General features: G+C 43.1%; 1 protein-coding gene across 1 annotated transcript; it reads left to right on the top strand.

Moving 5' to 3' along the window:
* Positions 1 to 1,135: 1,135 nt before the first annotated feature.
* Positions 1,136 to 144,686, top strand: LOC125458965 (melatonin receptor type 1B-like; the record flags this gene model as incomplete). Its single annotated transcript, XM_059651272.1, has 3 exons — positions 1,136 to 1,172; positions 5,755 to 5,871; positions 143,824 to 144,686. Coding segments are annotated over 3 exons (1,017 nt in total), but the record flags the coding sequence as incomplete, so codon positions are not given.
* Positions 144,687 to 243,793: the final 99,107 nt, after the last annotated feature.

Raw genomic sequence — 243,793 nt, 5'->3', positions numbered from 1 at the left:
TCGCTGTTCCCTCAGGGTCACTGGGTCAAAAATCCTGGAACTCACTCGCAAACAGCATTGAGGGTGTTCCTATATCACATGAACTGTAACATTTTAAGAAGGCAGGTCACCTTCTCCCAAGAGCAAGTAAGGACAGGCATTAAATGCCGATGCTCACATCCTGTGAATGAATTTAAAAAGCATTAATGTTGAGATGGTCAAGCACATGACAGTGCTCTGTGTAACTATAGAGTTTATAGGGACAATAAGGGGAAGCAAGATTAACCAAATGTTACAGATTAAAGTAACTTGAGAGACTAAAGTGGCATGTGGATAGGTTTTTGAAGGGAGTGTTGCAGACTGCAAATTCTGTTCGTATGGAATCCTTGACATTATCATAAGAAGCATAGAGTGCAATGTTAAGGAAATTTCTATAGTTTATTTATAAATCTCATGCAGCATCTGCACAAACCTCCCTGTCCCTCCTGGAGAGAGGGAACAGGGCCCTGTAGTTAGTGTGATACAAGGATTGTGACCCTGTCTGAAGCTAACTTCAACAATTACAACAACTATTGAGGTGTTTTTCTGCTGAGCATTGTGAGAAAAAATATTTGCTTGTGTTGTTCTTGTAAGACTGTAGATCCAGGCTGAAAACATCTTCCCTGAAACCCAGTGAAGAACTGAAAGATTTACAACTGGTGTGATCTTCTCAGTTCAGCAACAGCAAGAGGAATAGCCTAAACAAAGAAGATCACTGTACATCTCCTTTATTGACCTCACCAACGCAGTTGAAGGATCTATTTAAGCTGCTGGGGTCAATTGACTGCAGCTGAAGCTGCTCAATGCGATCTACTCTTTCTATGATGAGACAATGAGAAAGATCATGAAGGTCTTACGAGGAAAGGCTGAGGGACTTGAGGCTGTTTTCATTAGAGAGAAGAAGGTTGAGAGGTGACTTAATTGAAACATATAAGATAATCAGAGGGTTAGATAGGGTGGATAGGGAGAGCCTTTTTCCTAGGATGGTGACGGCGAGCACGAAGGGGCATAGCTTTAAATTGAGGGGTGAAAGATATAGGACAGATGTCAGAGGCGGTTTCTTTACTCAGAGAGTAGTAGGGAATGGAACGCTTTGCCTGCAACGGTAGTAGATTCGCCAACTTTAAGTACATTTAAGTCATCATTGGACAAGCATATGGACGTACATGGAATAGTGTAGGTTAGATGGGCTTGAGATCGGTATGACAGGTCGGCACAATATCGAGGGCCGAAGGGCCTGTACTGTGCTGTAATTTTCTATGTTCTGTGTTCTATCACCCCTGTGAGATTATCAAAAGAGGGTCAGATTTCAGCACTGACACTCTAGTATATTCTTCTCTTACCCGCTGTCATTAACCTTTTGTTTACCTACAGGGGGATGTCTACTCAGAGCAGATGGAAGACTGTTCAATCTTGCTTGCTGATCCAAGACAAAGGTGCACTAAATCTCCATGAGAGATTTGCTGTATATGGTTGATGCTGCACTAACATTCCACATCAAAGGATCACCTTCACCAGCAAAAGGACAAATGCCTCATGCTGTTGAAGAGTTGGTTTGACCACCAGAATCAGGAAGACAACCATCATGGTGCAGGATGTTACCATCCCACTGTCTGTCAGCATTAACAATGTGACACTGGATCTTGTTGATGTGGACTCCACAATCACCAGCAGGCTGTCATGTGATCCAAAACCAGCACACATGTTGCAGACCCTCCAGCTGTCATGCCTAAACTGAGAGAAGATCTTTAGGTTTAATAAGTGTATGCTGATGGAATTATCACCCTCGAGCGCCTCTGAGTCTGCGATCTTGTCTTGCCAAGAGATCTCAAGGATATATCTGGATCTTGAAGGTGGAAACTGTTCCACCTTTTCTCCTGTCCGGTGTAAGTTGTTAAAAATGCATTACTGCAGAGGGTTGTGTTGAAGATGGGGAAAGGTGCACCCAAAGTGTGGCGTTCTCACTCAGGTTACTGTCATCCGCATTCCGTCAGTTTGGGCACGACAGCTGGAGGGTCTGCAACATGTGTGCTCGCACCTGGGAGACAGTTGATGGGTATGACCTCCAGAGACTGGTTGTTTGGAGTGCCGTTGGAAAAGGCGAAGCAGAAACATACAACTCAGCTGGCTGAGAGGAGGAAACAGAGACCAATCATTGTGCACCTTCCCAACCCACTGCTGTAAATGGAGTAAGGGCTGCCACGCTGGGGGTGCTCCTGGCAAACATCAGAGAATTCTCAACATTGTTGTCCACCCTAGTGCAAGCCATCAACCTCCAAACATTAAACTCTGGTTAAGCCTTAACCAGAATATTGTGAGCTATGCAATTTTGAAAGAACATCAGGGTATTGGAGAAGCTGCAGAAGAGATTTACTAGAGATGGAGATGAGAAGCAGCAGCTATGTGGAAAGACTAGAAGCACTCAAGTTGTTCCGCTGAGAGCAGAGAAAGTTAGTGGAACACCTTTATAATCAACAGTAGTTTGATGCAGTGAACAAACAGAACCATCTTCCAGTGCCAAATAGTACAAGGTGGGCACGCATGTCACATAAAAGTAGCAGAAATGGCACAAGCAAGCACTTTTGCACACCTGGTAGTTATGATCTGAAATACATTGCTTGAAAGGGTGGTCCAAGCAGTCTTGATCAGAACAGTCAAAAAAGATTGGATAAATAATTGAACGGAAGGAAATAATCAGGTCTATGGGAAAAGAAAGTAGTGGGGTTAACGAGAGAGGTCGACTGTAAATCTGAAACAGGCACAATGAGCCAAATGCCTCCCTCTGTGCTGAATGATCCTTTGAAAGGATTGTGGTTTTCTTTCTGCTTAAGATAATAAATTTGAAAACTCCCTTCTTTTCTCTGTGATGTGTGGGAGAACAGATAAATAAATGCACATGTGGCACATTTTACAGAATCCGATGGGATATTTCCTCCCACAATGCCATACAAGATTCACCAATGCCATGTGATGTTGCTCCTGAAGCTGTACTGCATTCACTGCTTGTCTATGCCAAGCCTTTGTACAATGCTGCAACTCTGCTATCACATCTCCTGCGTTTCTAACAGCACAAACTCCAAGTGCAACGTGCAAATGAAAGTTTAGCCACATCTTCCATAGGACTGACAATTCAACTCATCATATTCATCATCTAACTGGGTTTCATGTGACTCAATCACTTACTGAAGCTTGTTGCTGTTTCAACATCTTGAGAATACTGATGCGAAATGTTGACCTATCTTTGCTCCCTGTGCATTTCTGGTATTTTTCTGGTTTTGTTTTCCCAGCAGTTTTCTCGCACATTTCACTCTCGATAAAGCGTTGCTCGGGGTCTGTAATAAAAGTAGTCATATATTGTTCATAAACCTGAGGACATCAGTATTTGCCCTTTAGACCGAATGTAATAAAATGAAAGCTGTTGTGTCTATGAATGGTGAGGCAGGACTCAAAGAATATGATGTGACGCAGGTAACCTCCAGGCTCTGACCTAAAAAACTAGTTATTAACCATGTCCGGATTTTATTGGTTTCGCTGAGTCAGAAGCCATGGTGAACAAATATAGTCTTTCGCAATCACTACCATAAGGTGACACTCTAGATTTATATGAAGTTTTATGTTAGTTAAATAAATGAGATAATGTTGTCCTTTCCCTTAAATACTTACTGGCCCATCCACATACCATATGATTCGAATACAAACAGGGAAAGTGCTGGAGAAACTCAGCAGATCTGGCAGCATCCGTGGAGAAAAACAAGAGTCAATGTTTAAAGTCCGGCGTGATTCTTCTGGACTCAAAATGTGAATTCTGCATCTCCCTCCACAGACGCTGCCAGGCCTGCCATGTTTCTCTGGTATTCTCTGTGTTAGTTTCAGATTTCCAGCATTTGCAGTATTTCGCCTTTGTGTGATTGTGACATCTGCCTCGTAAGCTGCTGACACACATTGAAAATAAAACACACAGCCAAACGAAATCAGGGAAGTTTCGAATTTATTGCCCCTCCTTTTGATGATCTGAAGGAATCCAGGAGATTACTTTGTCTTGGATTAACATCACACTTTTTTTTAACCAGGAGATCACAAGGTGTAGAGCTGGATGAACACAGCAGCATTAGAGGAGCAGGAAAGCTGACATTATTCAGATTCTCCAGCATCGGCAGTTCCTACTACCTCTGACCACTACCTTTTCTAACCAAACTTTGGTTTGTCGGAATTCTAAGTCACAGTTCTGTTCTCTGATGCAAGTAGGACCACCAACTCAGGTCTCCCTTCAGTTAACTTTAAATGGTGATACCCCCACCCCCGAACCCCCAATCCTCCCTAGCCCATTCAATCTAATCGAATAGCTTTCGTGAATCTCAAGTTTTCTGGTTCAGTCCCACTGCTGGTCCCAATCATCCTGAAACAATCTGAACTGAGATTTCACTGCGATACCGAGGGACTTGGGGAGGCACGCCCTGTATCAGTTATTAATATGAGATCCCCATCTGGGTTAGCTCATCTGACTCTGAGGCATCGTTCCCAAGAAGAAAAGAGGATTTGCACTGCTCCCCTTAATCTCAACCAAAATGATCCCTCAATCAACCGGGAAAGTAACATTATTTGGGCCACAATAACTTTGCTGCTTGCTGGAGTTCGCTGAGTGCAGGATGCATGAGTGACATTCTCACAGTGTCTAGACCTAAAGATAAAGTGCCACGGAGATAAAAAAGAAACATTGTTGACACGCTAAAAACGCCACATCTTTCTCTTTTCGTAATCATAAAGCAGCCCCTTCATCAATTTTAAATGCCCATTTTAAATCAGACGATTATAATTTGCAGAACATTACACAGTGAATGGCTTTTGGAAGATGTTTCTAATGAAAGATTTTCGATTTGAGATTGGAGGGTGGAGTAACGATTTTTGTTTGACATATACCCATCTTCTTGTGCATAAGATTTGGGAATTCATCCATATGGTTTAGTTCCAGGTAGCAAGTGGTGCGGGCTAGTTCGATCCTTTAGGAAGAAAATGAATTGGCGAACGTTTCACTAACCAGCTCCAGCTTGGAGTTGCTGGGCCTCACTTGGTGGCGCTGTTTCTCTGAGTTTTGCACCGTCTCCTCCGAGGATTGAAGCGACACGGGAGGGGAGTATTATCTTACAAACAGGTCCCCTACTCCAGTAATGCTGCTCCATCGGCCACAGCCATCCCAACACAAGGGGGAGTCGAGCAGTGTGGAGGTGGCGAGAGCTCCCTTAAATCCCGCTGGTCAGAAACACGTCCCAGTCTAAACAGGACAGCCTTGGAAGCAACGAAGAAAAATAAAACAAAACACATGAACAAGTTCTCAATTCGGAACCCCCGAAACCCACATTCCAACACACACCCACACAAAAAACGAAATACTCAGCTGGGAAGCAGCTCCCACTTTGCCTCCAATGAGATGGTGGCACTAAAGTGGAGCCAGTTTAAGTTAACTTGCTTAAAGAAATCCGGGATGAACATGAAGATTAGAGCGAGAACAGAGATAGAAAGACGCCCTTAAGGAAACAGCGAGGCGAAAGATATTTGGCTGGGACATAAAGGAGTTTCCTTCTTTTGAAACAAACTCAACAACCCAATGTCCTTCCGGACGGCAGGGAGTGAAGAACGAAGTTTTGGATGGTCTCTGGTTGAAAGGAACTAAAATCCTGGACATGTCAGGAGATGGGAATTGCTCCGAGCTGGTCTCCCCCGTCGCTGAGCAGCCAGCGTCCCCAGAACTCACCATGGCGCTGGCCACGGTGCTGATTTTCACCATCGTGGTGGACATTGTGGGCAATGTCCTGGTCATCATGTCTGTATTCAGGAACAGGAAGCTCAGGAATGCTGGTAAGGTGCAGCCCGAGGCTAACAGCTTCTTTTTCCCCGTCTTTCTTTCTTTCTTCGTTAAGACAAGCAAAAAAGCCCCATGTCTCACTCACTGGCGAGTTGGTGCCTGAACTGAAACCTTCACATGGAAACGGGAAATCTCCACTGGAGGGGAATCTGATATTGACAAGTCTTTTTGTGTTTTTTTTGTGCGTTGTATCTCCGTTAGCATTAGGTCAGACAGGACGTTACTTCAAATGATTTTTGGGTCAGCATGGGCAAGATCGGCCAAATGGCCCCGTTCTGTGTTGTGCCATTTCTCTGGTTCGATCAAGGGAACTGTGGCTTTTGCATGCTGCCGGATATTTTCTAATCGGCCTGGTCAGAAATGTAATTATACTCCTTTCAGAAGGTAGGACTTGACCCCAAACTCCCTGGTCAGAGATAGGGACACTACTACGTTTCCACAAAAGTTGTTTGCCTGTTGCTAAATCTCAATTAAAATCGGAAGCATATGGTTTTATTGTGACTGTCCCTGATCAATTTCTGTCTTCTGACATCACCAGCATATACCTTAAATAACTTTATTTAATGATGTGTCATGATTTGAAATATAACAATTATTCCAGAGAATGTAACTGGCATACAGACGATATGCTGGTTCCTGGGGGATAGGTGATCCTCATCCACATATATGTTTTAGTATAATATCATGCTGCATCTGTACAATCTGCATCAGTGGCAGCAACCCTACCTCTGAACCAAGAGGTCCGGGATACACTACTCCAGAGGTGTGTAATAGCATCTCTAAATATGTTGATTACAAAATATAGAATAATATCACTTAGAAATAACTGGACATGTTTCCTTAAGACACGGTGCTTATTCTTCACAAAAAAGTTGGATTTGAAAAGAAACATTTCTGGAATTGAAAACTTCTCAGTGTGCAATGAACAATTTACAATAAACTGCAAGGGACTTTTATAATGTAAGTTAGAAACTTAGAAGAACAATTAGTTTAATGCAAACCGCTAAAATACAATTGGTAAAGTGACTGCAGTCCTCCCCAACTGAAAAGCTATCCTTTCATTAGAGAGAGTCAGCAGGTGGTGGTTTAACTTGAGGGTCACCATGCCCCAGGCAAAGGGAGAGGTTGTGAAAGAGGGTAATGGAATGATGTTGTTGGCATTACATTGTATCGCAAGCCAAAACAAACCAATGTAGTGTAGCACAAATCAATAGGTATTCAAGGTCAGAAAATGATCAACTAATGGAATGCCAGTCTTGATAACTGGAGGATGGAACACCTGAGCATAAATGTTACACTAGAGCAATACAAAACTTTGGTCAGACTGTTCCTGGAAAGCTGGGAATTGCTCAGGACAGCATGACTTAAGAAGGATTTTTTAAACAAGTAGATTCCCTGCAGTGTGGAAACAGGGTCTTTGGCCCAACAAGTCCATATTGACCCTCAGAGCATCCCACCCAAACCCAATCCCCTATAAGCCACTTACCCTACACATCCCAGAACACTATGGGCAATTTAGCAAGGCCAAACTGCCTAACCTGCTCATCTTTGGACTGTAGGAGGAAACCGGAGCAAACACATACAGATACAGGGAGGATGTGCAAACTCCACACAGACAGTCACCCGAGGGTGGAATTGAACATGGGCTCCTGGTGCTCTGAGGCAGCAGTGCTAACCACTGAGCCACCACGCTAGATATTTTGGTGTTGAAGTATATTTTTGAATGATTCTTGAACTCCAAAGATTAAATTACACAGAACCATTAAATAAATTAGGCTTGTATTCTGAGAAATGTAGAAGCTTTCAGGTTATTTAGGGGAAGAAACAGGCTAGAGAGAAACAAGCTAGTTCTGCTTGGATGTCTATGATTGGGTATAACTGAAAGATCACAGCCTGACCTGCTAGGAGGGAATTGGAAAAATAAACTTCCATTGAGAAAGGTTGACACAATTTTGAAATTCACCTCGGCAAATAGTAAATGATGCAGATCAATAGTTAATTTTATGTCTGAGACTGAGAGATTTTTGTTTCTCCATGATATTATAGGATATGGGACAAACATAGGTATATAGAGTTAGATTGTGAACCAGCCACACTCACAAACAAAACTGACCAAGCCCCAGGGGATGAACGGCTGAGCCTGGTTTCTATATTACCATGTTCCTGCAGAGTCTAACAGAAACCAGGAGTGCCATGTTAATCATTCAGTATAAAACAAACCAGCAGAGGTTAAGCATAATACAACGAAAATAGATCAGTACATAAACTTAACATTTGTTGTATGAAGTTTTAGCAATGTTCCAAATATTAAAAAGACTAAGATAACCTCATTAACTGAACCATTGAATTAGCCTGTTCTTTGGAAAACTTGTATCAGGGCCAGAAAGTAACATTTAGCTATAATGGAGTATGATATTGGGCACTGAGTATGATGGGCAGCAAAACTAAAAAATGCCAATTTTCTCAATTGTCTGAGATGAGTTTCTACCCAAAGTTTTCTCGAATCTTTCTGAAAGTAGCTCCTCTGAATAGCATTTAAACAACAAAACACAAGCATAGCGTATCCAAATCCATAATGCACGGTCAGAGAACTACAGAGCTATAATGTGAAAGATATAATGATATAATTTATTCATTAATTAAAGCTATTTTATGAATGTACAGTTAACAAAAATGCAGTTTTGTGTTGTAATTGCATTTTATATGTCTGTTTAGGATGTACATTTGAGAGTGAAACATCCAAATCTGAAACTAACAGGCAGCTCTGAGCTTGTGTAAGTTCCAAACTTGACGAACTGCAAGCTAAATTCCAAAACTATGTTGAACAATGTCGTTATGCTGCTAGTTTTCTGTCAACATAGAATACCGTCACTGGCTCACGATGTTACAAACTTCATAAGAGTTACTTTTTTGAGTTATTTGTGTTTTATTCAGTTATTGCTTTGCTGTCATTGGTTGCAGCTAGTTGAAGAAGGAGAACATGATCTACTGTCACAGTCACTGGCGATGACTTTGATATGTCATAAATAGCATACAAATTAAAAAATACTAATTACAGATGAATTGCTGTGTATCATGGCCTGAATTCCTTGTATTTGGTTCTTGATAGCCATGATATGGAAGTGCTGGTGTTGGACTAGGGTGGACAAAGTCAGAAGTCACACGGCACCAGATTATAATCCAACCGGTTTATTTGGAATTACGCAAGGTTTCAGAGCGCAGCACTTACGTCAGGTCCGGTCAGAGAGCAGGGCACACAGACACAGAGTTATAGGCAGAGAGATCGAAAGATCATACAACTGGTGTGAATGGACAGTCAGATAATAAGTCTCTGCAGGCGACCAAGAGTGTTAGACGGGTGTATAAAGTGTTTATAAAGTCAATATCAGTGCTGTGTACTGTAGATACTGTGCTACAATTGCCACAGAGGGACATTCCCTCCCAGTCAGGGAACACCTCAGCGGTCAAGAGCATTCAGCCTCCGATCTTCAGGTAAATGTCATCCAAGGCAGACTCTGAGATACATGACAACGTAGAATTGCTAAAACTGACAGCCAACTTTTGTACCCGGGCTCAACCATGATCTTGTGTTCATGTTGCACGACAGGTGACGCCACCACACACACACACACACACACACACACACTCACTCATGGTCTCACACATACACTCTCTCTCCCACACACAGACAAACATACATAAATCTATGCAGCGAATCATTTCATCCAAGATGTTTGTATATTTGCAGATACATTCAATTTTGTTTAAAAAACACACAATTTTTAGTCGCAGTCAGTCAGTGTGGCATCTTATAAATTCCAGCTTTTGAAATAAGACCGGCCTCATTCTAGGTTAAAACTCTAGGACTGATTCTTGACAAAACTTCACACCTACAATTCAGTGTCTGACCTAAGATATCACCTTTGTATATTCTGTGGCTCTGCCTGATTGCCATGACAGCACAGCACTGACATTGACTTTATAAACACTTTACACACCATCTCATACACTTGGCCACCTGCAGAGACTAATTGTCTGACTCTCCACTGACATCAGTTAAATGATATTTTGATTTCCCTGCCCTTGATCTCTCTGCCTATAGATTATGCGTATGTATGCCCTGTTGTCTCACGGCATCTGATGAAAGAGCTGCGCTCAGAAAGCTTGTGTGATTCCAAATATACCTGTGATAACTTTTTCTCAGCTTATAGAACATGAAATTTGCTTTAAAGAGCTGTATTTATTGGCCATCCTTCACTGTGCTGGAGAAATGGTGGCGAACTTTCTTCTTGAATCACTGCAGTCCATGTGTTAGTTGGGAAGGGATTTTCAGGATTCTGACCTAATGATGGTGAACAAACAGCAGCACATTTCCAAATCAGGACGGTGTGTAATTTGGAGGGGAACACTGTGTAGGCAGTATTTCCAAGTATCAGCTGTCCTTGGTCCTTCAGGTGGTGGAGGCTGCATGCTTGGAAAATGTTGTTGCAGGAGCCATGGTAAGTTTCTGTAGTGCATCTTATAAACGGTATAATCCATTACCACTGCAATCTGGTGGTGAAGGAAGTGCATGTTTAAGGTGGTGGAGTGGGATGCCATTCAAATGAACTGCTTTATGGTTTTGAACTTCTTGAGTGTTATTGGAATTGATTGTCTTCTTCCAAGGAAGTGGAATACATTCAATCACATTCCTGATATAAGCATTGTAGATGGTGGATTGGTGTTGGGAGTCTGAGATGATTTACTTCCTGTAGAAATCCAAGTCTCTGACCTTCTCTATAGCAAAAGTATTCATATGATTAGTCAGTTAAGTTTCTGATCAATGATCATCCCCTCACCCAGGAAGTTGTTAGTGGTGAATTCAGTGAGAGTGATGTTGATTTTTAAGGGGCTGGATTCATTCTTGTTGGAGATCATCAGTTCCTGGTGTGTGGTGTAAATGGAATGAAAACTGAACATCCCAACCCCTGGAATGTTGCCCAGGTCCTGCTGCATTTGGACACAGGTTTTTCCATAATCTGAGGGGTTATGAATTGTGCTGAGCACTGGGCAGTCCTGAGTGAACATGCCTATTTCTGAGCTCATGACAGAAGAAAACTCTTTGATGAAGCAGTTGAAGATTGTTGAGCCTTGAACATCCTCCAGTATCAGAAAAGCTACATTATTATTCATTCTTTGGACTTTCTTAAACAGTGGAGGTCCATTGATCAATTTAAAACTCTTGGTCTTTATTTTTAATTGGTCTAAATTAATTCTGTCTTTGACTAACTAATTACTGAAGTAGAAAAGGACATGGCCCTGTGATTTCTTTTGATTGCTAATTGTGTTTTTTTTTAACCATAGATAGATCAATATATATACTTGCTGCAGCAGCTAGTCAAAAAACCTTGACAGGGTTCGAATGACTGCTAGTCACTGCAACTAGATGTGATTAAAAGTGGAATCTTCTGGTCGTGAACATTGACGTACCTGAGTCTTTGAGGACAATTTGGTGAAGTGCCCCAAATTCTTGCAGTAGGTGGGAATTTTGTCAGTGGGAACAAGGTTAGGGAATGTGGTTAGTTGTTTCAGGTAGAGAATGTTTTGTGATGAGTGAACTATTGAAGGGACATAAAATTTTTTCAACTCTCAAATATAATTATAGACACAATTCATTTAAACTTAATCAATTTGCTCAATTTGATTTGAGTCCAACCAAATTTGAGTGGCAATTGTGCAGATGTTGCTGGCCATTATTTAAATCTCCTTTCCTGGCGATAAGATGGACAAGTATGAAAGGATAATCTTTCAATGCACACTGATCAAGGTCATCGGGTTCACAGCTCTTACAATACTAGTCTCATGTTTTTAAATGAGCCAATATATGCCCTCAATATGTAACTTAATCAGATTATTCCATAATGTTTGTATATAACTCTCCTTAAATGCTTTAGACTTGGGGAAACTCAAACAAATGGTCTCAAAACCTGAAACGAATAACAGGAAGAGCACATCTTCCCCAGTTCCCAAAATCACAGAATTAACATGGTGCAGAAGGAAATCATTCTGCCCATAGTGTTTGCCTTGCTTCCATTCCTTAGTGGCACTCTCCTGCCTTTACCCTATATTCCTGCACACCATTTCTATCTAAATAAACATCCAATGCCCTCTTCAATGCCTCAAATGAACCTGCCTTCCCCCCAACAGTTCCAAGTAGTTCATTCCATACTCTAACTATTTGCTATGTGAAAAAAAATTAAAATAGAGTTATAAGCCTTTCAAATGAAATGAAATGACATCAAATCACTTAGCTTATTTTGATCTTGCTTCCAGCTTGTGTGAAAGTTTAGCAATGTGGCCAGATGTAATATTACATTTAAGTGTGATAACTGATGCACTGTCACAGCATGTGTCTCAGTAAGTTGTAGACAGAATGTCCAGATTGCATTTACTTGGCTGAAAAACCTGTACTGAATCAGTCTAAGTATATTTATTTGTATTGAGAAGGGATCCACTGTATAAAGTCATCTCCAAAACCATGTGCAATCCAGAGCTTTATTTCGTTATCAGCTCAAACCACACTTAACACAATCATTCAATAAATACTAACATATCAGTTAGAGGGAAAGCAAAGCATGCCTCTCTGGCAAATTGTTTATTTTGTTATTTACCATGGTTTAATGATTCAATTCACAATCTTACAGGTCATGTTTTAACTTATGAAAGTATCTACAGTCAAAGAGGTGTGGTTTCCATGAAACAGTAAACATAAGATTCTTCTGCAGAATTAACATGTATATTATTTTCTAAAATGAAATGTTTCTTTGTAATTCAATTTTTTTACTGCATCTTTTCTTACCCAGTGAAGCAATAATTATTTATAAAAATGAACTGAAAGTCACTCGATCCTTCTATAGTATTTGTAAATAGCTTTATTCTGTTGATTGATCTTCTAGTTAGCTGGACTTCGCTTACCATTGGGAAAGATGAATGTGAGGAATTTGAGAAGTAAATCAATTATTTTTATTGCTTAGCATCTGGGTAGAAGACAAGTGGAACAGAAAAACATGCACTTTGCTCCTCTGTGGCAGGGCAACTCCACTTTGGGCTATAGGTGAAGCACAATGGAGTGTTTGAAAGATCTTAAACCAAAGAGAAATTCTGAACAAAAATCTACCAACTTAATTTTAGGGATAAATACCAAATAAAAACTGAAAGAACTGTAGATGTTGTAAATTATGAATAAAAACAGAAGTTGCTGGAAAAGCTCAGCAGATCTGGCAGCGGGTTCTGAGGAAGGGTCACCAGACCTGAAACATTAATTCGGATTTTTTTCTTCACAGATGCTGCCAGTTCTGCTGACCTATTCCTGCAACTTCTGTTTTTATTCCTAGTTTTAGAGTTAAAGAACAAGTTGAAAAATCTGTGTCTATGTGACTGTAATAAATCTTAGCTTTTGCTTCAGTAACTGATTATCCATTGTCATGGTCCATTGATGTGATTGTAACATGTGGGAGAGATTTTAACTCTCTCTACCTGATAAAAATAGGGCAGCAAGAGTTAAAATGGAGGTATTAGTCTGGGAGAACTGTACACTGTGGACACATAGCATTTGATAAGGTTCCCCATGGTAGGCTCATTCAGAAGGTTAGGAGGAATGGGATACAGGGGAACTTAGCTGTCTGGATACAGAATTGGCTGGCCAACAGAAGGCAGCGAGTGGTAGTAGAAGGAAAATATTCTGCCTGGAAGTCAGTGGTGAGTGGTGTTCCACAGGGCTCTGTCCTTGGGCCTCTACTGTTTGTAATTTTTTTAATGACTTGGATGACGGGATTGAAGGATGGGTCAGCAAGTTTGCAGACGACACAAAGGTCGGAGGTGTCATTGACAGTATAGAGGGCTGTTGTAGCCTGCAGTGGGACATTGACAGGATGCAGAGATGGGCTGAGAGGTGGCAGATGGAGTTCAACCTGGATAAATGCGAGTTGATGCATTTTGGAAGGTCGAATTTGAAAGCTGAGTACAGGATTAAGGATAGGATTCTTGGCAGTGTGGAGGAACAGAGGGATCTTGGTGTGCAGATACATAGATCCCTTAAAATGGCCACCCAAGTGGACAGGGTTGTTAAGAAAGCATATGGTGTTTTGGCTTTCATTAACAGGGGGATTGAGTTTAAGAGTTGTGAGATCTTGTTGCAGCTCCATAAAACTTTGGTTAGACCGCACTTGGAATACTGCGTCCAGTTCTGGTTGCCCTATTATAGGAAAGATGTGGATGCTTTGGAGAGGGTTCAGAGGAAGTTTACCAGGATGCTGCCTGGACTGGAAGGCTTATCTTATGAAGAGAGGTTGACTGAGCTCGGTCTCTTTTCATTGGAGAAAAGGAGGAGGAGAGGGAACCTAATTGAGGTACACAAGATAATGAAAGGCATAGATAGAGTTGATAGCCAGAGACTATTTCCCAGGGCAGAAATGGCTAGCACGAGGGGTCATAGTTTTAAGCTGGTTGGAGGAAAGTACAGAGGGGATGTCAGAGGTGGGTTCTTTACACAGAGAGTTGTGAGAGCATGGAATGCGTTGCCAGCAGCAGTTGTGGAAGCAAGGTCATTGGGGTCATTCAAGAGACTGCTGGACGTGCATATGGTCACAGAAATTTGAGGGTGCATACATGAGGATCAATGGTCGGCACAACATTGTGGGCTGAAGGGCCTGTTCTGTGCTGTACTGTTCTATGTTCTATAGCTCAATAAATCCTGGGTGGAACAGCAGGAGAAGACTGAGAAGGTAAGTGCGAAGTTATTTTTATGAGTCCAGCAGAATAATGCAACTTGTTGCCTCATATGCTTTCTTCAGATTTATCCTTTTCCCAGCTTCAATCCAATTCAGAGGTATTTGAGCTGTATTGGGGGTGCTCACTAAAGACATGTATGCCATACCATATAATGTGACATATCCTTTGAAAAGGGTGAATGCATTCTTTATACCTTCTGGTATAAAACAAAGCATTGCAGGTGACCAGAAATTGAACATAGAACATAGAACAGTACAGCACTGTACTGGCCCTTTGGCCCATGATGTTGTGCCGAACTTTTACCATAAGGTCTACCTAACCTCCACCCCTACCTTATACTACCACTATTGGCACTATCCAATAGTTAAAATGTCCCTCATAGTCTCTCACAGTTGCTTGTTTTCAGTGTCATTAACTGACTGTAGTGAAAACTTTCATTGAAACAATGCCCATCATTCTGACACTGGAATTGCTATGTCTTGGATAATTGATTTTTGTACCACATTCTGTTAGCAAAGCTTGTGAATATCTACGTAATAAAAATATTTTTAACTATTTTGACGGTGCATTATGAAAAGCTTTTGTATCAATATCATAGCTTTAGATGCCTAAAGACTAATCCTGCAAATAAATGTCATCCCAATCTTTGGCTTTAGAATTAGCAATTGCAGTGTGATGGGAGTTAATGTGGTATGTATTAGAAGCCTTTGCTTTGTTTAATTTTTTTCTACTCTTTCAACCTACTATACAATTTACCTCTTACACGACACATTTTCCATTTTTAATGTTAGTTTAGCAACTCAGTGAAATCAGTGGTGATTTAGTTACTGCTGTAAATTGCTATAATCTGAACAGTTTCACGTCCAAAATCATTCAGGAGTTGTGCAATTTCACCAATGTTTTGAGCGTAGAAATATGAAATGTTCTAAGCTTGTGATATAATGTGTCTACAGCTCTGATTCAAGATCTGTTTCAACTTGGAAACGTTGGAAAAGTGCAGTGGAGATTTACCAGGATGTTGCCTGGAATGGAGGGAAAGTCTTATGAGGAAAGGTTGAGAGAGCAAGGGCTTTTCTCTTTCGAGCGACAAAGGATGAGAGGTGACTTGATAGAGGTGTACAAAATGATCAGAGGTATAGATAGAGTGGACAGTCAGAGACTTTTTCCTAGGGTGGAGGTAGCGCTGTTGAGGGGACATCGTTTTAAAGTGAGTGGAGGTAGATATAGGGGAGAAGTCAGAGGTAGGTTCTTTATTCAGAGAGTGGTGGTGTGTGGAATGCATTGCGGAGAGGGTAGTGGAGTCGGCCTCATTAGGGGCATTGAAGTGGCTATTAGATAGGCATATGAATGATAGTATAATGTAGCGGTGGAGGTTAGATAGACCTTAGGATTAGGGTAAAAGTTCAGCACAACATCATGGGCCAAAGGGTCGGTACTGTGCTGTACTGTTCTACGTTTTGTGTTCTATGTTCAATTTCTGGTCACCTGCAATGTTTCATTTTATACCAGAAGGTATAAAGAATGCACAGAGCACAGGTAAATTGGGTTTGATAAGCAAGGAACTGTAGGATATTAGAAAATTTCTTAAACCAATGAAGAATTATTGAAGTGTTGTTGAAATATGACAGCCAACTCACTAAAAACAGTATGGTGACAAAGACCAGCTAATCTGTCTTAAGATAGTTGGTTGAAGAGTAAAAATTGGGCAGGACCATAGGGGAATTCCTCTCCTTGACTTTCAGTTATTGTTATGAGACCCCCTCATGGCTAACTGATCAGGCTGATGGAAGGATTCGAGGCAGGGTCACAGGATCTGAAATGTTAGCACTGCTTTTTCCTTCACAGATGCTGCCAGACCTGCTGAGCATTTCCAGCAACTTCTGTTTTTGTTGTTGTTGTTGATGGAATCTAGTGTTGGTGCTTCTATCAAAACATGGCACCTCTGATGGTGCAGGCTTCCCTTAGTATTACACTGAGGTATCAGCTCGAATTACATGCCCAATTGTCAAGGATGGGGCTTGAATGCATGAGCTTCTGGCTCATTGGATAAGTGCAACAAACTGATTCAAAACAGCTGCTTGCTTGGCTCATAATTTGTCGGTCAAAAATCACACGACACCAGGTCATAGTCCAACAGGTTTACTTGAAGACACAAGCTATCGGAATCTTGCTCCTTCCTCAGGTGTCATCTGTCACCAGAAGAATATTTTCACTATTACTGGAAATGAGTAAGTTTGATGTTTAACTTAATTCAATGTGAAACATTTTGCCTGAACACACCTTCTAGTGCTCCAGGTGCTTCTGCACATGAATGAAGCATAAAGTAGTTCATGCAAATCCACCAAACATCAAGGAATTAAAGGGAATTGACAGGCTTGATTGTAAGAAACTGTTCTGGATAGTTGGGGAGGCCAGGATTAGAGGCTGTAGGCTAAATGTTAGAGCTAGACCTTTAGTCACTGACAGAGCAAATTACTGCAGAAGCTGGAATCTGTACTGAAAACCCCATCTCCCCACCACAAAACCACTGCCCCAACAATTGCATAAATGCTGCCCTCTCCACATTTCACGTGAGCTCCGATGAAGAGTTGTCTCGACTCAAAGCATTAGCTTGCTCTCTCTCCATGGACGCTGCCTGATCTGCAGTGATCTCCAGCACCTTTTGTTTTCAGCTTTAGTCAGTAGTATTAGGAAGCTCCTATTCACACAAATCTCGGTAAAATTTAATACTCTGTTTCACAAACAGAAATGTATGTGACAACAACTCGTACTTACAGAATGATTTTAACATGAGAAAAAGTTCAAAGAAGCAAGAAATATGATACCTGATGATCAAAAGCTTGGGTAAACAGCTGGATTATCAGAAGCGTTGTGAAACAGGAAAGCAAGGTGAGAGATGGAGAGGTTTAGGGAGCGAATTCCAAAGTGAATCAGGGCTTAGGTGACTGAAGGTCCAGCGACCAACAATGGGGGAGCAATTGCAATCATGGATACACATAAGGTCGGTTTATGAGAACACATGGCTGGAGAAGTTTGGAGAGGTGAGAGGTGGAAAGGTTTGAAAACTAGGATGAGTATATTGATTGATAATAAAATGTGAGGCTGGATGAACACAGCAGGCCAAGCAGCATCTCAGGAGCACAAAAGCTGACGTTTCGGGCCTAGACCCTTCATCAGAGAGGGGGATGGGGAGAGGGAGCTGGAATAAATAGGGAGAGAGGGGGAGGCGGACCGAAGATGGAGAGTAAAGAAGATAGGTGGAGAGAGAATAGGTGGGGAGGTAGGGAGGGGATAGGTCAGTCCAGGGAAGACGGACAGGTCAAGGAGGTGGGATGAGGTTAGTAGGTAGATGGGGGTGCGGCTTGGTGTGGGAGGAAGGGATGGGTGAGAGGAAGAACTGGTTAGGGAGGCAGAGACATGTTGGACTGGTTTTGGGATGCAGTGGGTGGGGGGGAAGAGCTGGGCTGGTTGTGTGGTGCAGTGGGGGGAGGGGACGAACTAGGCTGGTTTAGGGATGCAGCCTAGTTCGTCCCCTCCCCCCACTGCACCACACAACCAGCCCAGCTCTTCCCCCCCACCCACTGCATCCCAAAACCAGTCCAACCTGTCTCTGCCTCCCTAACCAGTTCTTCTTCTCACCCATCCCTTCCTCCCACACCAAGCCGCACCCCCAGCTACCTACTAACCTCATCCCACCTCCTTGACCTGTCCGTCTTCCCTGGACTGACCTATCCCTTCCCTACCTCCCCACCTATACTCTCTCCACCTATCTTCTTTACTCTCCATCTTCGGTCCGCCTCCCCTTCTCTCCCTATTTCTTCCAGCTCCCTCTCCCCATCCCCCTCTCTGATGGAGGGTCTAGGCCCAAAACATCAGCTTTTGAGCTCCTGAGATGCTGCTTGTCCTGCTGTGTTCATCCAGCCTCACATTTTATTATCTTGGAATTCTCCAGCATCTGCAGTTCCCATTATCTCTGAGTATATTGATTTATGAGTATCTCCACAGACCTGCTGAGTTTCTCTAGCAATTTCTGGTCTTGTAGCAAATAATGTAAATTGGTTTCTCGACCTCAGAGTGATTAGTTTTGATTTTGTGGGCTGGCTTTTCAGCTGTGGATGTGCCCTGAGAACAGTTGGCCCTATTTTCTGGGAGAGTTTCCCGTATGTGTTTGTGATTCTCCTAATCACCAGCTTTCACATTTAGGTAACAGTCATCTCCAGATCTAAAAGTTACGATGAAGATAATGTCAATATTCCTGGTCTCCCAATCTTCTTTGCTCCCAGTACCTGTTAAATGCAAGGCCTGCTGGGATACTTGGTCTGTTAAACTGACTCATGGGGAGTTGGTGGCATTTTGTTTCTACCACTGGGCTAGTAATCACTCTAGGATTGTGGGTTCAAATTCCATCCTGGTAACTGGTTGACTTTATGTTGAATTAATTCAAAATAAAATCTGATATAAAGCTAGTGTCAATAATGGTTACCGTGACAGCCATTGTTGATTGTTATAAAGAAAATCTGGCTCACTAACGTATTTAAGTGAAGGAACCCACCAAATTCCAAGATGGCAGAGCTGGCAAGGTAGCTTCTGAGAGTTTGGTCTCCTGATCCAGGCCTGCTTTTTCATTTACTCTTCATCTTCTTTCTTTTTTCTTTTCTTCATTTTGTTTTTGCCGGTTGTGGAGAAGGTGTCATCGCAGAGGCAGCTGGAGTGGGATTTACGGCAAGGCAGTGAGGTGGTGTCTGCAGTGGTGGCTTATGGTTGCAGTGGGCCTGGGATTCCTGGGGATGTCGGGCCTGGATCAAGAGTCCTAGTGATGTTAACAACGACTCTTGGGACATTGCCTGGACCTGGAATGGGGACTCATTGCCACCTGGAGTCTGGAACACCTTACAGAAACCCCAGAGATCTTAAGAAAACCAAGAGCCATGTTTGACAAGTAGGACTGTGAAGTTGAACATTATTTCTTATTTTTCTGCCTTTATAACTTTCTGACAGCTGAACAGAAGGTGAAACTCTATTTAAGTATTTCTTTATTCATTTAGTAATCTAAAATGGAACTAAATTGGGGTGACAAAGCACTTTTCACTTTATTTTCCCAAATAAGTGTGATAATAAAATCATTCATTTGTTCATTCATTCATTCAGCCTGGCCTATGTGTGAATCCAGACCCAAAGCATTGTGTTTGATCCCCGATTGTCCTCTGAAATGGAAATGGCAAACCACTCAGTTCAAGGGCAATTAAGGATGAATAATGCCCACATATAATGAAGGAATTAAAAGAAGAGTCTTTAAATAGACATTCACACATTGAGGCTGCCGATAGAACTTGTCCTCACTAATAGATACAAATAACAAATTCCACAGTGAATATACATGTCAATCATAACATGTATTAGTTCCTTCATGTGGACTCTCCCAACCTGCAGGAAGTTGGCACAGTATCCACATAGTCCGGCATTCAACTGTCATTGGCCTCTTCAAAGAAGAAATCCAAAAGGTAACATAAAATGGGAACAGATGCTGTCAGGGTAGAGCACAATTGAAATGTGGAGATTGTTTAAGGAATGCGTACTACATGTGCTCAATATGTTTGTCCCTTGCAGGCAGGGAAGATACAATCGTGTGAGGGAGCCTTGGTTCTCAAGAGAGGTCGAACGACTGGTTAAGAGGAAGAAGGATACTTATGTAATGTTTAGGAAACAAGGAACAGAAAAGGCTCTAGAGGGATACAAGTTGTCCAGGAAGGAGCTGAAGAAAGGGCTTAGGAGAGCTATAACGGGGCATGAGAAAACCTTGGCAGCTAGGATCAAGGAAAGCTTCAAAGCTTTTTACATGCACGTGAAGAATAAAAGAATGACCAGAGAAAGGATAGGGCCAATCAAGGATTGTAAAGGGAATTTGTGTGCTGAGCCTAAAGAGATAGGAGAGGTCCTTAATGAATACTTTTCTTTGGTATTCACAACTGAGAGGGACCTAGTTGTAGAGAAGGACAGTGTGAAGCAGGCTGATAGGCTAGAGGAGGTCGTTGTTAGTGATGAAGACGTATTAGGAGTTTTGTGGAACAAGGAAATAGACAAGTCCCCCAGGCCTGGTGGGAATTATCCAAGGATTTTATGGGAAGCGAGGAAAGAGATTGCAGGGCCTTTGGTGATGATCTTTTCATACTCACTGTCCACGGGCATAATGCCAGAAGATTGGAGTGAGGTAAACGTCATTCCCTTGTTCAAAAAAAGGAACAGGGATAACCCCAGAAATTATAGGCCAGTTAGACTTGTGTCAGTAGTAGGCAAATTATTAGAAAGGGCTCTGAGAGACAGGATTTATGATCACTTGAGAAGGCATAGTTTGATTCATGATAGTCAGCATGGATATGTGAGGGGTAGATCATGCCTCACAAACCTTACTGAATTCTTTGAAGACGTCACCAAACACATGGATGAAGGTAGAGCAGTTGATGTGGTAGACATGGATTTAAGTAAGACATTTGATAATGTTTCCCATGGTAGGCTCATGCAGAAGGTATGGAGGCATAGGATAGGGGGAAATGTGGCAGATTGGATTCAGATTGGCTGACTCTTCAAAGACAAAGGGTGGCAGTGGATAGAAAATATTCAACATGGCGCTCAGTTACGAGTGGTGTATTCACAAGGATATGTTATGGGTCCTCTTCTATTTGTGATTTTTGTAAATGATTTGGATGAAGGTGTGGAAGGGTGGATTAGCTAGTTCGCGGACGATACAAAGGTGGGTTGAGCTGTGGATAGTGTGGAGGGCTGTTCTAGGTTACAAAGGGACATTGATAGGATGCAGAGCTGGGCTGAGAAGTGACAGATGGAGTTGAGCCCTGAAAAATGTGAGGTGATACATTTGGGAAGGACAAACTTGAAAGCAGAATACAGGGTTAACGGAAAGATTACTAGCAGTGTGGAGGAGCAGAGGGATCTTGGGTGTTCATGCCCACAGTTCCCTGAAAGCTGCCACCCAGGTGGATAGAGTTGTTAAGAATGTGAACGGTGTGTTAGCTTTCATTAATAGAGGGATTGAGTTCAAGAGCTGTGAAGTTATGCTCCAACTATACAAATGCCTGGCTCGGCCACATCTGGAGTATTGTGCCCAGTTTTGGTTGCCTCATTACAGGAAAGATGTGGAGGCATTGGAAAAGGTATAGAGGAGATTTACCAGGATGTTGCCTGGAATGGAGCGAAGGTCTTACGAGGAAAGGTTGAGAGAGCTAGGGCATTTCTCTTTAGAACGATGAAGGATGAGAGGTGACTTGATAGAGGCATACAAAATGATCAGAGGTATAGATAGAGTGGACAGCCAGACACTTTTTTCCTAGGGTGGAGATAGCTATTATGAGGGACATAGTTTTAAAGTGAAAGGAGGTAGATGTAGGGAAGACGTCAGAGGTAGGTTCTTTACTCAGAGAGTGGTGGAGTGTGGAATGCATTGCCGGAGAGGGTAGTGGAGTCGACCTCATTAGGGGCATTTAAGTAGATACAAGATAGGCATATGAATGATAGTATAATGTAGGGATGGAGGTTAGATAGACCTTAGGATTAGGGTAAAAGTTAGGCACGAACATCATGGGCCAAAGGGCCTGTACTGTGCTTTACTGTTCTATGTTCCATGTTTTACGTTCTAAAATCTCTGGATGCCCATTGGATGGCTCGGCAAACTGCTGCTGCTGCTATGTTTAATGAGCCCAATCAGAGTAGCCTGAAATGGAGTGACCTAAAGATCTTAATACATTTGCCAGGCTGGTGGCTGGAAGGTAGTCCTAGGGAGCTGAAGGTGGGTTTCTCCCCATTGGCAAAATTTGGGCATTATGTTCGGAACTGGAGAGCTTCCAAAAAATTGTGAACACCCACTGTACCCTTCCCAAATTTGCCAAACAAGGCAGGCTGTAGTTTAGAGATAGTAGGAACTGCAGATGCTGGAGAATCTGAGATAACAAGGTTTAGAGCTGGATGAACACCGCAGGCCAAGCAGCATCAGAGGAGCAGGAAGGCTGATGTTTTGGGCCTCGGCCCTTCTTCAGTAGTTTAACATGGTTTGAGATGGGCAGGAAATACAGGTGGAAACACGTCCAGAGAAATCCTCGAAATCTTCAAAGTCTTCTCTTTATGACTAAGGCTTCCTGAATATTACAGATGACTGCCTTCTTGCCCATAGACAAAGAATCCTCACACCAATGCCAAATTTTATAACATGAAAACACTTCAACTTTTGGTGCTGACACAACTTTGTAAATAATCACCACTTTAGCAAATAGGTCAGCACTGAGTTTATTCCTTATTAATTTAACAAGTCCCCAGTTCTAAGCAATAGCCTTGTTATGCAAGGCGATGGCCTCGTGGTATTGTTGCTGGACTGTCAATCCAGAGACCCAAAGAACATTCTGGGGACTCAGGTTTGAATCCTGCCATTGCAGATGGTGGAATTTGAATTCAATAAAAAATAGCTCGAATTAAGAATCTGACGATGACCAAGACTCCATTGTCAATTTTCAGAAAAAGTCCCATCTGGCTCACTAATGTCGTTTAGGGAAGGAAACTGCCATCCTTCCCTGGTCTGACCTACATGTGACTCCAGACTCTCAGTAATGTGGATGACTCTTAAACTGCCCTCTGGGCATTTAGGGATGGGCGATAAATGCTGCCTAGCCAGCGATGCCCTCATCCCATGAATGAACAAAGAAGAAAGAATATTATTATGAGGGTCAGTAAAACCTTCAATCTTTGTAACTTTTAAAAACGATGCAAGCTTTTGCTGCTGCTTAACCTTCATTGCTAGCACCCATTCTGCATAGCACAAGAGTCATGATATGAAGACCATTTTTTGCTCTGCTCAGATCATGACGCCACAACTTGTATCAATCCTTGAACCTAATTACAGACCTGTGCTTCAGCCCTGAATGATGCCCTAGTGCCAGATACTGTTTGAATAAAGTAAATTACGAGTTCCAGCCATGTGAAATTTCGCCCACACTTTTCTTGGAACTCAGTGTGAGATCAATAAAAACAATATTTATTTAGCTGCTTTAATGCAGTCAAACATCACAAGACATTTTGAGACAAGGTTCTTTCATACAAAACAAATGATTGAATCTGAATACAATTTAAACTTTGTAAAATTCAATTTAAAACATTGGGTAGTAATCCAGCCAACAACCTTGAGGTTGAAGGTGTGAGTAACATCCTGACTTAATTCTTGTTTGCTTGAACTCTCTTGAATCTAATCTGACCCTTTGGACCTTGACCTTTCACCTTGGCTTCATTGAACTGTGCTAAAAGAGAGTTAGAATTGTTTGCCGTTTCTTTGAGCAGGAAGCCACTTAGACAGTTTTGAAGGCAGAGTGAACACATATTTGATCCCCAGACAAAAGAGTAGTCATGTGGGATGATATCGTAACTAACTTTCACAAGCAACAATCTGTTCATTGAAATATTACTGGAGTAGGAGGTGAAATGTTCATGTCTACAGGGCTTAAGTTGCTCTAGTTCAGGGCTGCACACTCCATAACCTTTCATTTGTCTCGACAGCTCGTCATTTTTGCCAATAACTGATAAATAACAGAATGTGATGGCCCCTAATTTGCAGAATACATATGTCTTAAAATTCTTCAGGTCATGACCTCTGGTTATACTCAGTTTGCATTTCATTATGAAGTCTAGTGCTGGGTCCAACTGAGATTGAATAGTTATGAAGGGCACCTCTTTTACATGGGACGGATGGTTGCAAGTTGTACTAAAGACATGCTTCTAGCACCCTCCCCACTTGCCTGTGTGTGCAACAACACTTAAAATGCTTGATATCATCCAGGGCATTCTTAATTATCACCCCCATCCACCACCATTAGTATTCTCTCGACCCACCACAATCAAACTGGTATCAGTGGGTACCACCCACAGAGTGCATTGCAGAAACTTGCTGAGGGTCCCTCGGAGGCACTTTCAAACCTTTGACCTTGGTCATCCAGAAGGACAAGGACAGCAGATACATGGGAACACCAGCATGTGCAAGATACCCCTCCAAGCCACTCAACATCCTGATTTGGGAATACATCACAGTTCCTCCGCTGTTGCTGGGTCAAAATCCTGGAATTCCCTGCCGAGCGTTAGATGCATTGCATCAATTTATCCACCTTCTCAAGGGCAACTAGAGGCTGACAATAAACACTGGAAGTAATTTTAAAACCCTTTCTCACTAAGCCAATGCTTTGCTTGTCCTGTCTGCCACTTTTAAGAGTCACACTGGGAGTCTAGCCGAAACTCTAAGTGAGAGGGGGCAGATTGTATGAGAAATTGCAGACAGCAAAGAAACCTTGGAAACATTGGTTGCTTGCATAAAAAGATTCTACTTCATTTTGTTTTGAAATTTCTCCAAGTAAATCTGGGCAAACAACTTTCTGAGATCTGCACCTGAATTTTGACACTCTCTCCCTCCGTCCTTCAAGCATTATGAAGGAATTAACCTGCTATACACTGCCTAAGAGCCTGGAAAATTTTAAAAAAGGGTCCTCTGAACTTATGTAGCCTTTGCTCCTCTATTGTATTGTTCACAGCAATGACTTGGCCAATCAGACTTGACTTGCTAACCAATCAACATCCTTTCTCCTGTCAGCAGCAGTGGCAACAAACATTTGTTAACAAGTATGACTATCCACAGAGGAAATTCCGTGTCATTGGCTATCAGTTCTGTGGGCTGTTGTGTGTGTTAGATGAGTCCAATTGCAGAGCCACATCTCTGACCACAGATTGGCAGGTGCTTCCAGGAAGTGGAAGTAACCCTTGACCCTGAGATCGTTGGCATTCCTTTTTGCGGTGTTCTCTCTGTAATTCCTCTTGTTTATGGGTGTGTTCATAGACTTCTGTCCCTTCAATTAAGAGTTTCTTCCTAGTTGGTTTCTTCTGAATGAGGGTCTGTGATGCGTTGGCGTCTAAGATGCATTTCTTGAGGGAAGCCTTCAAGGCTATTTGGAGCAGCTCCTTTTGCCCTCCTCTCATTAGAGTGCCTTCTTTGAGCTGGGTGAAGCTGGTTTGCTTTGATAGCTGGATCTCAGGTATCTTAAGCATGTGGTTGGCCAGAAAAATTGGTTCCAGTTGATCATGGCCTCAATCCTGGTGCTGTTGGCTGATTTTGTGAGGAAACTGCCTAGTGGTATTACCATTGGATTGTTAACCCAGAAGCCTGGGTAATGTTTTGGGGACCTGTGTTCAAATCCTGCCATAGCAGATGATGGAATTTGATTTCAATAAAATTCTGGAATTAAGAGTTTAATGACAACCATGGAACCATTGCTGATTGCAAGGAAAATCCCGGCTGGTTCATTAATGTTTTTTAGGAAAAGAAACTGCCATCCCTACCTGGGTTTAGCCTATGTGTGACTCCAGACCCACAGCAATGTGGTTGACTCTTAGGTTTTAGGGATGGGCAATAAATTCTGCTTTAGCCAATGATGCCCACATCTAGTGAATTGACAACAAAAAAATGCAAGGATGCTGATGTTAGTACACCTGCCCTGCTGGTTGATGGAGAGAATCCATCTCCCCTATAATACAAAATTGTTTTGATCATTTGAAATGTAGTACTCTTGTGTTTTTTCCCCCAATGAATGTGAGACAAAAAGCTCTCTGTTAAGGGAACCCTTTCCTCAGAAATAATTGAAAAAAGGGCCGTGATGGCATATCAGAAACCTACACATGGACAGATTGAGCATTTAATTACAGTACGTCTAAAAAGAGGCATTACAGCCAATAGATGACTGTGGATACAACTTTATTGGCTGTTTGGAGAAGAACCTCAGAATGTCATGCCTAAAGATGCCAAAAGAACTTCAAACAAATGGCAATCAGTGACTAATGGGGTACTGCAGGGACCAGTCCTTGACATCAGGTACTTACATTGTATATTAATGTATTAGATGAGAGAACTAAATGCAACATCTCCAAATTTGCAGCTGGTAGTAGGATACAGCGATGCTTCAGAGTGATCTGGACAAGTTGAGTGAGTGGGCAAATGCATGGTGGATGTATGGGATAGGGCAGGGGATGGAGTCTGTAGAATCTTTAGGGAGAATTGTTTCATAGAGACACAAACTTACATGGATGTTATGAAGACGGGAGAAATACCTGGGAAACAACATTCAATAACAACTCGCTGCAGGATCTGATGAGGTGTCACTTTTGCTTAATCTAAATCATTTCAATCGCAATCATTTCTAGATACTTTCAGTTCTGTGCTGAAGCTATAGGGCAGTTGACACATTAATCGTTCAGTTTTTCAGCCACTGGTTCACAGTAACAGCTTATAGCAAATGGTGAGAGAGATAGCCTTCAGTTCTTTGCTGATTTCACTGAAGAGACGGAAAAAGAGTGATACTGCCTTTTGCTACCTGGAGACTTTCTGCCTCACGCATCGTTCACACTCAAACTGTGCGCCTGCCCATGAGCCAATTAGAGAGTTGTTGCCATGCTGATGACTCCTGGACTCCACAACTGGTCCTGATTGAAAAACCAATAAATATTCTGTCTGTGAATCAAACACAGACAGAAACAAGCACCTCACATTGAGTTCTGGCAACTTATTTTTAATAGTGCAGTACTCACCCAAAGTTCTTGCTGTACAGTAGTATCTAATCTTCCTTACTACCTGCATAAACCACTGATTTTACTTTCAGAATTTCACCTTGCATAGGCAACAATATCAATACTTCACCACCTGCTTGAAATACTCCAGCCGTTGCATCTTTGCCCATTCTTTATTTTTGCCGATGCAATGCTTAAACTCTCACGCTATGTTATATGCGCCTAAAGCATGAACACAAATCCAACACTGACGATTTGTCCTTTTGTCCTAAAAACCTTTCCTTAATGGATTTTAGTAGGATTTTTACATCTTCCATCGTTCAATTCATATGGATGAAACCTAGTAAATTCATTTGGGGAATCTCTGGTAGCAAATCGTAAGAAATCTAATCCTTTTCCCAATCCTGTCGGAATTCATATTAGTTTGCCTTAATTCTGGTTTTGTAGACTGGTGATATTTCGCCAAAGCTCCCTGTGTTTCTGGATAATATGCAGTTGACTTGAATTGTTCATACCCAACCTACTGAAAATGACCTGGAAAATTTTCAGCAGAAATTTAGAGCTTCGATCAATTTATATTTCATTTGAGTGGCCACAGTAAGAAAAAGAAAGAATTAACATTTCAGTCTTAACCTAGCTGTAAATGTCCTTAAAGAAATAATGTCTGAGAATTAGGTTGTAAAATTCATAAATGTAAGGTTATACAGATGTCCTGTTTTCACTTTTGGTAATGGACCCACATACTCTACCAATACTTGACTCTTTCTCAAATGGTTTAATTATATGTTGAGATTTTACAGCATCCTAACAGGTGTCACATATTTTATAGAATTGCACAACATCTTTATGAAGTCTTGGCCATGTAATACATCTGCTTGTTGTGCCTTGCATTTTCTGTATTCTTACGTGGCATAGGAATTTCAGGTGTCACTTGCAGTATCTCCTTATGATATCTGGGTGATATGACAATTTGATGATCAGCCATCTGTCTGTTGTCCATGGGTCCCCATCAGAACTCATTTTAAGAACAAAATCACCACAGCAATACCAAATCACAGGGCTGCTACTCTTCAGAGAGAGACAACTAGTGATAGTTTAACTTGAGAGTCTTCACACATCAGGTGAAGAACTGAGAAGGATAGCCTACATGGCACATTCAGATGGTGTGGGAACTGAACCCACATTATTAACATCACAAACTAATCACCCAGCCAAGTGAGCCAACTCTCATGAATTCTTTTAGCCTCAGCCTCTGTGTCAACCGCATCTGCTAGCTGCTTTAATTCAGAATCATGAGGCTCAATCAATTAAGAAATGTCAAACACTTGTTTTAAATTATTCTCATTCTTAAAAGGATTTTGGCTACACTAACCTTTGTTGTGATATTAATTTGATCTCTGATGCTGGCATTTGTTTCGGCATTGATCTCGTTGCCATCCACAAAGTGAAAATACTTAGATCCTGTTCCTGTCATTGTTCTGTCTCTTTAGCCTTACTTTGATTTTCCATGATTACTGGAAATTTCTACCTTTCTCTTCTGCTAAATCATTCCCCAGAACTAAATCAATGTCACCCAGAGGCAATTTCTTGAAAACTCTACTTACAGTCCCTAGTCCAGACAACAAATCACATTCCCATTGAACAGTTTACAATGGAGCTGAGATATACACTCCACCTAGCCCATTTACCAAAACTTTGACTTTCTTTGAACTCACTAGAGGAGAAACTAAGTCCTTCTTCAGCCACTGAGTTTGAGTAGCTCTTGTACCCCTTTGTACAGTTATGTGTTTGGCTGCTTTACTTTGAAGAAGGTATTACCTACCTGTTATATCTCTTATCGAACTTATTCATTTCTCGTGCATTCACAGCAGTGTTTACCTGTTAGCTGTAAATAAAGCTACAGTCTGATTCATTGCCTTTTCCTTTTGAGTTTTCTTATCAGTCTTTATAGGCGTTAATAAATTCCTTGGGTATCCCTCAAAACTTCTAGCATTCTGAATGAATGTATCCCACTTTGTTACCATGGAAACACCTCATTTTCTGATTCCAGTCTCCTCCTCAGTACTGTCTGATCTGAGGAGGAGACCTTGAGGACAGTTTTTTTTATGTGACTACTTGCCTTCTTTTCACTCTCCCATTTCTAACCCTGCAAATTTATGAAGGTAACAAAAAACACTAGTTTTATGGATTAACTCATAATCATCATTATTGCTGTCTGTCTAGCAGCTACAACAGTTTGATTCTCAACATGAGTTCTCATTACAGAAGAGAATATTTTGGGTAAGAGATTCGTAATTCGATTTAGCTTCTAGTGCTCATATCCATCTGTCAAAATTACTTTGCTTTACTCTTTCAAATCCAATATAGGTTTACCCAGGCAATATTCTAAAATCCTGGAACCTTTCCTAATCTATTTGATAAGCAGCCTCAATGGAGGTTTTTTAATAGCACCATAATCCAGAAAATCCTTCTCTGACAGTGAAGGATAAGTTTCTAAAATGTGAGGCTGGATGAACACAGCAGGCCAAGCAGCATCTCAGGAGCACAAAAGCTGACGTTTCGGGCCTAGACCCTTCATCAGAGAGGGGGATGGGGAGAGGGAACTGTAATAAATAGGGAGAGAGGGGGAGGCGGACCGAAGATGGAGAGAAAAGAAGATAGGTGGAGAGGAGAGTATAGGTGGGGAGGTAGGGAGGGGTTAGGTCAGTCCAGGGAAGATGGACAGGTCAAGGAGGTGGGATGAGGTTAGTAGGTAGATGGGGGTGCGGCTTGGGGTGGGAGGAAGGGATGGGTGAGAGGAAGAACCGGTTAGGGAGGCAGAGACAGGTTGGACTGGTTTTGGGATGCAGTGGGTGGGGGGGAAGAGCTGAGCTGGTTGTGTGGTGCAGTGGGGGGAGGGGACGAACTGGGCTGGTTTAGGGATGCAGTGGGGGAAGGGGAGATTTTGAAACTGGTGAAGTCCACATTGATACCATATGGCTGCAGGGTTCCCAGGCGGAATATGAGTTGCTGTTCCTGCAACCTTCGGGTGGCATCATTGTGGCAGTGCAGGAGGCCCATGATGGACATGCCTTAGTTCTGTCAGGAAATGCTATGATGACACCTAGGCTTTAAGAGGTGTGTTTTGTCCTGGTTTCTTCCAGAGAGAGAGATTGGGAGACAGATGCCAAACAGTCTATGAGAAGATAAACAACTTGTGACACCTTGGGTATTTTTTTAGAAGCTGAAACAATAGAAGCGGCCTGAATGGGTGTCGTCAAGCTCCCATCCACAGAACTAGGAATTTTTAGTTTTCAGCAGCAGGTCTTGAAGAATTGGAAGCTATTTCCCCTCTCTTGATAGAACCAAAAGCAGGGGTTTCTCTTCCTGGGCTGCTGGGAGTTGCACACAAGACAAATCTGTTTTCTGAATATGCCCATTGCCAAGGGTGTGTTTGAGATGTCACTATATTGGGACAGTTAATTAGTAATTGTTACTGTATCTATTATTCAGTTAAGTTTTCCAATTGAATTGGGTTATTCCAAGTTCCTGGTTAAGGATTCTAGCACTAGAGGGCATAGTCTGAGAAACAGGGCCAACCAATTCAGTGGAAACATTAGGAAGAACAAAGGGGTAGATGTTTGGAACTATCTCCCACAAATGGCATGAATGCTGGATCAATTATTATTTTAAATCTGAATCAATACAGTTTTGTTAAGCAAAGTATTAACAGCTAAAGGCAGGTAAATGGAGTTAGGTCTCTGATCAGCCATGATTTCATGGAATGGTTGTAGTGTTAGGCTTAAAAATGATATTTTCAAACCAGACCAAGAAGGATTAATATTTGAATTAATTTGATATGACTATGAGCAATTGAAGTAAAATGGAAAAGTGAATGAGAAACAGGCCTAGCGTGAGAATAGGCAAGTGTGACTGGGGAGAAGCTGCTTGAACTTGGGGGTCGATGGGAACTGTTCACTTGTGCGGTCTATATCAGGTCACCTTAATTTGTTTTCCTCCTGATTTTGAGGTCTGGAAACATACTGAAGTTATTGTGAAGTGGCAATTCAGCATGTAACCTTAGATCAAGAATAAAACTAATATCAGGGACTTTGACCCGCTCTTTGGACTTTACACTATTGGTCTATGGTTCACACGACTGGTTCTGTAGAATCTGTGAAAGATCTGTTAGTGCCATTGTTGCCAAAGTCCCTGATGGATGCAAAGACAGTGCGACACTCCCTTGTTTAACTCAGTTGTTGAACTTATTTGTATAATGTTATATTATATATGTATGAGTTCAATAAATTAACACATATTAATTCACATATGCATTGAGTTATTTTAACCCATATTGAAATGCATGTTATCAGAGATAATGGGAACTGCAGATGCTGGAGAATCCAAGATAACAAAGTTTGGGGCTGGATGAACACAGCAGGCCAAGCTCCTAGATGCTGCTTGGCCTGCTGTGTTCATCCAGCCCCACACTTTGTTATCTTGAAATGCATGTCCCTTCTTGCGAACATTTTGATCAGGCCTTAACAAATGCTTAGTTTAGCTTCTCACCATACAATAATGGAACAAGCTGGTGGGGCTGAATGGCCTATCCCTACGTCCCTATGTTCCAAGGAGCTGCTCTAGTGATCTGGTTTGGGTTGGAATCCAGAACAATTGAAGTTGCAGATATCTTGCTACCCTAACAATTGAAATTTAGATGACCCGCTCATCCACGGCTGTCTGCTCACACTTCCTCAACTCCACGTCATCTTACACTATGTTTCTAAGTTTAAATAACATGTGCCAATCATTGTCTAAGATTGACTGGGAAAATCTTAATGCATAAATGAAATGTTGTAGACGAGTTTCTCCAAAGTTACAAACCATGAGCAACCTTAAGGGAAACACCTCAGCAAATGAATATTACTATGTAATCATGGGGCAAAAGAGGAGTGGCAATAAATACAATAACTAAGGGGAGAAGCTTAAAGGAAATATGACAGGCAAGTTTTTTTTTAGCAATGAGTGTTATGTGCCTGGAATGCGCTGCCAGAGGAGGAGGTAGAAGCAGATGCAATAGCAAAGTTTCAGAGACATCTTGACAGATACATGAATGGGGTGGAGACCAGATGGATAAGGACTGGATAGACGCAAAATGTTTTCAGTTTAGAAAGGTGTCAGAGCAAACTTAGTGAGCTGAAGATCTTGTTCCTATGCTGCACTGTTCCTAATGGAGCATACAATCCCTACATTGCACAAAGAGGCCATTCAGCCTGCACTGATCCTTTGAAGGGCATCCTAACTCCCATCCTATCTAGCTGCACACTATGGGGAAACTTAACATGGTCAATCCATGCAACCTGCACATTTTTGGAGTGTGTAAGGAAATTGGAGCACCTGGATGAAATCCATGTAGACTCAACAATGACATGCAAGCTCAGCTCAGACAGCTGCCCAAGGCCGGTTTTGGACCCAGGTCCCTGGCCCTGTGAGGCAGCAGTGTGAACTATTGAGCCACCCATGGCACCCAAAATGGCTGAGTCCCCCTGGACTTAATAGGATGCATCCTAGGATTTTAAAGGAACAATGCTACCGAGACAAAGGGTGCACTGGTAGTAATCACTCTGATGGGACACCTCCTAAAATGGTTTTCCCTGGAAAACATTGATGGTTAGGAATGAGGTTCATGCTACCTTTTAAGTGAAGTCTTCACACAACAATCTAAAATTGAAGGCTCCAATTTGTGTGGCGTATTTCCTGTCCCTTTTACTATGTTGATCTAATCAGAAGCAAAGTGGGAGCTGGCAACAATGAATGGTGCACATTACACTGAAATTAATAACAAACTGAGGTAGTTCCAGAGCTCCATTCACCCATGTATAACTTTTATACTATACAAGAGAACTTTTATTGTTTTAAGAAGAGCAGATAACTTTTTGTCTTTTAAACATTGCATAATAATATATCCCTGATTGTGGCTTCTTTGATGCTAATGTCATGTGAAACTGCCTCATAAGAAAGCAGTGCTAAATCCCTAGTGGGCCTCACTTTGGCTATAGTTACGCTGCGTATTTTGTACTTATGTCAAACAGGAGACGATTTGCAGTCATGTGTAATGAGCGACTAACAGCTGCAAGGAGAAGTGGGATTTGGGATAGTAAAAGCTAGTGCATAGATTCAGAAACTAATATAAACTGCTCATGGAATTTTAGGTTTTGCCTCAAGGGGACTGGAATTTACACATGAGAGAATTACGCTTAACTGGTTAAACATCTCAGTCTCGCTCCACCTTCATTCAGTGTCGGTCAGCATGCTGCAGAAAGGATATTATCAGTCTAAGAAAGGATAGAACACGCGTTCAGCTGGATGATTGAAAATGTTGTATTATGAGGATACATTGCACATGACAACTAACAGATTTGATTAAAGCCATATATAGATAAATTACATCCCATGGTAGAGTAATTCAGAACAATGGAACACGATTTATTAATGAGGGTTAGATCATTTCGGAGCAAAACCAAGAAACACTCCTTCGTACAAATGGATGCGAAAATCAGGCACTCACTCCCACAAAAAGATGTGGATCCTGGGTCAATTGAAATTTCCAAGGCTGAGATTAAAAGATTTTTGTAAAATAATTTATCACAAGGCGAATGATCAAATGCAATCAAGGTATACAGAGGCATGATCCCATTGAATGGCAGAACACGTAGACAGAACTATGTGGTCTACTTTCATTCCAATGTTTCTATGTAATGTAACTGATCTCTGCAGTGATATGTCACCGAGTTCTGGCTTGGTGCGATACTCTTGTATCAACTTGAACTTCATTCTTCGATCAGGTGAGGACCTCAGCAGCCCATGTCTTTGTGTTCTAGATTTTCACACGAGACGATGAACAATTGCATCAATATTCCTGCAGATTGATTCAGAAAAAAAAAATGCTGCGGGCTGGGATACTCTAAGTACGGTGTTGAACAGAACACGACTAAATTCCTGTCGCTGAAATGTTTATTTGGCTTTACTTTGTCTGTCTTAGAAAGCTACTTTTTCTCACAAATGATGAAATTTTTCACCTGAAATCTGCTACATTTTCTTTTTTGTAAAGTTAAAAGTCTGCTTGGTGTCCAGTTATCAGTGACTGTGTTGCTTCAAACATATTTAAATGAGGTAACCACCATGGTTTGCATGTGGAATGTTCTTCCTCAGGAAGTGTTGGATGTGGGTGTAATTACATTTAAAGGACATTTGGATAAGTACATGAATAGGAAAGGTTTGGAGGGATATGGGCCAAATGTAGGCTGGTGTGACTAGTTCAGTTTGGGATAACGTTCGGCATGGTCTAGTTGGAGTGAAGGGTTTATTGGGTGCTGTATGACTCTATGACTCCAGCACCATATTCGTTCATGTCTACAGAGGTAAGCTGTGTGTGGAGAAGAGATTTTGACAATGATTTTGAGCTCAGTAATCTGAAGAAAGGCTTACTTTACAGACAGGGCTGTTTCCCAACATAATCAAAAGAGACTTCCCACCTCAGTTATAATGTCTACCAACTTCTTCTGTCGAGCAGAAGATTCAGAAGCTTAAACACACATACCAACAGATTCAGGAACAGTTTCTTCCTTGCTGTTATTAGACTTCTGAGTGGTCCTTGCAAATTTTAAACTTAATGCTGATCTCACTCTTTGTGCACCTTCTCTGCAGCTGTAAAACATGAAACAATTTGTAGCCATGTGTAATGAGAGACTAATATCTGCCAACAGCAATGAGATTTAGGATACACAATTTACTAAAAACTGGTGCACAAGTTCAAGAAGTAATGTACGCTTCGATCGGTTCTATTACTCTAATGCACTTTTTATACTGTGATCTGACTGTACTGCACACAAAACAAAACCTTTCATTGTACCTAGGAACATGCAACAATAATAAATCAAATCAAATCAAAAATCTGGATTTATGCCAAGGTTATTCAAGAGATGTGAGTATTTGTCTATTTGACATGATTAGGGTGAGCTGGCAGGTAAAAAGAATGACTATTGTACCTTTATCCCATAGATATGGTCAGAGTCAAATTCCACCAGCTATAGCCATGATATGCTGGAAGTATAGCTCTTTTAATATTGTGGCTGGTCAGTAGAAAGATGACTCTGGGATGGTGTGATCAAGGCATGAAAAAGGCAATCTTGCAAGCTGGCTCACATTGGAAGTTTTTATTTACAATCAGTAAATTCTCAAAAGGTGTTGGGAAACTGCAAAGACTTGATGGACCAAAAGACTTCTGTACTGTATGATTCTGTAATTCTATGTAATTCTACAAAGGAAAAGACCATAGATTTGCTATTGACAAACACCAGCCTGACCTTGCTTTCAAAATGGTGGTCCAGGCTGCCCTGTGCATTCTCTCTGCATTGTTTTATTGTCTGCCAACTCCTGGGGCATTCCTCCTTGGAACGTTGGAGGCTGTGGAGCGACTTTGTAAAAAGTTTATAAAATCACAAGCTGCATGGATAGAGTGAAAAGCCAAGCTGTTTTTCCAGGGTAAGAGAGTTCAAAACTAGAGAGCATAGGTTTAAAGTCAGCTGGAAAAGATTTAGAAAGAACCTGAGGGGTAACTTTTTCACGCAGAGGGTAGTGCGTGTATGGAATAAGCCGCTAGATGAGGTGGTAGAGGCGGGTATAGTTACAACACTTAAAAGTCACCTGGATAGCTACATAAATGGGAAAGGTTTAGAGGGATATGGGCCAAATGCTGGAAAATGGGATTAGATCAAATTAGGATATCGGATCAGTGTGGATGAGTTGGACCGAAGGCCTATTTCTGTGCTTTATAACCCTATGATTCTGTGACTCTAACTGTCTAGAGTGTGTACTATTGACAAGATGCTCTGCAGAAATTCACCAAAGGTCTTAGACAGTATCTTCTAAATCCATGACCATAGAACCTAGAACAGTACAGCACAGAACAGGCCCTTCAGCCCACGATGTTGTGCCGACCATTGATCCTCATGTATGCACCCTCAAATTTCTGTGACCATATGCATGTCCAGCAGTCTCTTAAATGACCCCAATGACCTTGCTTCCACAACTGCTGCTGGCAACGCATTCCATGCTCTCACAACTCTCTGTGTAAAGAACCCACCTCTGACATCCCCTCTATACTTTCCTCCAACCAGCTTAAAACTATGACCCCTCGTGTTAGCCATTTCTGCCCTGGGAAATAGTCTCTGGCTATCAACTCTATCTATGCCTTTCATTATCTTGTGTACCTCAATTAGGTTCCCTCTCCTCCTCCTTTTCGCCAATGAAAAGAGACCGAGCTCAGTCAACCTCTCTTCATAAGATAAGCCTTCCAGTCCAGGCAGCATCCTGGTAAACCTCCTCTGAACCCTCTCCAAAGCATCCACATCTTTCCTACAATAGGGCGACCAGAACTGGACGCAGTATTCCAAGTGCAGTCTAACCAAAGTTTTACGGAGCTGCAACAAGATCTCACGACTCTTAAACTCAATCCCCCTGTTAATGAAAGCCAAAACACCATATGCTTTCTTAACAACCCTGTCCACTTGGGTGGCCATTTTAAGGGATCTATGTATCTGCACACCAAGATCCCTCTGTTCCTCCACACTGCCAAGAATCCTATCCTTAATCCTGTACTCAGCTTTCAAATTCGGCCTTCCAAAATGCATCAACTCGCATTTATCCAGGTTGAACTCCATCTGCCACCTCTCAGCCCATCTCTGCATTCTGTCAATGTCCCGCTGCAGCCTACAACAGCCCTCTATACTGTCAACGACACCTCCGACCTTCGTGTCGTCTGCAAACTTGCTGACCCATCCTTCAATCCCGTCATCCAAGTCATTAATAAAAATTACAAACAGTAGAGGCCCAAGGACAGAGCCCTGTGGAACCCCACTCACCACTGACTTCCAGGCAGAATATTTTCCTTCTACTACCACTCGCTGCCTTCTGTTGGCCAGCCAATTCTGTATCCAGACAGCTAAGTTCCCCTCTATTCCATTCCTCCTGACCTTCTGAATGAGCCTACCATGGGGAACCTTATCAAATGCCTTACTGAAGTCCAAATACACCACATCCACAGCTCGACCCTCATCAACTTATCTAGTCACGTCCTCAAAGAACTCGATAAGGTTTATGAGGCATGACCTGCCCCTCACAAAGCCGTGTGACCACTTCCATCTCGAAGGACTAGTGTAGTAGATATATAGGAACACCACCAACTGCATGTTCCCCTCCAAGCCACTCACCATTCTGACTTGGAAGTATATTGCATTCCTTCAGTGTCAATGGGTCAAAGGTGTACTCGCAACACATGGACTACAGCAGTTCAAGAAAGCAGCTCACCACAACATTCTCAAGGGCACCTGGGGCCAGAGACACTCACTTCCTAGGAGCAAATATAAAGAAAAATCCATGCACAGTGTGTCTCATATGCAGAATATTGGAATGCGTTAAAGATGCAATATAATGGTAAATTCTTCATTGCTACGATATGTTCTCCAATTGTTTCCCTAAGTTTCTGATCTCTGGTTCCAAATTTGTAAGTTCTTGCTATTTCAACTGCAACACCTGACTCAGTATCACATTAAAAATTAAGGCTCCTGCTCTTGAAGACATTACAAACATTAAAGATTCTAAAAAGTAAGCAAAATTTCCCCACTTTATCTGTTTTGTGGTCTCAGGTTCGCAGAAAGGTATAGACCACGATTCTGTAACTTAAAAAAAGATTAGACTCTAGCTACAGTTAAAAAAATTATTGGCATTCGACTCTATTAATTAAAACTCAATTTCCTCTGTTAAATATTGTGTGCGCCACACACAGACACAGACAGACAGGCAAGCACACACACACACACACACACACACACACACACACATACACACACACACACAAGTTTGCAAGAGGCACAGTGTGTCTGGTTCATTCATAAAATATAAAATAAAAACCAAAAGAACTGTGGATGCTGTAAATCAGGAACAAAAACAAAGTTGCTGGGAAAGCTCAGCAGACCTGGCAGCATCTGTGAAGGAGAAAACAGAGTTAATGTTTTGGGTCCCATGACCCTTCTTCTATTCTGATCCTGCCACTGCTTTCTAAATGCTCTGCCATAAAATTCTTAATAATGTATTCAAGAATTTTCCCCACCACTGATGTTAGGCTCACCGGTCTATAATTCCCTGTTTTCTCCCTAGCTCCCTTTTTGAATATTGGAGTGACAGTAGCCACCATCCAATCTACAGGCACTGTTCCAGAGACTATAGAATCCTGCAAGATGACCACCAATGCATCCACTATTCTTAGAGGTATAGATAGAGCTATATCTTGACCAGTGAGAGCTTGACCTCACCCATTCAGGATGCTTCTATTGTTCCAATGTTTTTAAAAAGAAGCCCCAAGGTCTCAGAAGATTTTTACTCAAGTGGTTTTGGCAAACTACTTGATACCTCTGCCTTACAACCTCCTTTAAAAAAAAAGACAGGACAAAATACTCTCTTAAAACCATGGCATCATTGCACCCTATGGCCCAAGACTCGACCACGAGGGGAAACATCCTCTCAACATTGACCCAGTCAAGTCCCTTAAGGATTCTATATATTTCAATGAAATCACCTCTCATTCTTTAAAACTCCAATGAGTAGAGTCCCAATTTGTTTAATTTTTGCTCATGAGGCAATCCATCCATACCAGGAATCAGCCCCGTGAACCTTCTCCGGACTGCCTCCAATGAAACTATACGCTTCCATAAATAAGGGGATGGAAACTGCTCACAGCATTTCAGATGTGGTCTTACCACCACCTTGTACAATTGCAGTAAGACTTCCTTAGTATTATACTCCAACCCCCTTGAAATAAGGGCGAGCATTCCATTAGCCTTCTTGATTACTTGTTGCACTTGTGTGCTGGTTTTCTGTGTTTTATGTCCAAATGCCCCTAAGTCGCTTTGTGCTGCAGCTTTCCTTCATTTAAACATTATTCTGCTGTTTTGTTCTCTCTCCAAAATGAACAACTTCACATTTTCCCACATTGTACTCCGTTTACCAACGTTTTGCCCACTTACTTGACCCATCGATATCTCTCCGTAAACCGATTATATCCCTCTCACAACCTGCCTTCCCCTACTTTTATGTAGTTCATGTGAGTAAGTTCACCTGCACCGTTATGCTAATGCACATTGCATGTGCACACACTTCATCATATTAACATAACGTATGAATGTATTTGTGCTCTCCCGAAGAACTAAGATGACTGTGATAGGGATCAAATTGGAGCTCTTTTTCTATTGCTTGCAAGTTAAAATGTTCTCATCACAGTTCAAATTTAGTAGCTTAAAGTTGTCTATAAGCACAATATTTCCACACAAATATTTGTCAGTGTTTTAACTTTTATTAAAGACAAGTATCTTCCAGGAAATAGAAGAGAGATGTGTACTTATTGCATTCAGCCTGTGTCCTTAAATGTGTGAGTGGAATTAAATCTCATGAATGAACTCACGAACAGGTTATATTCTTATTCTTATATTCTTCTTTTATTATTTTGTCCTGTTGGTAAAAAATTCTACTCTTATCCAACCTGTGCAGATAAAGCACCACACAACTCAATCTTCATCAGAAATATTTTTGCACAATGGTTCTTGTTTCTGGGCCAGGTTCCGCTACAGTAAAACTAAATGTACAACTGGTGGTAGAGGTTTCAGAGCAGCGTCCCTATTGCCTTAGAAGTCAATGGAGTTGATGGCATTGAAGAACATTTTAGGAAGCCTAGAGAGGGATTCGGTTCAGTCAATATGGTGAGCACTGAGCACAACTTATGCCAAGTATCACTGATACCATCTGTGCATTCATAGGGTGTGGGTTTCTCTGGCCAGCTCAGCATTCAATCGCCCGACCAATCAACCTGGAGAAGCTACCACCTTGATTTACAACAGTCCATTGGGAATAGGGACAAACACAGTGCTGTTTGGAAGGATGTTCAAGGATTTTGTACAAGCGACAGTGAGAGAACAGCAACATGGTTCCAACTCAGGATTGTGTGTGGTATAGTTGGGTGGGGGGGGGGGGTAATCTTGCAGGAATATGCACCTAGTCCTTTTATATGGTAAAAGTGTTGGATTTGGACAGTCCTGTCAGTGAGTTACTGCAGTGAGTTTTGTGGATGGCACATATTGCTGCCATTGCATATAACTGGTGAAGGGATTGAAAGCGAAAAGTGATGGATGGGGTCCCAAATAAGCAGGCTCCTTTGTCTCCTAGATGGTTGTGATCTTATTGAGTGTAGTTAAAGCTATAAACCCTCCAGTCCAACTCACCCATGCTGGCCAATTTTCCCAAACTAAACTAGTCCCATTTGCCTACCTTTGGCCCATATCCCTCTAACCCTTTCCTATTCATGTACCTGTCCAAATAACATCAGTGGGGAGTAATCCATCACAATCCTGACTTGTGCATTGTAGATGGTGGACACAGAATGGTGGGTGGGTGGGGGGGGGGGGTGGGTAGCGCAGGAGTGAGTTACTCACTGTATAATTCCTACTGTCTGAACTGTTCTCGTAGCCATGGCTATTTCCAATCCCGTTACAGTTCTGGTCAAAGGTAATGATTTTGGGTGATTCAGTGATTGTAAAACATAGAATATTTCAACCTTGAAGTTCAATCTTGGTGGAAATAGTCATTGCCTGGCCCTTGTACGGCATGGATGTTACTTTCAATTTGTCAGTCCAGTTTGGATGTTATCTAGGTCTTGCTACAAATGGACATAGACAGCTTCAGTGTCTAAAGAAATGCAAATGGTGCTGAACGTTGTAAAATTATCAGTGAACATCCCACTTCTGATCTTATGATGAAGTGGAGGTGTTTGATGAAGATGGCCAGGCCTGGGACACTGCCCTGGGGAACTCCTGCAGAGGTGTCCTGAGAGTTGATTGATCTCCAATAATCACAGCCCTCTTCCTTTGTACGAGGCACAATTAGTCATGCGGATGTGGTAAGAACTGCAGTTGCTGGAGTCAGAGTCAACACAGTGTGGAGCTGAAGCAACGCAGCAAGTCAGGCAGCATCAGAGGAACAGGAAAGCTGTCATCTAGGGCCGGGACCCTACATCAGAACTGGTGGTGTAGTGATATTATCACTGGGTTAGTAATCCAGAACCTTGGTTCAATCCGTACCATGGCTGATTGTGCAAATTAAGTTTGATTTTTAAAAAAAATCAGAAGAACAAAGCTGGCGTACTGATAGCCATGTGATATTTGGTGTAAAGGTTCATTTGGTTCCCTAATGCTCTTTAAGGAAAAACGTCTGTCTTCCCGGCCTGGCTTATATGTGATTCTGCACGCACATGAATGGTAATTGACTCTTAATTTCCCCCTAATCAAACACGAATAGGCAATAAATGCTGGCCTGAATCCCACATACCAGAAACAAATTTTCAAAAAAAGTAAGTTTGCTTAATTTTACAACAGTGATACTGTGCTGTCCATTACCACACGTTCTGCACTCCTCCCCCAACCTTACCTTCAGCATAAATACCACTGCTTCCTCGCTGCTAGCAATTTGATGGAGAGTCATTGGACTCAAAAATGTTAACTCTGCTTTCTTCCCATAGATGCTGCCAGACCAGTTGAGTTTCACCAGCAATTTCTGTCTTTGTTCCAGATCTCCAATATCGACTGCACTTTGTTATATTCTAGTTTCCACACATTGTGTGTTTATTAGCTATTATCTTTCTCTCCAGGTGTACTGCGAAGACATTGACAGTAGCAACCATACACACACAAACTATTCAGCCTCTTCTTAGTGGAAACAGTTTCTTCCTATTTACTCCACCAAAACTCCTCATAATTTTGAATGTTTCTGTGGTAAATTATTAAAAATAACTAATATCTCTTTGAAGTTCCCTTTTAGCTTCAGTGCCCTATGGGAACAATATCAGTTGGCAATAATTCTCCCTTACATCGTTTTAAAGCCTTGACATTATCATACATACACTGTACAATATATCGATCTCTCTTTCTTTGCCATCTCAAGGAGTCTGTATACATTCCTAGAAAAGCAAAATACAGAAAGAAACAAAACACAAACAGGAATCATAGAATCCCTACAGTGTGGAAGCAGGCCATTCAGCCGATCAAGTCAACACCAAACAGCTCTCCCCCACCCCATCCTCACCCCATATTTCCCATCTCTAGGCCCCCTAGCCTGCACGTCCCTGGACCCTATGGCAATTTAGCATGGCTAATACAACAACCATGCACATCTTTACACTGTGAGGGAAACCAGAGCATCTAGAGGGAACCCACACAGACAGTCACCCGAGGTTGAAATTGAACCTGGGTCTCTGTTGCTGTGAAGCAGCAATGCTAACCATTGAGCTACTGTAGTAAGATATACAGCAATGGAAAGTAAACATTAGCACTAATTAACATTAATTAAAATATTATGCAGTGTCAGCCTGCTTGGCATGAGATTTTAAAAGGCTGCCCTTACGAATTAATTAATTAATTCATTCATTCATTCATCGAGACTTTTGCCAACTCAAACGTCCTCATCCTGATCCCCCGCTCTTGCATTAACTGCAGCACCTGCACTATCGCATACATAGCAATGGCCAAAGAGCAAATAATCGTATATAGCTTGGAGCCCTTTCTGGATGTGAGTTTGCTCGCTGAGCTGGAATGTTAGTTTTCAGACGTTTCGTCACCTTTTTTTTTATTTGAAAAAATATACGTTATTCATAAGATGTACAAAAAATAAAACATATTTATACACCTACCCAGTCATGCAAGCCGCTCTGGGTTACCCAGGGGGTACGTACACCAACTAAAGGAAAAAAAAACAAACAAAGAAGAAAAAAACAAAGCAAAGAAAATACCCCGGCAGTCGTCACCCCGCACAGTCCCATTTGGCCCCCTGACCAGTTGGGGAAGGCCCCAGCTGGGCCCAGTTACCAGATAGGGCCCTTTTTACCATTCTGGACGAGGGGTTTCACACGGTGGTCTATCCCCACGGCGCCTTGGCGGCGGCTGCCCCAAGCTTTAGCGCGTCCCTCAGCACGTAGTCCTGGACCTTGGAGTGCGCCAGTCTGCAACGCTCGGTCGGGGTCAGTTCTTTCAGCTGGCAGACCAGCAAGTTGCGGGCAGACCAAAGAGCGTCTTTCATCGCTTTGATGGTCCTCCAGGTGCAGTTGATGTTGGTCTCGGTGTACGTCTCCGGAAACAGCCCGGAGAGCATGGAGTCTCGCATCACGGAGCTGCTCGGGACGAACCTCGACAAATACCACTGCATCCCCCTCCAGACCTCCTGCGCATAGGCACACTCCAGAAGGAGGTGATCGACAGTCTCGTCCCCCCCGCAGCCACCTCAAGGCCAGCGTGCGGTGGTGCAGAGATTCCGGGCATGCATAAAGGATCTCACTGGCAGAGCCCCTCTCACTGCCAGCCAAGCAATGTCCTTGTGTTTGTTTGAAAGTTCTGGCGATGAGGCATTCTGCCAAACGACTTTGGCAGTCTGCGTGGGGAACCACACGATGGGATCCACCCTCTCCTTTTCCCGAAGGGTCTCGAGGATACTACGTGCTAACTACTGCCTGACGGTCTTGTGGTCAAAGGTGTTGTCTTTCAAAAATTTCTCCACGAAGTACAGGTGGTACGGGACGGTCCAACTACTCGGAGCGTTCCGCGGCAACGAGGCCAGGCCCATCCTCCGCAACACCGGGACAGGTAGAACCTCAGTAAGTAGTGACACTTGGTGTTTGCGTACTGAGGATCTACGCACAGCTTGATGCAGCCGCACACAAAGGTAGCCGTCAGGGCGAGGGTGGCGTTCGGTACGCCCTTTCCCCCATTTTCCAGGTCTTTGTACATGGTATCCCTGTGGATCCGGTCCATCCTCGACTCCCAAATGAAGTGGAAGATGGCCCAGGTGACCGCAGCGGCACAGGTCCAGGGAATAGGCCAGGCTGCGCCACATACAACAATACAGAAAGCCCCTCGCACCTGACAACCAGGTTCTTACCCGCGATGGAGAGGGACCGGAGCGTCCACCTGCCCAGCTTCTGCTTCAGTTTGGTGATACGCTCCTCCCAAGTCTTAGTGCACGCCCCAGCTCCACTGAACCAAACACCCAGCACCTTCAGGTAGTCTGTCCTGATGGTGAAGGGGATGAAGGAGCGGTCATCCCAGTTCCCGAAGAACATGACCTCGCTCTTACCCCTATTGACTTTGGCACCCGAGGCCAGTTCAAACTGGCCGCAGGTGTCCAGTAGTCTACTCACCGACCGACGATCGGCGCAGAAGACGGCGACGTCGTCCATGTACAGGGAGGTCTTGACCTGAAGGCCTCCGCTGCCTGGGATAGTCACGCCCTTCAGACTCATGTCCTTGCTGATGGATGCGGCGAAGGGCTCCACACAGCACATGAACAAGGCAGGAGAGAGCGGGCAGCCCTGCCTGACTCCAGATCTGACGGGAAAATTGTCCGATTCCCACCCGTTGATTGAGACTGCGCTAACGATGTTGGCGTACAGCAGCCGGATCCAATTGCGGATGCCCACCCCGAACCCCAATTTGGAGAGGACGTCCCTCATATAAGCATGAGAGACCATGTCGAAGGCCTTCTCCTGGTCCAGGCTGACGAGGCAGGTGTCCACCCGCCTGTCCTGCACAGCACAGGTTTGGTTAGGGTGAATCACCGACTCCAGGACAGACCTGGCCCAGTTGGCTATGACCTTGGCCAGGATTTTGTAGTCCACGTTCAATAGTGAAATGGGACGCCAATTCTTAATTTCTTCCCTCTCCCCCTTCCTCTTGTAAATGAGGGTGATGATGCCCTTCCTCATGGACTTGCACATTTCCCCTGCCCGAAGCGCACTATCGTACACCTCCAGCAGGTCCTGGCCGACCAGGTCCTACAGAGAGGAATACAGCTCGACCGGTAAGCCGTCGCTCCCGGGAGTCTTATTCCTCTCCAAGGACTTGAGGGCTCTGGTCAGCTCGTCCAGGGATATCGGCCGGTCCAGCCACTCCCTCGTGCTGTCGTCTAAGACCTCCATGATAGACGAGAGAAACGACTCGGAGGCTGTGCTGTCCGTGGATTTCGTGTCGTACAGTCCGTCATAGAAGGATCTGCTGATCCTCAAAATGTCGGGCCGAGACGACGTCACCGAGCTGTCATCCTCCTTCAGCCAGCTAAGCACAGAGCTCTCTTTGTGCACCTTCTGAAAGAAGAAACGCGAGCATGTCTCGTCCTGCTCCACGGAGTGGACCCTGGACCGGAAGATTATCCTGGAGGCCTCCGCGGCGAAGAGCGAGGCTTGCTGGCCCCTCACCTCACGGAGGTCTTCTGTGACATTGACCCCCATCAACTGCAGAAGGAGCAGGTTCTGCACCCTTTTCTGGAGTCGCGACAGCTTTCCCCGCCTCTCTCTCGCCTTCCGAACACCCTTGAGGACAAAGAACCTCTTGATGTTCTCCTTCACCGTCTCCCACCAGTCGCCCGGAGACTCAAAGAGGGGTTTCACGGTTCTCCAACTGGCGTACTCCCTCTTAAGCTCCTCGACGTTCTCTGGGGTCAACAGAGTCGTGTTGAGCTTCCACGTCCCCTTGCCGGCCGGCTGGTCGTCCTGTAAGCGACAGTCGGCCAGCAGGAGGCAGCGGTCAGAGAAGAACACCGGCTCGACGCCGGTGGACCTGACCGAGAACGTCCGTGACACAAACAGGAAGTCTATCCTTGAGCGAATAGACCCGTCTGGCCGCGACCAGGTGTACCTCTGCTGCGCTCCGTCTGCAGGGGTGCTGAAGACGTCGAGCAGCTTGGCGTCCTTCACCGTGCCCATCAGGAATCTGGACGTGACGTCCAGATGACTCCCCCCACCCGCTGTCCCCACGCCGGATCTTCCATCTGCATCGATGATGCAGTTGAAGTCTCCGCCTAGGATGACCGGCCTGGACGTAGCCAGTAGGGGTGGAAGCCGCTGCAGGATGGCCAACTGCTCACTCCGTACCGCTGGGGCGTACACGTTGATCAGCCTCAGGGGAGCGTTCCTGTAGGTGACGTCAGCCACTAGGAGGCGCCCCGCCCACCACCTCCTGAACTTGTGAGATGGTGAAGTTGCGCCCCCGCAGCAGAATAGCCAGGCCCGAGGAGCGACAGTCGTTACCTCCCGACCAGATCGAAGGCCCACAGGTCCTGGCGCCGGACCATTCCCCGTACCTGCCGAGGTGCGGTATCCCGCACTCCTGCAGAAACAGGAGGTCTGCCTTGACGGTGGTCAGGTAGGCCAACGTGGACACACATCTCGCGGTTGACTTGATGCTGCGCACATTAATGCTCGCAACTCGTACCCCCATTGTGGGCAGTGACCGCAGTACCCTCCCCAAGTCCAAGGTCCAGCCCCTCCATCTGTCCCTTCATGCCCATTGCCCGGGCTAACTGCTGGACACTCTCCGGGCTCAGGAAACCGTCCGTGCTGCCTTCCAGGTGACATGCCCCCGTCGGGGGTACAGAGGCAGGAGAGTCCGGCTCTGGGTCAGGCTGGGTATGCGCTGTTTCCTCCTTCCCGCCTGGAAGTTCCGGTGGCCCCTCCAGGGCCCCAGCGGCACGTGACTGGGCGTCGGAGGGAGTCTCAGGACACTTCCCATCACCTGGAAGCGGGGTGCTGCTTTCCTTCTCCCTTGAGATCTTTAGCTTCTGCTTTGGGTGGTCCCCCTCCGAATCTCCCTTGTCAGAGGAGCTCCTATAGCCCCCCTGTAGCTGCCTCTTCCCACCTGATGGTTGCGGTTCCTGGGCCCGCTGGTGCGCCTTCCTCCTTGCTTTCCGGACCGTCGTCCACTCCCCTGTGTCGCCTGTCGCCGCCTCCATCGACTCCGGGTTGTCGGCGGGGAGCGGAGCATGGAGGGGTGCTTTTCTGGCATCCTGCGCGGCTGGGCCCTCCTGCACGACCTGGCCCTCCTGCACATTAGTCGGGTCCTTGCAGGGCCCTGCTGCCTTCCTCTCCTCCGGGGGAGCTGGCCCCGCATTGCCCCTGCTGGCGACCTGGGCATAGGTGGTTCCCCCGCCGCGGGCATGCCCTATAGATGTGGCCCGCTTCCCCACAAAGGTTGCAGCTTTTCTCTTGTGGGCAATCCTTTGCAAGGTCCCTCCTCCCTGCAGTTCCTGCAGATGGTGGCTTTGCAGTCGGCCGCCACGTGACCTGACCTACCACAGGCATGGCAGACTTTAGGTTGCCCTGCATAGGTCAGGTAGCCCTTGCTCCCGCCGATCGTGAAGCTGGATAGTGGGTGTACAATGTTCCCGTCCGCGCCCATCCTCAGCGTCACTTTGACCTGTCCTCTTACTGGTCCAGATGCCAAAGGGGTCCATGATGTTGGTTAGGTCCCCTTCCACCTTCACGTACCTTCCAAGGAAGGTCAGGACATCACCTGCTGGCACATGGGGGTTGTACATGTGTACAGTCACCATACGGCTCCTCTGCACCAGCGTCACGAACAGCGGGACAGCGGTCAGGACGGAGAGGGGGCCCTCACCTCCTTTCTCCTTGAAAACCTCCAGGAAGCGCTCGCAAAGCTTGGCACTCCTGAAGGTCACGTCGTAAAAACCTCCTCCGGGGAAATCCTGCAGGCAGTAAATGCCCGCAGCAGCAAACACACAACAGTCCAACAGGACCCTCTTCACGAAGAAGGTGCGGTCCACAGGTGCACCTTCATCCACCTTCTTTACGGAAACACGGATGGTGTTCCGGACCCCCTGACCTGGGGCACGAGCACTCGACGCAGCCATCGTTGCAGGTTGGCTGCTCCCCTGAACCAGCGTTAGGCCAAAGCCAGCATTAAGATCCATCGGTTGCAAGGGTGCACAGCCAACCCGACGTCTTCCTTCCAACTCCAACACAGCGCTCTCCTCCTCTCGGTCCACAGAAGAGTGGGTCTTTATTTTGTTCCGGATGTAAGCTGGCTCACTGAGCTGGAAGGTTTGTTCCCAGACAATCAGTCACTATTCTGGGTAACATCATCAGTGAGCCTCTGATGAAGCGCTGGTGTTATGTCCCGCCTTCTATTTATCTGTTTACGTTTCCTTGGGTTGGTGATGTCATTTCCTGCGTTGGTGATGTCATTTCCTGTTCTTTTTCTCAGAGGATGGTAGATTGGCTCCAACTCAATGTGTTTGTTGATGGAGTTCCGGTTGGAATGCCATGCCTCAAGGAATTCTTGTGCATGTCTCTGTTTGGCTTGTCCTAGGATGGATGTGTTGTCCCAATCAAAGTGGTGTCCTTCCTCATCTGTATGTAAGGATACTAGTGATAGTGGGTCATGTCGTTTTGTGGCTAGCTGATGTTCATGTATCCTGGTGGCTAGCTTTTAATATTGACTATTACCTGGTGTCGTGTGACTACTGACTTCGTCCAACCCTGTCCAACACCAGCACCTCTACAACATAGTTTGGTTCCATAAAGCAGCATAAGAAGGAAGCAAACAAACATTGGAACAAAAACAAAGTCGCTGGAGAAGTTCAGCAGGCCTGGCAGCATTTGTGAAGGAGAAAACAGAGTTAACGTTTTGGGTCTGAATTCTGAGGAAGAGTCACTGGATCCGGAACGTTAACTCTGTTTTCTCCTTCACAGATGCTGCCCGACCTGCTGAGCTTCTCCAGCAACTTTGTTTTTGTTCCTGATTTACAGCATCTGCAGTTCTTTCAGTTTTTAGACAAACATTGGAGTTTGACTTTTTCCAACAAACAAACCAAAGGTATTTCCTAAAATTTCATCAGAACCCTGCTCTCAATTACTTCTCTGTTTTCTGCTATTATCCATACCAGACTCGACATTATTGACTGTGAAAAGTTAACCTTTTTATAGCATGGTTACTGTAAGTGATGCAGGTCAATGTTGTTCGTTTGTTTCTGTTTTGTTATACTTTAATTGCTAATCCATAAAGCATTTAAAATGAACTGCTGGCCTTGAATTTCCTTTGTCTAACATTTTATTACATAATGGATGATGGTCTGCAATGGAAAGTAAATCAATTGGTGTTAAACAAGCTGGTTTATCTAGCAACATGCATGTAGCAAATAATGTGATTTGCTCTTCCAAACAATTGATTAACTCTAGGCCATTATCACGACGCTATTAGTATGAATTTTAACTTTAGTCAACCTTGAATTCATATGCCCACACTATTTAGAAGAAGGATGTTGTTACTAATACAAAGTGTATTTTACATCCTTAGGATGGCCCAGAAAGGTTTAGAAGTACTTTTCAAGTACAATCATTCTAATGTGGGAAATCTGGGGTTTGGAGGTTGCACAAACAACAGTTCAATAAAGGGCTAAATATAGTAATAACTGATTAAAGGAAGAATGACCTAGGCTCTAAAATTGCAACACCTAATCACACCAACAAGGGCTGAGTATGGAATGTGGGAAATAAAGAGCAGACAATGGGACATGAAATGTGTAATGTGTGCTACGGGGTACACGTGTGGAGAACGCTCCACTAGTTGACTGCTTAATTCATTCCAAAACTTAGCAGTGTCCAATGCTGCTCACTGTGCAGCACTCCTTCACCTTAGTGACAGTGCCAGCATTGATTCCATGGTCTAATGCTACTCCCTTAAACACCTCAGCCAGAGCTGAGTAAACAGTCAGCAGGTAGTTAGTGTCTGTTGATAACGGTGAGGACGGGAGGGGGCCCGGTGTGATTTTCTGATTAGAATATTCAGAAATATAGATTTCATAAAGACCCACTGTAATAGTTTGGCTGGATTTTGTGGTCACAGCCTGAATGAGACGCTGGCTGGGCATTGGGTAGCAGGGTAACCAGAGAACAGAGTGAGTAGTGATGGGCCTGACCTTTATGGGAAACTGGTGAAGGTTTGATACATCAGGGTGAGTGGCAGGCTAAAGGACAGGAGGGAAGGTGAACCACTCCTTGTGAAGCTTTCTCATTCACAAGATGTGGCATTACTAGCTAAGCCAGCCCTTATTGTTCAGTGAGCAGTTAAGAGTAAACTACATTGCTATGGGTCTAGCATCACATGCAGGTCACACAAGATAAGGGTGGCAGTTTTTGACAGAATGTGAACCAGATGAGTTTTTATAACAATCAGCAGCAGTTATACGGTCATTATAAGGTTTGCATTTTATTTCAGATCTTTATTGAAATGAAATGGCACCACCCACAAAGGTGGCAGTGGAAACCATGTCTCCAACTATTAACCTCTGGTTCTGGAATGCTATTCAAGTGACATTTTCACTGCGCCATTATCTTCCCTAAATATATTAAATATTAGCTACCAAGAGTGCAATCATGAGTCTTGCACATTTGGCCCATAATCAATGCTAGAAAAGCACTCATGAAGCCTGCCATTTTCAACTCCCTACAGCTGCTGCATTTTCTGAGCCCCAGGAAACATAGCTCATCGATGTTAAATGTCGGACTCCTGTAAGCTGGAGATACGCACGTTCATCAAATGTTTTAGCGTTGGATCGAGATCCTGGGAGCAACTCAGTTATCCCTCGACCCCACTAAACCTGTCTCTGTTAAAACCACAGGTCAGACGCAGGTTGGGGTTAAGTTTCTGAATTTATTTATTCACCTGTCCTTGTCCATGGGAGGTAAAACCCCTCTGTAATTAGTCCTGTACAGTTAGATGCAGTTATCTTCAATAGCCAGTGATTTAAGTGATCAAAGGTTGAATGAAGAAGCCTTTAAGGGAAATGGGCCAAATGCAGGCAAATGGGACTAGTTCAATTTAGTTGGCATGGACAAATTGGACTGAAGGGTCTGTTTCTCTACTGCATGATTCTATGAGACATCAAGATTATCAATGTTCTGAGCCTAATGTCTCTTCTTTGGAAGCCAGAACTGAGGTGAATATGGTTAAGTATACCACAGACTATGACAAATTTCAAATGTCATTAAAACAGGATTCATAGATTTCTTAACAATTTTCCCCCGATGTGATACTGTGGGTCATCTAATCTCATTAAAACTTTCTAAAAGATTCTGATTCTTCACTGTTGAAGATCTGGCTTCGGAGCTCTGTCATAAGCCATTCTGTCATTAACTGTCTCAATGACAAATTACATTCTGGTAATTCCCACTCCTAGTTGGGATGTTGCCCCCCTGGATTCTGAAAAAATGCACTTAATCATGGCCACATCTTTAGCTTTATTATATAAATTCTGTGCCTGATATGACACTCTCACTAACACCTGAAGAAGGATGAGGGTCTGAAAGCTTGTGTTTTCAAATAAACCTGTTGGACTATTTCCCAGTGTTGTGTGATTTTTAGAGATAACAAGGTGTGGAGCTGGATGAACACAGCAGGCCAAGCAGCATCAGAGGAGCTGGAAAGCTGATGTTTTGGGCTGAGACTCTTCTTCAGAAATGGGGAAGGGGGTTCTAAAATAAATGGGGAGAGAGGGGGAGGCAGATAGAAGATGGATAGAGGACAAGATAGGTGGAGACAGACAGGTCAAAGAGGCGGGGATGGAGCCAGTAAAGGTGAGTGTAGGTGGGGAATTAGGGAGGGGATAGGTCAGGCCAGGGAGGAGGGCGGGTCAAGGGGGCGGGATGAGGCTCATGGGTAGGAGATTGGGGTGGGGCTTGAGGTGGGAGGAGGGGATAGGTGGTAGGACGGACAGGTTAGGGAGGCATGGACAATCTGGGCTGGTTTTGGGATGCAGTTGGGGGACGGTAGATTTTGAAGATTGTGAAGTCCACATTGATGCCATTGGGCTGCAGGGATCCCAAGTGAAATATGAGGTTGTGTGATTTTTCTCTTCATTTATTAAGGCATTTCTACCGTCCTCCTGATTGTCTCCTGCTGTGACTGAGCTCTGTGTTGCTTCAGGAATCTGTATGTCAATGACCATTTGCTATCTATCACATCAGAATGTGTTTACAAACAAATAACATTGCCACTACTAAGGCAAACCATCACAGAGTTGCCATCAAATGTTGAAACAGTTTGACACAGTATACGTTTTTCAGTACGCACAATGGTGTTCATTATTATTATTCAGTGCTGGTGAGAGCTGGGCATGTTTATTTCAATTTTGTGGCTGTATTCTTTGTTCAGTAATCATTTATGTGGGGAAGAGGAGCGAGTATCTTTTAACACCAGATTGATTCACATGAGTTTGGTCAGATGTCTTTTGCTACTTAATGCCAACATTGCAAGTAATAGTTGATTCATCAGAGTTATTGAATGAACATTTGGTTTCCATTCATGTGTTACTGATAGCATCAGAGAGAGGAGAAAATTGGGGTGTGTGTATGTGCTCAGTGTATTGCAATTGATTTCAGAGTTATACAGAAGTGTAAAGGGATGATTGCCCGGGCAATAAATTATCATTCAATCCCACAACCACATTCAATTCCAAGTTCGGGTAACTTTCAAAAGGCAATAAATTATTCTGTAGTGAGTTTTTGGGATTGTTCCCAGAAACACTAAATAAATTAAGAACAAAAGAACTGCAGATGATGGAAGTCAGAAATAAAGCCAAGAATTGCTGGAAAGACTCGGCAGGTCTGGCAGCATCTGTGGAGAGAAAGCAGAGTTAATAATTTGAGAATAGTGACTCTTTGTCAAAACTGATAGCAGCTAGGTAAGGCATAAACACCTGTCATTGAGATAAAATACTATATTTTGCTAGCTCCTATCTAATTCAGGGAAAGGGGCACCAGACTCAAAATATTAACCCTTCTTTCTCTCCACAGATGCTGCCGAACCTGCTGAGTTGGTCCAGAAATTTCTGCTTTTGTCTGGTGTATCATGTTCACCTCCACTTGAAAAGCATTTAGTCTGGATTGGAACATGCCCAGTCTTGACATTGAAAAGATCAAAGTCCAATTTGATAAAATTTCAAAGATTGATTCACACAATAGCTATCGGATATGCACTGCAACTGTCATGAACCATGAAAATAATTACCTTTGTGACAACATAATCCTGCAAATCACTAACCACCTGTTCAGTGAAATTATTGTCAAAAGGATGTAGCTATTAAATTTTTATGCATTTGCAATCATTCTGCATTCCTACAGAAGCTGAAAAAATCCATGCGATGATAATAAAATGTGAGGCTGGATGAACACAGCAGGCCAAGCAGCATCTCAGGAGCACAAAAGCTGACGTTTCGGGCCTAGACCCTTCATCAGATGAAGGGTCTAGGCCCGAAACGTCAGCTTTTGTGCTCCTGAGATGCTGCTTGGCCTGCTGTGTTCATCCAGCCTCACATTTTATTATCTTGGAATCTCCAGCATCTGCAGTTCCCATTATCTCTGAGAAAATCCATGCGATGTATTTTTTGGCCAATCCTACCAATAATTTTCCAGCAAGACCTGCTGAGTTTCTCCTGCAATTGCTATTTATGTTTCAGATTTCCATCACCTGCAGTTCTTTCTTTTATTTTAATGACTTTAGAGATCTTTCTGTGAAGAAGCTTTGTAAGTAAAATATGTCGCACAAAATTGCCTAGATCATAGAAGACAGAGGTTAAATGTGGAGAGGTATTTTTCTGTTTAGGTGTCTGTGACCAGTGGTGTTCTGCAACGACCAGTTCTGACATTTCTGTTACTTTTAAAGTACACAAATGATTTGGATGAAAATGTAGGTGGTCTGATTAATAAGTTTGCAGACAACATGAAAGTTGGTGGAGTTATGGATAGTGAGGAAGGTTGTCAAAGGGTGTAACAGGATACAGAACAGTTGGAAAGTTGAGTCGATAAATGGTAGATGGGGTTTAATTCAGACAATTGTGAGGTGATGCATTTTGGGAGGTCAAATTCAAGAGGAAATGGCAGGATCCTTTAGGAGCATTGATATATAGAGGAATCTTGGGGTGCAAGTCCATAGCTCCCTGAAAATGGAAACACACATGGATAAAGTTGTAAGGAAGGTCATATGCTTGTCTTCATTGGTGAGGACATTGAGTATAAAAGTTGTCAGATCCTGTTGCAGATGTATAAAACTTTAGTTAGTCCATATCCATGCAGTTCTGGTTGCCACACAATAGGAAGGATGTCGAGGTATTGAAATGGCATAGAAGAGTTTTATCAGGAGATATTAGCTTTCAGGAGAGATTGGACAAATTTGGATTATTTTCGCAAGAGGATCAGAGGCTGAGGAGTGACTCAATAGAAGTACATAAAATTATGAGAGGCATGGTTAGGGTGGATAGTCAGAGTTTTATTCCTATGGCAGAAATATGAAATACTAGTGGTCATAAGTTTAAGATGAGAGGGAGAAACTTTAAAGGAGACTTGCAAGGCAGGTTTTTAACACAGAACATTGTAAGTGCCTGGAAAACAGTACCAGGGAGGTGGTAGAAGCAAATGTGTCAGTAAAGCTTAAGAGGCATTTGGACAGACACATGAATAGGCATGGAAAAGGGGAATATGGGCCATGTGCAGGCAGATGGGATTAGTTTAGAATGGCATCATGGTTACATAGACATGATGGGCCGAAGGGTCTGTTCCTATGCTGTACTGTTCTTTGTTCTATAACACATGGAGGATAAAGACTATCACTAAATAGATTATAGGGTTCTCATGTGATACCAAAGTAAGAAGGTAGGGCTTCCTTACTTCTTTTGGGGCTAGGTGCCCTTTCTCATTGGCCTTGAGACGATAGTGATGAATCAACTTCTCACACTGCTGTAGCCCATGTGATATAGGGACACCCATAGGGCTGTCTGGAGGGAAGTTCCAGGATTTTGACCCGGTGGCAGAGACGGAATGGAAATGTAGTTTCAAGCCAGAAAATGTGTGACTTGGAGGGAAACTAGTACTGGTGGTATTCCCACATCCATTGCCTTCATCATTCCAGTTGACAGATTGTGAGGCTAGAAGGCTCAGAGAAACCCAGGAAAGCTACTGCAGTGCATCTTGTAGATTTATATAAAACCTTATTATGTTCACAAAGACATTTCCAGAAGACAATGAAATACATGTAAATTGTGTGACTCTTAATTTACAGGATTTTTTTTGTTTATTCATTCATGGTATTGGGTATTGCTGGCAAGCCAGCATTTATTGTCCATCTCAAGTTGTCCTCGAGAGGGGGCTAATGTGATGGGTTCATGAACTGCTGCAGCCCATGTGCTGTAGGTTGAACCACAATGGCCTTAGGGCGGGAATCCCAGGATTTAGACTCAGCGGCAGTGAAGTAATGGTGGTATATTTGCAAGTCAGGATGGTGAGTGGCTTGGAGGGGAACTTGTAGATAGTGGTGTTCCCATGTATCTGCTGCTCTTGTCCATTAACATAGAAATGGTTGCAGGTTTGGAAGGTGCTGCCTGAGGATTTTTTGTCAATTTGTGTGGTATTTCTTGTAGATGGTACACACTATTGTTACTGAGTGTCAGTGGTGGAGAGAGTGAATGCTTGTGGATGCGGTGCAAATGAAGCCGGCTGCTTTGACCAGGATGGTATCAAGCTTCTTGAGTTTTGTTGGATCTGCATGGGGAGTATTCCATCACACTCCTGACTTGTGCCTTGTAGGTGATGGACAGGCTCTGGGGAGTCGGAACTTGAGTTATTTTCCACAGTATTCCTAGCCTCTGACCTGTTCTTGTAGCCACTCTGTATATGTGGAGACTCCAGGTGAGCTTCTGGTCAATGGTAGCCCCCAGGATGTTGACAATGGGGGATTCAATGATGGTAAAACCATTGAATTTCAAGGGGTAGTGTTTAGATTGTCTCTTCTTGCTGATGGTAATAGCCTGGCATTTGTGTGATGTGAATGTTACAAATCAGCAAGGCTACACATATGGTAGATAAATGACCAGTCAACTGATCTGTCAGTGTTGTTTGAAGGCAAGCATTAGACTGTGCACGAAAAGAAAAGAACTCGCCTGTTCTTCATCCAACCATCTGCAGACCTGCAATGGCACGGGTTAATATTTCCTCAAAAATAAATCACATCCAATCATGCAGCATGCCATCGTATCCACCTTGAAGTGTCAGCATGTTGTCTATTTAAATAACAAATAGGTGTGTTCTATAATCTCCCCGACTCATGTTACTCATGAGTTGAAATGATATCGATATCGGTTTTCAAACAACATTGTACATCATGACAAATAAATTATTACTTTAACTAGCCTTGCTAGTAACAGTTACAATTAGGGATATAAAAATTGTTATTTTTCAGAAAGAGTCATCTTGTTTCATGACACACAACCTGTTTGGAGCTTTGAATGCCATGTTGCTGAATATGGGACAAAGCATTTTCAATTTATTGATATGGACCATAAAACTATAAATTAGATCAACATAGTTATTTTTTATCTTGCAGTGGATTCTATAAAAAGCTTAGCATCTTGTGCTACAGAAATATCCAGCATTGCATATGTGTGGTGAAAAGAATTCTTCAGCTGACCTGAATAAAGAAAAGGGAAATTCAACTAAATTTAGTTATGGGTACAGTCTCCAACAGTTATTAGTGACAAAGAGATAAACAATATAATGCATAGATATTTTGTACCCATGGCAATGGGATGGGTAGGGTCATCATATCATAGAGCTACAAACAGGCTGTTCAGCCCCTCATAGATGGGCTGGTTTTTCTAGTAGCAACCCAATTAATTCCACTTCTCTACTCTCATAAATTTAATTTTTTGAGCCCACATCCAATTCCCTTTTAGAAATTACTATGGGATTTCCTTCCAAACATCTTTGAGGCAGTGCTTTTCAGATCATAATGAATCAGTACAGTAAAAAAAAACTCTAAAATTTGATTGCTGTTCTGATGCTTGAGTCAATAATTTTATATTTGTGCTTTCCTGCCATGAGAAATAATTTCTCCTTATCCATTAAAACCCTTAAGCAGACTTAATAAATATCAATTTAACATTCTCTGCTCAAAGGGGAATAATTTCAGATTCTCTCACCTCAATTGAGATCCCTCAGGCCAGATACCATTCTTGTAAACAAAAGAACTGCAGATGCTGGAGATCAGAAAAAAAAACAAAATTGCTGGAAAAACTCAGCAGGTCTGGAGAAAGCAGGGTTAACATTTCGGGTCCAGTGACCCTTCTTCAGAACAGTTCTGACCCAAAACGTTAACTGTGCTTTCTTGCCACGATTTTGCCATTCTAATAAATCCCCTCTGCACCCTTTCCAAAACCATGACATTCTTCCTAAAGTGTCAGAAATTACCAAGTGAGGTTCATGTGTTCTGAGAAAGGCTTGCCATAATTTCCTTGCTTTGGTGCTGCATGGCTCTATTTACGAAGCCAATAGTCACGTATACATTTTACAAAAAAAATCAGCCTGATTTACTTTTCCAGCATCTTAAGGGTTTTGTGTACATAAACCTCCAGGTCGTTTTGTTCTTGCACCTCATTCTTTAAATTAGTGCTGTTTAATTTCTATCATTTCTCAACTCACATCTCTGATCGCGAAAGGATGACTTTTGATAGCAATGAGTTCTGCATTACAAGAACAGCATGAAAATTTATTACTTACTATATATCTTATGTTTGACTCACAGTCTCAGCACAGAGACATGAATGCGTTATGCAGGGTGTCAATACACTCCAGTAGTGGAGGAATACAACATTGCTAGAATTGCCCACTTTCAGATGAGATATTAAACGAAGGCTCCATAAGCTCTCTGAGGGGTGTGAAGGTCAAAGAAAGCAGCTGAGCTATCACCAGTGTCGTGACCAGTATCTCAGACAACATGTGCATGATGGGGGAGGCAATGGCCTGCTGATATTATTGCTAGACTATTAATCCGGAGACCAGGCAATTTTCTGGGAACCTGGGTTGAAAGCCCACCAAGGCAGATGGCAGAATCTGAATTAAAAGTCTAGGGGTGACCATGAAACCATTGATTGTCAGGGAAAAAGAAACGTCTCTCTCGCTAATGTCCTTTAAGGAAGGGAACTGCTGGCCTACATGTGACTCCAGACCCACGACAATGTAATTGACTCTTAACTGCCCTCTGGGCAATTAGGGGTGGGCAATAAATGCTTGGCCAGCTGGTGATGCCTTCCTCCTGTGAATGAGTAAAAATCAAATGGTTATCTGTTCTCTCACACATTGTTCAGTTGCAGGACTTTGCAGTTGACGATTTCCCGACATAACAAGAATGACTTAACTTCAAAGTACTTGGATTTTTAAATAATGTATTTGTGATGTCCTGAAAGGCACTATGTAAGTAGAAATCTTATTTTTAAAATATCTTTGTGCATATTCAATTGATTACTCAACAATCATTGCAACCAGGAACAAAAGCAGAAGTTGCTGGAAAAGCTCAGCAGGCCTGGCAGCAACTGTGAAGAAAAAATCAGAGTTAACGTTTTGGGTCCGGTGGCCCTTCCTCAGAGCTGATGGTAGCTGGGAAAAAGTCAGTTTAGATGCTTGAAATGTTTCTATTTTCTGCATAAAAACTGAAGTTTTCCAACTACTAACAGCTCTGAGGAAGGGTCACCGGACCCGAAACGTTAACTCTGATTTTTTCCTTCACAGATGCTGCCAGATCTGCTGAGCTTTTCCAGCAACTTCTGTTTTTGTTCCTGATTTACAGCATCTGCAGTTCTTTTGGTTTTTATCGATGAAACCAAACTTTGGGACATATCTGATTGAAATTATCTTTGTCTTGCTTGGGGAAAATGATGCATCCTAGATACAATGGGTATGAAGTGTGACTGTGCTACAAATTGGCAGCATCTATTTAGTTCTCTAATTTTTATATTATTACTGTACCTCTATCCATATGCATCTGTGGGTGTATGATACACTCCCCCATCTGGGGACTAAGAAATCCCTGAAGGGGCAAAGGCAAAGCCCCATTTGCATCAATGGTGCTGAGATGGAGATAGTCGAGAGCGTGAAGTTCCTGGGAGTGATGATTACCAACAATCTGCCCTGGTCCATCCACATCCATGTAACAGTCAAGAAAACATAACAACATCTCAACTTCCTTGGTGAGCTAAGGAATTACGCCAAGTCCACAAGGACTCTTACCAGTTTTTATAGATACACCTATCTGGATGCATCACAGTGTGGTTTGGCAACTGCTTTTCCTAAGCCCTCAAGAAACAACAAGAGAGTTGTGAACAGAGCCCAGCCTGTCACGCAAACCAGCCTTCCATCCATTGACTCCATCCATATTTTCTGCTGCCTTGGGAAAGCATCCAACATTATCAAAGACCCCTCCCACCCCAGTTATACTCTCTTTCACATGCTTGCATTGGGCAGAAGATATAATAATTGATATAATGAATGAATAGATTCAATAGCAGCTTCTTCCCTGTTGTTAACAGCTTTTGAGCAGGTTTCTCAAATGTTAATTCCAATCTCTATCTCTGCACCTTCCTTGCAGCTATAACACTGTATTCTGCACACTGTTCTGCTACCATGATGCACTTGATATAGTATAATCTGCCTGTATACCACACTAAACAATACTTTTCACTGTAAATCAGTATGAGACAACAATCAATCAATCAATGAATTTGGTGGATCAGTGTCGGTTCCATTACCCCACTAGACTCTGTGCAGGTATGACATAAATACAGAATGCCCAGGCCTCATTAACGTGAACAATTGATAGACAAAGTATTGAATGTATTTTGCAAAATATTAACCTCATGGTGGAATTTTCAAGAGACTATTAATCCAGAGACGCAGATAATGGTCTGTTCAAATCCTGCCATAGCAGATGGTAATGTTTGAATTCCATAAAAACCTGGAATTAAGAGTCAAATGATGACCATGAAATAATTGTTAGGAAAAACCCATCTGGTTTACTAACGTCTTTCAGGGGAGAAAAAACTGCTGTCCTTACCTGCTCTGGCATACATGTGACTCCCGAGCCACAGCAATGTGGCTGGCTCTTAATAAGAGGTGGGCAATAAATGCTGGCCTATCCAGTAAAAATATATATAATCTCAATATTCATCAAAACAATGAAATTACATGGTAAGATATAAGGAGATGAGCAGAATTGGGTCATTTGAAAGTCCTCACTGATGCCTTCACAGTTGTGTTGTCTTTATTAATCTCAAGGCAATAGCACCTGCATTTAAACAGAAATATTGTCAATCCAGCATGAAGTTTGTCACATAAATTCAGGATCTCTGAGTACTCCATTAATTTTGTAACCTGCATTGATATAGCTAACTCACTACAGTAAAATGTCCTGGGGTATTTCACACGAGTATCGCGACTGATATCAGGTCAAAGATAGTGACATAAGAGCATATGACTGAAACAATGAATTTGATGGATCAGTGTCTATTCTGTTATCCCACTAGATTCTGTACAGGTATGAATTAAACACAGAATCTCAGCTGGCCTGTCCAAGACTCAACAACATGCTCCTTGCAACAGCTACTGCCATGAATATATTAATGGGAAAATGGAAATTGAGACTCAGAGGACCAGAAATCCCCAGAAAAAAAGAAGAAAATGCAAATACGTGGCTATGTTTTTTGGTGAAATACTAAAAGTTAGAAGTAGTCACGATGAAATTATGCTCATGTGGAGGTGTTGAAAATTTGGCATGGTTCAAAGTCTTTTTGGGAGCTGTTTGCAAACATCATGAGTGGCAGGGCATGTGCACTTTCTTTCTGTTTAGGCAAAGGGCTTGTCATTATTACATAGTATTAAATGGAGTTTGAATACTTCCCTAGGGGCACAGAGGGATAAACCAAGTGTGGAGGCACCTCACAGTGGAGCAATTGTCAGATCTAAGAGTGTAAGAATGAAGAAGAAAACACGGTTGTTAATGTGTGTTCCAAGTTGTATTACAGAACAGCTTGTTTTTTGGAATGAGTCACTGAGGACTTGGTGAAAATACAGCAATTGGCTGTCACTTGAGTTTTTATCAGCAAATCCATTTCAATGTAGATTACATTATACTGCAGAAAATAGCCTTTGCAAAATGAAAATTATGCTATATGTCATATTTTTGTGTGACTGACTTTTGCCTTGTTTTAACTGCCTGCTTAATCTTTGCTTTGATTGATTGTGCACTTCAGAGCAAACAATATGATGTTGAAGTATTTGGGTTGAGTCTTACAGTTGTGCTTTGAGATATGTGCAGACAGGGTGTTAATGAACATAGGATTAAGGGAACCTGGTCATCAGTGAGTTAGGCCCAAATTTTCTTCCCTGTTTATCGCCCCCTGCATCCAAATGCAAATCTGATCAAGCCCTGAACCAAAAGGTGCACACATGATACCTTACTATGATGGTAACTGATGTGCCCCAATTACACCCAGCCTGAAACAAATTCAGACTTCTGTTTTTTGTTTACGATTCTGAAGTGATTTTGTTTTATTTATCCTCAGACGCACACTTTAAGCTCTGCCTTTATGATGGCACTTTTTTGCCGTCGGTAGAAAATCACTTTAAGGAATGTAGCCATGATGTGCCAGTTTTGGACTGGGGTGGAAGAAGTTGGAAGCCTCACCACACCAGGTTTACTTGAGATCACAAGCTTTCGGAGCAGCGTAAGGAAAATCTGATCAATTGGTATCAAAGTCATCCTGTCTGACACCAGCTAGTGCCTCAGCTCAGAATATTTTATAATTCGTGTTTGATTTAAAAGTTGCCCATGCACAATAGATAGACAATGTATAATGTGTTTGGGAAGGTGTTAACCAAGTGGTGGAATTATCACTAGACTATTAATCCAGTGACCAAGATAATGGCCTGTTCAAATCCTGCCATGGCAGATGGTAAAGTTTGAATTCAATAAAAATCTGGAATTAAGAGTCAATCGATGACCATGAAATAGTTGTCAGGAAAAACCCATCTAGTTTACTATTATCTTTTAAGGAAGGAAACAGCTGTCCTTACCTGTTCTGGCCTACATATGACTGCAAACCCAAGCAATAGGGCTGTCTTTTAATTAGGGATGGGTAATAAATGCTGGCCTAACCAATAACTCCTATATCCCATGATCAAATAAAAAAAAATAGTCTCATGATTCATTCGAATACTGAAATTATATGGTGGCATGCAAGGAGATGAGCAGAACTGGGTCATTTGAAGGTCCTGGTAATGGTTTCAAAGTGGTGTTGTCTTTATTAATATTGAAGGGAGTAGCATCTGCATTTCAACAGAAATATTGTAAATCCTGCATGCATATTGACGCATAATTTCAGGATCTCTGAGTTCTGAATTGATTTTATAACTTGCATTTATATAGCACCCTCGCTGCAATAAAACATCCTGAGGTGCTTCACACAAGTGTAATGACTGATATCAAGTCAAAGACAGTGACATAAGATCATGGTCAAAGTGTTAAGTTTTAAGTAGTGTATATAAAGAAGGGCATTTAATATCAAAAAGGCAGTAAGAATAAATAGTTGATTATCCAGGACTTCGAAGATAAAGTCATATCCTTACTGCGACTCACGTTAGATTGTTTGGAATTCCAAACAAACGCAATGTGTCTTGACAAACTCACATGTCAGGTAATCCAATGTTCCTGCTGTCTTCTGCTTACAGAATTGATAGTCATCTCCATGTGCAAGTGTTTCCATTGTCTCCCTACCTGACTAGCAAAATACAACTATAACAGAGCCATCAACAATTCAGCTTTCCTGATTGATATATTGACCTCTCACTTCATATATTCCATTGCCATCAACCTCCCTTTGATTTCAATTGGAGTTAATGTCTGTTGTCGGATATTTTCCTAACCGGCCTGTTCAGTGATGTTATTACAAACCTCAAACCTCAGAAGCAGGTGGGGCATGAACCTGGTCCTTCTGGCTGTGAGGTAGGGTCACTGCCACCATGCCACAAAGGCTCCTTCACATGGTAACGCTAGAAATTTTAAAGGTACTCAGCACTCATTCAAGTTTATTTTTATTGGAATCTGCCTTGCAAGAGGTGTGATTTAGAAATTAAGGCTCATCAGTCAGTTCTGTTAAGTGGTGCAGCATTTTATATCACCACTTCTTAACAAATTAATTGATCTGTCCTCATGGGGCAGTGTGTGTAACTAAGCACTTGTGAAGGACAGCAGCTAAGACTGATTGACAATGCTGCAGATGCACTGTAACAGATTTACACAATAGTTTTGTGGGAAGTGACGATACAATTTAGTTACCATCTGGCTTGTAATTGATGTGCAAGCACAGAATCTTCTTTGTTACAAATAAATAAAGTACACCATGAATATTGCAAGAGTTAAAAGGGACAACCATGCTTGTTATGGATCTATTGCAAAACGAATCATGTAACTTTGATGGCATGCCCAACCTTTCACCAGTGCGTTAGTTCCCCATCATAGAATGCTTGATACCGATCATACCAAAAAGATCTTGTGGTGCAGTTGTAATATCGCTACCTCTGTGCTGGAAACTATACATTTGAGTCCAATACTGGGTCTCATTGGCTGTGGGAGGCATGATGGTAACCTGGCCAAGCAAGTTAATTCTCAGCCTGTAATTCCTTCCAACATACCTGATGACAACAAAAACAGCAAGATTGGGAAAGTTTCCTCGTCAACTATCCTGCAGAAAGCGATGGAACGCAGTAATATTTTCTCTATAAGAATGGACTAATCCAAAGGAAGTCCACGGCCTGACCCTTGGAAAGAAGTCCAGGAGAAGAGACAGTCATACTTGCCGTAGTGTAACTTCAATACCTTGTCCTATAAGTCCTCAGATGGTCCACCTGACCTGTTGAACACTTCATTCTCCTGGTTGCCAGGTATGGTTATTTTGGTACTACACTGATTCAGAAAACTGTGGCTTCAAGTGCCATTCTGGAGATGTTAAACTGAGATCCTGTCTCCCCTCTCCAGATGGATATAAAAGATCCGATGGCATAATTACAACAAGTAAAGTTGATCTCTCTGGTGCCTTGGCCAAAAGTAATTCTTCAGATAACACCTAAAAGCAGATAGCCTGATTGCTGTGGCATTACTTTTTGCAGTGATTGTGTTAACAAGGTATAGAGCCGGATGAACACAGCAGGCCAAGCAGCATCAGAGGAGCAAGAAGGCTGACGTTTCAGACCTGGACCCTTACCACAATGTAACAGGTAAAGTCACCATTGCCCTATCAGAATACAGGGCTGATGACTCATGGTGGTTTAACCAGAAGGTCACCAAATCTCTGGCAAGGGGTGAGATTGAGAAGTAGAGTCCTTAGTGATAACATCAGTGAGTGTGGGAAATGGACCCTGTACTGTTGACATTACTCTGCATCACGAATCAGCTGAATGGCCAACAGAGCTGTAACTGTATGTGTTCTGGGAAGTCCTGAGCTCTTAATAGGGATTAATCAAATGTGCGACCATTCATTTACCTTTCTATTTTTCAATGGTTTGTAAAGGTAGTGTAACATGGATCCAACTGCTTGTTCACTTCTGGTATTGAAAATGAGATAAGTGGGGTGCAGAGCTCCCTGTGTTTGTGCCCAATCTCGCACTTACAGAACTCTGATGGAAGTGTGATTCAGGAAATGAGACTGCTTTGTGCTACATAGATACCAGACTGAAGCCATTAGGTGTAGTATAACTGGAAAAAAGTAATTAATCACAATAGGCTTGATTATATTATGGTTTAAACTGTGGATGCAGTTGAACTTTGAAAGAATCTGCAGAAGATGAGAACCGTCTTTCCTGCAATTATCTCCAGATGTATTTACACCTTTCTTCGGATTCTGGCTAATGGAAAGCATTGCAAACAAAAATTCCTATTCTCCCTCCCAAAGCTCATAAAAATCGCATGGCAACTGGAACATTTCATAGCTTGTTGGCAGGTGTACTGCCTTAGTTGAAGGATTAACCCAATTGTAAGGCTTTGGTAAAAACAAGGCAATTGGTAAAAACATCAAACTCCAGTCTATCCCCCACAGTTGAACTCAGATGCACCTATACCAACTAGCCACTGTGCAATTCTGTAGTTTAAAAGATTGTAGAATTTTAAATTGTGCTTAGTTTTGAGTATAACTACTTTGTGCCTGAATGTCTGAGATGTTTTCCATCTGTCAAAATGAATGTCTGGCCACAAAACAGCCTTGTACCAACTCTCAACTGCGAACATGCTCAAATTATATTTGTTTTGAGGTCATAGAATCTTACAGCGTGGACACAGACCCTTCGGTCAAACTAGTCCAGGTCGACAATGCTCTCAGACTAAATAGACCCACTGGCATGCCCCTGGCCCATACCCCTACAAACTATGCCTATTCATGTACTTATCCAAATGTCTTTTAAATGTAACTGCACCTGCATTCACCACTTTCTCTGGCAGTTCATTCCACACACAAACTGTACTCTGTGTAAAAGCATTGCTGCTTATGTCCTTTTTCAAAATTTCTCCTATCACCTTAACAATATGCCCCCTTAAAATATGCCCCCTAATTTTGCACTCCCCTGACCTGGGGAGAACACTCTTGCTATTCACCTTATCTATGCTCCTCATGATTTTATAAACCTCTATAAGGTCACCCCTCAATCTCCTATGCTTCAGTGAAAAATGTCCCAGCCTATCCACCTCTCCTAATGACTAATCTCTCCAGTCCCAGCAACATCCTGGTGAATTGTTTCTGAACCATCTCCAATTTAATAATATCCTTCTTATAACTGGGCTATCAGAATTGCACACAGTAATCCAGAAGAGGCCTCACCAATGTCTTGCACAATGTCAAAATGACATCCCAACTCTTACATTCAAAGGTCCAAGCAATGAAGGCAAGCATGCTAAATGCCTTCTTAACACTGGTTCCAACCAGTCCACTGACATTACGCACCATCTGGGTGGAGGCATGTCCCATTATAGCTTTTGGAGGGAGCAGATGTATCTGTATCAATTCCCTAATGTCTGACTGATTATGCCTGACCAACTGTAACTGTACTTATTTCTATCATGTAACAAACTTTCTTGTCATCAGAGAACAGTGCCTCTTCTACAGATATTCTATAATGGTGGATTGTTTACCACTAATCATTCAATAGCCTAAGACACCTCAATCAACCACTACTCAGTCCCATATATGGTCAAAGTGGCCAAAAGATTCCAGGAGTGGACATTTGGAAAAATACTTTGACGGAAAATATGTACTTCAACAAGTACTTTAAAACTGCAATTTTCTAATGATTATAGCTCAGTTTAACTTTGCAATGTGTAATGGAACATTTTTGACTGTGATTAAACTATTGGTAATCTTTCCAGGTACAAATGGAAAATGTCCTGCTGCAGTACTAAATTTCTGCCACCAGATGTTGCCAACATATTTTCAGATCTTTGTTTTTTAATTGTTTTTATGATATAATGTATATACTGTGCACACCTCCTCCTGAGTGTGTAAGCATTATGGTTATATTACTGAGCTAATGACCCACCAATCGTGAAGCCAAATTCCAGCAGAGAATTGAAATATAGTGAATTAACTGAAACTCTGAACTTCTGAACCAGGCGTCTTTACTGGTTGAAGCAGTCAGCAATTCTAGTTTCTCTTTATTCATAAGAGAGGAGCCAGAGGACTGGAGAATAGCCGATGTTATTCCTTTGTTTAAGAAGGTCAATTGGGATAATCTGAAAAATTACGGGCCAGTGAGACTTACATCAACAGTGGGAAAATTATTGGGAAAGATCTTTAGGGACAGGATTTCCTCATGTTCGAAATTCCAGCAGTGGAGTGGATCACTGTTGACCCCACAACCCTTTAGCTCAACATTAGCCACTTTCTAAGAATTACAGGTCCTGGACGCACTTTGATGGTTGCTGAAAGAAGTTTAGCATGTTGGGTAAATTGGAGAGTGGGTTGAGTGGCAGTTTGATGGAAAGAGAGTGGGGAGTGGTAAGGTGGGTGAAGGATTGGGTACGAAGATAGGGTGGCAGGTGGCTGGAAGTGTGCCGGGGGGTAAGGGTGTTCAAAGTGCCATCTGACTCACAGTATAGAAAGACCAATAAATGGGTCAGTGCTTAAGGTAGGTCAGATGTGGCCAGAGAGGTATTAGGGGCTTTCGAGGGGGGTCAGGCTATGTCTTGACAGCTTTGAGGAGTGGAGGCTGGTCATGTTCAGGGTTGGGGGTGCTTGGTGTCCATGGCGGAGGTCAATTTGAGCGATTGGAGATCAGTTTCATAGTCAGCCAAGTGTTAGAGCAGGTTTGAATGCCTCTAACAGTTCTTGGCTAACAATTTATATAATTAAGTCAGAAAATTTCACATTCTCCCACTCTAACATAGAGCTGTGGATATTTTCCAGATGCTGGCTAACTGCCCATTAGAAATTTTAACTTCCCATGTAATTCAACATGGAGCCAGTGCTTCAGGGCTTCCACATCATGCCATCACATTCCCAGCTTCTCCAGGTGGTCTGTGATAGCCTGGCACCAGATCTGGTGAATAGGGGCTGAAAGCATAGACATTAGATTAAAGTGTTGTTTAATTTTCTCTCTGCTAAAGTTATTGTGTATTTAATAAATAGTGGTGTTTTGTTTTAGATATAAAATTGGTGTCTGGAAATTAATTTTTCAAAAGTATGGTTAGGAGCCATTGGAGTAACTGAGGGGGTGGCTGGATGGGTGGGCCATCGGTGGTTTAATTTTACTGCGCTGCATTCGCAGTAGCAGAAAGGCTGATTTGATGTGTGCGTATGTGTCTTTGTTGTAACAAATGGTATCAGAGATAGTAGGAACTGCAGATGCTGGAGAATCTGAGATAGCAAGGTGGAGAGCTGGATGAACACAGCAGGCCAAGCAGCATCAGAGAAACAGGAAAGATGATGTTTTGGGCCTCAGCCCTTCTCTCTAGGCCTGAAACGTCAGTCTTCCTACTCCTCTGATGCTGCTCTCTTTAACGAATGGTGCTGTGATTGTGGAGCGAACACCAGGGTGCTAATATCCAAAGTTGATGGAAGAAGTGAGAATGAAATTGCAGGGACACTGACCGTAATCTTTCAGTCATTAGAATGAGGGGAGGTGCCAGAACACTGCAGAATTGTAATTGCCATGCCTTTGTTAAAAAAGATTATAACGATAAGCATAGCAATTACAGACAAGTCAGTTTAACATCAGTAGGAAGAAGACTTTGAGAAACAATTATTTGGGAAAGAATCATTAGTCACATGGAAAAATGTGGTTTATCTAGGAAGAGCCAGCATGGCTAAAGGGAAAATCATGTTTAATTAATTCTCTGGGGTTTATTGAAGAGGCATCAGAAAGGCTAGTGTTGTTGATACAATACAATATAGCACAAGGACAGGCCCTTTAGCCCTCACTTCTTCCCTAAATGTTCCACCTGTCACCTTGAACCTGTGCCCTGTTGTAGTTTGTGGTGGACATTGACTTCCTGAAGGCATTTAATGCAGTGCCACATGGCAGACTTTTAAGAAATGTCACGGCTTATGGAATAAAATGGACAGTAGATCAATATGGATCCAAAATTGGCTGAAGAATAGAAATCAGAGAGTAATGGTCAGAGGTTACTTTTTGGGGTGGTGGAGGGTTTGTTGTAGAGCTCCCCAGGGTTGGTGTTGGGAGCATTATTTGCAGGCATTTCCTGACATATTAAAGACCAAGGTGTTAATACAGAATTAAAAGAGGTGTGAAGCAGAAGAGAAAGGCAATAACAGCTTCTTAAAGATCTTTTCTTATTGAAACCTGTGTTGCTTCATCTTCTGATTCACACATGCGTAATGTTGTGCCTGATTCCGTGTAAAAGCTTAACCAGCATTGTATTATAAGGTGAAAAAATGAAAGTCCTAAGCTGAAACATAAATAGGAAACCAAAATATTGTGGAGGCGTAGAATAGTTTAATCCCAAAGAGAAGGGTAGACTAATGTTTTAGTTTTATATTTCTCTGGTGGTGTCCTAGCTGAAGCAGGAAACTTCCTTTATCAGAGACAGTAGGAACTGCAGATGCTGGAGATTCTGAGATAGCAAGGTATAGAGCTGGATGAACACATCATCAGAGGAGCAAGAAGGCTGACGTTTCGGGCCTAGACCCTTGTTAACTTCCCTTATCTGTTTCTTTGTTTGCTTTGAAACAGACAAATCTGGTGTACCATGGAAATGAGAAATGTTTCTCTTTAAATTAATTCACAAGACATGGCTGGGCCAGCATTTATTGTCCATCCCTAGTTGTCTAAGAAATAAGAGACTTGCTGGGTCTTTTCAGAGGCCAGTTATGAGTTAACCAAATTGCCGTGGAATTGAATGGCAGATTGCAGGGCACTAGGAAACTCAGAGGAACAAAGAGAACGTAGGGCACTTGTACACTGGTTCCTGAAAGTAGCAGGACATTACTAAGGTAGTTAGGAAGGCATTTGGGGCACTTGCCTTTAACCGGCAAGGCATAGATTCTAAAGACAAGGAGGTCCTGTTGGAGCTGTGCAGGACGTTGGTTAGGCCACACCTGGAGCACTGTGTGCAGGTCTGGTCCATGCACTATAGGAAGGGTGTGATTGCAGTGGAGAGGGTGCAGAGCAGATTTACCAGTATGTTGCCTGGGATGGAGCAGTTTAGCTATGAATAGAAGCTGGATAAGCTCCAATTGTTTTCTTTGGACCAGAGAAGATAGATGTGTATAAAATAATGAGGGCCATGGACAGGGTGCATCAAATTGTTTCCCTTCATTGAAAGGTAATAACATGGGGACATAACTTTACAATGAAAGGAAGAAGGTTCAGAGGGGATTCAGGAAAATTGCTTTCACCCTGAGGGTGGAATGCTCTGTCTGGGAGGATAATAGAGGCAACAAACCTCACAACATTTGAAGTGAACTTGGATGAGCACTTGAAACGTCATAACATTCAAGGCAATGGGGGAAGTGCTGGAAAGTGGGACTAGTGTAGATTTAAGGGATTTTTTGTCGGGACAGACGCGATGGGCTGAAAGGTTACTTTTGTGTTATACGATTCTATGATTTCCTTTTGTAAAGAACCCAAAGGTATTAACGTCAATGGCCACTATGTAAGCTTATTTCTTCATTCCAGATTTTATTGAATTCAATAAGTGTTTATATCAAAAGGGAATCTGTGATCTCTGCCAGAAATTGCTGTTGTATTGTGTAGCAGATTTGCAGGCCTGGAGAAAGCAACGTTCTAACATGCCTGGTTTAATGGACTTTCAATTTAAGAGAAACATTTTATGATACTGCAAAATAATAATAATTTGTAATTTACATTTTTAAAGACTTTGAAAGCTTATCATAAGAGAAAAATTGAGCAACAACATCTTATTGAAAACCTATTGAGATTTGCTTCGAATGGGAAGCATTTTGTATTTGTTTGTTGCTTTTCTGAGATTTTCCAATTTATAGCAAATGAATGAACTGTTTAAAAGTAGGCTCCTTCAGCTCTTAACACTGAGACAGGATATTCGATATAGCAATCACCTTATCTTTCCTTACTTTCTTTTTGAAGTACTTAACATTGCATTTACATGTATCTGTATTTACGGAAACAAAATTCACAGAATTTTGATTCACGGAATTGGTGGTTTTATTCAAGTGTAGCTCTGGCGGGAGAATTAGTAACTGGACAATGCAAGTTTAAGATTATTGGCAAAGTTATCAGAAAGGGATGATGATAAGAATTTTTTAATGCTCGTTGCTTTTTTTGCTGTAAATTGGGAGTAGGCCTATTGTGCTGCTCCCCATTCAATAAAGATCATTGCCAATCAAATTGTGGTCTTGATTTTGCATTCCTGTCAATAGGCTCCACTTCCCTCATTAGTCAGGAACCCATCTACCTCCGATTTTTAACTCAATCACAGGATGTAGGTGTCTGTAGGTAGGCCAGCATTTGTTTCCATTCCTAAATTGCCCTGCAGGAGGTGGTGAGCTGCCTTCTTGAATTGTTACAATGTACGCACTTTTGTAATGCTGCTGGAGGTGAGTTCGAGGATTTTGACCCAGTGATACTAAAGGGATGGTGATAAAGTTCCAAGTTAGGATGGTGCGTGGCTGGGAGGTGGGGCTTTCAACTGGAGGGTGTTGCCACACACCTGCTGCCTTTTGTCCTTCTAGTAGGTAAGTTCATTTAGAAGGCACTGTCAGAGGAGCTTTGGTAAAGTGCATCGTGTGAATGGTATACACAGCTGCCATTGATATAGATGATACAGAGACACGAATATAAAATAAGTGTTCACTGTCGATACGAAGATTACAAGATAGTTCATCTGCACATATATCTCTCCTCTATATTATCTGCACTTGCTTTTATTTTTTGCCCTGGGAACCCTTGCCATTAATTTCCTCAATCCTCTTCCCCTTTGTCAACCAGATTTTCCAGCCGCTTTTTGCTCTGAAGAAAGAGCCACATCAGTCTTAACTCTGTTTCTCTCTGTACAGATGCTGCGAGACCTCATAGGTTGCTTTGGCATTTTCATTTTTTAATATCTTACAACAGTCTGCTTGATTGGTACCACATCCAGGAACATCCATTCTCTTCACCGCAGACACTCAGCACTAATGCAATGTATACCGTCTACAACATGCACTGTACAAATTTGCAAGACTCCTTAGACAACATCTTCCAAACCCACTTCCATCTAGAGGGTTAAGAACAGCCAATACATGGGAATACCACCCCTGCAAATTCCATTGCAAGCCACTTGTCATCCTGACTTAGAAAAATATCACCATTCCTTCAATGTTGGTGGTCAACACCTTGGAACTCCCTCCCTAGCAAAGTTATAGGTTACTAAAACAAATACAGTGAAGCAGTTCCCATTGGCTCCAAGTTTACTAGGTCTTCTTGTCACCACATTTTGTCAAATGCTGTCATAATGCCAATGGTAGTCATTCTGTTGTACAGCTGTATATCACATTACTTTCTGGGAGCAGTTTTTTACTTTTACTTTAATCATTGGAGGGTTTGAGTTGTAGGGAGAGACGGAATAGGCTCAGGCTATTTTCCCTGGAGTGTTGGAGACTGAGAGGTAATTTTGTAGAAGTTTATAAAATTGTAAATCTGAGGAAGGGTCGCCGGACCCCAAAATATTAACCCTGATATTTTCTTCACAGATGATGCCAGATCTGCTGAACTTTTCCAGCAACTTGTCTTTTTGTTCCTGATGTGCAGCACCTGCAGTTCATTTGATTTTTTTAATAAAAGTATAAGGGTCGTGGATAGGGTGAATAGCCAGGGCTTTTTTTTCCCCAGGTAGGAAATTCCAAAACTAGAGGGTAATGGCTTAAGGTGAGAGGGGAAAGATTTAAGAAGGACCTAAGGGACAACGATTTCACACAGAGGGTTCATGGAATGAGCTGCCAGAGGAAGCGGTGGAGGCTGGTACAATTACAACATTTAAAAGGCATTTGGATGGGTACATGAATAGGAAGGGTTTTGAGGGATATAGGACAAATGCCGGCAAATAGGTAGATTAATTTAGGATATCTGGTTGGCCAGAACAAGTTGGGCCAAATGGTCTTCTTCCGTGGTGTGTAACTCTGTGACTCACTGAACTATTTTGTGATTCTTTCGACTGCATCAATATTGTTCTACGTCATTAACAGACACAACAACTTGAAATAATATTTTGGGTCAGTGGTAGAGGAACCAGTAACTTCTGATTAAGAAGAGACATACTTGCTGTTTACTCTTGAATGCCGAATGCCAGATTTGATGAAAAACGCCCCCAAACTGAATTGTGCTGTTTTTAATCTTCTGTGATGTGCACAAATAATAAATACATGTTGTAATAATTACATGTTACAAAACTGAAATAAAAAGAAACTTAGTTTTCATGCAGAACTTGCAGGCAAGAAATGGAGATGCCTTACACCAAGCTGAGAGTTGGAGACCTACTGCGTACAGGTAAATGACATGACACAGTTGTGAAGAAGGTGAACTGTTAGCCCTTCTCTGGTCAATTTTGCAGTTTTCCTGCAAAGAAGTGGAGGCAGGTTTGAGCACTGAGCTCATCAGTAAAGCCAAAGGTTTTACTAAAGTTAAAGAAGGTAAATAAAATCTCTTCATTAATCAGTGTTGACTTGGGTCTCTTTCTTTTTAACACCCTTACCCTAACTATTATAGCTTCTCTATATCTTAGATTCCCCAAGTTCAGCTCCCTGCATGCTTGATAAATGCTAATCCTTACCCTGAGGTCTAGGTTAGTTTTTGGAAATATGCCAAATGAATGGAACAGTTTGCTCTGTCTTACAAGTATTTTGAACTGTGCTATGTATCTGCGACCTCCTCACGGAAACAACATGATCATATCTTGTTTACAATATCGTGGAAATTCATTTTACTGAAGATCAATGAGTAACAAAAGTAACACCAAATATCTTTACAAGTTTAAAGGGGGCAATATTTCACCAAATTTGACAAAATAATTCAATAATACCCACATCAATACCTGCATTTTCATACTTCTATCCATGTTGGAATAAGAGTGGTGGGTTTTAAAAATGGAAGGCTGGGTTTGATTCTGGATTCCTGCCCTATTCCCATTGATGGCAATTTTGGCAAGCATGGGATAAAGTTGAAGGTATTGAGGCTACATGGACCAGTTTGTCCCTTGCCAGCTTCACTGTACCTCCTCCTCTGAAACAAGGTCAGGCAGGTGAATGAAGTGTCAGTCAGAGAGCATTTTGGTTCCAGTGACCATAACTCTCTTAGTTCTAACACAGCAATAGGAAAAGATAGACGGGTCCACAGGTTAAGATGCTGAACTGGAGCAGGACCAATTTTGGGGCCATTAAGCAGGATCTAGTAGAGGTGGATTGGTTGAGTCTGTTTGAAGGAAAAGGAATGACTGGCAAATGAGTGTTTTTTAAAAGTGTGATATCAAGAGTCCAGGGACAGTATGTCCCTGTTAGGGTGAAGGGAAAAGCTGGTAGGTTTAGGCATCTCTGGCTGATGAAGGATATTGAGGCTGTGGTCAGGAAAAAGAAGAAGGAATGCATTGGGTTTAAGCTATTGGGCACAAGTGAATCCCTAGATGTTTATAAAAAGTGTAAGAGTTTCTCGAGGGAAGTCAGAAGAGCCAAAAAACGGTATGAGAGATCTGGTAGATAAGGTTAAAGAAAATCCCAAGAGGTTCTATAGCTATATTAAGAGTAAAAGGGTGGCAAGGGAGAGAATAGGTCCCCTCAAAGATCAGTATGGTCGTCTATGTAGATCCACAGGAGATGGGGGAGATTTTTAATGAATGTTTCTCTTCAATATTTACTGAGGAAAGAATCATGGACGCTAAGGAAATATGGAAAACAATTAGGGATGTTTTGGATCACATATATATCACCAAAAGGGAGGTGTTGGCAGCCTTAAAGTTTATTAAGGTGGATACGTCTCCTGGGTGTGATCAGCCCCATCCTTGGAAGTTGTGGGAGGCTAGGGAAGAAATTTCAGAAGCCCTTACAAAGATTTTTGCTTCATCTTTGGCCACTGGTAAAGTTCCGGAAGACCAGAGTGTGGCTAATGTTTAAGAAAGGGAGCAAAGGCACATGAGGGAACTATAGGCCTGTGAGCCTGACATCAGTGGTAGGCTAGTTATTGGAAAGGATACTGAGGGACAGGATCAGTCAACATTTGGAAAGTCAAGGTATGATTAGGGATAGTCAGCATGGATTTGTGCATGGGAAGTCATGTCTGACAAATCCTTTAGAGTTTTTCAAAGAGGTAACCAAGAGGATAGATGAGGTTAGGACAGTGGATCTTGTCCATATGGGCTTAATAATGCTTTTGAAAAGTCCTGCATGGCAGGCTAGTGATGAAGGTTCGGTCACATGGGATCCAGGGAAAGTTAGCTAATTGGATTCAGAATTGGCTGGACGTTTGGAAGCCAGAGGGTAATGGTTGAAGGTTGTTTCTTGGACAGGAGGCCTGTGACAGTGGTGTGCCACAAGGATTGGTGTTGGGACCTTTGTTATTTGTTTCTTACATAAATGATCTGGATGTGAATGTATAAGGTATGATTAGTAAATTTGAGGATGATACAAAATTAGGAGGTATCATTGATAGTGAGGAAGGTTATCAAAAATTACAGAGGGATCTTGATCAGATGGGGAAGTGGGCTGAGGATTGGCAAATGCAATTCTATACAGATAAGTGGAAAGAGCATGCATGCTGGCCTTCATCATTCAAGGCATTGACTTTGGATACACTTTTGATACATTATGTTACAATTGTATAAGTCATTGGTGAGGCTACACTTGGAGTATTATGGACAGTTTTAGTTACCCTGTTATAGGAAAGACATAGTTAAACTGGAAAGCGTATAAAGAAGATTTACAAGGATGTTGCCAGGACTAGTAGGCCTGAGTTATAGGGAGAAGTTTGTCAGGATAGGAATTCATTTCTTGAAAGGTAGGAGAATGAGAGGTGACCTTATTGAGGTGTATAAAATCATGAGGGGCATGGATAGGATGTATGTAAATAGTCTTTCTCCCAGGGCAGGGGAATTGAAAATTAGAGGGCATAGGTGTAAGGTGCGAGGGAAAGATTTAAGAAGGATCCGAGGGATTACTTCTTCATGCAAAGTAGAATACGCTGCCAGAGAAAGTAGTTGGGGCAGGTACGGTAGCAACAGTTAAAAAACATTTTGATAGGTACATGGATAGGAAGGGTTTGGAGGGTTGTGGACTAAATGAATGCAACTGGAACTGGCTGAGTGGGCACAATGGTCAGCATGGACCAGTTTGAGCCGAAGGGCCTGCTTCCATGCTGTAATACTCTATGACTCTAGTGCAGAGTTGGCTATTTTAATACATTTGAAAACAAAAGCAGGCTGAAGAGATGATCAGACATCTGTCTTTCCTGATGGTCTCATCATGAATGTCTGGCTAAGTTTCAAGAATGACTAAATGCGCTTAGCTTGGCATGTAGTGTTGACACAGCCACAAGGGGGAGTGCAAGGTTTGTTTGATTAATATTTGTTTTTTTACCTGTAATAGGTTATTCTTTCTTTGATGGGATTTTTGATGTGTTTATTTGAATAAGATTAGGAGCTCTGAAGTGATTGAGCACTACAGACATGATGCAATGAATGGAATTTTGGCTGATTAAGCCTTTTAAGAGGTTGTACACTGTACAATTTTTTTCCAGTATATTTTCAAAGACTCTACTTATGTTGTCAGTTTCAAGATCACTTTTTGAAGTCTTGCTGGTGGCTTATTTGTTCTGTACACAATGGCTGCTGACAAGTGGCTATGGCCAGGGTATGGGAGCGTGGAAGGAACATAGGAAAGATGGAATTCACACGGATCAAGGAGGATTGAAGATTTGGAAGAGGAATGGAGACTATGGAAATATGGAGGGAGCATTGCTGATACGAGGGGACATGGCGCGCACAGACAAGTCAATGAGGGGAGGGAGAGGACTTCAGGACCTGAATAGAGGTGACCTGGGTCTTCCAGCCTGCTGGCCTCACCGTCCACTCATTTGTATCACTGCCATGAGTTATGCCTGTCTCCATTCCAATCCTGCCTCCCCAGAATGGAAATTTGGTGGGTGTGTAAGGTCGAGAACTTTCCTGATTTACGCACCTGCCTTCTTTGTGAATAGCCAGCTCATGTATTTTCTTTATTCATTCATTCATGGGATGAGGATGTCACTGACCAGACAGCATTCATTGTCCATCCCTAATTGCCCAGAAGGCAGTTCAGTGTCAAAGATGTTGCTGTGGGTCTGGAGTCACATGTAGGCCAGACCTGGTAAGAATGGCAGTTTCCTTCCAAAAAAGGACATTTGTGAACTAGATAGGTTTTTCCCGACAATCGTCAATGGATTCATCGTCATCGTTAGATTTTTAATTCCAGATTTTTTCTATTGAATTCAAATTCCACCATCTGCTCTCGTGGGATTTGAACCTGGGTCCCCAGGACATTATCTGGGTCACCGGATTAATGGTCCAGCGATAATACCTCTAGGCCATTGCCTCCCCCAATTTAATTCTTGACATCCAGTTAGAGACTACAGGAATCAACTTTATTCAGTCTTTAGTCAATATATGTGCAAGAGCAACCTCAATTATTTCCCTTCATTTGCAGTTAAATAAACAAGATTAATATGCAGTTAATATAAAGAATGAAATTTTGATTTCAGAAAATGTAAGGGTTTCTTTTCCTTACATTTCTTGATACTATCTCAAAGTAATTAAGTTGTTTCTTGAAAAGATTGATGGAATCTCTAGTGCGGAAACAGGCCCTTCGGCCCAATAAGCCCACACTGACCCTCAGAGCATCCCGCTCAAGACCCACCCCCTATTACCCACATTGTGTACACATCCCTAAACACTATGGGCAATTTAGCATGGCCAATCCACTTTTGGACTATCTTTATTCCCAATCTTTCAGTTGATGAATTGTCTCTTTTTCCAAAACTAATGGATGTTCAAAATGGAATTTCTAAGTTTTAGTTTAAAATTAATGAAGGATCCAAAGCAACCCTTGAAAGATATGGTAAACTTTTTGAATTGGATCCTTGCTTCTCATTCTCTTTGTAATTAGCCCGTTGAAACATTTATAATTAGAATTTTACTTTACCCTTTTTATCCACCCACCCTTTCATCAACTCTCAAGCATAATCTCAGCAACATTTTTTTATTCATTCATGGGATAAGGGTCTCGCTGGCTTTTATTGCCCATCCCTAATTGCTCAGAGGATAGTTAAGAGTCAAACACATTGCTGTGGGTCCGGAGTCACTTGTACGCCAGACCAGGTAAGGATGGCAGTTTTTTTCCCCAAAGGACATCAGTGAACCAGATGGGTTTTTCCAAAAATAAACGTTGGATTCACAGTCATCAAAGTTACCAGCCAGATGTTGTCTCCCAACTCAGGTTTCCACTCCTCACCAGCAAAACCAACACTTAGGAAAACTTAGTTAAAAACAGAAAATGCTTGAAATACTCAGCAGCTTAGGTAACATCTGTGCAGTGTGAAACATAGTTTAACATTTCAACAGAAAACGTACTACTTTGTGTAACCAGAATGAACAATTTGTTCACTACGTAGCTAGCATTTATTAGGTGGATGATAATTGGACAATCATAAATGACAAAAACATGTTGGATTTGGAAGTTTATCAGGGTTTTTCTGAGGGTTGATGTTGGAAGGAATTTGGTAACCGCACATTGCCAGTAGTTAGCTGTATAAAAGCAATTGCAAGTCAGTGTACTGAAGGTGGTCAAAACAAGATGAATTAGTGAGGGCAAAAGGAAAGGAGGCTTGCATTTATCTTGCAACTTTCATGATTTCGAGATATCCCAATTTATCTTACAGCAAACATAGGCACTGTCTTCTTATCTAAAAAAAACACAGCTGCCAATTTAATGCAGAGCACGTTCTGACAAACAACAGCGTGGTCATGATCAAACAATCCTTCTGTCCATGGTTCAGGAGAACTCATGTATCATTTTAAGAGTGACATTAGATTTTTTCTGAACTCCTAAGAATATGAGTGAGGTCTCAGTTTGATGTGTCGTATGAATGACAACCCTGTGGTGAATTGACAGCCTGACTGAATGTAAAAACCGAAAGAACTGAGGATGCCGAAAATCAGGAACAAAAACAAAGTTGCTGAAAAAGCTCAGCAGGTCTGGCAGCATCTGTGAAGGGAAAAAACAGAGTTAACGTTTCGGAACTTCAGAGTTCTGAGGAAGGGTCACTGGACCCGAAACGTTAACTCTAGATGCTACCAGACCTGCTGAGCCTGAACGAATGCCACAAGGGGTGGAACTTCACACTTGGAAATAGATATACCACCCACTGAAATTTGGCGCTCGGGGCTAATGTGAAGACTGTCAGATGGATTTGCTTCAAGCTGGCTATCAGAACAGAGTCAGTGAAGGCTCAGTGGTATTATCATTCTACCGTTAATTGAGGGAAATCCAGACTAGTGTTGTGGGAACCTGGGTTCAAACCCTGCTATGAGTTAATTTGAACAAATCTTCTCAAAACTCGTTAATTTGAATAGTCAGTTCTTTCTGCTCCTCACAATAATCAATTTTTATGACCTATGACTTTGAAAGTTTTCCCTTACGGTGTGCTATAAAATTTCATGACTATCTTTATTACTTTCTTGTCCTGTGTTGGTAGCTAGGTTTGGGAAATTTTTGGTTTGCAGATAATCTGCTCTTGCAAATACAGTGAACCCAGTAGCATGTACAATGGAAACTCAGCGGACTGAAATTTGCACTAATGTTATATCCTCCACAGTTTACAATCTGTATCAGTCGATGCAAAGGCTGAATGTATGGTGTCTAAGATTTCCCAATGATGCTAAGAAAGTAAGTTGTCCAGAGGTGATACAGGGTCTGCAAAGGTATAGAGCTAGGTTGAGTGATTGGTAAATTATTTGGCAGATGAGGCATAATATTATTAAATATGGACTCATCAGATTCTCAGATGAGCTCTCTCAGGTTATTCTCTATATTCTCTCAGATTGTGCTTAGTCTGTGGAATTCTGTTCCCCAGGAAGTAGAGTGTGGCTGATTGAGTTTACTAAAGGCAGAGTATGATAGATTTTTGATAGACACAGAGATTAAGGTCTGTGGGCTGCAAGCAGTAAAGTGTAATTGAGCCACAAACAAACCGTTTATGATCTTACTGAATGGTGGAACAGCCTCAAAGCGCTCAAGGGTTTAATCCTGCTTCAAAATCTTACGTTTCTGTGTCCCAAATTCTTTCAAATAAATCATTATTGTTCTGTTGTTTGTGAGAACTGTTTGAGTGCAAATTATGTGCTGTGTTTCCTATTTTTCAATAGCTGCTGTATTTCAGAATTAGCTGTAAAGTGTTCTCAGAACTCCTGATGTTATGAGATGCACAATATTACTTGCTATGTATGCGCAAATGTATTTTTTTCTTTTATTTTCCTACATTTCTGTCTTTACTTATTCCATTGGAGCGTTGAGTGTTATGCAGTAAATTATTGCAATTAATTCCAAGCATTTGCACAGTTTGTGACAATGAGATTTTTATGCACAAAAAGCATGCAATTCATTTAAATCTGATTGTGAATGAGTTTTCATTCTAACACATGAGCAATATTCCAGGAGAAGTGTTTGATAAGGACACGCTGCTTGCAGATGATCTGATCAATACGTGTAAGAAATGTTCAGGATGGTCACAATTTAATACAGTTTCTTGTGTTTGAGCAAAACTCTTTTAAGAAAAATCATATGATAATTTTCCACAATGCTACATTATGAATGAGCACGTCCTCCAATAAATGCATGATGGTTAGACATTTACCAAACAAATCCTTTCTTCATGTTGAAAGGTTCAGTGAATCTACAAAATCTAAAGGTCATGCAGGGATGTCACAATTAAAGATAGAAAGCCATTGTGTTGGAAGAATATAATAGCTAAGGGGCAAATACAAAAAGTCAAAAATCAAATATCAAAAAAAATCAACCCAACTATTACGCCTGACACTTGAAAAAAACACAGGATAAAGTAGTTGGACTACAATAACCAGAGTACAGAAATGATTGCAAGTAAATGAAAATTGCTCATAAAACAATGGCTTTGACCTGGCCTGAAACTTGAAGTAGTTGAGTCATAAAGTTGCTAGCAATATCTGTTAGTGAATGGATCTGGTAACAGCTGGAATTGCTAAAGACTGGAATCTTTACATTGACTAAAAAGGAAATCCAGTCTTAAATCAGCTTGCCTTCAGAAGTGTGGCAGCAATGTTGTTAGAGTCTGTGGCAATTTAATGTTCGTAAGGGCAGCGCAGAAATCGCATTCCATTTGGGTGTAAGTATTAAGTGCTCAATTCAGAGAGCAGGAGAAACCTTTGCATAAACTGTGCAATGCATGACTGGAGTTATTGCTGGAAGCAGAGATTAGGTCAACGTTAAAGGAAACGTTAGTTAGGCAGAAATTTTCAGTCTTCTTTCATTCGATATGGCCATTTCTAGCAAGACCAGCATTTTCTACCTATGCTTTAATTAGTCCTGAGAAGGTGGTGTTAGACTGTCTTTTTGAACCATTGCTTTCCATTTGGTGGAGGTTCAGCTATGACACTGCCAGGATTCTGATTCAGCAACAATGAAGAAACAGAGTAAGGATAATCTTTGTTGAGAAATTAAACTGAGGCCTGACTGCCTGACCCAGGTGCAAATAAAAGATACCTGGCTCGAACAGGATGAATGATGTTCTGCTGGGGCCCTGTATCCCTCATAACGTTGACCAACAGTAGATTTGCTTGGTGGCATTGTTGAGACTGTGCAGACTCAAATAACTTCTTGCATCTCACCACACAATAACAGTAATTGCATTTCACAAAACCCATCTTGTGAAATGCCCTGAGATGATCCACAGGGATGTGATAAGAGGCAGTGTAAAACAAACCTTCTTTCACATAATTCACACAAATTTTAAGCCCATGTTTGGCAAAGAAAAGTATAGCACACAACTGGCATAATTTTGAGAATTTTAATTAGTTGATAACTTTGCACATTTGTCATGTAAACTCCAAAACACTGTTTAATGTGGAACTAAAGTTATCTCTAAGGTTTTGGAGTAAAGTTATGTAACTGGGATATGTTCTTTCTGTCTCGATTAATGCTATTTTGAGAGACTTCCACAGTTGTGCTTGTGTTTTCTTGCTACTTTTTCCATTTGCCCATCAAATACTTAGTTTGATGTGTTATCTTTCAGCTGAAAAGCAGATCAGGATAATCCTTGTTCCAGTAGGAAAAGAACTTCGAATCAATTGTCCCACTGGTGCTTAACATTTCTTGTTGCTCATTGCACTTTGGAACAAAGCTGGAAGTAATTGATGCCATTGCCTGTGTGGCACCAGTGTGTTTTCTGTTTGTCACCACTTCTCCCACCATCAGCATGTTGTTTAGTAAAATGAATGTTCTTGGAATAGTGGAGAGTTGCAAAACAGAAGGAGGCTGTTTAGTCCATGATGTCTGTGTCAATTTTTGAAGTAGTTCTTCGATTTGTCTCATGCCTCTGCTTTTTCCCCATAACCCCGTAATTTTGTTCCTATCAAATACTTGTGCAATTCACTTTCCAATGTCACTCTGGACTTTGCTTTCAACATCCTTTCAAGCGCTGTTTTCTGCAGCACATCTTTGTGTTTAACCGTGATGTTTTTTCCTGGTTGTTTTGCCAAACATCTTCGTAACTGTTTTCCGATTATCAGCACTCCTATCACTGGAAACAATTTCTTGTTGTTTCCTCTGTTAAAGCCAAGCAGGATTTTGGACAAAAACAGAAATTGCTGAAAAAGCTCAACAGGTCTGGCAGCATTTGTGGAGAGAAATCAGAGTTAGTGTTCACATTCTCAGCTCTCAGGGAACAATCCTACCTTCACTCCACTTTCCACACATCCCCAGCACCATTCTAGTCAATCATTTCTGTATCCACTCTAATGCCTCGACATCATTCCTAAAGGATATACCCAAAATTGAACACAAAGCTTGAGCTGAGGCCTAACTAACATTTTAAAAAGATCCAGCATAAAGTCTGTAACTTTTACACTCTGCTCCTTTTAATAAAGCAAATAATCTCTCATGAATCTTTTTAATATCTTTGATAACTTACTTAGCTACCATGTACTTGTGGCACAGATCCCAAGTTTCACTGTTCTGGCTAGCCTTTTATAATTGTACCATTTCATCTATATTATGTCTCGTCTTCCTTCCTACTAAAATATATAATTTTCAAACTTGACTGAATGAAATTTCATCCTCCTATTATATCTTAAGTTTATCTATGTCCCACTGGTCGGCAAACTTTACCATTATCTCCTGTATGATGATTCATTTATAATAAAAATTGACTACTGCAGAAAAAAAAAGACAATTTATCAATTTTTTTCAGCTTCAACTCCTCAGGACAGTTCTAAGAAAATCCAGAGATAGTGGGAACTGCAGATGCTGGAGAATCTGAGATAACAAGGTATGGAGCTGGATGAACACAGCAGGCCAAGCAGCTGCTTGGCCTGCTGTGTTCATCCAGCTCCACACTTTGTTATCTAAGAACATCCATGCTGTTTATGCTGTCCTGGAGGAGAGTGCTGATTGGTCGGCAAGTGCAGTCATAGCAAGCAGAGTTATTTGCCATGGAGAAAAAAAGAGCTGACGATGATTGACAAGCTTTGTTTAGATTTTAAACAAGGCAGGTTGACTCTGGTTTTTCAAAACATTGCACTGAGAAAATGAACAAAAACAGTATCACCTACTTGTTCTCTCCATTGAAACAGACACACTTTACGTACGTGCTCTAATTGGTCTGCAAATAACATGGCACTATGTATAACATATACAGCTTATAGCCATTGAAAGTGTGCCATAATGTCTGCCCAACTGACAATCCTTAATTGGTTGTCAACATAATTCTTCCCATACGCAGAACTATGAAACAAAAATCATGTAATCGCGAATCACACCTAATATTGGACACTATTTTGAGCGTCTTGCTAGCTGAGCTGGTTGGGTATCATCAGTATATTGCTTAGAGATAGTGGGAACTGCTGCTGCTGGAGTCTGAGATAAAAAGGTGTGGAGCTGGATGTCTTCTTTCCACCTATCTGCTCCTCTATTCACCTTCTATCGTCGTTTCCACCTCTGTCTATATATTTCAGAGCCCCCTTCGCCTCCCCCATTTCTAAAGAAGGGTCCAGACCTTTCCTGTTCCTCTGATGCTGCTCGGCCATCAGTATATTGTTTGTTGTGAACATCCAAAGGGACCTGCGTTTAGATACAATCAACAAGTCTTTGGGACATATGGCCAACATAGCTGGCATCAGTCCCTCACTGAGAAGGGGTAGCAACCACTTTTTTGTTGGTTCCCCCCTTGCAACTTGTCCTGAGGATTACAAGATGAAAATCTGCAAATAAGTATGTCCTTTGTTTAAGCAATATTTTGTTTCTGTACTACCAAATAACTACTTATTGTCAAAATAAAGCAACAGACCTAAAACTGAGTTCTGGTGAACTTCGAAAAACAACAATTTGCTGCTACTCTGTTTTCAGTCCCTTATCCAAATTTGTCTCTATGCTGCCATTGTCTGATTGATGCTGTAGGACGGAATTTTACATAAAATTCTATTGTGTGCCCCTTTGTAAAACAGGGTTTGAAAGTTCATCTATACAACCTCTATAACACTATTAACAGTAATTCCCTCTCTTACTTCATCAAAGAGTTCAATCAAGTTAATCAAACACAATTTGCCTTTAACAAATGAATGATAACATTAATTACCGCATCAAGTTCCAAGTGTTAATTAATTTTTCTTTGTTTTTGCCTCTAAATGTTTCTCCAGCACAGACAGCTTGATTGTCTGGACTGTAAGTGTTTAGGTTATCTCCTTTCCTGCTTTGAACAGGTTTGCAAAATGTTTGCTACCCCAGTCATCTGGCAAAATCCTCAACAAATTTAATCAACTCTGCCCTTCCTTAGATTGGCTGATAATTATGTGCGCATTTATAAAAGGCTTTTGGATTGCTTTTTATGTTCGTAACTCATTTACTCATTCTCTTGTTATCTGTTATTTTTGGATATTAGCTGTGCTTTGTAAACTCAGTTTGGTTCTCTACTGTACCAGCAATCACTTATTTATAATCAGTCTGATTTTTCTTTTCTCTTTTTCACGCTGTGCATGAAAAAGCTACCCCTCAGATCCATTTTTAACCTTTCTTTTATTACCTTAAACCTATGCCCTCTAGTTTTGGACTTCCCTACCCTAAAAAAAGATCTTGGCTATTCACCCTATCCATGCCCCTCATGATTTTATAAATCTCTTTCAGGTCACCCCTTCAGCCTCTGATGCTTCAGGGAAAAAAAATGTCCCAGCCTATTCCACCTCTCTCCATAGCTCAAATCCTCCAATCCCAACAATATCCCTGTAAATCTTCTCTGAACCCTTCCAAGTTGAACAACATCTTTCCTATAGCAGGGAGACCGGAAGTAAACGTATTATTCTGAACGTGTCCTCACCAATGTCCTGTACAGCTGCAACATGATGTCCTAACTCCTGTATTTGATGCACTGACCAATGAAGGCAAAGGTGCCAAATGCCTTCTTCACCATTCTGTCTAACTGTGACTCCACTTTCAAAGAACTATGCACCTATGCCCCTAGGTTTTTTTTTGTTTGGCAGCACTCTCCAGGGCTCACCCATTAACTGTACAAGTCCTGGCCTTGTTTGCCTTACTAAAATGTAACACCTCACATTTACCTAAATTAAACTCTATCTGCTACTCTTTGGCACATTGGTTCATCTGATTAAGGTCCCATTGTACTCTGAGATAATCTTCTTCATTGTCCACTACGCCTCCAATTTTGGTGTCTTCTGCAAACTTACTAACTGTACCTCCTATATTCACATCCATATCATTTATACAAATGATGAAAAGCAGTGGACCCCGGACTGATACTTGTGGTTACTAAGCTTTCGGAGTAGATGTGGAGTAGATCCTTGTGGTACGCAGCTGGTCACAGGCCTCCAGTCCCAAAAGCATCCCTTCAACACCACCCTCTGTCTCCTACCTTCAAGCCAATTTAATATCTAAATGGCTAGCTCTCCCTGAATTCCATGCGATCCAACCTTGCTAACAAATCTATCGTGTGGAGCCTTATCAAACTCCTTGATGAAGTCCATTGCCTAGCTTCATTCTCTAGGTGCCGGGCTTCAGCCTATGACCAAGAAAGTCTTTTTGTTTACTTTTTAAAAATTCCTTCCCTTTCTGCTCTTCTCATGGTTATCTTTGGAATCTGCATTGGGATAATTTAAGTCATCCATTATTACCAATAGTGTAGACACACAGAGTTAGATGTGACAATAAATTAAATCAAATTTGCCTGCACATTTATTTCTCTGTCTCCCCAATATTTGGCACCTTATTGTAAATAATCAACAAGTAATAACTTTTCTTGACCTGTTATCTTTTTGCAATGCTGAACGAATAGTGAAAGCTGTCACATTTCTAAGCAATTGATACATGCCTTTATATTAAAAATGCTGAATGAACTACAACATTCTACTTTAAGTACATTTTTGACAGTTTCATTTCCGTCGTCTCTGTCTCTTCATCGCCCTCTCTCCTCTTCTCTCTTAAATTCTGTTTCTCTCACTTGCTTTCCCTCTATTTCTTTTTCTGTCCCTCTCACTTCTCTTCCTCTTAATGAAAACAAAACGACATAGTAAAGTATTTCTACTTTGTACTCTACTTCTACTTTTGTGCTCCTGAGATGCTGCTTGGCCTGCTGTGTTCATCCAGCCTCACATTTTATTATCTTGGAATTCTCCAGCATCTGCAGTTCCCATTATCTCTCTCTCTCTCTCTATTTCTACTTGTACTTGCATTACAAGTTGTACATGTAGGCCGAAATTAGACAGCCGATTCCATTTTAAAATGTTGTGTAACATTACCAGGAACAGCTCTGTGCTGCACACTTATACACTTGAGTTTAGAAGGATGAGAGGGGATCCGATTGAGACATATAAGATTATTAAGGGATTGGACGCTCTGGAGGCACGAAGCATGTTTCCGTTGATGGGAGAGTCCAGAACCAGAGGACACAGTTTAAAAATAAGGGGTAGGCCATTTAGAACAGAGTTGAGGAAAAATTTCTTCACCCAGAGAGTGGTGGATATATGGAATGCGCTGCCCCAGAAGGCAGTGGAGGCCAACTCTCTGGATACTTTCAAGAAAGAGATGGATAGAGCTCTTAAAGATAGTGGAATCAAGGGTTGTGGGGATAAGGCAGGAACAGGATACTGATTGTGGATGATCAGCCATGATCATAATGAATGGTGGTGCTGGCTCAAAGGGCCGAATGGCCTACTTCAGCACCTATTGTCTATTGTCTATTGTTACACTGACCATCTGTTGTGTGATGCATCAGACAGATAGGACTGAATCATGTCAGATTTTGTCCAAATGTAAATTTAGTCAGGTTTCATGCAGAGTTTCTTTCTGGGAGACATGCTGAAATTTCTCATGATACCATTCCAAACTGGCTTCATGACTTTCCTACCCTGCCCCTATGTTGACTATCTCCTCCAAGGCATGTCTGCTTCTGCTGCCTATTGTATCTGGAGGAGCTCACCACTACAAGGGTGTCTCAGAATAGACCGTCATCGTTGGCACCAGCACAATCGTTATATGATTTTTATAAGCGCAGCCAGCCAGGAGCTGCTTCAACTATCAAGGTGACTGACCCTTGCGCTGAATATTGTAGTGAAGATGAAATTAGTGCCTTACTTTGCAGGGAGGAACCTGGAAGTCTTGTTGGTGTTTCAGAGGAGGACCAATCTCACCCTCCATGGCTGGCAGTGAAGGTCACAAACACCCAACTTTACCACCTTAGTCCCAGGTTGCCACTGGTCAGTGATGTATTAGCTGCCTGGAGGAATGCACAGTAATGTAGAAAGATGTTAAATGACCTTCTCCACTACATTAAGATAAGAGCCACTATCTTCCCTCTGCTACCTCAAACTCACTGTGTCAATGAAGAAGGGTCACTTGGCCTAAAATGTTTACTCTGATTTCTCTCCACAGATGATGTCAGACCTGCTGAGCTTTTGTGCAATTTCTGATCTTGTTTCTCATTCTGTCGCTGCTACTATACCCATCTCCCATCAAGGCTCCTGCTCTACAGTCTCATCATTGCCTGCAACATCTTCCCTCACTTGCTGTGACCCATCTAATGCAGATAACACCAAAGCTCCACACACCCCGTATAGCCTACTCATTCGCTTAGGACTTGCTTAGGATCACTTTTCACTTATCACTTTTCCCTCACCTGCACGAGCATTAACAGCTGTCCCATCTATTTTTCATCTCACGCAATCTGTATTTGTCTCTCTTTCTAGGACAAAACAACCCACAATACAGCAGAAAGAGCTAAGATGGGTAATGAGCTGCCTGATATTCTGCTCCTCACCCAGATCATGTCACTGACTGCCTCCCACAGCTGATTGACCAGGTCAAACCCCTGGACTGGTATGAGGGCCTACCATTGACATGCTGAGCTGGGAAACCCCTGACTGAAGGGTGATGCGACTGAGGACCGTGACAATCTTCCTGGCTCTGTGACTGTGCTAAACAGCAAAGGAAGACAGATGTATTTAAAACCTGGTAGCTCTGACTGAAGGACCAAAGTGCCAGAAGCATCCAGGGATGGCCAAAGTGAGCGTGTTAAGAGAGTGAGTGAACAGCTCTGTAAGGTAGCCTGGCCCAGCGTCAGAGCTGGGTGCCTGTCTCTGTATGCAGTGCCCGCCACGTTATTCACTGATGTGTCCCAAGATTCAGAGAGGTGCAGAAGTGCATTGCAGAGCTGGCAAGAGAATGCTGAGAAGCTGACAGGTATCAGATCTCAAGGTGTGTGGACAAGAGGTTTGTACAAGAGCAAGGGCCCTTAAACATACCCTGAGATGTTGTTGCCTGCTGATGAAGATGGTGGCCTGGAGGAGTAAACAGTTAGCTGGCTCAGACTTCCAGGTTGGGAATTGTCACCATCTATTTCTTTGGCGATTGGAAAGGAAGCTGCATATTAAAGGGGGTGAGATTCGGAGTTGGCGAGGTCGTTAGCAAGCACTAATCCCTGTCACTAGGCCATGAATGTGAATTCAGGCTGGTCTGTTGTCACCCTGGTGCCCGGGTCAAGGAGGTCTCAAAGTAGTTGCAGCATACTTTCAAAGGGGATGGTGAGAAGCCGCAAACTGTTGTACGCATCAGTAAGAATGAAATGATTAGGGAAAGGGTTGAGCCTTTGCAGCATATCGCAAGTTCGGCAGGAGGTTAAAAAGCAGAACCTCAAAAAGGTAGTAATTTCTGGATTACTCCAAGTGCCACCTGCTGGTGAGAGTAGGAATAAAAAGGAAGGGCAAATAAATCTGTTCATTGAGAACTATGGACGTGATATTAGTCAATTTCTCATCACTTCTGGCCCCCTCATGAGCTTGAACGTATCTCTCTCTGAACTGACTGCACTCCCTGCACGTAGATCTAACATTGACTTTGTTATTGAATCTGCCAATAAGGGTGGTGCTGTTGTAGCCTGGCCTACTGACCTCTACCTTGCAGAGGCTGAGTGCCAGCTCTCAGATACCTCCTCCTATCTCCCCTGGACCACGACCCCACCATGGCACATCAGGCCTTTGTACTAATCACGGTAACTGTTCTCGATTCATCTGGTGACTCCCCCTACTGCTTCCAAACTGATCGATCCCCTGCTCCGCACAGCTCACTTCTACCTCTTATTTCCATGACCAAATAAATCAATGGCTGAGGAGTTGGTACTGGGGGCAGGGGTTCAGATTTTTGGACCATTGGAATCTCTTCTGGGGAAGGAGAGACCTGTTCAAAAGAGACAGATTTCACCTGAACTAGAAGGAGACAATTATCCTGGCAGAGAGGATTTGCTAGTGCTCCTTTGAGAGCCTTTAAACTAATAGGGAGGGGGTGTGCGGGGAGACATCACAAATAATAGCAAGAATAGAAAGACAGACCAGGATGGTTCTGCAGTTAAAGACAGCAAGTTAATTAGAAAAGGCAGGCAAGAGCAAGTCAGAGAGCAAGGTAACTGAAGAATTAAGCTGCATTTATTTCAGTGCAAGGGGTCTTAAAGGCAAGGCAGATGAACTTGGGGCATGCTTGGGACTGGGATATCACAGCTATTGCAGAAAGATAGCTGGGGAAAGGACAGGACTGGTAGTTCAGTGTTCCGGGTTTAAATGCTATAGGAAGGATATAAAGGGAAGCAAGAGAGGATGGGGAGTGATATTTTTGATTCAGGAAAACATCACTGCTGTACTTAGAGAGGATATTTCTGAGGGAGCTTCAAAAGGTTTACCAAAATGTCGTTTGGTCTGCAGGGTTGTAGGTATGAGGAGAGGTTGCATAAACTCAGACTGTGTTCACTAGCAAAACACAGGCTATACGGGTGGAATACAGAAATAAGAAGGGGATGATCGCCTTGATGGGATTATACTATAGGCCCCTAACAGTCAGCAGGAAACTGAGGAGCAAATGTATGCAGAGATTGCAGACATCTGTAAGAATAATGGGGTTGTAATGGTAGGGGATTTTAACCTTCCAAACATAGATTGGGCCTTCCATAGTGTTTAAGGCTTGCTTGGGATTGTACTGTAGCCGCTGACTATGTTGTAATGCATCTTGGGTTGTATTTATTGTATTCTGCTGATCTCAGCCAAGCCTCAGTAGTAGTGTTTTTGCCTCTGATGTGGCAGCTTTTGGTTTCAAACACCACTTGGAAATCTTGTCCTGTCGTACTGAAGGGTGCTGCACTAGCAGAGGTGTTTGTTTTCAGACGAGATGTTAAACTATCACCTAACCTCTTAAAGCATTATTTACAGCTGTATTTCAATAGAAGTGGGCAGGAGGAATTATTCTGGTCAACATGCATTTACCTTGATGATTAAAAGTACATTAACTGGCATTCGTTGTATTTGGTGCTGTGGGACATTGCTAATGCTGACTACCCTTGAAAAGCATTTAAAGGACTGTAAAACTTTGGGATTCAAGTTCTTTGCTTTTATAGGAACTGATATTTTCATTCCTCAGTTTCACCAGATTGAATTGAACCTGGCAACTTTGAATTGAGTATTGCAATACCATATGTAGGCTTCTACTTCAGTAAAGCCTGAGGTGGTAGGCCAGCCTTAATCAAAGGTAATTATTATGGTCTCCATCACTGAGACAAGCTTCACAGCCCACATTTTTGATTGGCTTTAAATTCCACCAGCTAACATAGTAGGATTTGAACCCATATTCCCAGAACATTAGACTGGGTATCTGGAACACTGTTCCAATGCCATTGGTACAGTGGTACATGCACCCCAAGCTCTCAACAAAACCTTCAAACCCGTTCTTCCTTGTGCATTTATCTAATTTTTCCTTAAGCCCGTCTTTGTTCTTTATTTCCTTGTGGTAGTTAATTCCTCATTACTATCACAATCTTTCTGACCAAGCCGATCATAATTTGAAAACCTTCTGTCAGGCAAAATGCCTCAACCTAGAACAAGAGAGCAAAGCACGAAGAGCAATGCAGCATAGGAACAGGCCCTTTGGCCCACCAATCTGTGCTTGGTTCCTTATTTAGACTTGCTACTTATTGTCCAGACATGGTTTCTACCCCACTGTTCGTCTCCCATTCATGTGTCTATCAAGTTACAGCTTAAACATTACCAACGTGCCTGCTTCTATCATCTGCACTAGCAATGCATTGTGGCACCTACCCCCCCAACCCCACCTCATCCCCTGTGTGAAAAGTTTTCCATGCACTTTTCCCCTAAACTTTCCCTCTTACCTTGAATCTGTGACCTGGGAAAAAGCATCCGAGTATCCACCATATCTATGCCTCTCATAATATTGTAGACCTCTTTTAGGTCACCCATCAGCCTCTGTTCTGCTGGTGAAAACAGTCTGAGTTTATCTAACCTCTCCTCATACCTAAAAGCCTCAGACCAAACAACATCTAGGTAAAACTTCTCTCCACCCTCTCCAAAGCAACATTACACTTCTGCTGGGACAAATTGACCATCTTCATGTTTAATATTTCCTGATAACACAAATTTCTCCCTCATTTTATGCATGTTTTCCAATATTTCTGCGTGCAGACATTACTGAGACCAGAACTGTGCGTGGCAGTCATAATCGTAGCCTGCCAAATGTTTGCATTCCAAACTTGTGTTATGGTCCCTGACCAGATCCCCAAAATTAGGGGCAGCAACTAAACAGGTGACATTTGAGAGTAAAATGAAACATTTACAAAGGGAATAAAGCCACAATATCCTATTTCTTAACCAAATGTTACTTTGCAAGGGTCAAGAAAGCAGCCAATACAATCTAATACTCTAACATCCAGAATTAACAGGAGGCAAGCCTGAAATAACAGGCAAGCTGCTGTTGAACACAAAACAAACTGCATATTAAATGATGATCAAAGCCAAGATGGATCCCATAAAGTTCTAGCCACCTACTCAGATGTTAGTGATCACTATACGTCAAAAAGTCCTTCCGACTGGGTTGGAGAGAGATTTCTTCACATGGAGGTCGAGGCCAAAACATTGAATATTCTCAAAAAGATCTTAGATATAGTTCTTATGGATAAATAGATCAAAGATTATGGGGAGGAAGCAGGTATTGCTGCTGAATTAGATGTTCAGCCATGATCATATTGAGTGGCAGAGCAGGCTTGAAGTGCAGAATGGCCTTGTCTCACACTCACTTTCTACCTGTTTCTTTATTCTGTCTTGACATGAGAGTGTTCTTTGGTGGGTTTAGTCTTCTCAATAGCAGCACCAACTGAACGTAACAGACCTCTTACTTCCCTTCTCCATTGACTTGTCAGGCAATAGAAATGCCAACTCAAATTAGCCCAACGACTGCTCACCTCCTGCCTTCTCAATCTTTTCTCCCAAAACTGCTTCTCTCTGGGTTTATAATGCTGCACCTTGACAGCCAATCACCACAGGATTCCAGTTCTTTGGCTTGAAAAGGATTTTCTTTTTAATCCTTTGATCCTATAAAGACCACATGAGACTTAGGGTTATTTGTCTAAGTATTTATTCAAGTATGCATGGGGAGAGTACCCATCAAAGATGCTGCGCTTTCCCCTGACCTGCTGAAAACAGTGGTTCTAATTACTTTATATATAAATTATTTTTTATATTATTTTTATATTATTGTTCCAATAAAAAAAGTTACACATTTACACTGTTGCCTGTGACCAAATATATTCATTCTCCTTCACGTTCCAAGTGCGTATGCATGATTATATTATACAATCATATTTAAATCAGTACACATGATTTTCAAATTCCATCAAATCATTACATGTTCACATGAGTATATTATCTGATCGAGTTATTATGTGTTCACTACCTTGTGATTATCAAAAATTCTTTACAGTCCTTTCACCCCCTTTCAAGATGCATAGGGCAGCCAGTCATGCTGCTCACTGGCATTTCTTTGCTCCAGCTCCCAGCTTGGTAGAGCAGGTAGCTACTTTAGCCTCACTGAGTTCTCTGCCTCAGCTGCAGCTAGTGATCTTCTACTATGTCTGGAGTGGAGTTTGCTTGTTCTCCCTGTGTCTGCATGGGTTTCCTCTGGGTGCTCCGGTTTCCTCCCACAGTCCAAGGATGTGCAGGATAGGTGGATTGGCCATGCTAAATGGAGTGCAGGCTAGGTTAACTGTGGTAAATGTGGGGTTACAAAGATAGGAGAGTGGTTGTAGACTCAATGGGCCAAATGGCCTCTACCTGCACTGTAGAGCTTTAATGGTTCCAAGTGGGTTCCTTTCATGCTGTACACTGAGTCCCACCATTCCATTTTCACATCATGTGTCATCAAACTTTTTGGGTCTTTTCTCTCTTGTTCCTGTTGTCAGTATTTCAATGGAAATAAAAATGCTTTAGTCATCTTTCACACACGAGCAGCCTGCTCTTGTGCCAGGACATTTGGGAGGTCACAAGTTGCAGTCCTTAGCTGTGAAGCAAACCCAGGCATACAGATTCCCCTCCGACTCTAGAAATAAAGCAAAGTGCAATGTTGAGTTTGAGACTGACGTTAATTGTTGGATTGGAACAAAGGCACATGCTGTCTACTGCTGGTTTTGTTCTGTATGCTCTATGAGCCCTTCGTGTTAACATTGATTGCCTGATAATCAATCTCTGCTGCCAACACTGCCATTGGGGTGAACAAAACAATTAAATCAAAATTGGATGTATAATTACAAAAACAAAATTGCTGGAGAAGCTCAGCAGGTCTGGCAGCATCTGTGAAGGAAAGAAACAGAGTTAACACTTCGGGTCTGGTGACCCTTCCTCAGAATTGGCCCCTTAAAAAAAAGATACCTTCACAGAACTGAAGTCAAAACCACCCCTAACTTATATGTTAAATTTCCAAATGATTATATATTATACACCTTTATCACACACTTCTGTTTTATACAGCAGGCGAGTTGCCCCTACTGTGCTCTTGATAATATTTATTTTTTAAGAATGATCTAACATAGATAATGTGTTCATTTATTTTATTGCTGCTTGTGGGAGCTTTCAGTGCACAAAATGCCCCTTGTGTTCCCCACAGTGTAGCAGTGATGCTATTTTAGAAAGTTCATCATTGTCGGCGAAGCAAGCAACATGTTGTCCATTTGATGGTTAGAAATGCTGCTGCGTACATACCAGGAGATCTTTGCATCACTTTTCATAAAATCATATACTTGCAAAACTTATTCACGCATGAAATTGGTTTATATGCCAGAGGACGATCTTGAAATAAAAGTAAAGTTTTATGTTGACCCAGTGTAACAATTTTGTCAGTTAAACTAAAGTTAATTAGAACCATCCTTCAGGAATTGGTTTAAATACGTTTCTAATCCATAGTTTTAAAAGTTCTTTTGTACTGGTAATTTTGTTGTAGAATGGATTGACAATATATGTGTAATAGTAGCATTTTCCCAGACAGCTGTGACATATTACAACGTTTTCAAATAAATGACCAAAGGTACTCTACAAAATGAAGTTTACTGTAAATTGTTTATGAAGTCTGTAAACATCTACATTTGGAGGCATTAGCAAAAGACTGACCCCATTACACTTTAATCGACAAAGCTACTTGTATTTGATTCAACAAAGCAAATGTTTTTTTAAAGTGCGCAGCACTAGGTTTGCCCATATAACACAGGACATTGCAAATAATTCATTATGTGAAGAGCTTTGAGATGTTTTGACCTCAGAACGCACTAATCAAGTGAAATTATCTCTTAATCACAGAGTGTTGAGGTCCAATGTGACCTGGATGTACCTCTGCTGCAAGCATAAAGGTTATACCTTTCAAGATAAATACAATCTACCATCTGACCTACCTGTAACACAGCCACAAGACCTTGAACAGTGGAACATAATTGTAAAATGTAATTAATCTTAATGGCTATTTTGCTGCGTTCATCAAGAAAATTCTTTCAGATGTGTAATGTGTAATAAAATTGTTGCAAAATTATTGCTGTCACCACAATTGGATTATCAATTAGTTGTTTCGATAATATGCTATTCCTATATTACATCAATTCTTTTATTTCTTGAATCTCCCTTGTTCCCTTGTTAATCGGTGATTTCCTTTGCATATTTCTTTCTTACATTCAGGCTTCAGTGAATGCTCACACCAGTTTTAGTTAGGCCAAAGTTATCCAATTGCCTGAAACTGGGTCTCATTTCAAAAGATAATGACCTCCAATGTTCAGGGATCTCATAAAAAGCATGTCTCAAATTGTACTTATCTTCCATTTATTTGCTAGTAATGCGTATTATCCTTTGCATGTGTTGTTACACAAAACTCTTGAGATAATATTGAAGATTAAGCCATTCATCAACAGGACAATCTATTTTGTCAGAGGTTCAGAAAATCAAAATATATGATTGTTGATTTCATTGTCATCTTCTGAAGCTGAGTATGTGGTGACATTGAACTGGGGATACCCTAGCGTAACCTTCTCTCGGACTCACAACAATGTGCTGATGCTCTATGACAATGGTGAAGACTCCCAATTTCTATTCTTTACAGGGCTCTTTTTGATGGTTAAATATAGTGTTTCTCAAATCTTTTGTGACTGACAGATCATTTTCAAATGGCTTAGCCATAACCTACCCTCCATCAGAATTGTAATACTATTAGAGTCTTGCACGTTTGCATTCTAATGTGTAAAGGCCTGGTGTGAGTTTGCCAATAGTGTGTGATGCCTTACGTGGCGATACTTATCTCATTTCCTGTAAATGGGAATCTTTACGTGGCTATTGTGGTATTGAAGAATCCTGCAGACATTTAATCCAACTAACTATTATATACTATTACATTCCTCAGTCACATAAGTGTCTATGCTATTAAACTATTAATTACAAAAGAAGAACATTCTTCTAATATTGTGTCTTTGTTTAAATGAATGAAGTAAGCTGGATTTTGAGACTTTATACCCTCAGGGCATGTGCTATGATGCAGTAATGACACCATGAACATGCCTCTTAAAGATAACTGACATATTGACTGTGAGATAGAACAAACAGTAAAGGTAATCACCACATGGTAGCTGCATGAAAGGTTCTGTCTGATGTAATGAACGTTTTTGTGATTTATGATGTGGAAACTTTTATATTTCCTCAGCTGAGCGGTGATTCAACAGGGTCAGTAACATTCCGGTTGTGCACTTCACCACACATCCCATCTTTTATTGAAGTGGGATTAGACCAGCACCTCCTGCTGGTAGTTTCAGGTGTGGCATTTGAGCCTTTCGGTTTTTTTTGACAAACCTGTCCTCACTTCCTCCACCCTAGCCCCCAGCCCCCAGCCTCCAACCCCCTCAACTATATACTGCCCTATCTCCGTTGAAATATTGCTGGCATGTGGCCAGGAATGCAGCAATTCTGTCATCAGGAAAGGGCTCAGTAATAGGGATGGCGAGTAAACTATGCCATTGCAGTAATGGGTTGCCTTCATGTTATTTTACAGATCTCTACAGACCTTCAGGGCTCTATGAACTCCAGTTTGAGAATCACTGCTTTCAAACAGCGTCTGGTAGTTGCTTAACCGGTTGAAATGAAATTTCCCTGCTTGTGCACAGGAGCTATCTCATTTCTTTTGTTGTACAGAGAAACACCTTACAAATGACGCAATTGTTGGCCTATTTTGTTCACCGACACTGATTCTAATTGAAAGGTCCCTTAGCATAGGTCATGGTGTGAACAAAATACTGACATCATTAGACAGGCTATTCTAAGCTTCACTGATAGTGACAAAGAATACACAGCAGGAAGTTTATGCTAAACTTACATAGGATACTAATTGGAACTCAGTTGAAACATTGCCTACAGTTCTGGGGACCACACTTTATCAGAGAGGGTACAGGAGAGATTTGCAACAATGGCTCTGGGGTTGAGAAATGTTAGTTCAGAGGAAGCAATGGAGATATTAGAACTGGGCTTCAGATCGGTATGACAGGTCGGCACAACATCGAGGGCCGAAGGGCCTGTACTGCGCTGTAATGTTCTATGTTCAATGTTCTATGTTTCCCTTGCAGGAGAAGGTTAAAAGGGGAGCTAATAGAAGCTTTCAAAATCGGAAGGAGTCCGGACAAAATAGATCAGAAGAAACAGTTTCCATTCTTGAGGATCAAGAACTAGGGGGCATGGATTTAACCACACTTTTTCACACTGCGAATTGTCAGGGCATGGAAGACATTGACTGGAAACTGACAGTTGAAGCATTTAAAAGGGCATTAAATGATTCTTTAAATAGGAGCAACGTATAGGGTTTCAAGAAGAAGCAGGAGATTGGTGCTAAGGCAAGATGCTCAGAGAGCCTGTGTAGACAGAATTGCCTTCATAGCTATTCTGTGATTCTGCACAATTCTGATGAAAGGTAATTGTTAAACCTTTCTCTGTCTCTGGTGAATCTGAGTATTTCCAGTATTTTCTGTGGTTACTTACTATACAATTGGGCAGTAGCAAAACAAGATGGGCTGCTGAAAATCTCAAATGGAAACAGAAAATTCTGGGAAGAGTCGGGCCAGATAGTGAAGATAGGAAAAGCAATAATGGACAGAATGTACCTTGGAAAAGTGAGTTGATTTGGAACTGGGTGCCTAGTTGAAAAGAATTGAAACTGAGCCTGTGTCAGGGGATTGACAGCAACCAGTTGGTTTTTGCCTTTAAAATTCTGCCTGATGCCGCAGCAGACAATCTCCACAGAAGAGGTAGGTTCCCAATTCTTATTTGTGAAGGAGCCACCAGGAAGTGAAATGAGATTCTAAAATTTAACTGCGTGCACAAACATTTTAAGGACTTTTTGGAATTTCATAGTAAAGCCACACTTTTTTAGTTCGATAATCCACCTGTCTTGTAGGGGTGCCACTTCCCAGCTTCAGCTTAGGTGTCAGATGAAGGCTGTGGTGTGTAACTGCAGTCACTGTCGAGAGCAGCAGCAGCAACTTTCTCTTTACCCATCTACTGCTCCACAGGATAAAGGGGATGAGCAAAGATGTGCAGCCTAGAGGAGATAACACCTCCGTTTCTAGGTTTGTAAATAGAGGGTATGTATCCAGGTTGGTCTTGACTACCAGCGTCAACAAATGGCTTTAACATGCATTGCAGATATTCACCAATGCACTTTAGATAGCACCTTCCAAACCCGCTATCGCTACTTCCAGAAGGTCAAAGGCAGCAGATACTGGAAACACTACCATCTGTGAGTTTCTCTCCAAGCCAATCTCCACTCAGACTTGGAAATATATTGCAACCCCTTCACTGCCACTGGGTCAGAATCCTAAAATTCCCTCCCTAAGGGCATTGTGGGCCAAGGACTGCAGCAGAAGCTAGCTCACTACCATCTTCTGAGGCGTAGCTGGGGATGGGCTGACCAGTCACATCAGCCACGTGCCAGGAACGAAATTCACAAAAATAAAACATTTCACAGTGCTTCACAGGAGCATTATCAGGCAAAATCATGCCACCGAGTCACACGTGGAGAATTTGGGCAACTTCATGAGAAAGAAGGGCAGAGAAGGATGTGAAGATAAAGTGGAGATGAAACGTGGTAGGAGGAACTATTTTAGAAATGAAAGCATTGCCATTGGCCACTGGACCAAACAGCTTGACCCTGTGTTGGAAAGTCCTTGTAATTTATACAAGTGTTGACTATCCAATGAGCTGAACATAAATTATACTGCAGGAAGCCTTCATTCAAAATGCTTGAATCTAAATAATCAGCTAACACTTTCAACAACTAAGATTAGTGTTCTTTCAAACAAAAGTAGTAAAGATACACAATCCCTTCCGATGTAATTGCTCAATGAGGAGATTGAAAGGTTTCCACAGCAATATTGTCAATAATAATTCCTCTCCTCATGGGGCACATACAAGCTGATGCAGTAGCTTTGGCCGACATATATAGACAAGACATTTCTCACCCATAGATTTACATTTTCTGAGCTTATTGCATTTAGAAAAACATCATTTTCATACATGGAGACAAATAATAGGTAAAATCCACATCACTGTCATACTAACCACATGACGTTCCCTGAGCTGACAGTACAATGACTAAGGGACACAGATGCAGTGTTTAGAGCATGAGACCCAGTGGAAATGTGAGAAATAATGTCTTTATGCAGCTCATGTGGAACTGACTGTCCACAAGGGTGTCAGAATCGATGATCAATGATTTCTAAAGGAAATTGGACAGACTCCTGAGAGAAATAAACTTGCAGGGCTACGGAAATAAAATCGAACAGTGCAACAGTCTGGTTTGCTCTACTGTGAAATCCACGGAAAGACTTGATGGACCAAATGGCCTCCTTCTGTACTGTGATTATACCATATCATTTTACAATGATGTAGCTTAATAAAACATTCCAAAGCACTTCACAGGAGCATTATAAAACATAAATATGACACCGTCACATAAGGAGATAGTTGAGTAGCTCACAAAAGACAGGTCAAAGAGGTGAGTGTAATAGATTGTGGTAAAGGAGGAAGTGCAGATAGAAATGTGGTGAGTTTTAGTGAAGGAATTCAGGAGGGCCCAGGCAGCTGAAGACATGAGCACCTGTGATGGGGTGATTGAAATTGGCCTTGTACAATTGATCAGAATTAGACGAAAGTAGATAATGCAGCCGGCTGTGGGACATGAGGAGATTATTACAAAGATAGGAAAGGGTTGAAGACATCAAAGGATATGTAGATAGTATTGATTTTTAAATGAAAGCTATTTGCTGGCATGCTACCAATGGTAACATAAAAGAAACATTTTTGCAATTTGAAAGGCTCCATTCCGCCTCTGCAGAACTACATGGGCAGAGTAACATTTTAATGAAGAATTCATTGAAAAAGATTTTTTGCCAATGAAAAGGTGCTGTCATACATTATATAAAGGCGCAAGATGTGACTTTGTTACACGTACAATCCTTGTTTGCCCATCCTGAAAGAGGTTTGCATTGGAGACAAGTGAGAGCAATTATCAAACGACATGTTGGCTTCAATATGTTGAACATACATGAAAGCATAGCACAGTGTGGAACTGGAGGAACACAGCAGGCCAGGCAGCATCAGAGGAACAGGAAAGCTGACATTTTGGGTCTGGACCCTTCTTCAGAAAATACATGAAAGCTCATACATGAAAGCATGATGTGTTTTCAAGACAGAGCTAGTTGTAGGTCATGTGGCTAAAGGAATTAAGAGATACGGTGTGTGGGTGGAATTAGGGTGCTGAGCTTGATGATCAGCCATGATGATAGAGTTGACTCAAGGGGTCAAATGGCCTACTCCTGCTTCTATCCTCTGTGTTTCTATGTTTCTATGAGCTGTGAGATTTTAAGGTGCTGGGGAGAACACATAGGAGGGTGGTGAGTAGGGATCTTGCTGCCTTCCTATCTCCACTCCAATTAACTTGGTGCAGAAAGACCAGTGGACAAGCTTTCTGCTTCACTATTAATTAAATGTACAATTGATGTTCATCCATACTCTCATTTTGCTGTTGCTGCTGGTGTTAACCTAACAATGGAAGGGGATCACCAGTGGTCAACACAGCAAGACTGACCAGTCTCCGACAGGCTACTCTTCACAAAGTTGAGGCAAAAATTCGGAATGTAGTTGCCCATGTCCTAAAAAGGCCCATTCAACCATCTTCCTTGTGCTTGCTATTTGCATTCTAGTTAAACTTGTTATGGATCAGATTAGATTCTTCGCCTCTCTCCGCCACCAAAGTATTGTACAGAGATAGCCTAGACCCTAACTTTTACATTTAAAAGCATGCATAAGGTGCTGTGTTCCAAATGTGATTTGATTGGTTCACCTCTAGGCTTTAATCAAAACACACTTTATTCTTACAGTACAGTTAAAATACAAAAAAAGCATAACTTTAACTCTATTGAACTACTTAATAAGATTATGTATTATTTAACGACTAATCATCAATTATACCAATATGGTAGCATCCCATAAGCACACCTTTTGGCAAAATGCAATTCAGTCAAACAATTATGATTCTCATGTAAGATAGCACAGTGTGGGGCTGGATGAACACAGTAGGCCAAGCAGCATCTTAGGAGGATAAAAACTGACGTAAAGGTCCGAAACGTCAGCGTTTATGCTCCTAAGATGCAGCTTGGCCTGCTGTGTTCATCCAGCCTCACACTTTGTTATCTTGGATTCTCCAGCATCTGTAGTTCTCATTATCTCTTATCTATGATTCTCATGTGTTGTCTCTTTACAGTCCAGAATAAAGAAACAATCTGCCCCTTTTGATTTTTAAGAGGAAGACTCACTATGTAAAACTTCACTCAAATAGCTAGAAAATCAAACTTTTACTCAGCAGCCTGCAGAACAGCTTCTCACTAACTGAAAGCAAAGCTAAAAGCCTCGCTGGGTCTGTGTGAGCACTGACCCTGCTCACTCAAGATTCTTGTGTCATACTTAAAAAATAACACCCAGGGACAAACCCAAGCTACTTACCAACTGCCTGTCTGAAGGAGACATTTTGTTACCACTATTAACAATGCCCCTCTGCAAAAGAAATATATATCGTAAGGGCATGTACCATCACAAACAAACATCGATTTTAAAATTCTCATCTTTGTTTTAAATCCTTCCATAGATTCACTACTTCCTATCTCCTTGACCTCCTACAGTTTTGTAACCCTTCTGTGATCTCTCTGCTTTGCTAATTTGTGGCCTTGATTTTAATTGCGCTGCCACTCAGACTCTAAGTTCTGGAAATCCATCTTAAATTTCTCTACCATTCGAGCTCGTTTACCTCCTTTGGTTGTCCTTAAAACCTAACTCTTTGACTAAAATTTTAACTATTTTGCTTAAATTTTCATCATGGGTATTGTGGCAGTTTTTAAAATGATAACATTTGTAAAGTGACTTGGGATGGTTTATTTTGCTCAGGTTGTCTGATACATAGCCGTTGTTCCAAAGCAAATGGGAGTTACACGTGTGGACCCTGCAGAATTCCCCTTATAGCAGATTCTGAATGAATTTCCTAAGGAATTGAAGATTCTGTTTAACAACTTCTCCATGCCTGGAGCCCTCTCAATGTCTAAATGGAAAATAACTAAGCTGTTACTTAGGAAATGTTAGACAACTGTACGTAGCCTAACTTCTGACTAAATATTCAACTGGTTCCATACTTACCTCACACTCATCTTCATTATCCCCAAACACTTTACACTTCCTGGTCCCATCATCTCCCTCCTTCATTCGTACTGAAGTAATGTCAATAATGTGGGTTCAATTTTGCACCAACTGAGGTTACCACGAAGGATTAGCCTAAGTTTTTCCTCTTGCCCAAATCCTGGTGACCCTCAGGTTAAACCACTATGAGTTGTCCCTCTCTAATGAGAGTGCAGACCTATGGTCCAATTGGAGTACAGCGACCTTACCTTGGAAACAACTATTCTATTTACATGCACCTTTCTTGATGAAAACATTGCCACCTCTCCAATCTTTATCCAACTTCCTCTCAATTCTGTGTTTAAATCTCGCCAATTAAGTTTCTGCCTTTGGAATGGTTCTGAATTGGCATCAATCAATGTGGCAAATGTGGCCTCAACAATTATGACCAAGGTGTACGCCCCCTTCGCATCCTTCATATTAGCTGACCAAGCACCATTCTCCACTGGCCAGGTCATTGGAACTCTACCCTCTTGGTTGCGGCCTTGCCTGTCTTTCCAAAGGCAGCAATGGGACCTCCAGCAATGGGTTGTCTTTCCACCCTTGAAATCATTAGATTCTCCCCACCAAAGATCTATCCATTACCCTTTCTCTTTTAACCTACCATCTGTGCCACTTTAGCATCATTCATTGTCATGCTGTCAGTTTCCACTTGTATTCTCTACCTACTTAGCATCCACTTGTCTTAATTCCATTGTATTGTCAAATTGTTTATTTTTGTTACAAACGAGTCACAATTTTCTCCAGTTAAGCTCTGAAGTCTAAGCCAATGTCTATCGGGTTTCATGACCATCTTCCTTTCCTCAGATTTGGTTCCCACACCAAAACAAACAGTTCACAGCCTCTGTGTCCTATTCACCAGAGGTGAGTTCCCATTCCCATTGTCTCCCTCATGCTTTCTGCTTCTAATGTCACACACTTCCTCTCTGCCTCAACCCATCTACTACATCCATGTCTTTGCCTCAACATTCAGCAATTATCAATGCTTTTCAGGTTAGCCTCTCATTTTCCAGACCTTCCAATCATCCAAAAACCTACTGTGTTTCCTGTCCTTTGCCACTCCATCAGTCCTGATTCTGGTGACTTACGTTAAAGCCTGGAACGCCAATGCGTTCAAATTAAATGTCCCATCTCAAATGTAAAGCTCCAGCCTATCATTTCAACCTGCCTAACCTCTGCTACACAGATTATATGTGCCTCTGAACTAATGGCGTGAATTGTGAAGCAAATGCATGAGTAGGCCTAAAGGTCCTTTGGGCTTTACCAGCAATTCAATAAGATGATAGCTGATCAATTCAACTTCACTTTTCTGTCATCCCCTGATGCCCTAAGTGCCCAACTATAGCTCGCTACTGACTTTGTCGGTTTGTGCATTTGTTGAGATCCACAGCATATCCAGCCTTGTTGGGGGTGTTACATTAATACAAGCTGTCAGCAAACCTGAAATTATTCACTGTAGGTCATCCATCAGGACTAACTGACCAAATGTTCAATAAGACTTAAAATCTTTTGTTGGTTTTTGAGACCTAAAGTATAAAAGCAAGGAAGTTGCAGTGAACATGTATAAAACGAATGATGTGGTCTCAGCGACAGTAATATGACCAATTTTAAGCATGGCACTTTAGGAAGGGCGTGAAGACATTTGAGATGGAGCAGAGAAGACTTACAAGACCTAAGGCTGAACTATTTCAGATGCATGGATTCATTGGCAAAACTGGATGCATTTCCTTTGAAGTGAAAGTTGAGCAATTTGGAGATGTGTTCAAAACCATAAGACGGGTGGATAGAATAAACATTATCAAAGGTTGAGGACCATACGACCTTGATTTAAGGGGAATGACAAAAGTGAAAGAGGCAACATGAGATGTAACCTTCTTCATGTAGCATGTAGATTGCTCTGCCTGAGTGTGTTGTGGAGACAGAACTAATACCAATTTTCAAAAGGGCTTGAGATGCCTTTGCAGAGAATCAGCATGGAAAACTGAGGGCCAAATGGTCTTCTGTGTCCCTATGCACAACCTAAGATTAGAAACTCAACTGGACTCACCACATAAACACATGATGACAAGAGAAGGCCAAAGGCTATGAATACTGTGGTGAGTAACTCACTTCCTGACTCTCAAAACCTGTCAACCATCTAAGAGACACAAGTCAGGATTGTGATGGAAAACCCTCCACTTGCCTGGATGGGTGCAGCTCCACCAATGCTCAAGAAACTTTACACCAACCAGGACAAAGCAGCCCCTTATTTGGCACCACATCCACAAACAACCACTCCCTACCACACCAATGCGCAGAAGCAGCAGTGTGTATAATTTACGAGATGCACTGCAGAAATTCATCAAATATCCTTAGACAGTCCTTTCCAAACCCACAACCACTACAATCCAGAGGGACATGGGCAGCAGATATATAGGAATACAAACTAGTACCCCTCCATCCTACTCATCATTCTGACTTGGAAATATATCACCGTTCCTTCATAAGTCACTGGTTCAAAATCCTGGAATTGCCTCCCTAAGTGCAATGTGAGTCAACCTCTAGCAGGTGGACTGCAGCGGTTCAAGAAGGCAGCTCATCACCACCTTCTCAATTGTAACCAGGGACGGGTAAGAAATGCTGGCCCAGCATTGATGTCCATGTCCTATGTATGAATAAAAAATATTCCATTGATGCTGAAAATAAATTCAATTTTCTTTCAGGAAGCACAGCATTAACAAGGAAATTCAAAAGATTGTGTTGATAAGTAGGAGCCAATAGAGTTCTAGATCTTGCAAGTTTTTGACACTTACAAATTTCGAATTTTTTCACTCTCATGGCAACTCCAGTTGCCATAAACTTTAACCCAATCAGAAATTTTGTGATTACATTTACTAGATAAACATAATGGATTGATGTATTAATGTCAGTCTTAAGTAATTTGTAGCGATATTAGCGGTGAAGACTCGATAGGCTGAATGGCCTCTTTTGTAATTTATGATAAGTATTACTAACTATAAGCTCTTTATTAGAGGTGGTAATGTTTACTGACCATACCTAAATGACTGGGGGGTGTATTGCTTTTTAATTATAAATTGATTAAAATGATTAACTAATTAGCTCTCAATAAACTTGGTGACACGGTGGCTCAGTGGTTCGCACTGCTGCCTCACAGCACCAGGGAGCCACGTTCAATTCCACCCTCGGGCGACTGTCTGTGTAGAGTCTGCACATTCTCCCTGTGTCTGCGTGGGTTTACTCCGGATGCTCTGATTTCCTCCCACAGTCCAAAGATGTGCAGGTTAGTGTGGGTTGGCCATGCTAAATTGCCCATAATGTTCAGGGGTCTGTAGAGTAGGTGGGTTATAGGAAAATGGGTCTGGGTGGGATGCTCCAAAGGTCAGTATGGACTTGTTGGGCCGAAGGGCCTGTTTCCACATCGTAGGCATTCTATGAAACATGGCAGGGTATGTGATGTTCTGCGACTACAGGGTGTGGGAGCTTCTGGACTGAAATGTAATCCAGATCAAACACTTCTGCAATAAGTACATCGTCCTCCAGAGACTTCACCTCAGATTCAGTGGGCTGGAGGCTGAGCTGCAGGTAGTATGGCACATCAGGATTGGGGAAAGTTACCTAGATACTTTATTGCAGGGTGTGGTCATACTAATTAAGATATGATCTTCTGATTTTGTCAGTGGGTAGGGACAGGAAGGTGTGTCTCTGAGTGAGGCAGGTAAGGGATGCAGAGGGCTAGAACACAAAGGCCTCAGTCTTTGCAATTTTCTAAAAGATTTGAGTTTTTCTCAGCCCATTTGGATGTGAGTGAAGACTACAGGATGGATGAACTAACTGGCACCAAGTTACCTGAAAACATTGATTTAGAGAGCTGCAAAAGGGAATATACTGCTATCCAGGATCTATATAATGTGGGTAATTCACACTGTTCACTGGAACCAAAAGTGTGAATCCAGACGATTATGTTTTTCTGCCCGGTGCCAGTTTTCAGGCTATAATCTCTGCACTGGGGAAGAGCTTGCAGTGGCAGGATGAGGATATAGTTGTGTGGTCCTCTTCTGGACCAATGACAAAGGTTGAAATTGGGAAAATGTTCTGCTCAGGTTGTATGCAGAGGTTCCTCAATTAAAAATCACAATCTTAGATGCAATAATCTCAGGATTACATCCTGAGCCTTGTGCCAATGTACATGCAGCAAATAAGATTAGAGAAATGAATGCAATATACAAAATCTGGTATGGACAAAATGAATTCACAATAAGCAGCATTGATACTGGGGAAACTAGCGTGTATATAATTGGGGCAATCTACAGCTGAACTCTGTTGGGACTGGTACTTTAATGAACTGCTTCACTAGTGAATTAGAAAGGACATAAAATAAACATGGGTAGTAATTCAGCAAACTTGGGAAGAAGTAACAAATCAAAGTGGTGGCAAGTCAGCACAATAATAATATTGGAATTGAGGTCAGCAAAAAGCAAGAAGGGACAGAGAGAATAAACACAATAATACATCAACAGTCAAGACTAAATGTTACAAAGATAACGAAAAGACAAATCTAGCACAATGTCTCTGAATGTGCATAGCATTCATAATGAAATAAATGAATTGACAGCCCACAGTGAAATATGGAAATATGATCTCATAGGCATTCCAAAGATGGGCTCAAGGAAGAGAAGGAACAATTTGAGGTGTAAACAATGTTCAAGAAGCGTAGAAACTAGGAAAATATAGAGAGGTAGCACTGTTAACCTAATATGGCTTTGGTGCAATAGTTAGAGATGACCTTGGTTCAGGAGATCAGGATATCGACCAGGATTAGTTTGGTGTGAGAAATAGTAGCAGAAATAAGCTCAAAGTAGTTCATAACCATAATGTTGGATAAAATGTGTGTGATGAAATATTGGGTGCTTTTGATAAAGCGATGGCAATAATCATGGATTACTTGAGTCTATGTATAAACTGGAAAAATTAAATTAGCAATGATTCACATGTAACTTCCAGTAGGATGGAGTAGTTTCTCCATTGCTGGCTGCTGCTGTTAATGCACTGAAATCCAGCTCCAACCTCAATGCTAGATCCCAGGACACAGGTGAGTGAGAGCAGAATAGACATTGTGGGGAGGGCATCATTAGACAGCATGGATCAAGGCAGTAAAGGGTGATGGGGGTGTGCATGTAGAGTGGAAAATGGACATGAGGCCAGACTCAGATCAATCATGAACTTTCGAACAGCAAAGCGGACTGAAAGCCTCAAGTAGCCTACACCTGCTTCTAATTTGTATATTCCTGTGTTCTTTTATTCTAATAAGAATAAGACCAGATGGACATAAAAAGTTTGACTCAGCACAGCCCTTCATGTTCATTTAAGTCAAAAGCCTGGAAATCAGTAACAGCAAGGTGGATGTATCTTTATATCTGACTGAATGTTCAAAACAACAGCTGGCCATCACTTTGACAAGGACAATTAGGGATGGGTAATTAATGTTGACCTTGCCAGTGACACCCAAATTCCGTGGATAAATGATAAGTGCTTGAAGGTAGTGTTGTAAAGGTCTCACCTTTTGAAATTTCCAACCCATGAGCTGGAAAATCTGTTTTTTTATGTGATCAAGCTAGAGTCATACAGTAGAGAAACAGACCCTTCCGTCCTACTTGACCACACCAATCAAGTTTCCCAACCAAAATAGTCCCATTTGTCTGCGTTGTCCTGTGTCCCTCTAAACCTTTCCCATTTAAGTACCTGTCCAAATGACTTTTAAATGGTGCAACTAAACCTGTATTTATCACTTCCTCTGGCAGTTCATTCCACATACGAACCACCCTCTGTGTGAAAAAGTTGCAAACTATCTGCTGGCAAGATATGACCAGCGAGGTTTTCATCAATAACCTTGGCACTGTACCACAGCACGGGCATTTAAGCAATCTGAATCAAGCAAATTTGAATTGATTGCATTAAGTTCTGCTCTACCTCTGAAAAGCTGAAATGGTAAAATATCATTTCAATTCGGAATTTGAATGAAAACAGCTGCTGTCATTGATTGTCTAAAAAGGCTACACCCTGACTGGTAATGTGTTCGGGTCTTTATGGACTGAAAGAATAATATCCATGTGGCTTTGTTACTCATATGATCCTTGCTTGTTGACTGTTTTGGAAAAGGCAGGCATTAAAGCAAACTGGCTATTTATCAAACATGATGAGTTGGTTTAAGTATATTTGTGCATGTGATTGTTCAGCTGGCTAAGGCTGAGAGTAGTTGATGATCTATATGAACTTAGTTGGGTATCGGTGTTTGTTGACTCCTGGGTTTATTGAAGGGCAAAGTTTTCCAAAGTTCCTGCTCCAGTCCTGTACTAGAATGTGCCTCTGTAAACAGAAGGTGAGGCCAGGGTTGGACTGATGTTCAGACAATAGGAATAATCTGCCAAAACTCTAAAATAAAACAAAGAACTGTAGATGCTTGAAATCAGAAGCAGAAACAGAAATTTCAGGAGAAACTCAGCAAATCTGGCAGCGTCTGTGAAGGGAGAGCAGAGTTAATGTTTCAATTCCAGTGTCCCTTCATAATTCTGGACTCAAAGCATTAACTCTATTTTCTCTCCACAGATGCTGCCAGACCTGCTCAGTCTCTCCAGCATTTCCTGCTTTTGAGACAAAGATGACTGTTTAGTTTCAGACAAAAATAAGAAGTTTGCATTTCTAAGGAAGGTCAAAGTATTTAGCTAATAGGTGTCATGTATTAGACATTACATTAGAAGATACTGTTAACAGTCTCTAACACGAATGGATGGAAAATGGTTCAGAGAATTCTATTCTTATTATACGATTGCGTGAGGCTTTGACCTAATTTGCAATTTGTTGCAATATTGTTACAATGCTAATGATGCCAAGTGAAAATGAGATGTTAATGGCAAAAAGGCTGTGTGGCAGCTAAGAATGCATGTTATGGAAATGAAAGGCAGATAAACAAGGCTGACCTGCTTTACTTTCAATACATAATCCACCTAAAGCAGGGATTGCTATTGTAGATCATCCCTCTGCATTATACCCTAAGACATGATCACAAGGGTCAGCAGTCCAGGCAGAATTTCCAAAAATGCAAATATTTCTTAAATTCACACACCCACTCCCCCCAAAAAAACACTTTTCACTTTGGATTAATTCCATCACTGAAACCTACAGAAAGAGAATTGAAAACAGGACTAATGTATAAAATCCTTTGATGAACGCAACAAGCAATGTTGCATCTAAACAGCAAGCGGTCATTCTGCCCATGGTGTATAAGCCAGCTCACTGGAGGGCCAATCTGAAACCAAATCCAACAAAAAGCACCAAATAAAAAGCATAAACAGGCCAATCAACCTTTTGAGCTTGCTTCTCCATTCACTGAGATCATCGCTGATCTTCCACTGTGCCAAAATGTTCCTTCTCTCTCCACTTGCGGCTTAATATTTTTAACACGTGGAATTGTTTTGGATGTAACACATGTCTCCTCTTGTGGGGCAGTCTAGAAGGACGGGTCATAGAGGATCAAGGATAGCAGATTTAAAACAGACGTGAGGAGAAATTGTTTCAGAGATAACGGGAACGGCAGATGCTGGAGAATCCGAGATAACAAAGTGTAGAGCTAGATGAACACAGCAGGCCAAGCAGCATCTTAGGAGCACAAAAGCTGATGTTTGGGGTCTAGAACCTTCATCCAGCTCTACATTTGTTATGAGGAGAAATTGTTTCTTTCAAGGGATGATGAATCTGTGGAATTCACTACTCCAGAGTGCAGTGGATGCTGGCATATTGAATAAACATAAGGAGGAGATAGAGAGATTTTGAATTAGTTGTGGATTGAAGAGTTACATGGAATGAGCAGGAAAGTGGAATTGAGGCTGAGATGAGATCTGCTAAGACCATATCAAATGGCCGAGCAAGCTCATGGGGCTCCTAGTTCTTATGTTCCTATGTTACACCTATTAATCTAGTCTTTCACACATTTAATGACTGAGCTTCTATGGCCTTGTGGGTCAGAGAATTCCAACATTTCACCACACTCTGAAATGAAGAGTTGTTGCTCACTTGTAATTATTCTTGTATCCAATGTATTTTAATTAGGTCAGGAATACATAGACCACTTAACGCTCTGTAACTGGCAACCTTGAAATTATGAAAAGTCAGTGTTGCCTCTTTGGTTGATATTGCTCATTTTAAACCTTAATATTTTAAGTGATGGGGATTCTACAGAGAGGATTTTCCCATTCAAGATGTCAGCTGAATCATGCATCGAATCAAATTGATCTCCAGGCATCTGACAACAGAGATGTCATCAAACAGGGTACAGAAACAAATCAAATTGTAAAGTTTTCTGAATTTCTTTATTTTGATTTTATGTTTTACAGGTGGCAGAATATATTCGTTGTCTTACAGCCATAGGATTTAAGTGGAAACTAAAATATCATAAGCAAACAGTAATATAAATGGCTTAAAACATGTGGAATTTCTAACTGAGGTAACAGATAAATTTACAATACAAAATTACTCTTTGAAGATCATATTGGCAGTAATCTGAGCTTAAACCACTGTGAAGAGCCATTTCAAACCCATTTGACAAAGTGTATTTTTTTCAAGTGTGTTTTTTCTGCAAAATTAAGATTGTATCACTGAATCACAAGAAGTTAATAGTGCAAAAGGAAGTCATTCACCCCATCCAGTTGATGTAAGACCAATTCAGGTAATTTCAGTCCCCTGTGAACAGCCAGCTGTTGTGGTGCATATAGGCACCAACGATATAGGTAAAAAATGGGATGAGATGCAACAAGCAGAATTTAGGGAGTTAGGAGCCAAGTTAACATGTAGGACCTCAGAGATAGTAATCTCAGGATTGCTACCAGTGCCATGTGCTAGTCAGAGTAGAAATGAAAGAAGAGGCAGGATAAATGAGTGGCTAGAGAGATGGCGCAGGGGGGAGTGGTTCATATATTTGGGACATTGGGACTGGTTCTGGGGGAGGTGGGACTATTACAAATCGGAGGGTTTACACCTGGGCAGGACTAGAACCAATGTCCTAGGGCCTGCTTTTGCTAACGCTATTGGAGAGGGTCAAAACTAATGTGGCAGGGGGATGGGAACCAATTGAGGAGGCTAGTGGACAGTTAGGAGGTAGTAACTAAAGCTTGTAAGGAACTAGATAATGAAGTCAGTGTGACAAAGGGGAAGAATAGGCAGAGACCAGATGATGAACACAAAGGGACAGGTGGTCTGAGGTGCATTTGTTTTAAAGCGAGAAGTGTAGTAGGTAAGGCAGATGAACTTAGGGCTTAGATTAGTGACTGGGAGTATGATGTTATTGCTATTACTGACACTTGGTTGAGGGAATCGGCAAGATTGGCCACTAAATATCCCAGGATATAGATGCTTCAGGTGGGACAGAGAGGGCGATAAAAGGGGTGGAGAATTGCATTACTGGTCAAAGAGGATATTACAGCTGTGCTGAAGGAGGGCACTATGGAGGACTCAAGCAGTGAGGCAATATGGGCGAGCTCAGAAATAGGAAGGGTGCGGTAACAATGTTGGGGCCATACTGGACCAGGGGTTGGGAATAAGCCTGGCCAGCTGGTTGAAGATTCAGCTAAGGATTACTTTGGGAATAGTGATCACAATTCGGGAAGTTTTAGAATACTGATGGACAAAAATGACAGTGGCCCTAGAGGAAGAGTGCTGAACTGGGGGAAGGCCAAGTATAGCAAAACTCGGCAGGAGCTGGGGAATGTGGATTGGGAACAGCTGTTTGAGGGTAAATCCACACTTGATTTGTGGGAGACTTTTAAAGAGAAGTCGATTAGAGTGCAGGACAGACATGTCCCTGTGAAAATGAGGAATAGAAAGGGAAAGACTAGGGAACCATGAATGACAGGTGAAATCGTGAGACTTCTAAAGAGGAAAAAGGAAGCATACACAAGGGCTAGGCGACTGAAAACAGGCGAAGCATTGGAAAAATATCGGGAAAGTAGGGCCAATCTGAAACGAGGAATTAAGAGGGCTAAAAGGAGTCATGAACTATCTTTAGCAAACAGGGTTAAGGAAAATCCCAAAGCCATTTATTCATCCATAAGGAGCATGAGGGTAACTAGAGAAAGGGTTGGCCCACTCAAGGACAAAGGAGGGAAGTTATGTGAGGAGTCAGAGAAAATGAGTGAGATTCTTAATGAGTGCTTTGTGTCGGTATTCACTGAGGAGAGAGACATGACGGATGATGAGGTTAGGGATAGATGTTTGATTTCTCTAGGTCAAGTCGGCATGAGGAGAGAAGAGGTGTTGGGTATTCTAAAAGGCATTAGGGTGGACAAGTCCCCAGGTCCGGATGGGATCAACCCCAGATTACTGAGGGAAGCAAGAGGAAATAGTTGGGACCTTAACAGATATCTTTGCAGCATCCTTGAGCATGGATGAGATCCTGGAGGACTGGAGAATTGCTAATGTTATCCCCTTGTTTAAGAAGGGGAGCAAGGATAATCCAGGTAATTATAGACAGGTGAGCTTGACGTTAGTGGTGGGGAATCTGCTGGAGAAGATACTGAGGGATAGGATCTATTTACATCTGGAAGAAAATGGGCTTATTAGTGATAGGCAGCATGGTTTTGTGCAGGGAAGGACATGTCTTACCAACTTGATAGAATTCTTGAGGAAGTGACAAAGTTAATAGATGAGGGAAGAGCTGTAGACATCATACACATGGACGTCAGTAAGGCGTTTGTTAAGGTTCCCCATGATAGGCTGATGGGGAAAGTGAAGTCACATGGGGCCCAGGGTGTACTAGGTAGATGGATAGAGAACTGGCTGGGCAACAGGAGACAGAGAGTTGTAGTGGAAGGGTGTTGCTCAAAATGGAGAACTGTGACCAGTGGTGTTCCACAGGGATCCATGTTGGGACCACTGTTGTTTGTGATATACATAAATGATCTGGAGGAAGGTATAGATGGTCTGATTAGCAAGTTTGCAGATGACGCTAAGATTGGTGGAATAGCGGATTAGTGAAAGGGGCTGTCGGAGAATGCAGCGGAACACAGATAGATTTGAGAGATGGGCAGAGAAACGGCAATGGAGTTCAATCCAGGCAAATGTGAGGTGATGCATTTTGGAAAATCCAATTCAGGAGAGAACTATACAGTAAATGGAAAAGCCCTGGGGAAAATCGATACACAGAGAGATCTGGGTGTTCAGGTCCATTGTTCCCTGAAGGTGGCAACGCAGGTTGATTGAGTAGTTAAGAAGGCATACGGCATGGTTTCCAGCATTGGACAGGGTATTGAGTACAAGAGTTGGCAGGTCATGTTACAGTTGTATAGGACTTTGATTCGACTACATTTGAAATACTGTGTACAGTTTAGGTTGCCACATTGCCAAAAGGACGTGGATGCTTTGGAGAGGGTGCAGAGGAGGTTCACCAGGATGTTGCATTGTATGGAGGGCGCTAGCTATTAAGAGTGGTTGAGTAGATTAGGATTATTTACATTAGAAAGATGGAGTTTGAGGGGGTACCTGATTGAGGTCTACAAAATCATGAGAGGTATAGACAGGATGGATAGCAGAGATGTTAGAGGCGGGCACAACAGCATCATTTGGGATGTATTTAGACAGATACACGAATGGGCAGGGAACAGAGGGATACAGATCCTTGGAAAATAGGCGATAGGTTTAGATGGAGGATCTGAATCTGCGCAGGCTTGGAGGGCCAAATGGCCTGTTCCAGTGCTGTGATTTTCTTTGTTCTTTGTTCTTTGTCTTTCCTCTATAAGACTGCAATATTATATGTTCATTCAAATTCCTTTTGAAAGCCACAATCAAATTTGTCTCCATGAACCTTCAGGCAATGCATTTCACATCTTAACCACTTGTTGCATAAAAGAAAGTTTTCTCATTTACTTCTTTTGCCAATCATGTTCAATCTGTGACCTTGGTTCTCAATCTTTCTAGTTTCTTCCATTTACTCTGTCCAGACCCCTCATTATTTTAAATACTTCCATCAAATTGTTTCTTGACATTCTCTCTTGAAAGGACACCAATCTCACTTTCCTCAACTTATCCTCATTACTGAAGTCTGTCATCCCTGGAACCTTTCTTGTCGATCTTTGCTACACTCTATCTAAAGCCTTCCTAAAAGGACATTGCCCCGAATGGATACAATATTGGACAAATATATAATGAAGGTTCATTATAACCTTCTTGCTTTTGTTCTCCATTTTTTCTAACCATTTCTTTAACCTGTCCTAACACCTTCACCAAATTGTTTCCATACGACTCCGTAGGCCACTATTCCAGCACCACCTTTTGAATTGTATTCTTTAATTGTTGATGTTGCTTCTTCTCCAGCCAAAACATGTCACTTTTCATTCATCTGCTTAAATATTAATCTATGTATCTGTCTGTTCCACCATCCCGTCCATGTTCTTTTGAGATTTATCACTATCGTTCTTGCTTTTCAGAATACTGCCAACAGCTACAGTATCTGCAAAGTTTGAAATGCTGCCCTGCATACCAAAATCTTGGTCATTGATAAAGATCATGGAAAGACCAAATGTTATTCGTTTCTGTCATACTTTTATGCAGCATGTTTATTCTTCCTAATGGCACATTTTGGCTTCTGTCTCCTGTCAATAAGAACTGATGAAGAGTCATCAGACTGAAAACATTAACTCTGCTTTCTTTTCACAGGTGCTGCCAGAGCTGCTGAGCTTTGCCAGCAATTCCTGCTTTAATTTCAGTTTTCCAGCACCCGCAGCTCTTTGTTTTACTATAAAAGTTTATGAATGGTTTAGGAGAAGCCATTGGCTCTGTGAAAGTGAAGGATCTGTCCTTTCTCCCTGCAATTGAAAAAAGGCTCAAGCCTCAAGAAAACCATGTTATTTGTTTTCACTTCAATGGTTGCTGTCAGTGGTGAGTTTTAATCAATATGGCAGAGGCTTTATAAGTGGTGAACCAGTTGCTCTGGGCCTCCTGCAAGCGAATGAAAGTACCTGGAGAAGAAAGATCAAGGAATAGCATACCCTGACAAACCAAAAAATCTTGTCAGCAAACCCTGTGGACAGGGTCCATTGAACTGCTTTCCCAATCTTTCCCTCTATCCATAACAGCCAGGTTTGGGTTCCTCTCGCAACACCCATTCCCTCCCCAGCATGCTGCCATTCAAAAGAACAGCTCGATACTGGTTGGCTGGCAGCTTTTAGAGGCAGGGGCTTGTAGCCCTGGGGTCTGCATCCCAGAGAAAGCCTACTTGGTCACCTGTCAAACACCTCATTTGTGCATAATCACAGAAACTGGCCATTTGGCCCAATGTCTCTCCAAACGAGCTTTATGACTTTGTAATAAGGGTGGTCCTTCTTGGAAAGAGGTGACACTGGCCTCTTGCTGGCTCCCTAATTGGTGCCTGAAGTCCTTGTCGCCAGCACAAGATTTCACAACAGCTGTGCAGAGAGAACAGGGCCCCAGCAAACTCTTAATGAAACAGGATTTAAACAGAGATCCATTTTGTACACTTCATGACAGCGCAGTCAGGTACATTGGAACTTTTCAATAACTGCTTGAATTTTGTGCAAGGATTGCTGGTGCTGATTAGTGCACCTGAAGAAACTTTTTGTTCTACTCTTGCAGGTAAAACTGGGAATTTAGACTATGGCTGGATAATCACATTCCATTTAATACATCCAATGGCCATGAAAGACTCATAATCTCTGTCACGCCACCTGTTAGTGTCAAATTTCATTTTAGTTTGAAGCCCAATTCCAGGCAGGTAAGGACAGTGTTCTAAGAAATTCACCACTTCATTTTTGATATTGTTCAGTACGTTTATTCAAATAAAGGCTGATTTAACTTTTTGAAATTAAGAGGTCAGAACAAAATGGCAAGGCATGTTTTGAAGCATTCTTCTTCAAATAGGCTTAATGTATCAACCAATGGTTTGTTTGAAGTGGTGAGCATCCATTTCTTGTGCTCCTGTTGCAAATATTTGCAATCCTGTGTAGTTTCAAGACTGATTTAGTGATAAAAATCGAAAGAGCTGCGGATGCTGTAAATCAGGAGGAAAAACAAATTTGTTGGAAAAGCTCAGCAGGTCTGGCAGCATCTGTGAAGGAAAAAGACAGGGTTAATGTTTTGGGTTCGGTGACACTTCCTCAGAGCTTGTTCAAGCTTGACAAGCCATGTCAGCAGCACTGTTTTGGAAGATGGCATCACCTGAACAGATGCGACATAGGCAAAGGAACTGGGAAAATGGGATTGAGTCCTTGCAGGATGTGGGGTGTGACGAGCTGTAGTGAAGGTAGGGAGTCAGTGACTTTGTAGTGGATGGCTGCAGACAATTTATTCCCTGAAATGGAGACAGACAGGTCAATGAAAGGAAGAGAAGTGTTCAAAACGGGCCATGGAAAAATTTATACAGGCATGGAAATTGAAGGTTAATGAAACAAATTTTTCAAGGTTTTAACAGGAGTATGAAGCAGTACTGAAGCAGTCCTTGGCGTAGCAATGAAAGAGTTGCGGGAGGGAGCCAGTGTAAGACACATACCTCATAAAGAGGCAGGCATAATTGGGACCCATGCCAATGCTGATAGCCACTCTTTTGACTTGGCAGAAGAGAGATAAGTTAAAGGAGAACAAGTTCAGCCAGGCAGAGGAGAGAGGTGGAGGATGGTAAGTGTTCAGGCGTCTGCTCGAGGAAGAAGCTGAGAGCTTGCAGGCCACTGTGGTGGGGCATGGAGGTATAGAAGGATTGGACATCCATGGTGAACCGGAGGCAGTTAAGGCCAGGGAACCGGAAATCATCAATATGGTGGAGGGCATCAGAGGAATTATGGATGTAGGTGGGAAGAGTCTGGAAACATGGAGAGAGGATGGAGCCAAAAAAGGATGAAATGAGCTTGGTGAGGTAGGAACATGTTGGCATGATGAGCCTACTGTGCAAGTCTGGTTTGTGGGTTTTGAGAAGCAGGTAGCAGTGGGGTGTCTTGGGTTAGGAGATCACAAGGTTGGAGGCGGTTGCGGGGAAGGTTTCCAGAGACGAGGTCAGTGACAGTCCTGACAACAATAGCTTCATGTTTGGATGCGGGGTCATGGCCCTGTCTGCGGTAGGAAGAAGTGTCTGAGAGTTGGCGTTGAGCCTCCACAAGGTAGAGATCAGAGTGCCAGACTACATCACATTTGTCAGCAGGATTGACAATACAGTTAGAGTTGGACTTGAGAGAGTGAAGTGTGGCAATTTCAGAAGAGATCAGGTCAGAGTGGGTGAGGGGAGCAGAGAAATCAAGACAGCCAATGCATAATGATATAATAAAATGATAATATAAAAGAAGACTTTTTAAGGTATATAAGAGATACGAGAGAGCCAAGGTTGGACTTTGGGCCATTGGAAAATGAGACTCGAAAAGTGGTATTGTGGAACAAAGAAATGGTGGCGAAACTGAATAGATACTTTTCATCAGCTTTTACTGGGGGAAACACCAGCAGCATACCATACTTCCGGAGAGTCAGGGGGCAGAGGTGAGTGCAGTGACCATCAGTAAAGTGAAGGCACTGGGGCAGCTGAAAGGTCTGAAGGTGAATAAACTGGCTATACCCCAGAGTTCTGATGGAGATAGCTGAGGAGATTATACAGGCATTGATGGTTATCTTTCAGGAATCACTGGAGAGAGAGAGGGTCCCAGAGGAATGAAAATGGCTAATGTAGTACCTTGTTTAAGAAGGGACGGTGCAGAAGACAGGAAAATCTGACCCGGTTAACCTCACCTTAGCCATTAGTAAGATTTTAGAGTCCATTATTAAGGATGAGATTGCAGAGCATTTGGAAGTGCATAGTCAGATAGGACTCAGGCAGTGCAGCTTTGTCAAGGGGCAGCCATGCCTGACAAATCTGTTCCAATTCTTTGAGGAGTTAGATAAATGAGAGCCAATTGACGTGATAGATTTGTATTTCCAGGAGATCTTTGACAAGGCGTCGCACAAGAGGTTGCTAAATAAGATAAGAGCCAATGGTGTTGCGGGCAAGGTATTGGCATGGATAGAGGCGAGGCTGACAGAGAAGGCAGAGAGTAGGCATAAGGGGGTCTTTTTCAGGATGACAGTTAGTGACTATAATGGATTTCTGTATGGGTCAGTGTTTGAACCTCAAATATTCATGTTATACATTAACAATCTAGACGGAGGAACTGAGGGCACTGTCACTAAGTTTGTGGATGATGCAGCGATAGGTGAAGGGACACAAAGTGTTGAGGAAGTGGGGAGATTGCAGAAGAGCTCGGACAGGCTGAAAGAATGTACAAAGAAATGGCAAATAGAACACAATATGGGAAAGAGTGAGATTATGCACTTTGGTAGGAAGAGTAGAGCTACAGACTACTTTGTAAATGGGGAAAGGCTTCAGAAATCTGAAGCACAAAGTGACTTAGGGGCCCTCATTCAGGATTCTGTTAAGGTTAATATACAGGTTCAGTTAGCAGCTAGAAAGTCAAATGCAATGTTGCCATGCATTTCAAGAGGACTGGAATATAAGAACAGAGATGCTGAAGCTGCATTAGGCTCTGGTCATACTGTATTTGGAATATTGTGGGCAGTTTTGAGACCTATATCTAGTGTGCTGGTCTTGAAGGGGGTACAGAGGAGGTTTACAAGAATGATGCGTACCTAATATATTTTTAAAATCCCAATTCATGTCAGCCAGAGGTGGTAGGTGTATGGCACTGCAAACAGCTTCTGCATCCTCTATCACAGTGGATAATGGATGGAGAAAACGATTCAACCATACATTGTATGACCTTGTACACACTTGCCTCCTGAGAGTGAACTAAGTTAGCCAGAGATGGTTTATAACGGCATCCCATGTTCACCCACCAGGCTCTTCTCCATGTAAATCTTCTTTGGACCAGATCCGCTGCTTCCTGTGGACCATCTCCTTGGGCTCATCATACTTTTGAATGGGGATGGACTAGTCCGTGAGTGGAAATTGCAACACATGGCTAAACCAGGCATTCAAAATGGACTAAGAAGAATGAGAAGACGAAAAGACCATTAATAGGGACCTGAACATTTTAGCCATCATTGCATGGTTGAATCTGTGATGAAAATCCTTCTTTGTCACACCAGTTGTAGCTGTATCTTCTTTAGCGATCCCAACCCTGAACACTGAAATCCCCTTCCTTCCTTAATCCCTCACTATAGACCCTCCTAAAAAAATTACCTCATAGATTCAATTTTCAGTCACCAATCCCACTGTTGCCTTCTATGACACTGGCAATCTGCAGTTGACCTGTGCCCCTGTGAAACACTTTGGGATGTTTGACTGATTAATGGTAGTATATCTAGAGTGCTGCTGTTACTTGAAAATAAATAATGCGCTGTGCTAAAGGGAGAAGGCAGGAAAATGGCACTGGGTAAATAGCACTGACAGAGGGCCAGCATAGACATGATGGGCCAAACAACCTTTCCTCCACTTAATGGCTCAGTCGTTATGAGATTTTGTGATTCTGTGCACGTTGTTGTTATTTGTTTAATTAAAAAATGCACAAGCCCTGTGAAGACTTATAAATGAGCCACTGCTCGATCATTCGGAGATAAATCTCCACTTATTTACAGATAAGTAGCTGCGCATCCCACATTTTATATGGAGGACAGTAGACTACCCCAATCCTTGACATTCTGCTGCAGATATTTTCTAATTTTTTTCATGTTTTGCTTGAGCAAATCATCTGTCTGCAGATGATAAACAGAAGTCTGCAGCATTTTTATAATTCATTGCTTACACAATTCTCTGATGCCTTCTTACAAATAATGGGTTGTATTCAGCTGTGAGGTTTTCCGCTGATAGTCAAATACAGGAGAGCATATTAAAGCCACTTTACAGTGATTCATTGTGTAAGTTAGAAAAATGACATCGTTAAAAGGGGTAGATGTTACAGTCATAGGACCAAATTACAAGTAAGCATTACATTGCGGTAGCTCAACACAGGGGCTTTCATATGTGGAGTGACTGCCCATGTCACACCTCAGTCCAACAACAGTATCCACTCTGCTCCAAGCCTCCAGTCGGGTCCGTGCCGACTCTCAGCTGCTCCAAGGTAAGTATTTTTTCCAGGACTGCCTCCCCTCGCTGGCCGCTGCTCTGTGACTCGCTTCCCTGCAACAGCCTCTGCCCCGTCGATTTGCCAGCGGTGGCCTTCATCCTGGAGTCATCGCCTCCATTCTCTCCAGGTAAGTTAAAAGATGAAAAAAAAATGTAGAAAGAAACAGAGAGAGAAAAGAGAAAAAGAACGGGTGGAGTAGAAACTAAAGTCACCTGTTATTTACATGTACACAGCTCATGGACTCCGGCAACCTTGCTCAGAGCCAGTCCTGAGAATGAGGAGACTCTCTCAATCTCCTGTTTATATCTATTAGCCAGGCCTCCCTGATCGGCCCACAATGGCAGCCCCAAAAAAGGATCTCACAGTCAATGAGATTCACCTGGCCCGCATTTTTCTTTTATTCATTCACGGGATGAGGGCATCGCTGGCTAGGCAGTTGTTCATTGCCCATCCCTAATTGCCCAGAGGGCAGTTCAGAGTCAGCCACATTGCTGTGGGTCTGGAGTCATATTTAGGGCACACCAGGTGAGGATGGCAGTTTCCCTCCCTAAAGGGCATTAGTGAACCAGATGAGTTTTTTTGACAATGGATTCACAGCCACCATTAGATTCTTAATTCCAGATATTTTACTGAATTCAAATTCCACTATCTGCCATGACAGGATTTGAACCTGGGTCCCTGAAAGTTATCTGGGTCTTTGGATTAACAGTCCAGCGATAATACCACTGGGCCATCGCCTCCCCACTGCGGCCTTTCAATCACGACATAGAGGAACTCATGACAGTATTTCAATGAAGAACATGGGAATTCATACATTGTACACTTCATGGCCAGTAATTTCTGCTAGACCAGAGAGCCAGCGGAAGTGGGATAAGGCCTAGTTGATTATGGAATAGCAATACCATGAATTTAATCAGTCTGGAGGCTGTTGTATCAGGTAATGGGTCTGAAAATGTTAATGTTGGACATTGCAATAGGCTTCACCTTATCTGATATTGCCACTCAGCCTTTATGTGGAGAGGAGGTGCTCTAGCATGAGGCCCAGAAAGACAAATGTGTCATCTCTGGCTCTGTTTTGTTTTAATTTGTATCTAGTCGATGCGTCTTGACCCTTTTGCAATCATGACTACATCTTGCTGTGTACAATAAGTGCATCTTTTAAGACTCAATGATGCTTTATTCTCCACTATTGTGAGTTAGATAGGCCTATGAGCCTTGCTTTCTTTCATGGATATGTCACACCAGGGTGATCTCGAACAGGGATCTGCCAGTATATTTCAGGCCTTCTGTGATCAGTGGGTACCGCGTGATCTGGGGGATTTCAACACATCCCAAAGCAATATTTTAATTTATAACATTTGCAAGATTTCTTTTATAATTTTGACTTTTGTTATAACAGTGCCCCAAAAGGGCTGTGAGCCTTCATTTTGTGTTGTTGTTCATTTGGTTTATTTTAAAATCATTAGAAAGAAAGACTAGTGGCAGCTTTCTATCCCAACCACAAGCCACAAATGTTGGTGCTGTAACATGCGATAGAGGTTGGCCATTGATGGCTCCTTAACCTCATTATAGTGGAGGCCACAAAATTTTCACTCTTGGGACTAGATCATTCCGTCTGAAGAGATTGTCTGTTTTCCCTTTAATATACTCCTCCATTCCTATGACTATTACACGTTTTCAGCACCGTCCCAACTTGGGACATTTTTGCTTTAATACTGCCTTCACTGCACCCAGTCTGCCTTCAGTCATAGAATCCCTGCAGCATGGAGGCAGGCCTTTCAGCCCATGGAGTCCACATCAACCTTCCAAAGAGCATCCAACACTGATCCACCACAGCCACCTCCCCCCACCCATAACCTTGCATTTCCCATGGCTAGTCCATCTAGCCTGCACATCCCTGAACGCTACAGGCAATTTAGCATGGCTGTTCGACCTAGCCTGCATATCTTTAGACTGTGGGAGGAAACCAGAGCATCCCAAGGAAACCCACACAGACACAGGGAGAATGTGCAAATTCCACGCAGACATCTGAAGTTGGAATTGAATCCAAATCCTTGGTGCTGTGAGGCAGCAGTGTTAACCATTGAGCCACTGTGTGGTGGGCGATCTGAATGTTGCCCTTTGGATCTCGATATGGTAACAGACCCCAAGTAACAGACACTTCCTCCTCAGAATTCATGTAATGTTTTAGGTAAGTCCATCAACAAATCTTCGAGCAAAAACTAATTCCACAACTTCAGGGTCCCAAAAAATTCTTTTATTTTATTCTTACAAACAGTTTGGTTGATGCTGGATGGATTAATATTTATTGGCCTCCCTAAATCCCCTTGAAGTAAGTGGCTTCCTGGATCATTTCAGAGTTAAGAGTCAACACTGTCTAGATCTGGAATCAAATGTTGGCCAGACCTAGCAAGGACAGCAGATTGCGTTCCCAAAAGGGCATTAATGGATTCAGAGTGAAAGTTTCATGGTAACTATTATTGAGACAAGCTTTGAATTTCAATCCATAAGCGGCTGTGAAGGGATTTGAACCCAAAGGATTAACCTGGGGTTCTGTGTCACTAGTCAATCATGCCAAGCAAAGATCACGGTAAAAGTATTAACCTATCATCAATGGCACTCAAATTCCTAGCCAGGGGAAGTCATAGGAGTAACCTTTCCTTGTCTCAGGCTCTTTAGCTCAGCAGGATGTGTTCAAGGTAAACTATAACTGGAACTTAAGGAAAGAATATCCTTATGGACTCCCAAGTAAGACTGTCTCTACCAATACCAGTTCAGTGGTTTACATCAGCATGGTTTCCAGCTGTCTTCTATCAAAGACAACCACAGCTTGGTCATGACAGTGATGCAAGAGGGTTTGTTTTCCAATAGAACATCAAAGACAATTTAAATAGTTGTTCATTTCATTCTTCTTTATGGGATTAATTGGATGTGAAATTCGTTGTGGAAATGTGCACTGTATAAATGCATGTCCTCCTTTCATTGTGGTTGATCATAGAATCCCTACTGTGTGGAAACAGACCCTTTGGCCAAACAAGTGCAAACTGACCCTCTGAAGAACTTCCCACCCAGATCCATCCCCCTACCCTTTCCCTGTAAGTCAGCATCTGTGAAGAAAGAAATACTTAATGGGCGGTCTACCTTGCTCTCTCTTATGACATGTTTAGTGGATGATGGTGTGCATGAGCCATGAACCAAGAATTAAGTCAGGGGCAGGGAGACCCATGGTCAGACCTCCCCACCCCACTGCCATCTGAGCGAGCCTATATATCCCTGAACACTCTGGGCAATTTAGCATGGCCAATCCACTGAATCTGTGCATCTTTGGATTTTGGGAGGAAACTGGAGCACCCAGCAGAAACCCACACAGGGGAGATCATGCAAACTCCACACAGACAGTCACCCTGGTGCTGTGAGGCAGCAGTTCTAACCTCTGAGCCGCAGTGCTGCCCCCGTTCTTTGCAAATTTAAAATTAACAGGTACAGTTAATTTCAATTCATTTCTGAATTAAATTTCATGATTGAGTCTGTGCATAGGAAATGGAATAAAGTGGTCCCATAAATTAGGTATATAGCCAGACCTTACTGCAGCGCTGCCTATTGTTAACACTGTCTCACTGAAACAAGTGAAAAACCGTATTGAGATTTCAGAGCTCTGATGAAGGGTCTAGGCCCGAAACATCAGCTTTTCTGCTCCTGAGATGCTGCTGGGCCTGCTGTGTTCATCCAGCCTCACATTTTATTGTCTAAAATTTGAACAAGCTCTGTTTAACATGTGCTCTCCTTAGGGAAGTGTTTTGTAGAAATTTATTGTCTAATGCACATCAATGGCATTGCCCATGGTGTGAGTCAGAGATGTCCTCCATGACCAGTGGCAATTTTACTCTCCAAACTTGCATATTCCACCTCTTCTCACATAATAGGGTGCCACTTTCTCCCAAAATTCTCTCCTACTTTGTAGTGTCTCCTTCTTTAACAGACCCTCTCTTCACAGGAGATTGCACCTTCTCACTAACCCATTCCTCTATAAGATTTAACTTCCTTTTTTTCTCTGAAAATGAGTCTTTCCAGGGTCTAGATAAGTGGCAACAGATGCACCATTAAAAGTAAGAGTTTAGAGTAGGGGATCAGGAAACACGTCCTTACAAATTGTGATATGAGGCTGTGGAGTTTATGCTCAGGGTTTGTGGCTGAGGTAAAAATGAAGCACACATTCTCGTTTAGATTGGCCAAGTAGATGAAAAAAAAAGACAGCAAGGATTTTTGGTCAAAGGAAGGGTTCATGTGATTAAAATGATTTGCTGCTGTAATCCATTAACATTGATATATTGGGCTGAATGGCTTGTTTCCTGGAGAATGTAGCTGGGTAGGTTTTACTCGAATATGATTGGAAAGAAAATGGAAATTAATGATTTATATAAAACAGCAGATTGATTAGAAAGTAAATCACAGTGTCTTAACCAAAATCAAGCCATTGATGTATTGAGATGTAGAGCAGCTTCAAGGAATTTCATATTTAAAAATTAAGAAGCATTTGTCTCAATTCCCGGGAGTGAGGAACTGTAGATTTTTCAAAGGTAATTTTTGCCTTCTGATTTTGTTTTCCATTTGCAACCAGCCATGCATGTGTTATTGATTGACGGCTCTTGTAAAGAATTAAATATTACTCACATTTGGATTCATTTCTCTTCCCTTCATTTAGTTTCAAATGTAGGAAATAATAACGTGATGAGGATGTATGTGTTCACAAGAAAGTTTTATTGAATACAATTTTATTTCAAAGGAATTAATTTCATAAAGTTTAGACTGATTCAAACCCATTCTGAAGAGAGTGCTATACAATGTGCTGAGGGGGTTAGTCACATACATTTGCTAATTTCTAAAACAGCTAATGAAAGTTCTGGACAACGATCAGATCTCTTGAAGCCATCAGTCATTGGAAAATTCAAGGAGGTTGGGATCTTGTGTCTTAAAACATCATCCTTCAATCTCTGCGTAAAGTTAGGTCTGATCTACAACACCACAGGGCAAGGGGGAAGGTCCTAAATCCAAATGGAACAGAGATGGCACCCCATGCTGTTCACACTCAGCTGGACCACAAACCAAAGAGTCTGAGTATCTATGGAAAGATGGACTTCTGCTAGAGCTGTGGATACTGATGGCAGAAGCTTCCAATTATTTTCATTGTACAGCTATCTAGGGATGTCTCCTGCTCATACAAATATCAAAAACATGTTTAGGAAATATTTGTAAGTTGGCGAATAAGCCGTTTCACTGTTACATTTACACCTTCAAGAGCCTGCAGATTATAGAGTGGGGTTTGTACTTGAAGCTCCGAGTGGCTTCAAAGCAGGCTCCAGACTGCACTGTACATTGCAGGGCAGAAAAAATGAAGAATGCTAGGGACTTCAAACATATTGATAGAATTACAGTCAACAACATACATGATAAGAAGGGGGTTCAATGGCATTAGATGTTTACTTTGCACCCAAGCTAATGGATAGCAAATATTGTCAATGTGAAAGGGGAGACATGTAGATCGAATCCGCTCATTAGTGACGGTAGGTTTGATTAAAGTAGAGACTCTTCTCCCTTGGAGGAATCATGAATCATGAATACTTAACGATTAGGCCTGTAGTGCTCAAAAATTATCTAAACGTAAGTTGCAGCGTGTGCATTAGTAAGTCTGACCCTCTTGTGATCTGAACTGAATATACTTACTTTTTACTTCTGCCTGTCTTCGATTTCTTCAAAGGCAGAGTGAGTAACATGGTGTGAATTGGCTCATTAACTTGAAATGCCCTCGCTCCTATGAATGTTAATTTCCCATTCATGGACAAGGGCAGTAATATTATCCCATGTACACCTTATTTTTTGTTTAGCTTATTGCTGAATTGGGAATAAGGTTTGATCTCGTGTTAAAGTAAACTAACTGGAGTTTCCTAGCCTCTGACTCAGCAAAATTCTCCAACCACTCTCTCTGCTTTGTCTTTATGAGGATTTCAAACTTGATACATGACCTCATTTAGTGACAGCTAGTATCTAAGCTTACCAAGTCTCCTCCCTACTTTGACGTTAACTTCATATGTAATCTAACACACTCTATGTTGATTGCTGAGGTTTGGTTTAGCTGAGTCTGCTAGATGGTGGGTTTGTGAAACAGTACGATCCCAACAGCCTGGGTTCAATTCCCATCACTGCCAGAAGTTACTGTGAAGACTTCTCCTTAACTTTGCCTGAGGCATGGTGGTCCTCAGGTTAAACCACTTGTCACTGTCTAATCTGAGCATGGCTGTATGATCTGATAAGGCTAAGGGAGCTTGACCTGCCTTCGGCTGTCCGATCATTGAAAAAAGACAATTACTCTTCTACAGTCTAACTCTTGGACATCATTGGATAGAGGCATCAAGACCTGATGCATTCACAATATCAATCCCTTCAGTACTAGCAGTTTGTTGCTGAAGGAGAAAGAAAGAATTAACATTTATTTAACTATTTGGACAACCTCAAGATGTCCTAAAGCACTTCCTAGCCAAATCAATAATATTTTGCAATGCAGTTCTTGTTATAATGCAGGAAATTCAGCAGTCAATTTGCACACTCTCGGCACCAAGTGGCAATGAGACAAATGAACAGAAGCTCAGTGATGGTGACTGAGAGAGGTATGTTATTCAGATCACTAGAAGAATGCTCTGCTCTCCCTGGTCTTTTTTTGGTCCATGCAAGAAACGTGCCACCAAATTAAAATGGACAAACATCCCCTGATTAAGATAACAAAGTGTGAAGCTGGATGAACACAGCAGGCCAAGCTGCATCTCAGGAGCATGAAAGCTGGCGTTTCTGGCCTAGACGCTGCATCAGAGAGGGGGATGGGGAGAGTGTTCTGAAATAAATAGGGAGAGAGGGGGAAGCGGACCGAAGATGGATAGAGGAGAAGACAGGTGGAGAGGAGCGTATAGGTGGGGAGGTGGGGTGGGGATAGGTCAGTCTGGGGAGGAAGGACAGGCCAAGGAGGCGGGATGAGGTTAGCAGGTGGGAAATGGAGGTGCGGCTTGAGGTGGGAGGAAGGGGATAGGTGAGAGGAAGAACAGGTTAGGGAGGCGGGGATGAGCTGGACTGGTTTTGGGATGCAGTGGGGGAGGGGGAGATTTTGAAACTTGTGAAGTCCACATTGATGCCATGGGGCTGCTGGGTTCCCAAGCAGAACATGAGTTGCTATTCCTGCAACCTTCGGGTGGCATCATTGTGGCACTGCAGGAGGCCCATGATGGGCATGTCGTCTAAGGAATGGGAGGGGGAGTTAAAATGGTTCGCGACTGGGAGGTGCAGTTGTTTATTGCGAGCCGAGCGGAGGTGTTCTGCAAAGCAGTCCCCAAGCCTCCGCATGGTTTCTCCAATGTAGAGGAAGCCACACCGGGTACAGTGGATACAGTTTACTACATAGGCAGATGTGCAGGTGAACATCTGCTTAATACGGAAAGTCATCTTGGGGCCTGGGATGGGGGTGAGGGAGGAGGTGTGGGGGCAAGTGTAGCATTTCCTGTGGTTGCAGGGGAAGGTGCCGGGTGTGGTGGGGTTGGAGGGCAGTGTGGAGCGAACAAGGGAGTCACGGAGAGAGTGGTCTCTCCGGAAAGCAGACAAGGGTGGGGATGGAAAAATGTCTTGGGTGGTGGAGTCGGATTGTAGATGGCGGAAGTGTCAGAGGATGATGCGTGTATCCAGAGGTTGGTGGGGTGGTATGTGAGGACGAGGGGGATTCTCTTAGGGCTGTTATTGTGTGGGCGGGGTGTGAGAGATGTGTTGTGGGAAATGCGGGAGACCCGGTCAAGGGCGTTCTCGACCACTGCAGGGGGGATGTTGTGGTCCTTGAAGAACGCGGCCATTTGGGATGTGCGGGAGTGGAATGCCTCATCCTGGGACCAAATGTGGCGGAGGCGGCGGAATTGGGAATAGGGGATGGAATTTTTGCAGGAGGGTGGGTGGGAGGAGGTGTATTCTAGGTAGCTGTGGGAGTAGGTGGGCTTGAAATGGACATCAGTTTCTAGCTGGTTGCCTGAGATAGAGACTGAGAGGTCCAGGAAGGTGAGGAATGTGTTGGAGATGGCCCAGGTGAACTTGAGGTTGGGGTGGAAGGTGTTGGTGAAGTGGATGAACTGTTCAAGCTCCTCTTGGGAGCGAGAGGCGGTGCCGATACAGTCATCAGTGTAACGGAGGAAGAGGTGGGGTTTGGGGTCAGTGTAGGTGTGGAAGAGGGACAACATCCCCTGATTTCTTTTTTTAAATGGGTACAAACAGTGAGATCTAAATTGTCTGTAAACAATACTATTACTATTACTAGTCATGTTTACCACACACAGCCCAGTCTCTCTGGCTACAGAAGCCTTCAAGTGTTCAGCGTGTGCTTCCTCATCAAGGACACCCAAACATGGGCATTGCTGCAGAAGAGAGGCAAGAAGAACTGAACAGATCTTCAATCCTGGGAAGTCTGGCCCTGTTAATGGTGACCTTTCTGCCCTTCTTCAAATGGGGCCATGCAATATTTTTTATGGATGTTTGCAAGGAACACAGGACAACAGTTAAACATTTCATTTGAAAGAGGTTGCCTTCACCAGTGCAGCATCCCCTCTATACATTGTCGGCGTACCAGTCCGGGCATTGTGCTTGTATATCTAAACACACAAGGTTCTGACTCAATGGTGAGACTGCTATGGTCCGAACTTCATCTAAACACCTGAGATAGACCTTGGAGTAATTCATTTAAGTTACAATTGGCACATTTAACATTTGATCATTCCTGCATGCTCCCTGTAACAGAACAAAAGGAGCAAAATGAACAAATGCTCATGAAATTCCAAATGGTTCTGAGTATGGAAAAAGATGTAACACAAACTAGCTACCAAATGAAAAAAAAAGATCGTCGCTATGATTGGATATCCTCCTGTGACCATTGCTGTAGTAGCAGAAACAAGCTTGATGTCTCCGTCATATGTTATACTCTTGTTATGATGTGAAAGATTGAAGAAAAGAAGAGTTTTAAAGGTGAAGTGCATTATTAATGGAAGAGAAAGTGCCTTCTGTGCTCATTGATTCAGCACAGCAGAAGGCCATTTGGTCTATAAGTGAAAATTAACTAAGCAGTACCATACTTCTCCCCCTTTCCCAAACTCTACAAATTTCTCTTTTAAGTGCTCTGTCTGATAACGCTCCTGTGAAGCACCTTAGATGATTAACTATATTAAAGGTTCTATATAAATGCAAGTATTTGTGTTGATTGCAGATAGAAAATGCGGCTTTGAGCTATAACAACAGTCTCAGAAAAGTCGACATAAAATCATTGTCAGACATTTAATATCTAATAGGTAAATGCCTGTTTCAATTCATTTTTAATTAAGGCTGCTACTTAGTTTGGGGGCATGGTGTATTTGTATTCAATAATGCCAAATTAATTATTAATTAAGCCAATATTAATTACTTTGTAAGAGCCAATAAACATCAGCTCTCATTGCACAGGATATTCATGACAAAATTTATTGGCCTTTTGATAAAATGTACAAGGACACCTTTGCAATCGTTGTGTTTAAGCAGGTGTTTGCCTGCTTCCTGTAAAGCTGTAATCATTCAGTTTGGTGTCAGAAAAAGTCTCTGGAACATCCAGAGAAATGACAATGTTTAAAGGACAAATGCTGATTCTATCTTCTGAACCTTAACTGAAATGTGGACCAAAGAAAGCAACACCAAGATAATAACTAAATCATAGGTTGTCCTTGCCATCAAAATTATTTTGGGTTGCAACCCTGTTTTTGAAAGCCTGCAATCAAAGGAAATGTTAGAAACTGCAAGGATTTCTTTGTTGTCAGAATTGTTGTGGATTGTGACCTGTTTCAGGAATACTGCAATCAAACAAAGCAGTGAGGCTGCAAAGTAGGTTGTCAGTTTTATGACTGTCGTATTAATGTTTTAATGGATGACCTGTTGGACCTCACACTTTTGACACCCATGGGGCGCAAAGGTACAAAACTGAAAGCACGGCGAATGCTGGAAATCAGAAACAAAAGCAGAAGTTGATGGAAAATCTCAGCAGGTCTGGCAACATCTGTGGCGAGAAATCAGGGGTAATGTTTTGGGTCCAGTGACCCTCCTTCAGAGCACTGCAAGACACAAACAATACAATAGGTACAAAAGGTGTGTTTTCTTTCTTATTGTGCACCCACTTTTAGATATATTACCATGTCAAAGGCGTTACACAAATACAAGTTTTTGTTGCAATTGTGGTTGTCTTTTTGTTCTCCAGTGACTCACTACAAATACCTTGGCTCCTTGAAAGTGATGACACCCCAGAACCACCTTACATTGTCCCAAACTGTTGGAAGCCATCACTAGTGCATAGGGTTGAACTGCCTTCTGCTGGCTCACCATACAGCCAATTAGAGGCTAACAGACTGGGTGAGATCAGTTGGCTGGATTACAAGCTGAGGGGTGCCAACAGCATGGGTTCAATTCCTGCTCCAGCTGAGGGTTCTCCTTCTCAACTTGCCTCCTTATCTGAGGCATGGTGACTGTCAGGTTAAAACATCACCAGTCACCTCTCTGTAATGAGGGAGCAACCCTAAGGCCTGGTAAGACTATGGTGATTTCACTTTTAATTAGCCTAATGTTAGACTAAAACAGGATGATGATCAGCCTCCCAAGCTTTTAACAGACAAAGATAGAAAACAAGATCTGGAGCAGGCCAATCAGCCCCTGGAGCCTGTTTCACCGTTCTTAGGCTCAAGGGTGAGCTGATATACTCCACATCCCCAACTTCTCCCATGGCATTTCCCCTGCCTCGCTTACCTCTGCTGTAAAAATATTTAGGATCTGCTCCAGCCCAAAGAGAGTTTCATCGAACAACCCTCTAAGAAAAGTTCTCCTTATCCCTGTGTTAAGTGGGTGACTCTTTATTTTTACATAGTTGTTTCTAGTTCTAAATCCTCTCACAAAAGGTAATATCCTTTTCATATCCACCTGTGAAGGATCTTATGTTTCATCAAGTCACCCCTTACCCTTCTAGGCTCGAACAGGTACAGTCAGTCCAACCTTTTCTCAAAAAGCCATCGCTCATTTCAGATACCTGTCTGGTAAACTTTCTCTGGACTGCCTTCAATACACTTTTTTCTTCCCATGTCCTGCTGGCGGTGGCTGGTTCAAAAGCCCATGGGATTCAAGGAAAGTTTGTGAACTGGATGCAAAATTGGCTTACAAGTAGGGGTCAAAGAGTGTTGGTGGGGGGACTGGTTTTGTGATTGGAAGCCTGTGACTAGCAGTGCACCACAGAGATTGGTGCTGGGAATATTTGCTGTTTGTTATTTACATTCATGACTTGGATATGAATGTAGAGGCTGAATCAGTAAGTTGACAGATGACACGATAATTGATGATGTTGTTGATAGTGGGGAGGATGGTCTCTGGCTATGGTCTGATATTGATCAGCTGGTCAATTGGGCAGACCCATGCCAAATGGAATTTACTGCTGATAAGAACGAGGGTGCTACATTTTTGGGAGGTCTAGTAAGGGAAGAATATAGACAATGAATGGTAGGTCTGTGGAGAGTGCAGAGGAAAAAAGAGATCTTGACAGTTCCTGGATGCCTGAAGGTGTCAGAGTGGTGAAGAAGGCATTTAGGATGTCTATCTTCATTATCTGGTGTATGGCATGTAGGAGTCTTGTTACAACTTTATAAAACATTGATCAGGCCACAGCAGGAGTACTATTTGCAGTTCTGATTGCCACACTTTTTTGGAAGGATGTGATTGCACTGGAGAGGGTGTAGAGGAGATTCACCAGGTTATTGTTTGGGATGGAAAGCCTCAGTTATGAGGAGGGACTGGATGGGCTGGGCTTGTTTTCATTGGAGCAGGGGAGGCTAAGGAGGAAACTGATTGAGGTACACAAGATTATGAGAGACTGACTAGATCATGAGAATCTCTTCCTGATATATCTAAGACCAAAGAGCATAAATTTAAGGTGAGGAGCAAGTGGTTGAGAGGACATTTGAGCAAAATTCTTTTTTCAACCAGATGGTGGTAGAAATATGAAATGTGTTACCTGAGAAGATGGTGGAGGTAAGTAATTTCACAACATTTAAGAAGCATCTGGATGAACACTTAAAATACCAGTCTAACATGCTATGGCCCAAATGCAGGTTAATGGGATTAGTGTAGTCTGGTGATTGTTGATGGCATAGGTGTGGTGGGCCAAAGAGCCTGTGTCTACACTGTACGACTCTACGGCTCTATATAAGGAGATCAATATTTTACATTGTATTCCAGGTGTGGTTACACCCATATTCCATGCATAACTGAAGCATTATCTCCCTACCTTTGTATCCAAGTCCCCTCACAATAAACAATAACATTCCATTACCTCTCCTCATTTCTAGTAATCCTTGCATGTTAACCTTTTGTGAATCATGCATCAAGACACTCAGATCCTTCTGCATCTCAGAGTACTGCAATCTGTCACTGCTTTTCTTTTATTCCTCCGGCCACAATGGACAATTTCACATTTTTCCGCATTATGCTTTTTTCACAAGATCTTTGCCAACTCCCTTTAATCTGTCTGTATCCCTTTCATCCAGTTCACAACTTACTTTCCTACCTATCTTTGTGGTAACAGCAAAGTCAGCAGCATACCCTTGGTACCTTTTATCTAAGTCATTTATAAAAATTGTACAAAGTTGATGTGTTAACATTGATTCCTGTTGCACAACAATCATTAAACTCTGCCAACAAGAAAAAGATCCTTTTATACTTATTCTGTTTTCTATTAGCTAGCCAATCTTCTATCCAAACCTGGACTTTTCCATGTTACCTACATCTTGTGCTTTTATTTACTGCAATAATCTTTGATATGGCACCTTATGAAATGCCTTTTGGAAATCTAAGTACGTAAATCCACTAGTTCATCTTTATCTATCGCAAATATTACACTCTCAGAGGCTGAATACATTAATTAAACATAAGTTTCCTTTCACAAAACCATGTTGACTCTGTCTGATGGCTATGCTAAATTGTGCTGAATAAGAACTTCCACCATTTTCCTACTGACCGATGTTAAGCAAATTGTCATGTAGTTTCCTGATTTCTGCCTCCCTCCTCTGTGGAAAAAGGAAGTAAATTTTGTTTTATTCAATTTCATGGAACCTTCCCAAATATGAAGAATTTTAGACAGTTAGAACCATTGTATAGACTATCTTTCCAAAGAAAGAACATTTCTCTCAAGAGGAGAAACTGAGCCATTATGTACTCTTATACACCTATATAAATATATACCTATACTTGCTAAAGCTTATGAGGATGAGGGAAGATCTGACTCAGGTATATAAGATACAAAAGGGGATTGACAAAGGAGACGTGGAGAAGATGTTTCTTCATGTGAGGTTATCCAGAATGAGAAGTCATCATTTTCGGCTCATGGGTGGCAGATTTAAAACAGATGAGGAGGGATTACTTCTCTTGAAAGGTCATGAAACCTTTATAGGAAAGATGTGGATGCTTTGGAGAGGGTTCAGAGGAGGTTTACCAGGATGCTGCCTGGACTGGAGGGCTTATCTTATGAAGAGAGGTTGACTGAGCTCAGTCTCTTTTCATTGGCGAAAAGGAGGAGGAGAGGGGACCTAATTGAGGTATACAAGATAATGAGAGGCATAGATAGAGTCGATAGCCAGAGACTATTTCCCAGGGCAGAAATGGCTAGCATGAGAGGTCATAGTTTTAAGCTGGTTGGAGGAAAGTATAGAGGGGATGTCAGAGGCAGGTTCTTTACACAGAGAGTTGTGAGAGCATGGAATGTGTTGCCAGCAGCAGTTGTGGAAGCAAGGTCATTGGGGTCATTTAAGAGACTGCTGGACATGCATATGGTCACAGAAGTTTGAGGGTGCATACATGAGGATCAATGGTTGGCACAACATTGTGGGCTGAAGGGCCTGTTCTGTGCTGTACTGTTCTATGTTCTATGTTCTATGTTCTATGAAACTGCAGATTTCACCGCCCAAAGCATAGTGGATGCCAGGGCACTGAATAAATTTAAGGAGGAGATGGACAGATTTTTAATTAGGAATGGGTTGAAGGGCTGTGGGAAGCAGACAGGAAAGTGGAATTGAGGCCGAGATGAGATTGGACATGATTGTAATAAATGGTAGGGGGTGGGGTAGGGGGGTAATGCAGGGAACTGGTGGTGCAGGCTCAAGGGACTGAATTGCCTGAGCTTGTTCCTAGTTCTTATATTCTTAGGTAGACCAGCTATTTCAGTAAAGATCCCAGGATCAGGGCCTTGGTGCTGGTCAGCCCGTAGCTTCAACAACTTGTTCAGAGCTATTACCCTCATTGTTCAAAGCTTCTTAATGTCCTCTCTCCCTTCCAATTACTGATTAACAGTTAGTTTTGTACCTTCTACAGTGCAGACTGATGCAAAATACCTGTTTAATTCACCTACCATTTCGTTATCTTCCACCATTACTTCTCCACACCCATTTCCTATAGAATCAATTTTCACTTTAACTCTCCTTCCACAACTTCGAGAGAAACTCATTTTTTTTATATATATTCGAGAATTTTAACAAAAAGTCCTCACTTTTCATAGAAAGTTGAATTCACAGGCTGATATAGATACACTGGGAAATTATCTAAGATTCAGGCTAAAAAAAATTCAGTGAATTTTACTGCATTTAATGAGCAGCAAAATTTCATTGTCAACTGCGAATATGTTTTTGAAGAGACATGATTTTATTGCTGATTTGCAACAATTAACCGAGGTTAGTTTAAGAGATTTAAAAGGAAATTTTAAAGTTAAAGATAAAAACTTGAGCAATGTTCAACACAGTGTGTGGCTGGGAATCTGTTACAAAGAAAGCAGTTCGAAATAGAAATACAGAACTGAAGATGCTTCAGTCAGAAACAGAAACGAAAAAATACTCAAACTTGCAAAGGACAGAGAAGAAAGTGGCTTATTTTAGCAACATTTAGGAGGCAGCTCAGTTTGCATTTCGTGGGATAAATGTAGCCAGATATTTTTCTTTGGCTTGCTCCTGGTTGAAGAATAGAATAGCCTTTATTGTCATATGCACTAAAACGAATGCTGTGAAAAGTTTGTAATGTTGCCTTTTGGCACCATGTTAGGCACAGAGGACCTAGGTACTTATACTTTCAAGTGTAGTCACAAAGCTTAAAAAAAGAGACTGGCATGGGATGGGGCTGGCATGATGTGAAAAAGTCCAAAGTGGTAGTAAGTGATACTTAAGTTCTAGTCTGTGCTTGCCAGCCCCAGAGCAGGGGGCCATGCTGCCTTATATGCTGGCCTCCATCCAGCACTCACTCAGCTGCTACTCCCGGACCGTTTGTTTGGGAATTGACCTGGCTCACTTTGCTGCAAGACTCGGCCTGTACTCCGCTCCTCAACTCCAGTCTCCAGGCAGGGCGGGGTGGGAACCATGTCCTGTCTGCAGCTCTTCCTATTTAGGAAAGGTTATAATTGCATCAGAGGCAGTTCAGGGAAGGCTCAGTCAGTTGGCTCCTCAGTGCTACCATTATGGGGGCAGTCTGGACTTGTAGCCTTTGGAATTTAGAAGGTGAGATGATTTTATTGAAAAATGAAACTGAGGGGACTGGATAAGATGCATGGGAGAGGAAGTTTTGCCTGCGTGGAATCTAGAATTAGTTGAGTATTACTAAAAAAAAATTAGGAGCTGTTGTCAAGACCCTTATTCTTTGAATTAGTTAAGTGTATCTTCTCTGCAATGCTTCCAATGCAGTTATCACCTTCCATATATACGAAGGCCAAAAGTATACACAATACTATTGTGGTCTCACCAAAGCTCCAGACAGCTGAGATAAAAACTCCTCAGTATTTATATTTCATTTTCCTTGCAATACATGGCAATATTTCACCTGTGTTCCTCAACAGTTGCTATACCTACATGTTGGCTTTTTAAGAGTCATGTATTAGGACACCCAGGATGCAATCTTCCCAGGTGTTAAAGAACATGGATATTGACAAGAGAACTGGGAGATTCAGTTGGTTTGCCATTGAGGACCACCTCACTGTCATGAGCAGAAAATCCCATTTTGCAACCAAGTGTTGAACAGTGAAATGTCATGCTTGCTCGTGAGTGGTGTAAGGCCTGTTTGCTTTCATCAGCTTGCATGAACATCCCCATTACTGCATCAGTGTCACCTCCTTGAAATGTGGTTTTCCACTCTCCTACTTGTCAAGGAGAAACTGGTTGGCAACAGTTGCTGACTGGAAAGACAAAGCAGGTTTATAGAAACAGAAACTAAGAGCAGGAGTAGGGCATTCAAGCCTGCTTTGCTGTTCCTGATTTTCCTGCATATCCATTCATTTCTTTAGCCCCAATTAGCTATATTCACATCTTTCTTGAAATCATACAAAGTTTTGGCTTTGACTACTTTCTGCAGTAATGAATTCCACAGACTCGCTGCTGTCTGGGCAAAGAAATTTCTCCTAATCTCCAGTCTTAAATGGTTACCTTGGGTTCTGGCCCCTGCTTCTGCACTCCTGTGCCTGCAGGAGCAGCCTTCCTATGTTTACCCATTTTCTACATTATTGGAACCCACAGTGACACAGAGTTCAATAAAAGTATCAAATGCCTTACTTTCAAAACATGCAGCCACCCTTGTAAACCCTTGGTTCAAAACAGTTCTTTCTAAGTTCAGTCCACAATTTTGAAAAAAAAACACAAAACCAAAAAGATGTGGTCTTTACATTTGAAAAAGTGTGAAGTTAATCTGATTATGTGAGTCCTTGCGTGGTCCAAGTAGGAGATTAGCTGCAACAATTGGTTCAAAATGTAATTACTAAATATCCAGATATTGAGAAATAGGTAGAAGCAGTCAAACGTACTTTAAAGAGGAAGATGGTGCTTGATGCATCTGAGATTTTATTGAGGAAATGATGGATAAGTCGGAAGAATTTGATGTCTGTATCGTAACAAGAAAATCTGTATTAATCTTGAGTTTAATACAGTCTCTTAGCTGGAAAGTAAATGTTTACTCACATATTTTCAACAATTCTCTTTATCATTGGGTAAATCATCCTGAGTTCTTTCAATCTTTCACAGGTACTTTCAAACTGGAAATGTTTCATTAAAACAGAACTGTCCAGTCACCTGTTTCCTGACAATCTGAAAACTCATGGGACAGGAGCTGTATTGTTAACCGAAAATCAGAAGGAAGTTTGAAACCCCTAACTACTCAGTAACACTTTCTCACCTGTGAATATGAAATTCAGCAGCTCCGTCCCATTCCAAAGGTTTTAACGTGTCAACAAAGCTGGTGTAGAGAATGGCACACAGTCAGTGATCCCATCTTTCAAATTAAACATTAAACTTAGGCCGTAACTACTTACTCCTCCTTGGAGAGCGGAGAATTTCTCCTTTGTGTCACTGCAAATAAATTTCTAATAAGCATTTATCACACAATGAAAAGTAGGTGGTCTGGTCATTATCATGTTGCTGTTTGTGGTACCACAACTATAAAATAATCGGAGCTGACACCCTTCACCTGATCAAGTGCTATCCAGTAAATAAGAATTGAAAAATGCCACGATCTCGTGATTCAAATCTGTCACCAGAAATATCTAGTGGTGCTCCTTGACAGTGCTGTGTGTTCAACCACACTTTATAACCCACTTGTGGTTGTGTAGTAGAAATACAGCCACAAGCATCAATTGATATTAAGTATATTTTATTTGCAATTATAAAAGAAAGAGAAGCTGTATTGAAATATCTTCTTATTAGATTTCTGAGCGATGTCCCAGTTTTCTCCATAAAGTGAGCTGCTTTAAGTCCAGTTGAATTGGTACACCGGGTGTGTGTGTGTCTCTCTCTCTCCTCCTTCCTCTAAGTGTATAAATTGAGGGCAGTATTTCCCTCTTATAATTGTGACTTCCCTTTGAAACTATTCACAGGTTGCAAAGTGCGTTCTGATACCCTGACATAATATAAAGCGCTATGCAAATGCAAATCTTCTTTTAAGCCATTTTTGAGATATATCAGAGCCAGATCATGGCAATGGGAGTACAAAAGTGATAGTGTAAAATCTGTGTACCAACTGGACTGTGTATAAAGCAACTCATTGTATGGAGAAAGCTGGAACATCTGAGAAATCTAATTACAATAATTTCAATACAGCTTTTTTCTTTTATAACTGCTGATTAAATATACTTGATATCAATTGATGCTAGCGGCTATATCTCTGTTGCACAATCACAAATGGGTTATAAATTGTGGTTGAGCACACTGAACTGCACTGTTGAAAAGACTTAAGAATCACCACTAAACATTTCTGGTGAAAGATTTTAATCAATTTAACATCAATATGATGTTTCCAGTTTATTATTTACTGGGTAGCAGTTGATCTGATGAGAGAAAGTCAGCTCCAAGCATTTCATGGCTGGTTACAATGTAAATAGCTCTTTGCTGCCCAGGAGTACACTTTAAAATCGTCCCCTGAAAACACCATAAGCCGAATCCTACGTTTTTTGTTTTGGCTTAGTCCATGTTGCATTGTTTGTTTGTCTTTTTTGTAGAGTTTTTCACCATGAGGTCAAATGATTTTCCTCACCTTTATTTGATCAAACTCATTGTGTTACTAATGCCATTGTGGGAGGGGGTAGGTATCATATCCAGGTTCTGTCTCACTTTACCACTCATCGTTCCCTTAGCAACTTGTCACTCAATGGATATACATTGAAAGGCTGGCATCCCAATGTCCCTATCATTCTTGAGAGGCCACTCTGCACCTGGATAGACAGTGGCATTCTGCAGCTGGACAAAGTCAGAACATGGTGGAGAAAGGAAAGAAGGCTCTAGATTTCTTTGGCTTCTGGGTCCTGGTGATGTGGCAGTGCAGTGGACAGAAGTTCTCTTCCCCTGGAGGACAGAAAGTAGACACTGCGCCATGAGACACTGCCAGCCTGGTCTGAGGTTGCCGCCTGGGTCGGTGCTGTCTCTGGGTGCGAGGGGATGGCCAACAGTGCACAAAGAAGACCAATGAGCCTTGTTGCTCTGCCAGGGTAAGTACCATACTCTCCTCTCTGCTACCTCACACTCACTTTATCATGGCAAGTGCCACCACCTTCCAGCAAGGCTCACCCTCTTCCAATCTCCCTTTCAACATCTTCCCTCACACGGCCACATTTCCCCCGAAACCCGCACATCACTTACCCTGTATGATCTCTGGCCATTTCCCCAGCTTACCACCTTCCTTCCAAATACACCAGCACTAATAGCCATGCCTCCACTGCAACCTCACTCATTCCCCACACACTTTCTATCATTACAGGAGAAGGCAGGAAGTGGCCGGATAGCTAGGAGGAGGCAATGCATGACATTTGGATCTTCTGCCTGGAGACAATCCTTTCTCTCACAGGACAAGACCAGGACCACTCCCGCGGGAACCTCCCACATCCATCCTTCTGAGTAAGTATCACTCTGCATGCTCCTGTTGCTGTCAGTCTTGTTCACTACATTGTGAACCACTGGCCATGTCACCTTCTCTCTTGTGTCTTACAGGTACCACCAGCCTCTCTACACAGAAATGCCTGACTGCCTCAGAGGTGCTGTCCTGGAGATCTGGGGTTGGGACTACTGGTGCATAGAGGAAGCATCAACAAGTCTGCATTTGTATCCCCCACCAGCTCAGACACTGAAGCTTCTGGGGAAAGATGGGAATCTTTAGGTTTAGAGAGCATGGGCACACAATCTGGTGAGTGACAGCTCTGCAGTTGGCTGAGGAAGATGCTGCCCTGGTAGCTGGCATTTGAAGAGCTGCTGGACCAAAGACAAGGCATCTGCTCAGCCACAGGCAGGAGAGGACCCTGTGATCTCAGCAATCAGGGCTGTCATCCCCATGCTTACACAGGAAGGAGGTGCAGTGGGGGTTAGTCATCTGGGAAGCAATGGTCCTCATTGCCCAGCAACTGCAGCTCTGCAGTGAGTCATGTGACTGTCTGGCTACCTGTATGGGCATGTTGGTGGTTGCCATGGAGGCCCAGGCCAAGCAACCTCAGGGTCTATTGGAGAAGTCTTCAAACCTGCACTCCACCGACCAGCTGCGGGTTGGGAGATGAGTCAGGAATATTGACACCTGTCCAGTCGCCTCCTCCTCAAAAGTGCACAGAGCAGAGTCTGAGTGCACCCAGCTGGAGAAGGAACATGCAGGCTTTTCTAAAGCCTCCTCTCAGGGTGCTCCAAAGATGACCAGGCACTCCACGTCCAACCTGCCTGCACCTCCACCATGGGATATCAAGCTGAGGAGGTCCAACATTGCCTCTGGCAAGATGGACTTCAGGATGTCTGGTCCATCCAGTCACAGATGCTGAGGTTGATGGACTCCCCCGCTGACTGGCCTTCCTCTATCACAACTATGGAACTAGGCAGCGCACTGTGATACAGTGGGTGGGGGAGGAAGAGGAAATTTTACTGTGGTCTTTTTGGTGGTATGGGTGACAATAGCTTGCATGTAACTATGTACAAAATGATCAGAGGTATAGATAGAGTGGGCAGCCAGAGACCTTTTCCTAGGATGGAAGTAGCTTTTATGAGGGGCCATAGTTTTAAAGTGAAAGGAGCTAGATGCCAGGGAGACGTCAGAGGTAGGTTCTTTACTCAGAGACTGGTAGGGGCGTGGAATGCATTGCCAGGGAGGGTAGTGGAGTCGGCCTCATTAGGGGCATTTAGGCAGCTATTAGATAGGCATATGGATGATAGTATCAGGTAGGGGTGGAGGTTAGATAGGCCTTAGGTTTTGGGTAAAAATTCGGCTCAACATTGCGAGCTGAAGGGCCTGTACTGTGCTGTACTGTTCTATGCTCTATGTTCTATGTTGTATAACTTTGCTTATATATAAATGTTTGTTCTTCAATGTACCATGTTGTTGTGAAACTTTGTGTTCAGTCCAAGAGGCATTGGTACACCATCTGGCACCAGTTCCATTTACACGTTGGCTGCTTTCTCAAGGCAGCAGAAAATAATCAAAGACCCCTGCCACCCGGTTATACTCTGTGCCAACCTCTTCCTTCGGGCAGATGACCTAAAAGTTTGAAAACATGTACCAACAGATTCAAGAATTGCTTCTTCCCTGCTGTTAGTAAATGTACTTCTCATACACTGAAGTTGATCTTTTTCTGCACCTTCTCTGTAGCTAGAACACTAGATTCTGCATTCTATACTATTACCCTGTCGTACTTTTGTAAGGTATGATTTATCTGGACAGCACACGAAACAATAGAGTGAAAGGTATCTCGGTATGTGTGACAACAATAAATCGAATCAAGTCAGAATGGTTACTTTTGGTGGGCATCTGCTCTGATAGGCTACTGCGCCATTGGGAAGCAGGGACAATAATATATATACATACATGGCATTGGGTCATGCTGAAACCTTTCACCGTTCTTCTCCAACATCCCTAATACTTAAAACAAAAACAGAGAATGCTTGAGAAACTCAGCAGGTCTTGTAGAATCATGGAAGGTTAACATATCAAGTCCAGTAACTCTTCTTCGGACCTGATGGTAGTTAGGAAAAGGTGGTATACATTCTGAAGACGAGCGGTAAGGGCTGGAGAAGTGCACAATAGGTGGAGATGGATTCCAGTTAGGCATACAAAGGTTACAGGTAACGGTTAGCCAGGGAGAAAGAAAACCTGGTCATAATTTTCGTTGAATGTGACCTGGTATAAGTTTACAAAATGATGAGAGGCATGGATAGTCAACGTCTCTTCTCCAGGGTAGAAGTGTCAATTATTAGGGGACATAGGTTTAAGAAAAAAACAGGGTTAAATTTAAAGGAGATGGGAGAGGCTGTTTTTCTTTCCACAGAGGGTGATGAGTGTCTGGAATGCGCTGCCAAAGAAGGTGGTGGAGACGGATACAATAGCGACATTTGAGAGCATCTTGGCAGAATATGGAGGGATTTGATGAATATGAACCATATAGAGGCAAATGGTTTTTATTTTAGAAAGGTGTCATGTGCTGGCACTGTCCTGGTGGGCTGAAAGGCCTGTTCCTGCTGTTTTTTGTTCTTAGTATATAGGAATCATTAATGGATGAAATGGATTGGCTGTGTTGGAAGCGGCCCTAATGTTTAGCTCCCACTGTACACAAAGGTATACTGTTGTCAGTGATTGTCCAACACAATGCAGTACAGCTGCTGATCAGCAAAACAAACCACCTCATTGGATGACTGCACTCAGCAGCAAGGCAAGAAAAGCATTTTCCCGGCATGTTGTTAAATGCTCAGTGACAAAAGCTAAGAGAGCAACTGAGCAGCTCTGAGACGGAGCCCAGTCCCATCAGTGCCTGACCCTGATTGCAAAGAGTCCCTGCTGGGGCCGTTCAGTGGCAATGGTAAGTGTGCTCTGCAATGCATGTCTGTGCTTCAGTGCTTACAGCCAGTGTAGCGATGAGGGGCTGGAATAGTTGTGACAGCTTGTCAGACGCTGCATGCTAACATCCAAGGAGAGAATGTGCCTTTGGATCGCTCCCTGGGCTGCAGTTTCATTGTGGGCATCATGGAGGTCATTCAGCACAAGTGACAAGATCAATCCGCTAAGTGCCCGCTCTGTTTTCTATATTTCTCAAGATCTGGTTTGTTTGGTAGGAAGCTGAGTTTTCGTGAGGTTAGCTGCATTGTCGGCAAGGCATTAATTGCTAACTTGTTGCTGCATAGTGAGAAGCCAGCTCCCCAACTTGTGTAAAATAAAAAAAAATGGAGTGAATTGCTCCCAATGTTGCGTTGGGCTCAGCCAGTTTCTCATCCAAATGTGTCGCACATGTCACCGTGGCCCAGGCCACTCAGGCTCTGCTCTATTTTCGCTTCAGTGAAAATATCAGTGTTTCTTTCACCACTCTTCTGATGACCATCTGTGCGAATGGCTATTTTCATTCTCAGGATTATGAACAATATCAAAAATGTGAGTCTTTATCGCTAACCTGACGGGAAGGTGTTAGTGAGGCACCACCTTGGTTAGCTGCAGTCCGTGTGGTGTGGCTAATCAGAATGTGTTTGTGCTCAGTTAGAATAGGACTGAACCTATCGAAACCTGCTCAACGTGATTTACTGAGAATCAGCATAAGGACCGGAAAGTTTCACTGGTTCACTCCAGTAAAAGGATTGACATTAAAAGTTTGGAAATTTTGCTTCAGTTATGTTCTTAGAAAGATCCAAATGTTTTCACATTCTTTAATCTTATCAATAATGTTTTCCTTTCACCCTTTAGATATCTGCCAAGTCTGCTTGAATTATTCTCTTCAACTCACCCTTGTTTGACATTGCAAACCATTTTAATTGATAAATGAACCTAATGATTGAAATGCTTCCTATGTATTGTCCATTTCTCTTTGCAGGTAACATCTTTGTTGTCAGCCTTTCTGTAGCTGACCTGGTCGTAGCAGTCTACCCTTACCCTGTAATCTTATTTGCCATTTTTCAACATGGATGGAAGCTGGGTGATGTTCACTGCCAGGTTAGTGGATTTCTGATGGGATTGAGTGTCATCGGATCAGTGTTCAACATTACAGCCATTGCCATCAACAGATATTGCTACATCTGCCACAGTTTCAAGTATGATAAGTTATTCAGCCACAGGAATACGGCCTGCTACCTGTGCCTGACCTGGGTCTTAACAGTTGTTGCAATTGTACCAAATTTCTTTGTGGGCTCTCTGCAGTATGATCCTCGCGTATATTCCTGCACGTTTGCCCAAACAGTGAGCTCCTATTATACAATTGCTGTGGTCGTTGTTCATTTTCTAGTCCCCATTGGAGTGGTGAGCTACTGCTATCTGAGGATCTGGATTTTGGTCATCCAGGTAAAGAGGCGGGTGAAACCCGATGAGCCAAAGTTGAAGCCTAGTGACTTGAGGAATTTTATCACCATGTTTGTGGTCTTCGTTCTCTTCGCCGTTTGCTGGGGGCCTCTGAACTTCATCGGTTTGGCTGTAGCGATTAATCCTCTGGCTGTGGCTCCGAAAATCCCGGAATGGCTGTTCATCATGAGCTATTTCATGGCTTACTTCAATAGCTGTCTCAATGCAGTCATCTATGGGCTCCTCAATCAGAACTTCAGAAGTGAATACAAGAGAATCCTTATGTCACTGTGGTCTCCGAGACTCCTCTTCAGTGATTCATCAAAATTTGGAACCGAAGCAATGAAAAGTAAGCCCTCCCCAGCAGCAACCAACAACAATGTCGTAGAAGTGGATTTGTAAGATTGCATTTGAATGTACTCTCTTGCTTATTTGTATTGTATCATCAGTAACATTAAGAGATTGTCAATGTGCCATTTATCTTTTGCTGGCCATGCATAAAGCAGAAACTTATGATTGTTGCTTACTATGTGCCTATGCTCTTGTATTTAAAAATAAAAACTGTGAGATGTTCAACTTTATATACGATATTCTAAACATGTACTTGTGTACCTGGTTGGTCAATGCTCTTCATAAACAATAGCTTTACTCTCTATTACCAACTAAAGCACTTTTATTAAAATGAAATATGTTTATAGCAAATCAATTCTTCCCATCTTTATGGAAAATGTGAATTTAAAAACGTAGCTAACATTGGCATATGCCATTCTGTTACAAGCCTATTGCGCCGCTTACAAAGCCAGAACCAATAAGATTTTCTCCTCTAGGTGTAGGTTCAAGATACTTTGGCCCAGGTGTAAGTGCATGAATTTTGTGTGACTTACAATTTGACCCAATCTAATTGATTTCATCATTACAAATGAACCATTGATTAATCATTTTAAAAGAAAATGAACAGTTTTAATGAACTGGATATGAATGGAGAGGATTTTGAGCGAATTAGAATTTTTTTGCTTTCTTTATGCCAAAAGGCAGGTATAGCAGATGGATTGATTCCCACTAAGCTTTCTGTGACAGCTGTACTGGCTTGGGAGCATCCTGATGGGGAGTCAGATCTTATGTCTCCTCCCAGCCATTTCTCCTACCTTTTGTGCATTGCCACCAACATGCGTTCTTAAATCAATCATTTTACATGATAACATTAAGCAACAACTTTGGTAGTAAGGGCTTAGCTCTCGCACTCTGGCAACATCCAGTAGTCCTCTCTATCCTTTGCCATTGATTCCAAAGTTGTTCGCCTGCCCAAAACTAAAGCCTAAGTTGACCAGAGTTTTCTCTGGCTCAGCATTAATAAAACCAAAGCCAATGTGTGCCCAGATTTAATCCTCACTCTACCACCTTCCTGGCTGCTTCTTCAAGCTAAGTTTAAAAAAAATTGGCGAGGTATGTGCATCCCTGGATTCCTGGATGGCTTTTCTTTGCAGTGTTTGACCTGTTATCACAATGTGCATTCGTCCTCATTAATAAGCCCCACTGCCTTCCCTCACTGACTGTTGCTTTCCTTCCTGATGCTAAAATACTAAACCAATATGTTATGGGGAGTCAATGGCCCAGTAGTATTGTAGCTAGACTATTAATACAGAGACACAGCTAATGGTCAGGGACCTGGGTTCAAATCCTGCCATGGTAGATGGTGGAATTTCAATTCAGTAAAATATCTGGAGTTAAGAGTCCAATGACGACTATGAATCTGTCGTTGATAGTTAGGAAGGTCCATGTGGCTCACTAATGTTCTTTAGGGAAGGACATCTGTAACCTTACCAGTTTGGCCTATTTGTGAACCCAGATGCCCAGCAATGTGGTTGACTCTTAAATAGTCGTCTGGACAATTAGGATTGTGTAGGAAATGTTGGCCTGGCCAGCGACGTCCTCATTCCATAAATGAATAAAAAACAGACCAGTAGTCTCAGTTTTTTCAGTGAGCCAAGAGAGATTTCCTCACTTGTCACTTTCAAGAAGCTACAAAGCAATTGATGTACCAAAGCACTGGGGTGGGGGGGGGGGGGGGAGGTGTTCTCCTGGCATTTGCCCTGTGCTCCAGCAAGGAATTCTCCAATCTCGTTTACAGCCCTCTTTCAAGTCCTTGCCCTGTGTAACCTGAGCAACTTTGTCAAACTGTGTGCACTCCTCCCCCAACCTCAGCACCCACTGTGCAATCTTCCAAAACCAATTTGCAATTGGCACCCAGCTACACCACCTGCAGCTGTCCCTTCACTCATCAGGCCCTTAAGCCTCAGTCTTGTCACCAACTTCTCCTGCTAAGACATATGAAAACCCTCGGCCGCACCTGGTCCCTTGGCCAATGCCCAAGTTCATTTTGTTTTCTCTTGGTTTAATGCCCTAGCTTTCTGTAATTGCTTCGAGGTGTGTTTAGCATGAGAGGCGTCCTTAAGTGCAAGTGGGCATTGTTATTTAGCAATGACAAACAAGCTTGCCATTCATCGACAATTTTCTACTACACTCCAATATAAGGAAGGATAATTGTAATCCATGTTGCTGTAAGTAAACATTTTACTTTACGATAGTGTGAGAATAAGTAAGAGCAAATGTCTATTCTTGCTTAATTTCAGTGTTGATACACCAAGTTCGGTACAAAATAAAGATATTTACTTGGCTAAAGTGCTGCAGTGGTTTTATTTGTGGGAGAATTCAAATGTAATGCACATGGAATTCGTATGGTTTTGAGGGATGGATGGGCTAGATACTGCATCAGTCCTTCACAGTGGATGTTTCTGTTCTTTTTAACTGCGTTATATGTTTCTATTCAACACGATGAAACCAGATTTCCTTCCTTTTATGTTCAGTGTGCAATAGTTCCTGAGGAACATGGATATCCATATTGTCATGTTTCCTGCTTGCATGATCAGAACTCACACAGGTCAGAGAATGCAGAGGAGATGGGGGACCAGAGAATGGTGCGAGTAGGATGTGATTGGCAATGCTTTGAACAAGCTCAAGTTTATGAAGGGTGCAAGGTGGGAGGTCAGCATGGAGGGCAATGCAATAGTCAAGGTCCAGGCTGGGGAGGTGGGTATGTAATAAAAATATGTCAATACAGGTTTAATGAGCAGAATGGCCTCTTCTATGCTGCATGGCTCTATGAATTTATGGCTATAAGATCATAAGACCATAAGACATAGGTGCAGAAATTAGGTCATTCAGCCCATCGAGTCTGCTCTGCCATTCAATCATGGCTGATAGGTTTCTCAACCCCATTCTCCTGCTTTCTCCCCAGAAACCTCGATCCCCTTGATAATCAAAAACCTATCTATCTCAGTCTGAAATTAATAAATGACCTGGCCTCCACAGCCTTCTGTGGCAGTGAATTCCATAGATTCACGATTCTCTGGCTAAAGAAGTTTCTCCTTATCTCTGTTCTAAAAGATCTTTCCTTTACTCTAAGGCTGTATCCTCAGCTCCTAGACTCTCCCATCAATGGAAGCATCTTCCCAACATCCATTTTGTCCAGGCCATTCAGTAGTCTGAAGGTTTCAATTAGATACCCCCTCACCCTTCTGAACTCCAAAGGTAGAGTCCCAGAGTCCTGAAACATTCCTCATAAGTTAAGCTTTCCATTCCTGGGACCATTCTTGTGAACCTCCTCTGAACCAGCTCCAGGGCCAGTACCTCCTTCCTGAGATATGAGGCCCAAAACTACACAATACTCCAAATGTGGCCTGACCAGAGCCTTTTAAAGTCTCAGTAGTACACCCCTGATTTTATATTTAAGTCCTCTCACAATAAATGCCAACATTGCATTTGCCTTCCTGACTACCGACTCAACCTGCAGGTCTACCTTGAGAGGATCCTGGACTAGAACCCCCAAGTCTCTTTGCACTTCAAACTTCTGAATTTTCTCCTCATTTAGAAAACAGTCCATGCTTCTATTCTTCTTACCAAAGTGCATGACCTCACACTTTTCCACATTGCACTCCATCTGCCACTTCTTTGCTCACTCTCCTACCCTGTCCAAGTCCTTCTGAAGCCTCCCCGCCTCCTTATTACTACCTGTCCCTCCACCTATCTTTGTATAGTTTGCAAACTTAGCCAGAATGCCCACAGTTCCTTCATCATGATCATTAATGTATAAAGTGAAAAGTTGTGGTCCCAACACTGACCCTTATAGAACACCACTTGTCACCAGCTACCATCCTGAGGAAGACCACTGTATCCTGAATTTCTGCTTTCTACCAGGCAGCCAATCTTCTATCCATGCCAGCAGCTTGCCTCTAACACCATGGGCCCTTATCTTACTCATGCAGCCTCCTGTGTGGCACCATTTCAAAGGCTGTCTTGAAGTCCAGGTAGATAACATCTATGGGCTCTTCTTGGTCTACCGTACTCATTACTTCCTCAAAGAATTCTAACTAATTTTTCAGGCATGACCTACCCTTGATGAAACCATGCTGACTTTGCCCTATTTTACTGTACATTTCCAAACATTCAGAAATCTTATCCTTTACAATGGACTCCAAAATCTTACCCACGACTGAGGCTAGTCTAATTGGTCTGTAATTTTCCATCTTTTGCCTTACTCCCTTTTTAAACAGGGGTGTCACATTAGCGATTTTCCAGTCCTCTAGGACCCTCCCTGACTCCGGCTAATCCTGAAAGATCACCAATAACGCTTTCAATAGCTATTTAGCTATCTCCTTTAGAACTCTGGGGTATAGTCCATCTGGTCCAGGTGATTTTTCCATCTGCAGGCCAATCAGTTTTACTAGCAGTTTTTCCTTGGTGATGGCTACCATACTCAGCTCTGCCCCCTGAGTCTCTTGAATTTTTGGATATGACTCGTGTCTTCCACTGTGAAGACTGACAGGAAGTAATTATTCGGTTCCACAGCCACTTCCTTGTTCCCCACTACTATTTCTCCACCATCATTTTCCAGTGGTCCAATGTCCCCTTTTGGTTCTCTTTTGCCCTTTATATAGCTAAAGAAACTCTTATAGTCTTCATATATATTACTGGCTTGCTTGCCCTCATATTTAATCTTCTCCTTCCTCATTTCTTTTTTTGTTGCTCTCTGTTGGTCATTGTCAGCTTCCCAGTCCTCTGGTCTCCCACTGCCCTTCACCACATTATATGCTTTCTCTTTTGCTTTTATGTTACCCCCGACTTCCTTAGTCAGTCATGGTTGCCTCATCCTCCCTGTACCATGCTTCTTTTTCCCAGGGATGAATTTTTGCTGCATCTCCTGAGTTACTCCCAGAAAGTCCGGCCATTGCTGTTCTACTGTCTTTCCTGCTTGGCTCCTCTTCCAGACATACTGCCCAGCAACTCCCTCATACCTCTGTAGTCGCCTTTATTCAGCTGTAATACCGTTAGGTCTGATTCTATCTTCTGCGTCTCAAATTGCAGAGTAAATTCAATCATATGTAACAGTGACATTATGAAGGATTTCAGCAGCAGACAAGTTAATGCAAAGGTGCATACTGGCAATGTAACGGAGATGGTGATGCAGAAGGTGTAGAGTTGCAAGGGCAGTTCAGCTAAGTCTATGAGGAGGGCTTAACATTACAACCAGTACATGTCTTAGATACTTAAAAGATGAGCATTTTTCCCCGTCTTACAGGCTGATAAAAATCTAAAGGCAAAGTAATAGGTCTAATGCCAGTTCATGTCTGTGTTCTTGGAAAGTTAGGAACAGAAGACAAAACAGGAGGAATGGCTATTCAGCTCTTCAAGCCTGCTTTGCCTCTCAGTAAGATCCTGATGATATTGTTGTAGTGGATGTGAGTTTGCTCGCTGAGCTGGAAGGTTAGTTTTCAGACGTTTCGCCACCTTTTTTTTAATTTGAAAAAAAAAACTTTATTCGTAAGATGTACAAAAAATAAAACATATTCACACACCTACCCAGTCATGCAAGCCGCTCCGGGTTACCCAGGGGGTACATACACCAACTAAAGGAAAAAAACAAAAAGAAGGAAAAGAAAAACAAAGCAAAGAAAACACTCTGGCAATCGTCTCCCCGCACAGTCCCCGTTGGCCCCCTGACCAGTTGGGGAAGGCGCCAGCTGGGCCCAGTTACCAGATAGGGTTCTTTTTTCTATTCTGGACAAGGCGTTTCATACGGTGGTCTTTCCCCTCCGCGCCTTGGCGGCGGCTGCCCCAAGCTTTAGCGCGTCCCTCAGCACGTAGTCCTGGACCTTGGAGTGCACCAGTCTGCAACACTCGGTCGGGGTCAGTTCTTTCAGCTGGCAGACCAGCAAGTTGCGGGCAGACCAAAGAGCGTCTTTCACAGCATTGGTGGTCCTCCAGGCGCAGTTGATGTTGGTCTCGGTGTGCGTCCCCGGAAACAGCCCGTAGAGCATGGAGTCCCGCGTCATGGAGCTGCTCGGGACGAACCTCGACAAATACCACTGCATCCCCCTCCAGACCTCCTGCGCATAGGCACACTCCAGAAGGAGGTGATCAACAGTCTCGTCTCCCTCGCAGCCACCTCGAGGGCAGCGTGTGGAGGTGCAGAGATTCCGGGCGTGCATAAAGGATCTCACTGGCAGAGCCCCTCTCACCGCCAGCCAAGCAATGTCCTTGTGCTTGTTTGAAAGTTCTGGTGATGAGGCATTCTGCCAAACGATTTTGGCAGTCTGCGTGGGGAACCACACGACGGGATCCACCCTCTCCTTTTCCCGAAGGGTCTCGAGGATACTACGTGCTGACCACTGCCTGACGGCCTTGTGGTCAAAGGTGTTTCCTTTCAAAAATTTCTCCACGAAGGACAGGTGGTACGGAACGGTCCAACTACTCGGAGCGTTCCGTGGCAACGAGGCCATGACCATCCTTCGCAACACCAGGGACAGGTAGAACCTCAGTAAGTAGTGACACTTGGTGTTTGCGTACTGAGGATCGACGCACAGCTTGATGCAGCCGCACACAAAGGTAGCCGTCAGGGCGAGGGTGGCGTTCGGTACGCCCTTTCCCCCATTTCCCAGTTCTTTGTACATGGTGTCCCTGTGGACCCGGTTCATCCTCGACCCCCAAATGAAGTGGAAGATGGCCCGGGTGACAACAGCGGCGCAGGTCCAGGGAATAGGCCAGGCCTGCGCCACATACAACAGAACCGAAAGCCCCTCGCACCTGACAACCAGGTTCTTACCCGCGATGGAGAGGGACCGGAGCGTCCACCTGTCCAGCTTCTGCTTCAGTTTGGTGATATGCTCCTCCCAAGTCTTAGTGCACGCCCCAGCTCCACTGAACCAAACACCCAGCACCTTCAGGTAGTCTGTCCTGACGGTGAAGGGGATGAAGGAGCGGTCGTCCCAGTTCCCGAAGAACATGACCTCGCTCTTACCCCTATTGACTTTGGCACCCCAGGCCAGTTGAAACTGGCCGCAGATGTCCAGTAGTCTACTCACCGACCGACGATCGGCGCAGAAGACGGCGACTTCGTCCATGTACAGGGAGGTCTTGACCTGAAGGCCTCCGCTGCCTGGGATAGTCACGCCCTTCAGGCTCACGTCCTTCCTGATGGCTGCGGCGAAGGGCTCCACACAGCACACGAACAAGGCAGGAGAGAGTGGGCAGCCCTGCCTGACTCCAGATCTAACCGGAAAACTGTCTGATTCCCACCCATTGATCGAGACTGCGCTAACGATGTTGGCGTACAGCAGCCGGATCCAATTGCGGATGCCCCCCCTGAATCCCAATTTGGAGAGGACGACCCTCATATAAGCATGAGAGACCCTGTCGAAGGCCTTCTCCTGGTCCAGGCTGACGAGGCAGGTGTCCACCCGCCTGTCCTGCACGTAGGTGATCGTATCCCTGATGAGCGCGAGGCTCTCAGCGATCTTCCTGCCCGGCACAGCACAGGTTTGGTCAGGGTGAATCACCGACTCCAGGACAGACCTGACCCAGTTGGCTATGACCTTGGCCAGGATTTTGTAGTCCACGTTCAATAGTGAAATGGGATGCCAATTCTTAATTTCTTCCCTCTCCCCCTTCCTCTTGTAAATGATGGTGATGATGCCCTTCCTCATGGACTTGCACATTTCCCCTGCCCGAAGCGCACTATCGTACACCTCCAGCAGGTCCTGGCCGACCAGGCCCCACAGAGTGGAATACAGCTCGACCGGTAAGCCGTCGCTTCCGGGAGTCCTATTCCTCTCCAAGGACTTGAGGGCTCTGGTGAGCTCGTCCAGGGATATCGGCCGGTCCAGCCACTCCCTCTAAGACCTCCGTGATAGATGACAGGAACGACTCGGAGGCCGTGCTGTCCGTGGGCTTCGTGTCGTACAGTCCGGCATAGAAGGATCTGCTGATCCTCAAAATGTCGGGCCGAAACGAAATCACCGAGCCGTCGTCCTCCTTCAGCCGGCTAAGCACAGAGCTCTCTTTGTGCACCTTCTGAAAGAAGAAACGCGAGCACGTCTCGCCCTGTTCCACGGAGCGGACCCTGGTCCGGAAGATTATCCTGGAGGCCTCCGCGGCGAAGAGTTGGGCTTGCTGGCCCCTCACCTCGCAGAGGTCCTCCGGGACATTGACCCCCATCAACTGCAGAAGGAGCAGGTTCTGCACCCTTTTCTGGAGTCGCGACAGCTTTCCCCGCCTCTCTCTCGCCTTCCGAACACCCTTGAGAACAAAGAACCTCTTAATGTTCTCCTGCACCGTCTCCCACCAGTCGCCCGGAGACTCAAAGCGGGGTTTCACGGTTCTCAAACCGGCGTACTCCCTCTTAAGCTCCTTGACGTTCTCTGGGGTCAACAGAGTCGTGTTGAGCTTCCACGTCCCCTTGCTGGCCAGCTGGTCGTCCTGTAAGTCGGCCTGCAGGAGGCAGTGGTCAGAGAAGAACACCGGCTCAACGCCGGTGGACCTGACCAAGAACGCCCGTGACACAAACAGGAAGTCTATCCTTGAGCGGATAGACCCATCTGGCCGCGACCAGGTGTACCTCCGCTGCGCTCCGTCTGCAGGGGTGCTGAAGATGTCGAGCAGCTTGGTGTCCTTCACCGTGTCCATCAGGAATCTGGACGTGACGTCCAGTTGACTCCCCCCATCCACTGTTCCCACGCCGGATCTTCCATCTGCATCGATGATGCAGTTGAAGTCTCCGCCTAGGATGACCGGCCTGGACGTAGCCAGCAGGAGTGGAAGCCGCTGCAGGATGGCCAACTGCTCACTCCGTACCGCTGGGCCGTACACGTTGATCAGCCGCAGGGGAGCATTCCTGTAGGTGACGTCAGCCACTAGGAGGTGCCCACCTACCACCGCCTGAACTTGAGAGATGGTGAAGTCGCGCCCCCGCCGCAGAATAGCCAGGCCTGAGGAGCGACAGTCGTTACCCCCTGACGAGATAGAAGGCCCACAGGTCCTGGCGTCGGACCATTTCCCGTACCTGCCGAGGTGCGGTATCCCGCACTCCTGCAGAAACAGGAGGTCTGCCTCGATGGTGGTCAGGTAGGCCAACGTGGATACACATCTTGCGGTGTACCTGACACTGCGCACATTAATGCTCGCAACTCGTACCCCCATTGTGGGCAGTGACCGCAGTACCCTCCCCAAGTCCAAGGTCCAGCCCCTCCATCTGTCCCTTCATGCCCATTGCCCGGGCTAACTGCTGGACGCTCTCCGGGCTCAGGAAACCGTCCGTGCTGCCTTCCGGGTGGCATCCCCCCGTCAGGGACGCGGAGGCAGGAGGGTCCGGCTCCGTGTCAGGCTGGGGACGCGCTGTTTCCTCCTTCCCGCCTGGAAGTTCCGGGGGGCCCTCCAGTGCCCCAGCGGCACTTGACTGGGTGTCGAAGGGAGCCTCAGGGCGCCTCCTGTCACCTGGAAGCGTGGTGCTGCTTTCCTTCTTCCTCGAGATCTTTAACTTCTGCTTCAGGTGGGCCCTCTCCGAATCCCCCTTATCAGAGGAGCTCTTATAGCCCCCCTGTAGCTGCCTCTTCCCGCTTGATGGTTGCGGTTCCTGGGCCCGTCGATGCGCCTTCCTCCTCGCTTTCCGGACTGTCGTCCACTCCCCTGGGTCGCCTGTCGCCGCCTCCATCGACTCCTGGTTGTCGGGGGGGAGCGGAGCCTGAAGGGGTGCTTTGCTAGCCTTGGGCCCAACCTGCGGGGCTGGGCCCTCCTGCACGACCTGGCCCTCCTGCACATTAGTGGGGTCCTTGCTGGGCCCTGGTGCCTTCCTGTCCTCCGGGGGGGCTGGCCCTGCATTGCCCCTGCCGGCAACCTGGGAGTAGGTGGTCCCCCGCTGCGGGCATGCCCTATAGAGGTGGCCCGCTTCCCCGCAAAGGTTGCAGCTTCTCTCTCGTGGGCAATCCTTTGCAAGGTGTCCCTCCTCCCTGCAGTTCCTGCAGATGGTGGCTTTGCAGTCGGCCGCCACGTGACCTGACCTACCACAGGCATCGCAGACTTTAGGTTGCCCTGCATAGGTCAGGTAGCCCCTGCTCCCACCGATCGCGAAGCTGGACGGTGGGTGTACGACATTCCCGTCCACGCCCATCCTCAGCGTCACCTTGACCTGCCTCTTACTCGTCCAGATGCCAAAGGGGTCCATGATGTCAGTTAGGTCCCCTTCGACCTTCACGTACCTTCCAAGGAAGGTCAGGACATCAACGGCTGGCACATGGGGGTTGTACATGTGTACAGTCACCATACGGCTCCTCTGCGCTGGCATCACAAACAGCGGGACAGCGGTCAATATAGAGAGGGGGCCCTCACCTCCTTTCTCCTTGAAAACTTCCAGGAAGCGCTCGCAAAGCTTGGCACTCCTGAAGGTCACATCGTAAAAACCTCCTCCGGGGAAATCCTGCAGGCAGTAAATGTCCGCAGCAGCAAACACACAACAGTCCAACAGGACCCTCTTCACGAAGAAGGTGCGGTCCACAGGTGCACCTTCATCCACCTTCTTTACGGAAACACGGATGGAGTTCCGGACCCCCTGACCTGGGGCACGAGCACTTGCCGCAGCCATCGTTGCAGGTTGGCTGCTCCCCTGAACCAGCGTTAGGCCGAAGCCAGCATTAAGATCCACTGGTTGCAAGGGTGCACAGCCAACCCGACGTCCTCCTTTCACCTCCAAGACAGCGCTCTCCTCCTCTCGGTCCACAAGAGAGTGGTTCTTTATTTTGTTCCAGATGTAAATGGTTCACTTATCTTGAAGGTTTGTTCCCAGATGTTTCGTCACCATTCTAGGTAACATCAACAGTGAGCCTCCAACGAAGCGCTGGTGTTATGTCCCGCTTTCTATTTATCTGGTTAGGTTTCCTTGGGTTGGTGATGTCATTTCCTGCATTGGTGATGTCATTTCCTGTTCTTTATCTCATGGGATGGTAGATTGGCTCCAAATCAATGTGTTTATTGATGGAGTTCCGGTTGGAATGCCATGCTTCTCGGAATTCTCGTGCATGTCTCTGTTTGGCTTGTCCTAGGATGGATGTGTTGTCCCAATCAAAGTGGTGTCCTTCCTTATCTGTATGTAAGGATACGAGTGATAGTGGGTCAAGTCGAAGGAAAGACACCACTTTGATTGGGACAACACATCCATCCTAGGACAATTCAAACAGAGACACACATGAGAATTCCTCGAGGCATGGCATTCCAACTGGAACTCCATCAACAAACACATTGATTTGGAGCCAATCTACCATCCCATGAGATAAAGAACAGGAAATGACATCACCAATGCAGGAAATGACATCACCAACCCAAGGAAACCTAACCAGATATATAGAAAGCGGGACATAACACCAGCGCTTCGTTGGAGGCTCACTGTTGATGTTACCTAGAATGGTGACGAAACATCTGGGAACAAACCTTCAAGATAAGTGAACCATTTACATCTGGAACAAAATAAAGAACCACTCTCTTGTGGACCGAGAGGAGGAGAGCGCTGTGTTGGAGGTGGAAGGAAGACGTCGGGTTGGCTGTGCACCCTTGCAACCAGTGGATCTTAATGCTGGCTTCGGCCTAACGCTGGTTCAGGGGAGCAGCCAACCTGCAACGCTGGCTGCGGCAAGTGCTCGTGCCCCAGGTCAGGGGGTCCGGAACTCCATCCGTGTTTCCGTGAAGAAGGTGGATGAAGGTGCACCTGTGCACTGCACCTTCTTCGTGAAGAGGGTCCTGTTGGACTGTTGTGGGTTCGCTGCTGCGGACATTTACTGCCTGCAGGACTTCCCCGGAGGAGGTTTTTACGATGTGACCTTCAGGAGTGCCAAGCTTTGCGAGCGCTTCTTGGAAGTTTTCAAGGAGAAAGGAGGTGAGGGCCCCCTCTCTATATTGACCGCTGTCCCGCTGTTTGTGATGCCAGCGCAGAGGAGCCGTATGGTGACTGTACACATGTACAACCCGCATGTGCCAACAGTTGATGTCCTGACCTTCCTTGGAAGGTACGTGAAGGTGAAAGGGGATCTAACTGACATCATGGACCCCTTTGGCATCTGGACGAGTAAGAGGCATGTCAAGGTGACGCTGAGGATGGGCGTGGACGGGAATGTCGTACACCCACCGTCCAGCTTCGCGATCGGTGGGAGCAGGGGCTACCTGACCTATGCAGGGCAACCTAAAGTCTACGATGCCTGTGGTAGGTCAGGTCACGTGGCGGCCGACTGCAAAGCCACCATCTGCAGGAACTGCAGGGAGGAGGGACACCTTGCAAAGGATTGCCCACAAGAGAAAAGCTGCAACCTTTGCGGGGAAGCGGGCCACCTCTATAGGGCATGCCCGCAGCGGGGGACCACCTACGCCCAGGTTGCCGGCAGGGGCAATGCAGGGCCAGCCCCCCCGGAGGAGAGGAAGGCACCAGGGCCCAGCAAGGACCCCACTAATGTGCAGGAGGGCCAGGCCGTGCAGGAGGGCCCAGCCCCGCAGGATGGGCCTGAGGCCAGCAAAGCACCCCGCGGCTCCGATCCCCCCCGACAACCAGGAGTCGATGGAGGCGGCGACAGGCGACCCAGGGGAGTGGACAACAGTCCGGAAAGCGAGGAGGAAGGTGCATCGACGGGCCCAGGAACCGCAACCATCAAGCGGGAAGAGGCAGCTACAGGGGGGCTATGAGAGCTCCTCTGATAAGGGGGATTCGGAGAGGGCCCACCCGAAGCAGAAGTTAAAGATCTCAAGGGAGAAGGAAAGCAGCACCCCGCTTCCAGGTGACGGGAGGCGTCTTGAGGCTCCCTCCGACACCCAGTCAAGTGCCGCTGGAGCACTGGAGGGGCCCCCGGAACTTCCAGGTGGGAAGGAGGAAACAGCGTGTCCCCAGCCTGACACGGAGCCGGACCCTCCTGCCTCCGCGCCCCTGATGGGGGGATGCCACCCGGAAGGCAGCACGGACGGTTTCCTGAGCCCGGAGAGCGACCAGCAGTTAGCCCGGGCAATGGGCGTGAAGGAACAGATGGAGGGGCTGGACCTTGGACTTGGGGAGGGTACTGCGGTCACTGCCCACAATGGGGGTACGAGTTGCGAGCATTAATGTGCACAGCGTCAAGTCCACCGCAAGATGTGTGTCCACGTTGGCCTACCTGACCACCATCGAGGCGGACCTCCTGTTTCTGCAGGAGTGCGGGATACCGCACCTCGGCAGGTATGGGAAATGGTCCGGCGCCTGGACCTGTGGGCCTTCGATCTGGTCAGGGGGTAACGACTGTCGCTCCTCGGGCCTGGCTATTCTGCTGCGGGGGCGCAACTTCACCATCTCTCAAGTTCAGGAGGTGGTGGGGGGAGCGCCTCCTAGTGGCTGACGTCACCTATAGGAACGCTCCGCTGAGGCTGATCAACGTGTACGCCCCAGCGGTACGGAGTGAGTGGTTGGCCGTCCTGCAGCGGCTTCCACCCCTGCTGGCTACGTCCAGGCCGGTCATCCTAGGCGGAGACTTCAACTGCATCATTGATGCAGATGGAAGATCCGGCGTGGGGACAGCGGGTGGGGGGAGTCAACTGGATGTCACGTCCCGATTCCTGATGGGCACGGTGAAGGATGCCAAGCTGCTCGACGTCTTCAGTACCCCTGCAGACGGAGCACAGCAGAGGTACACCTGGTCGCGGCCAGACGGGTCTATTCGCTCAAGGATAGACTTCCTGTTTGTGTCACGGACGTTCTCGGTCAGGTCCACCGGCGTCGAGCCGGTGTTCTTCTCTGACCACTGCCCCCTGCTGGCCGACTGTCACTTTCAGGATGACCAGCCAGCCGGCAAGGGAAGATGGAAGCTCAACACGACTCTGTTGACCCCAGAGAATGTCGAGGAGCTTAAGAGGGAGTACGCCGGTTGGAGAACCGTGAAACCCCTCTTTGAGTCTCCAGGCGACTGGTGGGAGACGGTGAAGGAGAACATCAAGAGGTTCTTTGTCCTCAAGGGTGTTCAGAAGGCAAGAGAGAGGCGGGGAAAGCTGTCGCGACTCCAGAAAAGGGTGCAGAACCTGCTCCTTCTGCAGTTGATGGGGGTCGATGTCACGGAGGACCTCCGCGAGGTGAGGGGCCAGCAAGCCTCGCTCTTCGCCGCGGAGGCCTCCAGAATAATCTTCCGGTCCAGGGTCCACTCCGTGGAGCAGGACGAGACGTGCTCGCGTTTCTTCTTTCAGAAGGTGCACAAGGAGAGCTCTGTGCTTAGCCGGCTGAAGGAGGACGACGGCTCGGTGATGTTGTTTCGGCCCGACATTTTGAGGATCAGCAGATCCTTCTATGCCGGACTGTACGACACGAAGCCCACGGACAGCATGGCCTCCGAGTCGTTCCTGTCGTCTATCACGGAGGTCTTAGACGACAGCATGAGGGAGTGGCTGGACTGGCCGATATCCCTGGATGAGCGGACCAGAGCCCTCAAGTCCTTGGAGAGGAATAGGACTCCCGGAAGCGACGGCTTACCGGTCGAGCTGTATTCCGCTCTGTGGGACCTGATTGGCCAGGACCTGCTGAAGGTGTACGATAGTGCGCTTTGGGCAGGGGAAATGTGCAAGTCCATGAGGAAGGGCATCATCATCCTCATTTACAAGCGGAAGGGGGAGGGGGAAGAAATTAAGAATTGGCGTCACATTTCGCTATTGAACGTGGACTACAAAATCCTGGCCAAGGTCATAGCCAACCGGGTCAGGTCTGTCCTGGAGTCGGTGATTCACCCTGACCAAACCTGTGCTGTGCCGGGCAGGAAGATCGCTGAGAGCCTCGCGCTCATCAGGGATACGATCGCCTACGTACAGGACAGGCGGGTGGATACCTGCCTCGTCAGCCTGGACCAGGAGAAGGCCTTCGACAGGGTCTCTCATGCTTACATGAGGGATGTCCTCTCCAAATTCGGATTCGGGAGGGCATCCGCAATTGGATCCGGCTGCTCTACGCCAACATCGTTAGCGCAGTCTCGATCAACGGGTGGGAATCAGACAGTTTTCCGGTTAGATCTGGAGTCAGGCAGGGCTGCCCGCTCTCTCCTGCCTTGTTCGTGTGCTGTGTGGAGCCCTTTGCTGCGTCCATCAGGAAGGACGTGAGCCTGAAGGGCGTGACTATCACAGGCATTAGAGGCCTTCAGGTCAAGACCTCCCTGTACATGGACGATGTCGCCGTCTTCTGCACCGATCGTCGGTCGGTGAGTAGACTATTGGACATCTGCGGCCAGTTTGAACTGGCCTCAGGTGCCAAAGTCAATAGGGGTAAGAGCGAGGTCATGTTCTTCGGGAACTGGGACGACCGCTCCTTCATCCCCTTCACCATCAGGACAGACTACCTGAAGGTGCTGGGTGTTTGGTTTGGTGCAGCTGGGGCGTGCACGAAGATTTGGGAGGAGCGTATCACCAAACTGAAGCAGAAGCTGGGCAGGTGGACGCTCCGGTCCCTCTCCATCGCGGGGGCAGAACCTGGTTGTCAGGTGCGAGGGGCTTTCGGTACTGTTGTATGTGGCGCAGGCCGGGCCTATTCCCTGGACCTACGCCGCTGCGGTCACCCGGGCCATCTTCCACTTCATTTGGGGGTCGAGGATGGACCGGGTCCGCAGGGACACCATGTACAAAGACCTGGGAAATGGGGGAAAGGACGTACCGAACGCCACCCTCGCCCTGACGGCTACCTTTGTGTGCGGCTGCATCAAGCTGTGCGTCGATCCTCAGTACGCAAACACCAAGTGTCACTACTTACTGAGGTTCTACCTGTCCCTGGTGTTGCGAAGGATGGGCCTGGCCTCGTTGCCACGGAACGCTCCGAGTAGTTGATCCGTTCCGTACCACCTGTCCTCCGTGGAGAAATTTTTGAAAGGAAACACCTTTGACCACAAGGCCGTCAGGCAGTGGTCAGCACGTAGTATCCTCGGGACCCTTCGGGAAAAGGACAGGGTGGATCCCGTCATGTGGTTCCCCACGCAGACTGCCAAAGTCGTTTGGCAGAATACCTCATCGCCAGAACTTTCAAACAAGCACAAGGACATTGCTTGGCTGGCGGTGAGAGGGGCTCTGCCAGTGAGATCCTTTATGCATGCCCGGAATATCTGCGCCACCGCACGCTGCCCTCGAGGTGGCTGCGAGGGGGACGAGACTGTCGATCACCTCCTTCTGGAGTGTGCCTATGCGCAGGATGTCTGGAGGGGGATGCAGTGGTATTTGTCGAGGATCGTCCCGAGCAGTTCCGTGACGCGGGTCTCCGTGCTCTACGGGCTGTTTCCGGGGACGCACACCGAGACCAACATCAACTGCGCCTGGAGGACCACCAATGCTGTGAAAGACGCTCTTTGGTCTGCCCGCACCTTGCTGGTCTGCCAGCTGAAAGAACTGATCCCGACCGAGTGTTGCAGACTGGTGCACTCCAAGGTCCAGGACTACGTGCTGAGGGACGCGCTAAAGCTTGGGGCAGCCGCCGCCAAGGCGCGGAGGGGAAAGACCACCGTATGAAACGCCTTGTCCAGAATAGAAAAAAGAACCCTATCTGGTAACTGGGCCCAGCTGGCGCCTTCCCCAACTGGTCAGGGGGCCAACGGGGACTGTGCGGGGAGACAACTGCCGGGGTGTTTTCTTTGCTTTGTTTTTTTTTCTTCTTTGTTTGTTGTTTTTCCTTTAGTTGGTGTATGTACCCCCTGGGTAACCCGGAGCGGCTTGCATGACTGGGTAGGTGTGTGAATATGTTTTATTTTTTGTACATCTTACGAATAAAGTATATTTTTTCAAATAAAAAAAAGGTGACGAAACGTCTGAAAACTAACCTTCCAGCTCAGCAAGCAAACTCACATCCAGAACCTCAACCTGAGCTACAAATCTTCTCAAATATTGTTGTAGTCTCAACATCCCCTTTTCTTGTCTATTCCCCGTAACCTTAACTTCCGTGTCTGTTAACAATCTTATTAACTCTGCCTTGAATGAGTTCAATGGTCCAGTCTTTACTGTTTTCTAGGGGAGATAATTACAAAGACCACTATCACTCCAGGAGATATTATTCTCCCCCTCTCAGTATTAAAAGGGAGATTTTTCACTCTTCAATTGTGCTTCTTAACTTGAACTTTCTTACACAAAAAAAATCTCTCCTGTATGCATCAAATCGAGTGCAATTAAAGATTTCAGGCTTACACAAAAATGCACACTGGCTGGATTGCTTTTGAAGTTAGTTTCATTGACTGGGATTCCATCAACAGTGAAGAAGGTCCCCAACCTGAAACGTCAACTTCTCTTCTTCCTTCTCTCTTTATGCTGATTTCCACGTGATTATGATTAAAATTCTAAGTAGCCACAATGTGCATAAAATACACAAAGGCAGGGTTGGGGGGGGTGGGATGCAGAGGTGGATGGTGGCACTGCACGGTGGCTCAGTGGTTAATGCTGCTATCTCACAGCACCAGGGACCAAGTTCGGTTCCACCATCAGCTGACTGTCTGTGTGGAGTTTACACATTCTCCCCACGTCCGCATGAGTTTCTTCCACATGCTCTTGTTTCCTCCCATAGTCCAAAGATGTTCAGTTTAGGTGGATTATCCATAAGAAATGCAAGGTTACAGGGACAGGGTAGCAGGGTGAGTCTGGGTGGGATACTCTTTGGAGAGCCAGTGTGGACTTGTTGAGCTAAATAGCCTGTTGCCACACCATAGTAATTCTATGGCATGTTGGAGGAAGCTTAAAATTGGTGAAACCCACCATCCGCTAACAATACTGTATTTATGAGTGGCTAGGTCACGAATCTCTTGGTTAAACAGGGAAGCTATGTATCATGGCCACAACTACCCTGCTCAACACTGATTCCATTAATCTTAGGCTCAAGAACTCAAACATGGCATGGGCATTCTTTCCCTTCAAAGCTAACTTTCACCTTTTAAAAACTTCAAGGGAGGCAGCGGCCTCATGGTATTGTCACTGGATTGTTAATCCAGGGACTGAGATAATGATCTGGGGACCAGCTTCAAATCCTGCCCCAGCAGATGGTGGAGTTTGAATTCAATAAAAATATCCGGAGCTAAGAATGCAATGATGACTGTGAACCCATTGTTGAGTGTCGGGAGGGGAAAACCCATTGCGGCCCACTAATGTCCTTTAAGGATGGAAATTTGCCATTCTTACCTGGTCTGGCCTACACGTGACTTCAGACCCACAGCAAAGTGGTTCACTCCAGGCAATTAGGGATGGGTCGATTGCTCAGAACTGAGAAAGATCGGAAGTGATTTACACCAGGATTCAGTGCTGGCTCCAGGTGTAAGCCCAGAGAATACAACTTTAAAAGTTGCTGATGATAATCGCTTGCCTGAATGGGTGCAGTTCCAAGTACACACAAGAAGCTTGACACTTTCCAGGACAAAGCAGCCTGTTTGATTGGCACCACATCCTCAAGCAACCGTTCCCTCCACTGCTGATGCTCAGTAGCAGCAGAGTGTACTATCTACAAGATGCACTGCAGAAATTCATCAAATATGCTTAAACAGTCCTTTCAAAACCAATGACCAATGTAATCCAGAAGGATGTAGAGACATAAAATCATAGAGATGCACAGTAGGGAAACAAACCTTTCAGTCCAACTCATCCATATTGACCAGATATCCTAAATTAAATCCATTCCCGTTTGTTAGCAATTGGCTCGTATCTCTCTAAACTCTTCCTATTCATATACCCTTCCAGGTGCCTTTTACATGTTGTAATTATATCAGCCTTGACCACTTCTTCTGGCAGTTCATTCCAAATATGCGCCACTCTCTTCATGAAAAAGTTGTCCCTTAGGCTCCTTTTAAATCTTTACTCTCTCACCTTAAACTTATGCCCTCTAGTTTTGGACTCCCCTAACTTGGGGAAAAGATCTTGGCCATTCACCCTATCTGTGGTCCCTCATGGTTTTATAAACCTCTCAATGTCACCCCTCAGTCTCTGACACTGCAGGGAGAACAGCTCCAGCCTATTCAGCCTCTCCCTGTAACTCAAACTCTCGAATCCCAGGAGGATCCTTGCAAATCTTTTCTGAACCCTTTCAAGTTTCACAGCATTTTTCCTATAGCAGGAGACCAGAATTGAATGCAGTATTCCACAAGTGGCCAAACCAATGTCCTGTACAGCTGCAATACGACCTCCCAGCTCCCATACTCAAAACACTGACCAATAAGGGCAAGCTTGCAAATGCTTTCTTCAGTACCATGTCTACCCGTAACTCCATTTTAAAAGAACTATGAACTGTACTCCAAGGTCTGTTTGTTTGGAAACCTCACCCAGCAGCTTACCATTAAGTGTAAAAATTCGTCCTAATTTTCCCTACCAAAATGTAGCACCTCACATTTATCTAGATTAAACTTTGTCTGCGTCTCCTTGGCCCATTGGCTGATTTGATTACGGTCCCATCGTACTCTGAGGTAATCTTCTTGGTTGTCCACTACACTTCCAATTTTGGTGTCATCTACAAATATACTAACTGTACCTCCTATGTTCACATCCAAATCATTTATATCAATGACAGAAACCAGGGGGCCCAGCACCGATCCTTGTACCACACTGCTGGTCACAGACCTTCAGTCTGAAAAACAACACTCCATCACCCTCTGTCTCCTACCTTTGAGCCAATTTTGTACTCAAATAGTTAGTTCTCCCTCTATTCCATGTCATCTAATCTGGTTAACCGGTCTACCATGTGGAGCCTCATCAAATGCCTTCCTGAAGTCCATATAGGCAATGTCCACCACTCTGCCTTTATCAATCTGCTTTGTGATTTCTTCAAAAGACTCAATTAAGTTAATGAGTCAAGATTTCCCACGCCAAAAGCCATTTTGCCTGCCCCCAATCCTTGCTTCTCCAAATATGCGAATCCTGTCCCTCAGAATAACCTCCAACTACTTGCCTACCAATGCTGTCAGTGCATAGATTACCAGTAAATAGTTCCCTGGCTTTTTCTTACCACCATTCATATACAATGGCACCACATTACCCAATCTCCAGTCTTCTGGCCCCTCGCTTGTGGCTATAGATGATACAAATATCTCAGCAAGGGGCTCAGCAATCAGTTTCCTAGATCCCCACAGAGTTCTGGACACACCAGATCAGGTCCCAGGGATTCATCTACCTTTAAGCATTGAACATGAGCAGCAGATATATGGGAATAACATCAGCTGCAATTCCACTCTCAGCTACATGTTGGCATTCCTTTGGTGTTGTTGGGTCAAAATCCTGGAATTCCCTGCAAATGCCATTGTGGGTCAACCTAGAGCACATGGACTGTAGCAGTTCAAAAAGGCAGCTTGTCATCCTAGTACCCAAGAAAAGTAAGGCAATGTGCCTTAATGGTTACCGTATGTTGACTATGAAATCCATCATTATGAAATTCTTCAAGAGTTTAGTAACAACAGGCATCAACTCCAGCCTTTCAGATTACCTTGATTCACTATAATTCACCTGCTGTCACAATAGGTCCATGGCAGACACAATATCCCAGGCCCTACACTCATCCCTGGAGCATCTGGATAACGAGGGCACCTATTTGTTGACATTAGCTCCATCTTCAACACCATATTTCCAATAAAGCTCATCTCCAAACTCTGAGACCTCGGGCTTTGCTCCATCCTCTGCAACTGGATCGTTGACTTTCTGATCGGCAGACCGCAATTAGAAAGGATAGGTGGCAACACTTCCTTCACAATAATCCCCAACTCCATGGCCCCACAAGGCTGTCTACTCAGCCCATTCTACACCTCTTGTACACTCAGACTGTGTGGTCAAATTCATCTCTAACTCCGTTTACAAATGTGTTGATGCCACCACCGTAATGGGTTGGATCTCAAACAACCATGGGACAGAGTACAGGAAAGAGTTATACATCATAGTGGCATGGTGTAAAGACAACATTCTCTCCATCAATGTCAGCAAAATGAATCATCTGTTCATTGAATTCAGGGAGCGGAGTTGAGGACATGCTCCTGTCTGTATCAATGGTGCTGAGGAGGAGATGGTCAAGACCTTCAAGTTCATCGGCATAAATATCACCAACAATCTGTTCTGGTTCCATCCACATTGACACTGCAGTCAAGAAAGCACACCAAGGCCTCTACTTCCTCAGAAGGCTGAGGAAATATGGCATGTCCACAATTACTCTTACCAATTTTTATAGATGCATCATGAAAAGCATCTTATTTCGATGCATGATAACAAAGTGTGAAGCTGGATGAACACAGCAGGCCAAGCAGCATCTCAGGAGCACAAAAGCTGACATTTCAGCCTAGACCCTTCATCAGAGGGTGAAGGGTCCAGGCCCGAAACATCAGATTTTGTGCTCCTGAGATGCTGCTTGGCCTGCTGTGTTCATCCAGCTTCACACTTTGTTATCTTGGATTCTCCAGCATCTGCAGTCCCCATTATCTCTTATCTCGATGCATCACAGCTTGGTATGGCAACTGCGCTGCCCAAGTCCACAAGAAATTACAGAGAGTTGTAATTGCAGCTCAGTCCATCATGACAGCTAGCCTGCCTTCCCTTGGCTCTGTCTACACTACCCATTGCCTTGGGAAAGAAGCCAAAACAATCAAAGATCCCTCACACCTCGGTTATACACTCTTCCACACTCTTCCGTCAGGCAGTAGATACAAAAGTTTCAAAATTCGTACCAACAGATTCAGGAATTTCTTCACTGCTGTTATCAGACTTATGAATGGACTCCTCATATATTAGAGTTGATATTTCTGTGCACCTTTTCTGTATCTGTATTGTTACTACTACATTCGGCTTTCTGTTCTATGACCATGACGTACTTATGTATGGTATGATTTGTCTGGTTATGCACAACACAATACTTTTCATTGTCTCTGGGGACATGTGATAATAATAAATCAAATCAAACCAAATCAAATCAAAATTGAATCACTACATTCTCAAGGGCAACTAGGAACAGACAATAAATGCTAGCCAACAACGTCCAAATCCTACTGGGGAGCAACCAAAAAAGGATGGAAAATTTTGAAATCTCTCTTGCTTTCTCTCCCTCTCTCTCATACTTTCTCTCTCTCCCTGTCTCTCTGTCTTCAGCCAGGGTGGGAATGTAATAGATTACATTAGTTGTACAGATCAAATGGCCTATTCAAAAATTATAGTGATCATCATAGCACGATTTTGTCAGCAAACTAAAGAGAGGTTATTCTGAGGAAGCAAAGAGTTCAAGGCTTCTGAAGAAGGGTCTCAAAATGTCAGCTTTCCTGCTCCTATGATGCTGCTTGGCCTGCTGTGTTCATCCAGCTCTACACCTTGTTATCTTAAAAAAAGACTGGTTTTCAGACATTGCCAGTTCTTGCATTGTTAGATTTAGAGTACTCTGCCTGAGTAGAGGTACAGAGTTGCAGAGTGGTTCCTGCGTAGATTTGTTTACAATCTCTTGTTCTATTCTAGCTGTTGTGAAAAAGAATTGTGAATGCTTGTTTTCAAGGACTGAAGAACACTCCAAACATGTGGCATTAGTTGATTTATACCGTCACTACTGAGGGAATAGGGAGATGTGACTGAAGAACATCTACAAACCTACTTCACCCAAGAGTTAAAGAGCAGCTGCTCACAATGCATGGATTGTTTTCCCATTTATTTCCTCTGTAAAGCATGCTGGCTGCTCTGATATTAAGCATTTATTTGCAGCTGTCCTTTGGGGAAAGCCATCTACCAAACTACTGATAGTATTAGGGCATGTATCCTCAACAACAACAGATGGCTGCAATTATATAGCACCTATTATTGAGCGAATCATTCCTAGACAGTTCAGTGCAATGTTATCAAACAAAATGTGATGGATTGAGCACCAGGGAGAGGTGGACAGATCACCAAAAGCTTGGTCAATGAGGTAGGTTGTCAGACATTCCTTAAAGTAAAGAGAGAGAGAGAGAGAGAAAGAGAGGTCGAGTGAGTGGCTTCCAGAAGCTGGGATCTAGGCAGTTGGCAGCTGGTGGTAAGACTATCCGTAGTGCAATGATTAAAATTGGGGATTCAAACAGAAAATGCAGGAAATATTTAGCTGGACTGGTAACGTTTATAGGGAGGGGAGAATAGACTTAATATTCCATGTTTTCTGGGAACTAAATCTGATTTTAGTTTGTCAACCTAAAATATAAACTTTTCTCCTCTCTCTGTCAAAGCAGGGTATTTTCACCATCTTCTGTTCTAATTTCAGATGTCCAGCATTCATAGGATTTATCTTTTGTAGAAGCTGGAATAAGATGACTGGAGATATTGCATAAAAATGTCGGTGAGGAGAGTACAGAGATGTACGCTTGGCAACGTCGCATCAACTGGACAATTATAAAAAAGTGGCCAGGATCCTCGCATGTCAAGATACAGTTGCCAAAGCTAAGCATTGAGCTAATCAGCCAATAAGACGACTACCTAGCGTAGGACACATCCCTGATTCCACTCTCACTGGGTGTAAGCTCAGCTAGATAGTACAGATTAGTTGCCAACAAATGAAACAGTAAGCTTGCCTGTAATATCTCCCACTGTCGAATGTTCTGCTGAAGCTCATAACTTAGAACAATGTGGACACACAAGCAAACTTGAATTAGGATAAAAATTGCTATTTTCACACTTCTCTTTCATATGTTTATGAACATTTATGAAAATATAGCGGAAAATTGCATTCGAGCGCACTTGGGTCGTTGGCAAATGGTTGTGGAGCTGTATCTGATCTGAATATGAATTTTAATTAATTATTCAGACTGCAGAGAGAATTATTAAATGCAGACATAACAACGCAAAAAAAAACTATTGCAGCATGAAGGAATTTATGAGGTTTGTTCAATGGAAGTGTTTTTGAATTAACTGTAGTAGTCCGTAAACTATAGTAATAAACATACTAACTTGGAGTCGAAAGGAAAGGAGCACAGCATTTTGTAGCCCCTGAGAGACTGGCACTGACTTTATACCTAGTTTTATAATAACCAGTCAGACATTAAACTAGGGCTACGTCAGTCACTGACAGTCTGAGATATCCACTGTTTTAGAACACTTGTAGAAAATAAAACCATTAACCTGGCTCCTCTTATTTCATTAGCACTATTACAGTCATGACTAATGTGTGGGTATTTTCACACACTTCTGTGTCTGGTGGCAGTACGCACCTGGGACCCCTGGCTCAGAGGCAGGGTCACTATAAGAGCCCCATGGTTGTTTTGTTGCATAAAATGGTAGCAAGAAGAGCAGCAGAATACCTGAAGCGAATAGGTGGCACACCATTAAATGGTACATTGTGAAAATTGAATGGCACTGCCTAGGATAAAATATTGTTATTTTCCTGCTTCTCTTCATTATGCTTATGGATGTATATGAAAATATATCAGAAAATTGCACACAAGCACTGTGAAAGGAATACATATAAATCTGATCATGTTCTGAGAGCGTGGTGTTGGTACTTAATTGTAAATGCATTGCTCTTGAGATTCTGTCATCATTTTTCAACAGCCAGTCTCAAGCTAAGAGAGGGTACTTATTAATCTTCCTTCAATCTTGCACGTAGTTTATACCTAAGAACAAGTGAATGCACCAGATGTTTTGCTACCAATATTAATAAAAGAGATTGCCTAACAACCAGAAATTATCCTCTTTAATTTAGCTGACATGAGAATTATTGCCGTAGCTCACATTTACCTTTGGATCTTAACGTACTGGATTCCGACTCCACTATAGAGCTTGACCACAAAAAAATCAAAGGTGATACTTCACTAGAGTGTTGCTTTATTACAGGTTTCACATTTCAAATGAGGCTTTTAAACCAAAACCTCATCCTCTTTGGGTGAATATGTTGTGATTGTAACAAGGTCAGCCAGGTAGACTTCATTGAATATGATTTCCCCTGACCAGGGTTGTTAATCTGATCCAATTAGGGAGCCCTGACTAACAGATATAAAAAAGAGTGTCCAAGATTCTAAGATAACAAAGTGTGGAGCTGGATGAACACAGCAGGCCAAGCAGCATCTCAGGAGCACAAAAGCTGACGTTTCGGGCCTAGACCCTTCATCAGAGAACTCTGACAGCTGCCTCTGAGGAAGCTGGACCACTGTCAAGGGCTGTCTACATCTAAGTAAAGGATGACTTGATGACAGGAAATCAGCCTCTGTGGAGTTATTTCATATGAATGCAAAAGATTCCAGGCACTATTTCAAAGAAAATCAAGACAGTTTTCCTCAGAGTATTGACCACCATTTATCACTCAATCCAAATCACAGAAAGTCATTTTTGATCATTATCATTGCTGCTTGTGGAAGCTTGCTGAGCACAAATTAACTGCCAACCTCCCTGCATTTCAACCAGGCACCCACACTGATTTCCATGTCGTGTTATCCAGATATTTGACTTGTTTGGTGAATATGGAATTAACCAGGCAAGTTATGCCATCAAGCATTTAGCAGGCAATAGCCACTAACAATTGGTAACTCACCATGCCACACATGAAGAACATAAACAATGGTGTGATTTGTCTCTGACATCAAGTTGAGCCTGATGAGTCTTGATGGATTTGTCCACTTCTGCCATAAATCTCGCCGTGGCCCACACTGCTCAGACCAACTGCAAGGCTCTGCCTTTGCTTTCTGGTTAAACCCTTGTATTGTGCATTTTACAATCTTTCAGTCTGATTGGTTGAGAAGCCACTTTGTTTGTCTTGCTCACCTAGAAGATGAAAGGCCTGCGATGCAGCCGCACAGATCCCGTGTCCCGTTTCCAGCACTCCATAAGGACCCATGCCTATCGACGTCAACTACAAATCTGACCAACAGCAGGAGGTGCTCATGGACAGGCACCACACTTTTTGGCCTCATATCTGGTGGCATAGACCTGCAGCCTGGCAACAAGGTCTAACCCTGGGAGGAGGGCTGGGGTTACAATGTCAAAGTGGGTAATGGGAGGGATAGCCTGAGCATCTCTGGATGGATGGAAGAGTTATTACTGGAGGGGTTGGAGGGGAGAGGAAAGTCTGGCATCAGAGAGGTCCACAGAGAGTCAAAGGCTATATCAAGTACTCATTCAAGTCAACATATTGCTACAGAGTTGACATGACAGAGTAACAAGAAAGGTGTCAGTTGAGGGGATGGAATTCAATCATATGTTTTCAAAAGTAATTTTTCTAATTATGATAAGAAAGAGTACATCTTCCATTTTTTAAATAAGACTACCCAATGCTTTGTGCCCTTTGGCTATTTAAAAAGCATGCCTTTCATCTAGGCAGTGTGAATCAGACAGAATCAGAGCCTCATTATTCTTCAGAAGCAATGTGACTACTTCACTTGTAATGTGTGCATCATTTCAGACAACAGCTTTAAAAAGTAATGCTTTATTCCCTTTATTAGTGTGTTATGGCACAGACACATGATGTATTCATGCATAACAGTCGAGTTCTAAGTTGCAAAGAGAAAAGGTCTGACTGAGTATTTTCCCAACTTTCCTTCTCATCTTTCCCTCATGAATGTATTTGACTTTTCCGATTAGTTGTTGATCATAGATTTGTTGAATCTAACAGACAAAGGCTTCAGTCCTCCAATGTCAATCATGATGAGTGCTGAGGCATTTGCTGATATTATGTATCAGGACCTTGACTAGGCTAGAATTAGGGTTAGGTTTAAGGTTAGGGCTAGGATTAAAGTTAGGTGCAGCATTTATAGGGAAATTTAAGTTTCCATTGGGAGAATAATATTACCTTCTAAGAGGTCGTGTAATCCTATAATCACTATTTACCAAGGCACCTTAGATAGCACCTACAAAACCAGCAGCCACCTCCCTCTGGAAGGACAAGGTCAGTAGATACATGGGAACACCATCACCCCCAAGTTCCCTACCAAAATACTCACCATTCTGACTTGGAAATATATCACCGGTCCTTTACTGTCGCTGGGTCAAAATCCTGGCATTCCCTCTCTAACTGCATTAAGGATCACCTTACATTATTGCAAACTGCAGCGGTTTAAGAAGGCAGCTCATCATCACCTTCCCAAGGGCAAGTAAGGATGGGAAATTAATGCTGGCCAAGCCAGAAATGCCCACATATCATGAATGAATTGTAAAAGCCAAAATGAGATCCTCCAAAAATGTTTCGGACACTGACTTTACTATCAAAGAGACTAAATATACTATCTGGATCTTTACCCCATCCTATTTCTTCTATTAATCTCAGGTGTAGGACAGTGATTAACAGCAGGATCTATATGAGGAATGCCTAAATAAAACCTTATTGGTGTGAATTAAAGGGCTAAGTATGCCTTGACCCTAACCAGAGCTATCGAGCATGCATGTATGGAGCTATATCACGGTGGTGTTAGATCAGGATAGGTTTCTAGATGATATCTTCTTTTATTATCTCCTTCGGTACAGTTTTGCTCAATAAAACCTGTTAACGTTCACTCTCACAAGTGTCATGTTGCTGGATGGTGAGCAGCCCGAAGAAATGAGAAGGAAGTACCTTGAACGTGTCCGAAATGAAACCCAGAAACAGGCAAGAGGTACAGATGAAGGATGACGCCAGTTGTTTGATCTGACTACAGAAGTAGTGCATAGCTGAAGAGAATTCCCAATGGTGACCATGAAGCAGCAGGAAACAGGCTTCAAGACCTCGCCTGGGCAACAGACTGTGGAAAGAGAAAAGCCTCACAGAAGCTGAAAAAGGGAAGGGGGGAATGTTCACATCAGGGAACATGGCAAGGGGAAAGATAAATAATCAGCCATATTGAGGCAACTTTGCAGTGAATCGAATGTCTCTCCAGTGCTGAGGTAGAAAAGTACACTCAGAAAGTTCATCAGCAGAAAGAGCATGAAGAATCAGGCATAGTCAACACACGAAGGGGCCCACCAGTGGGAACCAATACCCTGCTAGTATTGCAGAGGGTTATAAGTGCTGGCAGAGCTTATTTTGCAGCCTCTGGCAACATAGAAAAGGTAAAACAGACCACAGTGTGTGCTCTTGAGATGCTGCTGGGCCTGCTGTGTTCATCCAGCCTCACATTTCATTATCTTGGATTCTCCAGCATCTGCAGTTCCCATGATCTCGGGGAAACAGTCCATGCCTTAGAGGATGCTGAGGAGCAAGATAGAATCTTCTTGAGGGATGTACGTGGCTCACCAGTTGTATTCATCTCCCATTACTTCCTGGACCCAGAAGAAAAATGATGGTTTAAAAGTATCATGGTTATTGGCAGAAAACTAGTTTTAAATTAGGTACCAGGGCTGATGCATTCCTTCAGATGTCATTCCTTCGGATGAGATGAGAAATTCTCAGTTCAACCTCCATTCACTGTAGGACAAGGCAGCTATTGAAGTATTAAGGTGAGTGTTGGATGCAATATACACTTCAATGCAATGAAAGAAAAATCAGAGAAACCATGCATGTCATTTCTAGTCTTTATTCCACCTATTTTTTCAGTGGAGCTACTTGTGCTGCTTTGAATATTCTTCAATCAACAGACACTGAAGACTTGAAGTTGAATCAGTGCAACAAGAATGACTCTCCATTACAGTCATTCAGTCCTTGGATTATAAGAAAATAATATAAATCCTTAATTTTTCTGAAAAGAAAGTCTCTGAATGGCGGGAAAGAAAGACACAAAAGTCAAGGGTGACCAGTCATAAGACAGCATTCTATAGAGTAGGTTGCTTTCACAATGGAGCCAGAGAAGAAACCCATCATTTTGTGGTGATGGAGACCATAGGCTTTCCAGTACTGTTGGATTTTGGGCAGTATGGTTTGTGAAGTCTCTGTTGGCTGTATAAGAGTCATTTCTTTGTTGATGATGGTATCAAAGAGGAGACATTGTCTACTTATTTCACTGAACCCACCAAAGACACGTAAAAATAACTGCAGCTATGGTGAAATGAAGAAATGGCTTTCCTGAGATGGAGGCTAGCTAACATATTGCTATTTCAACATCCATTGATTTGATTTGATTTATTATTGTCGCATTTACCGAGGTTCAATTAAAGGTTTTGTTAAACATACAGTACAGGCAGATCTTACCCATACAAATTCCAGTAGGGTAGTAGAACTGAGCGACAAATACATTGTTGTGACTGCAGAGAAGGTTTACAAAGATCAAGGTCAAATTTAGTTTAAAATTTGAGAGGTCCATTCACAAGTCGAATAACAGCAGGGAAGAAGCTGCTTTTCAGCTCTGTTGGGATGTGTGTTAAAACTTCTGTATTGTCTCCCTGCTGGAAGAGGTTGGAAGAGATTATAACTGGAATGGGAGAGATCTTTGGTTATTTTAGCTGCCTTCATGAGGCAGGGAGGAATATTGGTGGAGTCAATGGATGGAAGATTGGCTCGTGGGATGGACTGGGTTGTGTTCACAACTCTCTGTAGTTTCTTATGGTCCTGTCCACAGCAATTGCTGTGGCAAGCCAAGATGCATCTGGATAGAATGTTTTCTTTGGTGCATCTATAAAAATTTGTAAGAGTCTTCATAGATAAGTGAAATTTCTTTAGATATGTCAAATTTCTTTAGCCTCCGGAGGAAGGAGAAGCATTGGTGCTCTTTCTTGACTGTCACGTCAATGTGGGTGGACCAGTGCAGATTGTTGGTGATCACCACTCGTCGGAACTTTGGGGCAGTACGGTGGCTCAGTGGTTAGCACTGCAGCCTCACAGCATCAGGGGCACAGGTGCAATTCCAGCCTCAGACAACAGCCTGTATGGAGTTTAGACATTCTCCCTGAGTCTGTATGGGTTTCCTGCAGGTGCTCCAGTTTCCTCCCACAATCCAAAGATGTGCAGGGTAGATGGATTGGCCGTGCTAAATTGCCCGTAGTGTTCAGGGGAGTGTTGATTAGGTGGGTTATAGGGGAATGGGTCTGGGTGGGATATTCTGAAGTTCAGTGTGGACTTGTTGGGCCAAAGGGCCTGTTTCCACACTGTAGGGATTCTAATTGATGCTCTTTACCATTTCCACCTCAGCACCATTGTTGCAGACAGGAGCATGCCCTTCACCTTGCTTGACCATTGTGCCCCTTTACACTTCTTTAAGAATTAACATGCTGTAACAAAGCTCTCTACAATGGATCAGCGTTGGTTTACCAACTTTTCTCCCTCAATTCAACACTTCCTTGAACACTTGTAGATCTTGATTTTGTGTGATGTTATACAATGGAGATTTCATGCCCTTATTATACATCTGCTTGATTTCAACACAGATAAAAGTTCGGCCGTGGTGGAAATAGGGTGTTAATGTCTAATCATTCATTTTACAAACATGCAATGTCAAGATTACCCTTCGGCCTGTGCCCTATGCTTGTAATTGCAACACCTCTTTCAAGTCTTCTAGAGTCAATAATTTTTTCCTTTCATATCAGCTACTGCCATTGCGGTCCAATGGATTAGAATTAACATGGCACCTGACTATCAAATGTTGTAGACATTTCCCATGCTGATACAAACCACACTTCCATGTCACACACACAGGCATTCGTCACATATTAATTTCCTGTAGGAGATGCAAAACCCAATCTGTGTATTGTATCTCATGTGATAAAATATAGTGTGTCGACACTCTGCATTAGTGTCACCACATATGCCACACAGAGATAGAAAGAGAGCAGCTGAAGCATGGTGAATGAGATGCATTAGTGTGAAAATCATTAGTTCTGTAGTGAGTTATGACCTTACCCTTAAAGTTCAAAATGGAGAATAGTTTGGATGGAACCAAGAAATAGCAAAGACCAAAACACTTCCAAAAGAGTTGTATATGGGCCAACAAACGGCAGTGATAATGCAAACTGTAGTCTAAATGATGATGCCAGCTTGTACAAGGGGGCATAGCTACAAATTGAGGGGTGATAGATTTAAGACAGATGTCAGAGGCAGGTTCTTTACACAGAGAGTGGTAAGGGTGTGGAATGCCCTGCCTGCCAATGTAGTTAACTCAGCCACATTAGGGGCATTTAAACAGTCCTTGGAAAGGCATATGGATGATGATGGGATAGTGTAGGGGGAGGGGCTTAGATTAGTTCACAGGTCGGCGCAACATCAAGGGCCGAAGGCCCTGCTCTGTGCTGTATTGTTCTATGTTCTATGTTCTATGCTCTAAATCAGGAAACTTGAGGTTCATGTAACATGGGTAATACTTCAATCATGAGAGACTTCAATTTAGAAAGACTTTGGGTAAATCTAATCAGTACTAACTTTGTTGTAGATAAATTCTTAGACTGTATGCTTGATGGCTTTCGCGAGCAGTATGTTTAGGAAGAAACTGGGGGATAGGCTCTTTTAGAGCTATTACTGTGTACTGGAGAAAAGGCTAATTAATAATCTTGTTGTCCAGCAACCTTTTGCATTGAATTTGAAATGACAGCCATAGTAGTTCAATCAGAAATTAAAGTCTTAAATATAAACAAAAAGAAACTTTCAAACTTATAAAGGGCAAGTTGGTTATGATAGATGGGAAACCATGTTAAAAGGTATGACTGAAGACTGGTGATGGCTTACTTTAAAAGAATTAAGTCAAAAATCCCACGACAACAGGTTATAGTCCAACAGGTTTGTTTAAAAACACAAGCTATCGGAGTCATAAACCCATAGTTCACAAAAGGTATACATTCCGTTAATGCATAAAAACCCTTAGCAAGAGAAAGACTACAACCACAGCCAACAAAAGAAAACAAGTTCTGTGTTAGATGAGAGGAAGAGGCCAGTTGAGAATTGCAAACCTCAAGTTTGGGAGGATAACCAACAAGAGGAAAAAAATCTACTTGAGCTCATCCTCACCAATTCATCGTTGCAGATAGGATCAGGGTAAACCCTAAGGCTTTCTATAGGTATTTAAGGAATAAAAGAGTGACAAAAGTAAGATTAGGCCCAATCAAGGATAGTAGTGGGAAGTTGTGTGTGGAGTCGGATGAGATAGGGGAAGCACTAAATGAATACTTTTCAACAGTATTCACTCTAGAAAACGACAATGTTGTCGAGGAGAATACTGATATACAGGCTACTAGACTAGGTGGGATTGAGGTTCACAAGGAAGAGGTATTAGAAATCCTACAGAGGGTGAAGATAGATAAGTCCCCTGGGCCGGATGGGATTTATCCTAGTTTCCTCTGGGAAGCCAGGAAGGAGATTGCCGAGCCTTTGGCATTGATCTTTAACTCGTCATTGTCTACAGGAAAAGTGCCAGACGACTGGAGGATAGCAAATGTGGTTCTCCTGTTCAAGAAGGGGAGTAGAGACAGCCCTGGTAATTATAGACCAGTGAGGCTTACCACAGTTGTTGGTAAAGTGTTGGAAAAGGTTATAAGGGATAGGATTTATAATCACCTAGAAAAGAATAAATTGATTAGGGATAGTCAGCACGGTTTTGTGAAGGGAAGGTCGTGCCTCACAAACCTTATGGAGTTCTTTGAGAAGGTGACCAAACAGGTAGCTGAGAGTAAACCGGTTGATGTGGTGTACATGGATTTCAGCAAGGCATTCGATAAGGTTCCCCATAATAGGCTATTGTATAAAATGCGGAGGAATGGAATTGTGGGGGATATAGCAGTTTGGATCGGAAATTGGCTTGCTGAAAGAAGACAGAGGGTGGTGGTTGATGGGAAATGTTCATCCTGGAGACCAGTTACTAGTGGTGTACCGCAAGGGTCGGTGTTGGGTCCACTGCTTTTTGTCATTTTTATAAATGACCTGGATGAGGGCGTAGAAGGATGGGTTAGTAAATTTGCAGATGAAACTAAGTTTGGTGGAGTTGTGGATAGTGACGAAGGATGCTGTAGGTTACAGAGAGACATAGATAAGCTGCAGAGCTGGGTTGAGAGGTGGCAAATGGATTTTAATGCAGACAAGTGTGAGGTGATGCACTTTGGTAGGAGTAACTGGATTGCAGAGTACTGGGCTAATGGTAAGATTCTTAGCAGTGTAGATGAGCAGAGAGATCTCGGTGTCCATGTACACAGATCCTTGAAAGTTGCCACCCAGGTTGACAGGGCTGTTAAGGAGGCATACAGTGTTTTAGCTTTTATTAATAGAGGGATCGAGTTCCGGAGCCAAGAGGTTATGGTGAAGCTGTACAAAACTCTGGTGCAGCCGCACTTGGAGTATTGTGTACAGTTCTGGTCACCGCATTATAAGAAGGATGTGGAAGCTTTGGAAAGGGTGCAGAGGAGATTTATTAGGATGTTGCCTGGTATGGAGGGAAGGTCTTATGAGGAAAGGCTGAGGGACTTGAGGCTGTTTTCATTAGAGAGAAGAAGGTTGAGAGGTGACTTAATTGAAGCATATGAAATAATCAGAGGGTTAGATAGGTGGATAGGGAGAGCCTTTTTCCTAGGATGGTGACAGCGAACATGAGGGGCCATAGCTTTAAATTGAGGGGTGAAAGATATAGGACAGATGTCAGAGATGGTTTCTTTACTCAGAGAGTAGTAAGGGAATGGAACGCTTTGCCTGCAACGGTAGTAGATTCGCCAACTTTAGGTACATTTAAGTCGTCATTGGATAAGCATATGGATGTACATGGAATAGTGTAGGTTAGATGGACTTCAGATCGGTATGACAGGTCAGCACAACATCGAGGGCCGAAGGGCCTGTACTGTGCTGTAATGTTCTATGTTCTATCTGTTGCAGATGTGTTCAACTATAACAAGTATCAGTAGGAGCGACAAGCACATTGTACTTGTGGAGAGAAAGGCTAGTCTTCAAATTGAGAATATCGGTCATTGTGCTGTTTGGTACTACTACATGGATCAGAGTTGGAACTGACCTAACAGCTCAAACCTGGGCATCCATATGGTGCTATGGACAATGAACAGCAGCAGTTTGTATTTGACCAGAATCTGTAACCTTGTAGATGGCCCTGTCTACAATCAACATCAAGCTGAGAGATTAACTCCTGAATCAATGAAGAGTGTGGGAGAACATGCCAGGAGCAGTGCCAGGCATACCAAAAGAAAAACTAAGCATTGACCTGGTGCTGAGTAATGCGCTGAGCACTGACACCACACAGGAATGACAGCTTACCAACAGCACAAGTCATGTTGCAGAAGTTCACTGGGGGATTCTTTGTCTGGTACTTTTACTGAAACCTTTCCCTCTCCCCTAGCCATCCACCTGTCACGGTACCTACTCTTTACCCAACACCCTTACCATCTCGCTCAGCTCATGCTCATTTGTCTTCCTTGCCCACATCTTAGAAATCATTAATTACCTTTGAATGCTAAAGTAAAAAAGAATAAAAACATTACACTTAGAAATATTATTAAACAATGAGATTAAATTTTTAACAGTAATTTTACAAAACAATCACTCTACCTAAAATTAATCCATAAAAATAACATGAAATGCTTAAAAGGAGCAGAAAAAATAACGAAAAGCTAAGTGGTAGCTACAGACATTGCATTACAATGACCTGTATTAATCTCTGTGCTGTTTGTGCTGCTCTTAAGTGCTATTCCCAGGTCCTCTGTCATTATTTGAGCTTTGGCCACAAAAGCACACAGATTAATAAGTGGCCATATTTTGATTTGATTACCATCTTAACATCAGACAAATCTGATTTGATGCAAATTGGCACATTGCGTCCCATATTACTTTAAAACACTTTTTTGCAAAAATTAGCTACTTTCTTTGAATTTACAGTTTGAATATCACACCCTTTCAACGTTTAGTTATCCCGATAAACTATTTTAGTAAATATTATGGTGCTGTTAAAGTGCAAAAGATGAATAGTCGATGGGAAGTGATATTATGGGGTGGTTTTTGTCTCTATAGCATGGTGCTCTTCATTTGATGCCACTGATTTTATATCACACATTAATGCAAGGTTTAAATACTGTCAACATGCTGAGCAGAAAACAACACATTACATATAAATTACAGCGGGTACTTTACTGTTAAAGGTGCTTACACTGAAGTCTTTGAAAAGATAAAATGAGGCCTATAAACTTGTTTAACAAGCTGTGTTTAAGCTCGCCTATAAATATCAAACATCTGTATTTAGAAACCTTTCATTCCGTGGTTATTGAATAAATAAATAATTTGTCCTGAAAATATATTCTATTAGTATTCTTGAAATTTGAAGTCAAAGGATACTGGTTTCAGCAAAAATGATGGCACACCAGATTGGCAGCATGGTGGCTCAGTGGTTCGCACAGTTTCTTCACAGCGCCAGGGATCCGGCTATGATCCAAGCCTTGGTTGACTGTCTCTGTGGAGTTTGCTTGATGCCCCTGTGCCTGCGTGGGTTTGTGCCGGGTGCTCTGATTTCCTCCGCAGTCGTAAGATGTGCAGGTTAGGTAGAGTGGCTGTGCTAAATTGCTCCATAGCGTCCAGGGTGGATTATCCATGGTAAAGTGGGGATGGAGGGAACTGGGTCTAGAGGGTCGGTGTGGGCTCAATGGTCCAAATGGCCTCTTTCTGCACTGTATTCCATGATTATCACTTAAGTACAAACTTTAAGAATTAAACACAAAAGATAAAAAGACCACAACATTCTTTCAAGAAGGGAAGGCTTTACTCTGACCCCAGTATGACCTATCATTGAGCCCAATCACACAAAAAAGTGGCTGATTCTCAAGTGGCCTTGAAGTGCTCCAATCACACATTGTGGTGCAGTGGTAGCATCCCTACCTTTGGGCCAGGAGACCTGGGTTCAAGTCCCACCTGCTCTTAATATGTGTCATAATGTCTCTAAACAGATTAATTGGAAATATCAAGAAGAGTAGCCAGAAAAAGCAATAAACGATGGCCATTTCCAGAGGATAAATAATAGGAAGGAAACTATCTCCTTTAGCACCAGTATACTTTCAGATATTACAGCATATGCGTTCATGGGCATGCACACATATATATAATTTATAATAGAGGAATCACACTGTTGGAAACATGGGAAATGTACTTTTAATTGAAATGTGGAAACCTACAAACCAAGAGCTGAGAAGTGGGATTAGACAGGATAGCTATTTTTTGTCACCTTCACATAGGGCTGAGTGAACTTCTGCTATGCTCTTGGTTTCTAACATTCTATTTCATTACATTCCATTGAGAAGCTCAAATCTGTTTCATCTTTCAATGAATCAGGGTTGATATGTATTTAAACACTGCTCATAAGCCTTGGCTCCATATTTCTCAACACCTTTGCCTCACAAAATTCTATCAACTGCTGATTGAAATGAATAGTTTGGCTCTATAAAAGCCGAAAGAACTGCGGATGCTGTAATTCAGGAACAAAAAGAGGAGTTGTTGGAAAAGCTCAGAAGGTCTGGCAGCATCTGTGAAGAAAAAAAGTCAGAGTTATCGTTTTGGGTCAGGAGAAGCTTCCTCAGAACCCTTACTCAGAACACTTCTGAGGAAGGGTGACTGGACCCGAAACGTTAACTCTGATTTTTTTCTTCACAGATGCTGCCAGATCAGTTTGGTTATTATGTCTTGCTTCCATTTTGTAGCAGACAGTTTTACAATTCAAACATATTCATGTGAAAAGTGTTTCCTAACATCTGTCCTGACTGGCCTAGCTGTGATTTTAAGGTTTTGTCTTCTTGTCATAACATCCACAAGCAATGTAACAAATGGTATTGTACTAACAGAAAGAGACTATCTGGATCCTTAGGCCTCATCCACCAATCAATGAGATCATCCCTGAATCATCTCCACTTTCTCCCATATTCATTCAACCTTTTAACTAATCAAAATGTATCCACCTCATATTGAAAATTAACACTGACTCAACATCAGCTGCTATTTGAGGGGTGGAGTTCCAAACCTGGACCACTCTTTGCATGGAAGTATTTCTTAACTGCACTCCTGAAAGTCCTGGTTTTAAGTTCTCAAGTGCTAGTCTCAGTCAATGGGAATAATTTTTTTTCCTCTTTGAACCAATTTGGTCACCTTAAAAACTTTAATCAAATCACCTCTTGACCTGTTAAATACAAATCCAATTTGCAAAATAGCTTCTTATAATTTAAACTTTGCACCTCAGGTATCATTCCCGTAAATGTGTGCTGTACTTCCTCCAAGACCATTATGTCCTTTTAAGGCATGGTGCTCAGAACTGCTAGCAGTACTCCAGGGCATCAACTAACCAGGGCTTTGTAGAACAAAATCATGGTTTTAATCCCTTGTTGCCTGGTCTTCCAGAATTATTCACCAATATCCCATTAGCCAGGGACTCAGTTAATGTTCTGGGCACCTGGCTTTGAATCCTGCCACGGTAAATGGTGGAATTTGAATTCAATAAAAATTCTGGAATTAGGCATCTACTGATGAACATAGAACATAGAACAAAACAGCGCAGAACAGGCCCTTCGGCCCTCAATGTTGCGCTGACCATGAAATCATTGTTGATTGTCAGAAAAGAAAGAACATCTGGTCCTTTAGAGAAGAAAATCTGCCTTCCTCACCTAATCTGGCCTACATGTGACTCCAGACCCAAAGCAATGTTGTTGACTCTCATCTGCCCTCTAAAACAGCCGAATGTGGAGGTGCTGGTATTGAACCGGGGCGGACAATGTCAGAAATCACATGACATCAGATAACTTGTCTGTCTCCTCTCCACCTATCTTCTCCTCTATCCATCTTCGATCCACCTCCCCCCTCTCCCTATTTATTCCAGAACCCTCTCCCCCTCTCTGATGAAGGGTCTAGGCCCGAAACGTCAGCTTTTGTGCTCCTGAGATGCTGCTGGGCCTGCTGTGTTCACCCAGCTCCACACTTTGCTATCTCGGATTCTCCGGCATCTGTAGTTCACATTATTCCAGATTATTGTCCAACAGGTTTATTTGAAGACACAAGCTTTTGGACCCTTGCTTCTTCTTCAGGTGTCAGTGAGAAAGGTGGTATCAGACACAGAATTTATAAATAACAGATCAAAGTGATTTGAAAGGAATTCTGGGATTTACATACAAATATTAAGCTATTAAAACCTTCTAACTGATTAAAGATTTAACAGCATCTTATATCTTCATCAGTGGTGTGATCCTTTGATCTTTTACTTATAAACTCTGCGTCTGCTACAACCTCTCTCTCTAACATCAGAAGGAGGACTGAGGCTCTGAAAGCTCGTGTTTTCAAATAATCCTGTTTGACCATGACCTGGCGTTGTGTAATTTCTGAGCTAAAGCAGCCTAGTGAGCCACTCAGCTGTATCAATGCATATGAAGTCTCAACAAAGAAATACAAATGGACAGACCACCTGACATTGACCTAAGTACTGGAAAACACAATGGTAGAAACACCCCTGTCGACCTTGTAAAGTCCTCCTTACTAACATGTGGATGCTTGTGCCAAAACTTGGACACCTGTCTCACAAGCTGGACAAGTAACAGCATCTCATAGTCATAATTATAGAGTCATACCTCACAATCTCCCAGACACCAACAACAGCATTCCTTGGTAAATCCTGACCCACCGGCAGGACAGACCCAGAAGAGGTGGTTGCGAGGCGGTATACAGTCAGGAGGAAGTTGACTCCAGGTCCCATGAAGTCTCATGATATCAAGTTCTACGTGGATAAGGAAACTTCCTGTTGATAGCCATGCACAGTCCTCCCTCCGCTGGTGCATCTGTACTCCTCCATGTTGAACAACATTTGGAGGGAGCACCGAGGGTGGCAAGGGCTATAAAATGTTCCTGGGTGGGGGATTTCAAAATCCACCATCAAAAGTGGCTTGGCAGCAGGACTACTGTTTGAGCTGGTTGTGTCCAAAAAGGCATAACCACTGGTCTGCGGCAGGTGGTGAGGGAACCAACAAGAGGGAAAAACATACTTGACTTCATCCTTACTAATCTTCTAGCTGCAGATGCATCTGGCAATGACAATTTCAGTAAGAGTGACCATGGTACAGCCCTTGTGGTGATGAAGTCCTATCTTCACATTAAGAATACCCCTCCATCATGTTGTGTGGCATTACCGCCGTGCCAAATGGGACAGACTTTGAACAGATCTAGCAAATCAAGACTGGGCATCCATGAGGCATTGTAAGCCATCAACAGCAGCAGAATTGTACTCCTGGACAATCAGTAACCTCATGGCCTGGCATATACCCCACTCAACTATTACCATCAAGCCAGGGGATTACCCCTGGTTCAGTAGAGAGTGCAGGAGGGCATGCCAGGGGCAGCACCAGGCATACCTAAAAATGAGGTGTGAACCTGGTGAAGCTACCAAACAGGACTACTTCTGTGCCAAACAGCATAAGTGACAAGTAAAAGTCAAAGCTAACTGAGGCCACAACCAATGGGTCTGATCTAAGCTCTGCAGTCTTGGCACATTCTGTTGTGAATGGCAGTGGACAATTAAACTACTCACTGGAGGAGAAGACTCCTCAAATATCCCCATCCTCCATGAAGGAAGAGCCCAACACATCAGTGCAAAGGTTTATGTTGAAGCTTTAGCAGCAATCTTCAGCCAGAAGTACCAAATGGATGATCCATCTTGGCCTCCTCCAGTGGTCCCCAGCTTTGCAGGTACCAGTCTTCAGACAATTTGATTCACTCAAGAAACTGTTGGAGACACCGGATACTGTAAAGGCTACAGGTCTTGACAACATTCCAGCAATAATACTGAAGACTTGTCCTTCAGAACTTGGTGTTCCCCTAGATAAGCTGCCTCAGTACAGTTACAACACTGGCATCTACTTGACGATGTGGAAAATTTCCCAAGCATGTCCTGTACATAAAAAGCAGGCTAAATCAAATCTCAGCAATAACCTGTTCAGTGGCACCCAGTTTGGGTTCTGCCAGTGCCACTCAGCTTTTGAAAACATTATAGCCTTGGTTCAAACATAAACAAAAAGCTAAATTCCAGAGGTGAGGTGAGAGTGATAGCCTTTGACATCAAGGCTGCATTTGAATGAGTGTGGCATGAAGGAGCCCTAGAAAAACTGGAATTGATGCAGATCAAGAGCAAACTCTCTGCTGATTGGAGTCATACTGAGCATATATGAAGACTTTTGGAGTTGTTGGATCATCCCAGCTCCATGATATCTCTCCAGGAGGTCCTCAGAGTAGAGTCCCAGGCCCAACCATCTTCAGCTCATTAATGACCTTCCCTCCATCTCAAGGTCAGAAGTGGGGATATCTGCCGATGTTCAGCACCATTCATAACTCCTCAGATACTGAAGCATTCCGCGTTCCAATGCAACAAGATCTGGATAATATCCAGGCTTGGTTTGATACCCAGCAAGTAACGTGCTCACCACACAAATGCCAGGGAATAACCATCACTGATAAGAGACAATCTAACCACCGCCATTGACATTCAATGGAGTTACCATCACTGAATTCCTCACTGTCAACACCCTGGGAATTAAAATGGATTAGAGACTCAACTGGGCTAGTTATGTAAACGCAATGGCTATACAAGTAGGTCAGAGGCTAAGAATGCTGCAGCAAGTAACTCATCTCCTGACTCCACAAAGTCTGTCCATTGTCTACAAGGCACAAGCCAGGAATGTGATGAAATACTCTCCACTTGTCTGGATGTGTACAGCTCAAATAACACTCAACATGCTTAACATCATCCAAGACAAAGCAGTCCACTTGACTGGCACCACATCCACAAACATTCGCTTCCTTCACCACCGACGCTCAGTAGCAGCAGTGTGTAATATCTACAAAGATGCAGTGCAGAAATTCACCAAAGATTCTTGGGCAGTACCTTCCAAACCCACAATCACTTCCATCTAGAAGGATAAGTGCAGCAGATACATGGGAACACTACCACCTGCAAGTTCTTTTTCAAGCCACTCACCTTCCTGACTTGGAAATACATCATGTGTTGCTGGGTCAAAATCCTGGAATTCCCATCTAAGGGCATTGTGTGTCAACCTATAGCACATGGATTACTTGGCTCAAGAAGGCAGCTCAACACCACCTTCTCAAGGGCAAGTAGGGATAAGCAATAAATGCTGGCCAGCCACGATGCCATGGAGCATGGAACAGACCCTTTGATCCAACTTGCCCCTTGCTGACCATGTTTCCCAAACTAAACTAGGCCCACCCTCCTGCATTTGGTACATATCCCTCTAAACATTCGTATTCATGTACCTGCCCAAATGTCTCTTAAACGTTGTAATTATACCTGTATCTACCACTTCCTCTGGAAGTTCATTCCACATATAAATCACCCTCTGTTTGAAGAAGTTGCCCCTCAGGTCCCTTTTAATCTTTCTCCTCTTAGCTTAAAATGATGTCCTCTAATTTTGAACTCCTTTATCCGAGGGAAATTATCTTTGCTATTTACCTTATCAATGCCCCTTGTGATTTTATAAACCTTAATTAAAAAAAAGTGATCTCTTATGGCATTGAGCTGACGTCGATGTTAGGTCCCAATCTATTTCTGCATTGATTAATGATTTGGGTTTTAATGTAAGAGGTATGATTGAAAATTTGCAGATGACCCAAAACTGGGACTGTATTTGATTGTGAAAGTAATGGCTGTTGAGTCAGAATGATATCAATTGTCTGATTGAGTGGGTGAAAAATTGACGAATAGAATTCAATCTTGAGAAGTGCAATGAAATGTCTTTGTGAAGGGCAAGCAAAACTAGGGGATACATAATAAATGGAAGGGTATTGAGACGGCTAAAGGAAGTGAGAAAGCTCAGACAGTACGTCCATCATTCCTTGAATGAGGCATGATAGGTGGGTAAGTTGGGAAGGAATGTATATTGAATGCCTTCCCTTATTGGAAATATTAAAACAGAGATAGAACTATGTAAAAGGCTGATTAGGGACAGTTGGAGTTTTGGAAAGTTCTGGTCACCTTGTTACAGGAAGTGCAAAATTGCTCTGGAGAGAGTGCAGAGGAGGGGCGGCACGGTGGCTCAGTGGTTAGCACTGCAGCCTCACAGCGCCAGGGACCCGAATTCGATTCCCGCCTCGGGCCACTGTCTGTGTGGAGTTTGCACATTCTCCCTGTGTCTGCGTGGGTTTCCTCCGGGTGCTCTGGTTTCCTCCCACAGTCCAAAGATGTGCAGGCTAGATGGATTGGCCATGCTAAATTGCCTGTAGTGTTCAGGGGTGTGTGGGTTGTAGGGGGATGGGTCTGGGTGGGATGCTTCAAGGGGCAGTGTGGACTTGTTGGGCTGATGGGCCTGTTTCCACACTGTAGGAAGTCTAATCTAGAGTGCAGAGGAGATTTGCAAGAATACTGCCTTATGAAAATGTTGCAGGTAAAGGCAAAGGTTGGAGAGGCTAGTTATTTTCCTTAAAACAGCGGAAACTGAGGTGTGGCTGAATTAAGATGGACAAAACTGTGAGGGTCAACATTGGAAAGATCAGTTTTCCCTCGCAGAATTCAACTATCAGGAGACACAGATTGAGGCAGATTAGTAGAAGACTTGGAGGGGGCAGGAGCAAAAGGTTTTTCACCGCCTGGTTTAATGGTGGAGGCAGAAACCTTCTGACCATTGGAAAGGTACCTGGATCTGAACCTGAAGTGTTGTAACCTGCAAGGTGATGTGCCAGGAGCTGGGAGGTGGGATTAGAATGGGGTGGGAGGGAGGGGTGTGGAAGGTTGGTTTCATTTCTTTCCCAGTAGGTGCAGACACAGTGATCTGAATTCTCCCTTTCCACACCATAACTTTTCTATGGTTCAAAACCTTTCTGTTTTTGTTGTATGGCATCTTAAGCTTGTTAAAAGCTGGTACTGAAATATTGTCGGCAAATGCTGAATGACTTCTATTGATTTGCAGACCCTGAAGTGAAACACATATTTAGCATCAAAATGTCCTTTACTTTCACGTTAAGCACATTCTACACCAGTTGGATGGCCAAAGCATAATCAGCGTAATGTTTAGGTTTCCATAGTGAGAAATTCTTCAAGCACAAGGTGGCTTTGATCTGAAAGCAAGGTTGGAGCAAAAATGAATTTTGTGCCATAACAAATTATCTGAGCAGCTCAACAACAAACTAGTCGTTGTTAATCTCTGTAATTCAGAAAAAGAAACAATATTAAAGAGTATATCTGGATTATTTGAGAGCTATCAGTGTGTTGGTTGTTCGATGTGCATAAAAGTGAAGGCAATTGGCAGTCCCCAAGAGCCATTTTCTGGTACTTGGTTCTTTTTCTTTCAATTGTGGCTGCAATGACATTAGTTCAAAATAAATTAAAATTTTAAATTTGTTTGAAGATCCTTGATCTGAGATGCTTTCATGAAATAGAGCTTCCCAGTACCCAGGACTGATTTTCATTTGATGCATATATTCTTAATGAGCACTATGTATCTTACAGCAAGACTGAAGTATGCTTTGGAATATGCCGCATTGTCTTTAACTTCTTAATCAAGCAACAATATTTACAGATTCCATTTATGCTTATCTGGAACATTATCATATTCTGAAGTTTTCCAGAAGTAAGTCATACATTCTTCATCATTTATGAATTGTGATTCTATTTATGGTTGCATGCAAGGAATTCAATGAGTTTGTTAGACTAATGCCAGTGGTAGGCAAGATAATGAAACCCTTGTATAAAGATGAAACAGAAAAGAATTATGGATTGATTCTTTCAGTGACATATTCATGTCAATATAATTCAGTGTAAATAGTGGGACTGGAATGCGAATCCAGGATAGTGTAATAATCATGTTGATTTGGGCTTGAAGTAATTATTTCTCCAAGGGTTCTTCTTGAAAATTTCTACAGGACTACCTTATGATTTTTTGGGTTTGCACTTTAATCTTCCGGAGCTGACTTGTCATTCTTACAAGCTTGTATATTGGGTCAAGCAGGCTCAATTTTCCCATTTTGATGTCTGAGTACGACAGTGGATGTCTTTGGAATTGAATTAGTTTTATTGTCACATGCTTGCATGAGTCCAGTGAAACACTTACAAGTCACCACTTAATGGCACCATCTTAGGTATAAAGGTACCTCGGTTAAGAATCTTGGTACAATCAGAAAAATAAAGAAAACTGAGTTAAAAAGTGACTTTCATGGCCATAATTCCATTCTGGCTCATGGAGATATGTCCCGTGTGTTCACCGCATTTTATTAGCAAGTGAGTTCTAGGCTGATTAAAAAGTTGAATCAAGGGTGTACTAGTCTGCAGAAATAATGGGAACTGCAGATGCTGGAGAATCCAAGATAACAAAGTGCGTAGCTGGATGAACACAGCAGGCCAAGCAGCATCTCAGGAGTACAAAAGCTGATGTTTCAGGCCTAGACCCTTCAGTTTTAGCCCCTGCTGGAATGCTTTGGCAACATTTTGAAGCACCACCTGGGCATCCGTTCAGCTGGTGCAAGAGCCATGCCAGCAGCTGCACGACAGGCATTGGTCACCGCTCCTGCCCCCACCTTGCCCTGGGGAAGATGTCTGAAAAACAGCAGGAATTGGCTCCACGCTTCACAGATGATTCGCTGAGCACTTTGCTCCAGGCTGTATGGTCCAGAAAATAGGATCTCAGACACTCTTCATGTGTGAAAGAGGCAGCCCCTTCGATGTGAGTGGCTAAAGCCACATGCAAGGTTATGATTAAACGAAGCAGGATTCAGTGCAGGAACAGGGTGAACAATGGCTAAGCGCTATTATCGTCTCACTGTAATCACCTATCACTCAGGCTAACTCTGCCACCGTATAGCCATGTCACAAAAACGTGCCCATCTCACCATCACAGTATGTGATAAGCAATGAGGGCCTCACACCCACCATTCGCTGCCAATCTTTCAACACTTCCTGGGGCAATTCACAATCACTGACTGGGGTGGTCTCACTACCTGGCAGGGCTATATACGCTAATCCAAGAGCTCATGCACACATTCCCATCACACTCTCCCTTCTCTTCCTCTCAGTGTTGGACAAGCTGGTAAACAGCAGGAAAGGGGAAGCCTTCTACTAATTAAAGAATTCCTAGATTCCTGATCTCTGCATCCTTACCTACTTTGAAAACAGTGCAGTCCAGCTGTTGGGCCATGACCAAGCCTGAGCCTGCGCTGATAGAGAGATTGGAATGACAGGAATCAATGAGGATTGTTGTTGTCCCCTGGTCTCATACTTTCACCCATTTCTCTCCATAAGAATTTGTGCTTCTTTACGGACTAATTCTCTCTCTTCTCCTCCATAGGCACTATCACAATGGAAGAGCGTTACAGAACAAAGATCCTTGAGGAAGAAGACTATGAACTCTCAGAAGATGTAATGGCCATGTGTTGACCTGCCCCCTCCAACATCTCAGAGACTGCCACCTCAGGGGATACATTAGCTGGAGCAGACTCCAGGATACAATCTGATGAATGTATCATTGCCACATGTTCACTGTTGGTGGAGGAAGAAACACCAGCAGAGTCTGACTCTCGGAGAACTGCCAGAGACCAGGCACCATGGAGCGCCAACAGGTGAACTGTATCCGGACACAGCCATTAGGGACATGCTCAACCAGCAGAGTCAGGTACAGGAACCTCAGGCAGGGATGAGGGGGCTCCTCAATGGATTGGAGTGGAAAATGGAGAAATGTGTCCATCTTTGGTATACAGTGGTGGCTCCAACAAACCACCACTTGGCTCTCTCCAGAGAAAGTGTGACAGTTGCCTTTGAGACCCAGCAAAATGCTTCTGGTAAAACTGCTGGAAATGTACTTGGACCTGCACTCCATCTTGCAGGTCCTCAACATCAATGGCAAGGCAAGGGAGGTGCAAGTATCTCAAAGTGCACCCTTTTCTCACGGGGTTGGGGCATTGCCAGCATTGAGTTGGAGTGCTGGGAATGCTACAGGCAGCTTCATCTCTTAATACTCTGGAGGTAGTCTGCCGCACTATCTCCCCTCTGCCTGTTACCCCTATTGTCCGACCAAAGTCAGGCTGAGAAGTGTGTACCTGCCACCTACGCTTATAGTTCTGAGGGAGGTGGCTGAGGAAATAACAGAAGCTTTGGTTGTGATCTTTCAAAAGTCACAGGAGTCAGGGAAAGTCCCAGATGATTGGAAAATTGCTGTTGTAACCCCCTTGCTTAAGAAAGGATCAAGGCAAAAGATGGAAAATTATAGGCCGATTAGCCTAACCTCGGTAGTTGGTAAAATTCTTGAATCCATCGTTAAGGATGAGATTTCTAAATTCCTGGAAGTGCGGGGTTGGGTTAGAACAAGTCAGCATGGATTTAGTAAGGGGAGGTCATACCTGATAAATCTGTTAGAATTCTTTGAAGAGGTAACAAGTATGTTCGACCAGGGAAACCAAGTAGATGTTATCTATCTAGACTTACAAAAGGCCTTTGATACAGTGCCTCATGGGAGGCTGCTGAGCAAGGCGAGGGCCCATGGTGTTCAAGGTGAGTTACTGGCTTGGATTGAGGATTGGCTGTCTGACAGAAGGCAGAGAGTTGGGATAAAAGGCTCTTTTTCAGAATGGCAACCGGTTACGAGTGGTGTCCAGCAGGGTTCAGTGTTGGGGCCGCAGCTGTTCACCTTATATATTAATGATCTGGATGAAGGGACTGGGGGCATTCTGGTGAAGTTTGCTGATGATACGAAGATAGGTGGACAGGCAGGTAGTACTGAGGAGGTGGGGAAGCTGCAGAAAGAGTTAGACAGTTTAGGAGAGTGGCCCAGAAAATGGCTGATTTTACACTTCCGAAAAAAGAATACAGGCATGGACTATTTTCTAAACGGTGAGAAAATTCGTAAAGCAAATGTACAAAGGGATCTAGTGGTGTTGGTCCAGGATTCTCCAACAGTTAACTTGCAGGTTAACAGGTCCGTGATTAAGAAAGTGAATGTAATGTTGTTGTTTATCTCAAGAGGGTTGGAATATAAAAGCAGCGATGTGCTTCTGAGGCTTTATAAAGCTCTAGTTAGGCCCCATTTAGAATACCGTGTCCAATTTTGGGCCCCACACCTCAGGAAAGACATACTAGCCCTGGAGCGTGTCCAGCGGAGATTCACACGGATGATCCCTGGAGTGGTAGGTTAAATGTATGATGATTGGCTAAGGATCCTGGGATTGCACTCATTAGAATTTAGAAGGTCGAGAGGAGATCTAATAGTAACTTATAAGATAATGTATGGTTTAGAAGGGGTGGACGCTAGGAAGTTGTTTCCGTTAGGCGGGGAGACTAGGACCCGTGGGCACAGCCTTAAAATTAGAGGGGGTAAATTTAAAATGGAAATGAGATGACATTTCTTCAGCCAGAGAGTGGTCGGCTTGTGGAATTCATTGACAAGGAGTGCAGCGGAGGCCGGGACGTACAAGGTAGAGATCGACAAATTCTTGATCTCACAAGGAATCAAGGGCTACGGGGAGGGTACAGGGAAGTGGAGCTGAAATTTCCATCATCCATGATGGGCCGAATGGCCTTACTTCACTACTATGTCTTATGGTCTTATGGTCTTATAGAGGGCACTTACCAAAGCCTACAAAAACAAAGTTGCTGGAAAACATCAGCGGGTCTTCCCAGTTACCAGGGTGTATGAGTTAGCAAACTCCCTTCATGCCAAGTGCAGATGCTGAGTCTCCTCTATATATTGATGATGGGTAAAGGAAGGAGAAATCTTTTACCGGGCCCTTTACTGATGAAGGATCTAGGCCCGAAACATCCGCTTTTGTGCTCCTAAGGTGCTACCTGGCCTGCTGTGTTCTTCCAGCCCCACACTTTGTTATCTTCGATTCTCCAGCATCTGTAGTTCCCATTATCTCTCCTCTCAACTCACTGGCCTGGGTGTTTCAATTAACATACAGAAATCCTACATTTGCTACATCTATTAAAAAAATCTATTCACTGTAACTCTTTCCATGTTGGCTATAGTCTCATTTCTCTCAGCTGAAAAAGTTCACCTATCTGCCATTCCTTGTCACATTCAGGGCCTGGCAAATCAAACAATGCCTTCTAGGTTTGTGTTGATGCATGGGATGTTTAGGCTCATACAGAAACAAAAGCCCCATCCCTTCAGCAAAAGGCAACTCTAGTTTCCCTGGCCTCTCACTCACTCACTCACTCACTATCTACTGCTGCTGCTGCTGTTTCCTGTGTGAAATGCTCACTGCGCCTTCACTCATAGCCTACTTCTCTCCTGCATATTGCTGATGATAGTGAGCCTACCCACATCAAGTACGAGAGAAAGCCTGTCCATGATTTATGAGGAGCTCCTCGCCTTCTCTGACTGGTCAACCCCATGACTGAGCGTTCTCCAAGACAAATTTGCCCAATCTTGATATTTCAGGAAGAGGAATATGGAATGAGGAATCACAGATACTGAATGCACCTTGATTCATGTTTTTGGGCCCGTTGTTGTCGATAATGTTGCAGCATCCTCTGCTCTGCAGAGCCAGACTTGCTTTTCCTCCATCCTCTGAGGCTCAACAGGCTACAGAGGGCTACCTGGCCTATAACGGACCGTGATTTTCCTTTTAACATTGAGATTGATAGCCGATTCATAGTCGTCAGCTTTCCATTGCAGTCATATATGACTAATTCAGGAGATCTCACTGGTGTCATTTGGAAATAACCTATTTGAAAAGACATGTTTTTTTAAAAGGCTGCTGCAATTTTTTAGGCAAATTGGATTTATTCTGAAATAGAGACAATTAGCCTCCTGTACCTCAGTTGTGAAATGTAACATCCTGAGGCCTAATTAATAATGTTGGGACTTAATCTCCACGTCTTGCATTTTAAATGGTGTCACTATGATGCATCTGGCTGTTCTCTGGTTTTATCTCGTTTGCTTGGCGCCTATGACTGTCTCTCCCTCTTCATATTTCATGACAGTCAACATTGAGAGCAAACATAAATTAATCCATACTGGAAATCTCATCTTTCAGCTGTTTCAGGCCTTTTTCAATAAAATTGCCTTGTATGAATGAACTCAGACGGAATACTTACACTGGAGGTTTTAAGCTTCCAAAATAAAAACATGGACATTTCCGGAGCAAATAAATCAAAGACAAATTCCATCAAAAAATGTGTATAACATTAATCTTAGCGGTCATGCTTTCGAAAATAATTTTGGGTTTGAAGTTATGGCAGAATTGAAAAAAAATTCAGCTAAACTATGTGGGCTTCATTGTTTGGTCCAGCATATTTTGCCCATCACTAGTTGCCCAGTAGGAGGCGTTAGTAACCTGCTTACCAATCCTTATGATGGGTAGGTGCTCAATACATGATGAACTACAGGGCACACAGGATGAGAGATACCATTCTTTCCTAGGAGTGACATTTGTACCACTACATAAGTCAGAAATGGGTACTTACCCTTCCAATAACAGCTTTTAATGTGGCAGAATAGGAAGGATGTTGTAAAACTAGAAAGGGTTCAGAAAAGATTTACAAGGACACTGTCAGGGTTGGAGGATTTGAGATGCAGGGAGAGGCTGAATAGACTGGCGCTATTTCCCCTGGATCATCAGAGACAGAGGGGCGACCTTATAGAGGTTTATAAAACCATGAGGATCATAGATAGGGTGAATAGCCAAGGTCTTTGCCCAGTGTAGAGGAATCCAAAACTAGAGGGCATAGGTTTGAGGTGAGAGGGGAAAGGCTTAAAGGCGACTGAAGGGGTGCCTTTTTCACTCAGTGAGTGGTGTGTATATGGAATGAACTGCCAGAGGAAGTGGTGGAGGTTGGTACAATGACAACATTTAAAAGGCATCTGGATGGATATGTAAATTGGAAAGGATATTGACCAAATGCTGGCAAATGGGACTAGGCTAATTTAGGATATCTGATCAGCTCGGATGAGTTGGACCGAAGGGTCTATTTTCATGCTGTATAGCTCTATGACTCCAAGAGGCACAGAATGCAGGCATATCAAATAGTGGTTTGCAAATCTAGACACAAGGCTGAGAAATTCAACTTACCTGAGCTCTCTCACAGCAAAGAAACCTTAACATCGACAGCTACGTACGAGGCTCTCACCTGGGATCTTGATTTAAACTTAATTAACTTAAAAAACAAACACTACTAGACTTCAGTTCTCCCAAGTTTACAGGTTGGTCTGTGTGCACACCGTCCACAATCCTTCCAGGTTGTGACCTCTCGTCTCAATTGCCATAGAACATTGTAATTCACAATTTAATGTCAAAAAGTGTTGCAACTGTGATGGAAGGAATGTGTTGATAATCAAGCCTCGATAACCTAGCAGTTGCACAATTGGCATGAATTCATCAATTCAACTGCAAGGAGACAAGAAATTGAAAGTTTTTGCCTTGTACTCATCAGCACGAGGAAGCAAAAGAAAGGTTTGAATAAAGGGGCTCCAAATTCTACAGCATGAGAAGAGGGTGATGATGTGTTGGGCCATCATCAGCATGGAGATATGAAGCAAGAATGGCCAACTGTCAATCTTTTGTCCTCACAACAAGCAGGTTGACTCTGATTGGTCAGGGTGTTAAAAAAACATGTCTTTTGAAATAGGTTATTTCCAAATGACACCAGTGAGATCTCCTGAATTAGTTATGTATGGCTGCAATGGAAACTGACGACTAAGAAAACAGAGTAGACATGGACAATTTTCTTTCACAATGGGAAAATGCCTGGTGGTTCTCCCTGAGGACACTGCTCCTTTTGATATTGTATTAATAACATGAACTTGGGTGTGGTGGCCATAATTTCAAAATTGCTAAACGGCATGAAACACAGAAAACTGTAGCTAGTACCTCAACTTAGTAAGGCATAGATAGACTATAGAAATGGGGAGATATTCAAACAAGATTTAATGCAGAAATGTGGGATGTAATTTTGAAGGAAGAATGCTGCAAAGGCAATATAAAATAACTGCTACAATTTTTGAAACAGTAATAGAGAAACCTCAGAGTGTATGAAATGTGGCAGTGCGTATTAGGAGTATATGTTACACTGAGATGGGACCTTTCTACAATCCCATTAACCTTCAGCTCACAGCGTAAGTTTAAAAGTATTTGACTCAAATCCCAACCTGGCCAATCACATTTTTTATATTAAACTTAGAATGAAAAGATCCACCAACCATAGTTTTTCAGTAAACACAAAACTATGAATTTATAATAAAACTAAACACATCCAACGAAGGTGCACAGTTGGTTAACACAGTCAGTTTGCAATATAAGTACATATGTTTACTCCTCTAAATAATCAAGTCACGCTCACACAAACACACAAATAAACTCACTGTCTTTAGTTAAGGAATAAAGTGATTATCTTTGAAGGCAATATGATAAAACACGGAATATTACAACATCTGTTGATACAGTACTTGTACACATTTGTTCAAACAAGTAAGTGATATTTGACTGTGCCTGAAGTTTGGGTAGATCCAGCTTGCTCAGGAAACATTATAAAGGCGACTGAAGGGGCGCCTTTTTCACTCAGTGAATGGTGTGTGTATGGAATGAACTGCCAGAGGAAGTGGTGGAGGTTGGTACAATGTTATGTTGAGAAATGCTTTCAGTCACTCACACTTACTTCATGACAAAAGCCACAGAAATAGGGCATATGAGCTGGGTAGCTTTTTCTTAGCAGGTTTTCCTCTGATTAACTACGTCATAGGCACTGTACTGTTCAAATTGTACAGCCATAATTCCCAGTTGTAAAATAACCAGATATTTTTCATGAGGTGAATACGGGTTGCCAAGATCAGTAATTATCACAAATTACATAATTTTCTGATGGATCCTCGCTGACTTTTACAGAGAGTTGTTGTGATTTGGAATGCATTACCTGAAAGGGTTGTGAAGAAAATTCAATGATAAATTTCAAAATGATATTGGAAAATAGTGTTTAAAAAAATAAAGGACAAAGTAAAACCAGGGGATTGTGAGTAGCTCATAATTCAGCACAGAAAAAATGGACCAAATGTCTTTTTCCTGCACATAACGTGCCCAACCCACAAGTCTTTCCCTCTCAAGTTGCACCGAGATAGATCTCACACTGAAATATCTGCTTTGCTGCTTGTCATTGTGATAGAAGCATTATTGAATCAAATCTAAATTGTACTGGCAGGTGTTTTTGATGGTATGGCTTTTAGATTGCTTCTTGACTTGTTCATTCAGTGCATTGCAACGATTTTGAGAACTTTAACCCAGCGTGGGGGTGGAATTGAAATTGAAGGCTTACACACTGCTGTTGTCCTTGTGAGGTTGTGACTGCAGATTCAGGAGGAATGTTCAAACCATTTGGCACGATTTCACAACAGAATGCATTACATCAACACGTAATGTTTTCAGCTCAGAATATCATTGCTTGGTGACAATCTCTCTTTAGGCAATATATGCATTTCGTTCTAAATTTATTAGCCATAGCTGCTTTAAATTGCTATAAATTTATAGCCATAGCTAATCTTTAAATAAAATCTTCACTGTAAAATTAATCATATTGGTTTGATGCTAAGTATTTGGTATAAAACAACCATTTGTCAGATACCTTTCCAATTCACTGACAATTTTTGTTTTTGATGCAAAATTAATACTTCCTCTGCAGGGAATAATTTAATCCTATATAACTTGTTTCTGTCCTGTGTTTCCAAAGAGTACAATTCCAGTGAGAATATAGAAGGATATGGAACAAAAATAGATAGTAAGTATTTAAAAGGTATTTCCAAAAGGCCTTTGACAAGTTACCACACAGGAGGCTGCTAAATAAGAGACCATGGTGTTATTGTACTGGCACGGATAGAGGATTGAAGATAACAAAGTGTGAAGCTGGATGAACACAGCAGGCCAAGCAGCATCTCAGGAGCACAAAAGCTGACTGGCAGAAGGCAGGGAGTGAGGATGAAGGGTTCTTTTTCTGCTTGACAACTAGTGACTGTTAGAGTTCTGCAGGGATCAGTGTTAGGGCCACAACTATCCACATTATACGTTAATGATATGGGCAAAGGAACAGAGGGCATTACTGCTATGTGTGCAGATGACACAAAGATAGGGAGAGGGGCTGGTAGTGTTGAGGAAGTGGGGAGGCTGCAGAAGGACTTGGACAGGTTAGGGGAGTGGGCAGAGACGAGGCAGTTGGAATACAATGTGGGAAAGTGTGATGTTATGAACTTTGGTAGGAAGAAATAGGGAGGACAGTCAGAGACTTTTTCCCAGGGCGGAAGTGACTGTTACGAGGGGGCATAACTTTAAGGTGATTGGAGGAAGGTATAGGGGAGATGTCAGAGGTAGGTTCTTTACACAGAGTGATGGGTATGTGGAATGTGCTGCTGGCAGTGTTAGTGGAGTCAGATACTTAGAGACTTTTAAGTGACTCTTGGATAGGCACATGGAGGATAGTAAAATGTAGGGTATGCAGGGTAGTTTGATCTTAGAAGGATGATAGGCCAGCACAACATCGTGGGCCAAAGGGCCTGTACTGTGCTGTACTGTTCTATGTTCTATGAAACATAGTCTATCTCGAAATGGGGAAAGGCTTCAGAAATCTGAAGCATAAAGTGGCTTAGAAGTCCTAGTTCAGGATTCTCTTAAGGTTAACATGCAGGTGCAGGTGATGATTAGGGATTCAAATGCAATATTAGCATTCATTTCAACAGGGCTGGAATACAAGAGCAGAGATGTACTGCTGAGGCTGTATACGAATCTGGTCAGAACGCATTTTGAATATTGCAAGCAGTTTTGGAACCCATGTCTAAGGAACAATATGCTAGCATTGAGGGATGTCCAGAGGAGGGTACAAGAATGATCCCAGGGATGAAGGGCTTGTTGTATGAGGAGCGGTTGAGGACCCTGGGTCTATATTCAATAGAATTTGGTAGGATGAGGGGGGATCTGACTGAAATTTACAGAATACTGGAAGGCCTGGGTAGAGTGGACATGGAAAAGATATTTCTACAGGTAGGAGAGCCTAGGACCCGAGGGCATAGCCTCAGAGTGAAGGGACGTTTCTTTAGAACTGAGATGAAGAAGAATTTCTTGAGCCTGTGAACCTGTGGAACTCATTGCTACAAAAAGCTTTGGGGCCAGATCATTGAGTGCATTTAAGGCTGAGATGGATAGATTCTTGATTAGTAAAGAGATCAAGGGTCACAGGGACAAAGCAGGAGAATTGGATTAGGAAACATATCAGCTATGATCAAATGGCGCAAAAGACTCGATGGGCCAAATGGCCTAATTCTCCTCTTATATCTTATAGCCTGTAGAACAGAAGTCTTGTTCATGTAATCTGAATTATAAAGTAAATAACTTTATTTAAAGCCTGCCTTAAGCCTGTAATAAAAATTCTTTCAATAGCTTTGGTTTATGCAGATTGATAACATTTGACTGAGATGAATAATAGACCAGTTAATAGACTATGATGCATCAAAGGCAATGACGCTGTTTGCAAACTAACAACATGTGAATCATTCAAAGTGCATAATTGATTAGATATCTGATTTCCTACTCCATCTGAACTGTTACATCAGGTTCATTATTTGGAGAAAAGTATATGCATTGCAAGTCATAAGTTTATAATTCAGGGACCTCCTGTGTACCCAAGCAGTGTAGCGCTATCCCCCTGTTTTTTTTTAATTGATATTAATTTTGCTAGGGTTCCTTTCTGCCGTACTTTTTCTTTCCTCACCTTTGAATTTAACCCTTTTGTCCATGTTTGGATCAATGCTGCAATGAAATCAAGATCGAAGTCATTCAGGCTGAATGCAAACTGCGCTTGCTTTCGCAAAAATATCTCTCAAATTCAAATCAAATGATTTAGTGACAGTAGGAAGGGTCACCGGATCCAAAATGTTAGCTCTGTTTTCTCCTCCGCAGATGCTGCCAGACCTGCTGAGTTTTTCCAGCAACTTTGCTTTTGCTCCTGATTTACAGCATTTGCAGTACTTTTAGTTTTTATTTAGTGACAATTACAGTTTGCACGCAATTTCACTCCTGAAAGATTAGCTTTTTATTTTTAGAATACGTCCGTTAGTCCTAGACTCTCCAGTCAGCAGAAATTACTTCTTTCTACCAATTGTACAAATTACCCTTAATGTCTTGAAGGCTTTGATCAAATTTCTCCTCAACTTTCTAAATTACAAGCAATGCAACACCAGTTTGAATAATTTGTTCTTAGTATTCTTACTATTCTTACAATTAAAACCTTGGAGTCTATGTATCATTCTGGTAAAGTGACACAACACTCCCTCCAAAATTAAAAAGATAATAGGTAAAATATGATCACACAAATATTCACAGTGCTCTGGACATGCTGACTCTGGCTCTCGGCAACATTGAGAAGGTTAGTTTCTTCAACTTCTGGTCTTTGGAGCTTATTTATGCTGACAAAAAGATCCTGTACTGGTTGTGGTAGTTCTTGTTTCATTGTCTTGTCCTCCTCATGGATACAATCGAATATGTGAACGATAGGGGTGTGGATTCCTTTTTTTAAAATTATTCATTAATGGGAAGAGGACATTGCTGGCTATGCAGCATTTATTGTCCATCCCTAAATGCCCAGAGGGCGGTTCAGAGTCAACCGCATTGGTGGACTCATGTGCAGGCCAGACCAGGTAAGGATGGCAGTTTCTTTCTCTAATGGGCATTAGTGAACCAGATGGGTTTTTCCTGATAATCGACAATGGGTTCGTGGGCATCATTAGATTCTTAATTCTTACTGAATTCAAATTCCACCATCTGCTGTCGCAGGATTCGAACCTGGGTAGCCAGAACATTACCTGGGTCTCTGGATTAACAGTCCAGCAATAATACCAGTAGTCCATTGCCTCCTCTGTCTCATCAGCCTGGATGAGGAGAAAGCCTTGGACAGGATATCACACACATACATGGGAGGTGTTCCTCCAAATTGGCCTGTGGGAAGGGAATCTGCTCTTCACCAACATTATTAGTGCAGTCCCAATCAATGGGTGGGAATCAAAAAGCTTCCCGATATAACCCGGAGTCACGCTGGGCTGTCCACTCCCTCCTGCCTTGTTTGTGTGTTGTATCAAGCCCTTTTGCTGAGTTCTCCAGGAAGGATGTGAGCCTGAGAGGGGTGACTATTCCAGGTGGCGGAGGCCTGCAGGTCACAGCCTCCCTGTACGTGGCTAACATTGCCATTTTCTGCTTGGATCCGCTGTCAGTGAGCAGACTCATGAGCATCTGTGACCAGTTTGAATTGGCCTCAGATACCAAGGTTAATAGAGGCAAGACTGAGGCCATGTTCTTTGGGAACTGGGCCAACCGATCCCTATCGCATTCACAATCAGGACAGACTACCTGAAAGTGCTGGATCAGAGATAATGGGAACTGCAGATGCTGGAGAATCCAAGATAATAAAGTGTGAAGCTGGATGAACACAGCAGGCCAAGCAGCATCTCAGGAGCACAAGGTGCTGGATATTTGGTTTGGAGGGGCTGGGGCATGCACCAAAACTTGGGAGGAGCGAGTCACCAAAGTGAGGCAGAAACGAGGTAGATGAGACCACTAGCCCTTCTGCATTGTGGGTAAAACCTGGTTAATAGGTGTGAGGTACTCTCAGTGATATTGTATGTGGCACAGGTCTGGCCTATTCTCCGAACCTGCACCGTTGCAGTCACCCGGGCCATCTTTCACTTCATTTGGAGGTCAACGATAGACTCAGTTCAAAGGGGCATTATGTATAAAGAATGGGAAAAAGTTGGGGGCAGGGGGTAGTAAACATACCGAATGCTACCCTCACCTTTGTGTGTGGCTGCATCAAGCTGTGCGTAGATCCTCGGCGCGCAAACACCAAATATCACTGCTTACTGAGGTTCTACCTGTCCCCCATGTATGAAGTATAGGTCTGGCCTCTTTGTCATGGAACGGTCCAAGCAGTTGGGCAGCCCTGTATCACCTGTCCTTTGTGGAGAAATCTGTGAAGAGAAACACCTTTGATCACAAGTCGATCAGGCAGTGGTCAGCACGTTATGTCCTCGAGACCCTTCAGGAAAAGGAAAAGTGAGGGGGGGTGTTCTTTGTCAAGTGGTTCCCTGTGCAGACTGGCAAAATCATTTGGGAGAATACCTCATCACCCGGGCTTTCCAACAAACACCAGGACATTGCTTGGTTGGTGGTGAGAAAGGCTCTGCCAGCGAGATCCTTCATGCATGCCCAGACTGTTTGCACCACCGCACTCTGCCCTCGAAGTTGCTGTGGAGGGGACGAGATTGTCACACGCATCTCCTTCTGGAATGTGCCTTTGCAAAGGTAGTCTGGAGGAAGGTGCAATAGTTTTTGTTGAGGTTTGTCTCGAGCAGCTCCGTGATGCAGGACTCTGTGCTCTGAGGTCTGTTTCCCGGGACGCACACCGAGACAAACACCAGAGATAGTAGGAACTGCTGATTCTAGAGTCTGAGATAACACGGTGTGGAGCTGGAGGAACACAGCAGGCCAGGCAGCTTTAGAGGAACTGGGAAGCTGATGTTTCGGGTCTGAGACAAACATCAGTTGTGCCTGGAGGGCCATCAATGCAGTGAAACACATTCTTTGGTCTGCCCAAAATTTGTCGGTCTTCCAGTTGAAAGAGTTGACCCCGACCAAGTGTGGCAGGCTGGCACATTCCAAGGTCCAGGGCTACGTGCTGAGGGACACAATAAAGATTGGGGCAGCTGCTGTCAAGGTGCAGCGGGGAAAGACCATCATGTAAGGTCCTTCTGGCAAAGCAAAGCGGGGGTCCATTCAGCAAAGTACCCTGCTGATGCCTCAGCTAAATGCTAAGAGGTTATTTGCAAATATTGAGAAAGGCAGACACCGATGTTTATTTTATTCTCTGGAAGTAATGACAGTATAGATCAGATTGAGTTCATTAACTGTATGTACAGATTTCCTTCTATGAACAAAGTATATTTTTTATGTAATAAAAAAATTCTTATTCCATTGTGATATTGTGACACCAGTAAAGCATAGATGAGCAGAAAGCCATGATTAGAAATCTTCAAACAATTGTGGGTGCTACTTGAAGAAGGAGAAGCACATCTTATAGCCTAATCCACAGGAACATTAAACGAGGTTAAATGATGTTTTTTTGCTGAAATTTAAGGGATGCAGTTGACAATGTCCCATGGAAATGTCACTTGGATATATTTTTCCTAAAATCAAAATAACTCCACTCAACAGCACTGAATCTGCTCAGTCCATGGTTCTGCTGTGAAGTAGCCTAAATGTTGTTCTTTTCTGCATCACTTTTAGGCGCAAGTTATTTTGACATTGTCCATCTGAAGATTCCTTGTCTGTCTTCGATTTGTCCTTCTGTCTCACTGTGTCCTTTCTTGAAACAGCCCAAAATACTGCCATCACCTTTCCTGTAACTTCTATGGAAGAGCTTTTTTTAAGAATTCATTCATGGCATGTGAGTGTTGCTGGTTTGGCCAATACTAGTTGTCCATTTCTAGTTGCCTTTGAGAGCTTGGTGGTGAGCTCTTTCCTTGAACCACTGCAGTCTATGTAATGTAGAGATGCTTGAAGTACTTTTAGGAAGGGAGTTCCTTACCTAAATCATGTTTGTGTCATAACACTTTCATTCTTTCCATTCTCCGTAGTTACAATATTCATCTCATCCAAATCTTTTAACTAAATTGTCTCTGCCAATCATATTTTTTCCTCAACAATCCTGCTCATGTTCCAGAATACTGATAAATTAACATACATTTAAAAACAAATATTTGTCAGTTTACTGAAATATCTTTAATGTTCCATATCTTGCTTAATCACCTGAATGCAGTGATATTTTCTTTCGCTATCTTCTTCCCAACTCCAACCCTTTGATGACAAGATGTACGATGTTCCCACCTGTTGAGACTGCATTTTCTTAACTGTTTTATATGGATGCCTCTGACACCGAACAAGGTCTTTTCTTTCTTTCAGTTAATCCAGAACCCAGATTTCCGACCTTTCACACACACTTTGTTTGTTAGTCTTCGCAAATCTCATCTAGATTTTGTGGTAAGGTCAGTATCATTAACAAATCTGGGATTTTTAAAAACTTTATCAGGTAAAGGTCTCCTCCAATAGATCTTAGAGTCATGTAGCAATCGAAGTCCATAGTGTAGAAAAAGTCCCTAAGGCCCATCAAGTCTGTGCCAGTCCAAAACAGCCGCATAATTATTCTAAGAGATGATGGGAACTGCAGATGCTGGAGATTCCAAGATAATAAAATGTGAGGCTGGATGAACACAGCAGGCCAAGCAGCATCTCAGGAGCACAAAAGCTGACGTTTCGGGCCTAGACCCTTCATCAGAGAGGGGGATGGGGAGAGGGAACTGGAATAAGTAGGGAGAGAGGGGGAGGCGGACCGAAGATAGATAGAGGAGAAGATAGGTGGAGAAGACAGTACAGGTGGGGAGGTGGGGAAGGGATAGGTCAGTCCGGGGAGGATGGGCACGTTAAGGAGGCGGGATGAGGTTAGTAGGTAGGAAATGGAGGTGTGGCTTGAGGTGGGAGGAGGGGTTAGGTGAGAGGAAGAATAGGTTAGGGAGGCAGGGACGAGCTGGGCTGGTTTTGGGATGCAGTGGGGGGAGGGGAGATTTTGAAGCTGATGAAATCCACATTGATACCATTAGGCTGCAGGGTTCCCAGGCGGAATATGAGTAGCTGTTCCTGCAACCTTTGTGTGGCATCATTGTGGCACTGCAGGAGGCCCAGGATGAACATGTTGTCTAAGGAATGGGAGGGGGAGTGGAAATGGTTCATGACTGGGACGTGCAGTTGTTTACTGCAAACCGAGCATAGGTGTTCTGCAAAGCGGTCCCCAAGCCTTTGCTTGTGTCCCCAATGTAGAAGAAGCCACAATGGGTACAGTGGATACAGTATACCACATTGGCAGATGTGCAGGTGAATATCTGCTTGATGTGGAAAGTCATCCTGGGGCCTGGGATAGGGGTGAGGGAGGAGGTGTGGGGGTAAGTGTAACAATTCCTGCGGTTGTAGGGGAAAGTGCCGGGTGTGGTGGGGTTGGAGGGGAGCGTGGAGCAGACAAGGGATTCCTGGAGAGAGTGGTCTCTCCGGAAGGCAGACAAGGGTGGGGATGGAAAATATCTTTGGTGGTGGGGTCGGATTGTAGATGGCGGAAGTGTCGGAGGATAATTCATTGTATCCTGTGGTTGGTAGGGTGATATGTGAGGACTAGGGGGATTTAAAGATGAAAACTGGTCAGAAGGCAACAATAATTGTTCTTTATTTAAATGCATCAAGTTTTTCAGACAAAATAAACTAATTAAAGATATAAAAGCAGGATAATGTTATTATAGCTGTTATAGGGAACATGGGTATAAGGAGATCAAAGTTAGTAACTAAATATTAAAGGTTTGTGGCTTTTCAAAAAACACAATTAGGAAGAGAGGGGTGATGGTTTACCTTTGCTACTATGAAAGAAATATGATGGCAAGAAATGATGATGTATAGTCCATATGGATGTAGCTAAGAAATGTGGAAGGGAAGATAACATTCTTGGGAATAATCTATGGCCTCCATAACATCAATTGTTCTAAGGACAGAGAATAAATCAGAACATAACTAAGGTATGTAAAAATGTCAGTGCAATAATTCCGTGTGAATTTTCATGTAGATTTGGCAAAATTAAGTGCAAAATCATAGAACTGTTCTGAGGAAGGGTTACCGGCTTTTTCTTCACAAATGCTGCCAGACCTGCTGAGCTTTTTCCAGCAATTTCTATTTTTGTACATGAAATGGAATGTTGAGTTCAGGAACCAACACCCCCGCATCCTTGGTTTTTGATGTCAATGACATTTTCCTAGCTCCCAAACAATAACAACTGAAAGACGTGAATCTATTCAAAGAAGGAAACTTTCCATTAAGGTTCATATGAACTTCTACATTAAAATGAAGCAGTTTAATTTTAATATTGGTAAAACTGAGCCACTGTGATTATTAAAAAAAAACTGATTTGTTAGGGTGTGAATCTTTGACACTGGCTGATCACACTTGCCCAATTTTAATGGAACTACCTGACCATTTCTGGACTGTGGAGGCTTGAGTTCAAGTCCCAGAGGTGTGTAATAACATTTATGAACAGGTTGATGAGAGAATAAATATAGAGCTCGCTGTTTGCTCTGGAGGGTGTGCAGAGAAGATTCACCAGGATGTTGCTTGGGATAGACCATTTCAGTAGCAAAGGGAGGCTGGATAAGTTTGGGTTGGTTTCTTTGGAGCAGAGGAGGCTGAGGGAGGACCTAATTGAGGTGTAGACGATTATGAGGGGCATGGGCAGGATGAATTGAAAGCAGCTGCTCTCTTTAGTTCTGGGGTTAATTAAAAGGGGGTATACTTCTAAGGTGAAAGGGAAGTTGAGGAAAAATGTTTTCTCCCAAGGGGTAGTGGGGGTATGGAAAACACTGCGTGGGAGGGTGGCTGAGATGGGAAACCTCACAATATTTACAAAGTTTTTGGCTGAGCACTTGAAATATCATAACATTCAAGGCTACGGACCAAGTGGTAGAAAGCATGGCCAGTGGAGATTAAGAGTAGTTTTAATGGCACAGACCAGATATATTGAAGGTCCTCTTATATGCTATATGATTCTGTGATTTAATAGTTGTCTGGAACTAACCATTCCTCATTGCCTGGTATTTGAGATGGTCTTTATTTCCTCCTAAGTGTTTTATCGTTCAAGTAGTGACACTTAAGTACTAGTTCTGATTTACTTTCTGTGTAGGCTATTTGTATAACTCACTTAAGGCAGAATCAATTTGCTACATGTCTATGAAACAAGATGAGCTAAACATGCTAGCCTTTTTCTCCACACCTTCATCCCCTTAATTTAAACTTTCAAAAATTGTGCCTGAATTTCCAAGCCAACTCCCTTTTCCATTATAGCTCTGCTTCTGTCTAATTTTTCGGGCCTAAGGCTTAGTTGCAGCCCAGTCAGTAAGCAATACAAAATACTCCTCCGATAGTACTTGTTTCCTTTACCTCTACTGGTTGTCTTATAGACCTCAGTGAGGCCAATACTGTTGAACAAACCAGTTCATTTTCCAAGATAAACTCAATTCCCTCTATAGGAAACTCCAATTACCACTTTTCCATTTACAAAGTTACTCATTAATCCATATAATGATCAGAAATAATGGGAACTGTTAACAGGATGATGCGTTGTAGCCGGAGGTTGGTGGAGTGGTACGTGAGGACGAGGGGGATTCTCTGATGAAGGGTCTAGGCCGAAACATGAGCTTTTGTGCTCCTGAGATGCTGCTTGGCCTGCTGTGTTCAGCCAGCTTCACACTTTGTAATCCATATAATGAGACTGGTTTATAACCTCCTTGCACACCTCCAATTAATAGTTACTCCTTTATCCCTCTATGTGTCTCTAGAAGATAAATAATCAGCCAACATCAGTATCTGTCAAAATCTTTACTTAGAAGCCACACAACACCAGGTTATAGTCCACCAAGTTGATTTGGAATCAAGCTTTTCGAGTGCAGCTTCTTTGTCAGGTGAAGCAGCACTCTGAAAACTTGTGTTTTCAAATAAATCTGTTGGACTGCAATGTGGTGTTGTGTGACTTCCGACTTTGTCCACTCCAGTCCAATGTTGACACATCCACATCATCAACATCTTTATTTGATTATTCCTTGACTCAAAGCACAAAGAAATACCTTTCCTTTTAAGATAAAATATTCAAAGCCATCAGTGGCCTGATTCATTTTATCAATATTTGGAGAAGAATTATATTGTTTGCCCAGACTCATCTCTCCCTTCTCAGAATATTCTAGAGAAACATGTTATTTTGTACTATCACTACTGTTTTAATATTTTCCTTGATGCTTGTTTTTATGAAGATTCCTTCGGCATACTTACTTCTGAAATTGGCCTTGTAGTACATTCCATACACTCATCACCCTCTGTGTCAAAAAGTTGCCCCTTAGACCTCTTTTAAATCTTTCTCCTCTCACTTTAAACAGGTGACCTCTACTTTTGGACTCCTCCGCCCTGTGGAAAATACCTTGGCTTTGGCCCTATCCATGCCTGTCATAATTTTATAAACAACTATAACGTAAACATTATGTTTACCTGTGACTGTACTTTCAAGGAACTATGAATCTGCACTCCAAGGTCTCTTTATGTGGCAACTATAACGCCCCTCGGCCTACGATGCTCCAGGGAAAATGGCTCCAGCCTATTCAGCATCTCACTATAGCTCAAACCCTCCAACCCTGGTAACATCCTTATAAATCTTTTCTGAACCCACTCAAGTTTAGCAACATCCTTCCAATAGCAGGGAGACCAGAGCTGAACACAATATTCCAAAAATGGCCTGACCAATGTCCTATATAGTTGCAACATGACCTCCCAACTCTTATACTCAATGCACTGATTTATAAAACAAGAGTACCAAATGCTTTCTTTATGTTTACCAGTGACTGTACTTTCAAGGAACTATGAACCTGCACTCCAAGGTCTCTTTATGTGGCAAACTCCCCAGGACCTTAACATTAAGTGCATAAGTCCTGATCTGATTTGCCTTTCCAAAATGTAGCACCTTTCATTTATCTAGATTAATTTTCACCTGCTAATCCTCGGACCATCAGCCTATCTAATCAAGGTCTTGCTATATTCTGAGGTAACCTTCTTCACTGTCCACTACACCTCCAATTTTGGAGTCATCTGCAAACTTACTCACCATGCCTCCCATGTTCACATCCAAATCATTTATATAAATGACAAAAAGCAGTGGACCTAACATTAATCTTTGTGGCACACAAATGGTCACGGGCCTCCAGTTCGAAAATCAGCCCTCCACCACCACCTTCTGCCTCCTAACTTCAAGTCAACTTTGTTTCCAAATGGCTAGTTTTCTCTGTATTCCATATGATCTAACCTTATTAACCAGTCTACTATACTTTTGTCCAGTCTTGTGATGGAAACATGTTATTTCATTTAGTCACTTTTTGGATCCAGCCTATTTTAAGACCATAAGACATAGGAGTGGAAGTAAGGCCATTCGGCCCATCGAGTCCACTCCACCATTTAATCATGGCTGATGGCCATTTCCACTCCACGTACCCGCACTCTCCCTGTAGCCCTTAATCCCTTGCAAGATCAAGAAATTATCAATCTCTTGCCTTGAAGACATTTAATGTCCCAGCCTCCACTGCACTCCGTGGCAATGAATTCCACAGGCCCACCAATTTCTGGCTGAAGAAATGTCTCCTCATTTCCATTTTAAATTTACCCCCTCTATTTCTAAGGCTGTGCCCACGGGTCCTAGTCTCCCCGGCTAACGGAAACAACCTCCCAGCATCCACCCTTTCTAAGCCATGCATTATCTTGTATGTTTCTATTAGATCTCTCCTCAACCTTCTAAACTCGAATGAATACAATCCCAGGATCCTCAGCAGTTCATCATGTGTTAGGCCTACCATTCCAGGGATCATCCGTGTGAATCTCCGCTGGACACGCTCCAGTGCCAGTATGTCCATCCTGAGGTGTGGGGCCCAAAATTAGACGCAGTATTCTAAATGGGGCCTAACTAGAGCTTTATAAAGTCTCAGAAGCATATCGCTGCTTTTATATTCCAACCCTCTTGAGATAAGTGACAATATTACATTTGCTCTCTTAATCATAGTCTCAACCTGCAAGTTAACTTTTAGAGAATCCTGGACTAGCACTCCCAGATCCCTTTGTAATTCAGCTTTACAAATTTTCTCACCGTTTAGAAAATAGTCCATGCCTGTATTCTTTTTTCCAAAGTGCAAAACCTCACATTTACTCACATTGAATTTCATCAGCCATTTCCTGGGCCACTCTCCTAAACTGTCTAAATCTTTCTGCGGCTTCCCCACCTCCTCAGTACTACCTGCCTGGCCACCTATCTTCGTATCATCAGCAAACTTCGCCAGAATGCCCCCAGTCCCTTCATCCAGATCATTAATATGTAAGGTGAACAGCTGCGGTCTCAACACTGAACCCTGCGGGACACCACTTATTACCAGTTGCCATTCCGAAAAAGAGCCTTTTATTCCAACTCTTACCATAGCATCCTTTTGTCCTCTAAAATTAGTACCTCTTCCTTCTGCACACTTTTCATACCTCTAATTCTTTTGATGATTCCTCTGTGACCATATGACCATCTGTAGAGTGTGTGTGAGATATCGGAGGTATCTGCCAGAACTGCTTCTTCTGGTCAGAGGGGCAAAGTTTAAGGGAGATGTGCCAGAGAGGTTTTTCACACAGAGATTGGTAGCAGCCTGGAATGCCTTACCAGAAGAGGTGGTGGAAGAGGGTACATTGAAGACATTTAAGAGGCACCTAGATGGGCACATGAATAGGGAAGGGAATAGAGGGATAAGAATCGAAAAATGGCAGGTTTATTTTTAGTTTAATTAGGCTATAATGGTTGACACAGGTTTGGAGGGCCAAAGGGCCTGTTCCTATGTTGTACTTTTTCATTTGTTCAACTATTCTGAATCTTTAATACCTGATACTCAACTAAATAATATTCTTTAAGTTTGCAGAGTCCTCACATAATCATAATTTCCTTAATATTCTCAAAATGTTTCTCTAACTTTAGAAACTGCTGATCCTACAGTGTAAAGGGGGCTGTGTGGACAACATGGCCATAGGGGCAGCATGGTGGCTCAGTGGGCAGCACTACACCCTCACAGCACCAGGGGCCTGGGTTCAATTCCAGCCTTGGGCAACTGTCTGTGTAGATTTTGCACATTCTCCCCATGTCAGCATGAGTTTCCTCCCACAGTCTGAAGTTGTGTAGGCTCAGTGGGTTGGCCATGCTAAATTGCCCATAGGGCTCTGTGGTGTTTGGGTTACAGGGGGATGGGTCTGGGTGGGATATTCCACAGGTCAGTGTGGACATTTTGGGCTGAAGGGCTGGTCTCCACACCATTGGGATTCTATGATGTTTGGAGCTTAATCTTAAACAATATTTTGACAAGTATAGCTAAGATTGTGCAAGTTCATCAGAACAACAATCTGAAGATTATGAACTGTTTCAAAGCAATGCTTATGAACTTGTCAGTTGAAACTGAAACTTATGAGTTAAAATTTGAAAGCACAAAAAAAAATCCTAAACTGACATTTATAGAATTGGCAAGATATGCTTTCAATGGTACATCTGTAGAAGTTGGTGAGGGACCTTATGGACATGAGCCGCCTGAGGAAGAAGAGCCATTGTTGTGCCTTCTTGGCTGTTGCATTTTTAATATATCAATGCTTCATTGGAATCTGAAACATCCTCTAAGTTACTACCTCTTCATCGTTTCTATCATCTAAGCATTTTCTCAGGCGAGCTCCTGTAGTCTAGTTTTACTATCTTGTTTGAGCTTTTCAAAATTTCATCCCCTTTTCAACCATTCCCTGTTTTCCTTTCTTCTCCATTTTCATTTCATGCTTTCTGATTTATAAGTCTGTCTTCATTTCATTCCACACAGGAACGTAGGAATTCAGAGCAGGGGTAGGTAATTCAGCCCTTCGAGTTTCCTCTGTCATTTAACATGATCATGGCTGATCTTATCCTGGTCTCAAGTCCACTTTCCTGCCTGTTCCCCATAACCTTTATCCTGAATTTCATCAGATCAAATCTATTTCTTTCTTGGATCTGTTGATTGAGTCTGCCTCCCCTGCACTTTCGGGCATTGAACTCCATAGATTCAGAGCCCTCGGAGAGATGTTGTTTCTCTTCAACTCAGTTTTGGACATAGCTCCTCTCACTGTAATCTTTGGCTTTGATAGATTGGGGAGGGTTACTTAAAGGGATGACAGTGGATGGGCAATGAAAAATATTCAAGGGGTACATGGGGCAATTGCAACAATTGCTTGTTCCTGCCTGTTACAGAAGCAAAATGAGTAAGAGGGACAATCCATGGCTTACAAAGAAAATAAGAGATAGTATCTAACCCAAGGAAGAAGCAGACAAATTGGTCAAGAATGATAATAAATCTGAGGATTGGGAGCAGTTTAGAATTCAGCAAAGAAGGGCCGAGGGATTGGTTAAGAAGGGAAAATAAAGTAAGAAAGTAAGCTTGCAGGGAGCATAAAAGCTGATGCTAAGAATTGCTACTGATACACGAAGAGAAAGAGATTGGTAAAGACAAATGTTGGTCCCTTACAGACAGAAACAGGGAAATGTATGACAGATGACAAAGAAATGGCTGAGAAATGGAATACATATTTTGGCTCTGTCTTCACAAAACAGAACATAAATCAGACACCAGAACGGTTGGAGGATGCAAGATTTAGTGAGAGGGATGATCTGAGGGAGATCAATATTAGTAGAGAAGTGGTGTCGAGAAAATTGTTGGGATTGAAGGCAGATAAATTCCCAGGGCCTTATAATCTACACCCCAGTGTACTTAAGCAAGTAGCTCTAGAAATAATGGATGCATTGGTGGTTTTCTTCCAGGATTCTATAGACTCTCGAACAGTCCCTGCAGATTGGAGGGTGGCTAAAGCACTCCAATATTCAAAAAGGGAGGTAGAGAGAACACAGAGAATTATAGGCTTGTGAGTCTGATATCGGTTATGGGGAAAATTCTCAAATCCATTGTCAAGAATTTTGTAGCAGAGCATTTAGAAAGCAGTGGCAGGATCAGACAGAGTCAGTGTGGATTTATGAAGGGGGAATCATGCTTGACAAATCTGCTGGAATGTTATGAAGATGTAACTAGTAGAATTGACAAGGGAGAGCCAGCCAGAACCATTTGGGCTTTCAGGAAGCATTTGACAAAGTCCCACAGAAGAGATTAATGGGCAAGATTAAGGCGCATGGGATTGGGGCAAGTTTATTGAGATGGATACGAAACTGGATGGCAGAGAGGAAACCAAGAGTAGGAATTAATGTTGTTTCAGAGATAGTAGGAACTGTTTAGACGTTTTGGGCCTAGACCCTTCTTCAGAAATGGGGGCGGGGTAGGAGGTTCTGAAATAAATAGGGAGGGTGGGGAGGCAGATAGAAGATGGATAGAGGAGAAGATAGGTGGAGAGGAGACAGACAGGTCAAAGAGGTGGGGATGGAGCCTGTAGAGCTGAGTGTAGGTGCGGAGTTTGGGAGGAGATAGGTCAATCAGGGAGGAGGGACAGATCAAGGGTTGGGAGGAGCAGGATGAGGGTGTTAGGTAGGAGATGGAGGTGGGGCTTGAGGTGGGAGGAGGGCTTAGGTGGGAGAAAGGACAGGTTAGGGAGGCGGGGACAAGCTGGGCTGGTTTTGGGATGCGGTACGGGTCCTTTTCAAATTGGCAGGCAGTAACTAATGGGATGCTGGGACCCCAGCTATTCACAATAAATATTAATGATTTGGACGAGGGGACAAAACGTAACATCTCCGAGTTTGCAGATGATTCCAAGTTGAGTCGGAGGGTGAACTGTGAGGAGGACGCAGAGACGCAGCATGATAGGGACAGGTTGGGTAAGTGGGCAAACCAATGGCAGATGCAGTATAATTTGGGTAAATGTGAGGTTATTCACTTCAGAAGCAAAAGCAAGAAGGCAGATTACCACCTGAATGGCTGTAAATTGGGAGAGGGGAGCTTGCAGTGGGACCTGGGTGTCTTGGTGCACCAATTACTGAAGGTAAACATGCAGCTGCATGCAGCAGGCAGTAAAGAAGGCAAATGATATGTTGGCCTTCATTGTGAGAGGTTTCGAACCCAGCAGCAGGGATGTGTTGTTGTAGTTATACATACAGGGCCTTGGTGAGGCCACACCCAGAATATTGTATGCAGTTTTGGTCTCCTTTTCTGAGGAAAGATTCTCTTGCTCTTGAGGGAATTCAACAAATGCTTACCAGGCTGATTTCAGGAATGGCAGGTCTGACGTATGAGGAGAGATTGACTAGGTGGGGAACAAAAATACTGCAGATGCTGGGATTGTTTTCGCTAGAGTTCAAACAAATGAGAGGGCTCTCATAGGCACTTATAAAATTCTGGCAGGACTGGACGGTGTGGATGCGGGGGGAGAATGTTCCCAATGGTGGGTGTGTCTAGAACCCGGGATCACAATATGTGGATGTGGGGTAAACCATTAAGGACGTCTGATGCCAAAACATTGAATGTATTCAAGAGGCAGCTGGATATTGCACTTGGGGTGAATGGGACCAAAGGTTATGGGGAGGAAGCAAGATTAGGCTGTTGAGTTCAACAATCAGCCAAGATTGTGAAGAATGGCAGAGCAGGCCTGAAGTGCTGAATGGCCTCCTCCAATCTTCAATGCTTCTATGTTTAAACTGGACATAATATTCCAGATGTGGTCTCACCAATGCCTTATATAATTGTAACATCACTTCTTTGCTTTTATAATTAATTCTTTTTCAATAAATAAAGGTTCCATTTGTTTTTCTTATTATATGATATAGCTGCATGCCTTCTTTCTGTGGTTCATGCACAAAGACACCCAGTTCTTCTGCACTGACGCACATTGAACCTGCTTCCCATTTAAATAATAATCTGTCCTTTTATTTTTCCGGCCAAAATGGATAACCTCACACTTATCCACATTAAACTCCATCTGACAGGTTTTGGCCCATTCCTCTAACTTATCAGTAAACTCCTTATCTCCTCATCACAGGCTGCTTTCCCACCCATTTTAGTATCATCTGTGAATTTTGCTATGTTACACTCTGTCCTGCTTGCAAAATATTTATATAGATTGTAAATGGTTGAAGTCTGAGAACTGAGCCCTATGGCACTCCACTAGTTAATTTACCATCTGTAAAAGGATCCAATTATCCCAATACTCTGTCTTCTGTCAGTCAGCCAATCCTTGGTCTAAGCCATTGCTCCACCCTTAACCCCCTGAGATATAATCTTTGGGTCAGTCTTTTATATAGCATCTTGTCAAATGCCTTCCGGAAATCTTAATATACCACATCCACTGGAACCCCATTATCCACCTTGTTGGTTGCATACCCAATAACTCCAACAAGTTTGTCAGGCATGATTTTCCCTTCACAAAGCCATGCTGATGCTAGTGAACCGACCTTTGACTTTCCAAGTTAACAAAGTGTGGAGCTGGCTGAACACAGCAGGCTAGGCAGCATCTTAAGAGCACAAAAGCTGACGTTTCGGGCCTAGGTCCTTCATCAGGAAACGTCAGCTTTTGTGCTCCTAAGATGCTGCCTGGCATTCTGTGTTCATCAGTTCCATGCTTTGTTATCTTGGATTCTCCAGCTTGTGCAGTTCCCATTATCTTTGATTTTCCGAGTGTTCAGGTATCCTTTCTGATTGACTCAAGTAACTTAGCCTGTCTCTGTGGTGCAATAGGTTAGCGCATTTAGCTGTTAATCAGGAGGTTGGTGGTTTGAGGCCACCCAGAGACAAAATATTCATTCACTTTGTAGGCTGCATAGTGTCTCAGTAGTTAGCACTGCTGCCTCACATTGCCAGGGACACAGGTTTGATCCTTGCCTCAGGCGACTGTCTGTGTGAAGCTTGCATGTTCTCCCTGTGTCTGTGTGGGTTTGCTCTGGTTTCCTCCAAAGATCCAAAGTCCAAAGATGTGCAGGCTAAGTGGATTGGTCATGCTGAATTGCCCATGGTGCCCAGGGAAATTTAGGTTAGGCGGGTTAGACATAGGGAGTGGGCCTGGGTGGGATGCTCTTTAGAAGGTTGGTGTGGACTTGTTGGGCTGAATGGCCTGTTCCCACACTGTAAAAATTCTATGAATTTCAACTGCCCCACCACAGAGATCAGAGTAACAGATCAACAGTCTTTCACTTTTTGCCTATCTCCTTTTGTGAATAAGGCTGTCCTCCTTTTGATTGCTCTTTGTTTTTCCTTCTCTTCCTTGCTTGATTCTCTATCTCTCCCTGTTACATTGAGTTCAAGCTTTTTAACTTCTTTTTCTCCATCTTTTTTCTTGAATTCAAAATTTTCGTTTCATTTCTGACTATGTTAGCTAATTCTATCAGTGCCATCTCAATCTCGAGTTCCCCTTCCTCTTTTCCTGAATATTATGACTTTAAGCATCTGTTAGCTAAAATCTACGACCTCAGATGCTGGCAAGAGACCCTACTTGACATGGGGCTCAATGATAATGCTGGGCAAGTGATAGCCTAGTGGTATTATCATTGGGCTAATAGCTCAGAAGCCTAGACAGCAGTCTAGGCACCTGGGGTCAAGTCCCACCACAGGAGGTGATGGAGTTGAGCTCAAATTGTTGGGGGAAATCCTATCTGGTTCACTAATATCTTTTAGGGAAGGAAACTGCCATCCCTACCTGGTTTGGCCTACATGTGACTCTAGACCCACAACAACGTGATTGACTCTTAAGTGCCGTCTGAGAAATTAAAATTAATCAATAAAAGCTGGCCTAGCCAGTGACAGCCTCATCCCATGAATGAACTTTTTTTAAAAAACACATCAGATCCCAGAATAATAAAATGTGAGGCTGGATGAACACAGCAGGCCCAGCAGCATCTCAGGGGCACAAAAGCTGACGTTTCGGGCCTGGACCCTTCATCAGAGAGGGGGATTGGGTGAGGGTTCTGGAATAAATAGGGAGAGAGGGGGAGGCGGACTGAAGATGGAGAGAAAAGAAGATAGGTGGAGAGGAGAGTATAGGTGGGGAGGTAGGGAGGGGATAGGTCAGTCCAGGGAAGACGGACAGGTCAAGGAGGTGGGATGAGGTTAGTAGGTAGGAGATGGAGGTGCGGCTTGGGGTGGGAGGAAGGGACGGGTGAGAGGAAGAACAGGTTAGGGAGGCAGAGACAGGTTGGACTTGTTTTGGGATGCAGCTCTTCCCCTCTACCCACTGCATCCCAAAACCAGTCCAACCTGTAACTGCCTCCCTAACCTGTTCTTCCGCTCACCCATCCCTTCCTCCCACCCCAAGCCGCACCTCCATCTCCTACCCACTAACCTCATCCCACCTCCTTGACCTGTCCGTCTTCCCTGGACTGACCTATCCCCTCCCTACCTCCCCACCTACACTCTCTCCACCTATCTTCTTTTCTCTCCATCTTCGGTCCGCCTCCCCCTCTCTCCCTATTTATTCCAGTTCCCTCACCCCATCCCCCTCTCTGATGAAGGGTCTAGGCCCGAAACGTCAGCTTTTTGTGCTCCTGAGATGCTGCTGGGCCTGCTGTGTTCATCCAGCCTCACATTTTATTATCTTGGATTCTCCAGCATCTGCAGTTCCCATTATCACTCAGATCCCAGAATGATAATTTTGTTTTATTTAAGGAGGAGATCGTTCACATTGGCACACCAGTCTACAGATTTTCATTTACAATGATGTCAAAGTTCATGGCATAAAAGGGGAAAGTAAAATAAAACAAACCAAACTAAGTATATTATAGAATATACCTAAATCAATACCATACTGTGAAATCTTCTCAAACAAATTAGATGATTGAATGAATTAATTAAATTATTAACTTTTATGCTGTCTCATTTCATTAATAATTTGACAAGTTCTAACCAAAAACGTTTGGTTTGGAAGTTTTACAAGTTAAACTTTTACGCAAAAGTACGTGATCTTTCTGTAAACAGCCCTCTGCTCATTTCTAGGAGATGAACTATATTTGCTTCTGACCCCAAAATCTTTCAATCTCTGCCCTTCTCTAAAATAAAATCAATCTTTGATTATTTGCAGCCAAAAGTGTGTGAATGTTTTTTCAATGCTTCTTCTCTCTGTAGTAAACCCACAGCATAAATAAATATTTTCATGAATATTCATAATGGTCTGTTGCCTGATATGTGCAGGATTAAGTCACGGTTTCAGAAAGGCTTCCTATCTTTGTTTTTAAGAAAAGACCAAACTTTACAGATGATGTAACGAAGCACACACCTTTCATCACATAAATAGAATAGAATCCTTACAGTACGGAAGCCGGCCATTCAGCCCATTGAGTTTACACCGACCATCCAAAAAACACCTCACCCACACTGCATTTCCCATGGCTAATTAATCTTGCTTGCACATTCCTGGACAATGTGGGCAATTTAGCATGGCCAATCCACCTAATTTGCAGAGATAATGGGAACTGCAGATGCTGGAGAACTCCAAGATAATAAAATGTGAGGCTGGATGAACACAGCAGGCCAAGCAGCATCTCAGGAGCACAAAAGCTGACGTTTCGGGCCTAGACCCTTCATCAGAGAGGGGGATGGGGTGACGGTTCTGGAATAAATAGGGAGAGAGGGGGAGGCGGACCGAAGATGGAGAGTAAAGAAGATAGGTGGAGAGAGTATAGGTGGGGAGGTAGGGAGGGGATAGGTCAGTCCAGGGAAGACGGACAGGTCAAGGAGGTGGGATGGGGTTAGTAGGTAGATGGGGGTGCGGCTTTGGGTGGGAGGAAGGGATGGGTGAGAGGAAGAACAGGTTAGGGAGGCAGAGACAGGTTGGACTGGTTTTGGGATGCAGTGGGTGGGGGGGAAGAGCTGGGCTGGTTGTGTGGTGCAGTGGGGGGAGGGGATGAACTGGGCTGGTGTAGGGATGCAGTAGGGGAAGGGGAGATATTGAAACTGGTGAAGTCCACATTGATACCATTAGGCTGCAGGGTTCCCAGGCGGAATATGAGTTGCTGTTCCTGCAACCTTCGGGTGGCATCATTGTGGCAGTGCAGGAGGCCCATGATGGACATGTCATCTAGAGAATGGGAGGGGGTGTGGAAATGGTTTGCGACTGGGAGGTGCAGTTGTTTGTTGCGAACTGAGCGGAGGTGTTCTGCAAAGCGGTCTCCAAGCCTCCGCTTGGTTTCCCCAATGTAGAGGAAGCCGCACCGGGTACAGTGGATGCAGTATACCACAATTGCACATCTTTGGACCAGGGTAGGGAAACAGAGCACTCAGAGGAAACTCACACAGGCTCCACACAGACAGTCACTCAAGGGTCGAATCAAACCTGGCTCCCTGGTGCCTTAGCTTGCTTTCTTAATGCTCACTCACTTTGTGCTTACTTGAACATAAGGTCAATTCGCTAATTCTTAGTTGTCCTTGAGAAGGTGATATGGTGAGTTGCCTTCTTGAAATGCTGAAGTGCATTTGGTGTAAGTACCTTCACAATGCTGTTTGGGAGGGAGTTCCAGGGTTTTACAGGGTAATCAAGGAGGCATATCAGGAATGGCATAAATTATAAGAGGAGGGAAGATATGTTAGAGCTGCACTGGTTACGCAACAGCTGGGGTACTGTGCGCACACTGTAAGAAGGATGTGATTGCATTGGGCAGGGTGCAGAGCAGATTCACCGGAATGTTGCGTCGGATGGAGCATTTCAGACCATCATGAATATTCATGGAAAAGAGGCTGGATAACATCAGGTTGATTTCTTTGGAGCAGAGAAGGCCGAAGGGGCACTTGATTGAGGCACTTAAGATTATGAGGGGCATGGATGGGTTGGAAAGGAAGCAATTTCTCCTTAGTTGAAGCGTCAGCAGCAGAAGGGAACGCATATTCCTAAGGAGAAAATTTAGAGGGGAGTTTAGAGGGAAGTTGAGGAAAAATATTTTCACCTGGAGTGAATGCATTGTGTGGGAGGTTTAAAACCCAGACCAAACCCCCTTCAAATCCAACAAGGACATACCCTAGACCCTAACTTTTAACAATTAAGTTCCCCTCCCCAAGCTTCTGTGCTCCACAGATAACAACCCAAGCTTATCCAGCTGCTCTTCATAGATGAGATTTTCCATTGCATGCAACATCTTGCTGAATCTCCTCTGAACCCCGCCCAGGCCTTTGCTGCCCTGCCTTCTGAGAGTGTGATGATGGGAACTGCAAACAGTACTCGAGCTGTGGCCTAAACATGTTTTATACAGCTCCAACATAGCCCCCCTGAACTTGTAATCTATGCTATGGCTGATAAAGGCAAGTGTCCCATGTGCCTTCTTGGCTACCTTATTAACGTCTCCCACCATCTTCAGTAATATCTGGACAAGATCTCTGAGAACTCTCTTATCCTCTGAGCTTCCTGATGTCTCGCTATTCATTTAACTACTCCCTTGTCTTGTTCTTTCTTCCCAAGTGCGTCACCTCACATTTATCAGGGTTAAACACCATCTGTTACTGATTTGTCTATCTGACCAATCCATCTATATTTTCCAGTAACCTAAGGCCTTCTTCCTCACTTTTAACCACAAGCGCAACCTTTGTGTCATCTGCAAGTCTACTTAACATTCCTCCACATTTTCATCCACATTGTTTGATTTTATATATTTTGAACAAAAAGGGACCAGTATGGATCCCTGTGGCACTCCACTGCATGCTGATCTCTAGTCACACAAACAAACTTCTACCACCACCCTCTGTCTCCTAACACTGAGCCAATTTTGGATCCATCTTGCCAAGTTACCCTGGATCCCATGAGTTTTTCATCAGTTTCCCATGTGGGATCTTGTCAAAGACTTTGTTAAAATTCAGATATGCTACAACAACTGCACCAAACACATCTGAAAACCTGATTACCTCCTCAAAAAAAAATCAAACAAATATGTTAGGCATGACTTACTTCTGATGAAGCCATGCTGATTATCTATGATCAAACCTTGCCCCTCAAGAGGAAATTAATTCCCATCTTTAGAATTTTCTTCAATAGCTTTCTGACCATTGCTATGAGACTCACTGGTTTGTGACTCCCTGGTTCATCTCTGTCTTCTTGAAAAATTCAACCACATTATATGTCCTCCAACTCACTGTCGCCTTTCATTTGGCCAGAGAGGAACTAAACATTTTGTTTCAGAGCTCCTGTAAATTCCCCTTCCCACAGTAGGTTGGGAGACCACTGGATAATTAAACCTTTCAAATAATATGCCTTATTTTTATTGCCCATCTTTTACATTTGTTGAAAAATGCTTAGTTGGAGCTGTATGAATCAAATGTAGCAACATAACAGCTGCTCATCCGTCCCTCAATTTATTACAAAAAGATCCAGTCTTGGAAGCATCCAGTGTAAAGTTTCTATTTAATATTGTAACATCATCCTGAACCTCTCCCACCACACTCCATCCTCTTATTCATCCTTTATCATTCCTGAATATTTGCTAACCAGAAGTATGAAAAATTTATTCCTGGCCTTGTCTGACTCATTTCTTTGATAATGCAATCATGCCATAATCTCATGTGGCATCTTGTCAGTTTCACCATGGGGATTGTGTACATAAAATTTAATACTCCCTTTGTTACTTTTATATAAGCGAGAAGATTACTGATGATACAAACAAGAGGCTGATTATTGGTTAAAACAGGCTGTGTGGGGAAAGTCATTTCATTCAATTCTCTACAGGATCGAGGTCTGTTATCTCAATCTGCCTGAAGACACTTAGTCGTAGATTTTTGAATGCATTGCAGGAAGCAAGTTTTATTTCATGCAGTATTGGTTTCGCAGCCAAAGGAATCATGGCCTCATAGATATTTATGACAAAGCAGGAGGTTGTTTGGCCTAACTTGCCTGTGAGGGCTGAAAATGAGCCATTGATCTAATTACAATTTCAATATTTTGGTCTTGTAGCTTTTTCTTTATGATATTACAATTCAGCTTGAGGTCGGTTAGCTCAGTTGGATAGCTGGCTTGCAATGTAAGTTGATGTCAACAGCATAGAACATAGAACATAGAAAAGCACAGCACAGTACAGGCCCTTCAGCCCACGATGTTGTGCCATGGAACAATCCTAATCCAAACATAAAATAACCTAACCTACATACCCCTCAATTCACTGCTGTCCACGTGCCTGTCCAGCAATCGCTTAAATGTCACTAATGACCCTGCTTCCACGACTACCACTGGCAAAGTATTCCATGAGCTCATAACTCTCTGGGTGAAGAACCTCCCTCTGACGTCTCCTCTATACCTTCCTCCTAACACCTTAAAACTATGACCCCTCGTGGCAGTCAATCCTGCCCTGGGGAAAAGTCTCTGGCTATCGACTCTATCCATGCCTCTCATTACCTTGTATGCCTCGATCAGGTCACCTCTCTTCCTCCTTCTCTCCAGTGAGAAAAGTCTGAGCTCAGTCAACCTCTCCTTGTAAGACAAGCCCTCCAGTCCAGGCAGCATCCTGGTAAACCTCCTTTGCACCCTCTCCAAAGCCTCCACATCTTTCCTATAATAGGGCGACCAGAACTGGACACAATATTCCAAGTGTGGTCTCAACAGGGTTTTGTAAACCTGCAGCAAAACCTCGCGGCTCTTAAACTCGATCCCCCTGTTAATGAAAGCCAAAACACCATATGCTTTCTTAACCTTATCCACTTGGGTGGCAACTTTGAGGGAGCTATGCACTTGAACACCAAGATCGCACTGTTCCTCCACACTGCCGAGAATCCTGCCTTTAATCCTATATTCAGCATTAAAGTTCGACCTTCCAAAATGCGTCACTTCGCATTTATCCAGGTTGAACTCCATCTGCCATTTCTCAGTCCAGCTCTGCATTCTGTCAATGTCTCGCTGAAGCCTGCAATAGCCCTCAAAACTATCAACGGCACCTCCAACATTTGTGTCATCAGCAAACATACTAACCCACCCCTCAACCTCCTCATCCAAGTCATTTATAAAAACTACAAAGAGCAGAGGCCCAAGAACAGAGCCCTGTGGGACACCACTCAGCACTGACCTCCAGGCAGAATACTTACCATCTACAACCACTCTCTACCTCCTGTCTGCCAACCAATTCTGAATCCAGACAGCCAAATCACCCTGTATCCCATACCTGCTGACTTTATGAATGAGCCTGCCATGGGGAACCTTATCAAATGCCTTGCTGAAGTCCATGTACACCACATCCACTGCTCGACCCTTGTCAACCTGTCTCGTGACTTCCTCAAAGAACTCATAAGAGGAACAACATTTGCCTCCCTCCAATCTTCCAGCATGTCAGTTTAATTCCCATGCTGGCTGAATTATATCATGAGAGAGATCCTCTTTACTAAGTAGAATCCCTTGGTTAGTTTTAGCAGTGAGCCTTGTCACTGGAAGAAAAGGAGTCAGAAAATTTCAAAGGTAATGAATAAGGTGTGAACCTAGTGGACTGCTTTGCCCTGGATAGTTTCAAGTTTCTTAAATGTTGTAGAAGACGCATTCATCCAGCCAAGTGGAGGTTATGTCATTATACTACTGACCAGTAGCACGTAGCTGATGAACAAGTTTTGGGGAATCAAGGGGTGCATTTCATGTCCCTGAATTCCTAGCCTATGATCTGGTCTTCTCACCATTGTATTTATATGGTCGCCCAGTTCAGTCTCTGGTCAATGGTAATCCCAGGATGTTCATAGCGGGAGACTCAGCAATGATAATCCCATTCTACATCAAAGGGAGATAGTTATATTCTCTCTTGTTTGGCATGGTCATTGTCTGGAGCATGTGTGATGTGGTTTCATCTACATTGCGGAAATGAAGCATAGACTGGATGATCATTCACAGAACATCTCTGTTCTGCTTGTCAAAAAAGACCCCGGGCTTCCAGTTGCCTGCCGCTTTAACACACTACCCTGTCCCCTGGCCAACATCTCTGTCTCAGAGTGACATTTTCCTAGATATCTTCAGTTCTGAGGAAAGGTCACTGGACTCGAAAGGTTAACTCTGATTTTTCTTCACAGATGCTGCCAGACCTGATGAACTTTTCCAGCAACTTCAGTTTTTTTACCTGATTTACAGCATTCACAGTTCTTTCAGTTTTTATGTACTCTGAAATTATGCTGTCCATTCAATTTCAAGGCTTTCTTTGACAAACTTTTCAGAGGAGCCACGACACATCAGGAATAGAAAGGCAGCAAAAGAAAAGGCATACAACATGGTGAAAATTAATGGAGGCAAAAGATTGAGAAGCCTTTAAAATCAACACAGGTCAATTAAAAAAGAGCGTTAAGTGGGGAAATGATGGAAAAGGATAATTTAGTTAGGAATAAAAAAAGAAGGTTGCAAGAAGCTTTCTGGATATATAAAAGGTAAAACAGAAGCAAGGTTGCGGAGCACTTGGAAGTGCGTGTTAAAATTGGCCTGAGTCAGCACGGCTTCATTAAGGGGAGGTCATGCCTGAGAAATTTGTTGGAAATCTTTGTGGAGGCAATGAGAAAGTTAGACAAAGGGGATCTAGTGAATGTGATCTCTTTGGATTTCCAGAAAGCCTTTGGCAAGGTGCCCCAGAGGAGGCAGCTGCATAAGATAAGAGCACATTGTGTTAGGGGCAAGCTATTGGCCAGGAGAGAGGATTGGCTAACAGGTAGAAGGCAGAGAGTGTGGAGAAGGGGTCTTTTTTGGGATGGCAGCCAGTGACTATTTGAGTTCTGTAAGGTTCAGTGTTGGGACCACAACTATTCATGTTATACCACAACAATCTGGACAAAGAAACTGGCGACCCTGTTGCTAAATTTGCAGATGACACAAAGGCAGGTAGTGTTGAGGCTGCAGATAAACTTGGATAGGCCAGCAGAGTGCTAGATGAAATATAAGGTGGGAAAGTGAGATCATGTACTTCAGTAGGAAGAATAGAAGTGTAGACTATTTTACAACTGGGGAAAGGTTTCAGAAATCTGAGGCACAAAGGGACTTGGGAGCCCAAGGTTAAGATTCTCTTAAGATTAACCTGCAAGTTCAGCTGGTGGGTAGGAAGGCAAATATAATATTAGCATTTAATGTGTGAGGTTTAGATGTACTGCTGAGGCTGCATAAAGCTCTGGTCAGACTGCATTTGCAATATTATCAGCAGTTTCGGGGACAAATCTAAGAAAGAAGGCAATGGCCTTGGAGGGTCCAGAGGAGGTTTACAAGAATGAATCCAGAAGGAAGGGCTTGTCATATAAGGGGCAGTTGAGGACTCTGTGTCTGTACTCGATTATGTTTAGAAACATGAGGGGGAGATCTAATCAAAACTAACAGAATACTGAGAGACCCGGATAGAGTGGATGTAGAGAAGGTGTTTCCTCTAATAGGAGACACTAGGCTTGAGGGCACAGCATCAGAGTGAAGGAATAGCCATTTAGAACTCAGATGAGGAGAAGTTTCTTCAGCCATAGGGTGGCAAACCTATGGAACTCATTGCCACAGAAAGCTGTGGAGGCAAAGTCATTGGTTCTTGATTAATAAGGGAGTCAAAGGATTTGGGAGTGCTCCTGAGATGCTGCTTGGCCTGCTGTGTTCATCCAGCTTCACATTTTGTGATCTGAGAAACATATCAGCCATGATTGATTGGCAGAGCAGACTTGATGGGTCGAATGGCTAATTCTGCTTCAATATATTATGGTCTTATGATCTACAATGCCCAAATTGCAAATGAACTCCAGATAAAACTCAAGCCAATAGATTGTAAAATTTCATTTCAGAAAGGCAAAAATCTAAGATTGCCCTTATTTTCGGTTTTCTAGCTGTGGCTTTGCCCTGTACCGCATTGTGGCCGAACTAAGTTAATTTTGCTTTGGCAAATTCAACTTTAGTCAAATTTATGACCAAATTGCTCTTTGCAACATATTAAACAATTTGTTCAAGCGTTGTAAATATTCTTCCCAGGTTTGACTGAAGACAACCAAATTATTTATGTGCACAAAACTGTAGTACTATCATTCAATGATCCTGCTTGTGTTATTTTTCATGTCAAATAGCATAGTTTTACATTGATAAAGGTATCAGGCATTACAAAAGCTGATATTTCATTGGCTGTTTAAGCCAATGGAATTTGCCGGCTTCCTTTTAACAAGTTTTTTTTGTAACAGTCATGCTTGGCAAAACCTCTCAATACAATCCTCTAATCATGACATCAAACATGAATCAAGTAATTGTTTTGGTTGCAGCTACTATGAATCAATTTAATGATGTCATTGTACAATCGACTCTGTGTTGAGTCTGTAAGAATATTGTTTTATGTATAACCCATCTTCTATATTAACATCACATATGGCTGAATAGGATTTCTTTGGCCTGTTTGCACAAATTAATTCATGAGGCAAATGAATTTATCATTACTCCAAGATCAATTTATCCATTAACTCTCTCAATGTTATGTTACTTAACAATTTTACAGTTATATTTTCTATTCCCAGAGAAGTCTTAGTAACAGCCAAAGGTATTTGAAAGTTCAATTCATGAAACTTACGTCAAAGCAATGCCTATGTTTACATTCAGTACATTCATGATACTCATTTCTTTTATGAATCATAGATCTTAAACTGAATGTATTTCTATTCTACAAGGTTCCCCAATTTGTATGAGCCCAACTCATGGGAAGTCTAGACAAGTAAGATTCCAGAGTGAACAGGCCATAAGTTTTACTTCTGCAATTAGGATATCACGATGATTAGTCACTGATCACATTCAAAAGAGGCTTTCAATGTACTTTCAACAAAGAAATATAAATTTATTACACAAAATGTGATAAAATAAATAAAAGTTACTATATATGCATTCATTTGGAAAGATCTTTTCATAGACAGAAAAAATAACAATTCAACTATTTTCCCAGGAAAACACTCTAAACACTCAATCCCAGTGAACTGTCACTTGATTTTCACTCCATAATACCTTACTCAACTGACAAGGTCACACATGTTTTCTTTCAGCTAATTTCTACACAATAACCAAATGTGATGGTCTCCATTGTTGTCTCTCCCTAAGACATATAGACACAAGTTAACACTCTGAATTCTAAGGGAAAACTCAGAGCTTTTTCCACACTTGTTCTCTGTAAACTGCTGAAAGAGCATTAGGCTTCTTTTTGCTCTGTCTGTCAAAACTAAAGCATCCTTCCGCTGCATGAATCTCCACTCTGATTTGGACTTCCTTGAAATTGCTCTCCATCTCTTTCGCCTGAGGTTATAAATCTTAAATTAGTAAATATTTTCACAATGAACTCACCAATTACCTAGTTGGTTAGCTGAAAAAAAAACACATTATTTCTTAGAAATGTTGTTTTGACCCACTGCTAACAAAATGAGTTTCTGTTCTTTTATAAAGGTCATGTTCATAGAACTGAAAATTAAAAACTATTCCTTCTACTTTGGAACCCATGTTTCCAAATAATAATTTATTATAACTATTCATCACAATCCAATACATTGTGACTTTTTATTTTGTGTAATTATCTCTGATAAGGCTCGTTATCAAATGCCTATTGGAAATCGAAGCAGAATATTAATTCTCAGAATTAGCTTTATTGCCACATGTACTCAAATAAGTACAGTGAAAAGTTTACAAGCCATCACTTACAGCACAAACTTAGGAACAAAGTATCTTGATACAAATTCTTAACTACAAATTCTTGGAAAAAAAGAAATAAAATGCTCAGAACAGCAGTCCTTCCAACCCAGTCCACACCAGGACCTCGCATCTTGGCTGCACAAGGCCTGGACTCCAGTCCATGCTGGCTTCACTTTAAAGCTCTTGGGCCTGGGATACTGTGCTGGAAATCTCTCATGGCTGGAGGTCCATGCAGAAGCCATGCCAGGTTAGGGGACAGCCACTCTGGGTGAGGAGAGAACCATGATGGTCTGGGAGACAACCATGACAGCATGAGAGGCTGCCAGGATGGGTGGAGAGTTGGCCACGTCAGATCCATGCTGAGACCAGGAGTTCGAGAATGCGCTGAGGCAGAGAGCCTGAGTCTGCACTGAGGCTGTGAGTTCACGACATCACCAAGAAGAGATAAGGAAAAGAAAACACGAAAGAGAACATAAAGGAAAGAAGCAGTCAGAGTGGCCCAGCTCCTGCTGAGGGGCCCTTCTCTGCTGCCATCTTGGAACAATGTAATCTTGCAACTTCCATCTTAGAATAACACATCTGCAAGCTCCTCTTTATTTACGTTGCTTTTACTTTCTAAGTTTGCAGAAGCAGCTTATATTGAATAAAATAAATTAAATTACAGGGCTTCACTAAATTTAAGTAACAAGTCCTACATAAACCTCCTAGGTAATGAATTGAGAACATGGTAGGAATATACAAGAGGTCAATGTATTTTAGTTAAATGTCGTATTTATACTGCATCTGTGTGCTACCACATTACTGTCACCATATATGTCATGAATTTAAATTTCACCCTAACAGCTGTGAGGAACAAATTGGAAAACTTTCAGTGTAAGTACAAAACAGAAGTGCCGGGAGATCTTCCCAGGGCTGAGTTATCTGGTGAAGGTACATTGACAGCCTAGGAGTCACATTGAGGAAATGCCTCACTGTGATTTGTGCAAGATCAGGAATAGCACATTTTTTCCTGAATATGAGTTAAAATTGCTGTATTTCCAGATTCTGAAACTTTGAAACCAGACTCTGATGATGTGATATTTGCTTTAAGTTTTGCTCCCTAGTTCTTCTGGGGAGTGTGACACAAAACTAGTTTATACCACTATGGAAGATGACGAGCAATGATTCCTAACTTCTGCGTTCTTCTGGGAAGGGGCTTAAGCAATCAATAAACCATGGCATTTAAATCCACCACCCCCCACCCATTCTTAGAAGGGTTTATTGAAACTTCAAATATCTATATATAATCTACTGCAATTGGAAAGGCTGTGCTCTATAAGTGAGACATTAGTTCACACGGCTAACTCTTAATTAGAAATCAACAATACTGACAGCTCATTCCATTCATTGAGAGTTCCCCTGAGGGTTCAGATTGTGAATGGACCATATTGCGTGGGAAACAGCCCATTCCAGATTGGAAAATGGACAAGGTTTGATACATAACTTTAACATCAGCCAATTCCTGTGAGACGGAAAAGAAGGGAAAATCTCTATGTTCTTTTTGGAAGATCATTGATTTTGTTTGATCATTGATAATAAACAACAGTGTATCACATGTTCCCATGGACCTGCAATTTATCGAGTGTTTTATGTGATTTACAACAAGGTACTCATCTCCTCTGTGGCAATATTTCATTCTCTGCTTCATATCTAATATAGGGATAAAAGAAAATTAATTGAAGTGAAGCACATACACTGTACACCGCTGTGTGCACAACATAAATGCTGATGCAAACAAAGTTGAAATTGATTGTAGGGCATGATGGTATGCAAATACTCAATGCCTTCATATTGCATCCCTGCCTATCACGTCAACAGGAATCTTTACCCAATTCAAAAGAAGCTGAACCCGCTCCATTTGAAGAGTGTACAAAGCAATGTTCGTATCCCATTTGTTGTTTTCATTGGCAGTGATTGTTACAGTCCTGGGCAGAGCAATTGCCATACCAGGCCGTTATGCACCCAGACAGAATGCTTTCAATGGTGCATCTGTAGAAGCCGGTGACTGTCCTCACGGAGATGCCAAATTTTCTGAGCTGCCTGAGGAAGAAAAGGCAGTGTTGTGTCTTCTTGACTGTCATATCTACGTGTGAAGTCCAGGACAAGTTGTCAGTTATTGTCTTTGCTAAAAACTTGATGGTCCCAACACTCTCAAACTTTTCTCCATTGATGTCATTGGAGGTGTGTTCTCTTCCTTTCTTTCTGAAGTCAATGATCAGTTCTTTACTTTTGCCAATGTTGAGACACAAATTGTTATCATTGCACCGTGTCATGAAGCCCTCTATCCTTTACCTGCATTGTGCATCATCGTTGCTGATATATCTGTTCTATCATGGCAGTGTCGTCAGCAAATTTGTAGATGGTGTTTGGAATTGGCAACATAGTTACGAATATACAGGGATTACAGTAGGGGACTCAGAACGCACTATGGGTGGCGTGTTTGGGGGGGCACGGTCTAGGCTCGAAACGTCAGCCTTCCTGCTCCTATGATGCTGCTTGGCCTACTGGGTTCATCCAACTCTACACTTTATTACCTTAGATTCTCCGGCATCTGCAGTTCCTATTATCTCTATCATGGAGTTTTGAGATCAGTCTGGAGGGGTTAATAGGATTGTGAGGAGTTAATAGCTATGGTCGATTAGCAGGAGTCAGTTGTCCAGATGAGTGAAGGTCATGGGATATGGCATCTGCTGTGACTCTGTTATGTTGGTAGGCAAAATGTAGGGGATCGAGGTGGGCGGGGAGACTGGTGTTGATGTGGGCCATAACAAGCCTCTTGAAATGCTTCATGATCATTGATATCAGAGCCACTGGGCAGTAGTCATTAAGGCACACTGTGTGTGTTTTCTTCGGTACGGGGATAATGCTGGTCTTCTTGAAGCAGATGGGGACTTTGGTTTGTAGGAGCAAAAAGTTGAAGATGTCGGTGAATACCTCCACCAATTGGTCCATACAAGGTCTAAGTGCACTGTCGGGGAATCCATCTGGGCCCATTGCTTTCCTTGGGTTGACTCCCAGGAAGACCGATCTGACGTCTGCATCAGTGACACAGGAAACGTGTGTTAAAGATTGTAGGGTCAGGTGACACTGCATCACTGGCATTCTGCTTAAAGTGGGCATAGAAAGCATTGAATACATTAGGGAGGGATGTGTGTTGTCCGCTAACCTGCTCTACTTCATTCTGTATCCTGTAACATTATTTAGGCCATCCCACAGGCTGTATGAGTCTGTATGGTCTGTTTGGGCCTCTAGCCTGGTCTAGTACTGCCTCTTGGCCTCCCTGATGGCTTGGCTGAGCTCATAGTTGAATTTTCTGTATTGGTGCGGGTTGCCTGACTTGTACGCTGTACACCTGGTGTTCAGTAGGGAGTGGATTTCCTGGTTCATCCAAAGTTTATGGTTGGGGAACACCCAGATTGACTACTCATCATCCTCCATGTATTTGCTAATGAAGTCCATGACAGCAGAGGTGTACTTATCTAGGTTTTCTGCTGGGTACTTGAACATGGACCAGTCCACTGAGTCCAAGTAGTCACAGAAATGTTCTTCCTCTACCTCGGTACAGCACTGTATTACTTTCTGTGAAGAATCCTCCCACTTCAGCGTCTGTTTGTAAGCTAGGAGGAGGAACACAGTGTTGTGATCTGAAGAGGGTGAGGGATTGAGTGATAGGTGTCTTTGATGGATTGTAGCAGTGGTCCAGAATGTTTCGCCATCTGGTGGGGCAGGAGATATGCTGGTGATACTTTGGCATCATCTGCTTGAGGATGGCTAGGTTGAAGTTGCGGGCCATGATGAACAGGGCTCGGAGAATTTTGTCTCGAGAGTGTTCATGGTGGTGTAAATTTCAGTGAGGGCATTCTTCACATTCGCATAGAGTGGCATGTAAACTGCTGACTGAATGGCGGAGGTGAGCTGACATGGCAGATAGTAGGGAAGGTATTCTAGGTTCAGAGAGCAATGGCTTGCCAGGATCACTACATCTGGCACCAGGAGGTATTGATCAGGAAGCTTATCCCACTCCCCTTTGTCTTGCCCGGTGCAGTCAGTATTGTATTATGGAATGAGCTGTCAGTATTGTTGATTTCTAATTAAGAGTTAGCCGTGTGAACTAATGTCTCACTTATAGAGCACAGCAGTATGAAGTACTCATCAGCTTGCAGGGCACAGTCGGGAATGGCAGGGGTGCGCCAAGCCTCTGTGAAACAGAGCACACTGCAGTCTCACAGTTCCCTCTGGAAGGTGAGTCTAGCTCCCAGTTCATCCATTTTGCTTTTGATAGCCTGGACATGTGCTAAGAGTATATTGGGGAGGGGGGACTTGAAACCGTGTTTCTACATGTGAGATGTCTTTCACAGTTTTGTTCTGAAGTGCAATGGAGTATTTATGCAATGCAGCCCTGGTTACAATGCCACCACTTTACTTGAAGCAAACACCAAAAGATATTTCTGTAATAATGACCAGCAAATCTATTTTTAGTCATATCGTTGAAAGGATAGCAGACCAATATTCTTCTGTAGATTAAAGTCTAGCCCATGTTTGCTTCTGTGTAGCCGTTCAAAATTTATGTAGTTTGTAAAGCTAATCAAATCTCTGTCCCATACCCAACTGATTTCAAAACTTTCAAAAATTCTGTCTTGGAGTGTGAATGTCACTGGCTAGGCCAGCATTTATTGTCCATCCTTAACTGGTCTTGACAAGGTAGTGGTGAGGTACCTTCTTGAACTGCTGCAATCCAGCTGATGTACGTACACCCATGGTGCTGTTATAAAGAGAGTCCCAGGATTCAGAAGCAGCCATTGTGACGGAACGGCAATATATTTCCAAGTCAGAATGAGAGTGGCTTGGAGGGTCAACCTCAAATGGTCGTGTTCCCGCACATCCCTGCTGTCCTTGCCCTTCTAGATGGGAAAGGTCATGGGTTTTGTATGTCCTGTTGAAGTGGTCTAGATTTTGTTCCACCAAGACTGGTGATCTACCTTGCAGTAAATCATTGTTAGAATTTTCAAGCTACTGTTATTAATAATAAGTAACGACATATGCTGAATGAACATCTTCACCATGGCTGTACGATGCCATAAAAATAATAATTAATTGAATAGCCCATTTTTCCACTAAAAAGACCAAAATTAGAAAATTGAAGGGCCTTTACAGATAAAATGAAAAGACTTTAGCAGATGGGCCAAGAAAAATTTCAGGAGAAGGTGAGGAAAGTTTCTTTGTGTCATGAGCTGTTATGATCTGGACTGATAGTGGAAACAGATATAATAACAACTTAGAAACAATAATTAGTTGGCTACTTGAAAGAGAAGACTGTAGAGGTATGGGGAAAGAGCGGTGAGCTAGGCTAATTGGATAGCTCTTTCAAGGAACCAGCAAAGGTACGATGGCCTTCTGTGTTGCATGATTCAATCATCAGCTTTCCACTTACATGAAGCACAAACAGTGCCAAGTCTTGGAACAAAATAAAAGGGACAGAATGATGTAAAACAGTTTCAGTTTGCTCTGGCGATGTACAGTACCTTTTGGATAGTTATAAAGTCAAAATTGGAAGTATATTTTTGTCTATTATGGTGAAAGCTTTTTTAAAATTCATTCATGTGGGCGTCACTGGCTAGGCCAGCATTTAACGCCATCCCTAACTTTTAAGAGTCAACCGCAGTGCTGTGGGTCTGGAGCCACGTGTAGATCAGACCAGGATAACAGTTTCCTTCCCTAAAGGGCATTGATTAAAACCAATTTGGTTTACCAACAATCAGTAATCAGCAATGTTGTTAACTTTTAACTGTCCTCCGGGTAACTCCTAATACTTACTGTCATCACTCTTTCACACTAAGGAGATATAAGCAGACTAAGATCCTTTTTCATGTTGTTTGCGGTAATTACTTGCTTTATACCCAATACTCATCTGCTTTGTTAATAATCCTGGGATGAACAAGTAAAGGAATGCTGCAAAGTGATCCCTGAGTGAGAGGAAGTGATCATATGTAGCAGTGAGAAACATCAGTAGCATGTAGCCCTCACCATGTTTGTGATAAAAATTTGCTCTGTGCCAGCTCCTCAAATGCAGATGGCCCCACTGATGAACATCTCTTTATGGCAAACTATATCTCACCTTAACTTCCTCCTGTTGAACTGTTATGATGTTAGAGATACCCAATTGAATGTTATCTACCAGCTACACACGGCAGGCCCCCTGGTTGTGAAAAATATCTTTGAGTCTTGGATTAATTCAAGTACTGAGCCAGGCCAATGAAACATGTTGTAAATATCTGAGAAGGGAGATAAAAAGTTGAGAAGAGAGATATAGCTGGTGGTATGAAAGAAAAAGTAAGTTTTTATTGATGATATAAGTGATCTTACAGGGAACACAAGTAGATATAAGTGCTTAAAAATTCAAAACTGGAAATAAGTAGACCATATTGTCCATCAAACTGGATGAGAATAAAGCTGGAAAGATCACACAGAATTGGTATCAAAATACAAAGATACACCTGAGCAGACAATCTTGCAGAGTTTCCACTGCTATCGTCTGGTGGCAAATGCTGAGATTTTGAGAGATATCCAATAGGCTTGGCAAGTAAGAGCTTGACATAATCTTGCTCATCAAATCGTATCTCACAGCTGTGGACTCATACACTACATTCACTATTCACTGGCTGGACAGATCTGCTAGAGATTAAATTAGATTCCCTACAGTGTGGAAACAGGCCCTTCGGCCCAACAAGTCCACACCGCCCCTTGAAGCATCCCATCCAGACCCATCCCCCTATAACCCACGCACCCCTGAACACTGTGGGTAATTTAGCATGGTCAATCCACCTAGCCTGCACATCTTTGGACAGTGGGAGGAAACCAGAGCACCTGGAGGAAACCCATGCAGACATGGGGAGAATGTGCAAACTCCACACGGACAGTTGCCCGAGGCTGGAATCGAACACCGGTCCCTGGAGCTGTGAGGCTGCAGTGCTAACCACTGAGCCACCGTGCCACCCCAAAGCGCAGAAGTACAAAGTTAAGAGGGCATAGTCTTGGTAGATTTCAATAATGGTTCCTGGTCTCATAAGCCTCATGACATAGGGTCAAACATCGACAAGGAATCGTTCTGCTGATTACCTACTGATCATAGAATCCCAACAGCCCATCAAGTCCACCCTGCCTCTGTGACCACACATTTCCCATCCACCTAGCCTGCACATCTGTGGACACATGGGGAATTTAGCATGGTCAATCTACCTAACCTGCACATCTTTGCTGTGTGGCAGGAAGACAGGCCAGCTGATGGAAACAGACATAGGGAGGGTGTACAAACTCCACACAGACTGTCAATCGAGGCTGGAATTGAAACTGGGTCTCTGGCACTGTGTGTCAGCAATGTTAACCACCGAACCACCATGCCATCCCAACTGCCCTTTATGATTAGATGTGGCAGGACTGCAAAATTTAAAAATGCTCCTCGGGCTGCGGGATTTTTTGTGACATACAAAGCTAAACAATCCCGCTTCATTAGATTGACACTTTATGCTGAAGGATGAATCAGAGATGAATCTACCAGGACCTTCAGTGGTGGAAGTGGGGGTTGGGGGGGGGCACAAATAAGAGGGAGAAACCAACTTGATCTTATCTTTATCAAGAGATACAACTGTCCATAATGGTGTTTGTAGAAGTGACCATTGCACTGCTTTCTAGAGCTGTATTGTATTAAAGACATCCTGCGTTGTGTTGTACAACACTACCACTGTGCTAAATGGCATTGACTCAGGATAGATCCTGCAGCTCAACGCTATGCATCCATGAGGTGTTGCGGACAATCATTGTCAACAGAAATGCATCAATTACAGCCTGGAACCTCATGTCCCACACACATCCCTCAGTTTACCATTACCATCAAGCCAGAGAACCAAATATGGCTCAATAAGAATAGAGGCAGGCATGTCAGGAACAACATCAGGCATCCCTAAACATAAGATGCCAATCTCATGAAGCTACAACACAGGATGATTCGCAGGTCAGAGAGCAGAAATAGTTTGTGATAGACAGAGCTAAACAGTGCCCAGCCAATGGATCACACTGACATTTTGCAGTCCTGCCACATTTAACCATAAATGACAGGAAGGGCAGATAAACAACTGACAGGAAGGGCTGGTCCCACAAATAACACTGTTAAAAATGATTAGGAGTGATGAGGGTTTTATATCGAACAGTAGGAGCAGGAAAGCTGATGTTTTGGGCCTAGAACCTCCCATTTTTGATGAAGGGTCTCGGCTCGAATCGTCAGCCTTTCTGCTCCTACGATGCTGCTTGGCCTGCTGTGTTCATACAGCTCCACACCTTGTTATCTCGGATTCTCCAGCATCTGCAGTTCCTATTATCTCTTTTATATCCAACAGGTTGTTATTCCCAATGTGGTGATGTTTATCCCTTGCAACATAAGAAAGTAAATGTGGATAAAATGGTGTTGAAGAATCCAACAGATGCTAATTGCAGATCACTGATGCATACATTCCTCGGCACATCAGTATCTGAGTTCACATTAAGCTGTTAGGGTGCAAAGAGGAGTTTGCTTCGGTCTGAGAGTTCTGCACCAATTGACCTGAAGTAGGATGCCACCCTAAAGCTTTATATTCTCAGATTGCAGGTTTAGATACTGTGAAGATATAATCAACATGTCGTTTAAAGGCACACTGATAAACTGGCAGTGAGATATAATTCAACATCCACCTTTTCCCAAAGATAAAAGCTTATCCCAAACAGATATACATGGTTACACATAGTCATATATTGTAAATTCAAAAGTTAAACAAATTCACATTCAATGCGCAGTCTTGTGTTTTCTTTATATTTGTAAGTTCGAACTTTTCTTAAGAAGTCAGAAACTTCTAGAAATTTATTGGAAATTGAATATCTTAAAATTTTAATTCAGAAAGAAATTACTTTCTCTCGGCTGCCCGTTGCCTTATATTCAGATCTAAACAACTGTCAGTGCTGTCAGAAATGGATGTTGCTGATTTTCTGATTTGTTGATGTTCAAAGCTGTTATCTAGTTTGGCCTTAAGATAGATTTCCAAATATGTAACATTGAGATCTTGCTATATTTTCTGGAACTACTGCTGCTAACCATGCTATGGATTTTACTTCCAGTAGATAGTTTTACTTGTTGCCATAATCTTTATGTTATTCCCACATAACAGAAGAAACTAGGCATGGAAGAATCCAATAGATGTTTATTCCAGCTCACCAATAAACAATAACATTACATTCATTGGCACATTAGTGTCTGTTCTAATATTAAACTGTCTGTTAGCAAAGAGCAGTAGGCTCATACAGTCATAGAGATATACAGCATGGGAACAGACCCTTTGGTCCAATTCATCTAAACCATCCAGAGATCGTAACTAAATCGAGTCCCATTTGTCAGCATTTGACTCATATCCCTCTAAACCCTTCCTGTTTGTATACCCAAGCAGATGTCTTTTAAATGTTGTAATTGTATCAACCTCCACCACTTCCTCTGGCAGCTTGTTCTATACCCCCATCTGTGTGAAAAAGTTGCCACCCAGGTTCCTTTTAAATTTTTCCCCTCTCACCTTTAAGCTATGCCCTCTAGTTTTGGGCTCCTCAGCCCCAGCGCAAAGACCTTGGCTATTTACCCTATCCATATCCCTCATGATTTTATGAACCTCTATACGGTCACCCCTCAGCCTCCGACACTCCAGGGAAAATAGCAGCGTGCTTCTATTAATGTGTCGCCTTCATGCTCTCAGGTGAGATGATGTTTGAGATTTTTAAACTACATGTCATGTGCTATGTTTTTGTGATGACACCATGAACATGCCGCTTGAAGGCATACTGAGTATCAGACATGACATAACAGCAGGAGCCCGTGATAGACAGAAACTGTCTATTCAGTTGTCTTATCAATTTCTTTCAGGATCTTTAAAATGCCAATCAAATTACCCATTAAACTTTCTATATACAAAAGAATAGAAGCACAATCTGGTAAAACCACACTGAACTTATCCAAAAACAAATATTCTGTCTTATATGCGGTGTCTAGGAATGTAGACAATACTCCTGATGTGCTGTTAGCAGAGCTACATAAAGCTATAGCAAAATTCCCTCTCTTTTACTCACTCTAAAGATTAACATTCTGCTAGCTTTTAAATGTTTTTATGAATAATTTAAAAGGAACCCATGGCGTTTGAATATTTTAAGTTAATATTCCAGATCAAATTTCGATAAATTATATTAAAATGATCTCTTGGTCCAAATGTTCTGCTTCAAAATATATTGGAAAGAACTAGAACCAGTGAACTGTAGAAATTAAACAGCACAGAAGGGGTCATTTAGTCTACCTTGTCCAGGCAAACTCAAAGACACCCAGAGTTATTTCTAACCCATCTTCCTGCACACGGCCCATAGTCCAGCAGCTTACAGTACTTAAGGTGCAGATACAGGTACTTTTGAGCAAATTACGGTCTCTGTCTTCACTGCCAACTCCGACAGCGAATTCCAGACACCCACCACCCGCTTTATATAAAAAGAAAAGGTTTTCCTCTGGTCCCCTCTAATCCTCTGTCACTTCACTTGAATCGATGACTTCGGCTTTGGGACTTCCTGGCAAGGCAAGCAGCTTTCTCCTGCCCACTCTATCTCTACCTCTTACAATTTTGTATACCTCAATCATGTCATCTCTCAGTTTTCTCTGTTCCAAGAAGAACAACGCCAACCTCTCTGATCTCTCCTCGTAGCTAAAATTCTCCAACCCTGGCAATTATCTTGTGGACGGTACTGGGCAAGTGCTGCTGTGCGATACTATTAAACTGGAGAGGGCTCAGAAGAGATTTACCAGGATGTGGCTGGGTATGGAAGGTTTGAGTCGTAAGGAAAGGCTGGATAGGCTGGGACTTTTTTTCACTGGAGTGTAGAAGGTTGAGACTTTATGGCTCTTACATAAAGTATCCTCTGGCACTATTTGAAGAAGAATGGATTTCTCAGCATTGTAACATTGACTACACTTTAAAAATGCTCAGCTGGCTAGGATATGCAATAGAATGTCAAAAGGTGAAGAAAGAACAGTTGAAGAAAGACATTTCTTTAACCCGTTGTAAAATTATCCAAATCTGTCAGCACGATCTGTTACACCTGTAGGTGGTGCTGTATAAGGGGAATCTGATGTTCAGTTCTGCAAACATTTAAAAGATCTGATCAAGGTAACAAAGCGTGAAGCTGGATGAACACAGCAGGCCAAGCAGCATCAGAGGAGCACAAAAACTGACGTTTCGGGCCTGGACCTTTCATCAGAAAAGGAGGATGGGGAGAGGATTCTGAAATAAATAGGGAGAGGGGGGTGGTGGACTGAAGATGGACAGAGGAGAAGATAGGTGGAGAGGAGAGTATAGGTGGGGAGGTAGGGAGGGGATAGATCAGTCCGGGGAGGACGGACAGGGCAAGGGGGCGGGTTGAGGTTAGTAGGTAGGAAATGGAGGTGCGGCTTGAGGTGGGAGGAGGGGATAGGTGAGAGGAAGAACAAGTTAGGGAGGCGAGGATGAGCTGGTCTGGTTTTGGGATGCAGTGGGGGGAGGGGAGATTTTGAAGTTGGTGAAATTCACATTGATACCATTGGGCTGCAGAGTTCCCAAGTGGAATATGAGTTGCTGTTCCTGCAAACTTTGTGTGGCATCATTGTGGCACTGCAGGAGGCCCAGGATGGACATGTCGTCTCAGGAATGGGAGTTAAAATGGTTCACGACTGGGATTTGCAGTTGTTTATTGTGAACTGAGCGGAGGTGTTCTGCAAAGCGGTCTCCAAGCCTCCGCGTGGCTTCCCCAATGTAGAGGGAGCCACAACGTGTACAGCGGATACAGTATACCACATTGGCAGATGTGCAGGTGAACCTCTGCTTAATGCGGAAAGTCATCTTGGAGCCTGGGATGGGGGTGAGGGAGGAGGTGTGGGGGCAGGTGTAGCACTTCCTGCGGTTGCAGGGGAAGGTCCCGGGTGTGGTGGGCTTGGAGGGGAGTGTGGAGCGGACAAGGGAGTCGCGGAGAGAGTGGTCACTCCAGAAGGCAGACAAGCACCCCACCAACCTCCGGATATAACGCATCATCCTCCGACACTTCTGCCATCTACAATCTGACCCCACCACTAAAGTGATATTTTTCCACCCCACCCTTGTCTGCCTTCCAGAGAGACCACTCTCTCCGTGACTCCCTTGTCTGCTCCACACTCCCCTCCAGCCCCACCACACCCGGCACTTTCCCCTGCAACCGCAGGAAGTGCTACACCTGCCCCCACACCTCCTCCCTCACCCCCATCCCAGGCTCCAAGATGACTTTCCACATTAAGCAGAGGTTCACCTGCACATCTGCCAATGTGGTATACTGTATCCGCTGTACACGTTGTGGCTCCCTCTACATTGGGGAAACCAAGCAAAAGCTTGGGGACCGCTTTGCAGAACGCCTATGCTCGGCTCGCAGCAAACACCTGCACCTCCCAGTCACGAACCATTTCAACTCCGCTTCGCATTCCTTAGACGACATGTCCATCCTGGGCCTCCTGCAGTGCCACAATGATGCCACCCGAAGGTTGCAGGAACAGCAACTCATATTCCGCTTGGGAATCCTGCAGCCCAATGGTATCAATGTGGATTTCACCAGCTTCAAAATCTCCCCTCCCCCCACTGCATCCCAAAACCAGACCAACTCGTCCCTGCCTCCCTAACTTGTTCTTCCTCTCACCTATCCCCTCCTCCCACCTCAAGCCGCACCTCCATTTCCTACCTACTTACCCCATCTTGCCTCCTTGACCTGTCCGTCCTCCCCGGACTGAACAATCCTCTCTCTACCTCTCCACCCATACTCTCCTCTCCCCCTATCTTCTCCTCTATCCATCTTCAGACCTCCTCCCCCTCTCTCCCTATTTATTTCAGAATCCTCTCCCCATCCCCCTTTTCTGATGAAGGTTCTAGGCCCGAAACGTCAGCTTTTGTGGTCTTCTGATGCTGCTTGGCCTGCTGTGTTCATCCAGCTCCACACTTTGTTATCTTGGATTCTCCAGCATCTGCAGTTCCCATTATCTCTAAAAGATCTGATCACTTCATTTCAGAAACAAACTCAGTGAAAGCTTCTTTAAAAAATTTAACATCTTGACAGTAGAGGTATGAGTCTTAAAATGGAAACATTGAACTCGTTCAATGTTTGAACAGTCAGGATCTATTGCTCCATCCAAATATTAAGATTTATTGAATGTCAATTTAAAATAACAGGACTTCTTCCATGTTACAACGTCCTCATTCAGTAAAATGTTAGATGCTCTCTACTGAGGCTCTTGCCTTGCCTCAGCCTGTCGAGGTACTTTTCAAATTTCCTGATTAGAAATTTTTGAACTCCCAATTTGAACGATGAGTATTTTACTCCTTAATTTCAATGAGATCCTGGGGAACTCCTGCAGAGATATCTGGAGCTGAGATGACTGGCCTCCAACAACCATTGCCATTTTCTTGCATGTCAGATATGACTCCAAACAACAAAGACTTTGCCACCTGATATCCATTGATTCCAGTTTTGCTCTAGGGCTTGTTGATGCCACACTCGGTCGAATGCAGTCTTGATGTCAAGGGCTGTCACTCTCACCTCCCTCACCTCTTTTGCCCATGTTTGAACCAAGGCTGTTTTGAGACCAAGTGCTGAGTGGCCCAGGTGGAACCCAAACCCAGCGTCACTGGGCTATTGCTGAGCAGGTGCTATCTGCTAGCACTGTTGGTGACACCTTCTGTCAATTTACTGATGATTGAAAGTAAACTGATGGGTTGGAATTGGCTGGGTTAGATTTGTTCCAATTTTTGTAAATTGTCAGGTAATTGTCGGGTATCCAGTTGGCACTTCTGGCTAAAGATTGCTGCGAATGCTTCACTGATGTTCTGGGCATCATTGAGGCTGGGGACACTTGTGGAGCCTCCTCCTCCAGTGAGCTGTTTCGTTGTCCATCACGATTATGACTGGATGCGACAGGGCTGCAGGGTTTAGATCTGATCTGTTGGTTGTGGGATCGCTTAGTTCTGTCTATCATTTGGTGCCAATGCTGTTTAGCGCACCAGTAGTCCTGTTTGGTAGCTTTACCAGGTTGATGTCTCATTTTTAGGTATGCCTGGTGCTGCTCCTGGCATGTCCTCCTGCACTCTCCGCTGCACCAGTGTTGATCCCCTGGCTTGATAGTAATCGTTGACTGGGGGATGTGCCGGACCATGAGGTTACAGGCTGTACTGGAGTACAATTCTGCTGCTGTTGATGGCCCACGGCGCCTCATGGATGCCCAGTCTTGAGTTGTTAGATCTGTGCAAAGTCTGCCCCATTTAGCATGATGATAGTGCCACACAACACGATGGAGGGTATTCTCAATGTGAAGACGGGGCTTTGTCTCCACAAAGACTGTGCCATGGTCACTCATGCCAATTCTTTCATGGGCAGATGCATCTGCAGCTGGCAGATTGGCAAGGACGAGGTCAAATATGTTTTTCCCTCTTGTTAGTTCCATCAGCACCTGCCACAGACCCAGTCTAGCAGCTATGTCCTTTAGGACACGTCCAGCTCGATCTGTGGTGCTGTTGCCAAGCCACTCTTGGTGGTGGATATTGAAATCCCCCACCCAGAGTACATTTTGTGCCCTTGCCATCCCCAGTGCTTCCTCCAAGTGTTGTTCAGCATAGAGGAGTACTGATTCATCAACTGAAGGAGGAGGGTTTGTGGTAATCAGCAAGACATTTCCTCGCCCATGGTTAACTGCTCCTTGACCCGTTGAGTCAGAAATGACTCTAGGGCTTGTTGATGCCTCACCTGGTCTAATGCAGCCTTGATGTCAAGGGCTGTCACTCTCACCTCCCTCACCTCTTTGCCCATGTTTGAAACAAGGCTGTACTGAGATCAAGAGCTGAGTGGCCCTGACACTTTTGGTTTGTTTCTGAATGCTTTGTTCCCTTGACTCTGACTAAAATTCTCCAGATCCTCTGGGGATGTTGAGGCCAAGACATGCTTGTCAGCTCACATGTGAGCACAAACACACGCACATGCACGCACACATGTACACACTTCCAATTCTCATCTGATGTTTGAATCAGCTGTATATATTTGATATTGTTATTTGTAACTTATCTTTAGTTTTAGGAACTATTCCAATTTGACAATGTATGTTTGTTGGCTGTATCTTCAGTTTCTTCTGCCATGGTTTCCGGTCTGACTGGCTGTGACAGTTTTTCCTGTATGGACCTTAAAACTAACAAGATGAGCATTAATGTACATAAATTTTGTGAGACCCTGGAGAAATTGAATCACTGCTTTTGTTTAAAACTGCAACTTCTGATAGCTTGATTGATCAGGGCTTGAGTGCTTCCAAAAAAAAAATTGTGAATATTTTCAAAAGAAACCCAAAGGAGCAGAGAGAGATTTTGGATTAACTATTTGGTAAAATGCATGATCTAATATAATACCGAAAGAGTCAGGATCCTGTGGAAGACTAAGAGATAACTGATAAGGATTTGGGACTGGGAAGAGAGGTTAAAGGAATCAATGCACAGAAATCACCCAAGGTTTGTGGAGCATATACAAAAAGCATTTGTTTTAAGATTGTGGTCTTTCTCTTAATCAGAGTGAATAGCAAAGGTATGTAGCAATGTTACAACTGTAGCATAATGGCTTACACTGAAGATTATCAACTCTTCATGAATGATCAAAAGTCTAACGGATGGCCATTAGTCTCTCTGTTAAAATCAGTCCAGGAGATTTGAAGACTACGATTCTTTGATCTCACTCTGTACTTGAACTTTGCTAGCTGGCTGTAGCCCTGTAACTAAATTGTGTTCACTGGCTGCACATGTACAGACACAGATAGAATACAGCCAAGGCCGCTCTGTTTTTGATACGTCATAGGCTTAGGAATTTCGCTGCACTGCCAGCGCTGCCTGTCCCTTGTCTCGCAGAGCTGCTGAATCTCCCACTGAGCTGATCTTGATGAGACCGAGAGAGATTAATGAATGAAGGTGTCAGGAAGTGTGAGCGATAAAGAGGGTATCTGTGACAACTCTCGACTGCTGAAGCCTGGAAAGCTCAAGAGTCAGCAGAGAAAGCTGAATGTGTGGTTTGCCCTCTGCAATAGCCCTGATGAAAACTGCCTGAAGACTTGAGGCAAGGGGCAGTGCTGCCAGCTTTGCTGTTGAACTTGAAACATGGTATTAATTACAGAAGGTAAAATTCTAGAATATGAGAAAGGGTTCTGCTGAATCCACTCTGGCACATTATTGCTTGTATTTTCCATTAAAATATTAACATTGATGGAATAAGTACATTATTTACTATTCTCACTGACATGAAAGTAACAAAAAAATGATGAATTGATTGAACTAGGGTTAGGAAATGACAGGTCAATCAATGACATCATTACAGTCAGAAAGAAAAAAAAATTCCTGGAATTGTGTTTCGGAGCCAAGGCAGAATCCGTCCAAAGCATTTCTTACCTGTAAGATTATACATTGTGCTACCAATTATTCTTGTGTTTAGTAATTAATGAGCCTACTCTTTGTTAACGCAGTAAAGCCCATTTAAATTGACTCCTTTTTAAAGCAAATGTTCATTTGTGTGCGGGGAAAAGGATACTTTTTAAATAAACCTTGCTGTGGCCAGTCAAGGGGGTGAGTGAATAAGGAAGGGGCCCACATTCACCTCTCCTCACCTGGGAGTTTCACAATTTGTGATACCTGGCCTGGAACTGTAACAAATTAGGAAACGTCACCAGGGGCCTGCTTGTAACAGCCTAAAATATAGGATAATTGAACCCAATGTTTCCCTCTTGCTGGGAAAAGCAGATAGTTGCCCGGAAATTGGAAGAGAAATTCACAAGAACTAATTCATCAAACATTTGTTGCGATTGTAACATTCACTACCGCAGGGAGTGGTAGGCAGAAGTATGAGGGAGAACGGGACATATAGTTAGCTTTGGACGAGCGAAGATGGGAGAAAGCTTGAGAGGCGCATACATACTGGCATGGATGGTTGGGCCAATGGTGTTTCCGTTTATCTTAAGAATATCCCATGTAATGTTCACGACACTGTGAGTATACCAGCACCATTTGACTCACAGAGACTTAAGGAGGTGGCCCACCACTATTTCATCCAAAGCTGGAGACTGGTTAAACTTGTGATCAGAGATAATGGGAACTGCAGATGC

This window comes from Stegostoma tigrinum, chromosome 15, assembly GCF_030684315.1.
Source record: "Stegostoma tigrinum isolate sSteTig4 chromosome 15, sSteTig4.hap1, whole genome shotgun sequence".
Taxonomy (NCBI): Eukaryota; Metazoa; Chordata; class Chondrichthyes; order Orectolobiformes; family Stegostomatidae; genus Stegostoma; species Stegostoma tigrinum.
The sequence above is the reverse complement of the archived record's forward strand: the minus strand, read 5'-3'. Positions and strand labels throughout refer to the sequence as shown.